We start from the raw sequence: 246,500 nt of genomic DNA, 5'->3' as shown, positions 1-246,500 counted from the left end.
GTCATAAAATGGGTCAGTGTCCTCTTGGAAAAGCAACTGTGACCCACATGATGTTCCACAATGCGCGAAAGAAGGGTATTTACAACACACATGAATTTGCTTTATACTGATGGGAAGGATTTTTATTTCAAGCCAGTTAAGTTGAGCGCTTTAAGAATCTCTCACATATGAATAGACACCACCTTTGATGCTTAATGAACTTCAGCGTTTCATGATGGAACAGCCCCCACGCATCTTTCAGAGCCACTTCAGTGTAATTTAGAGCAATGCAATTTTCCGAATGCCTTTCAAACACGGAGATGAAACTGAGACGTCTTAAATATGACTTGTTCCTGAAGAATCCTACCAGCCAGAAAAAAGCAGAATCAGTTTTCATTCGTAGGCCTGCTCTGCTTCTGCTCTCCCTGGAAGATTACATCAAATCAAATCAGACTCAAACTCAATTGCAATATTTTGAAACAAGATTTTTTTTGTTGAAAAAAGTAAGGTCTAGTAAAGAAAACATAAGTTTGAAAAGAGCAGCCCCCTCTGCTGGCAACACTCAAACAGCACAGGTGAAGGATCTGAGGGCCACAGAAGTCATGAGCCTATGAGCCTTTTCTAAGTGAGCGACATCGGTCACCAAAATAAGGTGAATAAAGAGGTGCAGATTCAAATGTGTGCCAGATCTGAGGTGCATCCCTCGTTTGGCTTTAATTTAGCACCCGCAGCTTGGAAGAACAACTCTGGTGAGTTTAATGCAACACTGCTGAAACTAACAGGCTCGATTAGGCTCCCATAGATTCATCATCACTCATTAAAGGGGAAGGAAGTGGACACTGTTCGCATCAATTCTAACTCAGTGTTTCAACCGATAAGAGGAACAATCTCTCTTTGAATGCATGTTTTACTAAGGTGACACCATGTACGTGTGTGGGTTTCTGGAAACCAAAAAAATAGAAGTTAATAGGAAGGAGTTAATTGTATGTAAGTTTGTCAACAGCTTTATAGTCAGTACACCATGGGTGCGTGCACCATGAGGGCTGAAATCTGATGGGGCCCTTATATCCTGTCACTCATACGTCCTTTATCTGAGAGGTGGTTGCAGTTACAATGCAAACAGCTACTGAAGGGAATTAAAAAACAGAAATAGGGATCTTACAGAAGAAGAACACTTCAAACCCTACTGCTGCAAAAGGAGAACTGGAGATCAGCCTATAATTAATTAACTTTAATAAAGGCACTCAGTATTTTATGGAGTGCAAATAATAAAGCTCAAGCTAAAAAATCTGACAAAGATTAAATTAAAAAGAAACAAGTAAACTATGTCATACAGCGACTTACTTGTGATTAGGCATGAAATTAGTATTTCACTGTTGATTATAAAGGGCTTGCCAATCCAATCTGTGTTCGGCTGTCTGTGTTTGAAAGTATTTTGTGTATGCGCGGTAAAAATAACTGTTAAATGTGCTGAATTTTCCTATATGAGCTTCATGTCTTCTTATCCTTAGATAAAGTGTGAAGAAAAAGGTGTGGAAGGGTTTACACACCTTATCAAAAAAGATAATTGTGTGTTAGGATGTTGGATCAATACTTTGCCCTTCCATGAGAAAGGTAGCCCCCTTGAAGGACCCTGACACTGAAAAATCATAGATCCGCCACGGGAGGGTACTACACTCATCTTGCAGGCCTTTTCCTCCTTATCCATTACTGGTTGCCAACCGTCCCCTGTTGAAAAACAGAATCGTCCCGTATTTATAAACTAAAGTACGCGTCCGGTATTGAGCTGAAAAGGGACACACTTTGTCCCGTATTACTGTGAGAGTCATAAAATGCCAATGGAAAATGGCATTGAGCTGTTGAGTTCATAAGTTGTTTTTTTCTGTTTTACTACAACTGGAGCCTACAGTCATGGCCTTGAGGCACAAATATGTTTACAAGTTTTCTACAGACTTTCTGTTTGCACTTTTGTTATTGCACTAAAAATGTGCACTATTACAGAATGGATGTTCTCCTTTCTTTCTATTGTTTTATATTAATTTCAATATCAATTTTAAGTTAAGCAGGACAGGTTTCTGTTGAAGAAAGATACTTATTTTATTCGGTTCATTTTGTTATTTTGTATTAAAGTGAATTTGCTGGATAATAATTTGTTTTCCATGTGTTCATGGCATTCAAAAATATGCATCTAATTCAATTCAGGTTCGAGTCCAATAGTAAAAAAATCGTTTCACTCACAAAAAAAGGGGATACAAAAATTCACCACGCCAGGAAGGGTTGGCCGGTGTTCTGTCGATCCTTGCTACCCGTCGAGAACTGCTACTTTGTGGTTATGCGCACGCGCACAGTCGATTTTCAAAAGTTTGATTGCCACGCCCATCATTTCTTGCATCCCTTCAGTCCACGCGCAAAAATATTGTGATGTTAGATTTTTCCCTCTTCATCTACTATTTTAAATGTTTTTTGAAACGAGAAATTGAGACGATTTGTTTGTTTGTGTGCCTTTACTTTTATTTCTTATTATTTGTTACTTATTATCAATCCAAAAATAATTATTATAAAATTGATAAATTGAGGGGTGTAAGTATGCTGACATTCATCCTACAGTGGCAGTGAGAGTTGATTAGTATCTTACCTGAATGCATTAAGTGACGGGAGCATTATTTGATAGGACGTTACTGGACTATCAAAATATGCTAATTATGGAATATTGATTTAAAGTTGATAATATGGGATGTTGAGTATTTGATCCTTCAAAATACACTTCAGTCATTGGCCTTTATTTAACCAGGCAGGTCATTAAGAACATTCTTATTTACAATGATGGCCTGGCAAGCGACAAGGACCACTTGGGGGAAAAGGAAGTGGGCTAGAGAGTAAAACACAGTAAAATTGTAGCTCTACAAAAGGTAGAAAACCATTAGGTAGCTTTTTTTTGATAGGGTAGCAAAAATCGATAGACAGACGCCATCGGTTTATCCGGCGGTAGCATTTTTCGACAAAGCAGCAGAAATCGACAGAACACCGGCCCTGCCGATGAGGTGTCCCCTTATTTACTTTTCTGGGAGTTGGCAACCCTATCCATTACGTATGTCACCTTTTATATTACCGCCGTATCAATCTTATATCTTAATATCCTGTTTATCTGCGTTCTCCCATTTGCACACAAACAATTAAGTATTTAAAAAGGGCATGCAATGACGGAAGAATATCCTCCGCCGTGTTTCATGAGTAGATGGATGTGACGCCATCGAGCCGGCCACTGATAACATTATCTTATTACACTGATAAAGTTTCCGCAGATACAGATGCGGTCATCCTCGTGAGTTTATTTCCACTTTTTAGCAGTCGCTCGGGGGGGAGATGCCGACTGCATGAACGCCTACCGAGGGGAAACTTGTGCCACACCACCCCTGGTGGACTGCACTGTCCTGTCTGTGCTGGAAAATGGCTGCTGAACGGAGCTGCCGGGAGCTCGGGGAAAACTGAGAATAAAAGTCCACGTCGGGGTCGAGAAGTGCTATCTGGAGCGTCTTTTACAACTCGGGGAGCCGCGGCGGTCACCATGACTCGCTGGGTGCCCACCAAAAGGGAAAAGTACGGAGTTGGTATGTAAAAGAAAACTTCCCTCGTTGGCTCGATACAGCGCTCTCTCTCTCTCTCTCTCTGCTCTCACACTGCACAAGTTAGGGAGGAATTGTGCTTAGAAAGTGCTGTTTTACATTTATACACCCGTCAGATTTGACTAAACTAGAGGAATGCAAATCCTAGGAGTGAGGGAACTGCCTGAAATGGATAACAGGCGTCCCTGTGTGTGTTGTCTTTTGTGAGGAGGAAGAGGACAGTGTGGATTGGGATTTTTTTCTTTCTTTTTTTTTTTAGAGGCGCGCCTAGTTTAGCCTCGTTTCCTGCGCTGAAGGGCCTCGTCTGCAAACTAACTAGTTTACAGGACACACATTACTAGGAGTTGTTAAACTTGTCCCCTTGCTCGAGTTTACAGCCTCACATCACAGGCTGGAGGTAAAGGCTTTGCTGGTCTTTATTTACTGTCACTTCCTCAAATGCGCTGAGACCTGGACCAAATACACGCTTTTCCCGTTTAGCGTTCACTATTTCCTTCAGGGAAACGACACTGAGCGAGATAAAGGACATATTTTGATTGAAATACTGAAGCTATTTTAGGAAAAAAAAGGAATACATATATAGGCTATGATGTGTGTGTGTGGGTTTTATATACACACATATATGTTTATATATGTTTGTTTGTATATAGCCTATATATATATGTATATAAAATGCTTGCAAGTTGTGTTTTAAACAAGAGTAAAACTGCTTTTCCCTTCAGTTACTGTATATGAAATGTTATTAAAAATGATGTAAATGACAAGGTTTAAAATCCTGGAGAATAATTATTAATAATGTTGCAGCATCATTGTGAAAGCAGCTGTTTGTGTTGTGGCTGCTGTGGGTTTTAAACTATATTATTGGATTCAGTTTAATTATAACGTGCCAGTGCACAGCAGATGCCATCTGTGGGCACAAACTTTGATTAAACACAACAATTCCCTTTGAAAATTGGTTGGCATGAAATAAAAGTTTGTTTTTAACCTTGTGGCAGAACCGGACTTGGGGGAGGCCATCGAACCGTGTCTGCTAGCACGTCTTTATAAAATCCACGCTTTGGTTCACACTGCCAGCCCAAATCTGATTTTCAGCATCCAATCTTTCTGGCCGATGGTTTACATGAAACATCGCAAGTGATCTTCTCCAATTTACCGGTGTTCTGTTTTCCACGATGGTAACCTACCTGCAGCCGTCACCACTGATACATTATTACATTGATTTAAATGGTCAAACCAGGTTTGCAATATCTCATGGATCCCCCATCACGTCCGTCACTTTGGTAGATGTGATTGGTTTTTCTTTTCTATCTGTGTATATTTTGCAAATGACCCAAGAGGGTATTTGAAATTTTACTTTCATCATTTTTGGTGAGACATTGGTAAGGCCTGTTGAATGTTTAGAAGCCAAAAGCACAGTCTGGCAGAGCTGTAATAGCACATCAAAACATAAAAACTGAGCTCCAGGTACATTTTGGCTTTGGCTGTATAGCAGAGGAATAACTTGTAAATAGTTAGTAACGCTTTCAAATTCCTGCAATGGGGTAGAAAGTATCTTTCCTCCTTAAGTGTAATGAAGTGGAAGCATAAAATGGCCTAAAAAGGTTTGTACTCATGTGTGATACAAGTTCCTAAAACTGTACAAGTGCACTAATGCCTCGTTTCCACTTGTTTCCACGCAGTCATGTGATAAATCCCAGTCCATTCGTTTCTATGGGAACATAAGTAATCTCTGACGAAGATGCAAAGCTCCTTGGAGTGTAGTGTAGTGAAACTGTACAGGCTATACATTGTTATAAAAATAGTCCCTCATGCATGCCATTTGACGTTAGCAACGTCAACATCAATCCAACCCGTCCGTAAAGGACTGTACTTCTTCGTAATGACCGGCTGGGGACATGTTCTGTATTTTCGTACAGGCCAACCGTGTATAAGTAGAAACGAAGCGAAAAAGAACTTTACCTTTTTATCACTGTTTTTGTTCATGCCATTATTACATGTTTGTCTTTCTAGGACAAGGTGCCCTCCCAAAGCAAGTTTTTTACCATAACCTGAGAAACTTAAAAAAAAAAAAAGTTTTTCCACCCGTGTTTCTAATCAAGAGTCTCTTTTGAATTTCTTTGTCATGCCACTTGAACTGTTAGCAATTTTATTTACGAGTGAACAATCTCATAAACCACCCAGATGAAGGCAAGATAGGCTGAAATCTTCAAGCCTGTAATAAAAGAAAAATGCTGCATGGCTTTTAAAAATGAAATATGAGACTAATAAAACATGGATAAAACATTTTCCCTGTGTTCCCCGGGAATACTGTAATGGGACTACCAGAAATTCATATTTTTCTGGGGATTCCCTGGAACCTTGCAGTTCACTTTTCTCATCTTTGTTGCCAGTTGCACATGTTTTCCAGAAGAATCTAATTTCATGGTAGTGAACTGTTAATTTTTACGGTACCCCGCCGCGGGCACACAGTCTTTTTTTTGTTATGCCCATTAGTGGGACCATGAACTAGCAGCTGTATGAGGGCTGCTGATGCTGACTGATGGGAGATTTCAGCAGGTTACACTAAAACATTGGCGTTGCAGACTGCAGGTTTTAAATGAGCTCTGGTGTTTTCCAGTCTAGTCAATGCTCTACGGGGCCTTGTGTTTCTGCTGTGTGTGTGACTTTGTAATGTGTGCAACCCTGATGCTCACGATTTTCTCCCCATTCTCAATTATATTAAGAGTTCAATTTCTTAAAAAAAAAAAACCAACCCCAAAAAACCCCCAAATCATGGAGACAATTCTCATGGGGTTCACTGAATGCAAGAGCTCATTAGTTGAAAGGGAAGCAGCTGCTACATCACGGCGGTGGAGGATTGGTAGGGTGCACGGCCATTGCACTTTCAATACATTGCGTGTTGACCAAGTATCCCTAATGAGCACTCGGTGAGACCTCTTATTCTGTCGGAGCTCAATCTGCATCTGTTTTTGTTTCGGCAAAACTTGTGTCATGCCCTTCAACTGCTCCCATAATGGCCCCATGGCTTTGTTAGTGTATGTGAGAAAGGTGTCTCTTTCGGCCCTTCCACAGCAGCATTAATAATAAATACTGTTGTCTCCTCACAAACACTTAAATCAGTGATTTTAATGACTTCATTAGCGAACCAAATGACGGTGTGTGTAAGCAAGGCTTTTGCAAAGGAGCTGGGTTGAACAAATAAATGTTGAAAAATAAACCCTTATAGAGTAGAATAATTGATAAAAGAAAAATCATTGAGAAAAGGATTTGATGTGGCCTCTTTATTTCTTTGCAGCACATGTGCAATTCTCTACTGGTGGTTATGTTCTCTTTGAGGCAGCGAAAGCCCTGCTCCCCCTCTTCCCACCTCCCACTTCTGTTTACAGCCCACAGCTGATAATTGTCTGCAAGAGGAACAGACAAGGGCTTTAACAAGCCTTGCTGACAACAGAAGTCGCGTTTCCATTATAATTTTGCACAAAAGAAAATCAAAATCTTCTGATTTAAAGGTAGCGCTGCAGGGGGAGGTCAGTATTAGCATGTCACATCCGGTGCTGCCAGGGATGTGGAAATGTGCAGAAAGTGTTTCCACTGCACTTTTGTGATTAACTGGATTATCGAATTGCTTTAAAAAACTACCTCATGAAAGCATAAAAAAAGGTTTTGGTGATTTTAAGGAGTTCTTTCGAATTAGAACCGTTTCCATTACCATTTTTTGATAATTGGGTTTTGCACAAATGCCGAGAACTTAACTGTTTCTGATTCTGTTGAAACATAAATTGGTTATTAAAATAAATGTGGATCAAATTTACATAGGCCATTCATTTAAAATCTCAACTCATTGGTCCAGTGTACTAGGACAGTGTGCTTTTCTCATTTGTTAAAGGTATTTATGTATTTATGCAAAAAGTAAAGTATAAACTAAAAACTTTCTATGGATTTTTTTAAAAGGACCAGTCATTGTTGCTGCTTTTGTTGATTTTGTTAAAAAAAAACCAACATATTAATGACTACCATTCACTCCAAAATAAAAAAAGGACAAGTGTGCTGGAAATAAGTCACCTTTCAACAAAGTGCGTTGTGATAAACTGATATTGACTAAAATAGTTTGTATTTTATTTGAGTATTTGCTATCACAAGATTGATAGTAGTACTAATGATTATAAAAACAACAATACATTTGTATGTATTGGCACCTCTCTATACCTAAGGTCATTTTATGGAAAAATTAAGAAATGACAAGAGTAATAAAAGGAGTAAAATAAGGTGAATGGAGGAGGATGACCTGGGAGTATGGGAGGGAGTGGCGATGTGGAGCCAAGAATCAGACGAGTAGGGGCTAGATTAGAGATGCATTTGAAAATGAGAAGTAGTATCTTGGAGTTGATTCTGTGTTTTATTTGGAGCCAGTGGAGGTGTTGAAGACCAGGGGTAATGTGTTCAATAGAAGAGGTGCAGGTTATAATTTGAGCAGCAGATTTCTGTAGGACCTGCAGTTTCTGATGGGATTTGTAGGGGCGACTGAAGAGAAGTTAGTTCCAGTAATCAAATGTAGAAGTGACAAGGCTGTGGATGAGGAGACGGAGTGAGAGGTGAATGTAGTCTGTTGATGTTTTGAAGATGGAAATAAGCAGGCTGGCCAATGCTGGTAATGTGAGCTTGAAGTGATGGCGTATTGTTGAGGATGACGCCCAGACTCTAAACCTGAGGGGAGGGGAGGATGGATCGTTCCGACGAGTAGATCTTCCGTTTTGTTGTTGTTTATTTGAGAAAATTCAAGGAAAACCACGCTTTGATTCCCTGAACGCAGTCAGAAAGGGAGGTAGGTGGAAGTGAGAAGTTGGGTTTGCAGGAGATGTAGCGCTGGGTGTCGTCTGCATAGGAATCAAAGTGGATATTATATTTATGGAATACGGAAAATGTGTCGCCGGCAGTGATGGGGAATGAATTTGAAGCGTGTGACTTGAGTTGTATGAACTGTGTGTGGCCAGAGAGATATGAGGAGAACCTAGTGGGAGGCGTACGAGAGACACCAAGGGATGCTGTTCAGGAGGGTGCTGTAAGAAGTAGGGGTGTAACAATATATCGTGCCAAGAAATTTCGTGATACAAAAACGTCACGAAACGTGTCGTGGAGGTGACAAACTGTATCGTGATATTGGGTTATTAATATTAATCTATTGTGTTGACTAGTAACGCGCATCCGACCACGCGTGCCGACCACGCCTCGACCCGCGGACCAAAATCTTCCTCCGCTCAGAAGAAACTAGTACCGTTTTGCGGTCCCGATCACGGGACTCTTGGGGGGTTTTGAGCTCTGAATTTTTACTTATGTAAGGCTGGTGTAGAGTTAAGCCTTACCTTATTAATTTAAACCTTTTTCGGGTCGTGAGTAGGATAAACACGGGGACAACTTCTGCTGAGTTCCAGTGTCCTTTAATGTCCGCTCAACAGTGTAGGATTTTATCACGTATCACTCCGCCCAATCTAAAACATACTAAGCACTACAGATAAACTGACTAGTGTAATTATAGTCCCTAATTTACATCAGAATATAAAGAATATATTTATAAAATAATGAACCCTAAATTACCAAAATAACCTTCTTAACAAAAATAAATCTCCTCTTACACTTATAAGGTGAGCATGAATCAATCTTTTTTATAATGTAAAATTGTATGTATTTATTTACTTTTATTTATTTATTTAATTTTAGTTGTTACATTTCTGGAAAAGAAAAAAGTCAAATCATACATGAGAGAAACTATTCAGTTTGTGGCAAAATATTTTTACTTGTATGAAACTGAAGATGCATAATGCAAACCTGACATTTACTTTTAGTTCAGTTTGTGGAAAATGGTTGGCCTGGCTTTCTCTTTAAAACTTAAACAGTTATAAAGCATTACAAACTGTATCAATAGGGCAAATGCACAGCATTGTTTTGTATTTTGTGTCTTTCAAATAAAAGTAAATTTTTCCAGTCATATGTTCCTCATTCAAAGTTGTTAAAAAAATACTGCTATAATATCGTATCGTTATCGTTATCGTTATCGTGACCTCAATATCGTGTATCGTACCGTATCGTGAGATTAGTGTATCGTTACACCCCTAGTAAGAAGTGGTGTGAAAGACTGCACCAAGATCTAGAAGCATAAGAATGGTGAAAAGACCGGAGGCTGCTGCCATTAAAATGTTTTGTTGACTTAACTTCTGAAACTTCATAAAGCCTCTGCAGTCCTCTAAATCCAACCAGAGGCAACTGCTACGTTATGCCTTCTACATTGTTTTAGAAGAAGACAACTACCCTGGGGAATTGGGCTGATTTCCGTCTTTGAACAATGTCTTCAGTTCAGCTGGCATTTTTGGAATGCAACCCTCCTGCACCACCACCACCACCACCACCACCCAAAAAACCAGACAAACAGTTGACTCAGTTCACCGAATTCAAGTTGAGGTTTTAGCTAACAACCTACGTTCATCTCATGACCTGCGTTGGGATAAATTAAAGCGGAACAAGGCCAACGATTGGTCAATATTATGATGTTCACTGTACATAACCTCTTTATGTTGATCTGATCTCATTACACAGTTCTTTTCTGTACAAATAACAGCCAGCTTAACATGCATTTAGAGATCAGGAGTTTCAAAGCATAGTTATTCTTGTGGCGCCTGAAACATGACTCAACGTGGCCCTAGGAAGAGTTGTTTAGCCGTCTCCGGCTTCTGTGGAAAAATTAACCGGAAATACTTTTTTATGCTTATTTCAAGTGTTGTCTCATTAATTTTGTCTCTGCATGATGTCACTGTTCCTCAAGGAAGTGTTCAGGGGGTCAAAAGACTAGAAAACAAACTAGGAAATGCTAAGCAAGAATACTTTACTGAATCCACATATCACTGGTGGGACTTTGGTATGAATTGCCCGTGAGAGCATGTGCTCTCATGAGAAATGCTTTCCACTGACTGATTCTCTTCTCTTTTGTAATCTATTGCTGGAGTAGCCTAGAAGTAAAATGCACAAGCTGTTCAACATTTATACAGTGAAAAACATTTAATTTATCAGTATCTCACCGTTTCAGGTTTTACCAAAGACGAAATGTGGTTTCCTGAAGGTCAGATCACACACTGTGCTCTTATCTTACAATAGATCACACAAGAATACACTCTGAGCTCTGAGCTCTGAGTGTGTGTGCGTGCGTGCGTGCGTGCGTGCGTGCGTGCGTGCGTGCGTGCGTGCGTGCGTGCGTGCGTGCGTGCGTGCGTGTGTGTGTGCGTGTGTGTGTGTTTCATCTTTGTAAACTAGTGTGTGTGTGTTTCATCTTTGTAAACTAGTGTGTGTGTAGCAGACTTGACGGCCAGCAGGACAGACAAGCCTAGAGGGCCCTCATTTGGATCAGGTTAGCGGTGACTGACACATTGGGAGCAGAAAATAGAGATGCAGTCACCTCGTATGTTGACACAAGCTGTAAGTAATTTGTAAAGCCCCTATCCAGCACTCAGGAAAACCATCTTCCACCCACATGTGCAATAAGCCGACAAATACAGTTGCAATTAACATTCAGCGCCGGTTACCACATGAATTCTTACCAATTGTTTTTAAATGCATGCTTGATATTTTACACAGCTTTTAACAGCCCTGATTTTGTCTATTTGGTTTAAATATGCCTGAAAAGCTCTCTTTTATTAATTATATTCTGGATGATTGTTACATATTTTTTCTTTAAATGCATTTAAAAAAAAAAAACACCATCTTGAGGCATGATAAATCGAAGGGGAGGAAAAATTGTCATCATAGCACTCCTGACTGCAAAGTGTCTGTTTCAATTCTGACACAAAACAATCAACAATTTGAAAAGAAGATGATTGCTTGTTTGTTTTTTTGTTTTTTTTAATTCTTATTATTTTTAGAGCAAGCTACCTGATATCTCTTTTTTGTATCCAAGAGTGTTTTATATGAAGTAAATATTAGCTGGTGTAGTTGAAAACAGTTTTAATGACGGGAAATAAAGCAGTTGTATACAAGGGAAGTGATGCAGAGCGTTTTCTTTTTCCTGTGTGGTCTTCATTTCTGTCCGTTGGTATCTCTGAAGATTGCAAAGAATGTGCAGAGTAGTGTGATATTTATTTATTTTTTATCTCACACATCCTTCCTTTTTGCGTGGGGGAAAAGTATTTGTGTGCTCGTGCGTGCTCAGGTTTTGTCTATGGGAAGTTACAGTTACCTTGTGCCAGGATGCTAATCTAACACTATTAATTCCAGTTATATCACTTTGTTGTCCTTCATGATGGATTATTTGTTTTCATATGCAATGAGGAAGTTAAATCCACACTCCAACCAGAACCTCATATTTTCTCCTTTCTTCTTCTCATTTGATGCAGCTGAGCTGCTCTGCACATCGGTAAACAAACCCTAAGCCTTCCTTTTTCTCTTACTCACCCTAACATAACTGTCTGTAAGCTTCGGGAAGTGTTTTCCATCACTTGGTCATTACGGTTTGTTTATGTTTTCCGTTGTGGGCGGTAAAATGCAGCCTCAAATGTGTTGCAGGTCTCTGTTACCAGGACAATAGCCTGGGCGCCCATAACCATTCACTTTGTGAAAATTCTCCCTTGTGACATGGGACTAGCTATCCTCCCATTTCTATCCATTTCCAGCCACACTGAATTGGTGAATCCTTTGACATTGGGGTCAGGGTTGTGGTTGTAGGTTTACAGTATGTGAGGGCCGGGGTGCATTCAGGTAAAGTCTGGTTTGTTTGGGAAAGGTCTGACTTCTCATTCAAACTGATGCAGATCAAAGAAGCAATTGCTGGTCCGCCTAAACACGTAGGTCTCGGTCTGCTTCAAATGAACCAAATGCAGGAAACGGACTACAATGCACGCCATTGTCGGAAAAGGAAATGATGGATTTCCTGCATTAAACACTCAACGAGCAAAAATTTCTTATTAGTTTTTTGTCTTGGCTTATTCTTCTTCAGTAATGCTGGATGCAGCGGCACCACAGGTGAGGAGGGGAACATGTTATTCAAAAGGTTTGGTGCATTTGATAAGATGCAGTGTGAATGCAAACTCGGGCCAGCTGAATCTTGCAGCCAATCGATCCTCAATTGTACCGAGTCTATTTGGCTGTTAGGTGTTGAAACAGCCTCAGACAGGAGCGTCCATATGATCAGCATACTGAAACTAAAGGCAAGGTATAGCACATTTCAGCAACAAGGTAATTCAAGGTGCTTTACATAATTAAAACAGGAAAAGTAAAGGGGAAAAAAAGAGCTGCAAAGTAAAGAAAAGTTAAACTTAAAGGGGACCTATTATGGCATCTAATACCTATTTTAAACAGGCCTTGCTTTTGATTGTTTTTGCTAAATAAATTAGAAATTCAGTCTCTAAGCCATGTCTTTATCTTCCCATTCTCTAACCTCATTATCTATGTGGGATTCTGAGTGGGCGGGGCTATGATAATGAGGCTCTGTGCTGATTGGCTGCCTGAATGACGCGATACACCGCTACGAAAAAATGGTGGGAGCTCCAGCCGGCACAGTTAGTTGTGGGCGTGGTTTCACGCATCGCTCCTGTCGTTACGTAACGTCAGGAGCAGAATCTGAACGGCTCGGAGAAGCTGTACAGACCCTGCAGAATTTGGTTGCTTTCCTCCTTCTCTGAGCTGGCAGGCTGAGGGGAGACCACTTTATATATGTTAAAGCAAGAAAAAACTTGTTCATAATAGGTCCCCTTTAAGCTAGAGTTGCAATTTAGTACTAATATTAACATTACTTACATCTAAATTCAAAAGGGTTTACATTATTTAGTCAAAGGCAGCTGCAAACAAATGCTTTTTTTTTAACCTTGATTTAAATGAAACTGAGCATTTAAGGATTCTTGCAGTTTTCTGGAAGTTTGTACAACGTTCGTTCTTAGTTGCTCTGTAGTTTGTCAGGGCTGCAGACTGTGGCTATTTAGTCTCACTTTGCCATTATTTTTGAGAAAGTTAGACAACCACCTTACATCTAGTGTAACTTTGAAATATTACTCCATTTTTCCTTATTTCCATAACATGAAACGAAGGAGTGTGCGTTATATAAGTGAGAAAGTAAAGCTCACTTGAGCTTGTTGTAACAGCAGGTTGGGCCAGTGGTGGTGGCTGTTGTCTTTTAGTTGTTTGCTCAGTAAGCACTTTGTTCATTCAGAACATCTCCTCCTGATATGGATTATTCATGTTATTAGGAGGGAAAAAGATACTGTTCTGACCATTTCACAAAATTCTAAATATGAAAATCAAAACAACATCCCCTACAAGAATCAGATGTGCTGATGTACTGCAGTGTGCCTGCAAGCAGCGTTTGAAAGTCAGAAGCTAAAGAAACATTTGAGACTTAAGAAAACCCTAGTTCCATATTTAAATGGTGTTTAAACTTTGGTTGATGAAGCAGTTTTAAGTTAGGACACAACATATGTTTGCAGCGAAATTACCTTTAATGTTAAGCCAGAGGGCAATCTTCATATGTCAGAATTAATTGCTAATTTAAGCGTATAAGAAGACTCACTAATGTTATTCGGCTTAAATGATAGCATGGATAAGATTGCTCCATGCAAACAAAGGCAATTTTACCCATGTATCTGTACCAAAAGCACTGTTTGTACAAGAATATCCGTCTGATGACTACCGTCTTATGAAACTACTGTCAATAGTTGCAAAAGATGGCGAGTTAATGGTTTCTGCCTCCTAACACTTGCCTATTTCAGATAATACTGTACTGATCCAGTTCTACTGAAGCAGGGTGGAAAAAAACAAATACATTTAAATTATTTTTTGTACTTGTATAAAGTTAGAATTGACTCACTTTGTCTGTGGCGACCTGAATCACACTGATTACTTAAGGGGAAAAAAAAGCAATATATAAGGAAGGCACAGGAAGACTGGCTTCTGGGCTAATATAAATGCCCGCTTTGCTGTCAATATATATTCCTCTTTAGCCCAAAACCGCAGTGATTGTTTTGGACCATTTCAAATATTTACATTTCTTATGATTTCATAGTAGATTTATGGTTGTTTTTAACCCAGAATCAGAGAGAACAGAATAACTCCACAAGTATTTACATCCGGCTACATTGTAAAGGAGGAGCCTATACAGTTAGTGCAAGTCGTTTTCAATTTATGTTATCTTTAAAGATTTTCGCATTTTAAGTTAGTGAAAAATGCTTTTAGCCTACAGAAATACCAAAACTGCTGCAAACCTTTTTTCTTCTTAGAGGAGTACTTCACTTTCTTGAAAATGTCACCTACACATTAACCATGATGTTGGGTAATATCTGTACTTTCTTTTCATTTCCTAATTCTTAAGAAATCAGTTGTAGAGTCAAGATGGTAGGTCGTGATAACAATCAATGAAATGTTTCTGGAGTGTGAAATGCATACTACCCTGTTTTGTCAAGCTGTACTGTAACTTGTAATAGGAGAACACCATTACATAAGATAGGATATTATATAAGATAGCAAAGGAATTAGATATTCAATGCACTTAAAAAAAAACAGATACATTGATCATTAAATCCTGATTCCCTTGGTATTCATTAGATGTTACATAATCTTTGTCAAACTTTGCAAATAATTTTTTTTCCGTGGAGGTCAGTGTGACTTTGCTATTATTCATTCTGAAAGGGAATTGTATATTAACCGAGGACCGTGCTGCTTGGTGAGGCAGTTCTAATAGTACAGCTCCCAGTGGCGTGCTGTGAGACGGCTAAGACAAATGACAACTGGCCTATTTAATCAGTGCATAGCTAAGTGGCTCCACACTATTCCATCCTGGGCCAGCTCTGACACAAAGCTACAGCACTTCTGTATCCTGATTCAAGGGCTGATGCCATCTGGGACGTGGAGTCGAGCAGGAGAAAGAGAGCAGTTGTGAATAAGTTAGCCTGAGATTCATGTAGTTGAAGGTTTTGCCTTCACTAATTGCAGTGGAGATCAGGCAGCATTTAAAGCCTGAATTTTGATATTTGCACCAAGATGCAGAGGTGATGGTAAACGTAATCTTGAGAGTGCTCAAAGTTGAGCAGCATGAATGTGAGGTGAGTTAACTATCTGTAAAATCACCTTTTTTTTCAGTCCTTCTAGCTTTTCGTTCATAGATTTTTAGTTTTTTTTTTTTTACTACATCGTGGAAAAAAAGCAAAAGCATAATGTTTTGGACAAACACATGCTCAGTATGCAGTGATAAAATATGTTCTCGTGGTCGCTCAGGAGATTTGCGATAGACGCCGGTGGGTGATGGTGGGAGACGGTGACACATCTTTGTAGTGAGAGTTAGCTCATGTATATGTGGGATCCCGTCTGACAATTACGGTGGGTTGTCCCTCTTACTTGGATACACAGATGGGTTTTCTCCAGCACTCTCAGTATTGATTGTGGGGCATGCCGAGCAGCTTCAGCCATTGTCTAAAAAAAAGTCCCGCTGTGCTCTTAAGAGTTGCCTGACAGATGGTTAATGGTGTGAAGCACGTCAGTGTGAAACAAAGGTCACTGATGTAGACATGTGTTGTTACATAATTTAGTCTGGGCTAGCTCATCTTCATCTATGAGAGCCTTTTGGCTCTCTCGTTGGATATGTAGGCGGTATCTTTAGTTTGTGCAGATATTCATTTTATAAACTGTGTGATGTGATTAGGAGAAGGAAACCATTCTCTTGTGACCACAAGTCAAATTTGATAAAGATAAAAAGATAAAATGATGTCAGTGGAGACCAGATTGTCAACATACCCACCATACTTTTCAAATTCTTTAAGTTCATCAAGCAGTTATGTGTTTTGTGTGCATTGTGTTAGTCCAAAGGATTACTCAGAAATTATATTTTGAATCAGAGGTAAGGCATAGTCCAGTGGTGAAGTTTTATTTTTCATTATGTCTTGGCAGAGGAGTGCAATCTCAGATGGCATTTTTTTTATTTAATTTTTTTTAATTCTAAAGCAAAAGACATAAAAATTAGTGACGCACTGATCCACTTTTTTGAGTTCTGATTCAATTTTGATGTATTCCTCCAGATAACTAATAGTGATTCAGTTAACAAAAGGGCATAGCTGTTGTTCTTTTGTTGTTTTTAAAATAAAGATTTGCAATAAAAGTGCAAAAGCTGTCGCATCCATATACATTATCTAAGCCTTCAAGTAAATTAAAAACAGCAATGCTTTATCTGAGCTAGATCAATGAAGTTGGGCTATTTGAACAGTAAACACTGAAATGTTTGAATATGATTTGTATTGTCTTTATTGTCATTTTGATTAAGCGATCAGGAAATTACATCAGTCTTTGTTCGTCATTGGTTTAGTTGTATAAAAATACAACTATGGTCACTCGTGAAATGGCATTCGTTTTTTTTTACTAATTTTACTTTTTTTTACTGATTTGTAGAAGGGATAAATGGAACTTTCACATTTAGCCCATGTTTCATTTAATATGAATCTCCAATAAACCAGGGCTTTTTCATTGTTTGATTCCTTGACATATATTGATCAGAAGAGCCAATTTTCAGAAAAAAAGAAGCTTTCAAGTGCTGAAATTGGGCAAGTGTATATATTTTTTTTATTTTAATGGGGTTTTCTCTGAAAACATTGTCCTTGAGGAGTTTTAAACACACCAGTATACAGCACCAGTATAGCTCAGTTTTTTAAATAACCATAAACCAATATTTTTCCTGTGATTGAAATTTAACTTTTGAGAAATGTCTTAATAATTTTACGATGACAATAGTTCTCAGCCAATACCGGGTCCAATTATCAAACCAGTTTTTATGTTTTGAGACTAGTTTGTGGAGGAAGAGTTTATCTTGTTAAAAGGAAAATCAAGACACTCTTAGACATAACATTACCCAATTTTCATCCTGAAAATGAGCATTAAAATTAACCTTATTGCTCCCTGGAAAATGATCAATGTCCATTTCTAAGATGTGACCAAGCATTTTTGTTTTTTAATATAGGGTGACAAGGGTTTCCCTGTGAGAACAAGAACCATGAAAGTGGATGCAAGACTGTTAGTTTGAATTAAGTATCCCTAACCACCTCTACCTGACCACTGTAGCCAGAGCTGTGTTCTGTTAGCGGGTCCAAGATGCAGCCGAGCTACGGATGTGCCACTCCGTCAGTGAGCTCACACTGGATGACTTGTCTGTTTCGGTGGATCAAGCATGGGATGAAAGGATCAGCCCTAAAAAAACTGACTTCCCCAGTACCTTTAGGAGGCAGCGTTCAGCTGTTAACTGCTGTCAGGTGGGAGTTGGCATCTAGGCGACCTTCGAAGATGATGGCAAATGTCATTAGTAAGCAAGCTGCAGCAGCTGTTACGCCCTTGAAGAAGCATAAACATATTTATTTATATTTGTAAACTTCCTCATAGATAACTTTTCCTGTCATGATGCTTTATCGGTTTCGAGTCTTTTCATCCCGTGTTGATGTTGGTGCATTACAAAATTCCCAGGGCACATCACTGAGGCTGTTCAGGTTGTGAAAATGTTAACTCTTTTATCAGTTGCAGTCCATATTAATGCTACATTTGCCACCTTTGAAATGTCCCATGGGTTGCTTTGGAGACTTGTAATTGGCGTGTCAGTCACTGATTGTGTTTGGGACTGCAGCGTGCAGCGAGAGACAGCCTTTTTCAGTATGGCTGGTATTTGATGAAATGCCCTTTTGTCTGTTTGTAGATGTGTGTGTGAGTGTGCATGTGTGTGTGTGTGTGTCTGGCTAAATACTTGATAAAGTAAGAAGCTCGCAGCTCAGTCTCCAGAGGCAGTTTCAGATTTCATGGAGTGCCAGCTCAACTTTGCCACCAACCTTTTGGGAATGAGATTAAGTTGTCTCACTGATGTGGCTGACACCTCCGACTCGTTTTGTTGAACATTGCGCCCTCACTAGTCTCTGTTTGCTCCAAAATGCCGTTTCAAAACAAAACCAATCGGTGGGAACTAAGAGAAGTTCTTAATCCACATTACACCTCCGTAAAATAATATCACGATCACTGGGGCATGAATGTACGTGTACGACCCGGCTGAAAACTCGTCTTTCCTGATTGTTCTTATAATAAATGTCTCATAATGGCTTTTCTCCTACGAATATAGGGAGTTTCAGTTTCACTGAATAAAGACTGACTGCATAACAGCTGATGCCAAGGACAACAAAGTCAGAAGGGTCTGTTGTGTTTCCACATTGTTAACTGGAGGTACATCTGTGTCAGAGGGAGAGCGATTTAATTAGGAGGATTACTGGCCCTTTTTTTTTTAAAAGTAATTACCATTGGCTCGAACCTGAAAATATGTAGCTGATTAAGTGGCTGCAGTTGCATGTGCAGACAGCTCTGCGCTGGTAAACATGCCCTGTTTGAATTATTTGATGAATGCCTATTTATATTAGGCAAATTTGTGTCATTTGTTGCTTTCCAACTATTGTAGCTCCAAAAAAACACAAAACAGCCCAGCATATATATGCATGCACATGTGTGTGTGTATAGTTATATGTAAATGTGTATTAGATATATATAGGGTTGCAAAGGGGTGGAAAATTTCCGGTAAATTTCCGGAAACTTTCCGGAAACTTTCCATGGGAAGTTAAGCTGGGGAATTTTGGAAATATTCCAAATTGGAAACTTTCCATGGGAATTATGGGAATTTATGGGAATTATTGGGGATTCATGGGAATTTATGGGAATTAACTGGAAATTGGGGGTAATTTAAACAAACTGTATCATATCCAAACATAAATGTAAATATTTATTTTGTCATAAGCAGATATCCATGGTCCAATGGTTACAGAAAACCGTCTTGCTGGAGTCAGAAAAAACAGCATCAAATTTGAGGTAGCTACCACCATAATAAGCTAACCTCTTAAATGGTCAATGAAATGAAAAATAGCTTTCATTTAGCACCTAACTTACCAACTAGCTAGCTACTGTGTTAATACATTTTTATTTGATATTTGCAAGTTAAACATTAATACCATTATAGATCAAATATATTTACCCCATAATATTATCAAAACTTACTTGACTTTATATAGTCCGTGGGCTCAAATGTGTGGCTTCAATAGTCTTGTGCTTTGAGCTCAAATGTGTGGCCTCCAGGCTTCAAGAAATCACCGGTGCATGTGATGGAGGAATGCACAGTGCATGTAGGGGGCGTGGCCTCAATAGCCCTGCAGTAAGCAATGTGCTGTGTGCATGTGATTGAGGAGTGTACTTGCATTAAATCTGGTTGTTTTAGCCAAGACTATGCTACAATATATTTCCCCCAACTATATTTAAGTTCCCTATTAAGGGCCAACCTTCAATTCTGTAAATTTCTTATTTATTCCCGTTAATTCCCGTTAATTCCCATATATTCCCCTTAATTCCCATATATTCCCGTTAATTCCCATGGAAAGTTTCCAACTTTGAAAATTCCCGGAATTTTGCAACCCTAGATATATATATAATATGCATATATAGAACTGGCATTACCAAAAAAAACAACAAAAAAACCCCCATCAGCATCAAGCCTTAGGATGAGCATTTCTGGTCAACCTCCTGTGTGTGTTATCGTCTGCTGATGGTTACATTATATAGGCATTATAGCGTGTAGTGTGAATGCCAGCTGGAACTGTCACAAGTTTCATGGTTTCAGGTGAAAATGAGGGTAAACGTAACTTTAGTGAGGAATAAGGCCAATGTGTCACATTCTCTCATGGGCATCAACTTTTTGACCGGGACATTTAATCACTTGTTTTTCCATTTATTTATTTATTTATTTATTTGTACTGTATGTGCCAGTGCTACTCGATCATTTGACCCTTTCAAAACAAGAGTCCCCTTTTTAAAGAGAAAATTTTTGACAAAAAGCCTGAAAATGAGGCTGGGTCAAGAGGTTAAATCGACGATCACATCCATCGAGTTTAGGAAAACTCGGCGTTTCTCTGAAGGCTGAAATATGGTTCTGCGTCAAAACGACGCCGTGCCTACGGCGTGTGGTTTGGGTCGACGCAGACCACACGCCGTCACCTGCGCCGTCACTGACGTGCACCTCCCAAAAATTGTAACTACGCGTCGAGCGACGCAGACCACACGCAGACGGAGAGGGCTGTGATTGGTTCGCTTGGAAGCGAAGCATTTCCGGTTTCCCGTTTGAAGCACTAGTGAACTTTCAGGGCTCTTTTCTTCGTTTATGTGTGATTTTTTTTGTTTTGTTTTTTTGCACAATAGTTGTCCTTATCTCTTTGATTCACTGTGACCAGAAAAAGTTGGATAAACCATTCAGAAAAAGATAGCTAACTAGCGGTCGCGGGGGGTACTGCACTGCGGCGAAATGGAGCGACGGAGAAGTCCGAAGGGTTCACGACGGCGTCACGGTGACGGCGTGTGCTCTGCGTTGGTGTGACGCAGAACCTTAATTCAGCCTTTAGTATATAAGAACATAATGTTCCATCTAACAATTACTGGCATTACCAACTTAGCGTGCCATCCATTTTATCTTAATCAGTTGTTTGATCTGTAAACTATCTGGGCAGTGGAAGAGCCCAGCTCTTAAAAGTCCTGTTTTGTCTGTACATCAAATCCAAAGATGTTCAATTTACTCATCGAAAAGTCCATCTAATTACACTTCTTATACTTGCGATGCAAGGTTGTTTTCCTCACTAAAGTGAAAAGTTTCGTTGTAGTATTTTTTTAAGTACTTGGCCTGTTTTTAGAAGAACTAAACATGGAGATGCAGGATGTGACTGTCTGAGTGCAATGTGTTGACATCTTAGCATGCAGTAATGGTTCCAGACATTAAACAAGAATAGCCTTGTGAACAGTTGCAAAATGAGTCTTTCTTAGAAAACTGCATATGAAATAATATATTTTATAGAAACTATATTATACTGTAAAACACAAACATAATTGAAGACTTTTAAAAGTCAAGCTTTGGTGTTGGGACTGATCTCATCCAGTATTGGAATTCAGGTTTTCCTATACTGTTCACTGATCACACCCATGAAGGTTAACATGTATAAAAAATATTATATATGATTATATTTATTTAATTGTGCTCAAACTTGCTGTATTTTCCTTGCTCTAAATGGACTGACACCATGAGAAACAGCTTGCAGCGGTGTGAGTGCACTTCCAAACCCATCATGTCCTTCTTTTGGATTTACGTACTTTCATCAGCACCAGAGAAATGAAAGACAGAAACTTGTAATGTCTGAACATTACACATTCAGACGGCTGATTAATATAGTTGTGTTTTAGCACTCCAGTGTTACAGTGAAACTGAGCAGACAGCATGATGAAGGCCAAAGGGAATACAGAGAACCTGCTCAATTTCATCAAACCAGATATTCCATCTGTCAGGGAAAATGATGCATTTCCGATGTTGTCGGAACACTGAATCAAGGTGTAGCTTACCATCCAGAAAAAATATATTTGAGATAATGCTTCAGGCAAATTATAGAAGATGGTCTCCGCACAGCTGGAGTTGCTAAAAGGCATTAAAGATGATAATCTAGGTTAACACATTAACCTAGCATTTTTACCGCAGAGATATCGGCAGCACAGAGATTCAGCCTCTTTCTATCATAGTTCCTCATGCATAACTTTGGGTTTTAGACAAAGGTACAGTATGTTTTTGATAAACATTGCACACTTACTTCATAAGCACATGCTTTGAGAGGATCATTCTGTTTCATTTGTTTAATCATGGATTTTGCAGATAAATAGTGGTTACCCCCAAAAGTGGTTGGTGCATTTCTAGTAAACGTTCTCGTCAGAACGGGTTAATTCTTACAGCAGGTTTCTGAGGTTAACACCTCCTCGACTGAAATCACTCAGTCATTTGGAAACCACAAGTATCACTTTGAGCAACCAATGACATTTTGAAAGTTATTCTACGGTGAGTAGATGTCCACTTAAAGGTTGAATCTAGCTTCTGCTTCTCAGTTTAAGGTAAAAACAGCAACAATATCTGCTATTTATTTGTTGTCAATAAGACTTTGGTCCATTTTCAGTCCATCAATTCCAAATCCAGTTCATATCACCTGATTTCGGTGGCGTTTGAAAAGGTCAAATGATGACGTTGTAGGGCTATGCCCCATACACTTTCAGGTGGCACTTTGCAATCGGAAGAAGAGCAGGATATTAGTTGAGCGGCACACAATTTTAAGGCCAGATAAGCTGCCTGTTCCTTGTTTTCCCAGGTTACTCTGGTTGGCAGAGGTTCACTGGATTACACAGTTTTTTTTTACTGTAATTGAACACAGATCAAATTAAGGTTGTTCATTGTCTAAAAAAATGAAGCGGGTAGTATACTGATATTGGAAAAAAAAACATTGATAAGTGTTAATGTTGCATCTGGTCCAAAGCGTTTCCTCTTGCATGTTTGTTTTTTGTTGTTTTCTTTCCCGCATTTTGCTCAGCTTGCATCTCTAGATCTAGCAGGCACCACCTGATCAAAGTCAAATCTTGTCTCACACCACTTAAGCGAAATCACACTTTTTGGAAGTGCGCCACTGAAGAGGTTGCAGAGTAAACTTGCTGAGTCAGACAGAGAGTTTCTCTAAATATTCGAATGGTAATTATGCATTCATCAGCTTTAGTTTCACAAGAGATGTAACACCAGGCAGGAAATAATTGGGTATATCTCGCTGTGCTAAAGGTTAAGCTGTGTTGATCCTTCCACTTCTTTCCTCATTCTGTATATTGGCGTGCAAATGGAATAAACACAAAGCTGTGATCTGTTTTTAAGTGTTAAACAATATCTGCAAGGTTCAAAGCATTTTAAATTGTGCACGCTCCCCTTTTTAAGATTGGTTTCCCATTGAGTTAAAGGGTGTTTCAAAAGCTCTTTTACATTTTTAAGCTAATGAGACATGTGCAGCGAGCAGGCTGGTTTGTTTTGCAACGTCAGTGCAGATGGTCTTGAAGGACCACAGATATCTCCAGACCGCGGTGTGGGGAATACTGTGTGAAATGCTTCACACATGTCTGTATAATGAGCTACGATCTGCTCTCTTTCCCTGTTGTATTATGAGGATGATATTAAATTAAAGGCCCAAGTCAGGCTCATAGAGGCAACAGGAGCCAAGTTATCAGCCTCTGTAAGACTGTAGCCCAAAGCGTCTGTTGGAGAGGGGTTGAATGGCAGGAAGTTGTGCCAAAAGATGTTAAGAGTTTTTGGCACAACTTCAGATCCATCCGTTGAGATCTGGGGGTCCGTCGCTTCACCGCCGGGTTTCACCTTATTTTTCTTTTCTTATTTTTCACTTCCCATCCTGTTCATGACTTCTTTTTTTTACTGCTCTATTCTTCTGTTTATCTTGTTACTTTTCCCCTCTTTTCCCCTCAGTGAGGTATTGTTAATCTTTCTGTCGTCAGAAAAGGCACCAGCATTTCCTCATGACCTACTGGGATGACCCCTTCTATTGTGATACGCTGATAGTTATCAGCAGCATTTCCTTCTTGCTTTTAGCAGCAGTGAAGGTCTGATAGAGACGCACACACACACACACACACACGCACTTTTGGTTTTCCTGTCCACTACTTCACCTGCTCTTGTAGTTACTTCAGGTTAATTACGATGCCATTATCTTCACTTTCTACCTGCAGATAAAACTAGAAGGCCCTTGTTAGTAATTGCTAATAAGAGGAAAGGAGCTCATTTTTTGTTGGCATTTGAGACTCTTAAGATCACTTTCAAAACTCGCCTCTAAATTAGAGCCATCAGTTTTCGAAGTGAATGCTTGAACCTCTTATTAAATCCTGTTGACGAAAGAACTGAAATTAATTATCTTATTTCCCTGCTTTGTGATAAAGCCCTCTCAGTTTGAGTGTGATAAACACGGTCGATTGTCTTCTTTTACGATACTAGACTTAATACATTTGTCTGTTTTTATATTCCAGCCAAATTACAAAGTGCAACAGCGCTGTATATTATCCAGTAATGGATCACATTTCCCTCCTGCTTTTGCAAACTATGGGAGTTGAATAATTGATATCAAGTTGCCTTGTTCCCAGTTTGACATGTCAACTACGGCACAGAAACAGCTTCTCCAATAAATTCACTTTCTGCTCTTTTCTTAAAGTGTTTCCAGCTACACTTAACAAAGAGAAAAAACTTTGGATGATAATAAACCACTTCAGACTGTAATAGAAATGGGATATGTTGGAAATTAGAAGAAAACGCAGAACTAGCTCGGGCAAATCAAAGCAACATAGGCTGGTCCATGACGTGGTGGTTGTGTGTTGTGGTCAGTTTCTCTGGCAGCTTGTTGTTTAGCGCTTTACAGTGATGGCGCTGAGTGAATGACCAAGTCCTTCCATCCACACAGAAGACATCAGTCATGTGGGCGGACCTTTTCCATTTCTACGACTAATTATCTTATATTGCAGTCGGGGTGCATATCCATGGTATCGGACATGTAACATTAACATCTCTCCAAGTCCAAGTTGTTATTATATTCTTGTTGAAGCTATTTTTCACAATTTTTAACTTATTTAAATGCTTTTTAGATCAACCCTGACACTGTAAAACATTTTGTTTTTGCTATTTTCGACTTATTGGATCCTTCAGTCCATCATTGCTATGGTGTGGGAGTCGGACAGAATAGTTCCCTGACATCTGCAGGCAATAAGGGGAGATGTCTTAAGCCGGAGATATACTCTACGCACGTAACCTGCGTAGCCTGCGTAGCCTGCTTTGTGTCTGTTCATGCTCCACTGCGTACGTCGCGTAACACCCGAGTAGAGCCTGTCATACCGATGGTGACCGATAGGGGGCAGTAAGCAGAGCAACAGTTGGAAAAGCTACTTATATTAAGTAGCAGAAGTAGTAGCAGCAGCAGCGGTAGCAGATTAGAAAAACGAACACTTTTACAGGACAATATTGGATGATGTAGGAGATTATAACATCGTGTGAATGTGTATGAGTGTGTATGAATGTTTGTGGTGGTCGGAGGGGCCGTTTGGCGCGATATGGCAGCCACGCTCCCGTCAGTCTGCAGGGCAGCTGAGCTGCGGCTACAAACGGAGCTAACACCGGGGAGAATGTGTGTGAATGAATAATGATCTCTGTAAAGCTCTGGGTGCCTAGAAGGAAGCTAAAGAAAACCATAACATTATTATTATTATTATTACTCTTTTTTTAATGTGTATTACTTATTTATATTACTGTTTTACCCCCTTCCCTGTGTGTGTGTGTGTGTACTTCTGCTACGTGAGTTTCCCCGTTGAGGGAGTAATAATAAAGGACTATTTTATCTTATCTTATTATTATTGCTTATTATCAAAAGTGGATAGTCTTTCCAGACTAATTTATCCAGCATTCTCCTCACCCATCTCAACAAGAATGACGAAACAATAAATCCAGTTAATTTTAGGTTCATATGGAGAAGTAGATGTCAATATATAAGAAAGATTAACATGGTCAAAAAATGTATTGTTCCTAATATGATTCCAAGTCATTCAATAGTATTTTTATTGAAAAACAGAGTATTTAAAATAAAATAAGTCCCGTCAATTGACTCCTGGCTCCCGGCTCCGCTTCCTCCCGGCTCCGGGAGGCACCGAGGCTCGGCGCGTACCTCCGCCGGGGGTCGGTCGCCGGGGGTCGGTCGCCGGGGGTCGGTCGCCGGGGCTCGGCGGCCGGGGCTCGCCATCCGCGGTACTCCCGGGGACTCTAGTCCCGCAGCACCAGTGAGTATTTTGACCGGAGAGATTATAAAATACCGGACTTCGGCATATTTTACCGGACAACGGAAACCCTGGGGGGAAGTTAAATATTGCATAAATATATGCACGGGGAACTTTCTCCAGGGGAGAGCAGCATAATCGTGCCAGCCGGGATCAGACCGGGAACAGCGATACTAGCAGACAGAGCGAGAACTGCAGGTCGCGTACGCGTTCAGTGTCTTTTTGAGAACGTGCACGTCGACGCGTCAAATGTACGCAGGATACGCAGGATACGCGAGACGTGACGTCACGCGTATCCTGCGTCTCGCGTACGCGTTCTGAACTGCAAGTATAAACGCGGCTTTAGATGTGTCTGGACAGTCTATTCCAGCAAGACTGTCTTCCTCCGGGTATCTGAACATAATCTGGCTGTTTCTTGAAGAATACCTGACATCTCTTCTGTCTCAGCAACAGCAAAGCTCATCAGGAAAATGCAGCTAACATCTGCAACAGGACCTCGTCCTCTACTTACATTTGTCCCAAATAGACGATTACATACACCAGGCTGATTTCACAAAGGCTGCGCTTGTCCTCGTCACAGGTCGTGTCTTAGATATCTCAAGTTATAAAGGATGGCTTGCATGAAAGATGGTGTACACTTTGCCAAATTCATCTATTTAGGATTTTTTTTGTCCTGCTTTTATAGTCACGAAACACATTGCATTTTTTATTGGAAGATGCTTGATATTGTCTTGTAGCCTGATGCTCTTTAAGCAGCAATAAAAGGATCTTTTCGCATTTGGTCCATTGAGGATAGTCAATTACAATAATACAAAATACAAAATTCTTTCTGTAGTTTTGTGTGTAGCTCTTTTTCCCTGTCTTGCCTCTGAGACTTAAAAGTGCAGCTAGACAGGAATAATCTTCATCTATTCACTCTGGCTGTCTGGGAAAGGGTGTTCTCTCCCCCCTCTGTGGTTGTTAATGCTCTCCTCTTTCAAGTAAAGGACTGTATTAAATTAATATTACCTTGCTCAATTTCACTGCATATTCCTATTAGTTTTTCAGTGTCCGCTATTTTTTTCCTCACACATTTGCACTGTCAGACCTTCAGTTTTTTTTGTTTAAAAAAAAAAAAAAATCCACTCTTTGTTGACTTTGGGCAAAACTGTGCAAAAAGGTACATATCCACACTTCCCTATTATTCTCAGTGTGGAGATCGAATCAGTTTCACTCCAGGAATGTGTTCAGAGTCGAGGACTGCATCTTTATTGGCTCAATGGTTTTTTCTCTCCGTCTCCACTTATGCAGCTGCTCACTGCCAAATCTCCCCAAACACTTGCATTTCTTTTAGTATGCATTTAATCAGTTGTTGCCTTACTTTATAAAGCAACATTTTAGAATCTTGCTTCAAATGAATTTGATAATTAAATGTAAACGCCAAGGCCGGAAAAGGACTCTGGGTTTCTTGTCAGCGGTCGATAAACGGCTCCTTCCAAGGTGGTAATGGGAGCCTGACAAATTGTCCAATACAAGAAAAGAACTGGAGACAACCAGTGTTTGATGCAGCAGATTATTCTTGAGAGAGGGTATAAACTTCAGTCTTGGTCTGGACGATATGGCAAAAAAAGTGAACGTGATATATTTTTCCATATTGATCAATATATTTGTTAGAATATAAATTTTTGCTCTTTTTTCAGCAGTCCTGGCTACAGCATGAAGAAATAAGACATTTATTTTTTTAAATTTAAAATAACCAAGAACAAACAATGCTTATTTTAAAATATACGGTATATATGTATTAACATAAACAAAACACACCTTTTACATTATTCTGCACCAAATGTAAACATAAATTAAATGAATAAATAGAGAAAAAACTGTATGAAATACTCCACTAAAAAAGAAAATATTGCCATATACTGTAGCTCTGTTTTCCTAAAACTTGGCATTTTTGTTACATTTTCATTTTTTGTGCCAGTAAGACAATCTTAAACCAAGTGAAGAAATCATTTTGAATGCTTCTAAAGGTAGCATAAAACCAAACACAAGGTAGTAAAAATTATAAACCAGAAACATTTCTAACCCGTTTTTGTGCAAAACAAGTATCAGTGCACATTATTTTTTGTTGCAAACATGCTTCATCTGCCTTTACATAACACAAGTTAGTAATCTTCCAAAGTTATTTGATGGCAAAATACGAATTAACTGACTACTATTATAGGAAATTCCTTTCACAGGATAGACAACATTTTAATTGCCACTATCTAAAAAAAGGGATCTAGTTCATCACGATGGCCATAGCTCAAGTACGAGTTGAGGGGAGGGAAGACGGCCCGGGAGGCCTTATCGAGTGGAACTACGTAACATGACGGCCTGCTGTCTGCTTGGTTGGCCTCTTTGGCTTCACCAACATCAGAAGAGCTGGCTGATGTACGAGATGGAGCGGGTGGCCGATTTCATTTTTGAATAACAATGGCATTTGCATAGCCGCTTCCCCTGGCCAGCAGTCTCTCTCTGGTACTCCTGCTGTTGTTCGTTGGACACAAAGAACTTCTTTCTGAGGTTCTTCAATTTGTTAATTACCTGAGTTTTGTGTTTTGCAAAGCTGCAGTCTGTTATTTTAGTAGCCAGCGGCAGATTACAGTTCTGTAATATGCCCGTTTATGACATGGAGGATGAGGACGTCGCAGCAAAAACTGCACTAACCTGTTCATATGTTAAGTCTGTCAGCACCAAGTAGCGTAGATCATTTGTAAAGTATACCTTTTTTGCCAAAAATACTAATCTGTCTGCAACATTTGGCTTTAATGCACACTCTGAGGGTGAGCTGGTGGCAGGAATACCCAGGAGGCTTACTCTGGGGTGTATCGTGGAGTGGAACTGCCACCATATTAGGGGATTGAGTCCATGTCTGCATCTGATTCTAGCAGGTAGCTGCTCGGATCAACTTTAATATCCTGCTGGTCTGTCAGAGGAAAGCTGGAAACAAAGTAAGACTTTTGGGAAAAGCTGCCCAGTGTCATCTTCTGGATTTTAGTTGGTGTAGTTGGAGCTGCAGTGTCTCCCCTTCCTCTGCCCGAGGCGGATGCAGGAGTAGATTCTGATGTGTGCCAGCATCTGAGCCACAGCTCTGAATTTAATGGATGGTACCGTGTCGACCTGGAATGTTTCGGGTCTTGCAACATGAATCGACAAGGGATGCCATGTTCAGGAGGTCGTCAGTGGCAGCTTCACAGTATTTCTCATTTAAATAGGGGGCAACAGTAGCCTGGATCTCCTTTGTGTGCTCCATGTCGTCATCGCTTGGCTTTACCTCCTCATTGGAGAGATGCAGGACAGGTTTCAAATAGGAGACACTGACATATGTTCACATCAGTGAAGTCAACAGGTTGATTCAGGGCCTTGTGGGCAGACTCAAAGACCTCAATGTCCTGCCATAATGGAACATGTAGCCTTGTTTTCCCATCAGAAGAAGATTTTTCCTGCTCCAGTATTCGTTCTATTATTACACGGCGGGACCCCCACCTAGTAGGGGATTCTGTGATCAGCTTGTGTTTTGGTGGTTTTAACTCCTCTTGACCAGCTGCTAGTTCTTTTTTTTTACCACGTGAAAGAGAAAAATCAATGAAAATACTCTCATGGTCACCAAATACAATACCATCAGGACACCAAGTGCAGTAACAAACTACTAATTTGCTTATAAAGGAGTCCTTTTGTGTGAGTGATTCTGTTTTGCGAGATGAAATATTGAACTTCAAAATACTTGCCAACATGTTGGTATAAAAACATTGTTGATTCATCAATTAGTACAACATGCACTGTAGAAAATCATAAATTAAATAATGTGCTATTTTAGAATAGTTTTTCTCTGACGTTTTCATTAACTTACCAGTGGCTAGGGGCAGCCGTTGACCAAAACACTGCATGTGAGTCCAGCCTCTAAGGGAAATGGTCTTGACCATGTTTGCAGCATTGTCTGTTTTACACACCATTTTTGCACACCATTTGGTCTTCACCAAGGCCCCAATACACACGTGCATCCTCCAGTCCCTGGCTGATGATTTCACGAATGGGATCCTCTGGAAAATGAGCTGTCTGCAAACATCTGCTTCGACGAACACACTCCTTGTCAATGTAATGAATGATGAGGCTCATGTTTGGCTCTGATATACAGCTGGACCGAAGGCCGGCGGTGCTTGCAAAGCATTTTACACTCTTGAGCTGAATTTTCAGCTTTCTACTGCAGTCTTCAGTCTTTTGCTTGTGCAGTTTGATTTCATGAGGGTCCAATCCCTCCTTTTCAACTGTGCTCAGGGGCATCATGTCCTTTGCTATATGATGAGGAATAGCGATCGTTATATTTGTATTCCTCTTTGAATGTTTTTCTTAAGGGGCAATTGTTGCAAAAGATGACACAAATGACTGTTTTGCTACTGTGCTTCCAGCACCGTGGCTGCTAGCACTAATAACAGCAGAGAAACTTTACTTTTTTGCAACCGAATGTCCAGCTTGTGAGTGAGGAGCTGGGGCAACATGAGGCCGCGCTTTCACACAGTTGGTGCAATAACTTTTTTAGGTGATGGGAAAGATTAGTTGTGCTTTCTGTCCTGGTGGGCTCCTATCGCTGAGATCTTTTGCAAACCGGCTTAATTTACTCCGTACTGCTTTGATAAAAAGTTGAAATCATATATTCTCCACAATGTCTCCAACTTGGAAGGAGTTTAAAGCAAGTTTGGGTTTGGGTTTATGTTCACTCACAATTTCGGTCTCCTTGCCTGTAATTTCACTCATTTGTTCACTGGCGTTCATCTTCAATATTTATTTATTTCCAAGCATTATATATCTGCAAAGAATCTGACATGGCAGAGTGATTGGCACAATGGCAGCTGAGCAATGACCTTTCTTTTGGGGATATGTTATCGAGGAAATGCATACTGAAAAACATAAACTCATAAAAATATATGATAGCACCAATATTGCCAATGCATGTGACATCTGTAGTTTTATATCTAAAATACACCCTTGAACTCCGTTTGAACTTGCACTTTTTCTGTAATACGTTTTTTACTTTTCATGTATTCATGTGTGCTTTATTTCACAACTGATTGCACATTAAGTTTCATATTACTTTGAAGCCCTCAGACATATTTCTCACAGCTGGTTACATAAGGCACGCTGTCCTAGTTTGTGTGAATTACTAATATGGCTACCACTGGTGTTAGAATGAGGTTGCAGCAGACAATTATCAGGATAGTTCAGCTCACAGGGCCAGTACAAGGTCTTATGAAAATTCAGCTTTTCAAACTGCTTCAACAAAAAATTACTATCGTGCTTTCACCTTACTGGATATTTGCATTACATGGTTATTATTTACATTATCTTAAATTATTTTAATTTTCTAAAAGGCATAAAGAAAAATAGATAAAACCTTTTATAGATTTTACTGATTCGTATTTACTGAGGGCGATGGAAAATTTACGCGCTCATTAGTTTATATACCTTATTACTAATTTATGAACTCTTGACCGCAGTTTCAAAAATGTGACTCTGAGCATAGCAGTCATATTTTAATATTTTAATTAATTATGTGGTCAGATTAAGCTATATGTTGTCACAGGATTTAAATATTTTTTTTTTATATATATATTTTTTATCTTTCCATTAACGCCATCAACAAAGGATGGAACTCAAGGAAACAATGTTGTCCCATATAATGAACATAATTAAAAAAATCCAAACAACAAGGGCATGTAACATGGAATTAAATAAAACATACTTCATTGGTCCCCAAAGCAAATGTAATTTTTGCACTGTTAATTGAGAATAAATAGGGGGGGGTCAGCGATGATCAGATAGCAATGCGTGGTTGAAATATCTCACTGTGAATAAACTGGGGTGTTGTATTTATGCCGTGGCTACAACTAAGATAGTGATTTCATGCAGCGTTGTTGGGTAATTGTCTTGGTACAAAACATGGAGGGAAAGTTTCAGCCAGCAGATCAGTATGTAGGGAGAATAGATGCTCCTTTGCAGTAAGATGTCCAGGATTACATATCTGTTATGTACTCCAGTGCCTCCTCCGTTCAGCCTTGGTGCTCTGTTTGCGGTCTCTCTCTGAAAGCCTGCTACAGAGGTGTTGGAATCCAGAATATGCTCTTGTAGCCATGACGCCTTGTAGCCAGGGTGAAATGCAAGCTGCTTAATTCCTGACGGTGCCGATTAGTCATCATCAGCACTCCCAACTCTTCCAGTTTATGTGTCGTGATCTTATGTTCCCCATGACCATTGAGAGAGGAAATAATTTAGTTTTCTTTTCCCATTTTATTCCTGCTCTACTTCCTTTATGTCTAACCTTCAACTGGTTTGAATTTGGGATCTTATCTTGAGTGTTGGGTTCTGGAAAGCTCTGTTAGCTTTTCCTTTATGTAAGCCAAGCATGCAAACTTTATAGTTGTAGTTATCTAGTTGTATTTTACCAAAACTCTAGTCCTGATGCAGTCTGGATTTCCGTTTGGGCTGTAGTACAATAGCCCACCCCATCCAGAGTGAAAGTTGCCTAATGCTCTGCTCGTGTCTTGTCTGCCTGCAGAGACTTGCTGGCTGAGATTTCCTTGCTGGCTGTGCGTTTACAGCTTCCTGGTGTTTATACAAAACACTGGGAGGCTCGGTCTTTTTCCAGTGAGCATTTCTTGTGCACTTCTCTTTTTTACCCCTCCTTCAGCAGCATATACTGTATTATCATTGGAGTGTAATGATATGTTACAGTCTGCGTGGATTAGTGCAGGTCATTAGGAGCGCAAAGTGTAGAATTATAATCAGTCCAGTGTTTAGATGAGGCTGCCTATAATTGTAGAGAGTGTAGATGCTGGCGAAGTTGATAGGTCTGTAATCTGATTCCTTTCTCATTTCCTACGATGATAATGTTCTTTGAGTTGGCACGCCTTTCTGCGAGAGGTTATGTATGGTAATGAGGCCTCGTCAAATGATGCCACTGTTTATCCTGTTTCCACAAAATAATTTGCCACGCCACACTCGAGGGAGAATATGGTCCACTTCCTCATGCTCGTCATCTTTTTTCCCTCTGATGGATTTTCTCTCCCTCACTGCTCCCTAATTGACATCAGTTTACTTGGATATGCAAATACAGGTTTATGAGTAATCTGAGCTGTCATTTAGCCCCCACATGACTAGAATAACTGTGTTAAATTGCCTCACATGCCATGGTTGAGTTTGATGATCGTTATTTAGTCAGCATCTTCCCAGGGTGTCGTTTGTGCTCACTTTTACAGCCTTTTCCTCTGAGGATAGCCCGGTTCTCTCGGCTATCATTTGTTTGATGTTAGAGTATCTCATTGACAGGGCTGGTTTTTCATGTTGTGTTAAAAAATGACACTTTATGCTTCTTTTTTAGAGCAGGTTACTCCCTCACATCAACATGTCACATCAGCTGAACCCATGACCTATGTCCAAACAAGCACACACTTGCAGTTGATGGCTGTACAGGCTTTTCAAGCTACCGTACTCTTACTAGGACTTTAATTGGACGCACCGTTGTGTACAGGGACTAGGCTGCTCTCTGATGCCCCAACACAGATTAATCCCAGCTCCCTTTTGATTGCTCAGTTGCTTTCTATCCCTGTAGGTGCCTTTTTTGTATTTCAGCATGGCACGCCTGAATTCATTTCCTGGGGTCTTTGTTCTTTTGCCAGTGCATGGCTCATGTTCTAGTGGATTCGCTGGGATTGTTGGATTGTTCTGGGGCATCACATGCATGACTTGTTGTTGAATGAAATGGCCAGCACACAGCAACTCATTCTTTCTATTGCATAATAAAATTGCATGTTATGCTGAACATTAGATTTAGGACTCGTAGGTGATTTTGAACTTTGCAGTAATTTTTTATGTACTTTGTAGTGGTCTTAAGAAAATACTCCCTACTTCAAGGCAGCGTTTGTCAATGCAATTTTCCCTGTAAACCATTAACTATCAAAGCAAGATCAAAGTTCATTGAGTTATCGTAATCTACTACTACTACTACTACTACTACTACTACTACTACTACTGTCATTTAGCAGACACTTATCCAAATCGACTTACATCTGAGAGAACAACACAAGCAATAATTCACATAGTAAAAAAATGTAATAGTTTGTCTTGAGAAAATCAACCATAATGTTAAATTATATTGACTTCCTAAGGTTATTTAAAATTCTTACTTTATCTGACTAATGGTTTATAATAGTTTAATAGTCTTAATTCACGTAAAGCCACTCTATGTAGCATTACCATTTCTGACCACCAGGGGCGCATACATCTGCTCTCCTGAAAAAGCCACTGATAATACTGTGTAAAGAAGTGAGGATGATCCGGCATGTCTTGTAATACTACTTTGTCCCACAAGAGGTGGAAGACGCATTAACTTTCTTGGTGTTTGTTGCCCCATAAGGTCAGAAGTCTTATTGCTATAAAGTAGCTTTGAATGATTTGGTACAGAAGAGATGTGCATCTGCTGTAGGATGAGGACATCATCATCATCATCATCATCATCGAAAATGGATGAATGGGATGCCTGGGTCTGGGGCCCTCCGTTGTCGGGCCCGCGCGGATGTCGCCCTGTTGGTCCTGGGGGGCCCCTTTCGTAGGGGCGGGTGCACCTGCCCGCGTCAGCGGCCGGGGCGGCTCTGTCCGGGCAGGCTGGCCTCTCGCCGGGTGGGGGTCGTTGGCCTGGGGGGTGAGGGCCTCCTGGCCGCATGTCCGGCCCGGGCGGGGTGGTCGGGGCTCGCCTGGGTCCCGGTCTGCCGCCGTGGGTTCCCTGGCTGCCTCTTCCCGTGGTCGTGGGGGCCCCGCCCGCAGGTCTCCTTGGCTGCCACTGAGAGGGGACAGGCCTCGCTGGCGGTGGGTTTCCTCCCGCCCTCTTCTCGCCCTCTGTGGGGTTGCTGGTGGCCTGCGTTCCGGGTTCTTCCTTGTCGGCCTCTGGTCTCGTGGGTGGCGGGGTTGCGCCCCCCTTCCACCACTAAAGATACACTTCAGGTGGAGCTTTGATAGGATTATTACACACACACACACACACACACACACACACACACACACACACACACACACACACACACACACACACACACACACACACACACACACACACACACACACACACACACACACACACACACACACACACAGCTACACGGACATACACATCTGCTCACTCACCTACATACTCACTCCGCAGTTATGGGGGTCAGATAGTCAGTAGCCTAGCTGTGATTCCCGGGTACAAGCAACATATTTTGTATTTTGGGAGTTCTAATATGATTAAAAATATGACAATTATCATGTTAAAGCATTATTTTATTAACATAAAAATATAAATACAAATATAAAAACTCAATCTTACCAAAAATAAAAAGTAAAAAAAAAACTGCCAATGGAACAAGAGAAAATTTTCACTGAAATTAGTGAAAATGGTCTAGAACAAGTTACTTTTTAGGTGACTGTCTTATTTTAAATGTAATGATTGTTTTTGGACTGGAAATAAAACATTTTGAGTGGATATAACACAAGTAGTCTTGGTAAGATTTTGAGTTTTTGTAGGGTTTCAGACATTTACTGACAAGTCTTGCAACCAGACAGAGAACATTTCAGCCTCCTATCTTTCCATCTGTAGAAGCTCCTCATGCTCCTTGTAGTCCAAGGCCTCCTGGTCTGGTCCATCCATGGCCTCCTTACAACAGACATCCAAGTGCCTCTCCTTCAGTCTGCTGTGCAGAAGTGTCTTCACCTTAAACAAAACAATTCATGCATTAAGTATTTCTGTATTTATTTTGATACAGACATAAATAGTGATAGTGCCTGCTGCATGGGGGACACAGTGCTTTTGGCATAAATAACAGACCAAACCTTCCTCAGTTTGCCTGAGCCAGGTAAATTTGTTCAGCCACCGTTTGTCAAACCCACTGGCTCTGTGTTTTTGAGAAGATCTGTAAAGATGAATAAAAAGTGATGTTTAAATCACGTACACATTGGCTTCGCGTTGATATGCTCCTAATGACTTGGAAACTGACTATTGTTACCCTTGCCAACTCGTCCTGTCCTGCACTCGGACCCTCGCTATCAACTTTCATGTATATTTGTGCACTACTTTCAGCCCTGACAAAATTGCCGCATCTTGTCAGTGACATGATTTATTACTTTTTAACTGCCTGTAACGTTAATTGTCTGCACCGTTTCACCTGCACTCTTGCTTCTCCTCCTTGCAAAGAAACTTTTTTTTTAATAGACAAGACATGCTTGGATGCAAAAGAAACAATATTTACTTGTTTGAACAGCCAGGGAAAACCATTGTTTTTAATACAACAACGAGCGGAAAAACGCAGTAATTCTCAAGATTTCGTCTTTTTCTTCTGGTGCACTGTCGTTGATACAGTGGCGTAATGCTGCAACTGCAGTTAAAATAACATCCATCCAGTCCAACGCCTGCCAGAAAATAACAATTTTCATGACGTCGGAGTTTTGAGAGCTGGGGGCGGCACGAAATTAGGTGGAGGCGGCCGCCTCCTAATATTGTATGCAGGAAAAACCCCGCTTTAGGTTCTTACCAACTTGGTATTAACCATTAATATGTATGCAGCCAAAAAAAATAATTACCCAGGTGATGGTGGAGGCATCCACCTGTGTTTTATGGAGTTTCTTGAATAGTTCAATCAATCTGGACAAATCAAAGCACACCGTCTCCACGGTTCTGCCTGCTTTGTCCACACAACTGTTGGATCTCTGAAGGGAGGCAGATGATAGCACTTCCAACTGCAACCCAAGGGCTTTATTTCTTACTGAATCAGATTGTACACATGGGCGCCTGGGAGCAGTGAATGGCGGACGGCGTGGGGTTATCGATTCCTTCTGATGGATCTTAATTTCCCTCCCTCTCAGTCATGTTCATGTCTGTGTCAGCTGCTCCTTGTTCTCTCTGTCACCCACTTAACAGACTTCTTTCTTGTATTTAGCCACAACATTTACTCAGAGTTGATTCTTTACTACAGTTGTTACGGTAATTGGACACAGTTTCTCCTTCTGTGCTAGACAGAGAGGAAGAGCAAAAGTCACTGTCCCAATAATAATTTTTTTTTTTTTTTTTTTTTTTTAATATTTTTATCCCGGTTTTTTCCCCATTTTATCACCCAGTGCTCCTACCTAACAGTCCTGTGCATTGCCATCCTCTACCAACCCCGGGAGGGCCCTGCACTGAGCTCAGGTCTCCTCCTTAACCTGAGGAGTGAGCAGGCCGCATCTTTTCACCAGACAGGGTGGGGTTTCTCCGGCCGAACGTAGCGCGTGGAAGGATCACGTTATTCCGGCCGGATCCTCCCCACCCCATCTGGCGCCCCGGTTGGCCAGAGGGGGCATGTATAGCCCAGGACTGTATGCATGTTTTTGTGAGGGTAGCTCACATTAGCTACCCAGGGAACACGGGGAGAACATGCAAACTCAACACAGAAAGATCCTTTCGCCAACCCCACCCAGGGTGTGGGCACTGAAGTCATGGAGGAACTAACACGCACTTCAGCGCCCACAGCATCCCCGGCGGGAATCGAACCCAGGACCTTCTTGCTGTGAGACGGCTGCACTACCTGCTGCGCCACCGTGCCCCCCCAATAATAATTTTTTAAAAAGACTTTAAAAAGTTGCTACAGTTTAACCTGTTGTTATTTTTTATTTATTTAGATTACTAAAAGTTGTCAAATGTAGTTGGGGACAGTATGGCCCTGAGAGGATCTCCCATGCAGTATCAGTGTTGCCTAAATTGGCTCTGTCCAATCTTCCGTCAGTCTAATTTCCCCTTTTCCTTCAAACATGTCATCCTTTTTTCCACCATTTATGCTGCTTCCAGCTTTTTCCCCCACACATCCCTGTTCTCTTTTGTCTGCATACTCTTCAACAACTCTTCTGTTTCCATCCCTCAAAGTTCTGTTCTTCAGGTCTATATGTAAGTGTATGTGTGAATGCTGTTTGTGTGTGTGTGTGGGGGGGTGTGGGGGTGGGGGGTGTAGAATTTGTCAGCACATGTGATGAAACATGACTGTTGTTGGACAGTGACGTGCTTTTCACCTCTTGCTTCATGAGAGAATGAGTGTCAGCGCCAGTCTGGATTTTGCTGTTTTAATAATACAACCTTGATGTGTTTTTGGGCCTCTGACCTTGGATGTGTGAAGGCTTGTGTGTTCATTGTTGAATCTGTGGCCTCACAAGAAGTAGCCTTCATTGTACCAGCTGATGTTGAACGAAAAGATGCCTCCACAGATTTTTAAATGCCTTTTTTTTTTTTTAATTGGGTACGTAGCTCCAAAGAATTTGATAGAATTGACTGAAAAGATGAGACGTAAAAATGTTGAAGTCTGTAATGCTGCAAAACCTGAAAGCCCCTTTTCAAATCTATCCACATAAAAATTTTGTCCATTAAATCTAAAATTAATAATTAGGCCAACTGTGTATGCAAACCCACCCTTCGTTTTGACATCGTCACAGTGTTATCAGTTGATGTTATGTACCAACATTGGGCTAACTAAATGATAAATTCAGCATTATAGTTAAGGATAACTTTTGGATTTTAATGGGTAGATTATACAGAAATATAATAAAAGTTTGTGCATTGGACCAATAAAATCAAGAGTTTAGCATGACAACTAAGGTAGTATTCCTTGATAAATAATCAAAAATGCTGTTCTATACTTGACATTTTTCCTCTATACTTTTGTATACTTTCATCTCTTTTATAGCAGAATTATTTTAAACATATGTTTCAATATAAAATCAAAGACATATCTGATACATAATGGAATGACTTGTTAAATGACTGTGGTTAACAATTATCTTACCAGAAAAATCCGCTGAGATTTCAAAAAACGCTGCTGGAACATTTCTACCAGTCCAGAGCAGTCCTTCACTATCATTAGTATTTCCTGCCACCGCTAAAATATTGCTGGAACATTTCATCAGTTTGGTTTTCATGCTGTTGCAAGGATGTAATCAGACTCTTGGTTCTCGTTAGGGGTGATAGTGGACACAGTTGCTCTCTGCTGTGCAACATCAAATAACCTCAACACAAACAAGAGAACACTTTCCAAGCTGTGGGAACAGCCTGAAATGTGCTTGACTCAGTAGGCACAGTTTAAGCGTTTTGAAGAATGTATGGATAGATTAAAGTAAATTTGCATGTGTGCTTATTTAGCCTTTTACATTGCTAAGAATATTTACAGAAGATGCATAGCTTGTGTAAAATGGGTTAAGTATGTCCCTGTGGAGTAGAATTAATAGACACTGGACCTGCAGGTGAAGCGGCGTGCGAGTTGGGGAGACGCCAGTGATACAGGTGCAGAGAACAGTTACTCCATTTATTATCTGCTTAGTTTGTCCTTTAGCAGGACGTGACCCTGGACAAGGTCACCAATCTATCCCAGAGCCAACCCAAAACAAATGACACGAGCATGCTCAGTCAAACTCAGTCTTGAGCTTTGGTTTGTAATCACCTGTAAGGATGGGAATTGACTTTTACGATTCCAATTCCATTTTTGATTCTGCTTAACGATTCGGTTCTTTATCGATTCCCTTATCGATTCTCATTTGGAAAAAGGGTTAGGGTTACATAACGTGTGCCCAAATGTTTTTGCATGTTGGTAGTATTTCCTCCCTTTGATGAAATATCGACATGGTAAGTATTTAAGTTACCCTGTTGTCGTCTTTTTTTTTTATTGAAAGGGAACCAGACTTTCGAGCGTTTGTATTGCTTGTGTGCCATGTTTACTATTGACTGCTACGCAACGTAAGCTAGGCAACGTAAGCTAGGCAACGTAAGCTAGGCAACGTAAGCTACGCAACGTAAGCTACGTAACGTAAGCTACGCAGCGTAAACTACGCAGCGTAAACTACACAACGTGTGTGATGACATCATTAGAGCCCACTGGAATAGAAAAGGAAATCGTTTGTATGATTTGCAAACGATTCCAAATGAATTGAAACACTGGGAACCGGTTCTTGTTCAGAACCGGTTCTCGATTCCCATCCCTAATCACCCGTCAACTTAACAGAGAAGATTAAAATAAAAGCTTTCTAGTGGCTAGAAAAGTCAACCTAATATTCTGTAAGCTTGTTTCCTGAAGTGTTGCAGATGTAACCTGAAAAGTGTATTGTGGACCGACAGGACAGAGGACACAGGGTTTAGAGGAGAAATTGTGACTCTTTTATTTCAGCCAGACACAGACGAGTACCAGCACACAGCAGCTCTGTCATCCCTGTAGAGCAGCCCCCTTTGCTGGTGTGCAGTCGCTGTTTTTATAGCCAGGCAGGGTGGAGAGATTGATTGGGCACAGGTGTGCCCAATCAGCTGAACCAGGCGCCACCTGTGTGCTGCTCCCCGCAGACCACGCCCAATCCTCCACCCTGCCACATGTATATTTTGAGAAGGGTTTGTTTAACATAGAGGAAACGGAGGGAAAAGACCTTTGCCGTGTTGATTTAGAACTCAAACAAGCATTTTATCTGAAAATGTTCTAGGAAATCAAAAACCTTTGATATTTTATCGTCATTCCTATCCAGTCCTGTTCCTCATCATCATTAATGTTGAGACATTATCCATCATTTTTTTTTATTTTTCCTTTTCCCCCCTCAGTAGGTGGTAGAAATTAATGTCCGACCGATCAGCCTTTTTTTCGATTATTTCGATCACCGATTAGGGGGAAATCAAAAAGACCGATAGCAGATATCAGCCGATACGATTATTACCCTTTTTTACCTTTTTGGGAGAAAACAAATTTCAATACAAGAATTCATTTAAATGAATGGTGAGCAATGTATTGCTTTAACTAGGAAGGACAGCAATATTCACTTCGCACGGCTCACACATCAAAAGTGCAAATTATGGAACATCAAACAAAACAAGCAGCATTTCAGTTATTAAAAATAACATTAAGTGAGTTTTCTCTTTACATAAAATAAAAAAGCTGCCTATAAAAAATAACAAATTAAGAGGAATAACAGCCTCAATTTTAGAACAGTCAGGCACAATATTCCCAATTCCCAGACCCAAACCACAGCAAGTGCCTACTTGGAGGTAGTAACAGTAAGCTAACTAGTACACATGACAAACAACCAAACAGTACAGGTTGTGAAAATGGCTACACAGGTTGTTTTTTTAAGTGCAAATATTTACTTAAGTTTACTTAAGTTTGAGCATGTTGAACATTCTTAATACAAAAAGAAAATGCAGTATTTCAGTAAATTTCTTAATTTTTCTTTAAAAAAAAAAAAAAAAAAAAAATCGAAATGATTTATTTTCGATTTTTTTTTTGGGGGGGCCGATACCGATTATTAATAAAATTTTGAATATCGAATTCGATAATCGGCCACGGCCGATTATCGGTCGCCCACTAGTAGAAATGTGTTTTTATCACAGCATATGTGGTGGCAGACATAACCGTACATACGAAATGCTTCTGCTACACATTTCAACGACGCACAATTAGCGTCACAATGGAGATGAGCCCTTTTTATAGGTTTTTTTGCTTCTTCATTTCTTGCATTGTGTCTTTCACTTATACTTCCCTCTTTTATTTTTCTTCAGCGATCTATAACTATGATGCCCGGGGAGAGGAGGAGCTGTCACTGCAGATTGGAGACACAGTTCACATACTTGAGACGTATGAAGGTGAGACCATGTTTACTGACGTTATGTGACTGGAGTTGACAGGCCGGAAGTGGATTTTGCTTTCCTGTCATTATTTACCAGAATACCTTTTCTGAGTTGTATGTGTTTGTCTACGATGATATGAATTATTCTCATAATTCAGTAATGCAACAACTGTCTGAAACCATGTTTCTGAAATGTTTCTGGCGCAACGCCTGTGATTTTGCTCCTCCTTCTTAAGTTCTCGATTCTTTAATACAATCGTTTAACTCAGGTGTTAACTCTTTTATTGTATACGACTCTAGACTGGTACAGAGGTCACAGGCTGAGGAGGAAGTCAAAGAAGGTGAGTAACTAAAAAAAAAAAAAAGTTTAAATCCAGGATTTCTTTTCTTCAATCTTTGTATCCGTAACACCATGATGATGTGTTTTTCTTTGTTTCCTCTTCCAGGGCGTATTTCCAGCTTGTTATATACACCTGAAGGATGCCACAGTCGAGGGCAGTGGGTCAGTACTTCATGACCCAAGATTATTCCTCTTATCACTACATTTCATGATGAATAACTTTATTGTGATTATGAAGATGATTGTTGATGAATACTGAAGATGGAGAGATATATCAAATGCAGAATAAAAAGGGAGTTTTCCTCCAGATCTAATTTTAGACTTAGTTATTAGTCACTTAGTCATTTTTGTTTTCACCTGTCACCAATTCTGAGTACCGTAACAGATTTTTTATAGATATATCTTATAGAAAATATCTATGAATACAGTATGTATGGACATACAATACACTGTGAATAAAGGGTTAAATTGTAATTATAATGGATTTCATTTTGCTGAATATACAAACCTTTAAGAGACGGATTTGTTTCCCTTTGCTGCCATGTTTCTAGAGAGGAGATGACACAGAGTACGTGTTTTCTCTGCCCCTGCAGGCACAAGGAGACGGTCATCCCCACGGAGCTGCCCCTGGTTCAGGAGGTTACCACCACGTTGCGGGAGTGGGCTACGATATGGAGGGACTTATACGTGGTAAGCCAGCGTGTCCTTCTCACCGGCGTTCCCACGGTCACAAAACAGAGATAAGTCGTGGGATAATACATGGTATTTTGGCACCACACAATGACTACTATCAGAGGAGTCTGGCTGTTTGAACAGCGGTGACAGAATTTAAATGTTTTCTTCTGAAACATAATGTATTTCTTTTATTTTAGTCATCCTGAGCTGAATGAATGAAGCTCAGTGGGTTTTCTTTTTCTTTTTTAAATCTGTGCATTAAATCTTGAGTTAACACAGGTTTTTGACCTGTACTGTACCATGCAATTATAAGAAATACACAATAACATATGAGGCACTTAAACATGAAAGGAATCAGTTGATAATGTTATTGATTATCAGACATGGAAACACTTTTCCCTCACGCTTGACTGATTTGGTTCTAGTATATTTAGGGGGGGTGTGATTTTTAAGAAAAAACAGACCGTAAAATACATTCAGGTCATCATATAATAAAAAAAACACATGCAAAACAAAGTCACCACCAGAGTTGAAGTGAGAGAATGAACCTTGCGTTAGAAAAATACTGCAGTGATTCATGTGTTTGAGGTGGCAACATGTTATTTGATAATAACGTGATTCAGTGAGTAGATTCTCATTACTTTAAGGAGACGTAAACATAAATAAATTAATAAAAACACTTCTTTCCTCAAGGGGCTACTAATCAAAAACCTCAGATGCTGCAAATATCATTTAGTAAAAAGGGTCAAACGTGCAGGATACTGAGAGATCACGCACCTGATCAAAGTAGAGTGAACCAGCCTCTCCAGCGTTTCATGCACCCCTCACATCAGTCTGCATTTGCACTACCTCTGAAGTTGTTAGCTGTAACAGCACTTTGAAAAGATGCAAACTTTTTGTTTTGGCTGCTAAGACCAGAGCGGTGAAGACTCAGCTGTTGTACTGCATCCCTTTTATATTTTCGCGTATTGTAAATGATCCGTACTTATGCTGCGTCTTTTCTTTCTTCTATCCTTGTCTACTTTTTACAAAAACATTTCTTTTCATGTCCAGAGTTTATGTTCAGAGTTACTTACCAAAATGCAAAAAAAACTCAAAAGCTTTCGTATTTTCAGGGCACTTCTGTTGCATTGCTGACATTTCTTTGCAAACCAGTGAATCAGGAAAAGTGTGTGACACACGTATAGTACAGTATGTCCTCCTGCACAAACATGTAGCAAACAGAATTTATTTGAACAAGCGCCACAGGATGGTTTTAGTAATAATTACTTGCCATTTAAAATTCTCTCTTCGTGTTTCACTCATGCAGTGTTGTTTTATGTCTGACAGGGTGACAAGCGTGAGATGTTCAACTCGGTCCGTGATATGATCTACGACCTCATTGAATGGCGGTCACAGATCCTGTCCGGCACCCTCCCACAGGATGAGCTCTCTGAGCTCAAACAGAAGGTCACCTCCAAGATAGACTACGGCAACAAGTGAGGGTCCAGTCATCTGAGTGCACGTGCTTTCCTCCCTATAGATTATATCCCTTCATCCTCGTATCTGTCTGTAATAAAAAACATCACACTTTGTTGAATAGGTCAGTGATGTCACTCAATTGTAAAGTAACAGGTCGTCAGTTAGCGTGAGAACAAACTGGAGCGATTTAGCTTCGGCAAACTGCACCATAGTCCATCATGAAATGACGGCTCTCACGGCATCTGCAGCAGGCCTAGAAAAATCACTGGGAAATGAAAATTGGGACGCTCCATTCTGCTGTTGTGATGAAACTCTAAACCTTTGGCCAGGTAGAAAAATGGCTTTTGCCTCTGCAGGAGAAGGCACTGATGAGCTGATGAAAAACATTGATGGCTCGTAGGCAGCATGCTGTTGTCTCCGCTGAATCCCTGCAGAGCAGAAAGGGTTCATCAAAACAGGCAAGCTTTGACAGAAAGCAGCGGAGCCGAGGGAGTATTGTACGAGGAGAAAATGAGGCTACTGGAGTGTTGGCGAACACTTAATATGTGCTGTTATCTTTTGAGAAATGCAGCCTCATGTTCACAATGCTTTCCTTTTTATATTTTGTCTTTTATATTGGCAGCTCCTGGGAATTATTCATCATGTTTTTTTCTTTTTGAATGCAAGGTACTTGGATCTTGATTTGGTGGTCAGAGATAAGGATGGAAACATACTGGATCCAGAGCTCACCAGCACCATCAGCTTGTTCACGGCCCATGAAGCAGCCTCCAAACAAATAGAGGACCGAATCCAAGAGGAGAAGGTGAGCATCCAGAATAGTTGTACAAGCAAACATTTAATCTTAGTATCACCAATAGGGAAATCAGATTTTTCCAATAATTTATTCATCATAAAGTATTAGAAGATGTGATGATATTTTTAGTAAAATAAACCAAAGGTAGTGTTACTCCATTAGGACATAGGATCATACCTGTCAAGTCTCCCGTTTTGGACGAGAAACTACTGTATTTTACCCATCTTTCCCACCGTCCCCCCGTATTAGTATTTTCCCGTTTTATAATATAATAATTCTTAAAAAGCATTCCTGTGCCTCTCCAAACTGAATTGCCACTAACCTCGCGAGAACTGCCCCTTGCTGTAGCCTGAGTGGCAGCTCACGAGGTTCTCACGAGGTTAGTGGCAACAACGGGAGCAAACTCGGAACAACAAATAGGAGAGATGGATGGATGTAACCAGAAAGAAGGCTTCTGCCAAAAAAGCGAAGACTTCGTGTAAATATCTCTAAATGGGAAACCAAATTTACTTCCCTAAAAAGGAGCGGGATGGGGCTCAGTTAAGCGTAAGGATACTAGACCTCGGTTGGGCTGGTCGGACAGCGGGTGGTGGAAAATGTCCCTTATTTTTTAAGCCAAAACTTGATAGGTATGCATATGATCGACTCTGGTTCATTTCTAAACCCTAAAAAATTGGCCTCATATTGTCTTCAATTAACAACTGCAAGCTTCAAAGTTACCATGGCAACTAAGCTACCTCAACGCCTTACAGAATCAACTGTTATGACTGCTATGACGTTCTCGACTGTATGAAATGTATTTGGCACCAACTTTTTGGCCAAAACGACCAAATGCCTCTTTTATTTATCGCTCCATAGCACATTATTCCAAAGTGCTTGTTTCCCGCCTGCACAAAGTGTAGTTTTGCTTTCACACTGCTTTATAGTCTTCTCATGGCATGTCTGCACAGTTTCTCTTTGATCGTTATATAAATGCACTCAAACCAGGACTGTTCGGTCATCATGGTCTGCATGTCCTTACTCGAACAGGAAAATGAGCTGCTTCTCTGGGGATCCCACAGACGTCAACATTTAGTAAACGGATAACTTGCCTGCCCCTTTTATTTTATTATTTTATGTTTCCCAAAAATAGAATCGAGTACAAGCAAATGGAGAGAAAAGAGAAAGGAATCGGAACACAGATGCAGCTAGCAGACTGCAAAGGGCTGGCAGTGTAGACACCAAACCCCTGACGGAGCTAAACTTATATTATCTGAATAGAAGATGCATTTCCATGAAGGGTCGATCATTTATTCCACATTCAGTGAAACATTTATTCACCAAACTCTCACTTTAAACTTTCAGCCGTACCATCATCACAAGGTTAACTTCTTTTTTTTTTTTTGCTTGATTGAAACCACTTTGTGAGGTATATCCTCTTTTACTTTCCCTGTGCTTGCTGCCATGGTAACCAGGCTCCTTTTTATGTTATATGTCTGAACAGTGGGACAGAATGACTAAAATCTCAGACACAAGAGGGAAAGAGTAACCTTACTGAGAGAAGCTGAATCTAATGCCAAGCAGTGTCATCTAGTCAAACACTGGGCTGTACTGAACCCCTGAACCTGATGAACAACCTCTGCATACATTCCTGGAGACTGTAAACTGCATTTTCGGAATGGGTGGATGCACTTGACATGAACTTATGAAGTTATGAAAGCCATCAACAGTCTTGTGGGTTCAGCTCTACTAATGCACAGACTGCTGGTGTTAAGTTAAAATCCAATTTTGTGCAAAATCTTCCCACCTTACCCACTTATAAAACAAACTAATTCAAAAAGAAAAGAAAAAGAAAAGAACCCTAAGGTGTTACCTTTTTATAAAGTGCAAGGAGTTTGCATTTAGTTATTCATTTGCGCCTAATAACCATCTTTTTACTTAGTCTGTGCTTATAAATACATCCACAGGTCACAAGGGATCAGAATTCAACATAGCATGACATTTACTTCTAATACTGTGTTTTGACTGCACGCATAACTAAAATGACAGAAACTGCTCTTCTGGTTGAGTGAAGGTTGTCTGGTCTGCTTAATGTGGAAAATTAGATATCTATGTGTAAAAGGAGAATATAGCCAGGCTGTATACTCCTCTTTACAATGTCACTTCATTTTTATTTTGCTTCATTTACACAACTGAAGTTTTTATTTTAATTTTTTTTTTTCCATCACATCAAAAGAAAGTTTAAATTTTTCCAAAGCACCTTTTGCACAAACTCCAAGACTTCATGCGTGTTTTTCGTGTGTGTGGGTTCTCCCCTCTGCTTTAATGTTTAATTTAAGTGCTAAAGTGGGGAAAAATGACACAAAGGTGCCCGACTTTAAACTAAAATATTCAGGATCCGAGCCAGATTCCAGTCATCCCTTTTTTTTTTTTGACACTTCAGTGGCATCCTGGGCCTGAGTGTCAGTTGGCAGTATGTAGAAAAGGCCAAATACTAAATGCCTTGCAGTGATGTGGTCTCATCTCATGTGACCTTTTCAATCAGAAGTCTTTATTGCATATGCATCAGCAGTAAAGAAAGTGTGCAGGTCAACATGATGAATATTAATGTGGCCCCGGCATACATTTTGAAGGACATCTAGGAATTTGTGCCATTGGTCGGTTTCCTGAAGATGCATGCGTGGGGATCAAGTGAATGTATGCATTTTAATTGAATTCTAATGGATTTATAAAATTTGTTGAACGTGGCATTTTCAGAAAAACTCAGAGATGGTGGCTAACATTCTTACTGTGTCAGGTGGCTGCATACTGCACCAGTCAGCGGTCCTACTTGAAATGGCAGCGTAATAATACCTGACATTGCCCCCGTTTCTCTTAACAGTCTCAGAAGCAGAATATTGATCTGACAAGACAAGCAAAGTTTGCTTCGACACCAGCTTTCGCCCTCTTTGTGACTCTGAAGAATGTAGTATGTAAGATCGGCGAGGATGCAGAGGTGCTTATGTCGCTCTATGACCCGGTGGATTCCAAATTTATCAGGTAAGCCTATTGGTGCGCAGATTCACACGTACACATCAGAACTAATGGAGTCTGCTAACTGGGTTTTCTTTTATTTGTGGTTTCTTTTTTTTTTTTTTTTTCCAAGGGACCAATCATCACAAATAGATCAGTTCATTATAAAAAGTCGTGGGATGTTACTTCTACATCCAGCATCATTCATGCATTTCATAGTATTTCATGGTCAGATTTGATTCTCAGCTGTTGTTTCAGTACCATCTGTTCCAGGATGCAGCATGCTCCAATTTGGTTTTTTTTTTTTTTTTTAATTCAAATGCAGTCTTCTTGGGCAGAGCCGTTTTTTGGTGGAAGCAGGAACCCTTTAAAGGAGCAATGTGTAATGTGAAGCCAGAAATTAAATTCACACTCCACACTCCAATCAAATTGGCAAGGCGAGGCAAGTTTATTTGTATAGCGCATTTCAGCAACAAGGCATTTCAGAGTGCTTTACATAATGAAAACATGAAAGGTAAAGAGAGAAGAAAGAGAGATTGAGTTACAGTGCAGTGGCATAATAAAGAAAAGTTAGTTTAAGACTGAAATTAACATTGTTTAAATTTAAATTGAAACATTCTGAATTTAAATTTAAATTCAGAGGACTGTACCGTTTAACACGTTGACTCGTCGGTGTAATCAAAAATGACATTTGGCCGATGCTGGTAGTTGCTTCACAAGGTGCATAGCATGACTATTACGGATAATGGAGTGATAACTGCTAGCCATTGGCTGAGTCGACTGTCAATCTATCATATTTGAACTATTAAGTATTGCTTAATAAAAAATCTGCTGCTGTGGTTAAAAAAATGTACCCCTGTTAGAGTTGACAAGGATGTGAAATGAAACCATTGAGACCAAAATGGTTTGAACTAGGTTGTATATTTATTTCTGCTCTAAAGTTGGACATTTGAACATGTTAGTCTGAGATTGACTTAAGGCTGAATTAAGCTTCTGCGTCACACCAACGCAGAGCACACGCCGCAGCCGCGATGCCGTATTGAACCCTTCGGACTTCTCCGTCACTCCATTTCGTCGCGGTGCAGTACCCCCCGCGACCACTAGTTAGCGATCTTTTTCTGAATGGTTTATCCGACTTTTTCCGGTCACAGTGAATCAAAAAGATAAGGACAACTATTGTGCAAAAAACCAAAATAAAAAAAATCACACATAAACGAAGAAAAGAGCCCTGAAAGTTCACTACTGCTTCAAACCGGAAACCAGAAATGCGTTGCTCCCAAGTGAACCAATCACAGCCCTCGCCGTCTGCGTGTGGTCTGCGTCGCTCGACGCGTAGTTACAATTTTCGAGAGGTGCACGTCAGTGAAGGCGCAGGTGACGGCGTGTGGTCTGCGTGGACGAAAACCACACGCCGTAGGCACGGCGCAGTTTTGACGCAGAACCATATTTCGGCCTTTACTTTTGCAGCCAGCCTCTAGTGGCCAGTCGAGAAACTGCAGCAGATCTTAGTTCCACATGAGCCTCAATCATGATCATGATTTTTGTGACATATCTGCACTTATTTCTTCGTACTCTTTTGCTGTTTCTAGGTTATTTGGGGATATTTTAACCTATTGTCTTACACATGGTTCCTTTTATTGCTGCAAACAAATTATTTAGGGATCTTTCCAGCTGCATGAATCTGGCTTTTTTTTATTTTATTTTTGCACAGTTGAAATATTGGTTGAAACTTCATCTCATTCGTCATGGTCGTCAAGGACTTAGGGGTTGTTCAGGCAGATATATAAGATCCAACTGGCTGAAATCAAAGAGCTTGTTTTCAATCAGAAGAGAACTTTGATGTCATTTATTGCTGTCAAATAGTTTTTGCATCTTCAAGACAAAAAAATGCAATTAAATAAATCTCCCACACAATTGTAAATGTCTTGATTAATTTGTTTGTAAAGTAAATTACCAGCAGGTCGTGATGAGGAGATGTCTTTCACTTCCTCCCGTTTCTTTGGCAGTGAGAACTACCTGGTGAAGTGGTCGAGCTCGGGTCTGGTGAAAGACATAGACCAGCTTCACAATCTGCGCGCCGTTATCACGGTGAGTGTGTTGATTGTGTGTGTTGCTGCCTCTGTGGTTCATACGCCCGTGTCACGTGGCTGGCTGTGATCAGAGCAGCTCTCTCAGAAGAAGCCCGGCTTGGCTGTGTGTACAGTATAAACCAAGACAGACACCCTTCATCTAATGACAGCCTGAGAGCGACAGGGTCAGCATGCACCCTCTCAGAGCACTTTGCTGGTTCTGGTAGGTGGTGCTCATGGGAAATGAATAGAAGGACACAGTCACAGATGTAGCTGAAGCCGCCTGGTAAAATTTTCACCCTGAGTACAAACTCATCTCGACTTTCAAAAGTTCTATTAATCAATCATTTGTATCCGAGCGAAGTAGCACTTCTGTAGCTCAGAGGAAAGCTGTTGCCAGATTTAAATGCAAATTACATTTCCAGGGTTTTTCGACCACATATCTGTGTCTGACGGCCTGGGATTTTCCTCCGACTTGATTTCAAAGGTAACGGCTGTTTTTCTCCTCCTTTGGACTTTTTTTCAGGACTTGGGAAGTGAAGATTTGAACAGGGAGAGGATCAGTTTTGTGTGTCAGATTGTCAGAGTTGGGCGCATGGAGCTACGAGACAACAACACCAAGAGGCTGACGTCGGGTCTGAGAAGACCCTTTGGAGTGGCAGGTAAGTCCCACAGTAATTGCATGTCACACATTCTCTGTCTGAAGTTTTTTTTTTGGAAAGTCGCTTTTCAGACTGTCAGAGTCCCACTCTTGCCCTGCTTTGGTGTCAGAACATATACAAGTGTTGTGCCAAAGTCCCCCTTTAAGTGAATGAATATTTCTGGCCACGTTTCAGAGATATTCAACTAAGGTAGCGGGAAGAATTAGTTGGATTCTTCATCTGTTGTCAAGCTTCCAGGTGTGCAGTAAACTAATTAGATTGGCTTTTTGCCCAAACTTACTCAACAGTGAAGATGATGTCTCTCTTTCCATGTCTTCTTTTTCAGTGTCATTCAAAGTGAAGGCAGCTGACAGGCTGCCATAAATCAGGCTAGCTTTAGACAGCATTATTAAGACTCCATGCAGCATGAAGTAAAGCCTGTTTGTTCAGATGTGCTCAGTGTTGACGACGTTTTAAAGCGCTTTATAAACTCGACCCCTCGTCTCTGGGGTAAGACGTGAGTGTGACACTGGGACAAGAGCGCAACTTGTTTTTTTTTGTGATTGTGATATTGAGCTTTTTTTACACTACAATTTTCAAGTTCAGTGTCGTTTCTTGAATAATCGTGCGTTAAAGGAGGATGCGATAATGTCGATGTATGACATCATCCTCATTTTATGGAGCATCGCGCCATCCGACTGCTAAGTGTTATATTTCAGTGATGTGTTATTGACATCCTGTGATGGCTTCTTAATTGTAATTGCACAAAACCAGATGCGGCTTGTGCTCCTTTAACTGCTGGAAAATTAAATCTTACATTTCATCACTGTCTTAACTTTGAAAGAGTTCTTCAGTTTTCTTCTTTTACTGTTACACAGTTTACAAAGAGTTTTTTTTCCCTTCTTTCTGCCTTAATTAGTGTTCATCAAAGAAACGCTGACAGCAGCTGAGGCCCGCTCATGTGGCCCTGACCCTGCTGTTTTTTCTTATGCCGTCTTTTTCTGTGTGCCCTGATTTATTACCATTATTTCTTTAACCCTCTTTCTGTTTTTCCATAGTAATGGATGTCACCGACATCATAACAGGCAAAATGGACGATGAAGACAAGCAGCACTTTATCCCATTTCAGCCGTAAGTGCTTTTAGCTGCAGAAAAAAATACATCACATTCATTCAGTCCTTGGATCCAACTCCCATTACTTTGACTGTGCACAGTGGTGTATTTTTTACTTTTTCATTTTTTTTTTCTTTTTAAGGTGTGAATCTTTGACGCTAGGTTAACAGGGATTTAACGATGGTAGCGCTCTCCTTTTCCTTCATGACTCAATTAAGCCAATCTCATTAACTGTCACCATTTTTGTGGTATGGCGTACAGAGCCACCTTTTTCTTCAGTGCAATTTCCCTTCATAATTGAAAATGCTTCAGACTCAGGCAGTTTAAATGGCAGAGCACCTCACTGAAAGGTTTTATCTGTGAGTTTAAATCATAAAAAGGAAAAAGTGAGACGAGGAACGGGTTCTACTTAAGTCCAAATGTGAGTTGGTGCCTTTTCTGAAATGATGGTTCAACAGCTCATTAGAGCAGGTGTTTTCAAGTCCAGCAAAGGTGAAAACAGGTGAAAGCATTTCACAGAGTGATGGGATAGACACCAGGCGTCCAAACAGAAATGGAAATGCTTCTTTGAAATTAAGCAGATAGATCGACAATATTGTCGTTAGTTTACTGAACACTACATAAATCTGAGACTGGGTTGACTTTGGAGCTTTCAAATTTGAATAAACTCCATGTGGGGGAGATCATGTTGTGCTGAAATGACTAGAATTAAATGCAAGTTAAATTATCTTGTTTTCTTATGTTTCTGTATTTAGTGAATTTAATCATTTTATATATATAAGATTTATAATACATTTTCACATTCCCAATGTGGAGATCTTTGCATTTTTCACTGATTTTTGCATATCATTGTAAGAGAAAAGCTGTCCTGTGAATGTTGTCCTACGGTGTTTTGTCCTGGTAAATGTAAAAATCTCTTGTCCTTTATTCATATGTCTAAGGGACAGAGATTTTTAAATGTCCTGTGTGCAGATGTCGCCACTGTCTTCTTCCTCCATTCTCCTCTCTTTTTTTCGCTGTTAAAGAAACATCTGCACTGCAGATCTCTGTGCATCGCACACTTTCCTGTGACAGTTCCCACTCTGCGGTGCTTCCCACATTACGCCTGCTCCTTTATTATTTTTCTGTATGTCATTTGTTGGATGCACTTGTTAATTGTTACACATGAAACCTTGGGGAGTACAAAACACTCAGAGTTTAGTGTTGCGGACTGAATGTATTTTTAGGTTTTAGAGAGCGTTTTTTTCCTAAGTTGTCTGATTTAAAACCCTTCAGTACTGGCTCAGGGTCGAGCTTATGACTGATTGAGTGCTTCTCTGTATACTAGAGTACGCCTCATTTCCTAAATGATGATTTCTCTGTGTGTTTCTTTCATTACCCATCCTGCCCCACTGTTACCTTCTAACAAGTGGCTTTGTGTCTGTCGTGGTATTCGCATCACTCTTCGGTGTCCCTCTTTTCCTCCCCGTCTCCCTCTTCATCTCACTCCCATCCTCACAACCATCACTTCCTGTCCCAATCCTTCTCCTACTTTTCTGCCTCTCTTTGTGTCTCTGGTGTTTGCCTGTTGTGTGCGTACTGCAGGGTAGCGTTGGATGACGCCATTCGCCACAAGCAGCTGAACATCTCCCGTTTTTCACCCAGGGTGGCGGGGGAGAACGACTTCCTCCAGACAGTCATCAACAAAGTTATCACCGCCAAAGAGGTCAATCATAAGGGCCAAGGTACAGTGCAAACTTCATACTAAGGATGCGAGACTAAGTAAGAAACTCGTCAGTTGAGCAAAGGATTATTCTAAAATGGGGACCTAAAATATAAACACTATAAATTGGAAGGTTTTTTGTTTCTAGAACAAATCAAATGGTCCTTGCCAAGTTCAGAGTGTTCTGCGCAATTATGTATTTAGCTAAAAGACAACCAAAATCCAGATATAGTGTATGAAAAGCTAAGTACATGCTTGGGGGGTTGTAAGGCTATTTCCAAAAACATTTTGAGCTCATATTACTATAATAGTAGTAGTAATAATAATAAATAATAGTTGTTTTTGTTGTGAGAGTGGATGCTCCAACAAGCTCTCAGGTTCAGACTGTACATTGAACTGTACAAAATAAATTTTCAATGGACACTAAGGGCTACATTTCAGACTCTGCAGGCATCAGTTAAAGCATATTTAATGTTAAAGTTCATGCCAGTACAATGAGGAAAAAAGGTTGGCAGAAGAAAGAGCTTTGAATGTGCAACATTACATGTAAATAAAGCAAAAGTCTTTGGAACAGTGCCCATGGGACAGATGAGAGCAAAGCAGATATGTTTGATCATAATACATAGTACCATATGTGGTAAAAACCAAAGACAGCCAAACACATATGAGAAAAAAAAACCTTTAACTTGCTGTTAACCTCAATGGTGGAGTGACGATCATTTTGTTGATGGATTGATTTGCAGTCACAGGAACTAGGTGCCTTGCAGTCATTAAACCATGCATGAACGTCTCTGCATGTCAAAGTATTCTGGAGTGAAGTGTGAGGTTATCTGTCAGACAGCTAAAGCGTGCCTAAAATCAAATCATGCAACAGGACAAAGATCCCAGGAACACCAGCAAACCAACAGCAGGATGGTTGAAAATAAAAGCAATCGCGGTGTTACATTAACCCATAAAAATCACAGTCGGCAACTTCCCAAAAAATCCAGTAGCTGGCGAGAAAATTTGAACACATTGGTTCATCCCAACCTCTCCTTTGGGCTTGAAGACCATAACAACATATACTAATGACATTCAAATATTTAAATTAATAAACACAAGCCAACTGAGCTTCTCAGCATAATAAAACAAACATTTGACTTATCTTAGACCAGAATCTTTGTCTTTTTACAATGTGCAGGCATTGCTGTATGCCTAATAGTAAACACTTAGTCTGCTCTTAAACGCCCACAATTAAACTGGAGACAAGCCAAACTGGGATGATTACCTGTCAAGAAGAAACCCTTCAACTCCTGCAGCCCTCCATTGCTAAAATGCTATTCCATTCGCCCGAGTTTTAATTCGGATAGTACGTCAGTTTTTCTTTTTGGCTTGCTTCTCTGTAACAGGCTTCTTCTGCTTACTTTACCTGCATGTTTAAGTAGTAACTGCCTCAGAAAAATCTGCAACTTTGCCTGCAGTGTTTGTCTGCCGTTTTGGCAAACCGCTTCAGCAAACCGCTTCACATCTACTTTTCCTGAAGCGGTTGCATGCAAATATTTACATGAAGCACTGAGCTGGAGGGGAGGGCGTTGTGTATTTGTTGTGTGTTTGATTCTAATTGACGTTTGGCAAGCACGCCCCCTGTCTGTGATTGGAGGAGCTGCAGGAGAAGCGGCAGAAACTTGCAAACTGCATTGTGAGCTGCAGTTGATGCCACCACAGTAGTGAATTTGTATCCAAAATTAACTAGTTTATGTAATATTATCAGAAAATAGTGGAAGTTTAAGGAAAATATGACAAAGATAAACTTGCCAACTGCAACTTTAAGAATTCAAACCTTAACTAGATGTGAATGTTTTGGCAGGACCTTTTTATAGAGTTATGTACAAATGAATGCCTGCAAAAGTAACTTGATTGGAGTACTTTGTGACAAACTTTTGGCCAATAACTTCAAGTTATTACCGCTAAAGGTGGTTCCAGAAAGCGCTAGGTGTTTTTTAGATTGGATCCCGCTATTATCTCTGGATGATGAACGCGTGTTTAAAGCTCTCCTTGTCTCCCCAGTTACTCATCTTGCAAATATAGGTCCTACCTGTGACGTCCTGCTGCTATTGTTACTCTCATCAGCTGTTTCCTTATTTTATAAAATAACAATAAATAATAATAACAATAAATAAAAAAAAAAAAACTTCCCTCGTGGGCTGTTCTCATCAACAAATCCCACCCCGACCCACCACCCTGCGTTAATTCTGTCTACTTCAGACCTGACCTGCAGTTAAGACTAACCTCGGAGGTGAGTTATTCACGAGACGGCTCGATACGCCACCCCACGTCGGTCGATGTAAAAAATTACATGAAGACCTTTTTTTGTTGTGGATTTTTGCCTGGTTTATACTGTATATGCCACGGTATAATATGTCATGTTGTTGTTTCTCTGAAATTGTATTTACCTCATTTTTAAACTTAGTGTGGACCAAATCCTCCAAACCAGAAGATGGTGTTTTATAAAAATGTACATAAGAAGCAGAAGCAACCCAAAGCACAAATTTTCACATAGCAGGCAGTCAAATGTTTAGTTAAGTAGTTCGAGGTCTGTCTACTTATGTTTCAATGTAAGTACATTCTGGGTGTTTCAGTTATTCCTTGCAGTTTTTATTACACAACAATTGTAGTGATGTATTGAATAACTTCAGCCAGGCCAGCCTAGGGCGATGTGATTGTCATAAATATAATGGGCAGAACTGATTAACAGTAAAAATTGAGAAAAGCCTCATTCATCCTTTTTTTAAGTGCATTAATGAGTAATATTTGTCAACCATTCCCTAGTTTCGGCTGAAGGCAATATTATTTATGTTAAACAACCTGGCTAAGGACTGCAGTTTCTGTCAGCAACTTATTACTTAGTGCTGACACCAGGAGTGATTTATTAGAAACTTGTACCCATCATCAAGTTATCAGTATTATTTTTCATCTTTTAGTCCTTGCTAATTATTTGTTGAAAATCCTTTTATGGGGCTTCCAAATAGTAATAAGGCTTAAGGGGACCATTACACACATAGTTTATTGGAACACATGTTATTAGATATCGAGACTGTCCATATTGCCATTAAAAATAATAGTATTGGTTCAATGTGCTCAAAGTGTAAATGACTGCTCTTACCATAAATAGTGGCTTTTGTTTCCATGACTACAGTATCTCTGTGATCCATCTGTTAAATGAGCTGCCGGGTCGTCTGGAAGCACCAACTCTTATCAGTAATTTGACATCTGTGGTTGGAAGAACAATCTTATCCATCTCAGGGATTTTTGCTGCTGGGAGGAGGAGTATAACATTATACTCTCCACGGCACTGTCATGTCCAATGAAGATGTACTTGAGTAAATGTCAGGTCTGCTCCGACCCACACTGAGAAGAACAGTGGAGCACTGATAGCAGCTGTTGGGGTCATGGTTGCATATAAAAGGCTTCCAGCTTGGCAAGTGGGGGATGTGTCACTCATAATAATGCATGGTCTGCAAAGTGAAAAGCTGCATTTCGACTGCGGGAACCTTTTTATAAGGACTTAGACCCTTTAAGGGGGCCCTTTCCTCTGTTTTAACACAGGAAATGGGGGCTGAAAAAAAAACCCAAGGAAGAAACGTCACCTTCAAAATTGGCTCTGGCCTGGCGGTGGTGCTTTTGAGATTACCTGGAGCCTTCATGGTTGGGGCTTTCAGCACGGAGCGTATCTGATTTAGTGGCCTGTTCCCAGCATATACTTTCGCCCCAACTTTCTGTCCTAGTCATCGTATTTCCAAAATCCCCTGTAGCTTGTAAAATCTGCCATCTTAAAGTTGTGCAGTAAAAGTCGTTGCTCCACACATTGCTTTAATTGGATGCTTTGTTTAGGGACGTCTCGTTCAAAACTGTGACACGGTGCTGTTTCTTTTCCCTGAGAGAATATAATATTCATAGGGAGAGATGCCATATTTAAAATTTAAAGCTTTGAATTTCAGAATAAGGAGACAATATGTTTTTGCTTCCAACTACGACGAAAAAAAAAAGCCAGAAACAAAACAAAGCAAAGCAGGGCAGTGACTGTGATTAAACTGTTGTAAAATAGGAGCCATCAAAGTCCCCTTAAGACCCCTATTCAGGCTTTCCAAGAGCAATTATTTTTATCTGTGCATTTCAATATTCCACCATAAATTGTACTTATTTTCATAAAGGGAACAAGAACCTTCAGATGAAGTCTTCATGTATGTTCTTTGCTTTGGGGTATAGAGCAGGATTATTATAATGAATTACTGTATATTACACATGGATACACGGCTTATTCTATTTCATAATTGTTGTAAATTATAGCTGCGTATTCAAGCTTTGTGTGTAAAATAACAGCTAATGCGGTTTATTTATTCTCCAATAGCTGTAATTTATAATCATTCACACTGTTCTCTATTTTATTCGAATCGTTTACGGATTCGGAAATTAAAGTCAGGCTTATCAGTTGTTTTTTTAACTCTATGTAAAGTAAAAATTACATACTTTTAGTCTGTGTAAAATTCAGATATCCTGCTATTATGCAATATAATTCAATATGCAATATGACCCTTATAATTAGATTATATGCACTTTATAAAGCTGCCGTTTCTGCTTTCAGCATTTTACATTTATTTTACGGTTCCATTTTTAACATTGTTGTTTTTATCTTCATTGTAATGCAATTAGGTATCACTTTGTCAATGGAAAAGAGCAAAATATCAAGTTCATGTTTATTTTCATGGCACACTGTCTTTTGTGCCGTCCTCTCATGAAGTAATCTTGGTCCGTGCTGGTTGTGTTTGCGTTACCAGGCCTGTGGGTGACTTTAAAGCTGCTTCCTGGGGACATCCATCAGATAAGGAAAGACTTCCCTCACCTGGTGGATCGATCAACAGCCGTGGCGCGCAAAATGGGCTTCCCTGAGATAATTATGCCAGGTTGAGTATTTTGAAAGCACTCTGAAACTCTCCTTTTTAGATGACATGTCCAGAGCTTTAGACCTGTAAAGAGTGGGATGGGATTTACATGAAGGTGTTAAAGGTATTGTGACATCATTTTTAACATGCTTTTAACACTATTAAAAGTCTTGGCCAACATCCCTCAAATGTGTCTAAAAGGGTGTAACAAGAAAAACTTCACTCCAGTACTCCATTCCTGGCTTTTTATGACGGTGTTTTTTGCGCCGTGAAAAACGGGTAGGGTTCAGCGTACGCGTCGCCGCGTACCCTACGCCGTAGGCTCTGTGTCGGTGTAACGCGGAACCATAAATCAGCCTTTATGGTGCGCTGGAGAGGAGAGGAGGCAGGGAGCTGGGTGGAGGGGGCGGTGATTTAGCGGGCCGTGACGTCACGGCCCGCCACCAAACCAGATGCGCCGTTTTTGCATAGTTATGCGGAAAATCCCAGAAAGCACACAATACACTGAATGTTAAAAGTTCGTTGTTTTTTGGGTGTAATTGATGTCAAGACACCCAACAAAACACAAAAAATCAAGAAAAATTTGTTTTTCATGTCACAATACCTTTAAGAAAAATCTTGAGAGACATATTATACTAAATTAACATTTTGATATTAGTTTTTGTCAAAATCACCTGCAGAAGTGAATGTTTCTGACGTCTGGTTCTGTTTTCCAAAGGTGACGTTCGAAACGACATCTATGTGACTCTGGTCCAGGGAGATTTTGACAAGGGGAGTAAGAAGACACCCAAAAATGTTGAGGTGACCATGTCTGTGTATGATGAAGATGGCAAGAGACTGGAGGTATGAATTTCTTTCCCTTTTTTTCTTTCCTTTCTTCCCCTCCCTTCCCCATGAGCTGAGCTCCCTCTCAGCATTCAGGACAGAAGCACTAGAACCAATCGGTCTCCCAGACAGTCTGTGATTTCCCCGGCTTTCTTTTATCGCACACCGCTCAGAAAGCTGCTTAACCAAACAGGACTGCTATAAAGCGGTGTGATACACAGACCGTACTGTACGCTTTTGCCACCTGTCAGTGACGAGAGAACGCAATATTGGTGCTTTGTATTTGATTGAGTTGCCTAAAATTTGCCTCACCACTCTAAGAATCTGCTTCCTCGTTGGATGAAGTCACAGACTTGAGCATGTGTGGGGGGGCTGTGTGTGGCTGGAATAGTGAGAAGATGTATTAAATCTTATATGTCTTATCTTTGACTGCTTCAAAATGTATTAGTGCTTCTCATTGCAGGTTACTGGTGTCAGTCAGCAGTTCATTATTTTAATATTAGTTATTATAGCACATGTTGTTTCCCTTAATAAGGAAATTTGGAAATCAAATTTTCAGATTCATATCATTAATTGCATTAAAAAATCGCTTCAAAATCCAACGACAAGTGGAAACAATTAAACACGAATCCTTGTGGTGGCTGCCAATTTCTGTGTTGGAGAATGTGAAATGAAGTCTCTCTCAAGAGTTCGGTTAACTTTGTTTTTTTTTTTTTTTTTTTAATCATGTGCCAAACCCAGCAGTGTCTAATATCCTAATGAAACTTTTGTTTCATCTCGCGTCTCAATGACCCTTTTTTTCTCATGTTTAATTATTGAAACTCCCCGTTGACTTCACTTCTTGTTCTGCACCATCCAAAAGTTCATAGGGGATATGAGCGCTTTAAAGCACTTGGATATGAGGGCCGTGTGCGCGTGCGTGTGCGCGTGCACGTGCGTGCGTGTGTGTGTGTGTGTGTGTGTGTGGAGTCTCAGCAGGAGGAAGTCAGAGTGCAGTACATACCAATTTTCTATATATTACTTTCAGCCCTTAGAACAGAGAAAGCTGTTGCTGGAAGTAGTTGGAGCTGAGTTAGTTATTCAGTGCAGCATCAGATTTTTTAGTATCCATACAAGCAGCTAAGCAGGAAATATTGGTTAGGAAATATTTGAGTGCAGGTCTGTTATGCAGTTTGAAAAATACTGCAGACTCAGAAATAGAAGGTGTTACATTTCAAGTAAGCATCTGCCAGCACCTATACTGTTTATTACAGCACAACCATCTGTATAGTTGATGTGCACACATATAGACGTGTTCCATACGAAAGCTAACAGATGTGTAACTTTAAAATCCATCCACATAAATAATCTGCAAGGAGCTGAATGAGATAAAAGACCCCCCGCCCGTTATATTCAGTGTCATAAGAACAACAGTGGTGAATATCAGCTGCCACGGCTGTCGCAGCATATATCGGGTCTAATCACTGAAGTCTGTGACAGCAGTCAACATTGATCAAGTGGCGCAGAGTCGTGCCCATCTTGTTGTCGTAGCCCTGGAGTCCCCCTCCCCTCCAACTTCCCTTAGAAGTGCTGTATCTCATCAGTTCATCCTTCCAGGGATCAGTGCTAATTGGTTGAAGTCTCCCGCTTCCTTCCTGAACTTAAATAGACTGAAGGAATTTCTGCTTCTGAGATAAGAGACAATGTTGCTTCTTGTCTGTCATTTCAGTGTGCTGCAGTTTTAGTGGCATCGTGATTTTTTTTTTTTTTTTTAATACCCCTCACCTTAATATTACTGCAAATGTGCTTTTAGATGTTTTATTAGTCTTTGAAAAACAGGTTTCAGTATTGAACTAATTTGAAATATTATGGGAAGAAAAATAAATCGACAGAGTAAAACAAAAGTAAACATCGGTTGACAAACATTTGGAAAATTGGACGTGCAACAGGCAGAGGGAGCATGGTTACAGCCTCTGGAGGTTGCTATGAGAGCTTAGGAGTTTTGTGCTTTTAGTGTGACGTCAACTGAGACGATGACGTCGCCTGCAGCATCGGAGAGAGTCTGGATATGTTCCTGCAGCCACGTCTCTGAGTATTAAGTGTTTCACACTTAATACTCAGAAAACTGCACCCCCAACATTCCCACTGAGACATGGTTTGAGCTTCCTCCTCCCTTTCTCTGTTCCTCTCCAGCCCTACACCGTTCATGGCTCCTTCTGGACTTGTGATAGTACCTCTGGCATTAGATGGCTTTCTGAAGGCTTAATCAGATTAGCCCAGATGTTAACGTCTATCCTGTTGTTAAGGTTACTTATCATGGCAGATGTTAGAAAGCGCCAGGATGCTCCAAACCATTGTAGGAAAAAAAATCAGTGTTTTAATGGAGAAAAGCTCAGTAGAAAATCTACAGATGGCACAAAGTAAGAGATAAGAGCTGCTGCAACAGGCTGGCACAAGTGCAGAGCCATTCTGGGGTAGTATTCCACGATAGATTGAAATACAAAACAGATTTTTTTACATAAAAAAATAGCCTTTCATGGCTTTTCCTGTGGCTTGATTGGCACCGATGTGCATACATTGCATCCTTTTTACATTTGAGGTCAGCTCTGTCTGGGCATGAATGAATCCATCTACAGATCAATGTAGGGGTTTGGATAACAGGCTGATCTCCTAAGTCGCTGCTAAAAACAAGCATCCATGTTATTCTTTGTTCTTGTTTTTGGCCTGGTGTTTTTTGTTTTTTTTCTTCCCCTCTGAACGGAAGATTGATCTCCACACTTAGTGCACTCAAGCTCCACTGATGCAAATTATTGGGCTGTGTGAGGTCTGCTGCAGAGGGACCCGATGGATCCTTGTCTACTGGTGTAGATGTCAATATTAACATCCCACGGGCCTCACGCATGGGTGGAGGCCGTGCGAGAGGCCCGTGGACCTGCAAGCAGGAGCGGAAAACCATGACGTGGCCCTTCAGGCTCTATTCTTCTTCCTTTTCTAGATCTTTCTGTTTTCATCTCTCTAACTCTGCGCGCTGCCATCCCTCCGCAGTTTCAAAAAAGGATTTGTGATCCGGGATGCCAGACGCTGGGCTTTTCTCAGCTTGACGTCTTGGCACACCTTGAAAACCTCTCACCCACAGCTAGACCTCAGTAGCCTCTCCAAACCATGGATCCATAGGGAATCCTGGTCACTTACTGAAGGGCTACAATTGCTAGATTTAGATTTAACAGCTGGGGGGGGCTGTTATTCTTCATAATTGCCGGTTGTCGGATACTATTAGTGTAGGAGTATTTCAGCAGGAATACACTAGCAGGTCATGGAGTCAGCTGGAGTATTTGGAGGAAAGAGCTAGGCTGGTTGAGCACGGATTGCTAAAAAAAAAAACATGTGATGTGTGCCACCCAATGTCATTCCTTCCTTCTTGCCAGTTCCCCTTAGTGGGGCATGCAGCATTTTACAAAAACACCCAGACTTGTTGTCAAGACACAGGGCAACCTAGTGGGAAGACCGATTTATATGGTCAGATCCGTCTGCTTTTCCTGCGCTCGGCCTCCCTTTCCCCCTTTCGCCGGGCAGGAGCCCCTGCAGCTCCTTTTTAAATAATTAAATTCTAATTTATTTCTTCCACGGTGCCGTCTTGAGATTGGCAGCCAACACACAGGTGCTCATGCATAAAGTGCATCCAGACTTTTAAACACTATTCTGCTAGATTAAAGTTTTCCGCCCGAGGGAGTTTTCTTTATGACATAAGCGCGAGTCAATTTTCCACATTTAGTGGCTGCGCTAATCTTTGGACTGAACGATAATAGATCAGCCATCATAACTGCGCCACTTTAAAAGGAACTTAAAACGGGGGTTGATGTGTTGTTCTTTCCCTCTTTCTGTGCAGAACGCGATCTTCCCTGGAGCTGGAGATGACGGCATTAACGAGTACAAGTCCGTCATCTACTACCAAGTAAAGCAGCCACGTTGGTTTGAAACAATAAAGGTGTGTTTATCTACTCGCCTTTTTCACTTGTTGTTCATTATTCATTATTTTGCACTCTTCATTATATTCCTGCATAACTGTGATGCGTCAGTTGAGTTCATTCAAATGAATCAATCATCACAGCACTGGGTTTTATTGCCAGTAATTTGAAGATATTTGCTGTCTGCTGAGTATTGACCCACTAAAAGGAAGATTCTGATATCTTTCAACCTGGATTGATCTGTCGGTTGCAAATAGAAAGTCTTTTACTCTAACACAAACACGAGTGCCCGATGTTATTGCTTTGCATTGTTGTCGGTGATGATGACGGCTCAATAGGGGTGTGATTGCACAGATTTTATGCCCTGCTGATAGTTTCTGCGTAAATACAAGGATGAATAGGTTCACATCTCGGGATTTTGTTCACGGTGTGATGCAGATAAAAAGCTGATGTCGTGGTTCATGTCTTGTAAAATTATTGATTCATGCGACTTTAACAGCTGCCGCTTTTTTGATAATGTAGCCATGTAGCCAATCACACAACCATATAATCCCAAACATTTGCTCGATGACACGTGTTTTCCTGAGTCTGAATGTCACGCGGTCCGTTCTGTCCTTTATCTCAGGTCGCTATTCCCATTGAAGACGTGAACCGGAGCCATTTGCGCTTCACCTTCCGCCACCGCTCGTCACAGGATTGTGAGTATAAATGTCATCTTTGGAAATATCGCTTTTTCAAACGGCCAGCTTTACAACTCGCTGCCTATTTATGTACATCAAACATAATGGAAGGTATCCAAAGCAGATGTGTTGCACTGTGATAAATACTTGGTCTGTCAGCCTTTGGCACATGAATCAGAGGTATTAACTGCCCCTGTATGAAGCAGCAGCACGGAGTGGCTTGTCAGAGACTGCAGCCGGGGTTTGAAAAAAATGCCTTAAAAGAACTTATTTATTTTGCCCAGTTTGCAGATTAAAACAGCTATTGTTGGTACCCACTCATGGTTTTTCATTTGTTTTCTTAATTCTGACAGTGTAAAATGATGGAATAAGCATATTATATGACTTGTCTTGCCAGATGTTCACGCTTTTCCTCCCACATCTGGAGAAGTGCAGGGGAGGAAGGTTTTTTTGAGGCTTAGAGGAGCTCTGACAGGTGTATGTACTGTATGTCAAATTATTCAAAGAACTTCAAGGATATAATCACAGGAAGGTGTACCCACTCTTTGATCTGCTGGTGCTGTGGTCATCTGGTCCCAGAATCCTCCAGCTATGTTCCCTTCTCACCTGCGTGGACGGGGTTTGAGGGAATGTGCTAGTCCACAGAGCTTCATGCTGGTTTATCATCCACCTGGAGAGCCTGTGCCTCTCTATAGACTAATATTGTTAGTATCTTTTTATTTTATTTTTATTGCGATCCAACTGTCATGGCTGCTTTAGAAAAGGCACCTCAAACGATTCTGGGACTATGAAGGTGTGCTTATGCTCTCAAACTTTAGCATCATGCAACATACGATAGAGGTACCTGTTAAAAGGTGGAATAGCTGATTCACTTTGGATCTTTTGGAAGGTATTTAATGTCCCAGTAAGTACTAGTACAGTGTGGGAGAAACTAAATATACAAATCAATTGTAACTGTTTTTGACTCATTCATGAGGTTTGGTGCAAGGGATTTTTCTACCTGCTGCAAAAAGCCTCTTATAATTAATATCGATAATGACTATCTGTGTTTATTTGGAATATTTAATAAACTGTCTTGATTCCTTTTGAGATGAATAAAATGTGATTCAATGCAATGCAAAGTCCTCAAGGACTTAATGTCCCATGTACAGTGGCGCAAAAAAGTATTTAGTCAGACACCAGTTGTGCAAGTTCTCCCACTTAAAAAGATGAGAGCGGCCTGTAATTTTCATCACAGGTATATCTCAACTATGAGAGACAAAATGGAAAAAAAACATCCAGAAAATCATTGTGTGATTTTTTTTTAAAGAATGTATTTGTAAATTATAGTGGAAAATAAGTATTTGGTCAATAACAAAAGTTCATCCCAATACTTATATACCCTTTGTTGGTATGACGGAGGTCAAATGTTTTCTGTAAGTCTTCACAAGGTTTTCCCCACTGTAGCTGGTATTTTGGTCCGTTCCTCCATGATCTCCTCTAGAGCAGTGATGTTTTGGGGCTTTCGCTGGGCAACACGGACTTTCAACTCCCTCCAAAGATTTTCTACGGGGTTGAGATCTGGAGACTGGCTAGGCCACTCCAGGACCTTGAAATGTTTCTTACGAAGCCACTCCTTCGTTGCCCAGGCGATGTGTTTGGATCATTGTCATGCTGAAAGACCCAGCCACGTTTCATCTTCAATGTCCTGCTGATGGAAGGAGGTTTTCACTCTAAATCTCACCATACTTGGCCCCATTCATTCTTTCCCTTACACGGATCAGTTGTCCTGGTCCCTTTGTAGAAAACCATCCCCAAAGCATGATGTTTCCACCCCCATGCTTCACAGTAGGTATAATGTTCTTTGGATGCAACTCAGATTTCTTCCTCCTCCAAACACAACAAGTTGTGTTTCTACCAAAAAGTTCTATTTTGGTTTCATCTGACCATATAACATTCTCCCAATCCTCTTCTGCATCATCCAAATGCTCTCTAGCAAACTTCAGACGGGCTTGGACATGTACTGGTTTAAGCAGGGGGAGTCCCTGATCGTAGTGTGTTACTGATGGCTCCTTTGTTACTCTGGTCCCAGTTCTCTGCAGGTCATTCACTAGGTCCCGGTCTGGTTCTGGGATCTTTACTCACCGTTCTTGTGATCATTTTTACCCCACGGGGTGAGATCTTGCGTGCAGCCCCAGATGGAGGGAGATTATCAGTGTCTTGTATGTCTTCCATTTTCTAATAATTGCTCCCACAGTTGATTTCTTCTCACCAAGCTGTTACCTATTGCAGATTCAGTCTTCCCAGCCTGGTGCAAGTCTACAATTTTGTTTCTCACGTCCTTTGACAGCTCTTTGGTCTTGGCCATAGTGGAGTTTGGAGTGCGACTGTTTGAGGTTGTGGACAGGTGTCTTTTATACTGATAACCAGTTAAAACAGGTGCTATTAATACAGGTAACAAGTGGAGGACAGAGGAGCCTCTTAAAGAAGAAGTTACAGGTCTGTGAAAGCCAGAAATCTTGCTTGTTTGTAGGTGACCAAATATTTATTTTACCAAGGAATTTACCAATTCATTCAGCAAAAATCCTACAATGTGATTTCCTGGATTCTTTCCCCCCATTCTGTCTCTCATAGTTGAAGTTACCTCTGATGAAAATTACAGGGAACTTGCACAATTGGTGTCTGACTAAATACTTTCTTCCCCCACTGTATTTCAATGCATCGAGACTCATGTGTGCAAACACATGAATCTCAATGCATTAAATCCCATCAGTAGATGTCAGCACCTGTGCACCGTGTCTTACGCATGTCATAACAGCCTTCAGTGACTAAATTACTTCAGTATTTCACCCTCTTTGTTTTATGAGCCTGTTGAGTTTGACTTCATTGGATTTCCCAACTGAATTTGATCACCAGAAACAATAGACAACAGCTCCAGCTGATGCAATTCATCTCTCTTGTCACTGTGTGTCAGAGTTAAATGTTCATTCTCATATCGGCCTATTTGTTTTTCAAAGCAGGAAGATACTCAAAGTTCCTCATATAAAATATTTTGAAACTTTATTCAGGAGTAAATAATGCATGTGAACATATGGCAGCACGTGATGGTCAGCGGGGAGTGCACAGCCTTCCTCCTTTGATGCGCCTGGTTTTTCCTGCTGAGTTTATGATTGCTGGGCCAGCTGAGCACGTGCGAACATGCAATGCTCATCTCTTCCACTTCACTACTGTGCTTTCTGCAGTTCAAAAGATCCCACCAGGAAAGGTTTTGAGTCCAAATTGACCAGATCTATCAAATTTTTTTTAACAGGCTTATGTTTCACTTTCTGTATTGGCTATGTTTGTTTTGCTCTAAGAAGTGTCAGAAGTGTCCCGAGGTTATATATTACCCCTTTTTCTGAAAGCGGCATGTTTCTGAATGCAAAAACAGATGGTCTAAACTGTGTTTTAATCCTTGAAAGACATGAATCGCTGCTCAGTGTAACTCAGATAACTTTTTCATGCTGTGATTAATAATCTAACAGGTGGGTTTTGGAGCTTGTAACTGTTAACATTTGGCTGTATCTATATGATTATTTTATAATCACACAAAAAAAGAGAAGAAATAAGAAAGGAAAAGTAGAAGCGTTTGTAGCAGATGTCCGGTCCTCTCCTCTCTCAGCTGGACCAAAATACTTTTTTATTTGTGGGTTTCTTAAATGGTTTTGAATGCATGAGTGGAAATAAGCACCACAGCAACTTCACAGCAAAAAAACTTGCGGTATTGTGCCTTGTTGATAAGCGTCTGTCAGTCAGTGAAGAACTCTCCTTCAGATGTGACGAAACACCTGCAGGCTCAGCATAACCCCCACAACGCTGGTGACGGCTTCAAAAAGCAGCGGCCGCTGGCGTTTTATTGTCCTGAAGCTGCCGTTCAGGTGGAAGTCGGTGCATATTATGTGGTGGAAGAAATTCTGTCAATATAAACTCTCAAGATACTGGTTCTCTATAAGATCATCAATATAATCTGTTTGGCTATTGATCCCTACACTAAACCGTAACCCGGCTGAGTTATAGGTAAGCGATCATAAATCAGACTCCATTTAGACAGTGTCAGTACATTTAAAGGTGGATGTACTTTGACTTTATAACTTGACTATATGACTTTTTAACTTCCTATTGACCTGAAAAGGGGAAAGGTAACGCCACGTCGCTTAGCTTGGTAATGCAACTACTTTTTAATGGAAGCAATCCTATAATTTGTTACTTTTAAAAATAACAGTACCCAAGACCGCTAGTATTAGGATGTATGCAAAAAGCGTGCGCTGCTAGGCCTTTACAAGTGACTGTTTGCCCCCATGTGCTCATAGCAAGTGGTGAATGTTTGGTAGAAACACTCAGTGACAGAGCCACCCGTCGAGGCCACGAGTGGAGCCTGCGTTCTCCGTATCTCAGCCCCCTGGTTGAGAATTGCATCGCCTATGACTACCGTTCCAACATCGCCAGGCCTCAGCAGGCAGATGGTTAGTGTTATAATGCTGCCACAGCTGGAGAACATTCCCCTATCTTTCTTTTCCGTCTGTCGTCATAGCACAACCTTCTGAATTGGGATTCGGAGCAACCTGAGGTCTAATTCTGCAAAACTCTTCCACCTGCTTGACTTGATTGGCTTAAAGAAGAAGCTCTGTCCTGGATTTGACCTTTCCTCCCCCAAATGAAGAGCTTTGAGCCCTTAGGAAGTCACTAATGTAGCTGGAAACGCTGGGTGGCATGCATACAGTGTTTTCCCTCCACTGATTTCTCACAGCCCAGCAATTATTCTTAGTCGAGGTTGCAGGCAGCAAACCAATGAGGGGATTAATGCCGATAGAATCTGAGATGTACTTTTGCTGAATCACGTTTCTCTGCACACAAATTAAGCTTGTTGATCAACAATGATGATATATATGCCCGATCGAAATACTCGGTTATGTGATAAAATTATAACTGTCTCCTTAGTTTAATGCAGCACTTCCTCTCGGGTGTGTGCAAATACCATCCAGCTTTGAAGTAGCTGAGTGTGATTTAAAATCATGTTTACAGCAGCGGCTCTTAGGTCAGTGGGTAGTGGTCAACGGAGACCTTGTACGACTGCAACCCTTCGATTCTTTTCATTTTCAGCTTCTTCTGTTGTTTTGCTTGTAGAGTTTCAGTCAAACTTTAGTTGTTTAGGACAGATGGCCTCATATTTATCTCCAGAATGTTCGAGGATGAAAGTACAGAAGCTCGACAGACAGCAAGTCATCACCCCCCTTTGACTACGTGCTCGGCTGTTTGTACAAGATGTTTGTGCTGATAGCGCTGTTTGTTTTTCTTTTTACAAAAGCAAGATTTTTTACAAAAACAAATTGTTCTGCCAGAAGTCGTGTGGATTCTTCCTTCAGATGCATCTTCTTAGAAAGAAGATGCTTTTCCCCCGGAAACATCTCCAAACAAGCCATGACTTTTCAATCTTTTTCTGACAGCATTGTCAGCTACTTAAACATTTTACATGCAACATAACTGAGGTCTCTAGACACACACACACACACACACACACACACACACACACACACACACACACACACACACACACACACACACACACACACACACACACACACACACACACACACACACAAATGTATGGTTGTAGTGTTTTCATCCATTCTTGCAATTGTTTCCTCATGCCGTTTTGTTCTCCTCCTCCCACAGCCAAAGATAAGTCTGAGAAGATATTTGCCCTGTCTTTCGTGAGACTGATGAGGTATGATGGAACCACTCTGAGGGATGGTGAGCACGACCTCATCGTGTACAAGGTAAATGTGGAAAACATCCTTTAACGTAGTGAGAAATAAGTCTGCTGTGTCCCAGTTTCTCTGCTCACACGTGGCCTGCGTGTCCTTGTGACATGAACATTGAGCTGTAGGTGAAAATCTTGTTACTAACTGCATTTTATTGCAAATTGTGGAGTTTGTTTGTATAAACTCCCACAATGAAATTTCATTACATTCCAATCAAAATCCATCGCCTAATTACACAGTTTGTAATATGACCCCCATTTAGGTCAATTAAAAAGCTAATTCAGGAAATACACACCCTGTTAGATGGTCCTTTGACTTTGCTTTCTCTGTTTTTCATTTTTTGTTGTTGTTGTATTCTCTCTTTATTCTTTTATTTTGTGTTGCTGTCCTCATTTAAGGCTGCTGACAAACTGAAGCATAACACTGCAACCAAAGAAAATGTATTTAAAGGAATTTCTGTATTTCTGCTCATCAACGTTCTTATGCTGGAAAACCAGGCAGAATCAAAGAAGCTGGAGGATATGTGTCTTTACCTAAACCTGCCTTCCACCAAGCTGGAGCTGGAAGAGAAGGGCTACTCCACCACTGGGAAAAGCACCCAGAACCTGGGGATCTGCACCATCACCAAGGATTCCTTCCAGATCGCCACCCTAGTGTGCTCCACCAAGCTCACACAAAACGGTAATAACTTATGCAACAAACGTTTTCCACCAATGTTCTCTCTGATCCGCTCATGGACAGCACCTCTCCTGAAGCTCGACGCGAGCTACGTAAAGGGTGCCGCGGGCAACCGTAGCTTGCTGACGCTCTCAAAAGATGAGCAGATGCACCAACCCTCTCAGATCTGAGTATTTATACGTTGCAAAGTAAGCTGATTTCTACATCAGACTTGGGTGTTTTTCTTTCGGCTTGGGCATACTTGTCAGCATAGAACTGGTCTTTGTAGATTATATTGAGGGAACCAATCAACCAACCAACCAACCAATATTTGTATAGCACATTTAAACAACCAAGGTTGACCAAAGGGCTTTACAGAAGTTTAAGAACAAATAGATACTAAAACAAACAGTAATAATTAAAACACACAAAAATTAAAAATCACTAATAAAAACCCAAATAAAATCCTGAATTGCTAAAGATGACCTTAGAAGTGACTATTAGGTGTCGAATGGCATCCTAAATAGATAAGAGTTTAGTTTTAGCCAGGCTGCTGAGAGTATGTAAGTCTGATGCTAGTGTGTTCCAAAGTCTTGGACCAGCGACTTCAAAATAACGGTCCCCCCAATTCCTTGATCTAGTCCGTGGTATCTCTAACAGATGTTGGCCAGCGGAGCTTAAAGGGGACCTATTATGAAAAACACGTTTTCTCTGTCTTTAACATATATAAAGTGGTCTCCCCTCAGCCTGCCAACTCAGAGAAGGAGGAAAGCAACCAAATTCTGCAGTGTCTGTACAGCCACCTGGATGAGCCATCCAGTGTGATGTGGATCTACGAGCCGTTCAGATTCTGCTCCCGTCGTTACGTAACGACGGGAGCGATTTACATCGGTTGGCCTCCGATGCGTGACACCACGCCCACAACTAACTCCGCCGGCCGGAGCTTCCGCCATTTTCTCGTAGTGGTGTATCGCGTCATTCAGGCAGCCAATCAGCACAGAGCCTCATTATCATAGCCCCGCCCACTCAGAATCCCTCATAGATAATGAGGTTAGAGAATGGGAAGATAAAGACATGGCTCAGAGGCTGAATTTCTAATTTATTTAGCAAAAACAATCAAAAGCTTGTTTTTAAGACATTCAAGGCCTGTTTAAAATAGGTATTAGATGCCATAATAGGTCCCCTTTAATGTGTTTTTCCTCATATTATTATACCATACCATACTACCATACCTACTAGGGCTGGGTATTGTTAAGAACCTTACAATTCGATTTGATTTCGATTCTTTAGGTTTCGAATCGATTTCGATTCGATATTGATTTAAATGCTTTGATTCAGTAAGACGTAGAAATACACAAATACCTGTTGGCAATTTTTCATTATTTTTATTTTCATGCCTATAACATGTGGCATGTTCCTTCACATAGAAATGAACTGAGCAATTGATTGATTGATTGGTTTGATTTAATTTTGTACATGTAAAAGACAACAATAAAAGAGAAGAAAACAAAACAAACAAACCCCCCCCCCCCCAAAAAAAAAAAAACAAAGAATTTCATCCTTGTGCATTTGTACTGTAGTACAAAAGTTAAGGAAATGTTGCGCACAGCGCCCCCACTGGCCAGGGGGTGAATCGATTCAGAGGCTTTGCTTAATCGATATTGAATTAGGGTGGGAATAATTGCGATGCATCGATTTTTCAATATTTTTACCCAGCCCTAATACCTACCATATTAGCAGTTTCGTAGATGGATCTAAGCTTAGTGAATAAATGTGTACACCAGTGTGTCAGCTTGTTTTTCAGTCCAGAGGAGCAGCTATTTCCAGATCGATCAACAGTCTGATAAGTTTGTTCATATTTACTCAGAGAAAGAGCTTTTGAATGAAGACCAACATGTTTCACTTTATTTTAACCAGGTAGACCCTACATCTGTGCTAGATAATCATGCGTCATATCGAGGGACTGGTTTGTTCTAGCTGGTGCTGTTACATTTCCATATGGATGCTTTCTTTCTCCTGTCTCCCTCCAACCTACTTCACTTTCCTTACTTCTTCTTGTCTCCTTTAGTCTTGGTTACTAGGATTTCCTCCATGTCTGCTGAGGAAGCTACTGCTCTGCTCTGTTTACTCCTGTCACTCTGGCAGTATTTCTTTGCCTAGTATTTCTCATGGTTTAAGGAGATCTACACTTACTAAGCTACGGAAATCCCCATCTCTGCCCTTTGGCTCGTGGATTAAGGATTTTGGCGCATTGTGTTACCAGCAGCCTTTAGACATTTTTTTTTTTTATAAATCCCCGCAGGCATCAATATAAAACCTGTGGGATGTGCTGGCATTTCCAGGGTGCGTTCACAACAGGGTGGTTGTCTCGGTGTGGACTGATGGAAAAGCCGGTTTGCTGTGTCTGAGCGGCCAAATGCTTTTACACCTGATTTCACAGTTACTTTGAACAGAATCTCAAAGTGTCGGCTTTGCTCTCTCCTTCCCTCGATTTGTCATGTGCACGGCTTTGTTGTTTTTGGTTTTGCAGGGACTGAGTGACCACGTTAATCATGAATGAATGAATGAATTTATTTGAACATGTATATAAAAAAAAAAAATTAAAATAAACAGTAACATCTTCATATGCACATAGGTTTGAAAAAGGAGTAGGAAGAAGTCTACACTTTTTCCTACCCATTTATAACTCTATAAATTTACATTATTGCTATTATTATATCTACACAATATCCATATAAATATAGTTTATATAAATACTACGTAAACATGCCTATTACTACATAATTATCCATATAAGTATATAGACGTGACGTGATATATTGCTCACCTCTGTTTTCTATATGTTCTCTCTCTCTCTCTCTTTTAATCTTTTTAATCTTGTGTTCTTATGTATTGAGTGTTGTATGTTTTTATTATGGACCTTGAGTCTGACTAATAAACGATGATGATGATATTAAATATAAATATTATATCAATATATTGAAAATACAAATATTATATAAATCTATATAAATATACACTATATAAACGAAATAAATATCCCTATAAATATGCTACATACATAATATATAACATATTACATAATTATAACTATCCCTCTCAACATATAATATATACTACATAAATATCCACATAAATATCTAAACATATCTTAAGCAAGTATAATATACAATTTTTCCCTATTTTATTTGTTTATCACACTCCTCGTTAACCCTTTTCCTCTTCCATATACCTGTTTATAAAAATTTTTTGTATCTCTAAGGCAGAAACATTTTTAAATTTCAAACATGTGGAAGTAGGTTTTGTGTCATGGATCCCTTTTATTCCCCTCATTTCAGAATAATCTCTTTCCTTCGGCAGCTCTACTAACACAGTGGCCTTCTGTGACCTTGCGGTTAAATATCTGCTCTATAATAAAGACGTGCTTAGAAGAAAAAAGGAGAAATTATTCATTGTTTGTCTGTTGTGCGCTGCAACGATTTCATGCACAAAAAGATTCATAAAGCTCCAGTAATGAGGCCACCGTGGACCTCGGAATGGGATTTGGTTAGATCGCTCGCACAAGGGAAGAATTTTGTTGCGAAAGCGCTTCTTAACATTAGGTGGAAGAGAGGGGGGGGCGACACATTCGTGTTGCAGTAACAATGCACCCACTGAGGCTTGTTAAGTTTAGTCTCTGGTATAAGTTGTCATTTAAATACAGCTGAATGAGCGGCGTCCTGCACGGCCCCGGGGGGGTGCTGATGTCGATGAACGAACGGCCTCGGCTACAGCACGACAGCCGTTCTCACTGATTGCAAAAGGCAGACGAGTAAAATAATTCTGTCAAACTGTTGCCTCAGCTGCGTTAGCCCGCTGGATGCAATTTACCGTATTTTCACGACCATAAGGCGCACTGTGTGAAAGGCGCACCCTCCGTTTTGTGTGTAATTTTTGGTTTTAAAACATACATACGGCGCACCGACCCAAAAGGCGCAGTCACAGACACGGAGACGCGGAGCTGCACACAGGCGCGCCGAAAACACACTCACGCTGCAGAACAGACCCACAAGCACACAGATCTAGTCCGTGGTATAGGACTAGATCACAAATAGGACAGGAGCAAAACTTAGTTTGATTGTACTTTATTTCAATTTTTACATTAATCAAACCCTTCAAAGTCCTCATCCTCTGTTTCTGCATTAAAGAGCTCCGCTAGTTCAGCTGCGCCAGTCCGAATTTCCAGACATGTCTCAGCCACTTGATCATCATCTCTTCATCCAGCTACCCCTTTTCATTCGCCCTTATAATGACTGCGGCTGGAAACGTCTTTCCTCGGTGTCAGTCACTTTCTGCACAACAGTAAATAAACTTTTCATACCCCGTTGTGCGGATCCTCCACCGCGCAGAGCCCGTCTCTCCCCGGCGCAGAGCCCGTCTCTCCCCGGCGCAGAGCCCGTCTCTCCCCGGCGCAGATCCAGTCTTTCCCCCGGAGCAGATCCAGTCTTTCCCCGGCGCAGACCCAGTCTTTCCCCGGCGCAGACCCAGTCTTTCCCCGGCGCGGATCCCGTCTCTCCCCGGCGCGGATCCCGTCTCCAGCCACCCCTTTTCATTCGCCGTTATAATGACTCCGGCTGGAAACGTCTTATGCAAAGTTTTTCTTTTAAAAATCACCAAGCGTTTCTGTCCATCAGCGCGGCAGGCAAGCACAACATAAACCAGTATGTGTGTGTTCGCGGCGCGAAACACACCCGCGCATGTCGGGATCCGGTAACAGGGTTTGTAACCGACAGATTCCGCTAAAAATCTCGGAGGTTGAAGTTGATCTGACCTGAGACAGACCCCTGAAATCTCTGCTCCCAAAGCGGGTGGGAACCAGGTCAATCGCACCCCGCTTTGGGAACAAGGAAGTCGGGCTGTAAGCAGCGCGGCGCTGCTCCACTCATCACCGCGGCTTCAACTGGGGAATGTGACCGGTTCCGACCGACCGGGACCGGAGGAGCGCACCTTGACTGATAGCAGGGGCTCCCGGGGACCGACCAGCGGGATTTCAGCCGGATCTGTCCCGGGGATGCGGCGATCGGACCCCGCAAACCCACGGCAGGTGTATGCTCGGTTCTGACATGCAAAACACACGCGCGCTGCAGAACACACACACAAGTGTGCTTATTTAAATAGAGCGGAGCAAAACTTAGTTTGATTGTATTTTATTTCACTTTACACATCAAGCAAATCCTTAAAAGTCTTCATCTTCTGTTTCCGCTTTAAACAGCTCAGTGGAGTCTCATTCACGTCGCAACTCACTGGGGCTTCACCCGCCCCCTTCTCTTTTTACCATTCACATGGTGGCCGGCCTCACATTACCGTAATTCAGGTTCAAAAGGCGCCGGCACATTTTAGAAGAGGAAAAAAAAAAAAAGTGCGCCTTATGGTCGCGAAAATACGGTACGTGAAAAGGCCAGTCTGTCAATTATTACTGGTCATTCATTCGCCTTACCTCTTCAAGGATTTTATCCCCATCTGTGAGCAGTCAAACGCTTCATCAATCTGTCGCAGTTACGTCATTTTTGTGTCGATGTAGCGTACGTAAGGGCTCACTTTTTATTTATCTATTTTGTTTTAAATCAGGTCATGTTGCCATTTCAACCTGGTTTAATCATCCTGAGGAGGTGAGGGCGATAAACTGCTCAAGGCATCTTGTTGTCAGCTCCAGAAAAAAAACATATCTGTCACTTCAGCTGAGAAGCGAAGGAAAATGATTCTGTGAAATGAAGTCAGGTTTCTCTGGCTTCCGTTTGGGCTTGGGGGGGGTATATGACTTATGGAGTCTAATTGGTGTTGATCAATGCTACTTGTACAGTTATGTTGATTATTTGCCACCTGTGTGTGTGTGTGTGTGTGTGTGTGTGTGTGTGTGTGTGTGTGTGTGTGTGTGTGTGTGTGTGTGTGTGTGTGTGTGTGTGTGTGTGTGTGTGCGTGTGCGCGATGACAGGGTTTGTAGGCAGAGCTGAAGCACAAAGAGGAGGAGGCGGGGTGGTTGGTAAAATGTGTTGAACATCATGGAGCATTTGCACATAACGGGGGGGGGATGGAAGAAAAGCATACCATTTGACAAATGTGGCCCGCTCTTACCTGCTCCGAACTGTGTTTGGGTTTGAAGTCATCCGTAAACGTCACTAGGTCCGACCCAGTGCGACCGCTGTGGCGGGTTTTAATGAAAAGCTAACACAACTGTTCATTTAGAAAATGGACATGCTCAGTTGCTGTGAAATTAATGGAAAAGACTCCCAACTGAAAGAGCCTCTGCTGAGTGGGTTCATTCCTGTGAAGCAGCCCCACTGTTGATATTTACCCAGATCTTTGTGGTTTTAGTTGGCAAGGCACCACGCGGTGCTCCAAGATCAGATGGCCTCGTCACCGCGCATTAACTTCATTAAACAGAGACCATGTGTTGTCGGAGGATATGTCATCCCCACAAAAGCAGGAGGAACAGGTTAAATCAATACAAAGGTGATATATTTCTAAAACGTTGACTTTATTAAAACTTGGTAGAGTAATTTTTTGCAGTTTCTTTGAGACAAGGCTGTATTGAAATGGCCCTCTCTTTACCACGGCATTCTTATAAGCTGATTTATATAGATATATACATAAATATAACAAGTTTTCCCCCTTTTTATATGATATAAATTAAACTCCTCTGTTGTTGCGCTGTTGGTTGGAAAAAACAAACACTAAAACACGATGACAATTTAATTGGTAATGAAAATAACCAATGATTGGTCTCCAAACTTTATCATATAATATAGTTCATATTTTCATATCTACCTCAGTTTAACTGATTTATCTCAAGTGATTTATCCCCAAGACGTAATCACACAAAGGACGAAGAAAAGAACTTGAAAGCTCCTTGCTGCGGGCCTCCTGCTTTATTCACATGTCACCTCATCACTGATCCCCACAGCTGAGATGAAACATTCAATTTAATTAAGCAGGATTTATGCAGGCGGTCTCGCAGCACTGGAAGCTCCCGTGGAGCGTCTGCTCGCTCTTCTCTGGATATTTGCAGTGCGCTTCACTAAACGAAGCCCGGAGGAGAACCGCTGATTTGTCAAGAACCCGGCCCCGGAGAGAGTTGACAACATCCCTACCTCGGTTGAAAGGGGAACTTTGAACGATGGGGTCGGAAACTCACGTGAAGCTGTGCAGCACGTACGATAATGAAGAAAAAAGGCTGCGTGTGTTCGCAAAAGAGAACAGGAATGCTTTTAAGGGATGATTTGTTGGAAACAAATAGCCTAGTCTTTTCAAATTTCAGTGACAAAGGCATGTATTTTGTAGAAATTAATTATTTCACCACTTTCCATCTGTCAGTTTTGTTGAATCTTTTTAAATGTGTCTTCCTGTAGAGACATTTACTTTAAAGCAGGTGATATTTGTTGAAGACGCTCGGATTCTCTCCAGAGCAAACAAGATTTTCCTCTCTTTGTGCCTTACTGTCTCGTGTGCCACGGTTTAGTTTAGCCTCCAACAGCTCTGCCCCGCGGAGACCTGGGTGACTGATGATTTAGCCACATTGTGTTAAATTCGTGTCTCTTAGGTGCGATACCTTCAATTTTCAGATCTTTTACCTTCTCTGGGAGTCCCAGTAGCTCAGGCAGGATCTTTTGAATGAACCTTGATAGGTTGTCTGGTTCCAGATGACAGACATCCATCATCGTGTCATCATGCTTGACTGACTCTCAACAGCCAGTCAGGCGTGACGAGAAGAGGAACCTGCAAGGGTGGAGGGCCCCAAGAAGGGGAGAGGAACCGTATATTTGACTGTATATAAGAAGTGGAAACAGCTGCCATGAAGTTTCTTATCGGTTTGTGACGGGGTAGAAATATAGAGTTATTTTCAGGGGAGGAATTTCTGAACTTCACATTTAACGAATGAAAGTTGACACCTTTTTGAAAGTAAATGGATCGTAGTTGTTGGTATCTGTTGATGCCTTAACAAACTGGCACTATCAATCTGCCTTAAGTGGAGCAAGGTCTCCCTTTAGTCTTATAAAGCACATCACAGTAAAACATCTGATGAAATGATGCACATGGTATTGAGGGAATTTGAGTTTGGCCCTCCACTTGTTCAGCTCCAATTTTGTTCATATTCTTTTAGCATTTGCAGGATGAACACTTAGTATTTTAGTGATGAATTTCGTGTCTTTTCTTCCTCCAGTTGACCTCCTTGGTTTGCTGAAATGGCGCTCGAACACCAGTCTTCTGCAGCAGAACCTCCGCCAGCTGATGAAGGTTGAAGGTGGAGAAGTTGTGAAGGTGAGAGGCTACAAGTCTTCACTGCATCGACAAACCTTTCACCTATAAATGAATGATTGTGAATCGTATATTTTTCTCCTTATAAATTTGTATGAGTGACAAAGCTACGCTAGTGTTCCTGAGCGCTGCAGTTTCCCCGTCGGTAATCTCTCAAGTGTTTTTACTCCCTGCCAGACAAATAAGATCTATTTCACAGCTTAACGTCGTATAAATCTGCCGTTTTTTGGGGGGTTTGTCAGCGGTTTCGTGTGTTATGGAATAAACCAGAGAAAGACCAGCGCTGACAAGCATATTGTCACCTCCTGTAGTGGAATCACACTCTGCAGTCAGCACTTTGGTCGGTAAATTGTTTTACCTCAGATGCCGGGTAAAGATCAGGTTCAATTAAATGGATCAATTTAGCTATGATCATAGCTTAACCTTGGACGTGGTGCACTGAATGACAATGTCTGTGAAGGTGCCGCCGACAGGGAATATTGCTCAAGAGTGTGGATCTGTAACAGACAACAATAAAAACACCTACCTTACTGTATATCGTGTCCCGTGTCCACGTCCTATGATCAGGATGTGGACGGAGGACCTCTTTGTGAGGGGGACGGTTCTGTGTGTTGCATGCCTGGATTAGCACATCATATGGATTAGGGCTGTTCGATTAATCGATTTTAAATCGTAATCGCGATTATGTAATTAGAACGATGTTAAAACGTGAAAATCGTAAAATCGATTTTTCACTTTTTTTTTTTTTTTTTTACCTTGTCTGCACACATATTAATGATTGAAACCATATTAATGATTGATGGAAATACCTCTCAATACCTGCGACAAGTGCCCCATCGGAGAGGGTCTTTAGTGTAGGAGGGGGCGTTGGAACATGCCACCGGGCATCCCTCAAGCCAGATGCGGTAGACCGGCTTGTGTTCCTTGCAAAAAACTTGCAAATGTGAATAGCAAATGTATTGACTGACATTACACACCTCTACCTCCTTCATGGGTTGCATTATTATTTAGCATGCAAAGACCCAGTTTAGTTTAATTAGAAAATGTCTTGTTTTATTTAATTGGAAATATAACTTACTGTATGTTTGCAAGTGCTGATTTGCTGATTTTTTTTTTTCAGAGATAAAACTTTATATTTTATTATTTTTTTTAACTTTTTTTCAACTTATTTTACAGAGTTTTGCACTTTATTCATTCATTTTTGGTTTAATAAGAGCAAAGTTTGCACTTAAAGCCCAATGGGGCAAATGTTCAATAAAAAAACAGCATATTTGAAATCATTTCTTTGACTTTTGTCAATTCACAAAATAATCGTAATCGGATTTTGAGAGAAAAAAATCGAGATTTTATTTTTGGGCAAAATCGAACAGCCCTAATATGGATGTTTGATTGGATTTGGTTCTTGGGAATTTCAAGGCTTACACCTTCTTGAGGCCAATCTGGACCTAGATGTGACCACAGAACTGGAACAAGAGACTACAGTTGTGTTATACTGGCAAAATCTGACAGAAGAGTATTGAAATTAATAGGAAAACCTGGTTCAGATCTTTGCTGAATAGAGCTTGCATGTTGCTCTCGTGCATAATTATTGTGATCATATTCAGTAAATGAATGTTTATAGCAGTTGTCTTCAATTCCAGTCCTTGAGGGTCCTGCACGTTTTAGTGGTTTCTCTGCTTCAGCACACTCTGATACAAATGACAAATGATGATAAATGTCATTATCAGACTTGTGCAGACCTTGATGACATGCCGATTAGGGCTGGGTATCGATTCAAATGTCAAGAATCGATTCGATTCCAATTCTTAAGATTCAGAACCAATTATCAGGATTATATTTGATTCGATCCGATATAGATTTGGGTTAGTGTTATTAAAAATGTTTTTTGAGCTGTTGCCTGAATTATATGACTGTAGTTATGCAACATATGAATACTAGTATTATATTGAGATTCAACAGCAAGTATTGGCAGCTAATGATGGCTCCCAGTATGCTGATATAATTGTTTTCAGAAACATTGTGTGGGGCAGAATTATCAAACAGATCCAGGGCAGCAAACAGAGGTACGGCCGTATGAAATCGGTTGTATTTTTTCCCTACATTCCGTTTTTATTTTTTCCATTTTCGTTTTTTTTCGGTTTTGAATTTTTGAGAATTTGGTTTTTAGCATTTTATGCAAATTTAGGAAGAACACTTACAGAGTGAAAAACATAAACGTTACAACACAAAGAGGCTGACGATCATGTACTTTAACGGCGACATCTGTAATAGGTGGAATCGTAATTTTGTATTACAGTACGAGGTGCTCCTCGCGTGGAGGGCGAGCGAGGTCCGTTTACAACGCAGCTGGTTGTCTGTGCAAACGGATTAACGCAGGCTCAAATAGCAAGTATTTTCCGGCGTTAACAGGCCTGGGAAGCTGCTCTGCTCTGAAGTAAACCGGTCGTTCTGTAGCTTCTGCGCTGGTTTCTCAGGCGGCCGCTTCGTTTGTTTTGTTCACGAGGGCAGCGGGGACGGGAGGGGGCAAAGAAGCGCGCAGTGTCCCCGGCTTTTAGTGACCCCTCTTTCAGCATTTTCTCAAAAGAAAAATTGATTAAGTTCAAGAAAAGAAAAAAAAAACGTTTGCACACATTTTTAAGCCTTTCAGGAGTTTTAAAAACCAGCGCTTTGTTAACGCTGCAGCTACTCTTAGACGCCATGTTCATTGTTTGATAGTTTCACACCACGCCCATGTGTGACTTAAATTATGTTCACCGGGCGAAAATGTAATGAAGAAAAAAAATCAATCTTTTAAATCTTTTAGAATTTTTAGGAATTAATATGAGAATCGATTTAAATTCGGAAAATCGATTTTTTTTTCAACACAGGCCTAATGCCGATCACGACCATTAATTAGAATCAGATGTGTTTAAGCAGGGTAACGTCCCACGAGGACCTGAATTGAAGAACGCTGGTCTGTATCATACTTTTAAACAAAAATGATCATTAATGTTTAATTATTAACTCATGCAGTGAGCTTTTTTCAAAACTCTTTGAGGAGTTTTTGTAACTGTGTTTATAGATCTTTCATCTTGCTGCAGTGCAGTTATAACTCACCTAAAACCACAGCTGCTCTGACTGCTACGCGGCTTTATGATACTTATTTTTCCCCTTTCTCTGTTGACGTGGTTCTTGTATTGCCATATGCTGTTGTTAACCTGTCAAAATGCACTTCGCATCTGTCCTTCTAGTTTCTGCAAGACACCCTGGATGCTCTCTTCAACATCATGATGGAAAACTCCGACAGTGACACTTTTGATACGTTGGTGTTTGATGCCTTGGTAAGAAAGATATAGAAAAAACTTAAAAATAAGCATCGGAATACATCTGCAGCTCGGATCCAAATATTAAACATTGTGAAGTGTCTTGTGTGTTTAAATACTGGGTGGATGTCCTTGTTCTGCTACATTTTAATTTCTGAGTGGTTTTTTTTTTCCTTCAAACTCAAGAGCTACAGCTAATGGGGGAAAAGAGGTGCTTACTTTCCAAGGAAAAAAAAACACATTTGTTTGCCTCTGAAAAGCAAATCATTGACGTGTTAGAAGAATAATTGCACGGTTTCACTTAATCATTTGCATCTTTGAATGCCAGATGAGCTTAATGTCACACTTGTGTTCAAGAGAAGAAAAATAAAAGCTCCCTCTTGACAGGTCAAACATGTCCTATGACAGGATAAATGCTATAATGATGCAGGTGAAGTGAGATATGAGTTCTAGAGTGAGCACTTGAGTCATTTTGCAGAGAAAAATCCACCTTCCAATGTCGGTGGGGCGGGAAGAGGAGTTTTACAAGGAAAAACAAAGACGGGGTTATTAAAGAACTTTGTCAACTCACTGCTGGCAAATTTGGGATTTAATATATAAGAAAGTGTCGTGCTGAATCCTATCTAGTATGCCATCAGGAGGTGCATCTCCAAAAAGCTATTTTCTCCTTTTAGAGAGAAAAAAATATGTTATCGGGTGTCCAAGATTATCTGCAGGCCAGACAATTGAGAGAAAATAGGTTTGAGCTCAGATGGACCCTCGTGTAATTTCCCTATCTGTTTTAGCATATTGAGTAGGATGTGTAGTGTTCTCTGCTCCTCATTATGCAACTCATCGTTTACATGTTAACGCGCGTGTCTTTGTTCCCCGCCAGGTGTTCATAATTGGACTCATAGCCGACAGGAAGTTCCAGCACTTTAACCCCGTTCTCGAGACGTACATTCGCAAGCACTTCAGCGCGACGCTGGCGTACACGTGAGTTGGTTCACGCCTTCGCAGAAGTAGCGCAAGGAGAGTTGAAACTGCTTTTCTAATGACTGTGGGCCAAATTGTGTCTGCAGGAAGCTGACCAAAGTTTTGAAGAACTACGTGGAAAATGCAGAGAAGCTCACAGAGCAGCTGCTCAAGGCCATGAAGGCTCTGGAGTACATCTTCAAGTTCATCGTGCGCTCCAGAGTCCTCTTCAACCAGTACGTACTGCTGCACTAATGAATGACCAACATAATGTTTATTTATTGTTAAGAATGAGATTATTGGGTACAGATGCTCTTCGGATACATCATGATCATCTTTATTTCCACTCACATGTCAAGTCGAGCTCACACATCCATTAGCATGAACTCATTCACCACCAGTTTCTTAATTTTTGTGGTGCAATGGGTAAACATGATTGGCTGTAGGAGTGTTGAATAGATGCTGCAGAGCTGTGGGACGAAGCTGTTGGCGGTTCATGAGCCTGGTGTATGATCCTGAACTAATTGCACATGCAGAGTTTGATCGGATTTCTGCACAACGTGCAGAGGACCCTTTGGCCTCTATCTTGCATACCATAGGACTGCAACAGTCAGTACGTTTACATGCACTAACAGAAAGTTGATTTCTTGCCTTAATCCGACCGATTTTGAATTTTTAAAGCCATGTATACACCTTAGCCCGGCCAAACTGAAGCTCTTGAGATTGAGCTTTTAGTACCAGATAATGCAGTCTTAATCCGAGTTATTCCGGCATGTATACGCAACCAACACTTAACCGAGCTACCGAAGGCCCCTAGATATTCCCCTTCCGGAAGTGACGACACCACGGAAGCAGGAATAATAACCGTCACTGCATCACAACAACACGGTAACAGAAGAAGAAGAGGGAGACTTTGCATGCATCTTACCTGAAACATGATCAGGCTTAATATGTACGACAGTTACAGAGCTGCAGCATCATTAGCGTCCTTTTTTCACATGTGGTCCTCCTTCCCTCTTGTTTACTAATTGACCCTTTGTCAGCCTTCTGATTGGTCCCTGACTGACCAATCAGAAAAATCATTCTCCGTTGCTACATCCGGGCAGAATATCCGGTTGGACAAAACAGCCGTCTCTCTCGTTCACATCAATGGAAAAAGTGTAGGTTTTACTTGCCTTGTATCGAAATTTAAATCACTGGATTATTTTTTTTTTACTTTGTATTAGTAAAAGAAACTCCGATCCGTACTGCCAAAACAAAGTCGGCTCGGCAGCAGGCTACAACCCATAGCTACAACCGCGGAAGCGTTTTATTTATCTATCTTAATATGATTAAGGGGTGTGTTTGGGGCACTGGTAAAAGTGACACCCGCTACCCAGAGAATATCACAGGAATATATTTCATCCCAAATACAACGGTAAATTACGAAAAATGTCTGCTTTGGATAAAGCTATGTCGACAAAGGGTCGCAGTTCAACCCTTTGTTCAAAACCTCAGTTTTCTAAACCCACTACACGGTACCTGAAGTGTTCCTTTTTATTTATATCTACTGCAGTTGCTGTTGATTTTCTTTGGTCCAATAATTAGAAATAAAGTGATGTAAAACCCTGTTTTTACAATGGAAGTGGACGGGAGAGATGACAGTTTTGTCCACGTAGCAACGGGGGCTTGACAAAGGGTCAATTGTACCAGAAGAACGCCAACGGGAAAGTGCGTGTGGCGCCACCTAGCGTCGCGTAGTCGAACGCACCTCCCTCAATAATCAATTGTGTTCCTGCGCACGTATACTTGGATTTCTCTGAACCTCCAGTTCAATCCTCAGCTAGATTGTTGCCAATAGCTTGATTTAGACGTGCATGTAACCGCACTGACTGTTCTCCTCTGGAGCTGTTTGATGTCCAAGTCTGAGTGGAAATAGTTCTTGGGGTTCGTCAGAGCCTTCTGGAGCTGTGACATGAAGGGGCCGGGCCCACATCAGCAGGGGTTTGGCTTCTTTTTTCTTTCTTTTTTTTTTTTTAAACGTGAGCCAGGGGGATAGTTGTACTTAATTGGTGAAGAGAGCCTTAATCACAGAGTTTCCTCCGGTGACACGAGACTGTCCCGAGCTCACTGAGCTCCTTGATGCTGCGGGTGAGCAGCAGCTTTAACTAATTGTTGGGGGCTCTGGGACGCATGCCTCGATTTAATCCCTTGGTTTCTAAAAGACCTCAGCGGTGACGACTACTACTGTCTAACGCCGGCATCCCAGTGAGATACCACAGCACCACTAAACCCATCTTTCCTGATAACGGCAAGGGAAATCTGATCCAGTGACAGCCACCCACCCATTCACCTTTCTATGACTTGCCTCCCTTTGCTCCTGTGCGCGTCTGTGCATGCACGATAACAACAATCGCAGTGTCTCTAACTAGTCACGATCTCTATTAGGTTGCATCAAGTACAATGTGGCTCATTTCCAGTTAATAACCAGTTTGTGAAGACGTATGGCCTCTGCAAGGAGGATGAAGCACATTTGCATTTTTGGGGGATTACGGAAGGAACCCCGCTTTGTGTTTCCACACAATTAGATAACGAGGGGAGTGTTTTCTGCAGTTGTTATGCGATCATTGGCTTCTGGTTGCTGAAGGCTCCGAACAGCTTCTGCTCAATGTAATAACTACGAGAAGAGACATCCGTCATTCTACACATTAAACAGATTAGAACATTGAGCAAGTGAACTCTAACATGACACTTGCTTTCCCCTATCTTGTATAGTATTCCAGGAGAGCCATTAGCATAGATCATTAAATTTTTTTTGTGTCAGATTTTCTTTTTAATTTCCACATGACAACAGACGGTTGCTTCGGGGTCTCGTCATGTTGTTTTTAAATGCAAATCCGGCTGGCAGTAAGAGCGATGTCTGTGGTTCCGATCCAAGAATATTTGCAGCGATAACGCACACGCACGGGCCCGTCTGCTGACTGTGTTTTAATGATTTAACAGAGAGCCATCAAACACTTGTCATTTCCAGTTCGGGGGGGGTTGGAGGGGGGACTGTTTGCTCAGGGGATGAAAGAACCGACAGCCTCGCGATCATGTGCAATAGTTAACTCTAATACTTTTATCTCCTTTCAGGCTCTATGAGAACAAAGGAGAGGCCGACTTCATGGAGTCCTTGAGGAACCTTTTCACATCTTTTAATGACATGATGAACAGTAACTCAGAAAACACTGGCATGGTGAAGGTAGGCTGATTATCACCCGGGTCGAACTGAGTGATATTGCTCTCAAACTCTGTGCCAAAAAGTGTCTCCTGCTGCACAACAGTAAATAATTTCTGCTCCGTGGATAGCAAATACATTGAATGTGATTAGCTTTCGATGACATTAGGTGGGTGCATATGCATGAATCTTTGTTGATGGTAACTGCTACAGCAGCTTATTGGAAATTAATACCAGGACCTCTCTGTGTATTTGATGGCCTCTCTGTCCTCTTTGTTCCTCTTATCCATATTTCTCTGTCTGTACTCTCCCTTCCTCTCTATGAACTTGTCGAGGTTGCAACACACAAGGGTATCTTAACTGACTTTTAATGGTTAAGATTGGGTGTATTTTTGGCAAAAACCTGTTGATTATTTCACTTTTTTGGGGACGTTGATTATGGGGGTTAGCTAGAAGAAAAGTGTTAAAATCCAATTACAAAGGATTCTGATATGGAGCTAGAACAGTCTCATAATTGACAAATGCACAGGACAAGTTTTACAAATACACACACCGTTTCACAAATGCACAGAACAATTCACACGTGCGTAGGACAAGATATACAAATGTATTTTTTTTTCAAACGTTTTTTTGTCTGTGAGCTGCGCTGGATTTGTGTGTGACTTTTGAGACTCCTGTGACGTGATTCGATCCACAAATAGGTTTTTTTTAACACGGAAGGATCTGCAACCAATCAGATTAAAGGGGCGGGTACACCTGCTGTTTGAACTGCGTTCGCTTAGAAAAGTGATTAATATTTCGAGTTGGTGGAGTAAAGATAAATAAACAGCAACAGGAGATAAAAGATAAATATCTCGTATATGTATACGAGATATTTATACGTATATGTATATCTCGTCCTACGCACGTGTGAATTGTTCTGTGCACGTGTGAAACGGTGTGTGTATTTGCAAATCGGTCTGTGCATTTGTAAAACTTGTCCTGTGCATTTGTCAATTATGAGACTGTTCTAGCTCCATATTCTGAAGCTGGTTGAAATCCATCCATCCATCCACCCACTCATACCTGCTCCATCCTGTTCAGGGTCAAGGGGTGGGGGTGTCTATCCAGCTGTCATCAGGTGGGAGCTGTTTCCCCGTGGGACGGGTCACTAGTTCAAGGCGTCGGGGTTCAGTTCCAAGCTCACGCTCAGAAGGCAGGCACAGGAAAAATGTCAGACTCCATACTGAGATTCAAACTAGCACCCCTCCTGCAGTGAGGCGACAGTGCTAACCACCATGCCGCTTTGCCGGCCCAGTATATTATCTTTGCTGTAATTTATCTTGGCAAAAAGCACTTCTTAAGATTTACCGTCTGTTGTGAAATTCATCTTCCTGCCAAGATATACTCGGAGCAGCCATAAACTTCTGATCACCTGCCTCTTGGCGGTCACTCACAGCGGCTGAGTTGTACTGTACCGTGCACAGGAAAGATTGACCCTGACTCCCAATTTCCCCAGAGACCCGCGCTCACATTACTCCGGTCTCAGTCGTGCTTGAGCACAATAGCCGTTTATACATAAGTCATCAGGTTATTACACAACACACCGGCATGACACTACATCATCATTAAGCCGTTTTGTTTACTTGAGGTACACACAGCCTGGGAGAATCTGCACAGAGAGTATGATGGCAACTCTACCGACTTCAAGGCCTGTTTTTGAGTTGTTCAGAACCGATACTGGCCCGATCACATTGTTGGATTTCTGGTTATCCAGGATGATGACTTTCTATTGATCATGTTGCATGTTTAACAGGTTATGCATACATTATGTAAGTGACTGTAAGTCTACCCACTTGCATCCCAAAGCATGTTTTGTGTTTACTCCTTGGTGATGCCCCACAATAAATTGAAATATTCTATAATAATACATTTTTCTACTTCATGGCAGTTGCACCCCTTTAGGCATGGCTTGTTGAATAATTTAAACTAAACAACATATGGTTAATTCATCTGTACAACTGTCCGTGGCATACATTGATGCACACAGCCTGGGAAAAAAGGGAAAAAAAATCACAAACATAATTTGTTGCACCTCCTCAGAGCTTTAACCAGCGTGCATGTTCTGCAACCTCAATGTCAAAGCATTCCTTTCCATTCAGAGTTGCATTCATTTTTCACAATATCTTGTATTGATAAGTGGAGATTTGTCTCCATGGCTAAAGTCTACTCTCTACATCACAAAGATTCTCTGTGTGAAATGATGTCTCATGCCCCCCGAAGAACTTTTGCACAGTTTGAGGATTATGCATCCCGACAAGGTCTTCTTGGAGTCCCAAAATCTGTTGAGGGGGAAAACAAAAACATTCCCATTCCTTATATTCAGATAGTCAGCTGACCTAATTGTTTTGGGCACATGATGTGCTGAACGTGAACTTGACCAACTGAAGTAAGATTATAACACTCCCCCCACAGGCTTCACATTGGGTGCATCACTTAATCTGGCATTCTTTACTACCCTGATGTGTCTGTTACTCTGCAACAGGGTCCGTGTGGACTTATTTTACCACGTGATCCGTAAGTACTGGTCTATAGTTCAACTTTAAAGCAGCACTATGTATTTTTCCACCTTAATATAATATTTCCAGAGTCATTGTGATGGTAAATCAACTTCCAACAGGTTTAATGACACCTCTGTCATGGTCTGAGGGGTCTGTATCGCCTTCACTGGCACTATGTAACTTTGAGGTGCATGGTAGGAACCCTTCCACACTAAAAAACTACACATTTTTATGGCTTTGACTGCTTTACGGCATATGTCACTTCCACCTCCTTCCTGATTCGTAGTCGAGACGAAAGCTGGGCGGGGCTTGGAGCGCAGAGCTCAGCAGAAGCTGGTATCATGGCCGAAGCAGCGAAAAAAACGAAGAAAATAAAATAAAAAAAGAAAGCGGGAGAGTAAAAAGCTAAATGCCCGGACAAGAATAAACATTGGCCCGGCGTTCACTCGCTGGCGTGAGATGAAAGACGAGGAGGGATGTCCGACCGATGGTGATTTACGTATATTTAAGTATGTTGGACTACTAATTTATGACGAAGTCCCTCTAAAAGACGTGACAGGAAAAAGGTGCAGTAGAACAAAACCAGAGCGTATGAGTTTGTAATATGGGGCGCATTATCTCTCTGAAACAGGACAGGGGGGCAGGGGTGACGTCACTAATAAAACTAAGTTGAACTTGGTGATTTTCAACATCGTCATATTATATTGTTTAGCCAAAAATAGATACATTACCTCTTCGCTATCCATCCTGCAAACGACCGCTGAAAACAGAAAAGTAGTTGTGAAAGTCCGTCCCGTCTTCTCTCATTCACTATCAAAACAAATGCACGCGACGGGAGATCAGGATTTTTCCGGCAGTACTCCCTGGTGCTCATGGGAAACGTAGTGTTCTTTCTGGTAAAGCACTAGCGCTTTTGTCCAAAGGAGCCGCCAAACTCAGCAAAAGCTGAAAGTTACATTGTGCTGCTTTAATGATGGTAATTGAACCTCAGATCCAGGGGGACCGATGAGAGACCAGCTTTTACCCTCACAAGTGTCCTGAAAGGGGCATGGCGGTCTACCTAACTGTCCCCATGTGGGGTATTGCAAAAAGGGGTATTCTGGGGTCCTGTGTTGCACGTTTAGGGAGTAGGGAATACTGGATTTATTGATAGGAGGGGATTGAATTTCTATACAAGAAGAGCAAGAGTTTGGTTTGTAATCTGGGCATGAACTCAGTTTCTTTGTGAGTGGAGTGGGACTGCCGGGGCTACTCTTTGTCACAGATTCTGTGTACAGACAGAATTTCTCTGCACTGTCAAAAGGACTCCAATTTGTTCCTCTGGATTTCATCTCTGCTTCTGCATATGATCGGGTCCTGTTGGAGTCATTGGGCCACGATCCTCATCTCACACTGGAGTGGTTTCGTAACCGGGCTCAAAGCTGCAGAGATGAGAATCGGCACCTTCAAATCTGTGACTACGTATCTCACTTAGAAAAGGGTTGAATGCTCTCCAGGTTAAGAAAGAGATGCCGCCTCAAGTAGAGGACTTTAAAGGACCTTTTGGTCTTGTTCACTAGTGGGGAAGAGCAGAGAATTTGATTGACAGGAAGATCGTTGCAGAATCTGGCGTAATTCAGACTTTTATCGGTCTGTAGTGAAGACAGCTGAGACAAAAGGCAAGGCTCTGTTTCCTGGTCCATCTACGTTCCTCCCCAAATCTATGGTCACAAACTGTGGGTAGTAACTGAAAGAACAAGATTATAAATACGAGTGACTGAAATGAGTTTCCTCTGCATCATGGCTGGACTGTCCCTTAGATTGAGGGTCAGATGTTTTGGCTGAGGTGGTCGCGGCGTCTAGTTAGGATGCTGGAGAGGTGTGTTTGGCACGTCCATCAGGGAGGGATTACACCGCTCTGCTGGCCTGGGACTGCCTCGGCCTCCGCCTGGAAGAGCTGCAAGAGGATGCTGGACATACGGAGGTCTGGGCCTCTTTGCCCCCACAACACAAATCCCAACAAGCAGAAGTAGATGGGTGGATGGATTAATCAAAAAAAAGAGAGAAAAAAACTTTCAGTGAAGTGGTGGGAGGACCTTTTAGAAGATTCTGAGATTGATTTAAGCTTGTCAGTGTAGCTTGAAACTGTCAGATCGGTCCTCACTTTATATATGTTTATTTGTTGTGTGTTGATTTCTTTTGTCCGTCTTTTCCTGTGTGTTTTTCTTCCTACGTTTCACTCTGACCTTGCCTGTCGTGGTGTTTGGGTCTCCTCTGGCCTTCTGCTCTTTAGCTGCTCCTTAAGGTATTTACTTTAATGCTCCTATTACCTTTGACATTTCTATTTCCATGCATATTGTTGCCCCTTCTCTACAAACTCAGTGACTCTGTTTTGGAACTAAACTCTCATAAGGTTATTTTTTTCTTTCTTTATTTTAACTTTCTTTTCTGGAGTTGCACTCAAAGCTGCTCACACGCTCATCTCATAGGACACCTATGCTTTTTGCGATAACATAATCACAAGGTGCATGCACTTTGGAACACCTACAGTAGATCTGTGTGCTCAGTCAGCCGTACGAGAAGCTCAGAAGTCAATTAGGAGTCAGTTGCTGTGTAATTGGGTGAGATATTAGCGTTACTGTCAGTAAATTAAAAACTGATCTTGAGGAACAGCCATGGAAGCGAAGAATCCTGGATTCTTCCCAAATCCACCCATGAGGAAGTGCTGTGGGTATGGGGAAGCTAATAATTAGTCCCATTCTAACCCGCTGGGGGGGAGAAAAAGAAAAAAAGACTGAATTCTGATGAACATCTGGACAGATCTGCCCACATGCATCAAAATAAATTTGATAAACAACCACAGATGCTTTTGATGTGTGTGAGGCACAAGCAGGAGCAGGGGGTTTGAGATTTTCTTTCTCACTGACACTTCCAACAGAAACGTAGCCGCCCAACTGGGGGTAGTTTAGTTTTCTTAAAATGACATCTTCAAAGAGTAAACACTCGTTTAGTAGAGACTGTGTATTTGCAAGAGCTTTAAAACCAGTCCACTTAAGTCCTTCTGCACTTGGAGATGGAGATAAATATGTTAGGTTGTGCACATTAAAGCATTCAAAATATGCAATTGGATCAAGGCAGATTTTAATTTAGGTGTCATGACTTAACTCCTTGAAAAGAAATGTATGGTAATCATGCTCTTTCCACTTAAGGTGGTCTCTGCTGATATTTGCAGGGCTTTCACATCCCAGCACGCACTAAAGTTGGTATTTCTATCTCAGCAGTCCCATTTGAACATCAGCAATTATTTGTGACATTTTAGGAATAAGCCTTACACAGTAACAAGTAGGTGGGGTCCAGTGTGCTGCATCTGTGTGGTTCATTAGCCTCCGTGGGACATACGACCACCGAGGCTAATTCTCACCGTAACTGTATAAATGCACTAACCCACTTTGGCTGGTATTTAGCAGCCGTCTAGGATATTGGACGGGGAAGGCTTGGTTAAACCTTTACATTATAAATTAAAGCTTCCATAACGTGTATGCGCTTGGTGATTTTATTGTGCTACTCACAAGCAAATTTAACTGTACTCATCAAGGTTCAGGTGAGATCTTCCACAGACATGGAGATGGGAATAGTCTTCACAGGAGCTGGATTTCAAGCGTATTTATTACATTTCCAGATCTTTTACTTCCAGTATCTCATCAGCTGGAGCAGGAACAAATGACATTGTTTTTTTTTTTATCCTGTGCCTTGTGATATTGATACATTATTAACACAAGTGCAGCTATTCGGATAATCCTGCAAAGATCGACGCCCAATCCCATTCAGGGCTGTTGCGAGAATGCTCCATTTTTACTCAAAATTAAGATTTGTAACACATTTTTCCACTATTAGCACATGTTTCAATGAAGTGTACAGGTTGTGTGTTGTTTTACATGCTATACAAAACTAATATAGTACACATGCTTCAAATTTTTCTTAGTCTTTACTTTTATCTCTGCAGTCAAGCTAAAAGACACATTTTATAGAGTTTCTGCAGAATACAGCATTGTTTATAGTGGGTATGAATACTTAACTGGTCACTGCTGAGTGTTAATGAATGACTAAACTAATTTAATATAACAGTCTTGTCTTTTTTCCTTTGTTCCTCTGGTGAAGGGCGCTGCACTGAGATATATTCCCACCATTGTCAATGATGTCAAGCTGGTCTTTGATCCCAAGGATCTAAGGTAATTTCAGAAGTTTCACATCATACATCCATTCTTTGTAGCCATTAAAGTGACATAGACAGTAGACAGCTGCTCCGGGAAGGTACAGTAGTAGATGTGAAGCTCCTGTGTCATCAGAACAGATCACGGAGCTCTCGGTGAACTAGAGGTGTTGCTCAATGGCAACAAAATGTGTAAATTAGAGTTTTTGATATTTTGTGGTGACACGGTTGAGTAAATCTCATTTTTCTTTTTTTGTTTTTTAAGCATTTATTTGAAATTCTAATTTCATGGAAATATTGTTTTGAGACAAACTGATGGATGTTGTTCTCACCTGAATCCTTTTTTTTTTTTTTTTTTTTCTTACCCTTTAAAGTTGCTAAAGGTGTTCTGGAAACTCTGCGACTGGTCCGCTCAAGCATTCATACTGGTTAATGTTGCCATCTGGAAATGTAATACTTGTGACTCATGTCTTTGTAATAGATTTTTCTATAGCTTCATGTGCTTGTGCAACCATCTGTTCATTTATGACGCTGATAATCTGCTCATCTGAATGACTTCTTTTAATAGTACACGTCTGCTCTGAGCGCGACGGCCGTCTGACGGAACAAGAGATTTTAACAAAAAGCCTTGGACTATTTGAGAAATAATTTGATCGTTATCCAAAAACGTCTTATTTTAGATAATTAAAAAAAAAAAGTTTTCTTTTCTTTTGATATTAGCTTTTTCTCTAGTTTTGTTAATAATTAATTCATATCTGTAAGAAATTCAACTAAAATACACTTTCACTCCGTAAAGGCCATAAATCTAATCACTGAAGCTTTTTTTTCCCCTCCATTTCGTTGTTCATTTTGTTATTAAAAGTTACAAAAGGCTGGAAGCAAGGACTTGGGAGAACTGGAAGTATTTTACATCCAAATCAAAACCCAGATGTGAAATTCTTATAATTTGCATTATAAAAAAATCTAAGTGCATTTAAAAAATGCACTTAGATTTGTTTTTAAGACTGTTGATGAACTTTACTTTCTATAAAGTAAAGCTGCTGAACAATGCTGGAAGTGTTTTTTTTTTTTCTCCGTAATGTCTTTTGGGACAATTCTTAAGAAAAACTTGCTTTGTGTTTTGGTTCTAGTAAGAGTAAAAAAAACAACACATGTGAAATGTGATTTTTAGCTGGAGATCTAAATGCTGTGCTCCATTAACTTAGCTATAAACCACAGACCAGACTATTTTCTTTTGCCTGAGCAAAGGTGGCATCAGCTGCTTCTGTTTGTATCACAAACCTGGCCGAAAGGCTGTGCTGGAGGCGAGCGCATTGCAGCCTCCGGGGTGTGAGGCGTTTCATCATCTGCCAGAATGATTTCTCTCGTCTCTCTGAGCTTCAGACCGCCTGCATAATGAGCAGCGTCTTCAAGGGGGAAAAAACCCCAAAACAAAACAGCGATTTTAATGGGTGTGCGTGGATGTGGATGTTATCTTTTAGAATTTGACTGTTTAATACTAATATTTTCATGTCTTTGGTCAGAAATCCAGGAAATGTAGCAACGTAGAAATGTTTAGCATCACTAATACATCAGTAAGTTGGTCAGATCCTGTGGCAAGGCAAGGCAAGTTTTTTTTTGTATAGAACAATTCAACACAAGGTGATTCAAAGTGCTTTACATCAACATTAAAAGCGGCAAGACACAATTAAACAGTAAATAACAAATAAAATGAAATAAAATGATAAGATAAGAGGTAAAATAATAAAAAGCACAAGTGGGACTGGAGGCCAGTGCAGTGATTTCATGACCGGTGTAATGTGGTCCAGTTTCCTGGTGTTTGTAAGGACTCTGGCAGCAGGTTCTGGATCAGCTGCAGCTGCCTGATAGATTTCTTGTTAAGGCCTGTAAAGATGCCATTGCAATGATCCAACCTACTGTGGGTCCTGTGAATTACTTAACAGTCCGTTTCAGGATATTACCTTCTCTTACTAGCGTGCTTCCAGTTCTCCTGAAAATATGTGCATAATCAAGTATATATTAGATCTCACAGATCAGAGTTTGGGGATGACATCAGCTTTATTGACATGCTCGGGAGCCTAAGGGAGCGACTAAGAAACCTGTCATGAGGGGGCAGGCTGTTATTAAGTTCATTCATCATTATTATTTATTTATTTATTTATTTATGTTCGCCTGAAGGGCTTCTTTTTTTCATAGAAAGCTTGACTGATTAAATTATTTTAATTTCCTTTTCCTTCAGTAATTATAGCTCATTCTTTTGTTAAGTGGACCGGGAGACAGAAGTCGTTTTAAGTTTTAGAAAATATTGTGCAAAATGTACCCCAGTACATTTAAAAGAAAAAAAAAATATATATATATATATATATATATATATATATATATATATATATATATATATATATATATATACAAAAAAAAAATATATATATATATATAATATACATTTTCACTGCCATAACTTGGGACGTATCATTTTGCACAAATATGATCAATTCCGGATTCTTTTGTTAAATGGACCGGGAGACAGAAGTCGTTAGAAGTTTTAGAAAATATTGTGCAAAATGTACCCCAGTACATTTAAAAAAAAAATAAATAAATAAAAATAAAATATATATATATATTCATTGCCATAACTTGGGACGTATCATTTTGCACAAATACGATCACTTCTGGATCCTCAAACCTAATTTGACAGCAGTGAAAGTCTCGATTTCAAAATTTACCAACCAAGCTGTGATGTCACGTAGGAAGTCTGCAAAAGTCTACTTTTATGTGATATTGGGCCAGATTCTTCAACTGCAGCCAGAATTTCTGCGATACACCTGTGTGGGATGCGTTTCGGATGATTACTCGTGTATGGAGGCGGTCAACCGCCTCAAGACACCTGATCAGTTTGACCTTTTCCCTTTTCCGGTCCTCCTCCCGTCTCCGCAGCAAGCTGTTCACCGAGTTCATCCTGAAGGTCCCTCTGGGTCGCCTGGTGAAACAGAAGCTGGACTGTCTGATTGACATCGTCCACAGCGATCTCTTCACTCATCACGGTGAGCGCACAGCCACACGTACCCAAGCGCGGATCGCGCTCAGGTTTTCAGTGCGTGCAACTTCACTCATGGTTCAGTAATGTAGGCAATCACACACACCACCTGCCTCCCCAAGGCAACGCTGTGCGAGTCTCCTGTAAAGGTCATCAGTAAGCCGGAGTGTAAAGCTGGCCTTGTTTTTTTATTTAAGAAGTACCTTCTCTGCCAAAAATATCCTTGTGCAAAAATAAGTTTATAGATGTGTTATTTGGATCTTTGTGATCTAATTCACGTGTGTTTAATGCCTCATGTGAATAACTGGTCCTTTGTTGCCTACATGTATGATGAGGCCTCGTGTTAGACGTATGTTGAACTCATGATTGGCAGCTAGAGCCTCATCGTATACTATTACTAATACAACACTGCAGAGCTTTCTCTGTCTGTGAAGAGATATGAGGAGAATCCTGATGTATGTTAGTGAGACAAGATGTAAAACGTCCACCTTATAAAATCTGCATCCAGATCATAACAGTAGTAATGCCGAATATGAAGAGGTTTGGAGTTGGTCAGTTGTACGTAAGTGTGCTTCCAGTTTCCGCTGCCAGGCCGGTCTGCGGTGACCTGTGGATGGATCTCAGCTCTGCAATGTTGAGCCTGAGCCTCCCTAAGGGCTGCTTGTTAAGTTGGGTACTAATTAAAGACACGCACATCAAAGTTTTCACATGTTGTCCTTTGGCGGTAAACAAAAAGAGATTTACATGTTTTAATTTTGCTGGCAGGAGCAACAGACGCCTCAGGCTCCGTTCAGACCTGGTGTTAACGTGTCCTCAGTGACTGGACTGCAAGTGGGCAGCTCAGGGAAAATTGAGTACAAATTCAGTTTGAGAGTTTTTGATGCTGCAAGACCAAATATCTGTTTAGTCGGTTTGAGGAACCATCAGTTCCCCTGATGTAACACCACCTGGACACCTCTCTTGTTTTTATGGCATCCAGAAATTGTACATTTCTTAAAGAGCAGAATCCAATCTCATTGTTTAAAGCAGCACTATGTAACTTGTCCACCTTAATATAATATTTCCAGAGTCATTGTGATGGTACATCAATTTACAACAGGTTTAATGAACCTCTGTCATGGTCTGAGGGGTCTGTATCGCCTTCACTGGCACTATGTAACTTTGAGGTGCATGGTAGGAACCCTTCCACACTAAAAAACTACACATTTTTACGGCTTTGACTGCTTTATGGCATACGTCACTTCCCCCTCCTTCCCGATTCGTAGTCAAGACGAAAATGGGCGGGGCGTGGAGCGCAGAGCTCAGCAGAAGCTGGTATCATGGCCGAAGCAGCGAAAAAACCAAATAAAAATAAAAGTTTTATCGGAGGAGGCGAAAAAAAGAAAGCGGGAGAGTAACAAGCTAAATGCCCGGACAAAAAATAAATAAATAAATAAATTAAAAAAAATAATGCCTGGACAAGAATAAACATTGGCCCGGCGTTCGCTCGCTGGCGTGAGCTGAAAGACGAGGAGGGATGTCCGACAAGAGAGACAGAATTGCTATGATACAAATGTAAATGTAAAGTTCTATGTTCAATAAGAATCAAAATTAGAATGTTTTCACATATTCGTCTTGGGTTCTAGTATTTTTCCTGAGAACTGTAAAATTGTGCAGGGCTGATCTGCAAAATATAAGGAATGGGCGTTCAGTTATTCACAGGTTATAAAGTTTTTTTATTTTGTCAGTAAGTATGTTTGACTACTAATTTATGACAAAGTCCCTCTAAAAAACGTTTGTAATTTGGGGCGCATTATCTCGCTGAAACAGGACAGGGGGTGACTTCACTAATAAAACCAAATTGAACTTAGTGATTTTCAACATCGTCATATTATATTGTTTAGCCAAAAATAGATACATTACCTCTTCGCTATCCATCCTGCAAACGACCGCTGAAAACATAAAAGTAGTTTTGAAAGTCTGTCCCGTCTTCTCTATCACTATCAAAACAAATGCAGCGACGGGGAGAGGATCTTTCCGGCAGTACGTGCTGGCGCTCATGGGAAATGTAGTGTTCTTTCTGGTAAAGCACTACCGCTTTTGTCCAAAGGAGCCGCCAAACTCAACAAAAGCTGAAAGTTACATTGTGCTGCTTTAAGTTACAGAAAATATCATCCTATAATAACAAGATATCAGTGACATCTATCAACGTGTATTTGCCTCAGCGGCAGTGAGTAAAGCATTCTTGCTGAGCTCAGATCAGTGTATATCTCTCGAAAAGGAACTTGGAGCAGATTTATGAAAGATTCATGTCCTATTCAGTTATGTCTGATATTGAACACAACACGGCATAAATATCCATACTTTCAACTTAATGATCCAGTGGTTTCATTCTTCTGAAACATAAATTGTCTGATCGCTGGTGTGGCAGTTTAGTGAATAGCTATTGAAAGCCAGTACTCAGTGCGTGGTCCTCTGGTCATTGCTATTGATCTGTAGCTATAATTGAGAACCGGCAAGCCTCCCTGATGTGAGGGGGTGAAGTTGTTGCTGCTTTGAACATGTTTACTAGTCTTTGTTCATGCGTGTTTACAAAAGCAGCGCTTGGGGAAGCTAATTGCCAAGTAAATCTGTTCTTTTCTGCACCGATATCAAGCTGAGCTCCACTTTGGAAGTGCTTCATTTTGGATAATGACCACTGTGATGAACAAATATGGTAAGCAGTTTTTCAGGTGTTCTAATCAGCGGTAGAGACGTGCATACCCATGGAGCACATTGTCGATTGCATTCAGATCCCCAGGTGGTCCTTAAAAGCCTCCCTGGCCAGCGAGACCCGAAAGTGAAATGTAGTGGAATGCTCAGAGTAAATGTACGCCCAACAGTCGGCCCCAATCCAGGTGCAATAAGGAAATATTGCAAAGAAACTCTACGTGTCTGAAATTGAAATTTGGAATTCAATGTGTAAAACCCATTTTTTATGCAATAACCTGTCAATTATTTGATTAGTTTAAACCTTTGTTTAACAAAAAAGTGTAAATAGAATAATTTCAGTGTCTTTTATAAGAGATGCATGTAGCGCAGCGGTGAAAATCGGCAGATTAAGACCGACTTTGCGTGATCTAAGGTACTTGGAGAGGGCTGAACATAATTTAGAAATCCTGATCAGCAGAGCAGGAGGCAGGAGGTTCCTGTTGGCCAACCTGAATATCTTTCCTACTCCAGGGTAGTGCTGGGCGGTATGACCAAAAATGTATATCATGGTATTTTTCAAAATTATATCGGTTTCACGGTATATCACGGTATTTTTTTTTTCATGCACAACTGGGTGTTAACCACATTTTCTAATGATTTGGAAAGGAATTGCTGCAGTAAATTGGCTTAGAATGGCCTATTTTACTGTCATGAGGAGGAAATATTGTAGAAAAACATTAATGTCCACACTAGTATAAATACAGGTTTGCATGGCCTCACGTGTGCCGGCGCTAGGACCCCGCGGACGCATGGTGTGTCGTCGGGCTGTGTTTTCCTTCATGCTTCCCTGCAGCGTCACATGCAAACACAAACACACGGACCTGGCAGAAACATTTATTTATATCATGTTGTCTGTCGCCCGCGATATTTTTTCTTTTTTTGGCCGGCGCCATAATTGGCTAGCTACAAACTCTATACATCCCATAATATAATAATATGCCCGCGCTCTCAGCAGCGGTACTCGCATCGTTAAGGCTGATTTATGGTTCTGCGTTACACCAACGCAGATCCTATGGCGTAGGGTACGCGGCCAGCGGCCGTACGGTGCACGTCACCGCGTACCCTACGGCGTAGGATCTACGTCGATTTAACGCTGAACCATAATTCAGGCTTTACTAGGCAACGAAGCAGGTTGACTCCCGTTGCAGAACAGCGCTGCAGAGGCGCTCATAAACGTAAATGATCATTGATTTATTTTTTTTTTAGGCCTGGCGGGGGGTCTCGTTGGCCTGGCGGCCCCGCCAGGCCCATACAGTGGTAGGGGAAACACTGTCCAGCGGCGCTACGTTCCGCCGCGCGGCGGGGCGGAACGTAGCGCCGCGCGGCGTTCCCAACATTGTGTGCGCTACTGTACATACTCACCGGTATTACGGTATATGAAAAATTCATATCATAAGAAAAATAAACACCGGTATTCGGTATGGACCGGTATACCGCCCAGCACTACTCCAGGGAGGTTTTTTGCCCCGTAGAGGTTCCTGAAAAACACCTCTATGCCTTATGCTGATTTCTAGTTTACATTCAGCACTCTCACATGAACATTAACCTTGTAAACACAACTCGTTTGAACCTATTAGACCAGAAATATGTGTATGGAAGTACATTTGATAAAGATGATGATACTTAATTGATCCCATAACTGGGAAATTATTGAGAAATGAGGATTGTGATTAGAAGATAAAAACGATAGATGGACCGATGAGTCTGTTCAGGCCTTGTGAGAAAAAGAAAGAAGAAGAAAGGAAGAAAAACAAAACACGTTGTTTAAGACCTAAGCTGTAACTGGTGAAGGTATCAGGATTGGTATAAAGGGAGGATTATGGCTCACTGCTTTGTGGAGCGGAACCCTATTAAAGAATCAAATGCAGACGGAGGATGATGAATCAGTTCAAGTTTAGTTCTTAATTCAAAATGACAAAGAGCTCATGTGTTATGGGAAAGATTCAGGAGCTCTCGGGACATCTCGGTGTGTAAAATGTGAGCAACCTTATGGGCCTCAAATGGCACTGCATGAGAAACTGTGAAGCCATTATGATTATTCTAATCGCATGAATTGGACTCGAGAGTGTGCTGCTCCATGAAGAAATGTAGCCGGAAACGGGAGGGAATATGAGCTCAACTCGCATGGTGGAAGACGGTGGACATGTTTCCTATGGTTAGCTAGCCTCAAAATCATGATATCTTCATCTGGTATAATGTAAGAAGAGAGAAAAGGTAAGATGCATAAATCACCTTCAAATGGGTTCCTTGAGGGAACAAAATATGTTGAGATTTTGTGAATTGGAAAAGTTAATCTGCCTGAGAGATCTCACTTGCTGGATGTTCAGGAAAGGAACAAATCTGACATCCGTCTTGTCCCAAACAGAGAATATGTTAATGCTTCATACGCGACTGTGTCTGAAACACAAGCGAGCAACACAGACACCTTCACCAACACCAGCTGCTCTGCTTTCTTCCACTTACAAAGTATTAAAATGCAGAAAATATTTACTCTCAAACTGACTTTGAGAGATTTATCTTGAGCAGGCTAGACGGAGGTCTAACACGAGCACAAATTTAGACATAACTCCAGTACTGAAGACGTTAAATGTGGTTACTTTACTGGCTGCCGGTAGTCCATGAAACGTGTAACTCTTTGGCCTTTTAGGGCATCCCTGACTTCCTCTCTGTCTACGACTCAATCAGGTCTGTCCGGTGAGGTCAGGCCTTTTAGCCGCACGCACAATTGGATCTCAGTCCTCCGGGGCTGTTTTTGCTTATAATGGGCCTGCTTTTTGGACAAACTGCCTGCTGAGCTGAGGTCAGATGCAACTGTCTACATGCTAAACAAACCCACTCTTTTCTTTACTCAATATGTTTAACTCTGCCTGACCTGGTTTTCTTGTTGTTGGTTTTTTGTGTTGCGTGAGTACAACCCCAGATGAACAACAAAATGACACATTTTGCTTTGATTTTATTTGTTGAACGGAACTAATTCAAAGCAAAGCATTCAAAGACTGCTGCAACAGAAGAAAAAGCTGAAAAATAAATGAATTGTCCCCCCGTGTGATCCAATTTTTGCCAGCCTTCAGCGGCCGGACACTTGGACTCACGTTTGACCCAGCAAGGCTCATAGCACCCTGAGCTTCGTATGAGGTGTTTGTGCCATCGTGCTGAGTTTATTCTTTATTTAAAAGTAGTGCTGTGCAAAATTCACTTGGGTGCCGTCTGGCCTAAGGACATTGTCATAGAAATGTGTCCAGATTTGTCCAGATGCAACTTTACAGGAAAAGGTGGTGCTACAGTGTTCACTTTAGAGGGGCGAGGTTTTCTTGTGGGAGCTTTTCCAAATAAGCCTCATCCGTGCCGTATTTTCTAATTTTAGTATCATGAACTTTAACATTTAATAAGTTGAAGGTTGTACAGTCTGGGATACAGATATTGTATTTTTTGCCATCTCTTCTGGCGTTGCTTACTCTTAGCTTGGGGTGAACTCAATGGCGCCTCCTCTTGTGAGAAGATTGGCAACTTTTTTTGAGTCTAAAATTGACTCCTGGATGGATGTTCAGAAGCGGTGCTGCATATAGAGATGATCATGCCTGCTGATGAGAATGAATCTAGTACATTTAATTAGCAGCAGCTGGCTGATGCTTGCCCTCCGAATTTCTAAAACGGCAGTAAACAGTTCACTTTTTTGTAACATGATTCTGCATTTTGGTCAAATACATTTTGAGATAGTGTAAAATATAATGTGATGTGTTCATTATGCTTGTATGGATCTAGTTTAAAGGCAGAGAAGGATTTTTATTTTATTTTTTTTAAATTGAGGATTATGTCCTTATATATATATACACTTTGTAAATGAAATAAAGTGTACTTTCTTTTTCACACTATGTATTTAAAGTATTTTCACGCATTTTGCCCTTTAGGTTAAGCATTGTTTGTGTTATGAAATTTGCCCTTGGCATTTTCACATTAGTCCATGTTTGTTTAGATATGTGTATTTATTTACTTTAGTTTTGAGTAGGGGTGTAACAATATATCGTGCCACGAAATTTCGCGATACAAAAACGTCACAATACGTGTCGTGGAGGTGACAAACTGTATCGCAATATTGGGTTATTAATATTAATCTATTGTGTTGACTAGTAACGCGCATCCGACCACGCGTGCCGACCGCGCCTCGACCCGCGGAGCAAAATCTTACTCCGCTCAGAAGAAACTAGTACCGTTTTGCGGTTCCGATCACGGGACTCTTGGGGGGTTTTGAGCTCTGAACTTTTAAGGCTGGTGTAGAGTTAAGCCTTACCTTATTAAATTAAACCTTTTTTGGGCCTTGAGTAGGATAAACACGGGACAACTTCTTCATAGTTCGAGTGTACTTTAATGTCCGCTCAACAGTGTAGGATTTTAGAACATCAACACAGCACTTAGTGCTGTAACACTCCGCCCAATCTAAAACAGACTAATCACTACAGATAAGATGACTAGTGTAATTATAGTCCCTGATTTACATCAGAATATAAAGAATATATTTATAAAATAATGAACCCTGAATTACCAAAATAACCTTCTTAACAAAAATAAATCTCCTCTTACACTTATAAGGTGAGCATGAATCAATCTTTTTTATTATGTAAAATTGTATGTATTTATTTACTTTTATTTATTTATTTACTTTTATTTATTTATTTAATTTTAGTTGTTAAATTTCTGGAAAAGGAAAAAGTCAAATCATACATGAGAGAAACTATTCAGTTTGTGGCAAAATATTTTTACTTGTATGAAAGTGAAGATGCATAATGCAAACCTGACATTTACTTTTAGTTCAGTTTGTAGAAAATGGTTGGCCTGGCTTTCTCTTTAAAACTTAAACAGTTATAAAGCATTACAAACTGTAATGCACAGCATTGTTTTGTATTTTGTGTCTTTCAAATAAAATACTTTTTTTTCCAGTCATATGTTCCTCATTCAAGGTTGTTAAAAAAATACTGCTATAATATCGTATCGTTATCGTGACCTCAATATCGTGTATCGTACCGTATCGTGAGATTAGTGTATCGTTACACCCCTAGTTTTGAGGGAGGTGGGCATAAGAATCAGCTGTAAGCTCGCTTGGTATTTTATTTAACAGCACTATAACGGTTCTTATCTTGTGTCACAGCTGGACTACATGTATCAAGGCAAAGTCTTTATATTTTTATTCAAGTTGCTCTATATGGAAATAATGATGTATTGCAGAGCAGGCAGTTGTTGCAGTCATATTCACTAGTGAGTGGACTTGGACTTGTTTAGTTTAGGTTTTTGTAGATGGTTTAAAATCAAAATATTACTTTTTTTTTCTTCTTTTTTTTAAATATTTTTTATCTCCGATTTTTTTCCCATTATATCACCCAGTGCTCCTACCTAAGCTACAGTCCTGGGCATTGCCATCCTCTACCAACCCCGGGAGGCCCTGCACTGAGCTCAGGTCTCCTTCTTAACCTGAGGAGTGAAGCCTGAATTATGGTTCTGCATCAAACCAACACGCCGTCACCGTGACGCCGTCGTGAACCTTCGGACTTCTCCGTCACTCCATTTCGCCGCGGTGCAGTACCCCCCGTGACCGCTAATTTGCGATCTTTTCCTGAATGGTTTATCCGACTTTTTCCGGTCACAGTGAATCAAAGAGATAAGGACAACTATTGTGCAAAAAAACAAAACAAAAAAAATCACACATACACGAAGAAAAGAGCGCTGAAAGTTCACGACTGCTTCAAACCGGAAACTGGAAATGCGTTGCTTCCACGCGAACCAATCACAGCCTTCTCGGTCTGCGTGTGGTCTGCGTCGCCTCGACGCGTAGTTACAATTTTCGGGAGGTACGCGTCAGTGACGGCGTCAGTGAGGGCGTGTGGTCTGCGTCGACGCGTACCACACGCCGTAGGCACGGTGTCGTTTTGACGCTGAACCATAACTCAAGCTTGAGCAGGCCACATCTTTTCACCAGACAGGGTGAGGATTCTCCGGCCGGACGTAGCGCGTGGAAGGATCATGTTATTCCAGCCAGATCCTCCCCACCCCATCTGGCGCCCCGGTTGGCCAGAGGGGGCATGTGTAGCCCAGGACTGTGTGTATGTTTTTGTGAGGGTAGCTCACATTAGCTACCCAAGGGAACACGGGGAGAACATGCAAACGGCTGCACAACCAGCTGCGCCACCGTGCCCCTCAAAAAAATATTACTTTTAACTATATCTGAATAACCATGACCATAAGTTAATTAAAAAGTTATGATCATAAGTGAAATATACGGTCCCATTGGACAAAGTGGTCAGTCCTTGTGATTTTCTAACGTATTTCACTGAAAGAAAAAAAAAAGAAGAGAAGTGTCATCTTAGTCAGAATCACGTGTTCGTGGAACCCATCTGTACTTTTAAATTGGTGTGGTTCTATTTTTAAGGGATTATAAATGTAAAAAAAAAAAGAGGGCGGAGGGGTTGTTGCTTTGACCTTTTCATTACAGTGAAAACTACAAAAAGAAGTTAGCAGTACTGAATCGCTTCAGCCTTTGTTTTAAAGGATTCGGTTAACACAAATTTCCTTATCAGTGTGAAGATGTTATTAGGGGAGGTCATGTATTAGCTGAGCTCTCAGCTCAGTTGGAAAGCTGCTAATTATTCATTTTTCCGTGATATTACAAGAGACAACGGTGATTGACTGTGATTGCCGTGGGCGATAATTGCCTCTTCCGCTAAACGTTGCTCTGCCGCGCTCTAAATATTGTCACAGAGTTTGGGAACTCTTTTTTTTCCAAAGTTCTTTGATTTGAGAATAAGTAAATAATGTTCACAGTTGTTTGATTGAATCCCCAGAGATTACAAAAAGTATTAATAAGTGTGTATCTTCATCGGGTGTGACAAGAGCATATGCTGTGCTGCGCTGTGCGACACGTCATCTGCTGCATGCATTGATTGCCACATCGAATCCGTTTGTCGGTGTCCCAGCAGATTGCCGCGAGATCCTCCTGCCTCTGATGACGGACCAGCTGAAGTTCCACCTGGAGAAGCGAGAGGAGCTGAAGGCCTGCTGCCAGCTGCTCTGTGACATTCTGGAGGTGCTCTACAGGAAGGATGTGGTGAGAGGCACAACTCCCCCGGCGTTATGTACTTTTGCTTTCCCTCTGGGATTGACCCGAAGTATAACAAGAGAACCGAGCAGCCCCTCCGTAAAGAAGCGGCCCATTTTAACTGTGCTTTTTGCTCAATATGTACTAATAGGCCATTTGTTTTATTGCCGAATAAGGCACATTTTATGGCAGTGTGAATTTAGAAAGTTGTTGAGTTGTCTGTAGTTGGTAAATCATTAGTCAAGGTTGCTGGAGGCCATCTTCTAATCTATGAATGTCCTCTGAGAACATCCTGAGGAGTCCTGCAGAGCTGCCCGGTGTTTCACAGCCAGAGTCTGCAGCCCGTGACTTACGTGAAGACCAGCGTTTATCACAGAAATTAATGGACATTTTTCATTTTTCACTGGTTATTTAATAAAATATAAAAACAATGACTATAAAGGAACATTAAAAGTTCCCAGAACGCACGATGATGTAGTGCAAAACAGTTGATGATTTGATCAGATAAAAACCCAAACAATTAAAGAGCTTACTTTTACAGCTTATTGCAAAAGCCTGATAAATGATTAAAAGGACCAAAATACCAGCAGTCTGTTAATTAACTGTATTGATCAAACAATCATTGTAGCTGTAAACTCTGTACAGGTACCAGCCTTGGTCACATACAAACCTTCGGCTGCACTGCACGAGTTTCTCCCTGTTCCATGCACAAATTCCTGACGTCCTCCAACAGGTCCTCTAAAACTATCCTCAGTGATGACCATGTCCCAGCGTCTCCACTCGCTCTGGCTTTTACACCTGCCTCTTTGTGTCTTTCAAATAACTGCATCCTCTCACAGGGAGCAGACTATCGACTTCTTGGAAGTCTGCCTTTTATATCAGCTACTTTCTTGGAAAGTTTTGTGGCTGTATTGTGTGCACTTTGGTAACTACATCTCACTGGCACCCAGTGTTTGAAGACAGACAGACATATAAGTACTTGTCAGAGCACTCGAAATAGCCTCACTGATAATTCCCACTGTAGTGGGTATCTTCATGATCCAATACTTGGCATGATGAAAGACGCGCAGACAGACACACAAGATAAAAATATTACCATACCCCACTGCTGCAGCTGCTGCAGTAGAGTGGAATGTGATGGAGACGGACGTCTCCGAGGAGATTTATGTCTGTATGAACTCCCAAGCCATCAGAAAATCCTTTGCTATTCACTTATGTGATCAGATGAGATGAGAATTGAGTTGAAAGGACAGCTGTGACACTCTTTGGTTAAGGAACGGAAAAACATTTGCATCTAAGAGGACCGTCACCATTGCCAAGCATGGTGGTGGGAAGATAATGCTCAGGACTTCTTTTCATCCACTGGACCAAATGTTTTAGAGAGATTTAACAGGTAATTGAAAAGGGAGAAGGATGTTAAGATTCTGAGGAAGGGACAGTGGAGGTGGACATGAGGCTTGATGGCAATCATGAAAACCCCTTAAAAAGCTGCGAGGGAGAAAAAAGGCATTTATTACTAAACTGTGGTTTGAGCTGAGGCTGCACAATTCTGGAAAAAAATGGAGGAAGAAGGAAATGCAGAACAATCATTTTCGATTGAAAATGAGATTGAATTTAGGTCTGAATCGAGATTGCGATGTTTAATGATTTATTCTGCTGCCCTAGTTCGATCCATTTTAAGCATATAAACACTACCAAAAAAAGACTGATTTTGTGTTAATGATAATTTATATCTGCCATATTTCAGAAAAAATATTTTTGATAAATACAGATTTCCTTTAAATCCAAGTTTGAGTTTTTTTCAGAATTGTGTTTAACAGATCAGTATCACAAATCTAGCAATCATTCAGTGAAACTCAGTGTAGCATGGTTACAGTCACCGGTCTTTCAGACACGAAAGCTTACGTAACTTAAATGACATAAAACTTTGGTATGATATCTTTTTTTTCCTTCATAAATTTAGTTTTTCTTGTGTAATTATCTTCTCTCATGTCCAAGCCTGAATGCCCCTGTGAATCTCCGTAGGGTCCCACCCAGTGGCACGTGCAGATCGTCATGGAGAAGCTCCTGAGAACCGTTAACAGGACAGTCATCTCCATGGGCCGCGACTCTCCTCACATTGTAAGTTGGTTTAATTACCTGCAAGCATCAGCAGCACAACCACGACCTTGTTCAGTGTTTGTTATATTTGATGCTGTGTGCAGTATCACCCTCCCATCGCTGTTGACATCCTTTGTTTAAGTAACTTTCAGCTGGAACTTGATAGCACGTAATGCTCCCATCAGTCATCCTGTAAATACGCTGCCGGTCGGGTGCTCGCAGGGAAGTTTGAATCTAAAAAGACCAAAAGAATGTGAACTTCTCTGATTATTTGAGTATCCCTGGGCGATGAAGTGTTTTCTCCAGGTTAGGAATACCAGTATGCTGCTGGTACCAGTGTACTGGTACTAGTGCTACTTGTTTGTGTTATATGTGGTGTGTGTGTTTGTGCACAGCACCTTCTCCATCTGGACAGCAGCATCCAACTCATTTAAATGGAGGGTTTTATTAGCAGTAGACGCGCCGCACTAGCAGACAGTAATTTAATAAAGATCAGCGTGATCTATCGTATTGTTTGTTATAAAAACTATTACATGTCCCATTCTTGCCCTATTTAGTCTCATCACATGCTCGTGTTTTTCTAATTTGCAGTGTTTTCACCAGAAAACTCCACAGATTCTGTCATTGTTTCTTTCCATTTCATTTTGTGTAAAGACTCTATAACAAATACACCAAGCTAATTCCGAATGTGGGGAACCCTCGGTACTAGATTGCTAGTGTGCATCACTCTGAATAATGTAAGACTAATGAAGCTGCAAGCCGAGCCGAGGCTTTCCTGCTGCCCATTTTTTTTCCCTCCGCCAGCTTGTTGGATGGAGGTTAAGACTCCCACTCACTTTACTGTTGTTCTCCAATCTATCCGTTGTTATGTCACTTAGTCAGACTCTGTATTGCCCTGTCTGGCTCATGATCAAAAGCTTTGGAGAGAGGATCCGGGAAAGACATTGGGATTCCTTGTTAAAGCTCGTCCTGCCTGTAGTCTTGCCGTTCCCCGTTCTGTTCTTTTTCTTTCCAGTGTTATTTTATTTCATGTCATTCTTTCATCATGTATTTCAGATTTGGAACTTGTCTAGCATTTATTCTTAAAGGTTGTCAACAGGAGGGAAGCACGTGCGTGCCTCCTCTCTGCCTTATCATACTAAGTGCGTCTATTTTAGCGTCCGCCTGCAGTGCAGGCAGAATGGTGTCCCCTGCTTCCAGCAGTGTTAGCTGAATGGCCTGAAATGTCCTTTCCAGTTAATGAAAATGCTCTACCCATAACCCCCCTGCGCCACATGCCTAAATTACCGGCTCTTTATACTGTACAAATTCTGCAACTGCCTTTTTGTCTTTTGTTGTCGTTTTTGTCCATCCCGACCCCATGGTTTGTCTCCTTCTCCTTCTGTAGCTATCCAACTACCATACTTGATGGTTTTCACATTTCTAAATACCTGAGTAATCATTTGCATTAACTTATAGATTTTTTTTCTTCTTTTGGGGACCAGGGGTCATGTCACAGTCTATGATTATTCAGCTTAAACACCTTACACAATGCAATACTTGTGACATAAGCTGCATTTTAAAGTGGGGCTGCAAATGATTATTTAATGATCAATTAGATTAGTGTTCAGCACTTGCTGGGAGATCCAGTTAGTGCTGCTAGAAGTGTCATAGCTTTCTAATCAGGAGGCTGTTGTTGCTGCCTCTGGGAACTGCTGTCTAGTCTGCAGGCACGTAGCGTGCTGCTCGCACGGCACCGCAGCCAACCACCGACCTTGTTTCTCTGAGTGGCAGGCTCCTCCATTTAGATTTATGCATTAACTTTCTACTCTCTCGCTCTCTCCTCTCTGCTGCCGGCGTCGGACACAGAATGTTGATGAGAACGATCACAGTGACGACTTAAGGGGTGTTGGTTTTGTTGCGCGTTGCCACTGCATTGCAACGCCTGTTAGCGACTTAGACACAGCATCATCATCCATATGAATCATTGGACATCCTGGCAGGCTGTATCTTTGTATTCATGTCCACTCTCGCAGTCAGGTTGAAAGGAGTCCTTTTGAATACATTTACATTGGGATAATAGCAGAAATGTGCTTCCTGGTCCTGCTGAAATCACAAAGTTCTACCTTGATGCCCTTGAATTACATTTCCCCCCCCCGCCTAAGCCGGGATGAGCCCTGCGGACGCACACAATTGGGGATCGGAAAATGGAAGAAATTGGTGCTCCACTTATCATGTTCCAATAAAAGCAGTGCAATGAGCTTGAATTTGTATTATGCTGTTACTTAGACATGTTGGCCTCTTAATACTTTGTGATGCTGTGTACCTAAAAGACCAGAGCAGAAATGACAACACTCCTTAGCAAAAACCTGTTGCTTTTTTTCTTTGTCTTTTTTTTGTTTTTCTTAAATCTTAAGCCAAGGCTACTCAAAAACATGTAGTGTTGCTCGTTGGCTGCAGTCCTGTGGAGTTATTCTGATGATTTCCCTGCAGTGTGCAGAGGGATTGGAGTGGAAAGCTGCAGGGGGAGGACTCTGTGTTATTGATTGACAGTATGGGGCTGACCAGCTATAGGGGCTGGCGCTTTTCCTTTGCCGCGTACACTCGCTGACTGAATAGTTTATTGCAACACGGCCTCCTCCTCAGTCATGCCTCTTTAGATCCTAATCATTTATCGCTCGTACGTCTCTCTGCACCAGCCACTCTTCATGTTATATCTGTTTCGAGTATTTCCATTTGCATCCGGCATCCGTTGGTCTGCCCTCACCCCCACCACCCGCGTCCGTCCAGACTGCTGCAGAGCTCTTACAGAAAAGAAGCGTAGTGAGATATTGCACTGCATCATAATGCCGACACCATGTACTGATCACTCGCTGTACCTCTCTTCTCTGAAGGTTTCCCAGAAACTTTGATGGAGCATCTATTGGTTTTGTTTTGGGTTTTTTTGCCCTGCAGCTACTCATGTGAGATGTGTGGCCACTGTGAAAATGTGTGAAAATCATTTAAGCATGCATGCCAGTGCTTAGCGCCTTCAAACCACAAAGGACTATGTTCAAAAGATGCTAAGATGTGAAACTGTACTCAGAGTCTTGTTTGTACTACCCTTGCAGTGAGCTGTAAATATCCACTTGAAGGAAGGTGGCGTTACCTAGCAGCCACTCTATGGGATGGTGCCTGCATCTCTGGGGCATTTACTCCAAGAGTTTCCCCTATGTTTTCCCTGGCTTTGGAGATGCACTTTGTTAGTGGTCCAGCTGTATTGCAGATTTGATAACTCTTTAGACTCTCCTGAAAGCTTTTTATCAAAACCAGAATCCAAGGCAAGATGATATTGTGTACTGCGAACGGTTTAACTCTTACGCCTCTGTCATTTTCTCCTGCAATTTCATGCTGCCCTGAGACATCAAAGAGATGGAAGCGAAGTGCAGCGATGTTTCCAGAAGGTTGAATCAGTCTAACAGAATATATTTCCTCATGGACTTCTGTTGATATTTAGCCATGCAGATAGTTTGCCCAGGGTGTGAGGCCCGTCTTGGCGTGTATTGTGAAATTTTGTTGTAAAAAAAAAATAAAACGAACCCAAACAAAATTAGACAAAATATTAACAGTTCAATTTCAGTTATAGTAATTTCAGTCTCCACAAGCTTTATAAATAATCTGCAACCACGTTCCTTTGGAAGTAAGCGAGGAAGCATATTTTTCTGTAATTTAAGCAAAGTGAAACTTTTATTTGCAGGCTTGGCTTCACGAGGTTCTTCATAAGAAACTCCAAATTTTGACTTCTCTGTAGTTGTCTGATTTTATTCTGTCCATATTCTTAATTGTAAAGATTTTATTTTTAGATTTAAAAAAAGAAACCCAAACAAAAACCAAACAAACAGTATAAAAGACAGAAATATTTCACATAAGAAATGAATTGCACTTCTTTAAGGTACATATAAACATCTAGTTCTGTTTTTTTCTGCTACAGTATGTCCAACCTGGCATGTAGAAGAATGAACGTGTGATATACAGGTAACCGACAGAATGCAGCACGTAGCAGTCTGTGAAGCTCAAACGAGCGATACCTTGTTATTTTTTCATTTGAGTTATTCCCTTGGCACCACTCTGGCACATTTCCGGTGTTTTGGGGCAGTGCATTTGGCTTTAAAAGTGGCTTCGCTTTTATGTACCTGCAGGAGTTGTAAATTTAGTTTAGATACTGGCTGTTTTTCCACTCATAAGAGTATTAGCCCTAGTTGATGCTATATGACTTAATCTATGTCTAGTAAATACTTTAGTGGCTTTAGCTGTACTGTACATAGTTTTTGAACCTCTTGGGCAGTTACACAAGTTTTTTGTTTTATTTTATGTAGTTGATGACTAGCAGAAGCTTATAATGAAAACGGCATTTCTTGTTTGGAACTTTTATTTTTTGTAAAGCTAGAAAAAGTCCTGCGAAGTCCAAGTGATGGAAAAAAAACCATACTTGACTTGGCGCTCGCCGCCCTGCTCTGTAGAAGTCGCGGAGGTCCTTTCAGTGACTGAATTTTTTTTTAATTTTTTAAATTTGATAAAAAAAAAAGAAAAGCTAATTCAAATCTACTTTGTTCGGTTAATGAGATGGAAAGTATCTTTCTCTGTAATTTTATACTGCTGAAGTTTATCTCTCTTTATGTAACAAGACTCTGATTCAGTGACTATTTGCACTCTGAATTTACTAAGAAATATATTTCGCTGAAGAAAAAGTATCAAGAAAAATGATGTACTTTTTATCACTTTAGTTTTTTCGTTTGTTTTTACTTCACTCTCGTCACTGCAGTTCAAATAAATATGATTCTCTTAACCTTAAAGTAAATGTATATATTTATATAGAAAAGAAGTACATCGGCATGTAATTTTGCAAATGTTATTAAGAAAATAAGTGTCATTTATTCATTCTTTGCTTCAAAATCAGATGATTTCAGGAGACATTTAGGCAATGGAAATAAGTTTGTATCACTCAAGTCCGATAAACGTCAAAGGTGTTGTCCGTGAGGGTCGTCCTTGGATCTCTCTGAAAGTCCTCAGCTTGTCAGGAGGCGATCTACATAGTTAATACAGAGTTAATACTCTGAGGAAATGGCATCCTGAACAGTTTTAATTGTGCTTTGCAGTACAGTGATATGCTGTTTATGGAGGCCTTGGAGACTTGTGGTTGAACTGAAAAGCCTCACCTGGAGGCCGAGAAAAAAGACAAAGTCCCAACTGGTGAATGACAACGTGACGGACGCTGAGCCGTCATCAAAGATCGCCGGCTATAAAAATATATGCAGAGACGGCAGGAAATGAAATTCCCCTCATCTTGCGATCTCTGATCTCGTTCGCCTCGTGTTATTTCAGACTTTATTTTGAAAAAAAAAATAGTTTGAAAACATCTTGGAATCCATTTTTGGTTGACATAATATTGTGGATTTTTCCATGTAATCCGCTCTTCTCTTACAAATCCCGTTATCTCTGAGTATCCAGATGCAGAGCGCTCCGTTTAAACTGCTTACCAGGTGCACAAAATCAGTGGAGATATGATCAAACAGAAGGCAGTGGATAAACCAAACGAGTATGGATGACCTGATGGACACACTTAAATCCTGTGCACTCGCAGCAGGTATCGGAGATGGTCCTGTGTCCTCACAGGAACCAAAGTTTCCAGCGAGCGTGCTTCTTGGAGTCAGCTTTGGACTTGCGCTTTGGGGTGGAGGTGAAGGCCTCATGGGAGTAAGGCAGAGGGGGGAAATGGCCGTCCTCTGTAGGGCAAAGCCTCTTCATCAGCGGCTGAAGCTTGTCCTCCTGCAGCTTGAAGTCCAGTTCTACACTGCAGCAAAGAAACGGAGACAAACGATCAGCACAAATGGCAGCTCACTGCTTGCATGCTGGTAGTAAACCCCTCTCCTCTTGGTAAACATCATTCTAATTAATAATCAGAAGTATGAGGGAATGGCATCAGATAAGTGCTTATTATACTATTTACTATACTACTATTATATCTACTTATTCCATGAATGCTAATAATCAGGGAAAAGTTATTTCATATTTTTGCATTTTTGGCCTTGTCTTCTTTGAACATGCCCCACAATTGACCAGTATTTGGTCGCCGGGCTTTTATTTAATGCATTTTATCTGTTTTATTGATGATGAAACCAGATTTCTGCCTGTTCTATTTTTATTTTAATCTTTGTTACGATGACGGCACGTTTTGACCGCCAGATTACCACCAGTAGCATGCCGAGGCCTGCTCAGTGCCCTGCTCGCGACCTCCGGACGGGCATCTGTCGCAGTGCCGATCAGCCCGATGAAGCGACCTACATTTTCCATTTTTCATTTCTATTTCCAAGTAAGACCTACAAATTTAGAACCATTTACCATTTACTGCATTTGGCAGCCCATTTTGACTGACACCTGCTGTCATTTTTATTACGTGTTTCTATTGTGATGCATTGAGAATGAAGGAGAGAGGAAGAGAGTACCATTAGCATTTCTCCCAGTGAGAAGCACTTTAATCACTTGGGGCTGTTGACCTGAGGATCATTTACTTTGCTAAAACTAAGATTAAACTCTACTGACGAAGCCCTTAAGCATGTTGTTTTGAGCCCTGCCCATTACTTCCAGCATCTGTAAAAGGTGAGGGGAATTCCAAAGTTATATAATTTGTGGGATTTCTGCTGCGCGTGTGCAGTCCTCGCTGCGTACATCACATTTCCCTGAGTGTGAGGGGATTTATCTGGGACGGTCATCGTTGTAATCTGACACCCGCACACATCCGACCTCAGGGTCCCGCTAAGTGAAACTCAGATTACAGCCTCATCTGTGGAAAGTTTAGGGACCTTAATCTGCGGCAGCCGTCTCCGGTCACCGCCCGAGTCGGGAATGGCCAGGAGCCTGGCTGAAAATGTTGCATTGTAGCGGCGGGCTGCCTGCTCTGATTTTAGATCTGTTTCATCTGCAGTGATCTTCAAAGAGAGTTTTGACAATGAGCATTGATGGAATTGGAATTGATTAGACTTGAACGTCCATAAATGTGGGCGTGTGAAAGTGACGGGAGTGAATGTTCTCAACAGACACTTGGCACTTTACATTTGTTTGACTCAGGCTTTCACACAGGGGCAAGGGCATCTCATCCTTTATCAATAAATCACTGTCTGTTCATTAAATGAGTATAAATCCATACGTGCACAAACTCTGTAACTTGGTGTTTGCTTTGCCCCTGTCTGATGCAGTATTTCAGACATGAATTAAAACTTTATAAAGGTCAAAAACAAGACTGGAAAGGTACCAGTCTGACATTGACAGTAGGATCATTTATAGCTGGTGAAACATTTTTAATCACAAAAGTCGAACATTACTGGAACACAGTTTGTTCCAAATATTTAAATGTTGTTTCAGCTGCAAATACAGTACATGTTTAGATATGTAAGCAAAAAAGCACTTTAACTAAAATGAAGCATTAAATAATAAGCTATTCTTGACTTTTAATTTTTATTTTTCCAAGACATTGTTAAAATTCAGGCAGAAAAAAATAATCAAATCCCTGTAAATAATAATTCAGTGTTGTGTTTGGTGCAGAGTTAATTTTTGATATTCAAGCAGAGATTTGGCCTCATTCATCCCAATAAAATCGCTACAGCTTTTCTTTAAAAAAAAAACAATAAACTTTGTGGTCACAGAACAGTTGAGGTAGTTTGTGGCTTAGCCCTTATGCCTGATGATAATAATAATAATAATAATAATAATAATAATAATTTTATATTGACATTAAAAACCACGCCAAATTTAGTCTTTAACCGTTTCTAAATCATTATTTTTGTATCATTATGCATAGATCAGGTCATTGCAGGTATGTATTTATTTTAATTAAGCCTCGCTGGTGAGGTTTCCGGGGCATGTCCCTGTGGGAGGAGACCCCAGGGAAGACCCAGGACACACTGGAGGGACTACGGCTCTCAGCGGGCCTGGAAACACCTTGGGATCCCTCCAGATGAGCTGGACCAAGAGGCTACTGCATTCATGTATCAAATACATCCAGCAATGCTGGGATGAAATATTGCCCCCCTTGAATGCAGGTTCACTCAAACATAAAACCTGTTCAGAATTCATCAGCAGGGATTTTAGCAGGTGCTATTAAAAGTGAGCATATTTTTCCTTCGGCTACAGACATGATTTTACTTTTGAGTCCTCCTTGGTACTTATGCACACGTAAATGTACTCTTGAGCCTGCCAGAAAACTTGTTTTATTTCAATTCCCAGCATATTTTGAAGGTCGACTGAGCTCCAGCAGTCAGTCGACTCTTCTTCTGTAACGGCTCTCTTGGATTTTAATAAATTACTTGTACTGAAGCTCATTGTGGATCTGGTAACACATTCATGCCCACTTTGATGCTGTTTTCGCTTTGATCAGGAATAAGGAAGCTAAACTGAACATGCCCATCATGCTTGTGGTACATTTTAAAGTGATTGCATCTTCTGATGAAAAATATAATCTAACAAATATAAAACGAAGATCGCAAAATGAACTGGGTTGTGGCGCTTCAGTAGAACCATCAAAGACTTCTGATATCATTGACTGTGTGTCTATCAGAGAGTCATAAAAGTGAGATATCGTTGATAAGATATTACGATTAGCCATTTGAATAAAACTTTGAAGAGAAAAGCATCCAGCAATCCATGTGAATTACAATAGTTTTGCTGTAATTTTGTGTGGACACGTATACACCAGAGTGTACAGGACTTTCCTGCTCTCCGGTGTAATCCTGTAGTACTGCCGAGGCTGTGTATCTGTGGCCACAGGTTACACAGCTCTGCGTCCACACACCATCCACGCCATTTAAACCAATTAAAGATTCTACTACCTAATTGGTGTGATCATTAGGTGTATTTTCAGTCCATTATCTCTGGAACTGGTAATGTACTAAACAGTAAGTGATTTTTTTTTTCTTCATAGTCTTTGCTTATATCACCTTCTGATCAGGATGGGTCCCATCTATCCCATATCAATTACTTTTGTGTGCCAGTAAACTGTTAAAACACAGTGAAATGAATGGTCCAAGCAAAGCCAGACATAATGAGTTTTAAAAATGTCATCAGTCTCTGCGGCCCCGAGGTTCTCAGGTACTGTAGGTTGTTCCACAGGTGAGGACTGTAGTAGTGGAACGAGGTCTCAACAAAGGTTTTTGTAATAACTTTGGGAACAATTAAAAGACTGGTACTAGGCATGGGGCGATATACGATATTATCGTATATCGCAATAAAAAACGGCCGCGATAACGTTATCGTGGGGTACTGTAATTATCGCCGAATTTTTTTTTTTTTTTTTTGGTCTACCAGCCAGGTAGAAGCCAGTGTTATTTTGTTATGTATTTTATTAATATTATTTATTAATATTATTTATTATTATTAATTTAATATTTTTTCAGAGAGTAGTACAATTCGTGTGCATTTGACTACTGTGGCACTTTATTTTCACTCAATCTTTGTGTTGGCCATGCAGCTTTTGTTTTGTATACTACTGAGCAGTGCCTTTATTTTATTATTTTTCCAGAGAGCCGTACTAAGTAGCAGGCAGCCAGCCACTGTTAAAGTTTCAGAGAGTAATACAATCAGTGTGCATTTGGCTCTACTTTGTCACTTTATTTCTATTTGTCACTTATTTCTTTCGACTCTCAGGGAAGTATTTTCTTACAAAAAAAGAAAGTTCAAATAAGTACCGGTACTATAGTTTACACTTTGTAATGCATAACATTTACAGTACACTATTTGTTCTCTACCTCAAGTGTCACTGTGTTGAGAATGATTTGAGAATAAATGTTCTGAAGGAACCAGTGGATCCACGGTTAGTGTTTTTCCTTGCATTTTAAGAATTTTATAAGCGACACGCTAATATCGTAATCGTGATATTTTTGTCCACTAATATCGTGATATGAAATTTTCATATCGTCCAATGCCTAACTGGTACCAGAGGACCTCAGAGTGTGCGAGGGCTCATAATTTACACGCAGATCAGATAAATAAGAAGGCCCTAGACCATTTATAGACATATAGACATTTATAAACTAACAAAAATACCTGTACATCAATGCTCCCCTGCTCGGTCGAACATATATACCATGAAAGTTGCTTTTGACAACAATAGAAGTTAACGGACATGGGAGCTCGGATGCAGAAACTTTGTCACAACTCGGTGTCTAACCTTTATTAATGAATATGTCATTAAACATGGTTGTGTTCCTCGCCTGTCGCATGTTTGCACAGGCTGACACAACTGGACATTGCCTAATGTGTGTTTGATTCCAGATTTCAAATCGACATGGTTATACAATCTTTTAGGTTCACAAGTACCTCTATTAATGCTCAAATGTAAACCATAAAGCACAACGGAAATAATTACAGAAAAGTGCCGCGTTGATATATTACACAGTCCCATTGTTTACCACACAAAAGCTAAGCTACAGTGCAGAAATAGCATGTGATAAATAAGTTTACTTTCATGTTAGTTAAGGCATTATTTAATTCACGTGGACAAATACACTTAAAGTTATCTTCAACACATATGAACACTCCTACAAAAGAAGTTTGCTAGTCTCGAGCATTCTGGTGTGCTTATGCATTGCCAAGTAGAAACAGCATTAGCAATGATCTTATAAAAGCGGTTCGTGCTCCTCATCCATCTGGAAAGGGTTACAATGCATTCTCTAATTTGAAGTCCATCATTTTTCATTGAAAAAGATCATTCGTAAGTGGAAGACATTAGAAAGACAGCCGTCATCCCAGAAGTAGAGGCTCCAGCGAGTTCACCTCGAGGGGATGCTGTGCAATACTCAGAGAAAATGCAAATAACCCAAGAGCTACATCTCAGACTCTACTGACCCAGGAAACATTTTGAATGTAGCACTGTATTACAGCACCATTAGGAAAGAAAAGACTAAGTATAGGTTCTTTGGAAGGGTTGCCAGGAGAGAGTTTCTCGTCTCTAAGGAGAACACGTCAGAACAGCCTAGGTTTGCAGAGCTGCATCTAAACAAGTTACAAAACATACGTTTTTGGACAGATGAGACCAAAGGCAAGATTTTTGCTTAAAAATTTGCATTTGCACATCTCATATCATGTCTTTCTCTATTATGTCTATGGAAGGACAATAATTCTGGCTTGTTTGCAACCTGGTCACCTTGCAGTGCACCAAGAACTCCTTGACGTACCTCCGTTTTGTGGCGTCCCATGTCAGGCCATTAGTCTGACATGGGATGCTTTGGTAAAATTGAGTCATTTAAGAGAACCGTTATCTCAAGGACACCCATTAATATACTAGATAATGACAAAACAAAAATAAGTAAGTTAAAGTACAGACTTCGATCCAATTGACATTTCGTGGCAGGATCTTAAAAGAGTTATCCATGATAAACGCCCACAAGCCTGAATTAAATGTCAAACAAGCGCTGAGCCAAAATTATTCCACAATGCTGTAACGGATGCAGCACATTTAGATTGTTTTAGATTAAAATGAATTATTGCTTTATTGCTATTAAAAGTGTACTATAAAAAGAATTAATTCATTAGACAATAGGCACAGCAGAAATCATACTAATCAGTGTTTCTCAAATTGGATTAAAATACCAAGATAATGCAGTTAGAAGTATAGTTATTGTAAAATCAATTAGACCCAAATGGTCATAGGTTATTTTCCTATGTGCCACAGTTCTCAGTCTTATAGAAGAAGGGAGTACACAGATCACACACCCGTGATGCAATAGGTCAGTCGAAAAATGGCCAAGACTACCAGAGTAAAAGCGAGCACATCACCACCCAGAACAGTGGAGTCAGACGTACTTGGCTCAATAAATTGATTGCCATCTCATGCTTGTATACAGATTCAACGGCACTAATTTAGATGATTGCTAGATAGCTCCAGCCTTACATCAAGTGCATGTAAACATGTAAATTGATGACATAAAACAGAAATCAGTTACTTCAGTTAATTATTTCTGCTAAAGGATCTATAAACTGTTCATTCATGGGGTGTTCTTAGTCTTTTGCACCCTGCCTTGCTTTTTTAAAAATCAGTGAGGAGGTATAATATCGTGATAGGTGTATTTACCTAACTTTGAAACCAGGTGAGAACTGTATGATTTTCTGACTATGTCTTTATGCTTTATCCGTCAGAATTGTGAGCGGCTGTACTGTCTTTCTCACGTGAGAGTAAATTCAAGAGAGATCCATACACAGGAGAGGAGGACAGATATTAAACTAGCAACTGAAAAAACCCGAATTTCCACAACAGAACAACATGTACGAACAAACAGGTGCGGTTCTTTCCTGCTAAAAAGTCTTGCGTAGCCTGTTGTATTTCCACAGTAATACGTCTGCATTGGAGAGCGGTCTGGCGGCACCCATTATCACACTTGGAACAGACAGTCGCAGAGGCGTCTTTGTATCTTTATATCAGTTACAATGCCACGGAGGCAGCACTGGGCTCCCCTGCAAAATACTGTCGAAGGTGAGTTTGTTTCACAAAAACAATCATAGCCTTTCGAGAATTTTTGTTAAAGCGAATCTCCACAGCTCTCAATCTGCAAGGAGAATCATTAAGTGGATGTAAAGTGGCCTGTGCTCTCGGGAAGCAAGGAAAATCAAATGTCACTGAATGAAATTTTGCATAATTTCAATTAGGGGGGGGGGAAGAGAGAAGTAGAGAGAAAAGGTAATCTCATTTTTGTTACGAAGGATTTATCACGGTCTCATCAGTCCAGTAATAAACATCACCTCTTGAAGGTGTCGTAGTCCTTGCTGTGTCGGTCCAAATTTTGCTGAAAGCAAAAAGTGAAAGGTTGTTGGCATTTCCCTGTCCCCTGCCTGCTACTCCCTGAGTGGCTTGTTGGATCAGAACAAATAGAAGAAAGCACTTTGGATGCTGTCAGTCTTTAACCTCTCTTCTTGGCCTGCTCTGGCTTGTCTTGTCACGTTCTTGCTCACTAAAATGTGTGTACATTTCAAGGAAGAAGAAGAAAAAGTTTTCAATTTCCGATGCCATGCCTAACCACATCAGCTCATTCATAGTCACACACAGGTCTGCTCCGCTTTCGTTCCGGTTTCAACATCGTTGGGTTTTGATCTGCCTCTCATCCTCTCACTGTTACACACTCCTTCCCCTGTCTTCCTTTGTGTTCCCTTATCTTTCCGAGGTATGAATGTGCCCCTCTTGACTGTCCGTACTGTCCCTCAGACTATCCATCCTACCGAGGATTGCTCTTGTAGCTATGGTAACCAGCTTGCCACCGTTGCTTGGAAAAAAGAAATCCTTATGTTGTACAAAAAGAGAGATCCTCCTGGAGCCCATTTGTGCAAAAGGAAAGCCTTGCTCATATATGTTGCAGTTTCAGAAAATCTGCAGCTTTCAGCGGTTTTGTTCATTTGCATAGCCCTGCAGATTCTTTATTTTAATTATTTTTTGACATTGGATTCGATAATTCTGATGCAAAGTCTTAATTAAGTCTTAAAATACTTGGATTGGTGATCAGTTGTTGTTCCTTTTTATCCTAAATTAAAAGCATGGTGTTAAATGTGGTGGTGGGGACCACCCCCGACTTCCTTAGTCTCACCCACTTAAATATATCTCCCATTTTTGATCAGCGCATTAACCATCATAAACGCAATCTGAGGAAAATGAGATTACAGTTATGCGTCAAGATGTCATTGGAATGCATTTCAAATCCCTCAGATTTTCTTTTCCGGCCCGTTTGTCTCATTTTCTTCTTATCTGCCCCGTCTCTGTGTTCATCCGTCAAGCCTACTGTCAAACTTGGACATTTATTTCCCCCAGCCCTTCTCTCTTTAGCCCTCTCTAACAAATACTGCATCACCTAGTAAAATGGAATGAGCTGCAGTAATCTTTTCATCCCTTGTTCTATTATTTACTTTGTGTTGTGCAAATTGTTTTAAGAATTAAATTCCCCAAGTTCATTTGCACACACACACTATTAGATGTTATTCAGATAAAAGTCTGCTAAAGTTTTATGGAAAAATGTTACTGAAAGAGGGTGACAAAATACCAGATAGTTAAAAAATAAAGAAAGTATGATCAGAAAATGACAAGAGACAGCAGCAACTTGTGTATTCTGCTTGAAGTCCATGCCTGTAGACTCCAGCGTCAGATTGATCTGGTGGTGGTGTTATGCTAAGGATGAACAGGATTATAGAAGTGTGCATGGCTGCTCCTTTCTAATATATGGACTCAAACATCCATTCCAGTCATCAGACTAACTTCATCATGAACTTGACCCTCAAGCAAACTCTGATGCAGATAGAGCTGCCAGCAGTGATGAGTGGTCAGAATATGTTGAAAAATTAATTTAATTACCATGTTGGATATCAAAGTTCATCTGCTCATAGTAGTTTCAGTACAAATTGCGGTGGGAGGGATGTAAAAACATTTTGAAATATATCTTGAAATTTGCTGAAAATGTATTATCATAAATATATTAATAAAATTGGCTTCATCCAGAGAATAAAGATTCAGTTTCAATTTTGGTTCAGCTTTACAACAAATGTCATCTCAAAGTACTTCACTTCAACTCTGCAAATTACTCCAGTTAATACAGAGCCAATTTCTAAAAGAATCGCTAGGTAAGGGAGCGATAGATTGCACCGAGACTTCAGTGCAATCCACTGTCGTGAGCAAGCACAAGGCGACTGTGGGACAAAACAAAAACAAAACCCTTTAAGAGGAATCTATGTGCATTCCAATACCAGGGTGTAGGATTTCCCAGCAGAACATTGCATTGTAGTTTGATGAGCAGTGTTACTCATCTAACCTGTCATACCCCTTTTCCACCAAACCGGTTCCAGGTTCTGGTTCTGGTTCTGGGCCAGTGCTGAATTTGGAACTGGGCTTTCTGTTCCCACTGACAAAGAACTGGCTCTGGACCAGAAAGGTAGTTCCAAGGTAACACCAACTCTTTGCTGGGCTAGAGGGAAGAACTGCTTACGTAAGCGGAGGAGGGGGGGTTGTTAAGACCAATGGCAATAGCAAGACTGCGAGACGGTGCCATTTTCAAAGAAAACCTGTTGATGATGACAAAGATATTGAATCTGCCGTTTTCTGATCCCAATGAAGCAACGTAAAGCCGGAAGCAGCAGCTGTACAATCGCAAGGTATTTCATAGTTGTTGTTGCTTCGGTCTTCGCAACAATGCAAACGCAGCGGCGTAACTGACGTTTGCAGCCACATAACTGAAGTTTACAGTGATGTAACGACGTGGCTCCCCTTAGCACCCGAGCTATGGAAAAGCAAACCGGTTCTGAGCTGGTTCGCGAGTTGAACGAGTTGTGCACCAGCACCAGCACTGGCCCGGAACCAGCCCTGGAACCGGTTTGTTGGAAAAGGGGGTATCAGGGGTTTGGATGTTCTGGGTGATGAGTTTATTGTATACTTTAAAACAGTGATTCTTAACCATAGGGCCGCGGCCCACACTTGGGCCGCGAGCGCCATCTAGTGGGCCGCCAAAAGAATTCAGTTTTGTACCAGTGGGCCGCGGGGGCCGCGGGACTGCATAGCAACTCCCAACCAAATGAGGAGAAGACACTCAGCTAGCTGTACGTGTAATAGTAAGAGAAATGGTGTGTATTTACAGAGAAAATCCTTCATTTTGCACAGAGTAAGTTTAGATCCGCCAGGATCAGGGATCGATTACTTCAGTCTGCGCCCAGAGCGAGCGAGCGCGGCGTGTTCATTTATCCCGACGCGTCCCCGCGGCCGGGGAGGCCGGTGCCGCTCGGGCGGCTCCGTCGTTACCGGTGAAAGATGGTAGATGTAGATGCGTGGGCTGTCGTGTGTGCTGGACTGGACTGTTCGGGCTTTCGAAAAAGCATCGGAAAGTAACTGCTGCAGCGCGACCAGAGAGCTGCGGTGCGGGCTGTGCCCGTCGCAGCTGATCAGGCTCCGATGAAACCCGACACACTGAGTCCTGACAATTTATTAATGTAAATAACTTAAAGTAAAATCAAACTAAGTTTTGTCCTCGCTGTATTTTTAAATATGCAACCCGGAATGGACAAATTCATCCTGTTCAGTCTTCCCACCGGGACAAAACCAGTGTCTCATACGTTCAGAGACCGTGGCGTTCAAAGTGCGAAAGTGAAACGCCACTGAAACAAAACAACAAGTTTTTCATCAAACATATTCACTCAAGTCTGAACTGAAGTCACAGAAAATAAACTGACCATCTTAAAACATCCTGCCCATTGTTGGGTCCAGATACAGCTGTGAAGCAGCTTTCTCCACAGTGAACATAATTAAAACTAAATATCGTTCCAGGCTCATCAATGAGCACCTTCACATGCATATGAGAACCTGACACCATCCAGCCCAGATTTAAAGTCCTTACAGGAGAAATTAGAGCTCAGTTCTCTCACTGAACGACAGTAAGTGGAGGCATAAGATTATAAGAGGGGAAGAAAGTAAAAACTGCAAAACTGTTAAATTGTTAAGATGTGTTTATATTAATTTAGTATAAAAATGGTTGAGACAATTAACAAAGAAAAGGGGAAATTCAAACTGCTGGTAGAGAAATAAAATAAGATAGCATTTGAAAAATAAAATAAAATCTACTTTAATTTTAAGAGAAAAAAATATGTTTAATTCAAGTTAAACATGTTAATTGGCAAATATGTACTTTTTTTAATATAACATTTAGATGCAGATGTTGATACAACTATGAGGCTACTTGAATATATACACACACACACACACACACACATATATATATATATATATATATATATATATATATATATATATATATATATATATAATGATGTTCTGGACCTTCGCTTGAGTAAATTTTCTCAAATATTTTATATATATATATATATATATATATATATATATATATATATATATATATATATATATATATACACAGTATATTATGATGTTCTGGACCTTCGCTTGAGTAAATTTTCTCAAATATTTAATGGGCCCCGGGCCACTCTGTACTGAAAAAATTGGGCCCCAAGGTCAGAAAGGTTAAGAACCCCTGCTTTAAAAGGTGCGTGGTTAAACCTTCCTACAAAGTTGATCCAGTGGAAGCACAAGACTTTTTAAGGGACAGACGAGAAATAAGTAAGCAGCATTAAGAACCTGTCTACCATCGTTGTGTTTTTTTTTGTTTGTTTGTTTTTAACCAAATGGTGCTGGAGACTGTCACAAATTCCAGAATATGGAAGAAAATAGAAAATCCTAATAGACCTCATAGATGGTTATTCTTCCCACATACACTGCATCGTACTTGATAGCTCTGCTTTCTATCCTGTGTTCCTACACCTCCAGAGAGGTTGTTTTCATGGAGATCTAAGTAATTAGATTGCCTTTTAATCCCACTGCCTCTGTGAATACAACTGCTATATTTGATTCTGTGTCCAATCAACACAATTTACCATGTCGAGCAAGTCTCTTAAAGATGATCGCAGGTCAATTTAACAGATTTCAAACATCTCAGTTGAATATTTCTGCCCTTTATCAAACGGAAAGCCTGCCAGACATTGACACGGTTTGTCAAATCTGAGCCTCTTTTTGTATTGAGTTTCTGTTTTTCTGCTCTCCCTCCACTGCTGTCGGAGTTCAGTTGAGGTCTGGGAATACAAATGTGGATTTTTGTTGTTTTTGCAATTCGCTGCCATTGAGTAGGCATAGTGAGCGTCTCTTAAGTCGAGCAAGATTCTTGATGCAACTTTGGTTGTGACTTGTAGAAAACACCTTAACAAGTGTGGTCTTTTGGACCTCCACATTAGCAAACTGCCACCAAATGCAGCCTCATCGAAGCCACTTACTTAACAGGTTGTCATTAGAGTTCCCAACTATCTTCAATCAGAAATTTTGGCTGTATTCTGACACATTCCTTAATTCCGCAGCATTAAGCTTAGTGTTTTAACACAGTGTCAAAGAGGAAAAACTTACGTAATGATCTTAAGAGAAAAGCTGCAGTTTATCAATCTGGGGAAGATTATAGGGCCATTTCCAAACAATATGAAGAGCTTAATTGTACACGAGAAGGATATTCTCAAGTAGAAAATATTTAAGAGTTAAGTTGGCAGTTTTCTTAGGAGTGGAATCTCAAAAACGTCCCTACAAGGTTTAAACCTTCAATTCCCAGAGAACATTTTCCCAAAATAAACAGAGAACGAAAACTTAGACCCTACAAGCCTCTATTGATGTGTTAAATATTTAAGAAGCCACAATTAGACAAATATTGCATAAGTATGGCTTGATTGAAGGATTTCTAGGAGAATACTAAAAAGAGAACAGGATAGGTGCCAGCCCAGCTCTGGTTTGCAAAACTATCTGCTCAAACATATGATTGATGCAACAGTGTTCCACATATCAGGACACACCTCAATCCAGCTGTCAAGCTTAGTAGTAAATGAGTGATGATTTGGACTTGCTTTGAAACCTGGACAGCTCGCAGACATTGAGTCGTCCTTGAGATCGCCTGTAATCAAATGGAATCAAATGTGACGCCATTTTTCTGACATCTGAAGCTCGGTTGAATTTGTTGTAATGCTCCAGCCAAAGTTCAGAACTTAGGTGAAGTGCACATAAATGCATGTCAGCAAACGTCAGTCAATAACATAGCAGTATATTATGTCTTTTATTGATTTTTAACACAAGGTTGTACTTATCTAAAAGACTTGTCGAAGAACAGATTTTATTTTTTTTTTAATTGTATCAAAGTTTAGTTGTAAAGTAAATATTGCGGTCAGTGCTGCAGGGTTTTAAATACGCCGGGTGTGAAGTAGTTGCTCACAAGACTTAACAGAGACATTCCTCTCTGGCCAATCAGTGGCCTGCAACCTGGTGTCGTTGCATTTTCAGCGCGACTCAGCTCGGTTAGAACCTCGGGCCAAGTAGGTTTCCAAAAAAAGGGGCTACTAACCGGTACTATAACGAAGTCAAAAACCCTTAAAACAGAGTGGAGTCAAGCCGAGTACTGTAAGTACTAGTGGAAATGACCTATTGGTCATATTATTATATGTCAGCGAAAACATTATCCCAACACACTAATGAGTGGTGTACTGTAGGTAGGGCTGGGCGATATATCGAGATTTTAATATATATCGATATATTTTCAAACACGATATGGTACGAGACAATATCGTTTATATCGATTTTTAAATTTTTTTTTAATGATTTTGATATAGCTTATTTTGTGACAAATTGACTTGAATGTTTTATTTGAGATTTGCACAAATGTTTTGTTATTTGCACAACTGTCAACCTCAGTGGAAAAGTCTGCCTGTTACTGTCTACATTGTATTAATTGCACAGTGTATTTTAATTTAATTGTTATGCAGGAAAGGGATATTTGTTTTATTTTATTCAAGAAGCATTTTTATTCTATATCTGCAGGCAGTTTATTTTTATTTCATTTGTTTTATACATTTTGATATTGTGCAGACCTCTGTTAATAAAGGAACCTGTGTGACATTTGGCACGAGGCTTTGTATTAAAACTGACTGTTTTTTTAAGGGTTTGCCTCAGAAAAAAATGAAGTTAACAGAGATGCTATGCTATAATGCTTTGGGGGAAACCCCAATTAAGGCACAGAAAAAATATCGAGATATCGAGTATCGCCATTTAGCTAGAAAATATCGAGATATGACTTTTGGTCCATATCGCCCAGCCCTAACTGTAGGTAAGGTACACTTATCATACAGGTGAAATCCAAGCACTGGACCCCTTTTCATCTATCAATCCTTAAATCCTATATCAAAGCCAGTGTATTGATTTAAACACACTGTATTTACCTCAAAAAATCTATCATAATTCAGCTAAACTCCACCCATTTAGCTGTCACTGAACTCATGTTAAGACATTTGGCTAGCTGTCTTCCCTGCAGCTATGCAGAGGACTTACAGTGAATTTGAAAAACCCTTAACAACACAATGTACCTCCCTCAGCTGAAACATCAGAGCAGACAGGACCGCTCTGTGGTCCTTGATTTTCAGGAGCCGACTGAGGTTTAACTCGAGGCTTATCAGTTATTGAGGGTGGTAGATAAAAAATTATTTATTTGGCTCTTCATAGGAGAAATTCAGACGGTGCGGTGCACCTGTGACTACTTAAAAGATTTTTTTATTGAGGGGCGCTTACCTTTGTCACCCTCCTGTTTCTTTTGACTACTCCTCGCCACATACTTGATTTCAGCACCAAACAGGCAAAATGTCAGGCTGCATAATCATATACGGTACATGCAGCACATACATATTGTGTCTTGTAATCCCTAACTGTGACCAAGGAGCTCTTTTATAGGATTTGGCACTTTCTGTCAGTCAGAAACAGTGAAGCTTATGAAAAGTATCACCAGGTGCAGTGCACTGTCACAGTTTAGGGCTCCTGGCTATGACTTTTGAACTGACTCCAAACATTCACATTTGAGCAGTAGCAACACCTTGTGTGTGCTTCACTAGATGGTACTCATACAGCAATTTGATCTGAAATGTGTCCACAATCCCTCGTTGGTCCATCATTTCTTTCTATCTGAACCTTCTTGGTCTCTAGATAATACTCCCATGCGTCCTAAGTCCACATTTATTGTTTTACATAAGATTTTACTGAGCACTATGGGATGGAGAAATGAGGAGTTTTCTTTTTCGCGACCCCCAACCAAACAAATTCCAACGGCTTACGTGATCCTAGTTGTTGTGAAAACATAAATAGAAATGAAAACCTCTCCAGATTCATACAGGCTTGTATCCAGTATGAGATTTTCGTGACAGTAAAAGTATTTCTTAAATTATACTTATAGCTGCTAAAATTCTGCACGTTGACATTTAAAACATTTCCAGCTTCATGGAGCCAGTTGCACAGCCACTTATCTTTTAAACTGTTTTTGAGTACTGCGGGACAAGGCCAGAAGATGCAGACCACTATTCATATTTCTGCCTTTTTTACACTGTATGGGAAATGAACATTAGATATCTGTGCTTTTTGTACAAATATGTAATATAATGTAATAACATAATGTAATAACATAAGTAGGGCTGGGCGATATATCGAGATTTTAATATATATCGATATATTTTCAAACGCGATATGGTACGAGACAATATCGTTTATCGATTTTAAAAAATATTTTTTTTTTTTTTTTTTTTTGATTTTGATATAGCTTATTTTGTGACAAATTGACTTGAATGTTTTATTTGAGATTTGCACAAATGTCAACCTCAGTGGAAAAGTCTGCCTGTTACTGTCTACATTGTATTATTTGTACAGTGTATTTGAATTTAATTGTTATGCAGGAAAGGGATATTTGTTTTATTTCATGCAAGAAGCATTTTTATTCTATATATGCAGGCAGTTTATTTTTATTTCATTTGTTTTATACATTTTGATATTGTGCAGATCTCTGTTAATAAAGCTACCTGTGTGACATTTGGCACGAGGCTTTGTATTAAAACTGATCGCCATTCAGCTAGAAAATATCGAGATATGACTTTTGGTCCATATCGCCCAGCCCTAAACATAAGCATTGCTTTATCCTTTGCTATCAGCCAGTGTCACCTGAGTGTCACCTGAAACACCATCTGTACAAGCTTGAATCAGAAATATTTGCTTCTAAAGCAAATGTTACTAATTTCAGCTCGATTTCAATTATACAGTCGTTCCCACACAAAAAAAAAAACGGGCAGTGAAGAACAGATGCTCAGATGTTCACACGCATTTATAAAAGCATTACTTTGTATCAGCTTTACTGATGACTATGGACCAGTGCCTGTACTTCCTGTCAGGTCATCCGAACTGAGACAGAGCACACGCGGTTTCAGTTGGCTTGGTAACAGCACACATTGGCCATATTTTCTGATGTTTGGACGGTAATTAATTTCACCTTTCATGGCCCTGTGCTCACTTCTACAGTATGTATGCCCTCCACACTTGAACTGTGTCCCCTTTTGCCTCTAAATCTAACTAACTCTACATCTGCTCAGCACCTGTCAGTGAAAGAAGTGGTGTGAAGGGGATAATTGGAGACTCAGACAAAGATGTATAGCTCAGAGAGAGGACATGGTGTGTAAATGTCACATGCCCCCTTGCGCTAATTAACAGCATTCGCATTAGTCTTGTATCCCGTGCCCCTTCCCCTCTGCTCTGCCATCCTTATTCTTCCTCTCCACTTTCTCTCAAGGAGAAAAGATCAGGCCACGGTGTCATTGAAGAGGAATGGCTACCTACCTGTAAATAATGCATGCGCTGTTCCGGCATGTGTCACAGTTGGCCGTGTCCTGTCCGGTTCGATAGGAAAGTCTGCAGGGAAGATAAGAGTCGTGAATGAGTAATTACAGGTCTTTCCATGCTGGAGCCCCACACCTTCCTTTCTTATTTGTCATCCCTCGTTAGTGAGGCCAGAGTAAAGGAGGGTGATGAGGAGTCATGCAACCCCCCAGAGTGACCTGGGCCTGGCAGCCAGGGAGCACATTGGTGACTAGTGGCTTTCTGTTCTTGTTTAAGGTCAGGTGAGACAAAGAACTGAAAATGATTTGTTTTTGGACCTCATTGAAAGGAAGTTTTGACCAAAGATTTTATTACAGGATTGTGATATTACCTTTTGAAAACAACGCTTTTTTTTATTTTTATTTTCTTTTATGAAAAAGACAAACTAATAAAAAACCTTCCATTAATTGATCCGGTGTGTGCAGGACAATGTCGTAAAAGATGTGTGTGAGTCATTACCGGAAAAAAATGTGGATAATAAACATCCTCTTAGCAGATTTTTGGATAACAGCCCACTGGCCTAATGCACTCATTCTCAGTTGTGATGTATCGATCTGATTCATACCCTTCATTAACCTGATATTGCATCTTAAATATCCAACATTAATCGGCCATTACTAGTTTTTTGACAGGTCACCAGCGATGGGCTAGTAACCTGACCCCCCCCGACCGTTAACAGGAATAATCACCTACAGATAATGGATGGGTGGGGCTTTAGCTGAGGGCATTTCTGGCACTGGAATAAATTGGATGGTTTTATTTTCTCACATTCTTCCTGCACACATATCATAAAATGTTCAAAAGTTATTGTAGGTCACTTTTTTTTTTTTTTATCTCAAAAGGTCAAGCCTCTTAATCCTGAGAACTTCCTGTACGGGTTTCTTTGTGGAGTAGAGTTTAAACTAGGATAACTAAATGTAACTTTCTCATCACTGTGGTTAAATCAACTATCGATGAATGACGATTCTTGAAGCACTGCTGTCCGAAGGTTCAGAGATCATGAGTGTCAGACTCATGATAATATACAAATTCTTTCCCGGTATATCTTCACAGAACAGTAATTAAGAATATAAGAATTAAATTAAGAATATATCTACATAGTATTTCGTCACAGTCTACAGATTATCATATCAGAAAGCAGATCAACACTTCATAAACTGGCTTCACATTTAAAAAAATAAAGAGCCAATCAGTTAATTATTTTAATTAGTTCATTCCAAACTGTTATATAACATATTTTTAATCCGCATCAGTTGACCTTTAGGTGTGCTTCACCAAATTGCTCACATTTGCTCACCGATGGCGCCCAAATAAGGAAAATGAAGTGTTTCAGCCAATTTTCCATCTATGCAGAGTCTATACATGCTTCATCCCGCGCAGGGTTTTGGCTGCTCTGCATCCTCAGACTCATACTTATGATCAATGTGGAATTACTGATTGATAAGCATGCGTTTCTTTGAACTGTGTGGGGAACCTCTCTGTTGTCACGCCAGTAACCTTCTTGCTGCCCATTACTCAATGCACTGTGTGCAACTTACGTTACCTGAAGCAATCTTTTTGTTGCTTAGCACATTCTGCAACTGCTGTAAAAGCAAGGCTTTTTTCCCCCCCTAAACCTTAGTCACTGTCACAAGTTGTAGACTCTCAAATGAAGACTGCAGTAAAGGGCACCAGATTCTTCTTATCGTCGAATTTAATGTCCTCTCACATTTAATTCTGTGCCGTAGCAGACGCCTTTTTCCAGCTCTCTCCCCGCTACTCTTGTCAGGCTGCCCATCGGGTGCGGCAGGAATAAAAATTAAACACCTATCATAAATTCTTTCTCTTTATCTACTGCGCTGCTTTCTGTGCCGTCTGCCTCTGACAGGTATTGCAGGTGCCGATAACAATATTGTTATTAAAAGCCGCTGAATATTCAGGTAATAGGCATCTGAGACAAGCGGAGTTGCTGCGATGCAGCAAAGTTACTCAAAGTTGCCAACTTGAATGAATCGCGTGCAAAACGTAATTAATTGGCATTCCACCGAAGACGGGTTCACGGTTAATTAACAGTGCGGAAGGCCAGATTCATTTTCCACCAAGTGAGTCGATCAATAAGGAGCAAGTAGGGTTGCATGGGCAGCTGGGCTGCAATTCTCATCTCGATTCTCTCTTTCATTTGCCCTTATGTTGTCTCGGCCTCCTTGTCCCTCCATCTCTCGTCACTCCCCACCGCTCTCAAATCGGCTTGATAAGAAAAATAAGAGAGCAAGCTCATTTCGGCAGCTTTCCCCAGGGAGAGCGAAGCCAAAAGTGCCATTAACACTATATTTATACACCCAGCCCCCTTTGTGCTACCAGGAGAACTCTCCCAAAGGTCATTGAGTGGGTGGTAGTACAGAGGCATAACAACAAGCACACATACGCCGCTAATAGACCGGCTAGCAACAAGTCCTGAAGAGTGTGATTAATTGGCTCTGGCCGATCAACGCAGTCTGATGATACAGCGTTTTCCCCAACCTTTATGTTGTTGAATGCAGTATAGAATTAGCTTTATTACTAAATTGAAGCCGTATTTATATTGCAGGCTCAATATATACATATGTGTATATTTTGCATAGATATAAGTTGGGCCAGTGTGCAGTAATGATCTCGTGAACTTTTTCAAACTGCTGCATCAACAGGAAAGATACAGCTTCAGCTGACTTGATGCCAAAAGAGAAATGGTCTTCGAGTCTGACTTTTCTGTACAAAGATTTCTAGAATGGGCATGAAGTTGCAAGGTATTAAGTAGAAACGACCATGGTGAAATGTTGGCACTCATTAAGTCCTCATCTATATTTTTAAATGAAGCCTAATAGGCAGGCAGCGCTGGTGGTCATTGCTGCTTTGTTTTCATTGTTGCATTTGAGGGCTTATAGAAATCCTCTAATGTTTGTCGTGTAAACGGCTCTCCTGCTTCACATCTCACCTTCTGAGCTGGCTGGGGAGAGGAAGAGAGTTGTGGCCAGTACTTTAAGAGCTTCTGTTTAAAGATTAAACATTGAATTCTTCTGGAGCTTAAGAGTTTCATGGACAGAACAGTCCAACTGCGCGTCATCACAATCTCTCTGTCCATGCAATGCTTGCACTTGGTGATAATAATGGTTTGGGGGATTCCGGTTTAGGTGCTACTCTTGTGAGGGATGTTACACCCATGTGCATCTTCATGCAATTGAACATTTTTATTTTGCATGGCCTAAAGGTTTGTTTCAGTGGTTTAATTTTTTTGTTTCTGAGTTTTGTTAGGCATTCTGAAATGCAGGATTAGATATGCAAAGCTAAAACTTTGTATCCTCGCTCAGAAATCAACCAAGGATCATTGTTTTTCTGTTTGAGAAAACTTGGAATTCATCTGCTTAAATTAAAACCTCCAGTTACTTCAGGGATCAGCATTTTCATTTCAAATCCAGTGTTTCACTGTTTTTCATCAGGCACATTCTTTCCCTTTGTTTTGCCATCACACCATGAAGACGGAGAAAAGATCAGAGGATCAATGCTGAAGTCAGTCTGTAATTGAAATGTAGCATGGTGTGTCAAAAGCATATTCTTCAAATCCTTTTGCAGAGTCCTAACTTCATCTTCTGCATTGCTTTCTCTGCACACCTTATTTTTTAAGTAGAAATTTGCTTTTCTATACCCTAAACATTGGATATAAGTTTCTGGGTGAAAAAGAGGTGCATAGTTTGGGTTTTAAATGTTCTACCAGGAAAATCTAACAGCACATAATGTGGGCAGTTGTGTATCCAGTGTAATATCACTTATTCACCTACAGATTATGGACATACCTGCTTGTTTGCTCCGTGGGCTTCATGTGAGAGGAGCAGAACCTCATGTAGGGGGAATAATCCACAACTGGGATTTTGTATAAAGGGCTGAGTATACTTCTGCGTCACACACACGCAGAGCACACGGCGCACCCGTGGTGCCGTCACGAATCGTTCAGAGTTCTCCGTCTCTCCGTTTGGTCGCGGTGCAGTACCCCCCGCGGCCACTAGTTAGCGATCTTTTTCTGAATGGTTTATCCGACTTTTTCCGGTCACAGTAAATCAAAGAAATAAGGACAACTATTGTGCAAAAAACAAAAACAAAAAAAATCACATATAAACGAAGAAAAAAGCCCTGGAAGTTCACTACTGATTCAAACCGGAAACCGGAAATGCTTCGCTTTCAAACGAACCAATCACAGCCCTCTCGGTCTGCGTGTGGACGGCGTCTCCTCTACGCGTAGTTACAATTTTCGGGAGGTGCACGTCACTGACGGCGCATGTGACGGCGTGTCCTCTGCGTGTCCAAAAACCACACGCCGTAGACACGGCGTCGTTTTGACGCAGAAGTATAATTCAGCCTTAAGAAGAAGACATTTGCTCGGCTGTGAGTTGATTTTAAGGGGCTTAGGCTGCCAGGAACTTGTAATTAATATATGGAAACATAATTTTTGTTTCTTTTATATCCGAACGGATGGTGCCATTAAACACTAGTTAATAATTTTCATTATTAAATCCCCCCCCCCCCCTTTCCCACCTGTCACTCTAAACTTATCTGATAAGCCAGATGCGCTTCACAACACATTGAATATGGATCCCTATGCTGCACACATGTCTCCTTACTTTTATAAGTTTGGTTAAAAGATGATTAAATTTGCTTTTTTGCAAGCCTGGAGGAAGATAATTGGCTTTTTAGATGGTGCAAACTCAGATTGCTGTAAGATGTACTGCTCGCTGAAGCCCAGTTGAGTCGGCGTTTATTCCTCACCACCAGTCATGCTGATACCAACAGTTGTTTTCTTATTTCTGGTGTTGTGTGGTTTTCCATTCCCGGTTTGATGGGTCTGGGTAATTTGGACCTATATATGTAGAATATGTGGGGTTTCTTACCTCGACCCAACGAGGGTCAAAACAGATGGGGATCTGATTGCCGAGCCACAGCAATTCACTCAACAAATTGGCCATTTGGTTTGTATTGTCCCTTTTGATAGACAATCCTCTATTTCAGCAGGCCTGATGCTATCTGTGGCCTCTCTGGCTCATAATCAGCATCCATTGGACAGTAAATGCTTTTTCAAAGGCCATGGCTTTAAAGAGATACTAGATAAATATTACTGTGCACCCGGGCCACTCGTTACTCGTGGCAAGTCCTTTTTCCAATAAACACACTTGAAAATGTCTTTTCATACTTTAAAAGCATCCTCACAAAGATGATCCTGCTGTTGGAATCGTAATAATAATGCAGGTCACACATGCATTAGACTTCTTAATCCTCAAGGAACTGTGTACCTGATCTAACTGTATTATATTAGCAGTGACCCAACATGGTTGTATCAGTTGAGTTCAGCGATAATATGACCATTCTGCTCTTCACCAGCTCTGGCTTATGATTCAAAGTGACACCCTTGTTAGAGATGATTATACACACAGTCCTCCACGCACATGGGCCAAACAAGGATATATATATATATATATATATGTCTTCAAATAAGCTCTGCAGCATTTCTGAGAGGAAATCATAAGAAGTGCCGTTGCATCGTAAAAGCACTGCAGGGGTGCATCCAGGTACAGTGCTGCAATGCACTCTCATCTTTCCCTTTCTTTGTTTTAGTTCACAGAGAAGCTGCTGTAACTGTTCATGTAAAGCTGTTATCTTCTGTGTGTCTGATGTTAACCCTCTGAGCTCCTCTCCTTTTTTTTTTCTCTTTTCATTTACATGTTATTGGCATTTAATTACGCATAAACATTGGTTAACCACCTGCTTAAAATATCAATGAACTAATTCATGGATTTAGTGGATTAGGTTACAACCTAGATATGGTCAGTGCAGCATAAGGCTCAGTTCAGGATTGATGCTGACTCATCTTGGAGTGACATTATTCTTTCATTTTAATCACATTTATTAACTCACAGAAACACATTACATTTAAAAAGGAAAATATGTGCAAAAGAAAGCATTGGTAGGAGATGTATACTTTGCATCGGCATATTACTTGAGATTGAGTCTGTGACTAAGCAGAAAAACCCAAAAAGCAGCTTATTGATGAGGTGCGGGTTCGACTGAGGTCTCTTACCCTTCTCTGTGGGCCTCTCCCTTCTCCAGTTCCTGGATGACACCAAGCAGCACCTTGATGGTCTCCTGGCTGGAGCTGATGAGATTCTCCATGGCCTGGAGCTGTGCTTTCACGTCCCCATCCGGATTTATAGGCACTATTTGCTTACAGGATTCCAGCGTTTGGTCAGATGGCGCCCTATCTGTCTCACCACCTATGCAGGGTGACAGAGGTTCCTCCATGCCCCGTATGGGCCGGGCAGATAACTGTCCTGTGTGGCACTGTGCCTGCGTTGTACAGCTGGCCCGCGGTAGAGTCTCACTCAGCAGCCCGTTGAGCTGCAAGCCTTTCTTCCGCTTGCTCCGCACGGATGGACTATCCAGGCACTCCACCTCCGTAAGAGAGTTCCAGGCAATGGGGCCCGTAACCTTCGAGGCCCTTTCCGGCAAGGTTCGGGACGATCCCTCCTCCAGGTTGAGCAACTGCCTCTTAACCAAATGGTCTGTGTTGGCGTCCCTGTGTTGTAATCCAGTGTCAGCTTTGGCAGGGATGCTGCAGAGCTGGTACTCTGCTTGTGCTCCGGCTCCGCTTCTTCCCGGTGTGTCTGCAAGGCAGTCTGTGTCTGCAGTACAAGTAAGCAGCAGAGCATCAGAGCACAGGCCATCAGGTGCAGTGTGCTGCTCTACTGTAGTAATGCACTCATTAGTATGGAGCAGAGCCCTGGTCCTCAGAACTCCTCTCCCCCCACAGGCTCCCTCCTCCCCCTCGTCTAAACCCCGCTCGGCCGCTTTGGGCTGTTTCACCTCCACGACAAAACCGTTATTCTGACCTTTGTAGGTTTCCACAGCCGCCATGTGTTTAATCGTGTGGCCTTTTTTGCGCTCAAAGGGAAAGGTCTGATACCGTTTCTTCAGGTCGGGGGACGTCTGGACGCCCGTGCTCCTCGTGACGTTGGGAATGGACCTGCGGGCGGGAACGGTCATGTATTTGCGGTACGCCACTTTGTACGACATGGGCTTCCCGCCTTTCCCTGCCGCCTGCAACTCCGCTTCCCTCTGCTCGTTCTGCGCCTCGCAGATGTCCTTGAAGCGCACTTGAAGAGCCTTGTTTCTCTTCCTCACCTGTCGATTGGCTTCCAGGGAATACTTCACCTCCAGCGCGAGCGAGGTGGAGGGCAAGGGCGCTGCCTCCGAGTCAGACTCTGAGTTGGTGAGCATGCATTTGCCACCCTCCTTGCTCACCATGATTCCTGAGAGGCACAGAGAAAAATTGCAGTTTTTAATTGTGAGTAACGACTCGTGTAGAGAGACTTTAATGCTCGTCACATCTTGCAGAGAACACAAAGACATGTATAAGCTTACAGACAAAGAAGGAAAGTGTTTTAATATCAGAGGAAAAAGATTAAAGGGTGTTTTTAGTAATGCTGGAAGAACACGCACAACATCATAAGGGGACAAAATGAAAATATCAGCTTTATCAGATCTACATTAGGAGCATTCAACACTCAGTTTATAGCATTTAAGTCAGTATTCATGTGCATACGCAGTATTATAATCCCTCTAAACAAACTCTGTAATTCATATTACGCTGCCAGAACGCTTCATGTCTATATCTCTTCGCCAGTTTTTCAGTCCAGCTCATGTTCTGCAACAGTGTTACACTCATGGTGTCAGCTTGCCTCGAGAATAATGCTAGCAGATTACCATAATGCATTTAATCTTTGTGAAACCCATAGCTCCAGTTTCAGCATAATTTTCACTCTTTTACTGTTGTCAGTTTAAGCCTCTCTCACTGCCAGTTCCTCCTCCTCACCCTTCTTTCAGTTGATTAGTGTCTGTCTTTCTGTTTGTATGGGAGCAGATGTTTGCAAATGTTTGCAGATGTTATCAATCACTGCACGTAAGATCATACAGTATCATTTGAATCATGCTCTCGCATGCTCAAACACCACACAGATGTTATTCGCATGTCTGTTAACTCCATTCCAGCTTTCGGGAGGCGGTGTAGTTGCATTCGGTGTCCTGGTATTTCACCACAGTTTGCTTTTTTCGACAGAGCCGCAAGAATCGGCCCTCTCCACTGGACTGAGAGCAAATTGCTTACCAGTGCACAGACAAGGAAGGTATCTTAAATGTAGAACTACGGTTAATAGTCATGTCCTTTTTTAAATTTTTTTTTGGTTAGGGTTGCTCTCACTTACATATACTCAGCAAAAGTTATATTAAACATCCTTTATAACGCTGCTGATTGGGGGCAGGATTCGACAAAAGGGCAGGGCTTTTGTAGAGTCATTTGGCACGAGACTGAATGGCAATTTACCCTCTCCCACTGGAGACAAAAGCCAGATTTTAGTGGGTGTTAGTGACGTTTTTTTGTTGTTTTTTGTCCGGTTCAAATGGCTTCATTTAACAACAGCAATATAGTCTTGACCATTCTGAAGATGGTGATATCACACTCCCCAAATCTGTGAGAATAGTGGGTTTTCTTTATCTGTTTAGTAGATCAATAGAAAGAAAATGTGGGTGATGAGAGCAAAGCCACTTCTGCCAGAGAACTGTAACTCCCAAAAACAATTTCCCAAAGAAAACCAAGCAAGCAAAGATGATGGACAATCTTACATGAGCACCAACAATACAGCAGTGGCATGGTGACTCTGCAGTGCCTCTGAAATACTGAGGAATTCTCTGTCCGCCTGCTGATTTACAGTAACGCAAACACACCACATGTTCATACAGACGCTGAATCTGTTTAGAGCACTATCCCTCTCATCTGCCCTCTGTCAACACTGAACAACGTACAATTTCAACCATGTCTGTCTGCTTATATGAAAGATATCTATGAGTATATTGGCCATTTTTTAACAGTTTTGACCAACTTATGTCTGACTTCATATCAGAATCAGAATTGTTTTTTTTTGGGGCCGCTCGGTGGCTCAGTGGGTTAAGCAGCGGCTCATATACTGAGGCTACAGTCCTCCTGCAGCGGTCGCAGGTTCCAATCCCGGCCTGCGCACCTTTGCTGCGTGTCTCCCCCGTTCTCTCTCTACCCCTTTCCAGTCTGCATCTTCAATAAAGGGCCACTAGAGCCCAAAAAAATCTTTAAAAAAAAAAAAAAAAAGAATAGTTTTTTTGGCATGCACGATTGAAATATAGTAAAATAAAATAAATATACTCGGTGTAAGTTCAGGAAAATCTGTATACAATATTTATTTGTGCAAAAAAGTAGCAGCTGCATGAAGTGACTGTGCTGCGTCTGTCATTTAATCATTGTTAAATGAGTCTGATGGCTGAGGGGAGGAAGCTGTTCTTGTGGCGGGAGGTTCTGGTCCAGATGGACCGTAGCCTCCTGCCTGAGGGGAGGGGGTTGAACAGACTGAGTCTGGGGTCAGCCACAATCGGACCTGCACGGCCTAGAGTCCTGGAGGTGTACAGGTCCTGTAAAGATGGGAGGTTGCAGCCGATCACCTTCTCAGCAATGCGTACAATGCCTTTCAGTCTGTGTCTGTCCCTGGTGGTGGCCCCAGTGCACCACACGGTGGTGGAGGAGGTGAGGATGGACTCGATGATGGCTGTGTAGAACTGCACCATCACCTCAGTCAGCAGTTTTAGTTTCCTCGGCTGCTGCAGGAACAACATCCTCTGCTGGGCCTTGTTGGTGAGGGAGCCGACGGTCGGCTTGAGGTCCTGGGGGATGGTGGTGCCCATGAAGCGGAATGAGTCCACGATGGAGATGAGAGTCCATCAGGGCAAGGGAGAATGGCGGGGCTGTGACTTTCCATAAGTCTTCCGGGCGTTGAGCTCCAGGTTGTTGCAGCTGCACCAGGACACCAGCCGATCCACCTCCCTCCGTCTGAGAAGAGCCCAATGAGGGTGGTGTCGTCTGCAAACTTCATCAGTTTCACAGACTGATTGCTGGAGGTGCAAACGTTGGTGCACATGGAGAAGAGCAGAGGTAAAAGTAGACAGCACTGAGGGCTGATGGTCCATTCTTCCCCTGGACGCCGTACTGCCTTCAGTCCGTCAGTTATCCACCAGCAGATAGAGTCAGGCTTGTTGAGTTCAGAGAGGTTGTCCTGGAGCAGAGCTTGGCAGGGATGTGTTGAACGCAGAGCTGAAGTCCACAAATGATATCCAATGTGGGGTGGTTTGGTGGAAGTGGAGTGAGTCGTGGTGTCTGGGGAGATAGAGAGGTCTAAAGAGGTCTCAGGGCTGCCAGATGGGCCATCAGACCCAAGTCTTTGAGGCTGTTGGTCAGTCGCAGGTTGTCAGAGGCGTGGGGGCTGTAGACCTGTAGTTGGTGAGCTGCTTAAGGCCCCTCCACACAGAGGCAGAGTCATTGGCAGAAAACTGCTGCTGTAGCATTTTTCACCTCCCTGCTAAAGCTGTATTTTGCCTCCTTGCAACCGTGTCTGTCCCCAGTCCTGAATGCTTCCTCTTTCTGAGCTGCCTGGATTTACCGGTGAACCAGGGCTTGTCATTGTTATAACTCAACCCGGTGAGATGCCGTGGATGAAGTCACAGCAGCAACTCACCCAGATTGTCTGTTGCAGCCCTGAAAACCCCCCAGTCTGTGGAATCCAAGCATAGCTGGTCCACTTCTTTGATGTCCTTACGACAGGTTTTAGCAAGCGTCAGCCTCTGTTAGCGGGGATCAAGTGAACCATTAGGTGGTCTGAAAGTCTGAGAGCCACACGGGCCAGTGCACGTTGGGCTCCGTTCACCGTAGTGTAACAGTGATCTAAAAGTGTTCTCAGCTCTGGTTGGGCATTTAATAAACTGTGTGTATTTGGGTAGCTCCTGGCTCGGATTCCCCTGATTAAAGTCCCAGAGGGGTATAATGAAGGAGTCTGAGAAAGTCCACTCCATATGCAGAATCAGATCTGTGCGCTGAGCCTTGTGCACGTTCGCGTCCAGCGGGATGTAAACAACAGAATGAAGTAAACTCACACAGGGAGTAAAATGGCTCACAGTTAATGAAGAGATACTGTATTCCAGAGCAGGATATCAGTCACATCGCTGCGCCCGCCGCTGTCGATGTAGAAACAGACAGCTCCACCTTTGGTCTTGCCGTAGAGCTCCGAGAAGCTGAAATCCCTCCGGGTGTAGCGCGCAGTCCGCGATCTGTTGACAAAGCCACGTCTCCGTGAAGCATAAAGCACAAGAGGAAGAGGAGTCCCCCTTTCTTCTCATCAGCAACGCCAGCTTGTCCATTTTTTTGCTGAGTGAGCAAACGTTAGAGAGGGAAATCCCAGGCAAAGGCTTGCATAGTCCACGTCTGTGAGGCCCCGGCTCGCTTTCCTCTACTGTAGCGTCTCACTATTTAAGCCAAAAGATGTACCAAGCCTGCAGCAGACACTAGAAAAAACTGGTGATAAATCCGTGGGAGTAATAGATCTAATGTTTAGGAGCTCCTCACAGGCTTGAGAGCATGCTGACACACCATTTACACACAAAAACAAACAAAACGGAGTGCACCAAAACACCAAGGCATCCATCCGTGGTGCCATCTTGTTTGTTTCTTTTTATTTAGCTGTCTCACATAGCATCTCTGGCTCCTTTACAGGACCTGTCTTTTGACTATCTGGCTTGATAAGACTTCTCAGCGTTTGTAAAGCATTATTATCTGTAAATATTGCAATTTAATGTCATGGCATGATTATTGTGTCATTTTTCAGGAAGAAATAAAGAAAATGGCATTTTTCCCCTCCTCTTTTGTGCAAGGACTCAAAAGTTAGAGAGATTTTCTTCCCCAGACTAGGTCCAAGAAATCCAGTCAGTTTTTGCCGTCAATCACATCTGTGTGTTTTTGTTTATTGTGTGCATAATACCTAGCTTTAATTCCTGCCTTTACTAGAAGCCAACTACAGTATGTCACAGACATCTATAGATGTTGTCACGTTTGAACAACATAGACTTAAAAGGCTACCGAAGACAGATGAAGCCACTAGTTTCACAGACTGACAGTCCTCCCCCGAAACTTGTCAAACATCCGCCGGTAGAGTCGTCAGAAACTGCGCGAGCAGCACAGCATGCCCATCCAGACAGGTTAGAGATGGCATCTCTCTGCTGTGCAAGCAGATGTGTGTTTGATTCTCCACAGACAGGTAATTATTCTGACGCGGGCAAGTGACCAGAAAGTACGGTGATGCAACTTTCCATGCATGATGATGTAAAGCACAGGGCACATTAGAGAGCCTGCAAAATACTTCACTGTCAAGATACTCTGGTTCATGGCATAAAGGAAGTATAGGCAAAGCTTTTGCAGTACCAGAATGACAGTATGTGTATATATAATATATATAATATATTCTCACTACTAGCATTTTCGAGACGCGTCGTTTGGGGAAAAAGATAGATCCTACAACCACCATGTCTCAGTCAGTAAATTATGTTTTTGATCCATCGATGAGATACAGTATATATTTCCATGTATTTCCATAAGTTGATGACATAGTGATGAAAAGTCGGTTTCTGGGCTCACCATCTCCGTATGTTATGTAACATCATTATTAATGCTGCTTGGCAGTAGTTTGTGAACTCTGCAAGCTTCATCATCATCCTCACCTTAAAGTCGGTACAAAAAACAAAGTTTGTTTTTATTTGTTTTATCGCTCAGCCAAATTGTCTCATCGTTTCAGTTTTGAATCACTGTTCGGAGCCTCAGCGTCTTTCTGCGTCTTTCAAAACCCCTGGAAAAGTTACAACATTGTGTTCAACCGATTCTGTACCACCAGTTGTTGTGGATAGGTTTGAAAGGATAAGCTGCAGCCTTCCATGTTCCTCCTCCTGAACAACTTTTGTTTTATCAGTTTACAAAACATTTTCTCAGAAGCACAGCTATGGGGAAAATGTTTTACTTATAACTTTATACATTTATGTGTTGTCAGTTTAAGCAGTTTTAAGTTCTGTTAACATGGCTTTGATCAAAGTCAGATTTTTTCGGCAATGATATTTACATATTTTTCTTTTTTTTTCCATTGTATTTCAATCGTTTTTCACCCTGGTTTTAATATTGTCTTATCTCTGTGTCTACATCACGAATAGTGTTGCTCATGTTAATCTGTAACAGGTGTCAGCATTACTGCCATTGTATAATGAGTATAAAATGACAGAATGGCTGATTGCCTTGTTATTTGCTTAATTAGGCTGTGTAAGTAGAGAGTTACAAGAACATAAAGTTGAAGACCTGGCTGTTGGACTCGGAAAGCTTTCAGCTGAGGAAAGTTTTCTTCTCCCTGCTTCATCATGTCACATTCATGCCTACACTCATTGATCGGCGTGACGATGCTTTCCCGATCCGTCGCTCGCTGTGTTCTCCGCATGTTTGGACTGACGGTGACATTTTGAACAGGAGATATATTTAACAAGCACCCCCCTCTTCTCCAAATGGAGTCACTGATTACTGCTTTTAAAATAAGCTGGGCCTAGGGATGGGCGGTATGGACTAAAAAATGTATCACGATAATTTCTGGCATTTATCCCGATAACGATAAAAATGACGATTAAAAAATACCAATTCAACTCCATCTTTTTAACTATAAATCTATTTCGCTCTCAGATCCGCCATGTTTGTTACACAAAAACGTCATCAACGGGAATTTATCTTCCTATCTTCCTTTCTTTCTTTCTTTCTTTCTTTCTGGCTCCTTTCTTTCTTTCTGGCTCCTTTCTTTCTTTCTTTCTTTCTTTCTTTCTTTCTTTCTTTCTTTCTTTCTTTCTTTCTTTCTTTCTTTCTTTCTTTCTTTCTTTCTTTCTTTCTTTCTTTCTTTCTTTCTTTCTTTCTTTCTTCTTTTTTCCTTCCTTCTTCCCTTCCTCTTTTCTCCCTTCCTTCCTTCCTTCCTTCCTTCCTTCCTTCCTTCCTTCCTTCCTTCCTTCCTTCCTTCCTTCCTTCCTTCCTTCACGTACGTTGTGCATGGATTTAACGCAGAACCATAAATCAGCTTTACACAAAAACGTCACCAACGGGAATTTATCCTTTTTACTTTTGTTTTCCTTTTTCCTAGATACAAGTCTGCAGTGCATATACACTTACATGGTATTGTATCATACCCGCGCTTTAATTTGATCCTTTTTGACGGAACAGCACCGTGGGCTAAAATGATGTGTCCCTGGCTCGGCGTATCTGGTTTATTACTGGCTTCAGAACCGGATGACCGCTGCAGCACTCGATCTTACCTCTGGCTGGAAGACCCCCCCATGGCCTCTTCCATAAACAGCATGATTCAGCACGCGAGCTGGGATAACTGACCCCATTATGCGGTGGTCCTGGTTCTCTTTATTAAACGTGAGGGCGTGTTAGTCAAGTGCACTGACCCAGTATTTTCTGCTCAGACCAACAACAGGCCTCGTGGTCGTCACATGCACGGGGCAAAACGCATCAACACTGTCACATCTGACCTTGTTTTGGTAGCACGGCTCACGTGGGATTGTGGAGCTACGGGTCATTGTTGGGGTTATTTTTATCACACGAGGGTCTTTCCTGGGAGAGCAGATTGGGCTCTGCTGATTTAAATATTTTCAGCCGTTCAGATCATATCCCATCGTGCTGTTTAAAACTTGTGCATGTCTCTTCTGTGAATGACAGTCTCCTAATTTGCCAGCTGGATGTATTAATCACCACAAATGTGGCTATTCATGTCAATTAGTGATAATAAATTTATCATTGTCTTGTCGAAGAATTTATCATGATATTAATTTTTCTTGGGGCCCCGGGCGGCTCAGTTGGTTGAGCGGGTGCACCATATGCAGAGGCTATCGCCCTCGTGCAGGCACCGCAGGTTCGAATCCCAGCCTGTCACTCTATGCTGCATGTTAGTTAGTTAGTTAGTTAGTTAGTTAGTTAGTTAGTTAGTTAATATTTATGTCTCCCGCTCTCTCTGCCCATTTCCTGTCTAGCCACTTTCAAAATAAAAAAAACTTAAAGGAGCTTGAGGCTCCTTTTAAGAAATGAGACTCTATAGCGCCACCCTTCACCACGACGGCCGTCAGGGGTACTGCAACGAACAGTGAAGCCAGCACGGGAGAACAGGGAGAACGCACATGCAGCGTCATGTGACGTCACATCCGCAGGACAGCGCGGGAAATTCGGGACCGAATTGCAGCACATTTTGCAGCACACAGCCTGTTCAAGGCAAAGGAGAGATACACTAGACTAGAGGAATCATTCTTTTTGGTTTGGAACGCTTCATCTGACATATTACTAGAAAACTTAAAATGTATACGGATTTTTTTCATAAATCTTGCCACAATCCGGCCTCAAGCTCCTTTAAATAATAAAAAAGTTAGTTATTTTGTTCTGGGTATAAAATAATACAAGCCAAGTACCGGTAGTACAAAATACTCTTGTGTCCACGTAGACTCCATATAGGTGCGGAGGTTCAGTTGCTTTTCTGGTGCTGTCTGAGTTTATTGTTGTTTGACCTTTTGCGTGGTCACTTTATTTCCTGAGTTTGTTAATCACCTCAGCAGGATGTCACCTGTAGCTTTGAGAGCTGCTTTAATGGTTAATCGCAGTTGTCATAAGATAGACTGGGACGGTCTTGTCGAGTGACTGAAAACCGCAATAGCGAGACAACTCTTTTTAAAAGAAAGCAAATATTACTTGAAGTTAAATTGAAACTGATATTTTAGGTTGGAGGGAAAAAAAATCCAACTCCTCTTGTGCTGCTTAAACAGTCGACGGATGCAGCACATCTTTTGTCAGTTAATGCTGTGGCATAACACTGGTTATCGCAGGCTTTTAGGGGATCATGTCTAGCAATTCCTGATCTGCTTTCATAAACTGCTGCTCACTAGACAAAGACTGCAGAAGCTATTGACAAGTAAGTGCATTCTCATCCTCACCCAGTCACAAACAAGCACGTATGGCGTTCCACTCCAGAACTGAACTCAGACAATCGATATCATTCAGCTTGCTCCCACAAAATAACGACACGTCTAATTATCACTGGCTGTCATGATAGTGAGACGCTGTCTTCCAGTAGTATATGATGTAATGTCCTCCCATCCTGTTGTAGTAGCTTAAGGTTTTGTCCCAGGTGAGGTACTGGTAAGTGATGGATGTGGATGGACAGTTACATATCCAGGACTTGACCACGCGTGGTTAACAAATACTGCGCCCCTCCTCTATTTTTGGCAATCTCCCTGCAGTCTCCTGTCTGCATCGTCTCGAATCCATGTAGAGAAGTGTTAAAGTTTGGAAATGTGCTTCTGTACCCATGTCTGTGTTTATTTGCCAGTGACCTTTCATTCCTCCTCTGACAATTCAAAAAAACATTAGTTTAATTTTTCTTCCTCCTTTCTCTCCATTTAACTCCTGCTCTAGTCTCACCACTTGTCCTTTCTGGCTCCTTTGGGATCGTGATCTTGTTTGGGGCAACACTTGGACTTTTGCAAGCTCACTCTGCGGCTCTCGCATGTAAACAGCTTTCCCGTTGTCATGGCTACTTATCATAACGGATGTGAAATAATTTAGAGCAAAAGTTCCCTAAGCAACACAGCATCCAAACCAACACGTAGAGAAATGAACTATGTTTTAATGCAGTTCCCTGCAATCAAGATGCCCAGGACCCAATGGCCTGAAGGATTTGGGTCATTCCTTGTTTCAACAGACCTTGATGGTTATCCATTAATGTGGAGCAGGAAACCTTTCAAACATGTAGAGTGGTGGGTTTTGAGGACCTGGATTGAAGAATGCTGTTTTAACGAATGAAAAGAATGGAAAAACAATATTGTTAAATCTTTTATTCTTCTATTTTATTTTATTCATGGAATTTTATTTATTGTGGGACAAAATGGAGAAGCGTTCCAAATTTTATTTTATGTCTGACATGCAATCACAATAAAGTCTTTCTTTATCTTTAAATCTCGTATGTTTATATTTTGAGATGAGTAAAATAATTAACACCTATAATTTGGTCGTCAAGGGGCATACACCGAGTTCCTTTTCAGTTTGATTTTATTTGTTGAAATAATTGAGCGTTTGTCATTGTTTTACTTTAATTGCTTGGTATTCTCCTTGAATATACTGCTTAGAGAGTAAAATCTGAATGAGCCTGAAAATGATCTGGTTGATCAGTCTGGATCCAGTGCCATCACAGTATCATTTATTGGCCAACTTTTGTCTTTAAAAAAAAATAATAAAAGGGTAAACTTAACATCTATACATATATTCATGTTGTTTCGCATTTTTTACTGCTTTTATTGAGAACCGCTGCATCCAGTGCAGCTTACTCTCTCCGGGCTTCCCAGACCTTGAAACATGTGTTTTTCATGTCATTAGTAATTTTATCCCCTCAGCCAGTGTGTAGAGCACTAGAAATTACTGCTGTGAAAGAACATGCTTTACTGTTAGTCAGTTTGCTGCTGTATTTATGGGCCGGTACTTATCCTTGGACTTCAGCCTGCAGACATAAGAGCCTTATTATTTTCCTACTCACTTTGTCCCTGCTGAATTGAGCTTGTTTTTTCTTTGTCATGTCTCTCAGCTTTTGTGTGATGCGCTCATGCCCAGGTGGGTTCATGGGAACTTGAGAGTTCTGTAGTATCCTGTCCATATATCACTAAACATATAAGCTACATGTAGATGGAGGGCAGATTTAAAGAAGGGATCTATGCTGCAGAGGCTGCCTGCTCTAATCAGAATGCATCAGATCACTCCTCCTTTTCTTACTCTTCATCTTTCTACGCAACATCACATCTCTCCTGTCTTTTTACTCCTTTTTCTTGTTCTCACCTTGTCATTGTCATTCTCCTTTGTTGCATTTTCAGTGTTTGCCCGTCTGTTCTCTCATTACCGCCGAGACTCACGGAGGTTTCAAAGCTGATAGGTGACTAGAGAACTCTCCTGCTGCTCTCACATAGACGAGAAGACACATAGACAAACCACACAGTGGGATGGAAAAGACGAGGAAGAGACTAGAATAAACAGGTGCAGGAAGAGAGATGTCGAGCTCTCGCTGTGCTGGAGTGGGGCAGAATCGAACGCAAGTAAAATAGACGGAGACAAAGTTGAAAATGAAAGATGAAGCCATGGAGAGAGATTTATGAGTTAGAATCGTCAAAGACTTGGAGCGAAGGACACCAAAAGGCTTCTTGTCAAATTGGTAAAATGTATCATTTTTGTCAGCTCAGCTAAATCTGATGAAATCGAATGAATAAGAATCGATTTACTTTGAAGGCCACAGAGGTCATAATGTGCTTTTTGAAGATGCCCCGCGTGTTATATTGGTACAAAGCTTTGTGTGCATGAAAGAAGCGTGCAAAGTGACTAAGCCCACATTCCAGACATTTCCGCCTAAAGAAAAGCTTCACACCTGAACTAAAAAAAGGTAACTCTTTCTCAACAGCATCACCTTGGAACCCAGATTTTTCCTAATTTAATACAGCCTAATCTTAAGAATGAGCGTGCATGCACACCGACAGTCTGGACCGAATTAACTTCAGATAGTTGAGGAGAAAAACTTTTATTTAATTGTTTTAATTATTCCAATGGTTTTCGTAGACCAGTAAATGAAATGATGAAACTTTATGGACTTGTTGTGAAAAGCGCCTGCAGGATGTAATCAGATAACGACTCATTCGTGATGCTGCAGGTATTTGAGGATTGAACAGGGAGGTCTCAATTAATGCTCCCAGTTCGTATCAGATCTGTTAGATTTAAAACCTAACCTGCTGAGATCAATAATTCGTGCTAAGAAATAGTTGACAATTTTATTTTTTTTTAAGAACTTCTCGCCATAAACTGTTGACCCCCAGAAATCTGACAACAATTTGAAAAAATCATCAATAGATGAAACATATTCTCCACTTCAAACATCTCAAATCTACTTATTCTGGGTTAATTTGGGGATTTTCTCCCAGAATATCTTTATATCAGACAAAACAGGTAATTAGATGTTATATCTAAAGATTGATTAGTTGCAGATTGCAGCCTTTAAAGCAAGTCATCTTGTTTACTAAGACCAAAATAGATGGGTGATACATAACTTCTGCCTTTGGCTCATTGGAGCCTCAGTTAACTGGGCCCTCCCTGCGAAGAGGTAGGACACACACACACACACACACACACACACACACACACCAGCAGCCAAGTGAGATCATGCATGAAGTCAACATATAAAATCAGCAACTCCAACTCACAAACACACGTTTCTTCCCCTGGAACCGGTGTGCACAGTTCAGCCCAACCGAGAGGGATTATTGTGAAGCTCCTCCAGTTTAAAAAAAACCATCCAAAAAATCCTTTTAATGAATAATCTTATTACCACATGAAGGGTAACACCTGGCTTGTTCCAAAAGCTGTCGTTTTGTTGAAGGAGGGCAATTTGTTTTGTGGATGAATGAGTGCCCCTTTCAGAGAGCAGAGCGACTGGAGGTAAATACACACTTCAAACCGCTCGTTTGGAAGCCTTTGCACTTTTTGCAGGTCAGCTCAAAAATATTTCCCCACCGGTTCCCTTTGTTGTGTGAACAACATCTTTTTGTTTTGTTGTGACTTTGTTTTTGGCTTCCAATCTCCCTACCCTCCGCCTGCACGCACGTCGATGCGTCTGCTGTGCGTGTGTGTTTGTCATCACATCTGTAGCCCCTTTCTTTCTCCCTGGTGAATTACTGGTGAAGCTTAACCTGAAATCACTGATTTAGAAGAAAAAAAGATTAGCTTGGAAATGTTCGGCCATCACACGTCCAGGATTGCTGTGTCCAGTTGTCACATGAAGGTGCATGAAGGTGAAAGTCAGACAGGCAGTGACAGATGAAGGCAAACATGTCCTGTCCTTTCTTTTTCTTTTCTTTTTTCCCTTCCTTGAGACTCCCTACTTTTATTCTAACTCAAGGCTGTGGACACTTTCATGTCACACTAAAGTATCAGCACATAATACCCTTTAACTGAATAAAAGAAGCTCAATATCCTCCAGTGCCTTGTTTCAGTTTTTTTTTTTTCCTTCCTGCTTTGATTTTTTTTTTCCTTCTCTCCATCTTCATCTGTTTCTTTCCGTCCTTTTTTCCTCAGTGAATGTGGAAAGTGAAGTGGAGCAGAGGGGAGATTGTATCAGTGCATTGATGTGAGCTGTGGTTACGGGGTTGGGGGGGGGGTGGCGGAGGGGGATGGGGGGGTGATAGCGGAAGGGTTGTGGGATTAGGGGGACTGACATGGGTTTTGTGTGGCATCTGAAGGACGATTGAGATGTGAGCCCCCACCCCGCTCCCCCCACCCACTCGTTCTGCTGCCCACATCAAGGAACATGCAGACACAGGCACAGGCTCATAATCCAGAATGAGATGCGGATTTCTGCCAGTCCATTCATCTAGACGGGCTTTCAGTTGAGGTCTTTCATCAGATGCAAGGAAGTGACCGATGTCTACAGTTCTCATTAGCCATTCTTCTCGTTACAACCTGCCCGCCTCTAAAGCAGCGCTGCCTTACGGGATGAAGGCTTCAAAGACAACAATTCTTGGGGTTGAGATATGAGGGTGTTTTATGTAACGTCGTTCGGCTGCAAAACTGAGAGGAAATGCAGCATCATGCAAGCCCTTGAACACGAGCACTGTTTTATCAGGCATCTGGAGCAAAATCAGAGCAACAGAAAACTGACCTGCCACTTCTCATAAATATCAGCAACCAGTGGCACAGCTTTTTTCTCCCTTTTTCTTTCTTTTTTTTTTTTTTTAAACTGCAGGTTTAAACATTTTCATGTTTAAAGTTTCCTAAAGTGACTAAATCATTCAGCAACTGTCGCCTGAAACCACTTCAGCCCTGTACAGGCAACTAAGCATAAAAATGACTCAGATTTACTTCCTTTCATCTGCCACATTTATTTGACATTTGATCAGTTGGCTTGAAGCGAAAATCTTCTGCAAAAATAGTCTTCCTGGCTTATCCAGGGCTCAGTCCGGCAGAGCAAGAAGATTTCTCGGATTCCCCCTCAACAGAGATTATTCGAACGGACTTTCCATCTTTTACTTGCAGCATGAGAGATGGAATAGAAGAGAGGATTCAAAGAGGAGCAACTCACCTCAGACTGTGAAATGCTGACGTAAAGGATGCAATAGCCTAGATCCCTGGTTGTGCCCGTGCATGCCCCCCCTTTTTTTTTTGGAGAGGATCAGAAGCAAAACTGGAAGAGCCGGACTATGCCATCGCTGAAGTTAAGAGGACATGCGAGCAGGCGGAGCAGCAGCGGCAGTAGTTGGGACTAGTTGCTGCACATCTGTGTCCTCTGATCCAGGGATGTTAGGTTCCTCTGAGCCCCAGACAGTCAACACTCCCCTTCTCAAACTGCTCTCCTCTGCTCCCCTGTCTTCCTCCACACGGTGTCGGCAGGGGCTTGCTTTCAACTCACTCATGCGCGCATTCCACACACACTCACACAGATAGGGACACACACACACACACGCACGAGCGCCCGCACGCGCTCGCTCCGGACACCTCAGCGACAGAGCCCACGCAGGCAGAATATCCCCATCATGCCACTGCAGTCCCGCACTCCGGCTGTCTTCGCTTTCCTGTTTGTGAGTGTGTGTCTGTGTGCGTGGAGGGAGGGAGGGTGAGACGGACAGACAGAGAGCGGGCGAGAGAAAGAGAGATAGATTAAGTGAAAGGGGGAGGGAGCAGGGGAGAGAGGGAGGAGGGACGGTTGCGGTAGAGAGAGTGCAGCTCTAGTTTTGGCTACATCTGGCAGGTTCGTCCATCCCACCGCTTTTAACTTGTCATCAGAAGAATCAGTTCGGTCCTCGACCTCACTTCCATGTTCATCATCCGTGCTTCAGATCTCAATCTTTTTTTTTTTCTTTGTCAAGGGAACCGATTTCTAACTTTGAATGGATGTTTTAAGAAAGTGCTTTTCCTCACAGCTCCACAACGTAGCATTCAAGCATTTCTCTCAAGAAAGGCAACATCATGTGTGTTTGAGGTTTCCCTGTCTGCACGCACACCTGTTTCTTTAATTCTTTATTTTTTTGTGGCCTGATATCTTTAAAGAACGATGTCATGTTTTGTCAACCTTGAAAGTTTCATCATGAGTCCATTCACCTTCTGTCATCTCTATTTCCCAGAGTCCTCACAGCTCTTTTCTTTCGTGTGGGAAGATGATTCCATCTGCTTGTCTTTCGCTCTCCAGAGCTTGTTTGTCTGATCTCCTCTCAGCTATTAATCCATGTGTCACGGGCTAGTCGGCAGTTAACATTGTTAGTGTAGGAGAAGACCTGTTTTTCATCTGGGAATGAGCATTTTCTTCCCCGAGTTAATTGGATTTGCGGTGTACCGTTACAGTATTTAATGAACAAAACAGGGAGAGAAAAGGAGAGGTGGGGGAAAAGAAATGCGCTTGATGAGAGCTTGATCATGTAAAAGTGGGGCTGTGCAAGCGTGGTTGGATGTTTTTTAGAGCTGTGGCTCGCCCTTGTTCTTGAACAGAGAAAAATCTGAGTCGTGCTTTAAGCCTCAGGTATCATGGTAATGAGCCGCAGCTCTGAGACAGCAGCTGCTGCGCAGTCTGTGTTGATGCGAGTATGTGTGAGCAACTTCACAACATTATCTTTGCCAGCACAGACCAGAATAGACAAACGGTGCACTGCTTCACAACTTGTGGACGGTAAAGTTATTCAAAAAAGAAATTAGTGATTAGTGATGTGAAATAAACCAGAAAAACCAACATTGCATGAGGTTTGATTTAATCATGGCAGAGTGATATGTTAGTCATATATTAGTTGTTTCACTCCACATCTAAAATATTTTATCAACAAATATTTCTTAATTGAGTCTCTCTTTATTACCAGTCAAGTTTTTTTTCTTCTGCATTTATTAAACCAGTTTAGGGCACATAAAAGACATAAATCTGACATCAAATGAAGCTTTTTACATGCTAGACGGCAAAAGTTGGAGCTTAAACAAAAAGAGTTGATAAGTTAGTGCCTCGAAGGTGTGGACAAAGCGATTTTGGGTCTGGCTCTTTTTGCATATCTATTTAGTTCAGGAGTTTCCCCTCCAGAACCCAAATATCCGGGAGGGGGAGTATGTTTAATAAATCAACCAGAGGTTTTTAAAAAGCTTTGTTTTAATCAGTGTGTCATCGGATCCGTTTCATCTTATTCAGCAGCTTCTTCAAGTCACAGCTGATCAATGTCTTCTGGATATGAAATGACCCAACTGTTGTGATGGGGATGGTCTTCTTTAAACAGAACTTCACTAAAGAGTGTAATTGTATGATACTGGATTAAACATTATTCAAGGAACACATGGTAAACTAAACTTTTAAACTGTTTAACATTCTGTTATGTTAAGAAAAAGTTTTTGTGTTTTTTTAGTTTGTCACAAAAAAAGTGAAGTTCAGATTTTCAGTGCATTTGGTTCATTGTTTTGCAGTCAGGAGTTTTGAAGTCAGCGATTGACAGTTGCCTGTGACAACCTCTGACTCATCTGTCTGTTCTGGTCATGTGCAGAAAAGTCTGTCATTACTACCATAACAACTCGTTCCAGGTAAATCGGCATGTTTTTGCTGGAAATAGAGTGATGAGTAATTTAGTTTATTTTCCAGAGTTCAGCCAGTCCTGCTCAGTGAATCCAAACATTTCTCTTTGTAATATGTCATGAATATGCGGTTGTTGTTTTCCTCTTCCAGGTTTCCCTCTGTTACTTTTCATCAAACAATCTCCGGTTTCTAGTTTCTTGCAAACCCTGACTTAAAAAAAAAAAAAAACCCCAACAAACTCCCCAGAGTGTGCAAGGCTCAATAATGTAATCTTTCATCTTTTCACACCCATCGTTTAGTACCTGCCAATCAAACTACAATTTTCTTGTGATCTTGAGCAATTTGTCGACAACCTTCATATCATATAATCAGAACGTGGGGCATATAACCTTGCCCGATATAGTAGTTTTTTTGGTTTACCCCAGAACACGGATGAAAAAGTAAAAGACAACTTTGCTGAATGTCATACATCTTTTTAATCCGCTGGTTTCTGTCCTCATGTTGACCTAACCACCGCCCCCCCGGTAACTCGTACGTGGAGTCCCCAGCAGCTCCACATACTTAGCATGCTTGTTTGCGTGGCATCGAAGAGGGGTGTCATCGAGCCTCTCTGATGCATCTTTGAGTAGTTTCATCAATAACCAACTAATGCCATCTAGCAAGCAGTTGGAACGCAGTCAAGGTTTTGTTCGTTTTTTTATTTTTTTTATTCATTGCTGAGCTCAGCAATTTGCAAAATTAAGACTTAAAATCATGTAATGTGAAAGCAGCTTTAAGTGACTAAAAGATAGAAAACTGGAAAGGTTGTGAAAACCTTTTGTCAACTCTGATATTTTTCAGTACTCGACCATGCTTTGACTGCTAAGTACATATTAAAAATGCAAGAAGGTGCTAAAGGATTTTCAAAGGATGAAACAAATAATGCACCAAAATACAGCTGAAATCATTTTTTTTTTAATCCATTAGACCTCCTTCAGTTCACTACACTGGAGCTATTCAAGCCAAGTCCTTTATGACACAACAGGAAGTTTTGTTTTTATCTGTTCAGCCTTTGACTCGTCTGACTTTTCAACAACATGACACAATACTCCCGAGCAGTGGAGTAGCAACACAACAGTTTAATGACACGACTTCTTGTTCTGTGCGACAGTAACACACCTACAGTACCCCGCAGCCTCGTTGTTGTGCAGCCGAGCAACCACAAGCTGCGACATTGACCCACGAGAAAGCTGAATAATATTTGTAAAGATCTGACCTTGGAACATCTCAGTGCTTTGGAAGGGTTTCAGATTTGAACCCGGGGTAATGTTATTTGTCTAATGCTTAGAAGTCCTTTGGGAGGCCATCACTGTATGTACAAATGGGATAAGCTTTGCTATTTTCTTTTATGGGGACCTACTCAGCAATCTGCTTGTGTAAGCAAACTGTTTCTCATGTGGATAAACCCGTGGCATTGGACATTGGAATGACTCTCCTCTCCTATTGATTTCATTACCATGAAGCCAAGCCCTTGGGAGACTCCTACGTGATGTCCTCATCCCTCGCATGTACAATATAGACGGCACTGTTGAGACAAACCAAGAGCCTTACGAGGTTTACTCCACGCTTTTTCTTTTTTTCTTAGGATTGTACAGTAATGTGGAAGAAGGTGCACAGAAAAACAAAAGAAGTTAGAAACTACAAGACTTCAGGAAACGATGTCCTTTGGAGAGATGCGACCAAGGCTGATATGTTTGGCGAGCATGTACAGTGACACATTTGGCAAAAAACCAAAGACGGCATTTCACAAACGCAAGATAAGGGATTAAGCCGGGATATGTCAGTTATCCCGTCTGAACTTTGCCTCCAGATGGGTGCAGGAAAGCCGGGGCGGATAAGTTGCCATGGAGATGTATACATGGCAGCTAGTCTGGTTGAGGCCAGGCTAACGAGCGGGATCTCTTAATCCAGCTGCTCTATCTGCTCAGTCAGCTGCCGCTCTGAAAATAAATTCAATCAACAGTTATTCCCCATCTTCTGCGTGTACGTTACCTTATTTTCAGTAGCCTGCATCAATATCTTACAGAGAAATTACTGGACATTATGATCATCATTTGATGCAATAATTATAAAGGTAATGGACCTTGTGAAAGTGCCTGTTTGTATTGATGGAAGATCCCATTCATAATTTCATATCATGCATGTCTTTCATAATGGTTTCCCTGATTTGAATTATAATGTGGACGATGAAGCTTTCATTCTTATAAGTGCTTTCTGACGGGAGTGTGATCTTGGCCGGTCGGATCCCCTGGCATCTCCCTTTTATGTAAAGAGGCAGACTCGTTTTCTTTAAAGAATGGCTGTATCGGGTATTAGCTGCTTAACCTCCTCATAGTTCCATTATAAGCTGCTCTCTCTGTGAAAAAGGGGTGGCTTGCATTCGCTCAATTTCTGAATCACTAAATCTGTGACTGACATCAAAATCTGCTTAAAAAAAAACCATGAACGCCCACGTACCAGGATTAGTTACACCTGGCTTGACATGGCCGCGCCTCCTCATCCTGGTTTGGAGTTGGCGCAGTGGAATAGGTCGGGATTAACTCAGCAGGATATGCCAAGCCCTGGTTTCTCAGACCTCCTAGATGTCCTGATACCGCCATAGTGCAACACCCTTCTGCAGTGATCAAGCATGGACATTTCTGTGTACGACAGCATTCAGGTGTCAAATGAGAAGCCATCTATTCAACTGAGCTTTGCAACAGTATATTGATCCCAAACACACCAACAGATTCACAACAGAGAGGTTGAAAGAATAAAATGAGTCCAAACCATGAACAATTGAAATACTCAGAAGAGACTTCAATAAATGAACTGCAGCAACATTGAAGAAGAGAAAAACCTTATCATTCAATACATTATGACACTTTTTATTTTTGGTCAGGATGCATAAAAAATTGCAGCTGAAATACAGTGAACCCTCTTTTTTTGGTTCAATACCAAAAGAAAAAAAACCCAGCATAAATTGAGAGAAATCTTGGTATGAATCTTCATACTACAACAGGTCTCTATACTTTCTATACTGTACGTGTCGGGAGGAGGACATCAAACAGGAGTCCCCAGAGGGTTTGACTTGGTGGTAATAAAATCAATAGAAGAATCACTGCCTCTGTTTTATCCACCTGAGAAACGGTCTGCTTACACAAGCAGCTTTCATAGCAGAGTCTCATGAAAGAAAATAGCAAATGCTTACATTACCCGCACATACAGCGATCCCTTCTCAAATCACCTCTATACATGAAACGAATATCATTGGAAATTAAAATTCCTTTGAACAGGAGTCCGGCTTTCCTCTCACTGCCGTGGCTTTAACTGCTCTTTTTTCAGTATCGTTGTTAGTATTAATAAGTAGAATGCAGAAAGTATTTTCACTTGACTTTTTTTGTTTTTATTACTTTTTGGTCTATCATTCCCTTGTGTACGGTACTTTCTTCTTTCATCATTGTGAGCATGCACCTTAATAATTTGCAGATCTTAGTTGAATTTTCTCTTAAACTAGACATGAACTTGAAGAAGTAACGTAAAGCACATGTACACCATTATTTTATAATGTTACGATGGCATATTTTGAGCTGTATATGCATCAACAATTATGTTCCATCTTTCCCAGAAATGTCAGATTGTATGCTTTTCCTATTCCGCTTCAGGCATGACGACCACCAATTTTTGACACAAATTGTTGGCTGTCTCCAAAAAGAATACTGAAAGTTATTTTGAGCCTCCTTAAGAAGCTGTTACGGCACATTTTAGACCCATATAATTCCCCCTAAGCTCCAGTATTTCCACCCAATCTGCCATGCTGATCAGGGAATGATCTGCAAGAACGTTTTTTATTTTACCCTCCATTGAATGATACACGCTTGGCAATGGAATCACGTAACGTTCCTGTAAAAGAAATTACCTTTCAGCCACTTGCTCGGCATGATTTCCTGTATAAATGAAGCCGTTTGATTGAGGAAGTGTGAGGCTTTGATGTGTTTGAGTGTTACAATGCCTCCTCGGGTTTCTGTATGTTGGGTGTAGTCTGAAAAATTGAAGCATGGGTCACTTTCATGGCTCGTTGCCTGTATTTTATGCGATTTATCCTTGTGTTCTCTGAACTGTTTATTCGGGCATAACTGTAGACTACAGTAACTGATGCTAATGAAAACAGAAAGTGAATGGTCTCAACTTGACTAATGGGTTTCCTAGCAATAACCACTGGATGATCATCCGTCTCGTCATCTTGTCAGTTTGTGGCCTCTCTGAATCTCACCGCAACATATGTCAACTCAACCCACCTTTAATAAACCAGTGGGATAAATGGTCAAGTGCTGCTGCTTTTCTGCCATTTCCAGTCCTTGTTTGTGTTTGAGATGGTTTAGTTAAGATTGTTTTGATAAAAAAGTGACTCGCTGAAGCTGTATTTTATCAGCCAGAACATATGAAAGTATTTTATTGGCGAGACGAGCAGTACCATGAGTTAGCTCTGGTTTGGGAAGATGACCTGATTTTTTTTTTTCCCCCAAAACTGAAAAGTGACACATTCTTTCATATTTCATGCAAGATTACTTTTTAAGTTTATACATAAAAAATGCAAAAGTTTAGTCACTCTGGACAAGCAGCTCTTAGTGCTGTCAGGTTTTTATTCCGGCAGCAGATTTTCAGTAATGTTTAGTTGGAAGGACTTTTCATAGACTCATTAAAGCCTCAACTTGCACCTTTTTTAGAGGTGCTTGTGTAAAAGATAATGTCAGAAGGATTACTGTAGTGCTTGATAAAAGATTAAGTCAAATAAGTTCAAAATGGCAAAAACTGGTACAATTGATTAATGCAGTACTGGCTGCAACAGAGGTATAATCAATTCATACTTGTGCTCCAAAGCTCCAGAGGTTTTATTTTTATAAAATCATTCAACCTTTTATTCTTAATCATTCTTTTGTTCATTGTAGCCTGAAAGCTCTCATTATACATACATTTTTTTATAAAGTACAACCATTTTATCCACTTAATTTTGAATTGTGCTGTCAGGATGCAGGCAAAGGTTTTCTTATTATGATTTTCTTTTTTTCTTTTTTTAAGATTTTTTTTTGTTGCTTCAGTGGCCTTTTATTTTGAAAGTGGCTAGACAGGATTCTTGGGGTAGAGAGAGGAAAGGCATGCATCGAAGAGTCACAGGCCAGATTTCGAACCTTCGCTGCCTGCACAAGCGCAATATTAATGAGATATAGATGCTTATTGTGAGAACGTGAACTAAGAAAACACATCTGGGGTCTTGATGTGGTTAATGGATACGGTAGCTTTGATTTCTTTTTGTCTTGGCAGTGCAGTTCTATTTGTATAGACAGGGTGTCTCCATCCTTTGCTAAATGGCCTCGAAACCCATGTGAGGTATTGTTGTGTGTGCTGTGGAATTTCCGCTGTAATGAGCCAGCAAATTTGTGTTGCACCAGGCCAGGAGTTAATAGACAGAATAAGGAAGTCATTTTCATCCCTGTTGGTCAGCAAACCCTTTTCTTCGCCATTCTCTCTCATCCCATGTAAGTTTTTTTTCTCCTCCTGAGATGTGTTGAGGTTCAGGATATGGCTCCCTATAGACCTGCATGACATTTCCCAGCTGGCTTAATTAAAGTCATATAACAATGCTTCGTTTTTGCAGAATCCCTACACAGCAAGAGCAAACTTTTTTTTTTTTTAATTTTCGTTTTTGCTGTCAGGCTCTGGAGTGAGATGAATTATAAAAGAGATACAAGCTTGAGACCAGCATGTGATGAATCAGGCATCGCTGTCTAATCGCAGATTTTTCATTTCAGCAAAAATTCGTTTTAAATTCCCCTCAAGCATAAGATATGAAGGTAGGGTTAGTAAATTTGCAGCTCCTAGATCCAGTGATGGATGTCAGGAGTAAAGTTTCATTTTATTTTAGTTTATCTGAAGCATACATTTGAATAGATAAATGTGCAGGATTGATTGGCTGTCTAGTTTTTGACCATCGAAGGACTGTTTCCATGAAAAAATGTGAGCATTTTTGTCTTGTTTTTTAGCTGCTTTATAAAATTAAAAACACATAGTTTTCACACACATCCTTATATTGATACCCACATAGCACACATATACACCCCCTCCCCAAAAACCCCCACCAATGACCAATGAGGGCGTCACCACAGGGAAACTGCCCAGATCAGGGCCAACCGGTGTCCACACCACAGCCAAGGCTGCAGTGCAGGACTCCCCTTAGACCCCGACCAGGGCAATCCCCACAGCAACGGCCCCACAGGCCTAATAAGCAGAGTCCCCGGTGTGGAAGATCTCCATGAGGAAAAGCACAGGCGTTAAGAACAACATAAAATAAAAGTTAACATAACATAATATTTAAAATAATAACAAATGATAACAAACTAAACCAAACTAACAAAATAAATGGACAGCTACTATAAAGGAAGGCCTTGAGCCTCTTTTTAAACATGTCAACAGTCTCTGCCCTGAGGTTCTCTGGTAGGCTGTTCCACAGGTGAGGACCGTAGTAGTGAAACGAGGTCTTACAGGAAGTTTTTGTTCTTACTTTAGGAACAATTAAAAGACTGGTACCAGAAGACCTCAGGGTCTGCAAGGGCTCATAATTTAAAAGCAGATCAGATAAATAAGAAGGCCCAAGACCATTAAGACATTTCTAAACTAATAAAATAACCTTAAAATCAATCCTGGGAGCCACGGGGAGCCAATGCAGGGATTTTAAATTTGGTGTAATGTGTTCCCGCCCTCTGGTCCTCGTTAGCACACGTGCGGCTGAATTCTGTAGTAGTTGTAAACTTGGAATACTCTTTTTAGGAAGACCAGAGAGCAGGGCATTACAATATTCCATTCTCTTAGAAATAAAAGCATGCATCAACACCTCCGTACTGGCAAGAGAGAGAAATAGATGGACTCTGGTGATGTTTTTAAGATGATAAAATCTTGCCTTTGTTACATTTCTACTATGTGGCGCAAAATTCAGCTCAGTTGAAGTTAAAAAGGGTTAAAAAGGATGCCCAGATTTTCTCTCACACTGAGAAGATTTAACATTTAGCAGTTTTGGTTAAACGATCTCTCTCTTGTTTTCAGGACCGATAACTAAACCTCTGGTTAAACTGTTAGAAATTATCTGCCATCCATGACTTAATCTCTAAAATACAGTTTAAAAGAACATTAACTAGTTCCGGGTCATAGGGAGACACGGCCATGTAAAGTTGTGTATCATCAGCATAGCAGTGAAAACCAACGCCATGTCTTCTGATGACATCCCCAAGTGGAAACATGTATAGATTACAACGTAATGAGCCTAAATTTGATCCTTGGGGAACCCCATAATTTATTATATGAAATCTTGAGGAATATGTATCCATACTTACAGAGACCCCCATGCCTCTCTTGAAGGGTCATTAGGGTAGGTTTCCCCCAGGTCACCATATAAGATGTTTTGGTCACATGAATCCAAGACCCTGTTTACACCTGGCTTTAAAATCCACCATGATTGGTCCAGTCACAAGTGGACTGGCTAGTCTACAAGTGTAAATGCACCCAGGATGGATTTGAGGATGCATTGAGATCTGATCACTCAAACCCCATCGTAGGTGGTCCCATAGCAGTGTAACCACAGCATATTCTGGGCTACAAGGGCTGGCTACATAACTGATGTCTTCTGTCTAGGTGGAGGGATATACTAATTTACATGACATGACAGCTGAAAACACACCACCATTATGTCATGAACTCATCTGTGTTGTTTTGATTTGCCTGCCTGAAGCCTAATTTATCCTTCTCTGTCGAATCAATGGCGTCGCGACACAGAGCCTCTCTGTCGATCAACCCCCCTCCGCAGAGCTCTGCGTTGCCTGATGTGAATCCCCAAAACTTTCTGACTACACGTCATTTGTTCTTCTTCTTTTTTGAATTTCCCTGTCGCCATCTCTTCTTCACCGACTGATGGCCAACATTTATCAGCTCCAACTCACCAGCGATGGCGTGGGAGCTGTGCGTACCCTACCTGTGTCGTTGCTATGCAGAAGCATACATCACCCTTCAGCTGTTGTTCTTTTAAAGTCTGATATATCCATTCCTATTTGGATCTGTCTGAAGCATTTAGTTATCTTCAGTATTTTTTTTCTCATTAGGGCCCGAGCACTTGCAGTGCGAAGGCCCTATTGTATCTGTAGGAATTCTTCTTCTTCTTCTTCTTCTTATTGTTCTGACAAAAGGAGGGCCTTTTTGCCCCCCTAAACGTGCCCAAAAAGTCACCAAATTTTGCATGCAAGTCAGGCCTGGCGAAAAATTTGATATTTAATGGTTTACATTAATGGGCGTGGCAAAATGGCTCAACAGCGCCCCCCGGAAAACTTTGTGCCTCAAGCCCCACAATGCGGTTTGTCGTACATGCACGAAAATCGGTACACACCTGTATCATGGCCCAACTTAAAGAAAAGTCTCTGGGCGTCATGTCGAGAAACCGAACAGGAAGTCGGCCATTTTGAATTAATCATGTCATTTTGGCGAAATGTATGCCTTCCTTCGGCAGTTAATACGGCCCGAACCGTAACGTGCACCCAGGTGTGTTATACATCAAAATGTGCGTCTCCATCCTCCGACACCACGCATTACTTTTCTCTTTCAAAAGCGTTACCGTGGCGACGCTAGACGCCGAAAAGCGCGCCCACCCTTCATCTGATTGGTTCAGACAGAAAAAACTTTGCGCCTCAAGCCCCTCAATACGGTTTGACGTACATGAACGAAAATCGCTACACACCTGTATCATGTCGCAACTTAAAGAAAAGTCTCTTGGCGCCACGGCCGAAACCGAACAGGAAGTCGGCCATTTTGAACATTCTGAATTAATCGCGTAATTTTGGAGCAATATATGTCATTCCTTCGAGAATTAATACGGCCCGAACCGTATCATGAACCCAGATGTGTTATACATCAAAATGTGCGTCTCCATCCTGCGACTACATGCATTACTTTTCTCTTTCAAAAGTGTTACCGTGGCGGCGCTAGACGCCAACAAGCGCACCCCCCCTTCATCTGATTGGTCCATATTTGATAGTTCCCCAAAAGGCACCAAATTTGGCACGCAAGCCAGGACTGGCGATAAATGTGATATTTCATGGTTTGCATTAATGGGCGTGGCAAAATGGCTCAACAGCGCCCCCCGGAAAACTTTGTGCCTTAAGCCCCACAATACGGTTTGACGTACATGCACGAAAATCGCTATACACCTGTATCATGGCACAGCTTAAAGAAAAGTCTCTTGGAGCCATGGCCGAAACCGAAAAGGAAGTCGGCCATTTTGAAATCTGATTGGTCCATATTTGATAGTTCTCCAAAAGTCACCAAATTTTGCATGCAAGACAGACTTGGCGATAAATTTGATATTTCATGGTTTGCATTAATGGGCGTGGCCTAACGGCTCAACAGCGCCCCCTAGAATACTTTTCTCTGCCATAACTTTTGAATGGTTTGACATAGGAAGTTGTGGGTGGTGTCATGGGACTCTGTATGGAGTCCTTGAGCTTCGTTGGTCTTAATTAGCCCCGCCCCTTCTTCTGATTGGTTGTCCCGATTTTCTGCTATATCTTTGGAATGGTTTGACATAGAGAGTCGTGGCTGGTGTCATCAGATTCTTTATGGAGTCCTTGACCTTCATTGGCCTGAATTAGCCCCGCCCCTTCTTCTGATTGGTTGTCCCTTTTTTCTGCTATAACTTTTTAATGGTTTGACATAGGAAGTCGTGGGTGGTGTCATGGGACTCTGTAATGAGTCCTTAAGCTTCGTTGGCCTTAATTAGCCCCGCCCCTTCTTCTGATTGGTTGTCCCGATTTTCTGCTATAACTTTGGAATGGTTTGACATAGAGAGTCGTGGGTGGTGTCATCAGATTCTGTATGGAGTCCTTGACCTTCATTGGCCTGAATTAGCCCCGCCCCTTCTTGTGATTGGTTGTCCCTTTTTTCTGCTATAACTTTTGAATGGTTTGACATAGGAAGTCGTGGGTCGTGTCATTTCTGATATGCTTATGGGGGGCGGTGGCCGTGAGTGCGAGGGCCCGTTCATCGCTGCTTGCAGCTTTAATTGCCATTATAGTTGTATACAGTTGTGTTCAAAATAATAGCAGTCCAACATGACTAACCAGATCAATCAGTGTTTTTGGTATAAATCGTATTATTACATGGCAAATAATTTACCAGTAGGTGTAGTAGAGTCAGAGAAACCAACAGACCCAACATTCATGATATGAATGCTCCTGAGTCTGTGTAATTGAATAATTAAGTGAAAGGGGCGTGTTCAAAATAACAGCAGTGTGGAGTTCAGTCAGTGAGGTCGTTCATTATGTGAACAAACAGGTGTCATTCAGGTGGCCTGTATTTAAGGATGAAGCCAGCACATGTTGTACATGCAGTTCCCTCTGAAAACCTGAGAAAGATGGGTCGTGCCTGGCATTGTTCAGAAGAACCGCTTGCTTTAATTAAAAGGTTAATTGGAGAGGGGAAAACATATAAAGAAGTGTAGAAAATAATAGGCTGCTCAGCTAAAATGAACTCCAATGCTTTAAAATGGAAAGCCAACCCAGAGACATGTGGAAGAAAACGGAAGACTACCAATCGAATGTATCAAACTATAGCCAGAAAGACTCAGCCAATGATCAGCTCCAGGGAGATCAGAGACAGCCTGAAATTACGTGAGAGTACTGTGACAATTAGATGGCGCTTGTGTGAGGCAAATCTATCGGCAATAAGCCCCCGCAAAGTCCCACTGTTAAAAAAAAAAGTGCTGAAGAGGATAACATTTGCCGAAGAACATATCGACTGGCCTAAAGAGAAATGGAGAAACATTGTGTGGATTGATGAAAGTAAGATTGTTCTTTTTGAGTCCAAGGGCAGCAAACAGTTTGTCAGACGACTCCCAAACACTGAATTCAAGCCACAGTACACTCTGAAGACCGTGAAGCATGGTGGTGCAAGCATCATGATATGGGGATGTTTCTCTTACTATGGTGTCGGGCCTATTGATCGCATAACAGGGATCATTGATCAATTTGCTTATATCAAAATACTTGAAGAGGTCATGCTGCCTTATGTTGAAGAGGAAATTACCTTGAAATGGATGTTTGAACAAGACAACGACTCCAAACACACCAGTAAGCGAGCAACATCCTGGTTCCAGACCAACAAAATTAAGGTTATGGAGTGACCAGCCCAACCCCCTGGACCTTAATCCAGTTAGAAAAATGCTGTTTCTGAGGAAGGTTGTGAAATCATGCTGGGCTGGAATACCTGTTTACAGGTGCCGGAAGTTGGTTGACTCCATGCAACACACATGTGAAGCAGTTCTCAAAAACAGTGGTTATACAACTAAATATTAGTTTAGTGATTCACAACAATGCTAAATCTTAACATCTTTTCAGTTTATTGAGTAATTATTTGAGTTTGTAATGAGAAATGCAAACACTATTGTTTTTGAACAGCCCAATATAATTTTTTCCTTAATTTTCTGTAAAGTAATTAAAATATTGATACCTTTTTCTTCCTGTTAAATATAATGTGCAGTGTTCCCAATGAATGGAAATAAAAAAATATTAAAAGGATTTTGAGCTTTACTCACATTTTAAAAAACTTGGCTATTATTTTGAACACAACTGTAAGTACAGTTTATCTTTTGAATAAACTGAAAGAAAAACGTCTGCCATACAGGTAGGGTATTTTTCTAACACCAGATGTGAACAGATGCAGTTATAGTTGTCTACTAGGGATCGGATGACTCAGGGCAGGTTTTGAGACCAGGGGACTTGGATGATTTGTGACGCCTGTTCAAGAACCAAAGGGAAGAAGCTGGGTCGTGTTCAAGAATGTGGGATTGCCGTTATATGGATGACTATGCCGTTTACACCAACGTAGAGGGAGAATTGTTCTTTCCCCAGACAGCTTTATTTGACCTACCTTTCATCCTTTCACTCGGCATTTAAAAATAAGGGTCGTCATGGTAACAGTACTTGCCATCTCGGTGAGAAAATACGTGAGAATTGACAGGTTCTATAGTTTTTCTCGTTCGCTCCGAAAACAGCTTGTCACATTGATAGACCTGCGTTAGATGACAGCAAAAAGCTATCACTCGGCTGACATTGTCAACAATTAATGGAGCTGGACCCCAGAGGAACAAAACAGATTTTTTTCTCCCAATTCACTGACATGCCCCACATCTTTATTTCTTCAACAGCTGGTGTGGCATGTGTTTCTGTTTTTGCCTTTAGATCTTAATTTGATGCACGCTGTCCAGATTATGTGAGAGATTATCCTTCTGTATCTGTAAACTGGGATGTGATAACAACATCCTTCACCTCTGTAGTATTGAATTTGTCTTCAGGATTTACTTGTAGATCCAAGTGCTTCTATCGGCTATCAGATCTGACCGTAAGCTTAAGATTCATTCTTGAGCAACAGATCAGAAGAAGAAAAATCAATAGAAACATCTGCAGATGCACTGATGTAATGTTAGCATTGTTGATTGAAAGCTGGAGGTTTAAAGGTTTAATCTAGTAAAGGCTGCCTCAGAGCATTTTGGAAAGTACTGCGATGAGGTTTGCAGCAGGTTAAGTCTGCAGAGGGCTCTTTATCCTGGAGATTCCTTCACAACTGAAGAGAAACAGAGAATGAACGAATGTGCTTAGGTGATCCAACCTCTCTGCTCTCTGTGGTTTGGGATGACGCATCAGCAGGCATCAACGACTCCCTGCTCCAAAGTGCTTGCTGTTTTTATTTGAAAAGAGTGTGCTAATTATTTGATTTATGCTGCTCAAGCTTAGAAACAATCCACCCAACGTCAGCAGCAGAGGGCAAGAGAAGAGATTATCTTTGTGATTGAATCAGTTCAACCTTGATTTTTTTTGTTTTGAATAAAAAGTGTAAGATGTGAATGTGAAGTTTTTTTTTTATGATTTTTTTTTTACCCACTTTTTTATAGTCTTACATACTTCCCCTTTTTGGTATTGTGTTACCATGTTCTATCTGGGTTTGTTCCACTGTTGTTCCACTGTTAATGTTGAAAGACGGAGGCTAAGTGAGGCTTACATGCCCTTACTTCTCAGGAAAAAAACATTTCCATATTAATATAGAATGAGTCCTGCTGGTTTCTGTGAAGCATTACAGAGAGAAGTGAAGCAGTTATCAGAGTCATGTAGCACAAGAAAACATGAAGGAAAATGTATAATGGATTATTGGATTAGTGATTCTTTTGGTGTCTTTTGCATTTTTATCCCACTATTAGTGTTTTTTTTTTGCTGTTGTATGTACTGATTATGGTAACAAATGATGTTACCCTCTTAAAAAGAAACTAAGCAAAAGGTTTCCTTCTTCCCTTGTGGATATGGGCAATAACAACAATAATAATGAAGGTCAGGTGAGGGCAGACGGTTTGTTTCTGTTCAGCATTGCTTCTCCACTGCTGTTTCTTTGGGATGGTTAAGTCCAATTACAGGTTGGTTCTCTGACGCAATCGACTGTCTTGTGAGGATGAGATGTCATGAAGCAGCTAAGTTCCACTTGTAGTTTTCACTTCATCACTGTAGTCCCTGTCCAGATTAAGCCCTTGACAGGCACTTTGTTCGGTCGCTAAAGGATGCTTTTAGGAAATGTGGCTGTTGGCATCAGTATATTGGATTTTAAAGAAGCACAAAGGAGCATTTTGCAGTTTTTACCACAGAGGGTCCTCCTATAAATGTGGAAGTTCATTTTTATGACACTGTCCAAGATTTCCTCTTACTCACTTTATTGCTCCATCACTTTGTCTTCACTCCTGTCATTACTTTTATTGATTTTTTTTCTTTTTTTTTTCTTTTCTAGTCACCTCTGATATGATGTTCGCTGTAGCTCTGTGAGCTGCTTTCATTGTTGTTGATGGGTGACAGAGAACCATAAAGGCTAACACAGTGGTTGAAGGAGGTGGCAGAGTTACTTTTTAGCTGGGTTTTTTGGCTTGGTAAGGACGGGAGACGGTGAGAACTTCATAATGCTTCCAAAATAATGATCAAATATCCTCCAAGTTTTCTTGTGATGTTGGAGTCCAAATCTTTTTCATGATGTCCTTAGAATAAGATCAGAGACTCAAACAGGGCTTTGCTAGATCTCTCTTCTTTACATAGGTTGACTACACTCACCTCACTTTAACCTCTTTACGGTTCACATATTTCTCACCAGTCATGTATTTGTAATATTGGAAGATTTTCCTAAGACAAATAAAACAGCTGTTGTAGTTTTTTTTCTAGATGCTTCTTTAATTGCTCTTATGATTTTAATTAAATGTAATCATGTGGGTTTTTTTTTTTTTTTTACTTATTTTTTTATTGGATTTTCACGACACCATTCAGTTTATACACTTTTCTCTGTCCAGCTGTAGATGACAATTATATCCAAATTAAAGTTACAAGCAAACAAGTATCTACTCCCAAATTAGTACATTAAATATATTAAATCAAATATACACATTGAAACATACATACATACAAGCACACATACAAATAAGTAATGAGGAAACCAGCAGGACTTACACTTTAACATCGTGAGGCACTGTATGAGTTATGTAAAAGAGGTGGTAAAGGAGGAGGGCTATCCAGTCTTACTGTGCTAATAAAGACACTACAGGACTCCACCGTTTTAGTAAAGATGGACTTTTGGAGCCTTAATAGATATATAATGTGCTCCGTCTGATAGAGGTCCCAAACCTTCTGGATCCATATATTATATGAAGGGGTGGTTGGTTTCAACCATCTAATAGTTATACACTTCAGTGCTGCTGTAAGTAATATGTTTAAAAGATATCTTTTGGACCTCCCATTCATTCCTTTTGGCATCACTCCTAGTAGAGCCACAGTAGAGTCTCGAGGTATATCCTGTTGAAGAACCTCTTTAAGAGCATAAAATACCTCTCCCCAGAATGTCTTTAGTATTTAATCATATTTTAATTAATATTTATCAAAAAGTGTAAAAAAAGAACTGAAATGGCTCACAAACATAAAGGCATCACAACTTTTTTTCTTTCTTTTTTTTTTAACAAATTAAAACAGGTAATACCAGTGGACATATTCTTCCCAGCCATATTTTTCTTTTTTTCCTGTTTAGTTGTACAGAGTGATTAGTTCTGAGTATGAATGATTTGAACAGCGTCTCAGTTTGAGACAGTTTACACTCCACTCTGTTCTGCTTAACAGTCAAATAGTGACCTCAGTGTGTAGGTCCTGCACTCCCAGTCACTCTTCCAGTTCAGGCCTTGTCCATTCACATTACTACTGACTGGCGATGGGCGCCCACACGTGGGCTTTCCCATATCTCGCCTTGGCACCACATTCACATGGTAGCTCACGGCAGAGTGAAGGCAGCACGCTCTCAGGACCTCCAGGCATTATAATCAGTGGAGACAAAGACCAGAGAAGTGGAGTGCAGCAGGTTAATGAGATCATCCACCGTGTGAGGGTCGTCTACCCCATCAAAGCTGGGAGGCCAAACCTGCTTCAGTACTCAGATCCAATCAGATCAACTGGTCCGCAGCAATCAAAATCACAGGCACAGAGTCATTTATTCCTCAGTCTTCAGTTTGAACTTGAATGTTTATTGAATGCACTTCCCTCTCTCTCTCTCTTCCAGGGGAGCTTCGTGGCCTGCATGACTGCTACACTGAGGCAGATGGATGACTATCATTATGCTCATCTGATCAACACCTTCGGCACGATAAGGAGTGATGTGGTTGTGAGTACATCTTATCAGTGTGTCTGCTAATGTAGATTAGATCTGTCCGTCTACATCATCATTTAATAACCTTCAAGATTAATCTGTAGAGCAAAAATATTTCATAAATGTTTGTCGACCGCAATTAAGTATAACGTTTTAGTTTTTTTGCTGTCGGGCTTCTAAAAGAACAGCGTGACAAGATTTCCTGAGGGAGATGCATCACTTGTTGAGACCCAACATGTCGTAGGGGAGGAAAAAATGTCAGAGGTTTTTTAATTTTATCTCTGAGTAATCATCTCCTCAAAGTGGCATTTCCCCATTATGCACGGCTAGATTAGCATTTTATTAATTCACTCTAAAAATAAGCAAACCCACAGTTTGCTTTCATCCCAGTTAGTAATTCAGAAGCTTTGTTGGAGGCACATGAACATTATTTACATTTCAGGTGTACTTTTATCAACGGGGAAATTAAAAGATGGTGGGTTTTGGCACTATGTTCTTCTTAACTTCTTTTTAACTATTTGCTTTCTCCTCTACTGTTCTGTGTTCTGTGAAGAAATCAGCAGAAATGTAAAAAATAGCTTGCTGACCCTCGTAATAATGCATAGGATTGGATGAAGCTGATCATAACAGGATTAAGTTCACTGTGCAGCTTGATCTTCCTTCTGACTTTTCATACCTGACACTGGCCCAAATAAAATGGACTTAGAAGATGACTGTGACATTGTTACCCTGAATAGGTATAGAGTTATGGAGTGTCTGGACTTGTTGTTGTGAGCCTCCGTAACAGTGTGGGAATTAGTTATGTGTCTTGATGCTATTCAGATGTTGGCTGAATGCTGCTTATTCTTTTGCTAACGTGAGCATCACAAATGTACTGGATTACACACGCTCCCTGCAAAAAGGGAAATACTTGTGTCCTATATAGTCATGTCCTTGACCTTAAAAACTAATCTAAAAGCTGTTGGCACCCAAGAGCCACAAACTCCTGCTGTTTCATTTCAGATTGTTCTTATCTCAGAGGTGGGAAGAGTTTTCATTTTGAAATCTTTGTTTGTCTCACAGGATTTCCTAATGGAAACATTTATCATGTTTAAAGACCTCATCGGAAAGAATGTGTACCCCTCGGACTGGATCATAATGAACATGATGCAAAATAAGTAAGTACACTTTTGCTGGACTCATGCATTCACGTAAACGCACCCAAAAATCATGCTGCTCGAAACTCCCTACTCTGTTGCTAAGGAACAGTAGTTAGAAAAAGGTAAGAGTATTTGTTTCAAATGTTCCTCGCTCCATGCAAATATCGGCACAAGACCTCAGCAGTGCAGCAATCAGATGAGCAGTCAGCGAAGCCACAAACAGTCACATGAATTATAAATGCTCTGGTGTACACTGTCTGCTAATCTGGAAACTTAGTCTCAGCATCTCTTTACTTTTGTGCTTGTTGTGCTGCTGCAGCTTCCTGTTTTATTAATGTGAATCGTGCCTGATTTCATTTTTTGTTGAAGATGTGAAAAAAGACATGGACTGTGCTTTGCAGTCTTTGCAGTTTTTTCAAGAGCTTGGCTTTTTGTCAGGGGAATGTTAGAGCTTGAAAAGAATTAACACATTTTGTAAGAATACACTTCACTATACATTTATATACTATATATATATATATATATATATATATATATATATATATATATATATATATATATATATATACAGTATATATAGTATCAGAATGTGTGTGTATGCACTAATAATGCAATGACAGACCAGCATGTCATATGAAAACCTCTATCTATATTTGAGCTGATATCATATATTTATTCATTCATTCATTTAGTTTGAAAATGAGCTCATGATCAAAATGACATTTTGTGTACTTGACGGCATGTTTATTAATGCCAAAGTCTAAATGTCAATGAGTGAGTGGTTCAGACCTGCAGAGTGCTGCTACATTGCTACATCACAGACCCAAATTAGAGCAGCTTCATCTTCTTCTTCCCCTAACTTCACATCACATTACATTTGTTGACCCTGGGAAAGAAGGAGCTCAAAGCACCTATAAGAAGAGGGGAAAGGGATGGAGCGCAGTGGCTGACCCCACCCCCTAAATACTGGGTACCATAAAGAGACATGACAAAATCAGACACCCTGAAAATAGGTGGTTTTGCTCTGCATCTCTGGGGTATTTTGACTAAAGCATAACAGACATTTCACTAAGGCCTCATGGCATTGTCACACTTTGATGACACATTTTGGCAAATGGTCACAATCTTTAAACTAAGAAAAAAGAAATCCATCTTTTCCACAATCATTCAAAAGAAAGGGAAATTATGAAAATTCTTCCTGGTGTACTGATGTTGCCTTTTGCCACCATATCTGTTCATTACATGTTATAAGAAACAAAGGTCAGACAGTTTATATTTCAGATCACATCTTTTCTTTCATTTCTCCAAATTTCATGGCTTTGAAGGTTCTGTCCAGCAAAGACCTTCAATTTATCGTATCAGCGGTTCAGGGGAAGGGCTTCGTGTGGAGTTGATGCTCTTTCACATCGTGAAGAGCGTGCTTCAAAATTGCCTCTCAGACACCTCTTAGGTGAAGTGATTCAGCTGCTTCCGGCTTGGAGGAGATCTGTGGTGCAGATCCAGGGCGTAGTGGCGAGGACCTCTGCTTGGTTTGCATTGAGATGGAAGTTAGTGGCGATAGATGGGTGTACGGCCATGCTTTCCTTTTAAAAGAACCTTGTAAACAATACATTTTTGCAAATGGATTCAAAACTCAGATTTGTTAAACAATACTGCTAAAAAAACATTAAGGGGATACTTAGGACACACATCAGAAATCAGATATGATGTTATACTATGAAAGTTTGATGTATTAAACTTTTAAGTTTACCTTGAAAGAAAAAAAAACTGTATATCAAAAGTTTCTCCTCAAGTTGTTTGGTCAGATTATTTTTCTATATGCCAGTTTAGTTTATTGTTTAGTTTTTTGCTGTCGGGCAATATTTTAGTCATATACTGAATGCAGTGTACATACTGGTTTTCCTTATCCGTAGAAAGGCAGCCAATAAGATTCATGATTGTCTTCAACATGAAAAATTGGCGAGGATCCAAATGACTGCAATTCTCATCCGTGAAAAACATTGAAACGTAAAATAGCCAGGCTCGGAGCCGTTGCTGTCGGGAGCAGCTTGAAAGTGGCCATTTACAGCAGGTGCAGTGTTTATACCAGCGGAGCCCATTTGACTGTGAGCAGTTTTCAGCTCCTGGCTGCTCCTTTCAAAATTATTCCACCATCATCCCCAGCTCAGACATTTGACTAGAGATTGCACTGCAACTCCATTTCCATTCTATTGCTTTCATTAGTCCCTTTGATTGCTGCGAGTTATAGTCCTTCTGAGATTCAGAGTGGCCCCTGCTAAAAAACATCATCTGCCTCCTGGGTCACCGAGTAGAAGACGGCGGTGGAGCCTTGTCGGGTTGCTCTTCTGCACACTGCAGGTGGCCGGATCACATCTGGTGCAGACTGAGGTGCAATGCCAGCAAATGAGGCAGGCCCTAACCCTCCTGAGTCTCACACTCAACACATCACACATCCATGCCTCCACATGCATTCACGGGACCTAAAAGCCAATTTGAGCACCCCTTAGTCGCTGTGATTCTTTACTTTCAGTATCAGTGAGCTCCCAGTTCATTCTTAGTCTCTCTTAAGCAGTTTTAAGCAGCGTTTTTGTGAACTGAGCCTTGTGTTGTCTTCGAGACAAATGGGCCAAACTCCACCATTCCCCTTTATATCAGACAATGACTGCCTGTTAGCCTGTCACCTCAAACTACAATCACCAGTTTGTTCTGAAGGTTTAAGTGGTCTTACTGTAGTAAAAGCACTGGATAGTTTCTCAACAGTCTAAAACATCCATGTTGGGCTAATTGATGATTCCAAATTGACTCGAGGAGTGAGTGTGAGTGTGTGGCTGTATACAGGTGGTTCTGCGATGAACTGGTGTTCTTGTCTGGTGCTGACCCCTGCCGTCAGCCCAAGGGTAGCTGGAATAGCCTCCAGCAGACCACCATGACCATGGATAGATAATTGATGGATCAGAGCAGAAGCCATTAAGAAAAAACTGAATATTTAAAGCTTTTGTGATTATATTGAACAATAAAATTGCTCCTCTGGATTGATATCGTACCCTGAGGTTTTGTTTTTTTCTTGTTTGCACATATATTAATGATTAATACCATGATGGTAAGAACCTATGTGCATTTTTTATATAAAATACATATGATATATATTTTTTTTTAATATGTCACATATATTTATGTTATTAATATATATATATATATATATATATATATATATATATATATATATATATATACACATACACATACACATACAATTTGGTGTGTGTGTGTGTGTGTACCCTGAGTTTTTTCTAACAGCAATAAAGCAAATTAATCTGTAGAAATGGGATATGCACTTTCCTTTTAGATATGTTTTGTTCTTCTCTATTCACTAATTACATCTTAACTTTTTGTCATTTAATGCTAAGCTGGTTGTGTACAGAGGGTTTTATTGGAGGTGGGTTTTTTGTTTTTTTGCTGAATGAAGGATATTCTCACTGCAGGTGGTAAAAGAATTAATGAGGGAGATGACATTGAAACGTTCAGTAAATGTGCCATGAATTTAGAACAATTAGCTAAAAGATATTAAAAGTTTATAGACCCAAGGGCAACCGTCAAGCCAAGTGATATTTGTCTTATGTCCGCCATTTGAATTAGAATTTTAGTGAATAGAAAATCTTGGCAGTACAGTTTAAAAAAACCTTGATTAAGACTCTTTATATATAATATATTATATATTAAATATATATATATTATATATTTAATTTATATCTATATTTATTCTAATTCTAGTTTTTTTTTCTTTTAAATCACTTTTTTTCACACATTACCTCCATCTGTCTTCCTCATGGTGTCCTGTTTCTGGGGAATTCACACATGCCACATTTAGCACAGGGAGGGTTCTTTCATGTCCACATATTGTGATAGCACCTCTAATGAGATGGGCATCACCTCCTACTCCTTCTCCTCCCATCAGTTCTTACTTCCTCCAGGTTGCAAACTGATTTATAGGCTCTAATTGCCCCTGTGACAGCGGCATCAGCGCAGTTAGCTACCTCATTCCACTTCCCCTGCACCAACCAGCTATGACTTAATAAAACCAAAGCTAATTGGCAACAGAAAGGGATTTGCATGTTTTCTAAAATGACAGGAAACAAGTTTGTTTTCCAAGGTGAGTTGAAAAATTGACGTTGACTCTAATATAGATGTTTCTGAGTAATCTGAACATCAGCCAATGGTGTGATTTGTATTATTATTATTTTATTTCATGCTTTCTGGCAAAGCATTTGATCAGCAGAAAGTACATTTAATTAAGCAACTGAGGAAAAATTATGTTGGATGCTCAAGTGCAATTAGGGATATTTTATAAATATATTCACCCACCCATTAAGCTCTTTAATTGCTGCAAAAACCAAAAGATATTTTATCAATCAGGAAAAATGTTTTGTAGCGTGACTAAAACTCACCGGCCACTTCATTAGGTACACCTGTCCAACTGCTCGTTAACGCAAATTTCTAATCAGCCAATCACATGGCAGCAACTCGATGCATGTAGACATGGTCAAGACGATCTGGAAGACGACATTTGGATGGTCGGGTCAGAATTTGGTGTCAACAACATGAAAGCATGGATCCATCCTGCCTTGCATCAACGGTTCAGGCTGGTGGGGGTGTAATGGTGTGGGCAGGGCCGGTTTTTGCTATGGGGAATATGGGCGACTGCCCGGGGCGCAATCCACGTGGGGGTGCACGAGCACCCTCAAAAAAATAAATGTAAAATAAAAATTTGCTCTGCAAAGCAGCAGATTGCGCCGCGCCCACCGCCGGGTAGGCCGCAGATTCGGCGCATAGCCTCCACCACCAGCTCCCTTCTCTCTCTTCTCCCTTCTCCTCTATTGGATGCACCGAGATGTCATAACAGCGCGGCACGGTAAAAAATTTTCAATTCGGGCAGGCAGGCCCCCAGACGCAAAAGGGGCTGCCCCTTTCACATAGAGGGCGCAAAGCGGCGACCGCCGCCGGCTTTCCCATTCATTGTGTATGGGCTGCCGCGGCGCAAGAGCGGACCGCTCTGCCGCTGAGCTCAGCGGCGCGCGAGAGGGTGCCCGCCGCGGCGGCCTGAATTGAACATTTTTTAATTTCACCGTGACGACATCTCGGCGCTTCCAATAGGAGAGAAAGTGGTGGAGGGTGGAAAAAAACTTGCGGGTTGTAGATCAGAGACGATCAAGATGGAGGAAAAAATAATTTTGGCTGTGAGTCTGTGTGAGGAGCTGTGGGATACAAGACTGCACTCAGAATTGGTCTGACCCTTCCAGTGACAGTAGCGGAAGCAGAAAGGAGTTTGCTGAAGCTTATTAAAACATACTCTAGGTTCACTATGTCACAGGAGCGTCTCTCTGGACTTGCCATCATCAGCATCAGTCATACAGTTCCACAACAGATTTCGTATGATGATGTAATTCTTGATTTTGCTGCAAAGAAGGCTAGAAAAGTCAAGTTCTAGATTGCACTTTACCACTTTACACCGGTTGTGAAAGGGTGAAAGAGCCAGGTTAAAAAATCTGCTACAGTCTGAGCACTATATTCAGTGGGTGTCTGATGGACAGTTCGCCCAGGGCGCAAAAGTAGCCAGGACCACCTCTGGGTGTGGGAATAGTTTCACACTTTGGGCCCATTAGTACCAACTGAGCATCGTGTCAACACCACAGCCTACCTGAGTGTTGTTGCTCACCACGTGCATCCCTTTATGACCACAGTGTACCATCTTCTGATGGCTGCTTCCAGCAGGATAACACGCCACGTCATAGAGCGTGAATCATGTACGACTGGTCTTTCTTGAACATGACAATGAGTTCACTGTACTCAAACGGCCTCCACAGTCACCAGATTTCAATCCAATTAGCACCTTCTGGATGTGGTGGAACGGGGGATTCTCATCAAGGATGTGCAGCCGACAAATCTGCAGCAACTGCGTGATGCTGTCATGTCAGTATGGACCGAACTCTCTCAGGAAGGTTTCCAGTACCTTGTTGAATGTATGCCACGAAGGATTAAAGCAGTTCTGAAGGCAAAAGGGGGGGAAACCCAGTACTAGCAAGGTGTACCTGATAAAATGGCTGGTGAGTGTATATTACAATGCATTTTAAAGTCACTCATTCAACGGAAGCAGACAACAAAAGAAAAAAACTTCTACATTTAGATTCCATCATGTAGGAGAATACATTACTTTTTTTTATGCCAGTTCAAGGACATGACAGAAAAATGTGTTTGTATTGCACCAGACATGGATGTATCATAATTCTTATTTGTTGATTTTACCTTAGAAGACCCAACTATGTCGCAGTTTGTTAATAGTAAGAGTTTGAGATCTGTTGGCGTTCTCAGATTCCTGCTTGGAGGTAGCAAAGATAAAAAAAAAAAAAGAGTTTGAAGAAGCAGCTCTTTCACTCAGTATTCCATTCAATCAATCCCTCATAGACTCATTAGGAGAGGCTTTCTGAAACTGGACGCCTGCCATTTCGAGTTGATTTATGACTAAAGAATAAGCCAGGACCTGAAGGGCAGGTTAGGAAAACTAGAAAGGGGGAGGAATCACAGCGGGTGAAAAGAATGCAGATTTTGGTGTGAACCCATTTGTCCCAAATGCACCCAGCAACTTAAAATAGCATTAATGGTATCTGACATTTAAAAAAAAAAAGTTTTATATATATATATATATATATATATATATATATATATATATATATATATATATATATATATATATATATATATATATTTATTTATTTATATATACTTTTACTTAAGACTTAATCCATCCTTTTTTTTACCTCCATTAATTTTCATCACATTATGCCTAGAAATAGGTAAATCTTTCTTTATTTGTTAACTCTGTTTCATAAAAGCAGTTGCTTATGTCTTGAATGGGATTAAAATTCTAAAATGGGTTTCATACGTGGATATCTTGAATATGCAAAGTGCTCTTCCTAATCTTTCCTGCTGCCTCCCTTCAACATGCCCCCCCACCCACCGTCACCATCGCTTTTGTATATCTGAGCAAGTTGTTTACGCAATTGCTTCGAAAAATTGCACTTAATGTGCTCGCGAATGCTTCCTGATTCTGTATTAGATGAACACTGAGCCCATAGTTGTATCTGTGGTGGAGTCCACCCTGCGCCTCCCAAAAATATAAGCATACAACTATTGACACAGACAGACTTATCTATGCCTGATCTTTTTCTCTCGCCAAGTTTGTGCAGCATATTGCCGCACTAAAAGCAGTATGCTGTGTAAAATGTATTAGGTTGTCTTTCTATTGGGCTTCCTCATAATTCTAAGACGGATGATAATAAACAGTAAAGCTGTTTGCCAGTGCCTCATTGTGACACTGCTGCTTATCCTGGTATAAACTCAAAAGCTTCAGTGTTTTTATGTGGAATCTCCTCTTATGTCCTCCCTCATTTCTCTGTTCTAGTGATTAAAGTAAAATAAGTTATTTATTGTTTACCTTAACTTGGACTACTTACACACTCATGAAGTGGAATTATGTCCAGTTACTTCCCTTTTTAGTTATCGTGGTTCATGTATAGAATTGAGGCTGATACAGACAACTTGTTCTTGTTCTGGAGGTGGCAAGAACTAAATGACGTATGATTCTCCTCGCAATTCTGGTTTAGGGGTTCTCGCCTCTTGTTTTCGACACATCATCATCTGAACAGAACTTTTTTCTCTCAGAACTTTTGTGAGATTTGGTCAGACATGTAAAGTGGGCATGGTCAATGCATGGTCATCCCGCTTTTCTGCTGGAGCAGAAGTTTGTACCGCAGTGCTTTTATTTCCATCTTCTTGGGAATAGCGAATAGTAACAAATCTTCCTCCTCCCCCACTTCAAGCATGTTATTCTCCTCCCTCATCAACTGTCATCTCTATCAATGTCAACGAGCGGCCACTGTTTTGTTGTTTCTGTCTCGGTACGTGTGTCACGTTGCCAATTCCACTATTAAACAACTTTGGGCTTGATTTTTGTGAAGTTATTGTAAAATATCAGGAGTTGCTGGTTTTTTGGGCTTGATTTCCAGAGTTGTGGATTGTGGCACTTGAAATATACGGTAACAAAACCTTACAAGCAGGAAGCAACGGAAATCACTGGCAGCTCATTTTGTAAAAGCATTTAAATCTCACTCACTGGACTGTCTGGTGTATACACACCAAACATCCTTACTTTTATATACAACATGACATTAAATAGTGTTAGTCTCTTAGTTGCAAACATGTGACATTTTATCAACAGAAATTACTCTTGCTCACTTCTCTCTGATTTGTCACCCTGACACATCTTGACTCGTTCAATAATGTTTGAAACTCCACTAATTCATATTGATCCATACTGTTTTAATAACATATAACCATGCTAGTGTTTTCACTATTCACATGACTGTCGCTTATTTTTCTCACGTGATCTGACAACCCTGTAGCCTTCAGGGTCAAACGATTTCAACCTGGAAGTGCCACAATATGCAGTTCCTAAAATTACCAGTAGGGGCAGCAGGCTTAGAATATGAATCTGGTTCCACTGATCCCCATGTTAACATTTTGAAGCAGAAATAAACACACTTAAAAGATGCATAATCTTTTCTTTTGCTAATGCTTTCATTTTAGCTACTGACAAACCTAGAAGAGCATTGTTTTTAAACATACATGGCTTATTCTGCTGTTAATTGTATTAACAGACTGTTTAAGAGTTGTTGACATTTTTTCATTTCATAAAAGTAAACCGATTAAAAAAATAATGATTTTGAAAAGTACTGTACCTCAAACAACATGCTAGGTGCAGTTGCAAACTTAACATCATGCTAAGCTATTGCAATAGTTTCATGAGAACATGAAAGCTTAAAACTATTAAGGGGTAAGTGGGCGAGGTCTGGGTAGTCTGTGTGGGGAGATCCGCCAGCTAAACGAATGTGCCGTTAACGTCACGATTTTTCTACAGCTTTAGCCAGATTTGTTTTAAGAAGGCAGATGCTAAATGTTTGTGTAGTACACAGCTGAGTGGACCTGACCCAGGATGCCATGAGCATGATCTGCCCACAGTTTGAAAAGATTCGTCACAAGGAAGTCCAGATGAACAGTTACTGGAGATGTCAGTTCAGATGAAATACCATGTGCAGATCTAAGCGAACTTGACAGCGGTTTATTTTAATTTATTAACAAGCGCGTACAGTAACCTGCTCATCACTGAAGTGAAGATTTGCAAAACTTTCAGAGGAAACTCGATGAAAACTTCTGACGTTCTGTTGTTGCCTTGTGGTGGTTAATGATCTCCCTTCTGCAGCAGCTCCGGATGCTAACCGAGTCACACAGCCTGTGGGGTATTACAGGTGTTTAACACAATTGTTAGCAGTGTCCTGGAATTTTTAGATTACAATTGGTGGACATAAATACCAACGGCGGTATCGTTTGTCCCGGACCTTAGCAGTTCTCAGCAGCCATAAAAACAGCCACTTCCACTTTAGCAATGGTTCGGTCTTATTTTCTGCTGCTGGCAGACATTTTGGGTACAAATCTCTAATGTTATTTGAGGCAAATATTTATCGGAGACTTAGCATGTATGTTGCAGCTAATTAGTGTCTCTCGACTTTGAATGTAACTGATATTTTTGTATTGCACTCAATTAATCCTCCTTTCAATTACTTGTCTGCAGATCATCAAACGGAAAGGGCCCGTCGCATAACTGCATATCTGATTTGCTTTTAGTTTGGAATTCAAATGAGCGTCGTTGCACATAGCAATCAGCCGTGATTAAAAGGGTCATGAAGATTAGTCTTCTATATTAAAGCCGTACGCAATAATCTCGTATACACTGATTGTAAATGCTGTCAAGGACCAAAGCTGTCATTGATGAAATGTGTTTATATCTTTATCAACTGACTCTCAGAAAACTATTGTCTCGTTCCGTGTGCGGAAATTAAAAGTGCGTTTTCCCCCTCAGGGCTGTAATTTTCCGCATATAATTTGTGTTGGAATCATGGAAAAAGACTGTGTTAAAGGTTCAGCCTGCTAAAATCTGTTTTAATTGCTTCGTGATTCTTTTTTTTTTTTTTTTTTTAACCGTGTGTACCTCGTTATCTCGATATGAACTTTGCCAACACTGACTGACTCCAGCTCCGAAAAATGTTGAGTTTTCCTGCTCACTTACATTCTGCAGTTCTATTTAAATCAGCCGGTGTTGCCTCATTAGTAATCAACTCAGCTCCTCGCAAACTTTTGGCTGGAATGGGAAGCAGTCTTTGCTGTCATTGTAAGATGTTAGATCTCTGTATTTATAGTCAGGTGGAACATGGCTCCCTCGCTCTGACTCTGCCGTCATACAAGAGACTGGAGGTTTTCATCATGATATTTGCATAACAGACAGGTCCTCACTGGCCTGCAGGAAAGCTGAGTTATGTTTTCATCTAGTGTCACAAGCCAGTTGGAATTTGAATATTGCCTATACTTTGATTTATGATTAAAAACCTGCAAAACTAATGATCCTCCCACCAGTCGAGGCTAAACTTTGTACTTTACACTTATTAGCAAATATGATCTGCTTACCGACTAAACCTGCTGCATGGCATGAAACTATTGCAGCGCTGTCATTATTGATTTTTCCTGCTGCTGGTAACCACAATGCAGCAGCTGGAACAGTTGGCTTGTAGTTTATTTTAGTTTTATAAAGCATATTGTGTTTAAAACAAAAAACACCTGTGTATATAAATCAGTTTTTGTTACTTCTCAGATTACAAGATGACAGCAAGGGTTTGGTGTCAAGTTTTATTATTAAGTGTAGGCACATAAAGGAAAACATCAAGGTATAACATTTAGATGTTTCATTAAAATACATTTGGTCTTTTTGTGTTTTATTATTATTCCCCCCGTTCAGCATTCAGATGAATCGATTTAAAGGTTAATGTCTTTCAGCAAGACAGGTCGATTTTGTATCGGTCAAAAGATTTAATTTAACACCATCATCTCAGTTAAAGCTAAGCGTTTTAATTATGCTTGAAGTGGCTTAAACCTTTAATCTCAGAATTATGAAATAAAACACAGAAAATCCTTTTTTTTTCTTTTTTTTTTTACAAGCGAACACCACCAATTCTGTGTTTAACAGTTTCTTAATCAAAACTTTTAATAAGTTGGGTCATTTTATAATTCTTTCAGATTTTTTGTGATTATCTAAAAGTATTTTTATGTTGTGATTATGGGGGTGTTGTAGGGGTCTAAGAGATGTACGTATAAGATATGACACATCAGGCATTCAGGGGTTAAACTGAGGATCTCGCCTTCTCCGTTTAAATGCTGAAGTCTACTAGATGACAGCAGAAGTTTGACTCACCACAGTGATATTTTTGAGACATGAAAGGTTTCTTTTTCATCATCAGGGTGTGCTGCTCACTTTGAATTCTTCCACCGTATCCAGGATGCCATTACACACTTTTTACCAGTTTAAATTGCATGACAGCTCTACAAATTTAGTCAAAATATATTTACAGATGCATTGATATCATATTAGATCAAGGGTCTGAAATGAGGGTTAATCAGATTTCATTAAGTAGTGTGATAATGAAGGTTTTTCACCTTGAATTATCTCTCAGTACAGGCAGATATGCCAGTTATTCAGTAATAGTATGCAAATGGCTGATGATGGTTATCAGTGATGCTCTCTGAACTCGATTAGCAAGTATGATCTGCTGATAACCTTTCATTAGCACATAGCCAAGGCACAGATCATCCGAAAGTTGAAGGCTGTGTACCGTCGCAGCAGGAAGTCACCGGATTTAAATTTAAAACAACAATAACAGAAACAGCATGGGTCTAAAAAGCAAGTCCTCCTTTTTCTTTGCTTGCATGTAAATGTGCAGCACGCTCATCAATCAGCAGTAATGGGGGATTTTTCTGACACTGACAACTTGATTGAGCATACTTATAACAACGATGCCCCACATACGAGGGATTAAAATGAGAGCCGTGTAGGAGCTGCAATGTTGCTTGGTGTGCAGCCTAATTAAAAAGTTAGGTTATCTTTTTGTCACTGTAAGCAGAAAGTAATAAAGTGTTGTGTTTTCAGGAGATGATCAGAACTACCTTGATTTCCCTGTTGGACTAGAGATGGCAAAGAAAAATGAATAATAGAAGCAAGGTAGAACACCAGTGATATTTTTTTTAATCACATTTTGGGGATGTCTCTCAAAATTCTTGTTATCTTCGTTCGTATTTTTGCCATCCTCAGTGAAGTATTTCCATCTGCGGCATGATAATATTTCCTGAGGCAGAGAAAACATCTTTTCCTCTCACATTTGGCTCTCTTAAAAATGGCAATTTAAAAGAATACTAAAGATGGTATATTTAACTTTATCTTCACAATGTACACCTGTGTTTGAACTAAGAACATGTTCTACATTTAATGTATCTTTTAATCATAAAATGTACAGAATACCTGCTCTTAGACTCTCGAATACTATCCGAGCAGAATTATTATTAGTATCTCACATTTCCAAAAGGAACACTGTTTTAATAACGTCTTTTAAACCAATGTTAGAAATGATACATCCGAATGTTAAAAAGCTTGATCTGACTTCCTCTCATCTTGACCAAATAGTTCTTTTGGAGTATCTCTGTCTCAGCCCACCGTGAGGGAGACTATATTCTATTTTCATCCACCTCATTAAGTTTTTCACTTTAATTAATGACAGGATGTGCTTACGGAGGACCTGTACCATCCGTTAAAGCCCATTACACGTCTTTGTACAGACAGGCTACCTGCTTCGAGCAAGCTTTTAGTTGGCATAGTCTTAAATGATCATGTGGAGTGCAATTCAAGAGAGAGGCACTCAGAGCATGTTTGTGGGAAAGCGTCTCTCACTGCCACACAGACGGTACAAATCATCTGTGTCGAGAGCACGGGAAATTTCATCTGCACGCTTCTTCAAGCAGTTTTAGTGGAACCATGAGGACTTACTTATACCTAAAAGGGAGATAAGGAAGAAAAGGTTGATTACAGCTGCATTTTGCCTGTTGAGTCATGTTTAGCCAGAAGCTGTGAAAGGCATTGATCTCCACTTTTCCTCGCTGCGTGACCCAGAAGTCGAAGCTGTGGGCAGCATCGCTAATGTCTGGAGAAATTACTGCAACTGGTGATTAGAAGTAATTATCAATGGTGAAGAGATGTTTGAGTGTTGGTATTATTGTTTTTTTTGTTTTGATTGAAAATAACTAGAAATATGTATTATAGTCGATAAGAATTGACTCCTCGTCTGAGAGCACGGAGCATGAAATGTCCAGAAATTATTGAAAAAAACCTTTAATTATTGAAAAGCTGCTGACGACAAAACAAAAGTCTTTGATGTAATAAACTATAATAAATAGGACACAACTGCAAACACAACTTAGCTCCGCTTAGTTTTTGATGTTCACCTGATCTGAATCAACCAGATTCAGTTTATGGTTTTATTGCATAAAACAGGCTCATTGTTCTGAGTTGGTAAAGACATACTGTTTACAATCAAAACTCTTGAAATCCTTGTTTAAACTCTTTGTAATGTTATCAAGAAATTTCAAGTAAAACTAAGAAGATGCTTCCAGGATCTTTAAATAAAATAAAAATGCATAGGAATTCTGTGAAGGTTTATGCAGATAATGGGAAAATATAGTTATAAAGATGTGTATACTGTGTGTGTGTGTATGTATATATACATATATATATATATATATATATATATATATATATATATATATATATATATATATATATATATATATATATATTATATATGAAAAAGAAAAACCATCCTGGACCTTTTTTTTTTGCGTATTGGGGTACGCTAGACACTTCAGACATTCAGGTAGATACATTTAAAGGTAAATAAATGTCGTCCCTTAAACGCCAGACTAAAGGTTGAATACATATATACACACGCCAACACAATGGCTCATAATTAGCCTTGCACATTGAGCCGTCTTTTTTTTTTTCTTTGGTGGAATTGAAGTAAATGCAGTTGAGCATTAAGTCCAGCATTAGGTGTATCAACTATATTGGCATGTTCACAGCTGCAGAAAATTGAGTGAGGTGTGCAGAGGAGGTGCCTTTGCTGGTGCAGACAGGATGTGCTAATAGGTGGTCTGAGTGCTTCGGAGACGGTAGAAGGTTCTCAGAGGCCAGAGAGCCAGAAAAATTGAGTTCTAATGGAATATCTGAAGGTGTTAAATGAAAGTTGACCTTTGCAGCTAATGCCTTGGGTCTCACAAAATGTGTATAAAACATTACCCCGAGATGGGATTTGGTCAACGATGGAGATAAATGTGGGACATAAATATTGTATCTGATTGAAAATACCCTGCGTTAACAGTGATGCTATTGGCGTTCAAGGTCAGTTATTTGGGGCAGTGGGAGTCCCTTCCTCTAGCTCCTTAGCATTAAAGCTTTGACCTTCCCGTTAGTTCCGAGATCCCAGGTGCTGCAAAACTGAAACTCAAAGTAAGAGACTTAGACAATGCACGTAAAAGTTGGCGACACCCAGCTCCGATAATGATATAGTCTGGTGAGGGCAAAGGCCGAGGGCTATCCTGCAGCTGAATGTGCCACAGATGGCTGCTCACTTGCCAGTGCAGGTTACGTGAGCGTTACATCTTGATGCTGCTATATATCCTGCTCTTGGTATCCTCATGCAATCCACTTAAGTGGCATGACAATTGTCCTTGTTTCACCTTGCCATTTTTCATCACGTTTTGGTGTATTCTTGTGTGCAAATTCAAGCAGTTATTTATCATCTTTGGGTACTGACTTGAAGTAGTTTGGAAAATTCTTAATAATAAATTCAGCAAAGATTCAGAAAAACCATAAAAACCTGGGTATGTTGTTCCTTCAATGAAAACAGGGTCATATTATTGGATTCTTAAAGACTGGTACACCTTTCATCATGTGGCAGATTATTCCAGGAAATGAAATTAAACTAAATATACATCTTTTACTCTGTGACCTATAATCATCATTTGCTGCTGAAAGCTTCATGCCACTTAGGTTATTAACATGTAATTATGCTGTATCCGAGTGGATTAACCCATCAGGCAGTGTTTTCAGGAAGATTTACTCATCACATCTTGATTCGAGTGTGCTTCTGGTCTCCTATACCTCATCACTCTGACAGAGAAGACTGAACCTGTCTCCATTTAGAGTGCTTTTTGTGTGAAAGTTTCAACTCTTGTGTCTCCTTTCGTGTGGCTTTGTGAGCTCTCTCCAGTTATTCAATCATGACTGTGTAGGTTTGTTTCTGTTAATGGGGCTCTGTGGTAGTTTTATGGGCCTCAACTGTTGGCGCATGTCTCCATTATCAGGAAAGACCCAACAACGAGAATTTTTGGGAACCTCTAAGGCAGGGGTCGGCAACCCGCGGCTCCAGAGCCGCATGCGGCTCTTTAGCGCCGCCCTAGTGGCTCCTGGAGCTTTTTCAAAACTGTTTGACCTTTCTTCTTCTTTTTTTTCTCTTTATTTTCTCTTTTTTCTTTTTTTCCTCTTATTTTCCTTTTTCTCTTTCTTTCTTCCTTTTTCATTTCCTTTTTAATCTCGACATTTCAACTTTTTTCTCGACATTTCGACTTTTTTCTCGAAATTTTGACTTTTTTCTGAACATTTAGACTTTTTTCTCAACATTTCCACTTTTTTCTTGAGATTGTACTTCAACATTAATCTTGACATTTCGACTTTTTTCTCGAAATTTTTACTTTTTTCTCGACATTTAGACTTTTTTCTCAACATTTTGACTTTTCTCTCAAAATTGTACTTCAACATTAATCTTCGACTTTTTTCTCGAAATTTTTACTTTTTTCTCGAAATTTTTACTTTTTTCTCGACATTTTGGGTTTTTTCCTCGACATTTCAACTTTTTTCTCAACATTTCGACTTTTTTCTCAACATTTCGCCTTTCGCCATTTTCCTTCATTCTAAGGCTGATACAAGACTTTTCATTTTTTGCGGCTCCAGACATATTTGTTTTTTGTGTTTTTGGTCCAATACGGCTCTCTCAACATTTTGGGTTGCCGACCCCTGCTCTAAGGGGACAAGTCACATCCCCTGCCATAAGTTAGGTACTCTAACTGGGGGTACTAACTGCTAGGTAGGGGGAAGTGTTTGCAGGGTGCTAATTCAGTGCACTCTAGGCAGGAAAAGAAATTGTTCGGCCATTTTTAATGACCCCTTTGAGTTTGAAACGTCCCTTCTCATTCATCCTTACCATTGGAGTCTATGAAAACAGAAATGCAGAAACCATCTCAGCTCCGTCGATGTTCATCTTTTCATTCTAGATTAGCGTTTTCTTTGCCTTCTTCTACTTTTTCTTAATAGTGGTTGCCAAACAGTGAAAGTAGTACCCTATTGCCAACAGATGTTATGGAGTGGTAGTTTGCTCAGTCAGTGGATCCTACCAAGTCCGTCACTGTAAATGGGGACACAAGGAGGTCACCTTTTTTGCAATCCCAGGCAGCTAGATTTTCCCTCGGATCGCCACTAATGGAAACTTGCCTTGTTTAACTGGGTGGATGGTTGTGCAATGTACTAACCTTCTGACCTCCAGCACTATGATTCCAAATGATTGCTTCTCTCTGGTGGCCTAAATAAGAAAAAGGGCTGAATTTAGTTGTATTTAGTTTTGTCCATGGAGCACAGTGTACCAGAGTGATAAGAGGTAATACCTGCCCTCAGTGGAACAACGAGTCCTGGGAAGCAACAACTTTTTTTTTTCCACTATAAGTTTGACTGAACTTTGCCTTTTATGAAATTACATTTGTATTGTCGTCAGTAAAGTTTAATGTGTCCCTGACTGCTGTAACGGAGATAAATATGTTTTGTACATCTAAGTGATTACTGGAACTAGATGATGGATGACTTTATTTCTTTTTTTCTGTTCATGTCTTTTCTTTTAGTGTTTGTTGGACACTTATAGAAATCAGAAACTAGCTCAAACCTGTGCTTTTCTTAAGTTGGATTACAATGTCTTAAATGGGTCACTAACCAGTCAGTTTATAAAAGTAATTCCAAGAGATGAAAAGGGAGTTATTTGTAAGCAAATCACATAATGTTAATATTATTGCTGTGCTATTACTGGTGAAAAAGACTTGACCTTTACACTTTTTTCTTCTCTTTTTAGGGTTTTTCTGCGGGCTATTAGTCAGTATGCAGCGGTGTTAAACAAGAAGTTTCTGGATCAAACCAACTTTGAGCTGCAGGTAAGTACAACAGCAACACAAAGGTCAGCCTGTTAGTCAACAGTGGGTTAACATTTCTAGCACTTTTTAAAGGCAATTTCAAAAGCACTTTCAGGCATTATTTTTGCACATCACTTCGCTCCAGTTTCCCACTGAGGTCCTTCCACATTCTGCCTTGTTGGACCCTCAAAACAAAGAACTGATAATTAAAGGAAAGCTACAAAAAAAATAACAACAGTTACTTTGTAATGGCCAATTTATGTGCATTGCTGAATATGTTAACAAGCTCACCTTTGAATAGACCAGCTTTTTGCATTTTTAATGTCTGGCACATAGAAGATTATTGTAAACAAACAAATTATTTTGAGTCACCGTGTTTTAATTCAACTAAAAGTGTATGAAACTGTTTCTGAGTAAACTTGTTTTGTTTTCCCTCCAATCAAAGCTGCAGCTCAGTGGTTTACAGCAATTTTATCTCCGTTACTCTTGTACACAATTTCTCAGACTTCTAGTTGGTTTATACTCATCAAAAATGTGCTATTTGATTCTATCGTTCTCAGTATTCAGAGCATAAAGTGCATTATTCAATATGCTTACATGGATTGTTTACACAGCAATGAAAAATAGAGTCAACTTTAGACGTTTCTGAGCTACTGTCATTGTCTGATTGAAAGTGCGCTCTGGAAGACGATGGTCTAAATCACCAGCCTCTTCATCCTCAGGGACAGCTTCCCTGACAAAGAATTGTAACCATCTCATCTAAAGCTTTTGATTTAATGAAACCATAAAGCTTTCCTGCCCACAATTTGTAGTAGTGAATAGCTTTGTGGTAAAACAAGGCTTTGAGCTGCGAGTTAAATAATCTCCTATTCTTTTCTCCACAACACTGTGTCTCTGTCTTTATCTGGGTTAGCTGTGGAACAATTACTTCCACTTGGCTGTAGCCTTCCTCACCCAGGAGTCTTTGCAGCTAGAGAACTTCTCGAGTGACAAAAGGGCCAAGATTTTCCACAAGTAAGTATGAGCACTCTCAAAACGCTTTTCAAACCTGCACACAGCACAAGTTCTTTCCTCAGAGACACTTTGAAGCCCACAGGGATGCGCAAGGATTTCAAACATCCCATGGTTCCTTTAAGAGGCTGCTCTAGTCTTGCAGCTAGCGAGTTATTGTGTGGCACATGATGTTGGTTGTGACCTAACTCAGCTAGAGATGCAGGAAGACGACACACCAGAGAGCAGTTAGGTTTTGCTCAGTGAGACAATTGCTTTATTAAATGCGACTCCCCCACCCGCACCCAAACTCAACTATCAAACGAGGAGCATCTAAACTTAATGAAACTAAACTAATCTTTCCTAATGGAAAATAAATAAAGATAAGAGTAACATTGTTACAGCCACTGTTAAAGTTTCAGAGAGTAATACAATCAGTGTGCATTTGGCTCTACTTTGTCACTTTATTTCTATTTGTCACTTATTTCTTTCGACTCTCAGGGAAGTATTTTCTTACAAAAAAAGAAAGTTCAAATAAGTACCGGTACCGGTACTATAGTTTACACTTTGTAATGCATAACATTTACAGTACACTATTTGTTCTCTACCTCAAGTGTCACTGTGTTGAGAATGATTTGAGAATAAATGTTCTGAAGGAACCAGTGGATCCACGGTTAGTGTTTTTCCTTGCATTTTAAGAATTTTATAAGCGACACGCTAATATCGTGATAATATCGTAATCGTGATATTTTTGTCCACTAATATCGTGATATGAAATTTTCATATCGTCCCATGCCTAGAGAGAATGGATGAAACTTAAGTTTAAATTCACAAAGAAGTGTGCGCTCCCACAAAAGAAAAACAAGTGTCCCGGAGGGAACAAGGGGAGTATCTCGAGGAGTAATTGCAGCTGGCGACACACAGACGAGCCGCCCGCTAGAATCCCATCACGTTGTCCAACACACCCGACACTTTTGTCTCAACAGGTTTTTGCTGCGGCTTGATTAGAGTGCAGGACTTGTGGCGCCGGTCCAATCATAGCTGCCGATAGGCGGGATGACCGAGCAGCAGGGGCAGGCAGGCGGTCCTGCACGGCAGAAAAACAATCAGAGCGGTCAGAGAAAGAAGACAGGGAACCTAAAACTCAGGTTTCAGGACAGGCTCCCCCACGTTCTCCTGAAATTAAGATCATAGTATCTCTGACACACGACTTTTGTCCTGTCGGCGGATGAAGATGACGAATGCTCATGTTGAGCAGCACAAATTTATTTTGATGCAGCTGTTTTAAAGTTTTAAATGCATAAAAGTTGGACCTTTACCATCAATCCCCTCGCTTATCCACTCCCTGCTTCAAAGAAGCCGCATTCATCTACATTAGTATTTCTAATATAGCGCGTGTGATGGTCCATTTAAACAAATAACTGCTTTCTGGGAAGACTTTGAGAGCATTGGCTCCTATCTTCATTTGGAGGTGCTTTTGCCCGTCTCACATAGATCACAGCGGCTGTTGTCTGACAGTGGTGTACTGTTTGTTGGTCAGAGCTTTATTATTGGCCCTGATAAACTCTGCCAGGAAGATAAAAACCAATCCCTGGTGCAAGACAACAACCAGATACACGCACGAGATGTTCCAAGACACCCACGCAACGCTTTTCTCAACTTGACAGCTTTCCCCGATAAAAGCATGTGCTCGAATTCACCTACACAAGACTTGTCATTTCTAATGAAAATAATGAGACTCTTCTCCTGCTCACTATTTTCAGATTTTTGGGTTGTTTTTTTTTTTTTACTCTCTCTCGTGCATCTCATTCAAATGCAAAGTGGTTGTTTCCAGAGAGTGCAGTAGAGAGACACACTTTTCATCAAATTTCTGGTTTTTACGTCTTGAGCCACCCACACTCATTCTGGGTTATTGCGTCTCCGCCCCCCCCCCTTGCTAGTCGCCTTTAGCTTTTCTTCATCCTCTGCCGTTTCTTTATGTGCTGGCGCTGGCGTCGTCAGCTCTGTCTGCTGTACCAAATGTTGCTTCTGTCTGAGAAACCGCAGAGCAGAGGGCTGAAATCATCCGTAAAGGACAAGCGCTGCCCTTTGGCATTCTGCTTGGAGTTTCTCCTTCAAGAGATGACTCCCAGTCCTGTTTGGGGCATCCATGTCCATTATCGCAGTCTGTGTAATCATTCTCAGAACAATAGACAGAACGTTGATAAAACGTTAACATGCCAGCAAAAACAGAAGGATAAACGCTCCTGTAGCTTAATTGTTGGTTTGTTGTTCTCTCATTTTCCAATAGTTTCCTTCATTTATTTTAATGTGAGTCTGTGGCAACATGCAGAATTGTATAGGTTTAGAAAATAAAAAAGTTTTGAAGGTTTAGACACTGATTGGGAACAATTCCTTTATTTAATTCCTGCAATTTTTTTTATCTTGTTTTCAATCTCTTTGCCATTAGGACTCTGAATCAATCAATCAAACTTTATTCGTGCGGTACTTTTCATACAACACAAAAGTGTTTGACATAACTAAAACAAAAGCACAACCACAACACATTTTCACGATCGCACACAGGAAAACAACACACGTAGACGCATACCAATGACATTAAAAACAGAGCAGAAATAGAAATAGAAATGCCACGAATTAGTCATGGTTGAAGGTGCACACTTCCATATAGCTAATGAGCCTGTCAGGCTGTTAAAGATGAGCTACTGTTGGATTTCCTAGATTGAACCAAATTCTAGACTTACAAAGGCAGTGCAACTAATAAATGTTGGCAGAGGATTTGAATGAAGGAATTGAGGCAGTTTTGTAGCAATTGACCCTTTTGTCTAGACCCCGTTGCTAGGTGGACAAAACTGTCATCTCTCCCGTCCACTTCCATTGTAAAAACTGGGTTTTACATCACTTTATTTCGGATTATTGTACCAAATAAAATCAACAGCAAGTAGATATAAATAAAAAGGAACACTTCAGGTACCGTGTATTGAGATAAAAAAACTGAGCGTTTTGGCAAAAACTAGATCTTTTGATTAGTTTATCTAATAGCACGGTGGAAGGGTTGAACTGCAAGTGCGGCCGTCCACATAGCTTTATCTAAAGCAGACATTTTTCGTAATTTACTGTTGGTTTGGGGATGAAATGTATTCCTGTGATTCTCTCTGGGTAGCCGGTGTCACTTTTACAAGTGCCCCGAGCACACTGCTTAACCATTGTAAGATAAATAAATAAACGCTTCGCAGTTGTAGCTATGGGTTGTAGCTGCTGCCGAGCTGACTTTGTTTTGGCAGTACGGATCGGATTTCTGCCAGTTTGGGGATAAAAATATGCTGCACCCTCATTACACTGTGTGCAGTGTGCTCCCAAGTGTTTCTTTTGCTAATACAAAGTAAAAAAAAAAATAATCCAGTGATTTAAATTTTGATACAAGGCAAGTAAAAACTAAGCTTTTTCTATATAATGTGAACGAGAGAGACGGCTGTTTTGTCCAACCGGATATTCTGCCCGGATGTAGCAACAGAGAATGATTTTTCTGATTGGTCAGTCAGGGACCAATCAGAAGGCTGACAAAGGGTCAATTATTTGATACATCCAAACTATAAATCCAAAGTTGGTATACAGGACCAACATGCAGCCAAGTTTGGACCTGGGAAATATGAACAGCTTTTGGTATTTGGCCTGTTGAAGGTGTCAGTGAGAGAAACTGTTATTTCCGTTGTCTGTGTTCATAGCACTTAATTGGTACTGAGAGGTCTCAGGTGTGCCAAGAAAATACCCCTCTCACCTTTGCTTTACCTAACTGTTAACAAACTTGGATCCCTGTTTTATGACCCTACCATTCCCATGTTATAGCTAAATTTGACTCATCGGAGCAGGAAGCTTGTTTTCAGTCTACTGTTCTTCAACTGTGATGAGCCCATGTGAATTGTAGCTTCCTTTTCTCAGCTGACCCAGGGGCACCGGCGCGTTTCGACTTTCGTGTGGTCCGAGGTGGTCGTCTGCACACCGTGGTTATAAAAAAGAGCTACATAAATGAACGTTGCCTTTATGCCGTCTTGAACCAGTCTCCTCTAATCTGTAGCATCATCAAGGGACTTTAGCCAAGACAACTGCCTGTCACTGGATATGTTCTCTATAAATCCTAGATATGGCAGTGCATAAAAATCCCTGCAGATCAGCAGTTTCTAAAATACTAAGTCCACCCTGTCTGGCACGAACAACCATCCCACTTTCATAGCTTCTTAAAGCACCTTTTATCCCCACTCTGATGTTCAGTCCGAACTTGAGCAGGTCATCTTGACCTACACACTTGAATGCATTGATGTGAGCTTATGAGATTAGATATTTGCACCAGAAGAGCTGTTTAAGAGATGTAGCTAATAAACTGCTGGATGGGTGTCATCATTGTAACTGTTAATAACAAGAGACTGAACCTATAAAAATGAGAGTAAAGTTTGGCTCTACTGCAACTCTAACTTTCATGTAGAAGTGCTGACCTGATCGAATATGCACGCACATACACAGCTGGATATATAATGAGCATGCAGACATGTTATTGTTATATGCTGGCATGAGTGACGCGGGGGAAGCAAGCATCATATTCTGAGGTTTTGTGAATATCTCGCACAGCTTTGGATCAGGCTTTAATCTCTTCAGAGATGCCTTCAAAAGGTATTCCTTGTCTGTCATGTATTTTTTCTCGTTTGTTATCCAGCTCCTATCTTTTCATCGCGCTACGCTTACACTTTTTTTCCCCCTTTTTCTTCTCCGTTGCGAACTTTACACCCTGACAGAGTCGTACTTCCCAGTGCGAGCTGCCGAGACCCACTCACCACTGTCCCTCTGTCACTGAGTTATTTTTAGTTAACCTCACTGAGAGCTTTTCGCCCATGGCTGACAGGTATACGGTGTAGGTCCTGACAGCTGACAGTCACAGCTGTCTGTCTCCCCGACGACACGGGTGTGACAGAATAGCACCGTGTGCCTTTAGTCTCAGCACACACACACCCATCTACACACCCACGGATGAACGAGCAACCCGAGTCCTACCAGTGACACACAACGTTGCTGTGAGAAGCTTTTGCCACAAATAAAAAATCTTTTTTTTTCCCCTTTTAATGATACATGCAGTCACTGAGATGAAGACATGTATTAATTATTTAGAATGCCACTAATATCAGTCCTCGGGCTCTTAAACTGCTTCCTTTGACAGCTGACTGCTGTCATCAGGGCTTTGGCCCGGCCCAGCTGTAAACAGATGATGCAGCTGCTTTTTCGAAGCATTACTTCAGTTCTCATCCCGTGTCAAAAAACGTTAACGGGCCTTTGGTACAGTATTGGCAAAACCGTCAGTTATGTTTAAAATTTCTTTCGAGGCTCTGTTAAGGATGCTCTAAAGGGCGTGCAGGGTGAAAACAGATCCTATAGTTCAGAACAGCTGCCGCACGCAAACTCCACTCTTTATTTCTGTACAATATTGTGCCAAGGTGTCAGTGGGCAAAGAGGAGGCGATAGCGGAGTCACTAAGTGTGATGGACTGCTGTTGGACAGGCTTTAGGCTTGGCTCGGAAAGCACGGCAGCTCCCAAAGTGCAACCACTTTGCAGAGTCAAATGTAGATCAGATCAAACGAGGTTATTGTTTACAGTTTGGGGGAATATGTTTGGTCTCTTAGAGCTGCAGCTTTGGCTTGAAGATGCATCGCAATTAGTTTCACGTACTTGGGGTTTATCACACTGCGGTAATGATGCACCCTTTAAGTAAATGGAGGCTGTGAGAATGAGAGAAAGCAGCAGCACATCTGATTTCTTACTGTTAAAGTAAAGCATGTTCTTAAATAACATTAAAACAAAGGTAATTCAGGTCTAACTTCAAAATCAATTAGCTAACTTTTGCAAAGTCGTGGGCTGGTTTCTCCCAAATAAGAATGACCTTTTCTCTGCTGTGTGGTATCTCTAGCTGATCTGTAATTTAGTGCAAGGTGCTGTTTGTTAGCTTATCTCTGCTCGCACGTAAACGCGTGTTGGAGCAGCAATCAACCAGCGTAGCTGTTGATGGATTTTTGCAGGTTTAAAAAAAACCTGCCGAACCACACGGCCGGCTTCAGAGTGGCGTCTGATTCAGAGCTCAAACACAATATTGAGGTTGAGTGGAGTCATTCCCCGCGGTGAACCAGCAGTGAAAATACAACTAATTACTTCTCCGTATGCAGTCGTGCAGCTAAAGTGTGCTGTTAAAGGTCACTAGACCTGAGGAAAAAAGGTCAGGAGTGGCCCTCTTAGGACTGTTACCATTATTGTATTTCTTGATGTCAAAACTGTTGCAGGCTTAAACTTACTCTCTTTTACCAACAGACATCTCAAAGGCGTCAGAGCCATGACTTCTTCGTTTTTATAGAACAGGACTCATTTTTTTCTCTGCTTCTTTTCCCCCATTTTTTATTCTTTTGACCGCGACAGTCTGGAAAGGACGGAGACGGGCTCCAAGCTGCCTTGAACATTGGTTCATGAGCAAGGAAGCGCCAATGAGCATGATCACTCTGGTTTACTCTGAAAAAAATTGCTTTGGAAGAAATCAGCATTAAAGAGATAATTAGATTAAAAAAACAACTGGCTGCTGGTATCAGAAGAAGCTAATTTACCAAGGTCCAGTCACTGAATCTGTTACATTATGATCTATAATTAGACATTCATTTGTTTTTAATCATCATATACCTCGTTTTCTGGTGGAAAACAACTGAAAACACGATGTCCGTTAAATATACAGTATTGTCAACTTTACTGCAAAGCATGAAATACCTTCTTTTTGTATACTTTTACCCAATTTTTTTTTTTTTGCTGGATAAAAAAAGGAGAAATGTGCTTAATATATGGACTAACTGCAAAGTGTTAAGCATGAGTAACCCCAGATTACCTTAATCCATTTAAATCTTCAGTGGAGGAATATGACAGAATCGTGTGTCACATCTTTGCTGTTTTTGTTTCAGGTACCAGGACATGAGGAGACAGATCGGCTTTGAAATCAGGGATATGTGGTACAATCTAGGTAATTAAACCCACTCTTTGTGTCAGCATTATTCGCTTTAACTTTTTAAAGAGAACATTTCCTCTGTTTTTTTTTTCATGCACGAGTGCACACAGACTCCTCTTTACAGTTGGCATGGCTTGAATTTATATTTTCTCTGTTTGTTTTCATGATTGTGTGCTAATCCTGCGTCGTGACCATTATTACCTGAAACCAAACAAGGGCCAGGAGCGAAATGCAGACAGTCATGTGTTAATTGACTCCGTAATGGGATGAGGGACATTTGCTGTCGTGGTGACGTCTGGAAGGAGATTTCACTGCAGCACAGCCATTGTGTTGTTAGATTTGGGCAGCTGAGTCTCCCTGCCTCCTGCAATCAACACATTCTGATCCTATAATTACAAATTCCCACCTGATTAACTTATTTTTTATTGTGCACAGCTTTCTTTTTCTTTCTCCACATGAGGTGTTTTGGGTAAAGGTTATTTGCCACTTATTAGATATTCTGACAAGAGGAGACTTGACAACTATGAGATGATCAGAGACAATTCTTAAAATAACGTTGACTCAGAACTCCAAATATTACACGTTATTTTCTTGTCAGCTTCCATTTACTAATATTCATACATTATTGGTGTTCAGGTCCGTAGCACGTTCCAAAAAAGCTCTTAGTGCTTCTAAGGAGAGGAAAGAAAAGAACAGGTCAATATGGGTGGCCACCCTTCCTGAGTCTGATTCTGCCAGAGGTTTCTTCCTTTTAAAGGGAGTTTTTGAATCCCACAGTCGCCCGGTGCTTGTTTAGGACAGGGGAATCGTATTGGAGAAAAGTCTTGATGCAATTTGTTGGTTTCCTTGGTGAGGCAATCATTCTTATTATTATTTTAATTGGCTTTGTATTAATTGGACTTGTATTCTTGAAGTTCCTTAAGATTACATTCATTAATCAATCAATCAATCAATCAATCAATGACTTTATTTGTCCCCAAGGGGGCGATTAGTTTCGCGACAAGAGAAGCACACAATGGGTAAATATACATAAAATATACATAATAAATTACAATAGTAGTATAGACCTAAGCTTCCCCCACTACCTTTTCCTTCCTGCATTTAAAAGAACAATAGCGGAGGGAACAAAGGAGTGTTTATATCGGTTTGTCTTTGCAAAAGGGAGTCTAAGCAGTGTACCTGATGCTAGAAACTGAAACTGTTGATGTAAGGGATGTGAGCAATCAGACAATACGGAGTTTGCCTTCTTGATCAGCTGTTTGTTATAAAGATCTTGTAATGTTTGTTGAGCCGACCCGATGATTTTACTGCTTAGACTGACAACCTTATTGAGCAAGTTTCTGTCTTTGACTTTTAAAGATTGAAACCAACAAATGAAAGAAAAAGTGATGACAGATTTGATGAAAGAACGATAAAACATAGACATCAGGGAAGAATCGACCTGGTATTTTGAAAGTTTTCGGAGACAGAAAAGGCACTGCTGGCTTTTCTTATATAGCGAGTCTGAATTTTTCCCAAATGACAGTTTGTTGTCAATAATAGTGCCTAAATATTTGTAAGACTCAACTATTTCAACTTCTTCACCCTCAATCACTTTTCTTACAGGAGAGGGCTGCACACGTCTGAAATCGCTACACATATCCTTCGTCTTAAAAATATTCAAAGATAAAAAAGATTCCTCGCACCATTTTAAAAAGTATTCATTTGTCGTGGTTTGGTGCTATAGAAATAAAGCTGACTTAAAAACAATAGCTAAATAATGTATAAGATCATTGACATTTTAGAAAATCATTTTTTTTAAATATTTGAAGGGATTTACACATTTCTCCTTTTGCATTATTTCAATAAATAATTAAATTCATCTGAAGAGATTCCAGTATGTAAAGGCCAAGGACACCAATACTGGACACCATCCTTCATCAGTAGCCGATATTAACCACAGCCCTATGCAAACGAACTGGCCCTATAAATTATTTATAACAAATAAGCCAGTGCTGCATAATGAGAAACATCTTGAACACTATACATTTCTCATAATTTTTGGTTCAGAATAAAAATAAATAATATTTTAACAATTACATCAATGAAACTTCTCCGTGGCTCTTATGATTCTTTTCTGTGGAAGAATATCAGATACAAAGAACTTCCTCTCTCTGTCAGAGCTCTGATTATCTGTGCTGCAGGGGCGAAGAGAAATTCTGTACATCACCTTTTACACCTCTCAACATTCTGGGTCAACTTATTGAGCAGGTCTCAGTTTTTAAAATAACTGGGAACAGAGGTTGACTCCGGTCTGTTTTTTTTTTTCACACATCTGTTCGTGAGAAGTCACATCAGCGCTTTCACCTCCTGAGAACATTAAGAACCTTTAATGTCAGCAGACATATTTTAACTCTGGTTTATACATCAGTGATTCAGTCTATCCTCACCTTTTTAATATTTCATCCTGGTATAACTTCTCTCTATTAAACACAACCAAACCAAATTCTGCCACCTAATCAGTCAGTCCAGCAAAAGTAGAAGAATTTCTGTCGCCCTTTTTTAAATCATTTTTATCATTTTTGCTTTTATCTTTATCTATCTACTTTGGGAAACCTTTATGAAGCTACTTAAGACTTGACTGTACAAACAAACAAACAACAAAAAGCCTTACGTTGGCCTCGTCCAGAGGTGGTGCCGACATCTCTGCTCTCGGAGGCACCTGGGAAGGAAATACAAGACAGATATGTGCGTTTTTCTCAGACGAAATATTATCCCAGATCTTTAAAGATGTGGTCCAAAACCCAGATATGCAGCGGTATGGGGTTGTTTCAATGTCACTGACGGAGGTCATTTCCACTTCCTGTGATTGTAGCATTAATGTGCAAAAGTACATTGAAGTTACAGAGAAGTATTTTCTACTGCACAAAAGCACATTCTGCACATTGAATGGCTGCAGAAGAAGGGAGTACAGGGCCGGCCCGTCTGAACTCCTGACCCGTTCCCAACAGAGAATTTGTGGAGACTTTTTAAATGTAACTACGGCAGCTCTGTATTTTTGTACAATGTGTTTGCAGCAGAAATGGGTCAAGATGATAACAGAAATGTTATCACTCAATAGCGTCAAAGCCAGAATGTCTTTAGTGTTGTGTAAGTGAAGAACTGGTTTGTAATAACAGAATAAATTAAGTTGATCAGAAAGAGAATTCATTATATTGAGTTCATCCTGCCTGCCAACAAACAGAAGTCAAAGGAAATTTAAGAATTGCAGAATAATTCATTGAAAATATATTTATTTATTTTCATGTCCTCCTCCTTGTGCTTTTTTTTTATTGTCAAAACTTAATTGAAATTTTTATTTTACTTTGTGTATATTTGTGATCTTTAAGGCCCTCACAAGATAAAATTCATCCCTGAGATGGTGGGTCCTATGCTGGAGATGACACTCGTTCCTGAGATCGAGCTGCGGAAAGCCACCATCCCCATCTTCTTTGACATGATGCAGTGCGAGTTCCACTTCACCTGCTGCTTTCAACGGGTGCGTTTTCTTAAAACCTTCAATAAACATAAGAGAAGCAGGGGTAGAAGTGATGAGAAGTAGGAGTAGCTCGCAGTGATCCGTCTGACAGACGCTTTCATAGCCCAAAACATACTTAGAATTCTGCAAATCCCATTTTGTTGTGCTACAATTATCAACAGACACGGTGAGTGTAACTTAATAATATGCCTCGTTACTGTACAAAATTAAGCCGCTCTGCTTGAGGAAATCCACTTGGTTACAGCTGTTGAGTCATAAGATGTTTCAGGCTGTTTTCCTTCCTGTGCGGGGCTCCCAAAATATGTAATGCTTATGTTACTAGTGTCAGATAGTATGGAAAGAAAAGAAAGTGGTGTCACTGGCATTTTTAGTTGCTTGAAAACCGCAACAGTAAATCAAAATTCCTCTTTTTATTCCCCAACATTTGTCCAGCTCCAGGTTAAGATGCAAGCCGCTATATTTTCTTTACTGCATTTCTCTTTCTTTCTGACATGTAAACCCTTGACTTGACAAATATCAGCATTTATATGTTCTTTTGCTTGGCTGCACTCTCCCGCGCTTTATTTGTCTCTGTCCAAAAGACAAGTACATCCAGGAGTTTTTTATTGTTGTGGTTTGTTTTTTTCAGCACAATGAAATATGTCTTCTTTTTTTTTCATTATTATTATTTTATCCAGAAGGCAGAAACACCCTGGACGTGTCTCATGTTGCAGCCTTGCTCAGCTGTTCTTACAAAATTTTAACGGATAAAGAAAAGCTTAAATAATGAGCGGAAAATACCAGCTCACAGCCAGCTGCGCTGCAAAAAAGAGGGACGATTAATGTCGGCGCCCAAACCCCTCTCAGCTATGTGTTTCATGCAGGGAGAGGGTGAGAAAGGATGACGGCGTTAATGAATTGAAATATTAGCCACACTGATTATTTACGCCTGCTCTATCTAATTGCAGTTCGAGAACGAGATCATCACCAAGCTGGATCACGAGGTGGAGGGGGGCCGCGGAGACGAGCAGTACAAAGTTCTCTTTCAGAAAATGTAAGTGGCGATTCATCGGCAGGATTACGTCTGAGCCCCTCACGAATTAGATGATGCTAATTGCAGCATTGCACCCCTAAAATAATCAGTGTGCTGATGATCACACGACTTCTCATCACAGCCTGCGTCATTGTGATATGTTCTTAGTAGGAAGATGCTAACACATCCCTAATTGGCAAAAAAAAAGGAATGTTTTCCCTGCTTTGAGCAAGGATGTTGCTCTTTAAACTGCCGTAGAAGCTCTCTGTACTTTTGTTTCACTGCCGCTCATGGCTTCTCTCCCTCTCTTCCTCCTCAACACAACAAAAACACCAGTTTACTGGAGCACTGCCGGAAGCACAAGTACCTGGCCAGGACTGGGGAGAACTTTGTCACCCTGGTGGTGCGTCTGCTGGAGAGGCTGCTGGACTACAGGACCATCATGCACGACGAGAACAAGGAAAACCGCATGAGCTGCACCGTCAACGTGCTCGTAAGACTGCTACCGCCAATCCCTGAAAAACGTATAAAAGCCATCAGCGCGTAACCCAGTCGCATCTCAATGCTCGCAGACGAGAAAAAAGCACGTCAGTGTTCTCAGATGTTATCACTGAGCAGCTGACCTGAACCAGCTCTCTTCGCTGATGTGGCATTTCGTCTTGCGACACTGAAATGTCAGTTTTATCCCACCTGGCTGAGGGCATTGAGCAGGCGCTGGTTCTGCATTGAGCGTTTGTTACATTTAGGTTTTGTCAGTGCATTGATGCTGATCTCATAAACCCGTCTCAATGCCTTTTCTGTGTCTTTGCTGCAGAACTTCTACAAGGAGATAGACAGAGAGGAGATGTACATCAGGTAAGACCCAGCCGAGAATTTTTGATGAAAGTTGATTTCAGCACCCTTGAAGTATTTTATATAAAAGACCATGGTACATTACATCTCTTCCTGTATATCACCAGAGAGACAGATTGTGTTCAAATATGTCTCCTGTCACAAATCTCAAGTCTCAGTTCCCTATCTCTCTCTCTCTCCCAGGTGTTATTAGAGGTAAACTAGGCAGCCAGAATTTACCAGTGTAGCTTGAGTAACCGCCCGTTGTTGAAGTGTCAAAGGCCCGCTTTAAATTATAACCGTAAATTGTTTTTTTTCCTGCCAGGTACCTGTACAAGCTGTGCGACCTCCACAGAGAATGTGACAACTATACTGAGGCTGCGTACACTCTGCTGCTACATGCGAAGTTGCTCAAGGTATACAGACACGACACTGACAACAAATTAAAGTAGTGCTGAAAGTAGTGCTCGTCTAAGCCGTTGAGCCATAGCGTGAGACGGATTGTGTTTAACCTTTAGGCGCTACGTCTCTGAATTTAAATGCGTGCGGACAACGATTGAGCTGCATCCCTTTAATCCCACCGTGCCATGAGAGGCCTGCTAAGAAGGCAGAACTGCCGAGCAGCATCTCTTTCACCTTGCATAGCTAATGCAGGTATCTGATATTATCTGGTGTTTCCTCCGAAAAACATAAAGATCACGGTTAAAGTACGAATCAGTTCAGCATCATCTCTGCTCTGTTGTCTTATGAGAGGAAAAGGGCAGGTTTCTTATAATGTCATTTGACACATAAATATTAATAAGGCATCATGAAACATTTCTTTTATGATCACATTTGTTTTAAGTTTTATTTCTGCTCAGACTAGAAAGTTCTTCCAGTTAAGAATATACCATATCAACATCCAAAACACCTTTAAAAAAAAAAAGAAGAAAAAAACACCTGCTGTGTCTATTTCCATCTGGTGTTTGGTATAGCGTGAATCTGAAGTTGTTCTCTGCGCCTTTTATCCAAAATTGTATCATCTGCAATCTCATCTGTATTTGCATAAATAGCTGGCTGCCTCAGTCTTTGTGCAGCTCCTGACAGAAAAGAGCAGACTGTGACACAATCACATTTTCCTCACCGACTAGTCACAGTTGCATTTGCAGGAGCTGATGTTGTTTTGTTTCTAAATCTGCTCGTCTCCGAGCATTGGCGTCGTCCTGATTAAAGCGTACGAGAGGGAGGGTTTCACTTCTCTGTTGTTTAAGTTGGTTGTTTTGTTCCTCCAGTATCTGTGGAAATCCTTCTGCTTTCACCGTCCTCCCACGAAGAAGCATGTGTAAACACCGCTGACAAAACGATGACCAGTCAAACCAAAATGGAATCGGTTTTACTTACGTAACGCGTTTAGATGCAGCCCTAGCTGAATACAAAACATCCTGCATTCACCAAGGTTTATTGAATAAGACCGGCTCCTCTGATAATGACTGGTCCTCCATTAGAAGACAATCAGCAGGATAATAACTTTGCTGAATTAACAGCACTTTCTGTATTATCAGCAATGTATCAGCACCTTAGTTTTGTCGATGCAGCGGCGGTGGCCGCCCATGAATAAATGTGGAGAACCTTTTTACCTTGTAAATGCTGTGTCCAGCTGTAAGGGAATCAATAAACTCAGCCAAAAGTTTCCCAACCTCCGTTTCAGACCACAGCCACAGCCTGCATCACAATTTCTGCATCATACTTCATTGTTCATTGGCATCATATTTTCTCCACAATTAGGCCAATCTGCTACTCCAGGCCACAAGAAACCTCAATATTCCTCATGCATACAAAAAAACAAGTCTGTTTTATTCTAGTGTTTGTACAGTATGCAGCTTTTCTTTGACATTGTTTACTGAATAAAAGTAGCTGCTGCATGACTCGGTAATGATGTACTGCACATCACCACTAACATCAGGGATACCCCTCTAGGTCCCTTCGCTCCACTTCAGCAGAATGGTGTCCTGTGGGCCGGCCTACTGGACCTCTGTTTTGGATTTTGGGAGATTTTCTTGCAAAAATACTAAAGCAATAAAGTTAATTTTCAAAAACAGAAAATAATTCTTTGTATAAATAAATAAACCAGCAGCAGTTTGATTTTTGCATTACTTCATAAGAGAACTCTTGAAAGCCAGAGACATTCTCACATTTGCATTGGCTGGAAGTCAGTGATAGATTTGCCGTCACCTCACCACCTTTTTGCTCTGCGTTGTTGTGCCCGGTGTTGACCCCAGTGCTAATTTGTTCTCCGTAGTGGTCAGATGAGCCCTGCGCAGCCCACCTGACCCAGAGAGACGGTTACCAGGCCACCACTCAAGGACAGCTTAAGGACCAGCTCTACCAAGAGATCATTAATTACTTCGACAAGGGCAAGGTAACACGTGTGCCGGCACACGCATACACACACGTAGCTCTGCGAATAATCCTCTTTTTAGTCGAGGTTGTCTATCAGTCCACACAAGTATTACTTTGTTGTTGCAGTTGTTTTCCCTTTTATAAAAACTTCCCCCCCTTTGGTCATTCTGGCCTTTTTTTTCCCTTCCTTGTTACTGACGTGCCAGACTTGAATGCCATCGGCCCCTCTTGAGAATGAGAAAATGTTTTGTTTTATAAATCCTGATTACTGTGCTATTCTTCGAAATTGTTCATCTTTCTTTCCAGAGGGGAAAAAATATTTTCAGCTTGTAAGCTTAGCCTGGAATGGATCTACAGAACTGCAGCCAGAGCTTTTCAGGGATGATGTCGGAAGGCTTTCTGTGTGTCCATCGGAGTTGGGATGCGGCCACCGCTCTTGGTTCTCCTGCCAACCGTCACTCAGCAACATATAGTCCGGGAGTCAACCCTCTGAAATAAACTTGGACAAACATATCCATGCTAGCCCACCAGAGTGATATTGATGTGTTAAAATAGCTGGAAGAATGCACCGAGGCTCCGGGGAGCGAGCGAGGTTTCGACTGAGGACAGTTTCTGAGAGTTTGATGGGAGTCGGATGGAAAGTGTTGTCGCCGCCACCGCTCTCACTGATGGGAAGCGGATCTGAGCAGTAATCTGGACCCGGTCCGCCTCCACTCTGGACCGTATTAGAATCAGTCCAACCGTCTCTGTCAGAAAGCCTCTTCAAAACCTCTCAGCATGTTTGAGAGGTTCACGTGTGTCACTGACACTGTGCTGAATGAGTCTCAGAGGGAGCGCCAGGCAGCATGATAATCTCACTTTCTGTGTTTACAATCAGCAAAAAAGGATGCAATAAGAGTAATGTATCTTAAATACAATTAGGGCTGTTCGATTTTGCCCAAAAATAAAATCTCGATTTTTTTCTCTCAAAATCCAATTTTCGATTACGATTACAATTATTTTGTGAATTGACAAAAGGCAAAGAAATGATTTCAAATATGCTGTTTTTTTATTGAACATTTGCCCCATTGGGCTTTAAGTGCAAACTTTGCTCTTATTAAACCAAAAATGAATGAATAAAGTGCAAAACTCTGTAAAATAAGTTGAAAAAAAGTTTTAAAAAATATAATAAAATATAAAGTTTTATCTCTGAAAAAAAAAATCAGCAAATCAGCACTTGCAAACATACAGTAAGTTATATTTCCAATTAAATAAAACAAGACATTTTCTAATTAAACTAAACTGGGTCTTTGCATGCTAAATAATAATGCAACCCATGAAGGAGGTAGAGGTGTGTAATGTCGGTCATTACATTTGCTATTCACATTTGCAAGTTTTTTGCAAGGAACACGAGCCGGTCTACCGCATCTGGCTTGAGGGATGCCCGGTGGCATGTTACAACGCCCCCTCCTAAACTAAAGAGCCTCTCCGATGGGGCACTTGTCGCAGGTATTGAGAGGTATTTCCACCAATCATTAATATGTGTGCAGACAAGGTAAAAAAAAAAGTGAAAAATCGATTTTACGATTTTCACATTTTAACATCGTTCTAATTACATAATCGCGATTACGATTTAAAATCGATTAATCGAACAGCCCTAAATACAATATATTAAAAGAAGACTAGAAGAGGATTTGTGTTACACAGCTGGCAGGAAATCACTGCTTTAAACGTTGTAACTCATTCGTTCCTGCATTGTCTGTGTACTCAACAGATGTGGGAGGAAGCCATCATTTTGAGCAAGGAACTGGCCGAACAGTATGAGAATGAAATGTTCGACTTTGAGCAGCTTAGTGCATCCTTGGTAAGTAGGATTGTTTTTTATATATATGTTTATATTAAACTGCCCTGTCAGTTGTCATCCACGGGACGTGTTTCGGATGAGTAAAAATGTGACACTTTGATTAAATTCACTTGTTTTACCACAAAAAAAAAGGGAAGGGAGCAAACACAACAAATGTCACTAGACTAACCTTCAGGAAAGGTTTTGTAATATTTGAAGAGAAAACAAATTAACCAATATGAATAATATAGATATAAAACGCTTTTCAAAATACGTAAACCTGCCATTTCCTCTCCCAACAGCGGAAACAGGCCCAGTTCTACGAGAACATTGTGAAGGTCATCCGACCCAGACCGGACTACTTTGCCGTGGGCTATTACGGAGTGGGGTTCCCGTCTTTCCTGCGTGTGAGTACTCGCCTCAGCGTGCATTTCCCAGCTTCAGCAGCAGTCAATATGTACTCTCTGTTTCACACGTTTCCCTCCCACGTGTTTGGCTTGCTGTTGTGAGGCTCTTTTATGTACCCCCCCCCCTCCCCTCCTTGTATTCCACCTGGTTGCTGTTGCACGAATGCGTTGCAGAGGAGATTCAGAATTTTGTGGTGGCCGGGGGGGTGAAAAAGCAGAACTTGAAGAAAATAGTGAACGAAATGGCAAAAAGTGACTCAGCACATACATTTTCTGATGTATAATTGACGGCGTATGCCTTTCCAGGTGGTAAGGAATCCCTGTCTGAAAGATTTCCACCCTTTACATTACTGTCAGCGTGTCAGTTGAACCATCTAAAATGGTGTATTAAAGTTGTTTGTTTCGTTTGTCCAATCAAAAGGCTGATCAGTTCCATGTCCTGAACTTACGCCACGGCAGGAGTGTGGCCGGCATCGCAATGTGCCCAATCATCGCCTGCACGGCAGAAATCACACAGCCAATACAGAGTGGAAGGAAGAAACATGGTCACATTGTAAATAGCTTCTAGCAGCTGCTGAGTCATGGACAATAAAACATGAAGACCTGTTCTGGTTTAGATGTAACTGGGGATCCAGATGTTCTTGAAAGTGCTGGCACCGAATGAGGAACGCCATGAGGATTTTTAAAATGGCCCATTATTATTCTGCATATGGTCAGTTGGTAAAAACGTATAAATCAACCCTACCTCGCTTTATGAGGGATAATTAGCCTGTTAACCTGAACTTATCTATTTCGTGGCGGAATGTCCTGACTGGCCTCGTGCCAATCGAATCACGTCTTACCACAAATGAAGCACATGTCGAATAGGTGTTTGGTTTACCTCTGGGATTATTAAAATGTTATTCAGTTCATTATTCGGTGAAGGGTTTCGTGAAAGATGTCTTGCTCTGCCCACAGTCAAGTTGATGATTACCGTATAATCATTGTTATTATTCTGTCACCGGGGGTTTAACTTAAATCCTGTCAGAACAGACAGAGCTTCGGTGCAGAGCAGATAAGTTGTGTTTTAATATACACTCTCCAGCCACTTTATTAGGTACAGGTGATGAGTGTACAGTGTTGCCTTGAGAACTGAAGGTGTGTTGTTTGTTTTGTGTATCGGAGGAATTCATTTTCTCATTGCATGAGTCACTGAAGTGATGATCCAAATTACGCTTTTTTTCTTTTGTTACGAACAACAGAGTATTTTTGCTTCCCTGCGATCTACATGTGTCCTCCCCCGCAACCTCTCTTATCTGCAAGGGCAGAAACTCCATTACCGACAGGGCAGACCAAGTTGGCCTAATCTAAAAGGCTTTTTCTTAAACATCCTTTCAGGGCAGCTCGGACGTACTTCATTCTTTTCGCCGAGGACAAAGCCACATAAAAGACAGGCCATCGCTCTCAGACCAGTTAACTTTTCCATTATCTTTTTAGATTATGGCATTCTTCATACCTAATGGCAAAAAAAAAGCAGTTTACATGCTTGCGAAGTTGGACTCCCCAACTTGCAAAACTGTCATGTGAAGCGTGTTTTGAAACGCACGAGAAAATGCTAAATATAAATTGTATGATGTAGCACTGCTGCTGTGTCAGAGACGGTTCCCTGCTCAGTGTCACCTCCTATCTGAACATTTTCTGACTTAAAGGTGTGTAGCGATGCCACTGTGGGCTTAGCAAAATGACAGCCTCCTTAGATAAAATGTATCTTTCCCTGAGCAGAGAAGATGGACATGATCCCAGAGAGCCTGGCGGGTCTCTGCGATCATGTCCCGGTATTACCTGTAATACTGCTCATGCTGCTCATCCCCACTACCGGCTGCAGTCAGCCGCCATCTATGCTCTTTTCCTCCCCATCACCCATAAAAATATCCCTCCAACTTAACGTGAATATGCTTTCTTGTACAGCTGTATCAGGGGTATGGGTTAGATTGCTTTTGATTACATGTAATTCAATACATTTTGCTCAAGGCATTTCCTTTTCAACCCTTACCAGTCCACTTTTTTCCCTCTTTTTTTGGTCTTTTATCAATGTATACGTCATTTCCATTGCTTGATTCATTTCCCCTGTCAGGGACATCTAGAACCAGCATTGCTGGAGGTTCTACCAGCATCAAGTGGGAATTAACTTGTGGATCGTTGTTATTTTGTTTAGTTTTTATTCTCCATCACAACATTTCTCGTGGCCTTTATTCCCACTGTGTGCAATCTGGCCCATCTGGCATTTTCAAGAACCTCCAGACTGCTAGTCTCTCACATGCTGGTCACGATTCGTCACCCCAGTAGATGTAGGCATCAATCGCATCCAACCTTTATCCTATCGTTCTCCAGCAGCACGCCATTAAGTGACGTAAATACAGCCAAACACGCCACCTTATCTAAAGTGGTTATTATTGACAGTACGTCGTGCTGGTGAAAGACCTTCGATTCTGTTTCCATTAATGATATTATTAGCAATTATATGGAAAGATTTCCATGTAAGCAGTTAAGGAAATATCCAGGTAAAGGTTACTAATTAAGATAAATACATTTCAGCAGGTTTTTATTCACAGCCCATATTGGTGTCTGGATTGCAGCATCACAATGGCCTCGGGGGAAAAGTCGGTTATCTGAGAAAATCAATACCCTTATAAAGGCATTACGTATCCAACCCTCGCATATTGATTTCACGCAAGAGTGCGTACCTCACCTGTTTATGATTTATTAGATCTTGATAAAGTTGCACACTAGGGTATTTCCTAATTGCAAAGTGTTGTGGATCTCATTATGTGTTTTTAAGAGTTCACACAACTGGACCTTTTATCTCTATTTCTGTTTTTGGGAGTGTCTGTACACTGGAGCATTTAGGGATGATTGAATTCTTAAGTACAGGCACAGAATTCATCTCATAATTATAATAACTCATAATTTCATCCTTCATTGGCACAAAACATTTGAAAGAACCTTTTTTTTTTTTTTTTTTTTTACCTTGTCTGCACACATATTAATGATTAATACCATGACGGTAGAAACCAAAGTGGTATATATGTGCATTATTACTATATTTAATATATATACATATATATACGCATACATATGCGTACACATACATAAATATACACATACAAACCCAGTGTTTTTTTTTTTGTTTTTTTGTTGTTTTTTTTTAAAATAACCCTTGAACCATTTAAAAACGCTCCCATATTATATGTTTACTCTCAAACTTACTTTCAGCTTTGAGGTGCCCCAGAGGTGTTTCCCAGCGGTTGACGGATGCATTTCCATGTTTAACCCTTGTGTTTTGTTGTTTTTGATCAGTCATAAGCCTTATATAATTTCTAGGTTTACTTTCCTTTGACAGTTCATCTTAAAGAGCAGTTCAGAGTGCGTGAAAGTTGGTATATCCGTCTCCTTCAACACCATATTCAGACTTCAGAGCTGTCATGTTCTGTCTGTCAGAACGTTGCTCTGGCAGACCGCTGAGTACTCCCGGGAAGATGGGGAACGCTTCCCCTCATGCTTTTAAGAGCACTCCTCTCCTATGATTTATTCCCGTTCTGCAGTAACATGTCAATTAACTGATTTGACAGTAGACAGATGAAAGTGTCCATGTTCTTTTACTCGCTTTTCATATGTTACATATTCTAACTTTGAATCGTGACATCACGCCTTTTATCTGAGCTTGGTGGCATTACACTCGTATGATCCTTTACTGCTTCAACTTTGTGAAACCGATATTTACCCACTAGTCATGGAAGAAAGAAAGGGGGAAAAAAAGGGCAATTTAGCAGGTATTATTGTCTCAATGGCAGCAATTTTCTTTTCTATAAGTATTAAGTGCAGCTTTGATGGTGAATTGAGAAATTATGACATACTCGGTGTGTGCAGTGGTGGGAAAAGATGAAGTACCCTTAATCAGATATGAAAGATTCAGCGGAGTATAGTTAATCACCTAGCAGAACCCTTCTATCAGGTAGCTGCAAAGGGTGGCCGCGGAAAGTAAATGTGCTTTCTCTTTTCTTTTTTTTTTTTACAACCTATCAATCAAAGCAAATTTGAAAATGGCCCCAAGCATATACGTATATTAGCTGCAATTAATTAAATTAATTGGGGAGTTGAAATGTGTACCATGCATGGCCGCAGGGCTCGCTGTGTGTGAGCTTTCATGTATTGAGGGTGTAATAAAGAAAGAAATGTTAAACTGATAAGATTATCCTTGATCTCGGGGACAAGACTGTACACCATTTTTCTTTATGGTTGGGTTTCTGAATATAAAATATGTCTTACAAAACACCTCAAGTCTTCTCGAGAGTGTTCTCTTATAATACTGACTTAAGTACTCCGGGTTTCTCCAAAATCAACGAGCAAGAAACCAGGGTGCCGTAGCTAGTGACCAGTTGTCCTTCTAACATTTTACAGCCGTCTCTCATTCCTGTTGCTTTGTTTTTGACAATATGAGACTTGTCAAGGTGTATCTGACTTAGAGGCCGTCCAGTTTCTGGTACACAGGCGATGGTTGTCTCTCACCTGCACTACAGCGGCACGCTTCCAGCATAAAGATGCAATAGTGCTGAAAGGGCATATCATTTAGAGTCTACTGGATACCTATAGCTGCTCCATAGTATTCAAGGAAATAATCCTGCTGACACAGCGACTGCAGGTTCTGCATCAAGCGACCTAAACTCAGGCATACAGAAGGATTTTTCTTTTCTTCATACATTCTCTCCTCCCACTCACGCTGCGCAGTATCTCTGCTTCTGCCAAGCATCAGCAGTATCAGTCAAGCACGAGGCATCCACTTACTTAATAAATCTGTCCAATTCATCTAAACTCTCCCCTCCTGGAATTTTGAGGAAAGTCACGTAAACAAAGGGAAAACAAAAGCCACGTAAACACACATGCAGCAGTGCCAGGCACTAACATTACTGGGTTTACCCCTTTTAAGCTGCAAACTTCCCACTGTTTGCTTCTTTAATGACAAAGCGGGGTCTCTTCCTGGCCCAAACTTTGAAGTAACGCTGCCTTGGTCTTAACTTGAGCATCTGGAGAACTTAAAGGAGCATGAGGCTCCTTTTAAGAAATGAGACTCTCTAGCGCCACCCTTCACCACGACGGCCGTTGGGGGTACTGCAGCCAACAGTGAAGCCGGCACGGGAGAACGGGGAGAACGCACATGCAGTGTCATGTGACGTCACATCCGCAGCCCAGCGCGGGAAATTCGGGACCGAATTGCAGCACATTTTGCAGCACACAGCCTGTTCAAGGCAACGGAGAGATACACTAGAGGGCTCATTCTTTTGGGTTTGGAACGCTTCATCTGACATTATTACTAGAAAACTTAAAATGTATACGGATTTTTTTCATAAATCTTGCCACAATCCGGCCTCAAGCTCCTTTAAGGTACCCTTGACTTTGTCTTAATATCATTACGATTGAGTTAATGGCAGTAAATGGATAAAATTACCACGTCGGGAAGAAGAGTGTCCCATGACCAAACCAATTTAATGGACATGCTTAATGATGAGAAATTGATTTTGCACTGTAGATTTGAGCAGCAGTCAGTTCAGAATTTGCCACCCGGAGCTGGTTCACTCTGATTTCTGGAGCTGTGCTCCTCCAGGCCATATCCCTTAATTAAAGAAACCTCTGTGCTTGTCACTGTGTCTTTTTCCTATTAAAAATAAATAAAATAAATGATAACAATAACCATTTTCCCTGAAAATGTTTGTCACTGTCTAATAGGGCTGTGCGATTAATCGATTTTAAATCTAAATCGGATTTATTAATCAAGACGATGTTAAAAAAAGGAAAATCGGAAAATCGATTTTCCTTTTTTGCAGCTGGCTGCATTACAGACAGAGCTCGTCTAGTCATCTTTGTTTGGTCAAGAAAATTGTAAATGATGTCACTTTACTAAACTCAAGGAGGATTTACAGTATCTTTCAATTGCACTTCATTCCCAATAGGGAAATTTGTTTGCTATTTTTCTTTAAATATAAAGATAAAATATTTGAAACAATTTATTCCATTGTCTTTTGTAGTTTTACCAAAAAAATCAAAATCAAAATCGAAAATCAGGTTTTCAGAGAAAAAAATCTGGATTTTATTTTTGTCCAAAATCCCCCAGCCCTACTGTCTAATATCTTAGTCTGTCTTAAGTTGATTAATGGTCATTTTATTACAGAATGTATGGTAAATAAGAAGAGATCAGTCTGCTGAAATGTTTTTCTTTTTTTTTTTAAATGTCAGCTTTGATTCCAAGTAATTCTAATTTGAAGTTTTTAACTCCACCGCTGTACCATACCCAATAGATTTAAACAAAAAACATTTATTGTGGCTATTTTAGTAATTTCATCAACATCTTTAAATACATTCTTCTTCCAAGTCTTTTTGTAAATTTGATATGGAACAGTGCTGTATGAGTTCTATCAATAATTTTACCACAGTGGCAGGTTTATATCCATAAACGGGGTGCAATGTACTTCACATGTACGTGTGATGTCTGTGGCCATTATGGGGCGTCTTCCTGGGCACATTCAAGGCCTCACTGTTTTCTTTTCTGTCCCTCAGAACAAAATGTTCATGTATCGTGGGAAGGAGTACGAGCGCAGAGAGGATTTTGAAGCCCGACTCCTCACTCAGTTTCCCAACGCAGAGAAGATGAAGACGACCACTCCCCCCAGCGAGGACACGAAGTGCTCCTCTGGACAGTGTATCCTCAGATATGATATTGCTTTTGCCGACAGAACCCGATGGAAAGAAGTGACATCTAGGATCTCGACGACAGTCGAAGGATGATGATGATTGCTTTTTATATTTCAGTCTAAATATAATTGGCTTCAGTAAATGCTGCCACAAGTGAAACAACGCATTTATTATTTTCATCTCCGTGTTATTGGTACCAACAAAGCCCGAGAGAGACAGTTCATTTAGTGGTGATGTCATTAGATAGATAGATAGATAGATAGATTTATTATAGTACCCTTGGGTAAATTTGGTTCACAGTGAGTGCCTCATCATACAATCTAAAACCATACACTCAACAACACAGGATAATATAAAGTGACAACAGCTTTGGCTAAAAGAACAAAGAACAAGAAGGACGGCCCCAAGATAAGAATCAAAATAAGTTAAAACATCAGTAGACTAAAAACACAAAATATTAAAACCAAGCGAAAGGATAAAAAATGTGCCTTTTCATAAAAACAAGATAAAGGAAACAATACAAAACATAAATACAAAGTTATGTTGCAGTTCCCTCACTTATTCATGGCATTACTGACTCGTATTCCTCCAGCAGCAAAAATCTTAAAAATGTGAGAAAATAAATGAGTTATATTGATAGTTATAGATTCCATGGTAGTATAAACATGCATCACTTTCATGAATGTTATTTGTTTGAAATGTATTTTCCTCTAAACTGTTGATCTCAACCGGGTTACAGAACAATGAGCTCATGTATAAAGTTGATTTCACCTTGATGTTTCTGATCAAGATATCCAGTGTTTCACGGTGAAACCCATCCTCGACCTGCCAGCCAAGTTCCAAAACAAGCCCGTCTCTGAACAAATTGTCAGGTAGGCAGGAGGTTCCAACAACTGTCACGTCTTCACATTTGGCCAAGTGTGTAAATCAAAGTCACACGGCAGATATTTCAATCTGCCGACGCTTAATTTCCTCTGCCCAGTCGGTCAGACGCTCGATGGAGCTCGTGATGACGCCGGTGAACGTGCATTAGCATTTCTGAGGTGGGGTGGGGGTGGGGGAGCCGATTAGATCTCGATTTAAACGCGAGTCTTTGTAGAACAAACAGCGGTTGACCTTGTTGCTTCTAATGGTTATTAACGTTCACCAGCCATCTGCTACTAGTCACCATGCCAAGTACAACATTGTTTCTCGGCCTTAATTAATAGCGTTGTGTGGAGCATCGGGGCCAAGGCGGACGGTGGGCCCATACAACCCGACTTGTCCTCTTGCCAGCTGGGCACTGCTGCACTCAGCTGTGCAAATGCACTCTGATATACCACCCAAAGCATCAGCGGACGCGATAAAAATAATGTATTTGCCCTGGCAAACCTGTGGACAAATAGACCTGGGCAGTGATCTTATCGCAGACCTACAGCAGCGGTCACACCCCCCTGAATTGATTATTTCAGAAGCATACTGGTTTACCTGCCAACTGTGTCTGATCGGAATATGTGACTCCGTTAGCGTCTCCGATTAAACAGTCGTGTTTAAAGACCGGCGGCGAACTGTTCCACTTCAACCGTGCATCCCTTTCTCTGCTAATTCTGTTTTTCTTTCCGTCTAGCTCTCCCCATGTTGTTCCCAGTTGCCTCGCTCAGTTTTCTCTCCTTTATGCAGGAAATCAGCGGTGCATAGCAATGAGACTGAGCTATTTGAGCCAAAGTGTCACAGCAGCAGGCAGAGCCCAGCCCATTCTGACCTTGCTTTTGCCAGACCCCGCTACTCCATCATCTCTATTCTGCCAGCTCATGACATCTGAAAGGCTTAATTGGACCAGCAAAGAGTATTTAAATATGTTGTTTTAATCGGTGTGTCAGATCAGACGCTCTTAGAAGAGGTTCTTTATTTTTATTTGTTGGGAGCCTACGTTACACTTTCTCAGCTCATTTGGGACTGGGTCTCATTAATTTTTTAAATGGTGTGTTGTAAGTACAGAAGGGAAAATCTGAGTGTCAGAGATGATAAAAAGCTCTGGTGGCAGTAACACCTGAGCCCACATTTTCCATCTGGCACAAAGTCTATGTGTGGTGTGTTTATTAGAAATGCATCTGCATCTGCTCAGCCCAGTTGCTGTTACGTTAGACTCGGTTGCTTTGGAACAGCACTGATTTGGCTCATATTTAATTTATAATTATGTGCTAATAAAGTCAGACCATGCTCTTAAAACATATGGTATAATGAAGAATCATAGCTCGGCACTAATTTCTGCTAGAACAGGAGAATCTGTCGCCACCTACGCCCTCAGATGGCAGTTTGCACCCCACCGCTTTGCATGCAACATCGTCCTCTTTCCACTTTTGAAAAGTCTATTAACCTGATGTGGCAAAGTTCAGCCCTGCCCGCTGCAAACGCTGCAGCTCATCTGCATATCCAACACATCGGGGATAATGTTTTCGGGCTGCCAGAGACGCATGTGACCCAAAAATGAATTTATTTCCTATGTAGATGAAGCGGTTGCTTCCACGGAGGCCAGAACTCTAAATGCCACAGTTGCAGGCAGAGCTGCCCCGGGGGGAGTTTGTCCTGTGTTTGACCTGAAGCAATACAATCAACCTGTATCAATCAGGCTCTAGATGGCCAGTAACAGCTTTAATTTACTCAGGCAACAGATTTTCTCCCTCCCCAGCTTCTACACTGTAAATGAAGTCCATAAATTCCAGTATTCCAGGCCGGTGAGGAAGGGAGAGAAGGATCCTGACAACGAGTTTGCGGTAATTTTATAAATTTTTTCTATAAACATAACTTGTCTTTTAACTATCATGAATCATAAATGCAAGCTTGTGTGTGGTGTGTGTGTGTGTGTGTCTGGAGGTTTGAATGCTTTTTTTTTTTTTTTTTTTTTTTTTTACAGAATATTAAGTCAAAATTGCACATATTTTCAGATGGAAACTGCTTGTTTCACTAAAGACCAGCAAACTTTTGAAAGCAGTTATCAGCATCAACTCTAATTCATCTTAATCACCTAGTTTCCTCCTCTGCCGTTACTAAGAGCAGCTGTGTGTTTGTGTGAACGCGGTGCTGCGACAGCATGAGCTTCACCCTCTGAGGAAGAGGAGGTCTCCTGTGCGGAAAACAGAATTGATAAGGTTGGAGCTTATCAATACCGCGCTCTTGAACAATTTATCAAATTGCCCTGGAGCGCGATGTGGATTTCTGTACTCATTTCTATCCGAGTTACAGGCGAAGGCTCGCCATCAATACAATTTCAAAGTAGCCTAAGGTTATTCACTTTTTCTCTCGAAAAGTAACAGTTCATATCTGACCAATTAAATATTAAAGGCTTTGAGAGATAAGAATTAAAACCTTGCTGTTCTCCTAAAAAGAGAGAGGTTGTTCTTTTTAAAAGTCGGTCCATTTCAACAACCACAGCAGCCTGCCAATATCCTGTCAATACGGTTCCACAACAACAACACTTGCTCTCACTGATGCCTGATAATCTGTGTTCTTAGTTGGCGATTGATGCTTTAAAGAAGAAAAAATGATCAAAACCAAACGGATTCATCATCCAACCAGTTAGAGTGTTGTGCTGCGAGGGCAGTAGTCACCCCTTACCACCATGTGGCCGCCGTGTGGTAAAGGGGCAATAACTCAGGCTTGTTTTGCAGCCACAGGACCTGTACGCCCTGCAGTCATCGATCCAGCCATGAACTCCTCTGCACACCAAAGCATTGTGGAGTCAAGTTTGAAGCCATCTGTCCAACAACTAAAGCTTGGCGCCTAGACTGCATTGTTCAATAAGAGAATAATTCCCAACCACAACAGTAAATCGACAAAATAACCACTGAAAGACAACAGAATCAAGGTGCTGTGAATGGCCTTGTCAAAGTCAAGACTTCAGTGTGCTGTGATTTGTCCTTTACAGAGACGTGCATGAATGAAATACAGACAAACTTTGGTGAATTGAAGCACTTTTGTAAAGAATTGTTCATCCACAAAGAAATCAATCACTCCAAAGTTGTCGCTGCTAAAGGCGCGTCTGCAGGTGTTGAATTATGACGTAGACTGACGACTTCAGCATTTCAGCTTACCTATTTCAATAAATCATATAATGCCAAATATATAAGCTTGGCTAAGATTCGCACCAGTTTACATCAAAACATCACTTCAGTGCAGTCTTCTGCCCTGAGCGACCATCTGTGATCATAAAACACAACAGAGAGTCTGAGGTGTTTGTTTACTGTCCAGACTCCCCAGATATCTAACGACGTGACCTGATGGCATTTTTATGCCAACCCGCAGGTACCGCACAACCTACGGGGGCCCGGAGGATCTGTTGCTAATATTCCAACAGGAGACGCTCCAGGACACACTCACATGTTCTGTGTCCTGGCGGATCACAGCTCCGTTGCAATATTTTGCCTGAGTGGTTTATATGAAACGAACTGAAACACTTTGAACTAACAGCTCACATTTACTGATTCAACGCTCGACCACTTGTTTTATTAGGAAATAATTAGCATAAATCTGTGATTCAGTTAAACTGGAGAAATTGGTAAATAAAAATAAATGCAGGTAGATGCTACGAGCAGTGTTGTCACTCAGTGTGCTTAATTTTGTTTCTCTTTTTATGTATACGTATTTTAAAAGAACAACATGAAATCAACATTATACATCGGCCCCTGACTGCCCTGACCCTCTAAATGAGTGCAGTTGGCCTCCATTAAGAATGATTGCTGATCGACCGCTGCTCAGCGCTTGTAGTCAGTCGCTACCTAATTGTAAGATAAATTAGAAAAAGCAGAATCATTATTTCCAAGTCTAATCAATTAGTTTGTCAGTCTTTCATGGCGAGATGAAGAACATTGATGAACATTTTGTGTCCGACTCAAGATTATTACACGCGCATGCTCGACGCACAGCTTTCGTTATTTGCAGCAATAATAAGATACATGGACTTTGTATCCTCTTGTTGAGATTTGCTAAATTTAAATGGAGGAAGAAGAAAAACTATGATCCTAACCTGATCATAATACAGCTATTGCTGACAAGTTTAGATTATTAGAGGCTCTGATGAATTATGCCTTGTACGTTCTTGGTATCCAGGTAACAGTGACAAGAAGACAAATTAAAGGCAGTCACGCGATCCTCTATGTGTTTAGTGTGGCATCAGTTCTCCAGAAAAGGATGATAAATTTAACTCATTTGAGACTTGAAACTTTCCCAGTCGTGATGGAGAGATGATGGATATCTATTGTTACCCATCTTATCACGACGTCTTTGTTAAATATCTTAGTATTAAAGAATCTTTGTAATTTATTGTCTCTCTAAAGTCAGTGAAAAGACCACTTGGCTCATCACTAGATTATTTAATATCATTATTAGTACTGGATTTTTTTTTTTTTACTTATTCTAATAAAAAAGAAAAATGACGAAGATCTATTGCAAGAGCTTTCATCATCTCTTGCAGCTTTTCTATATGACCGTCTTTATCTACAGAAGAAGAATACATTTTTTAGGTCGATCCCGATCCAGTCATCAGGAACCAATGATTACATCATTTCAACTTTTTCATCTCAAGTCTTCCAGGCTGAACCAGAACAATGCAAAGCATTGTTTTAGAGCAAAAAGTGCTGCGTGATCCCACTCTAGTGGTTTAAATGCTTCCTGGCATCTGTCTCTGTCTCCAGGTGTAATCTTTAATTTTTTTTGCCCGTCTGTCATTCTGTATGCAGAACATGTGGATCGAGAGGACCACATATTCGACAGCATACAAACTTCCTGGGATTTTGAGGTGGTTTGAAGTCAAGTCAGTCTCCACGGTGAGTATGAAGGCTCTTTGTGCTGAACGGGCCTCCCCAGGCGAAGCTCTGCAGTGATCGCTGTGATTACCAAATGGATTTGCCAAGTGACTCACATTTCAATTTTCTTTACTTGTATAGCACTTATCCATTCAATAAATGCTATATATTTGAGTCTTAATGTATTCTGAGTAAGTCCAAAATTCATGCCAGTTCATAAAAACATGGCCTATCTCAGGAATCCAATAGATTGTATCAACTCACTTCTGTGCAATACCTCCATCCTGAGCAGGCACAAGGTGAGTGTAAGGGAAAAAGGCTAAAAAACTATAATAATGACTTATGTTATCATGTGCATATGTTCTCAGTAAATCTAAGTTTAAGCTTTACTAAAAAGGACATTTTTAAGCCTAATCTTAAAGGTAGAGAAGTGTCCCAAACACAAACTGGGAGCTGATTCCACAAGACGTGTTGTTGTTTATCTACCTTTTAAATATGTTACATAGTGATCCCATGTTCCAGTTTGGGGCTGAGATGTTAACTGGTAGATTTCTGGAGAAATGAGAACAGCTGCACAACCTGCAGAGCTAAGCTCTGTGTCATCCTTATTATTGCACAGCCTGGTGTGAATTTTTGGGTTATGTAAACGCAAAAAAAATACCATGAAAATGCTGCAAATATAATTTATAAAAAGATACAAATCAACTTTCGTATCAAAACACACACTAGCAGGTTAGAATCATGCCCGGACTGTGGCCGCTCAGACCTACACAGACTTCAGAGGGACCAGTGTTGGCGTTAGTGATCTGGACAGTTGAATTCAAAGTGGCCAGTGTGATGTCATTAAGAATGCTAAGCCAGAACATATGATTCATGATATGAGCTGTGTTTGTGGGAAAAGTGGCTTACGCATCTTTTATTCTCATGTGAAAAACAATCAAAAAGATCCAGGATTGAGCAAAAACACCTGCTGCATCCTCTTAGTGTTTCCTCACTGTGCCTCAGTACAAAGTCACTGCTCAGTCTGATTAGCCAGGTTCAAGTATTCTATAACTAATTACTTCAACTAAATAACTGAACGTGTTTCTTCACTTTCATGTCCACACCTGAGAGTATGAGAAAGGGTCACCTGTCACAACACAGCGTTGACTACAGTTTGCTCTCTCTGCATTTATTTTTGTGACGTAGCACCACATGACAGCATGCAGTTATTTCAGCGGCGTGGTACTGCGGGTTGCTTTAGCTCTGGCGGGACTTTACCAGACCCCCGACTCGTGGGTCCATGTAGCCGGGTGTGACTCCCCATCATCATAATGATGCAGAGGGGACACCTCTTCCTTTAGGCAGGCTTGGAACATACTGTAAGTAGCAGCTTGCCCTCCAGATGAGCCAGCGAGAGGCCAGGTCCCAAAGGTCACAGTCTCTATTTAAAGCTTAATGACTAGGCTGAGATTCACCAAGCCTAATCCTTCCATCTGACAACTCTTTTTATCAAGCTGGCCTCAGACCTACCGGCACAGATTGGAGATTTGTCTCCCTGCCACAACATCTTTACTTTTCCTGTCTGGGGTCTAAATCTGACATTTGCTCAACAAGCCACTCGTGCTTCTTCTAAACCCCAACAGGAAGGAGGTTTTTATTGTTGATTTGTTTTTTTTAAACATCCATTTGATTAGAAATTTGCTTTCACATACGTGAAATTTAATTATGGCATTGATATTAATGTTTTCTCTGAATTGCCAATCATGTTTTGTTGACTTGGGAATAAATGTTCCCTTTACATCAACAAGCCATCCATCTTTATTTGACAGTTGCAGATTCATTTATGGGCACAATAAAAGATGATTCATGAGCACAAAACATTTCTGCCATCCTGTCTGGATCACAGACACAGTAGATGTTTATTTACACTGAAACGGGGTGAACAAGTGTTGAGCGTATCTGACGCCCGCCTACGTTTACCTTTGTGCAGGAAGAGATCAGTCCTCTGGAAAATGCCATGGAAACGATGCAGCTAACCAACGAGAAGATCAGCAGCATGGTGCAGAGGCATCTCAATGATCCCAACCTTCCCATCAATCCGCTCTCCATGCTGCTGAATGGGATCGTAGACCCGGCCGTCATGGGAGGATTCACCAACTATGAGAAGGTAGTCAGAATCAGAGGTTGTTTTTTTTTTTTTTTCCTGTTCCAAGATTTACTCATCCTTTTTATACCTTTTATTCCCATATCTCTCTCTCTCTTGTATTGTATATAGTAGATGGTTTGGGCTTGTCTGTAATGAGTATCTACCAACTTAAACTTGTGGCCACTTAAATCTGGAAAACGAAACATACAGTATTTCAATATTTTAAAGCTTGAAAAGGATCAAGTTTTGAGTTCTCACTGACGGGATCTGGCTACTGGCGACAATCATTTGTTCAACTACAGGCATCCAAAGATCAGTCTACATTTTAATGGCCAACATCCTTGTGCTCAGTGGCGTCAATTCAGTGGAAGCTAAGGTATGGCAAGGTTACGAGTCACAGAACTAAACTAGAGTATCAATCAACACGTCCAGCAAATACTCATCACAGAGTCTGCTATGTAGCTTATCTGTGTGGTCAAGAAAATTGGAACTTTTTCAAATACAGTCTCGCTCACTGCAAAAACTCAAAATCTTACCAGGAATATTTGTCTTATTTCTAGTTAAAATATCTCATTTTTAGTCAAAAAATCTCATTACACTTAAAACAAGAGTCATTACCAGAAAAATAACTTGTTATTTGACCATTTTCACCTGATTCAAGTAAATTTTCACTTGAAATAAGTAGAAAAATCTGCCAGTGGGACAAGATTTATCTTCTCATTACAAGCAAAACAATCTTGTTCCATTGGCAGATTTTTCTACTTATTTTAAGTGAAAATCTACTTGAAACAGGTGAAAATGGTTGTTTTTGAGTCGTGTCTTAAATGTAATGAGATTTTTTTTTTAAATTAGACTAAAAATGAGACATTTTAACTAGAAATGAGACAAATATTCTTGTTAAGATTTTGAGTTTTTGCAGTGTATAATAACTAGCGAAATCGATCATGTTGTTCTTATTTGCATTTGTAGTTATTCCATAAATGTATTTAAAAAAACAAACATTTACATTTAACCCTTGAAGCAAAGGTGTGGCGGCTGCCATACCTTGCCATACCCAATTGACGCCCCTGCTTGTGCTCACATCCATCTTCTCCATTCAGTCTTGAGAAGCTGCAGCTGATGAGTTACCATGGCCACGGCCTCCCGGAGAAGTGCTTTGCCCTGTGGTCCCTATAAGTCCATATAATCCTTCGTCAGGGTTTTCTCCCCCGTTCTCATTTCTTACGAAATAGACATTTCAATTTTCCCCTGAAAATTGACATTTTTTTCTCCTTTCATACTGACCCGAGTGTCTTTTTCCTGTCTCCACCAGGCCTTCTTCAATGACAAGTACATGCAGGAGCACCCCGAGGACCTAGAGAAGATAGAGAAGCTGAAAGATCTGATCGCCTGGCAGGTGCGACTTCAGCTCTCAATGTTTTGTTTTTTGTTTGTTTTAGTTGTTGTTTTTTACGACGGAGTATTAGGGCCAAACTAAGACAAAAGAAAAAATGAAAATTACGAGAATAAAGTCGTAATAATATGAGAATAAAGTCGTAAAATTACGAGAATAAAGTCATAATATTTTGAGAATAAAGTCGTGATATTACGAGAATAAAGTCGTAATATTACGAGAATAAAGTCGTAATATTTTGAGAATAAAGTCGTAATATTACGAGAATAAAGTCGTAATATTTTGAGAATAAAGTCGTAATATTACGAGAATAAGGTCGTAATATTAAATATATTATAAATATATAAATAGAACTTCACAAGATGCTCAATATTCCTCATTTTAACACAGAGAGAGTTGCTCTTCCTGTTAGAGTTCTCATAAATTATATTCTAATAATATTACAACTTTATTCTCATAATATTACGACTTTATTCTCGTAATATTACGACTTTATTCTCGTAACATTACGACTTTATTCTCGTAATATTACGACTTTATTCTCGCAACATTATGATTTTATTATCGTAATTTGACGACTTTATTTTCATTATATTATGACTTTATTCAAGTAATTTCCAATTTTATTTATTTTTGTCTTAGTTTGGCCCTAATACTCCGTCGTAGTTTTTTGTTGGTCTTGTCAAAGATGTCAGGATTAAAAAAATACAAACTGCCGTAGCCACTTCATCACAAGCTGTTTACCTTAACAGTGAAAGTAGTCTGGTACCAACAGGTACTACTGAATATGACAGCCATTTGTGCAATTTTTTTGCCTAATTTTGTGTTTAATTTGTTCATATTTACTTTGAGCTATTCACCTTGCTTCTCAAGTGCGAGTTTGTTTATAAACCTACCAAAAATGTGGCTCCCCTGTAGCAGCAACGAAGAGCTGTGAAGTCGCCACACTGTCCGTTTTTAGCACCTAAGAGGGCTTCTTATAAAAGGGATCATAAAGGCCTTTTTCTCTACGTTAAAGCCCCGGTTTGAAGCCCCCGGATTGCAAGAAGAGGCTCTCTGAAAGATTACAACCGAAAATATGATATTGTTTAAAAAACTTTGAAGTGCACTGCCGTAAGTGTCCAATGACAGAAAGTGAAGTCGTCAGGGGGAAATGTGTCTTCTAGAGCTCAGAGCGGAGGATAGAAAGGAGCGGTGCTGAAGCCGACGCTCTGAAGTCGAGGCTCCACCGCAGAGAAACGGCGAGAGATCAGCAGTGCCAGAGGAAGTGCCCACACAGCAGACAAGAGGCACACTCAGACGTATAGTCGGACAGACACTTGTTTTTAAACTCTTTACAAGTCGGATTTGTGGCTCATTTGGGTTTGATTTGTTCCTGGTAATGAATTCTTGGCTATATTTGCAGCAATGAAACCGTCCTCCTTTAGGGATTTCAGGGGTCTCTGTTTTTTTTAAACATCTTTTTTTTGCAGCTGCTTGACTTTTTGAATCCAAAAACTGCGGCTCACTTTGGTATTCATGAAATTATCACAGTCTCCTGATTTATGGTTCATCCAGGAATTGATCCTAGAGGTTTCTCCGCCTGCCTCCTATTGTTAGCTGCAAGGAAAGTTAGCTCAATTTTCAGTAGTTATTCCTGTCTCAGTAAAATAGGTCAAGTTTTTGCTCAATGTTAGTGGTAGAACTTCACAGAATTTGAGAAGTCGTTTCTTTGTGTTTGAAACCTTTTGTGTTTATCAGGAACTTTAGTTCACACGGAAATCTGCAAGTCTTTTATCACCCTCATGCTTCTGAGACTGAAGGCGTTAAACCTTATATCATTTCTCACTAAGAGTACGATTTTTTTAATTAATATTCTTTTTCTCTGCTATCTGGGTTTTTTTTTATATAACGTAAAAAATATTTGAAATTACCACATGAACAATTTACAAAGCTAGTGGGGGTAACCTAACCTATTTCAGCACTTCTGCAACCTTGTTGCTGTCGTTTCATTACATGTGTCACGGTCAGTGTTCAAGTTTCAGCTTTTAAGCAACACGAGCGAACAGTAATTTGACTGTGCTGTTTTCAAGTTTGTACTCATTCCTATTTGGTGTTTGGATATGAATGGAAATCTTACACTGAGATTTCTGCTGGCCTCCAGCCAAGATTAGAAATAGTTATTATGCATTTTGAAGTGATTCCCTGTCTGCAGTGTGTGAGACTAAATAGCACGATGTCTGTCGTCCGCCCAAGGACTTACTCGTATTAAATATAAGATCAGCTGTATCTGCTGAAAAATGGTTGGCATGCCGTTTCCTCCAAAGGAGATATATATATATATATATATATATATGCCATGTATGTACACGAAAGCAGACTTGAAACCCTCCGCTGTCTCCTTGCCAAACCCCAGCCATCACGCTTGTTTATCTCATGTCATGAAATTCTTTAAATGAGTCAAATGAAGGCAAGCCTACTGAACAATGAGCAAACTAAACAGAGGTAAATGAGCCAGCGTCCACCGGCGTTGCTCATCGAGTAATTACACAGGAAGTGGAAGTCTGGAAATCAAGTGTTGTGAAGAGCTCCTGGCTAAAAGAAACTAGGTGTTTTCATTGATGTTTCCCTGGAAAACCTGTGGGCAAATGTCAGGATCATTGCCTAATCCTTCATGCATAATGAATAGTCAAATATTTGTAAGCTGTTAATACAGTCAAATATAGATTTAAGGGGCATATTTAGCCGGCAATTACACATGAACACAATCTTTTATAAACAGCTACAGTTCTGTTTGACAAATTTTTTTTTTTTTGACTAAAGCTTTGAGTTCTGTTTCTGGGCCCATCTTTTCAGACATGGTACAGTCTCTGTGTTTATTAGTCTAAACTACCAATGGCGGTGTATATGTCCAGGACCTTGTGACTGTTATAAAAGGTCTTAAATTGTCGCCACAGCACAGCTTAAAGCCAGCAGGGCGGTGATCAGAAATCTGCTCATTGTGAGGCACAAATGGGCTCAGTGAAGAACGAATGCTGCTGAAATTAAACAGCAATGGCATTTCCTTCCTTGCTTCTTTCCTTCCTTGCTTCTTTCCTTCCTTGCTTCTTTCCTTCCTCATTTCCTCCATCCCTTAGCTGTTAAAATCAGTATTTGTTTGAAAATGAATCAATCTGGGACTTCACTTATATTCCGTGTTTGTCAAGAAAGTGCAAGATGAGCATTCAGTTGAGGAAATGTGCAATTTAGGAGCATTTACATGAGGAAACATCAGCTTTGCTGGCACGCTCTGTTGAAGCATAAACTGGTCATTTTCAGAGTGAAACAATCGTGAAATTGCAAATGACCCCTCCAGTCTGTTTCTGGTAATCATTTTCCATGTGCTATTTTATTCTAGTCATGAGTTAACTTTTTCGGCCTCCTGATAGTAGATACACCTAAAGAGAGAAAGAGTTGCTCATTTTCACCTGTAATTCAGCAGATGTACTGTAGTGTCTCATGACCCTAAATAATCCTGATTCACCTCATATTGGCCATTTGGCCTTGATTTATGTGGAAAAACGTTGCATCACGTAAAATCTGTGACATCATGTCTCGCTCGCTAGATATAACTGTCTGCACGATAAACCTGAATCCGATCTGGAATATGAGAAATCATCAGTTCTCTGTTACTGTCATAACAACAGATTTAGGGTGCAATTCAAATGCAATGCTCTACTTAAAATTGTCCGGAGGTATTAAAGTTCTCCATCACTGCAACGGATTTCCATCAGGTTCTGTCAGGAGAGGCCACACCGAATGAAGATCAGTGCAGGTTCGATGAGAGAGGGGGGGGACCAATCAGGTCTAGATCAATAGCCTGCTCATTGGCTGGAAAAATGTTTTCTCACATGGATGTGTGTGTGTGTGTGTCTCTGAGCGATCTGCCAATGTTCTTTCACTTGTAACCAGTCCCGTGGCTTGAAAGCGACACGTTCAGATGCAAAACCTGGATAAGACGACGATGAAAGCGTTCTGCCAAATTGAAAAAACACGGTAAAGCCTGCACTCCCAACCTGCACGAAAAGCAAACGGCAGCACGTTTTAGAGTGAGGAAATATGACATGTTACAAAACATTTTTGTGAATTTTCAAGCTGCATGATTCAGTGTACCTTGTGATTTAAAGGGGACCTATTATGAAAAACAGGTTTTTCTTGCTTTAACATATATAAAGTGGTCTCCCCTCAGCCTGTCAACTCAGAGAAGGAGGAAAGCAACCAAATTCTACAGTGTCTGTACAGCCGCCCGGATGAGCCGTCCAGTGTGATGTGGCTTCTCCGAGCCGTTCAGATTCTGCTCCCGTCGTTACGTAACGACGGGAGCGATGTGTGAAACCACGCCCACAACTAACTCCGCTGGCCGGAGCTTCCACCATTTTTTCGTAGCGGTGTATCACGTCATCGCGTCAGGCAGCCAATCAGCACAGTGCCTCATTATCATAGCCCCGCCCACTCAGAATCCCGCATAGATAATGAGCTTAGAGAATGGGAAGATAAAGACATGGCTCAGAGACTGAATTTCTAATTTATTTAGCAAAAACAATCAAAAGCCTGTTTTTAAGACATTCAAGGCCTGTTTAAAATGGGTATTAGATGCCATAATAGGTCCCCTTTAATGTTGCGGGTTATATGGGAAAGCGTGTCCAAACTTTTGGCTGGTGGTGTATATGCCAAGGAAATGGCAATGGTGTTGAAAATTACAGTTTCATTAGTAATTAAACAACTGCCCAATGCATCAGAGCAAAGTTAAAGTTCAATCATCACTTAATATTTTCTTATATGTCATCTGCCTCTTCTCAACACTTAGCTTATTTGAAAACGTCTTCAATTCATACCCGTGGCTGCAGTTGTGTGATAGTGATAGTTATCCCGACAAGAAGTGTGTATTCAGGCGCGGGAGTGCTCATTTAATCACAAGAGACGTTGTGATGCCTTCATGTCATCCACGTAAACAGGAACACAGAACAGCTAAATGCACATCTTTGATCAGCTGTGTGAGGTTTGTTCCTCTGCCAGTGTGCTTTGGCAACGTTAATTCTGGATCATGACACAATGAATATCATAAGCATAATAATGGTGTTAATGCATTGTATTCATATGGCACTTTGAAGATACCAGGCTGGACACACAACCATGCAGAAGTCTTAGGCACCCCCCCTGTCTTGTTGCTTTATCAGCATTTTCATGACATCCATATTTATTTTCCAGTCTCTTTAATATCCAAACAGAAAAAAAACACTTGAACCTAAATAACAAGGAATCCTAACTGATGTCATATCAGGCATGGTCTCCTTAGAAACAGTTAAATCTATGCTTTGTTCTGTGGCAATTCACACTAAAAATTGATTTCTGCTTGTAGAGTTATTTTATTCTGAAGGTTGTGTGGTCTTGTGGAAATATTTAGAGGTCAACCCAGAAACTTTTTTTTTTAAATAGCCATTATTAAAAATGGAAAATACTTGACCAACGGATTAATTGTCCAACTAAAGACATTTGCTCAATACTGTACAGTCTTCAATAAAATGTTTCTGATGTTTGAGTCTGACGGAATTGCATCCTCTTAGTGCGAGTACAAATGACGCCTCGCCATCTGGTGTGTAGTTTCACGCATACTTAAGATCATGTTTTATTTATCTAGAAAATATGCAGAGTTTGCTTCTTTCTAATCTTGAACAAGAAGAGGGATCCAGATTTTGGCTGAATGGGTTTCTTATTTTGTCAGAATTATGTTGCATTACAACAGTAACCCGTTTCAAAAACCAAAAAAGATGTATTTTTCTTTTATTTCTTATCCTGCACTCATCATACAAATGTTGGTCCTTCATAAAATACCACCATCTTTTTAAATATGAAAAAAGAATTTATAAAAGTGTTTGCGTGTATACATATAAATACATTTTACTGTAGCTTGAGTAAAGTGCTGGAAAACATAAAAAATGAACCTTGAAACTGCATCAATTTGACCCTAGGCTACAATAGACTATGACTGAACATTTGTCTTAAAGTAGTTCAATTCATTCTAAATATAATTGATTTTAATTTAGAGCATAAAAGCTGCAACCAGTTTCCATGCAGCTGCATTTATGTGTCATTTGTGCATCCAGCTGCCACTGTGGCCCTTCAGTCTGGCCAAAGATGAACAAAACTTTGCACTGAAAAATTGTATCATCGCCCAACTTTAGCAAAAAGCACCAGTTTAAATGATGTAAAAGCAATCGAAGAGCAGCCCCTGTTACAGTGATTTTGCTCTGAAGGATTTAAAACCTTTCAGTTGTGGCAACGTTGAGCTGGGCAGGATGATACTGAAATAGAATTATTGTTCAGACAAGAACAACCCCCCTCCCCTTTTTTCAAACAGTTTCCACCTAGTTTTATGTTAACTGATAGAAAGGGACCACAAAAAATCACATACCGGTATTTCCAAAAGTGAAGTCACTGATTGCTGTAGTTAGTTGGCTCCATTTTGGGCTCCAGAAAACTCCCATCAAAAAACATTAGCTTTTGTCATGTAATACCGTGTAAATACAGTTTAACTAACGTCTTATAGTGTCATTCGTGAGATTAGTTCCTTCTGGTGAGTTTTGTAGATACTGCATCTAGCAACTGCAGGAAAGTAGGAAAAAAAAGTATCTGAATCTTGAATTGTGCGTGCTTAAATCTGTTTAAATACCTTGAATTTACTTTGGCTCCATGTAGTTTGTGTTGGTATGTTAACATTTGGTGTCAGTCACTCACTCAGTTGAGACCATCAGCCATGCAGTCACCTAGTGATTAAAACGGGTTTGCACAGAGGTATTGGGTACCTTTTTTTTTTTTTCTTCTGCATAACAGCTTACGCAATTTTGGCCTTGTTTGCAGATCGTGTGTGGTTTTGTGAAAAGCATGGTGGGTTACTGTAGAGTTCTGGTTCTCAGCCCCTGATTTTACCTCTGTAAAAGAGCCATATTGAGTCCTTTTTTTCACCAAGTTGACACAGTTTCATGTGGTCTGAATGAAATGCCTCTGGCACGCTTTGGGTGCACTTCCCTTTTCATCCATTAATTGACACCTCTTTTGGGATGGAGACGGCCACTCGACTCCAATACACACCACTCTCCTCCACGAGGCAAGACTTGTTTGAGATCAGTTTCCACTGAGCATGCAAATATAAATGTGGACAAAAACTCCCCTTGGTAACCCTTGGACCATATTATTATTTTAGATAACAGCATGCAATACGTAGCCCTGAGAGCTCACAGAGTAAACCAGGCTCGGCCAGAGTGATAAAAAAAAATGACTTGACTGGCAGTTTTATTCACAAGTACTTAAACACCCCTCATTTGCAGTTTGGCTGCAGACAGTTGGTACTGATCCGTCTGTTGGTCCCAGTCTTGTTTGGAGTCGTGCCCTGAACTGGCCCAGTTAGTCTGTCAAATATGAGCGTGATATAAACCCAAGGCTTCACTTAAGCTCCATTCATCAGTGTTTGAAGGTTTCTACGGTTTAGCACTTAGAATTGTTTAAATGTGTTAGATTTTTCAAATGTTTGTGAGTAGATTTGCTACTGATATCAATAGCACAAAAGAGACAATGGGAAAAACCACATAGCCTACTGATTAAACTTTATAAAAACTCTGGTAGAGAATTACAAACTTTGTGACCAAAGCAGAAAGAAAGAGGGGAATATTTTTAACCTCCTGCTACTGAAATACAACAAATGTGGAGAGATCTGCTGGGTTAGGGATATAGCAGACCCGTGATTATCTGCTGTCCAAATTACAATTTTTTAGACTTTGCCTAATTTTTTTCAGGTTTTTTGAACTAACAGTTACATAAAAGGTGATTAATGTACCGGGTCCCATTATTTCATTATGTCTTCTCTAAATGTTACTCATTTTCAGAGGAAAGGCTAAGTATTTTCATCCTGATCTTGTCATCTTGTAATTGTCCTCTTGTGTTGCAGTGAGCTTGGCTTTCAAAGCAGCACCAATACAGGCGTTTTAACAACAATATGTGGGAATAAGACTCTTTTTTGTTTTTGTCTTCATATTTGCAGCTTCTGTTCTACCACCATTCATTTATTTATGTGATGTAAACCTCATCCTGATAGGAGAAGCCAAGAGATTACACCCGTGTCTCTCTGAGACTGCTAGAATGGAGTAAAAGCTTCTTAAAAAAGTTCCTACATGTAATTAAACAAGTGAAAATGTGTGCGTGTTGGCATTGAGCCTAAGTGTCTTACACAATGAGCTTATCACTGTGCACCACCAAGCAGGATTCTGTTGCCATGCCGCCACTCAGTTGCACTCAATCATCTTAAGGTCTATAAAAAGATGTGGGTATCCTGGGAGACGTGAATCTTGCCTCAGCTTTCACTCTCACTGTTTTTTTCATGGCTTTTTCATTTTCACAACACATCATCGTTCTGCCTCTTCTCCCACTTTTTCCCTCCTGCTCCTAACCCCTCGTCCCCTCTGCCTCTCTTTCCCTTCCTCCTCTCGTACTGTTCTCTCCTCCAAGAGATCCCAGCAGTGATAGTGATGAAGGTGCTCAATATCAGGGGAAATCCGTGCACCGTGTGCGAAACCTCCGCTCATTTATCTTTCGGTGCAGGAGCTCGGGCTTTGTGCAGCACAGAACAGTAACACTGTAATACCTGCAACGTCTTCTCTTTTTCTCCTCCAAGTTGATCTGCTCAGTTTAAACCTCCATCCCCAGATGCTATTGGTGCGGGCTATTACGTGGATGAGCGCCTAAAGCAAGAGTACAGATGTGCCTTTCCTGCTTTTCTTGTTCATAAGCCCATCTTATGGCGAAGCTCGTGTAAATAAAACATGCACAGTCAAAGTTTATTACAAAAGGTTGCATCACAGAAGTGGATTGGTGTTGTGTGCCGGCAGAGTGAGCCGGGTTCTTTCTGCAGTCTGTTGTGAGGGGACGCTTCGCCCCCAGAGAAAAGGAAGAAAGGCAAGCTGGCTCGAGGGAATCGCAGGGTAACTCATCCCCAGTTTTCCCTTTCACTGGCCCACCTGTCAGATACTTCACACACTCCTTTGTTCCCTTTGCTCAGGGCTCTGGTGAAAGTGGTAACAATACAAGCTTCTGCGTGACATATATTTTGCAGTTAATTGTTGACTTTTCTGGCTTTGATTAGTTAATATAGAGGTTTGGATGAAATCCCCTATTAATGTTGCTCGTTTTTGTGTTTACTTATTCATGGGGATGATTACAGAAGCTGCTCTCCATCCCATTATACTATAACTGTATTCCACTTACAGCGTTGAGACACTCGGGGAATATTTCCTTACAGTTGCTATGGGAGAGAAGCTCTGCTGTAACAACAGCTGACTCTAACATCTTTGCTTGTTTCTAGCGACTTATTGTGCAATTTGTCACTGCCTTACCCACGCCAGGGACGCCATGTGGCCCAGAAACAGAAACACCCCCTCTCGGGGAGAAAAAACACTGACCCAGCAGAGACGATATTCCCGTCACTCGGCGCTCGCGCTCCGAGGAATGATGCCTCCTCCTTTTTCTCCACATTCAGCCAGAAACGTGCTCTCACAATGAATGTGTCACTGGGATTCCCTAATTACAAGTTTTCAGCAGTTTCAGCTCCTCTCCTTCCACCTGCCAACGTCTCTGGCATGTGTGGAGATTCAGCCTCTTACAGTGTGAGAAGCAGCTGTGAACTTGACAGGGTGCTTTGCGTCATTATTTGCGTCAGTGCTGGAGATGAAAACATTCATCACAATGAGCGCGTGCCTCATGATGGAGGCGGAACTTTCTCATGGCCGTGTTTAATTTAAATGTAGGGATGAGGTGATCTTAGTTGGAGCAGGGGAGGGGAGGGAGCGTCATGGCAACAGCCCTCGTGAACATAGCTTACTTTCACCTGTACATACACACAAGCTGAGAAACATTCAGTACCTCTTCTGAATATGTGCAGCTGAAGGCTTGGAGGTCATAAAATCAGTACTGGAGTTGAGGGGGGATGAGGGGGGATGGCATCCCCCCCTTCCACCTGCCTGCTGTGTGCTGTTGACGTCCCCGACCCCCAGTCTGGCCTTCGGCAGGAGGGTCCCCCCTTATGAGCCTGGTCCTGCTCAAGGTTTCTTCCCTCCTAAAGGGGAGTTTTTCCTTGCCACTGTTTGGCTTAAGGCTTTTCTCCCACTAAGGGAGTTTTTACCTGCCATTGTTTATATAATAATTGCTCGGGGGTTTATGTTTATGTTTATGTTCATGTTCTGGATCTCTGGAAAGCGTCTAGAGACAACATCTGTTGTATTAGACGCTATATAAATAAAATTGAATTGAATTGAAATAAAAACGGTCAAAATCATCCCCTTCTGTAAAACTGCCATCCCCCCTTTCCATCCCTTATGTCATATCATCAATGAATGTGGTTTTACTGCTATTTCAACATTTAGAGTCATCACCAGAAAAATAACACCAGAAAAATAACTTATTTGACAATTTTCACCTGTTTCAAGTGAAAATTTACTTGAAACAGGTGAAAATTGTCAAAGTAGAAAAATCTGCCAGTGGGACAAGATTTATCTTCTCATTACAAGCAAAAAAATCTTGTTCCACAGGCAGATTTTTCTACTAATTTTAAGTGAAAATCTACTTGAAACAGGTGAAAATTGTTGTTTTTTCCAGTGATGAGTCTTGTTTTAAGTGTAATGGGACATTTTAACTAGAAATAAGACAAATATTCTTGTTATGATTTTGAGTTTTTGCAGTGATCCATTTTACTTATCCTGTGAAGGACAGAGTCATATTGATAAGTTCAGAGAACTGTTTTTTATTGTTGTGTTTTGATGTATTTGATGTAAGCCCAGTGGATATTTAAAGCTTACAGAAGGCTGCATTTAACTGCTGCTATGTCATTCCTGCAGTATTTCTGCAGGTGTTTTGGTCACTGCTATTATTTGTAATATATTATATTATTTGTAATCAGCACAAATTATCTGTCCCCATATGATAAAATCCACCATCCCCCCTGATTTCTTTTTACAACTCGAGTACTGCATAAAATGAAATATCTGCGGCGAGGCAGTGAGATGTTTCCCTGATAGATGCAGAGTTGGCATATGGCTTGCTGTCATCTCTCTGGGATCTGTTAGTTGATGTTTTCTCACGCTGTTGTTTTGTTCTGCCAGATACCACATCTCGCCGAAGGTGTTCGTATCCATGGCGAGAAGGTGACGGAGGCGCTGAGGCCCTTCCACGACCGCTTGGAGGCGTGCTTCAAGCAGCTGCGCGAGAAGGTGGAGAAGCAGTATGGAGTCAAGACTCTGGTAAGAGCTTTTTCCTGTCGTTATTTATTTATTTTTAGATTTAAAGGAGCATGAGGCAAGAATAAGAAATGAGACTCATTAGCGCCACGACGACCGTCAGGGTTCCTGCAGCCAACAGCGAAGCCGGCACGGGAGCGCGTGTGTAATCACATGTGATTTTCAAATCAAGCTCTAAATATGACTTACAATGTTATCTTACCTGGTCAGTAGGAAATGAGCCATGTCAGCATCTGTTTTCAGTCCCAATTCAAGTTGAAGCTGCCTCCATGACTCAAACGCATATCCAATGTTTACTCGTGCGCCGCCGAGAACGCGCATGCAGCGTCATGTGACGTCACATCCGCAGCCCAGCGCGGGAAATTCCGGCCTGGAATTGCAGCACATTTTACAGCACACAGCCTGTTCAAGGCAACGGAGAGATACACTAGAGCAGTGGTCCCCAACCCCCGGGCCGCGGCCCGGTACCTGGCCGTGTGTCATTTGGTACCGGGCTGCACAGAGAGAAAAAAAAAATATATATATATATTTTTTTTTTTATTAAAAAACAATTTCTGTAGAATCCCCAACTGATGATGGTTGACTCTCAAACTGATGGTTCACAATGTTTTTATTCCTTGGATGTAAATACACTGCAAACACACCGTAAGAGCTATGAAGGAATAAAATAAAAATATAAAAATAAAATAGTTAGTCTTTCTACATTCATATAAGTTTAACTTAAATACAGACCGACGCAGCTGCTCGCTCGGTTGGCAATAAAGCTACCACAATACATGACCGACCAAACTCAAGCTGGACATAAATACGGTATAAAATTTGCACAAATCCTCATCAGCAGGTGCTTTTTGTGTCAGTTAGGCTCCACTTTAGCATTCCTGACACTTGTTTAGTCTTTCAGACACACTTTCTACTGCCGTTAAACTTTTACCGTTAAAGTCCGAAGCGCCGGAGGTTTACAAGGTCTCGGTGAGACGCCTTCAAAATAAAAGCACTAAATATCGATCTACTTAATATGTAACAATAAAATAAAAGCCTGGCTTTAAATAACGTTAATGAGAAAACAAACATAAAAACACATTTATAGAAACACTGATATTATAGGTCATTTACAATTTCCATTATTTCATTTTATTTCTTCAAAAATGATGTTTATTATTATTATTATTATTATTATTATTATTATTATTATTATTATTACTACTACTATAGCGAAAATACCACAGTTTTTAATGCCGGTCATTTTATTTAGTTTTTATCAGCTACACCTTTAGATTGGGCCGTGAAAATATTGTCAGACATTAAACCGGTCCACGGTACAGAAAAGGTTGGGGACCACTGCACTAGAGGGCTCATTCTTTTTGGTTTGGAACGCTTCATCTGACATTATTACTAGAAAACTTAAAACGTATACGCATTTTTTTCATAAATCCTGCCTCATGCTCCTTTAAAGAAAGCTCTGTTCCTTCAATCGACAGAGGATGAAGTTATTGTGCATAACTGCAATGTTAACTACAATGATCCTAAAGTACAATCACGATAAATGGCAAGCAAGTGACTTTGAATTTTCTGAGCCATTAGAGCGTGCATGTTGCTTTTGTGTACTTTTCGTCGTTGTTTCTTCCTGCAGAGGCTGCCTCCAGTCTCTCTTGTTTACCGATTTAATTGTTGCTTGGCCAAGCATCTCCCTCCATCTCGCCCGAGGTTCAGGGGCGCTCGCTGCGTTATTGGGAGAGGGTGGTGACCTTTCAAACAAAAGAGAAGCCATTACTTTCCAGGGTGTGATAACGAGGGTCCTATCAGATGTGTGATGGCCTCTCGCTTCAGTCGAAAAACACTCTTTAAATGCAGACAATTTATCTCTGCTTTTCTATTTGAGTTATTTTTCCAAACCACCGGGACATTTCGATGCGCAGCGACACACTCTTCCTTTTTTTCCTCCGGGTATCAAGTTTGAGATTATTCTAAATGGACAAACTTTAACCCCTGCTGACTGGTGATCGAGTTCAGCGAGCTGGACAGTAACAGACGCACCGATGGCATCAAAGCAGTACTAACGTTTGTCTCCGTTTGTCTCCCCCTCTGCGGTGTCAGCCGGCAGCAGATGAGCGGCGGGGGCCTCGTCCTGCCTCGATGGTGCGCTCCTTCACCATGCCCTCCTCCCAGAGGCCGTTGTCAGTAGCTTCAGTTACCTCCATCTCCTCCGACAACTCCCCCTCCAGGCCCGGCTCAGATGGGTAACACATGCTTCACAACTCTTCGGGGCTGAAAACACCACAAAAGATGCAGTTTCTGTCATTTGAGTAGATGTTTTGAATATCTGCCCTCCAACAAAACCAATCAAAGGCCTCAAATTTAAAAACGAAGTGAACTTCGAGAAGACACTATAGTGCAATAACATTATCTTTCTGTAATTTAAAGTTCAAAGTTGTTCAAATAAAAGAAATAGTTGTATTCCAAGTGGTTGGATCGGTGCCAACCCCGTCGTATTATTTCTGCAGCTTTGCTCTGGAGCCTCTACTGCCAAAGAAGCTGCACACCAAGTCTCAGGACAAACTGGACCGGGACGAACCTGAAAAGGAGCGCAAGGAGAAGAAGAAGGAGAAGAGGAACAGCAAGCACCAGGAGATCTTTGACAGAGAGTTGAAGACGACAGAAATCCCGATGCAGCCAGCTGAAGCTGTCATCCTCTCAGAGACGGTGGGCTAGACTTCCTTTGATCTTCCTCTTTCTTCTCTTTGTTTCTCCGCTCTGTTCTGTGCTCTATCATCCAACATTGCAATGATTTGATGAGAATGTTGTTTGAATCGAGATCAAAGTGTAATAAAGAGAAAAGCAGTTTTTTAATTAATGAAGAAATACAGTCTTGCAGATAATTCTGTGATGTTCTGCCGCAAAGCGTAGCATGAAATTTTCCACTCGCACAGAAGTCACATAGTAAACAGTGTGGCTCACAACTGAGACCCCTGCTATGTTTTCTGTCGTTCCTCTGAAGATAAATATTGATTTGTCTTTCCTACCAAGAGGTCTGTTAGAAACCATAATCATAAGCTGCTAGAGCATCTTTAGTGCCTCTGACCTCGTTTCTGCTCTTGTCGTGATATTTTTCCTCTCCGTTCAGTCCACTTCCATCTCCTTTAACACTCATCATCTCCCCGATTTTTCTTTTGTTGTGTCCTTATCTGGGCCGTGCTTACATCACGCCTCAGATCCGCTGTGCGCTTTACAGCAGAGGGACTGAGCTTAGTCCAAGGGCAGTGGCGAGGTCGAGGTCAAGAGGTCTGTTATAGATCCATCAGTTGCTTTTTAAGGTCTAATCTTGACCTCAAAAATTATAAATGAGTTAGTTTAGTACTTCTCTGGATAAAATGTGCCGTTATTTTCAGTTTCTCCCTCGCGGCCCGAGTGTTTGTGTTTGCCCAATTAGAAAATTGTTTATTAATACAGTGCGAAATAGCCCCGAGGACATATCTTTTTATATTCAAATTCCAGTCATAATAAAGTGGAGAAAACATGCTCTTGCATGAAAACAATTGTTTTTATCCGCAAATAACATGCCGTGACCCGACGAGCACATTCATCCAAACGGGTTTCTCCTCATGGAATACAGATAGACAAATGGCTTTTTTAATATGCGTGTGGATGCGCACACAATAATGACAAAGATGTGGAACTCACTTTGTTGATTTCATCACAGGCTCGGCTCATTTGCACAGTCGAAAATTTGATCTCAGGTTTGTTTGTTGACGTGAATAATTTCACTTGCTCATTAATGACTCAGCCTGTTCCTCTCGCCCTCCGCGATCACACAGATCAGCCCTCTGAGGCCTCAAAGACCGAGGAGTCAAGTTCTGAACCAGATGGGCGGAGACCGCCGCCTCTCCGTTTCTCCCGGGCCCCCGTCTTCCTCCGGCTCCTCCTCCTCACCGGGACCCCCACCCATCACACCCCGGAGCAAAGCTTCCTTCAGTCTACACGCTGTTTCCAGTGAGAGCAATTTTTCTTCACCCTCACTTTTTTTTTTTAATCTTTCACTTCTTAAAAATCTGTGACAAACTTGTTAGCAAACAGTTGTGTATTTACCCAGGAACAACAGAGCCGCACAGTAAACACGTTCACTCTCTTTTTAGCTGCGTTCAGGGGTTCCACTGTAATTTTGTCAACTCTTGAGGGAAATATCTCGCACTTCAGCTGCTTTATTGTGCGCTGGCTAATCTGACATCAATTTTGGCTCGCGCAGCTGTTTGCCGGTGGCAGCCGTTAACGGCGCCCAAGTGCTGGAAAGGTGGCGTAGAATGGATTTTCAGAGCTTCTCTGCTGAAAACAGTGAAAAACACTTTTTGCAGGCATAAATGAAATTTTTGGGAGAAGGAATGATTGAAGTGAAACTTTTACTTTATAGAGCAGGGGTGAAAGTCGCTGCAGAGCTCTGTGAAGAGGACGGAGGCTGCAGTCGGTTTATAATTACTTCCGCTCATTGCTAGTCACACGCCTCTCAAAATTTCACAAAATGTAATAAATATTTTGTAGCCATACGACAGTTTTTAATATTTTCTTACTCTCCAATGTGTCATTTCTTTTCTGTTTAATCATTTTTTCTTCTTTTAGTCATACGGTTATGCTAATCCCTCAGAAATGGGCCCTGCGATGTCCGCTGGCTCCGAGTCCTCCCCTGAAACAAACGTTGGTGTGTTTAGATGATGAATGTGAGCTGATGGGTGCCCTCTCGTGCAGGTCTGGAGCTGAACGGGATGGGATGTCCTGACAAGGGTGAAACCCCGCCGCCGCTGCCGGTGAAAGGCAGCACAGCCGATTACGGCAACCTGCTAGATAATCAAGACTTGACGATTCCCTCGACGCCTCCGCCGCCCCCGCCGCATCAAAGAGTAGGTGTTTTAATTAGGGCTGCGAGCGGCTCCTTAATGATGTACGGCACTTGTAATGAAAGACGCGTCCGCTACTTGCGCTTGACATTTGGGTCAACCACCTCCACAGTTTCCTGCTTCTGTACATCCTGTACGTCACGTGTGTGCTCATGTCTCTGTGCAGGTTTTGCACTCTCATCGGGGCTCGTCCCGGATCTGTCCGTTGCGTTTAGTAATGTGTGTCACTGAAGAGTGGAGGCATCAGTCACTTAGCAGCTGATACCTGCCTGTCTGCCTTGCTGTTATTTATACTCGTCCCGCCAGCCGCCCTGGTTCTCAGACGTGATTGATTGGATGATTACTTTACCTCTCACATCCATCAGAAGCTCTCCAGCTGTTAATCAGCGGCCCGTCTGTCCACACTCTCCGAATTCCACTCAAGTCATCCTCTCGCCTCGCCACTCCTCTAACTAATCTTATTTATTCACTGTCACGGCCAATGGACGGGTCGTAAAACAGAGCAGGGGCACACAGTGTGGCAACAGACTGACGGTAATGTAGTAAAAGCACATGTTCTCTGAGAACGAGCAGCTGCACTTCTCCATTTACGGAGGCAGAGGTGAGGTCGTTGACGAGCATCACTCCTCACGTTCAGTCTCCGGTGTGGACTCAGGTGCTTCAGCGGTGACAGAAAAACTTGAAGAGCTGAAGCATTTTCTGTCTGGAATCAATAAAAATGCACTTCCACTCGTTGTACACATTAAAGAAAAAATATCAGTTACTCACCAGTGTTGTGATCCCCGACATAAACCTTGGCTCAAAAGAACCAAAAATGGAGAACGCGGAGCAAGCGGTGCGCTTTGAGGGAATTTATTCCTGTACAACCATTTGAAGTGAATGGAAGCCCCAGCCTAAAACAAATAAACGGACAGACCACAAAGCAGCCGTGCGAGGGGCCGTCAGATCTGGGCTGCTCACCTAAATACCCCAAAAATCCAACCTAAATAAACCAAAACCAGAAAACTAATGATCGGTAACTCCCAAATCAAGAGCCTAAAACAAAACCAACAGCACCTTGACACAAAGACGTGGACAACAACAACTGAACAGAAGACACAGGCATTCTGGTTGCAAACCAAATTGGATGCAGTGATTGGGAAATGCTTTAAATTCAAGTATTTGATTGTAGGATGGGGGATAAACATCACATGTTAAACATAAAAATGTATATGTTGAATTCGCTACTTTTAAAGGAGCATGAGGCAGGATTGAGGCAGGATTTATGAAAAACATTTGTATACGTTTTAAGTTTTCTAGTAATAAGGTCAGATGAAGCGTTCCAAACCAAAAAGAATGATCCCTCTAGTGTATCTCTCCGTTGCCTTGAACAGGCTGTGTGCTGCAATTGTGCCCGGAATTTCCCGCGCTGTCCTGCGGATGTGACGTAACATGACGCTGCATGCACGTTCTCCCCGTTCTCCTGTGCCGGCTTCACTGTTGGCTGCAGTACCCCCGACGGCCGTCGTGGTGAAGGGTGGCGCTAGAGAGTCTCATTTCTTAAAAGGAGCCTCATGCTCCTTTAATAAACTAATTTTCAAAAAGTTAAAACAATGCCAAAAAAGAACAATTAAGAGATCAGAAATTCCAACTTTTAAGGGGAATTGTGAAAGAAAGTTTTGAGTTTCCTGACGGGAACCTGAGTTTAGGAAGTTGTGGTTGATTCCCAAGTACCAATAGCTTTTATTTGGTACTCTAAGTCAAAGTATTGGGCGGCAGAGAATTGTTGGTAAATGTCTTATATCAAAAAACCCTGCGTATCTGAATATTTTGAAACCCGGGTACCCCAGGAGCAGTTGTCACTTGCTATAGACGCCCAAATATGTCTTCACCTACAAAAACAGGGAATTAATTCTTCCCTCTTGTATGTTTCCTTTTAGAAAGTTGTTAAAGTGTTTACGCTAATCCTTCCTTTATTTCCTGCTTTAAAAGACTCCCCGCTTAAACTGGTTGAGCATTTTTTGTACTTGGTTTCCCAGATTGTTGTATTCTGAAAACAAAGATTTAAGTGTCTTTCCTCCGTCTGTTTGCAGCACATTCCACCCCCTCTGCCAAGCAAGACCCCCCCTCCGCCGCCTCCCAAGACCACCAGGAAACAGGCCTCCATCGATTCAGGAATTGTACAGTAAACAAAGACGCTGAATTTAGGACCAGTCAGCGCAACAAAAACCGCCATCAACAGTGAGCGTTTCCCCCCAGAAGAAATGGTTGTTTTCACCCACACGCTCCTCGCCCGCAGCCCCGGCTTGACAAGATGAATACCTCACCGCAGCCCACCCCCTCTTATCATCTTTAATTCTCTCCTTTATTCTTTTTGCCTTCTGTTTGACAACGATGCAGTTTGCAGCACGGTATATGTTGCACGGATGAATAGCCGACGGCGTCTGTGACGACACCAGACCACATCAAGCTTTTAACTTGACATGAGATTGTGCGACGACAGATAAGCTTGGACCAAAAGTTTTCCAATACTGACCCGCTCTCGTGTATTTGAGAGCACACTGCTCATTAAAAGCATTATTCCAGTCTCTTTTTAGCATATTCCCACTATGTACAGTTTTTTGTATATATAATTTTATTTTATGTCATGTTTTTTTTGTATGTAATTTTGATCAGGACTCTTTTTGTATTAACATATCATTAGATTAAGAGGCATTTATATGAAACAAAAAAGGGCTTGTGGTTTGAATTGATAAGGACTTTACAGAGCTGGTATTTGAAAACCAACCGTGGATTTTATTGGTAAAATATTTGGAGTGCACATACAACTAACTTCCATCTCTCTCTCTCTCTCTCTCTCTCTCATCGTTCAGTCCTTGTCCTTGATTGCTGTAACCTTGGATTTCAGTAATATTGACTGTACCCGGTTCACTACTGACATGACTTCTGAATAAACTTTCAAATGTATGTATTTTTAAAAACCAGATGACTCCCTCATTATCGCTGTATGCAGCCTAAGATGCTGAAAATAGATGTTTGCACCTTTCAGGAGACACTGGGCAAGCAGTTCTTCTGCTTTTGTTTTCCTCACTTTAACTGAAAACTAAGAGACAAAGCGTTCTGCTGGCAACAGCCTCCGCGCTGTCAGCCTCTTCTAAGATTTTTCACATCAGGACCAAAAAACAGTCTTCTCATCCCTACCAGGGAAATTTAGGCTAAATTAGGTACATACAATCTTTGATTACCAACAGCACATGACGTATAACACCGCCTGGTTACTTTTTAGCCAAGAATGTAGTCAGTACTTACTCTTTCCATAGAATGGAAGAAATAAACTTGACTGATCAAGTGTAAGATCTGCTATATGATCAGGTTTTCACCATTCGGATGTGTTTTAATACAACGTTAGGTAGGACATCACAGAGAAACAGAAATCATCCTACAATATAAAGGAAGTAGAAAACGTTGAAGATATTTTCAAATCTTCCCAGTAGGGATGGGCGGTATGGACTAAAAAATTTATCACGATCATTTCTGGCATTTATCCCGATAACGATAAAAATTACGATAGAAATTCTTTCTTTCTTTCTTTCTTTCTTTCTTTCTTTCTTTCTTTCTTTCTTTCTTTCTTTCTTTCTTTCGTTCTTTCGTTCGTTCGTTCGTTCGTTCGTTCGTTCGTTCGTTCGTTCGTTCGTTCGTTCGTTCGTTCGTTCGTTCGTTCGTTCGTTCGTTCGTTCGTTGTGCGTGGATTTAATGCAGAACCATAAATCAGCTTTACACAAAAATGTCGTCAACGGGAATTTATTGTTTTTACCGCGAGATGACAAATTCTTACTGTGGGGAATTTTTTTGACGGTATATCGGTAAAATATCACCCATTCCTACTTCCCAGTAGCGGACATCCCAGCAGGTTCATCCGGTGTCAGGTCATGTGAGGAACATGACTGGACAGCTTAGTTTAGTTTCATTTCACGAACCACAAGATGCCGTATTTGCTGAAAACCAAACTAAACCCAGCGTCATACCAGCTGTCCATGGAGGTGAAGCAGCGATGCCTTGGGCTTGTTTAGTGGCCGCAACTACAAACGTCTCCGTAAACCGAAGTACTCCACAGTCCAGTGTGGACTCCAGGCTGGACACGCTGGGATCCCTATTGGTATCTTTCCAATAGCTAATTTTTTTACTTCAAAATTAGATCATGCAAAAGGGCATTGATCCCGAACACACAAGGAAGTACCACAGAATGTTTGAAAACGAAGAGAATCAAGATGTTGCAAGGTCTCTGTCATCGTTCAGGTGTGCCCGACTGAAATGTTGCCGTAGGACCTCAATAGATCTGTGCAAGAAAACAATCCTCAATGAAAGTGGAGCAACTTCCTCCTCTGTGATATTAGAGACTGTTAATTCATAAAACGATAACACCACCGGGAATTAATCTAGAAATGACGTCCATACTTAATCAATACTTGACCTGCATCAGCGCTGTCCCAGCTGTCCACAGCTTTACCCGTTTCATATAGTCTGCTTTTATTGCAGCCTCACCACAACTACCCGTTCATGCTGCCTGAAAACATGTCACCCTCATACAGTGGAGCAACAAAAAGTATTTAGTCTGACACCAATTGTGCAAGTTCCCCCACTTAAAAAGATGAGAGAGGCCTGTTATTTTCATCATAGGTAACTTCAACTATGAGAGACAGAATGGGGGGAAAGAATCCAGGAAATCACATTGTAGGATTTTTGCTGAATTAATTGGTAAATTCCTTGGTAAAATAAGTATTTGGTCACCTACAAACAAGCAAGATTTCTGGCTTTCACAGACCTGTAACTTCTTCTTTAAGAGGCTCCTCTGTCCTCCACTCGCTACCTGTATTAATGGCACCTTTTTTAACTGGTTATCAGTATAAAAGACACCTGTCCACAACCTCAAACAGTCGCACTCCAAACTCCACTATGGCCAAGACCAAAGAGCTGTCAAAGGACATGAGAAACTAAACTGTAGACCTGCACCAGGCTGGGAAGACTGAATCTGCAATAGGTAACAGCTCGGTGTGAAGAAATCAACTGTGGGAGCAATTATTAGAACATGGAAGACGTACAAGACACTGATAATCTCCCTCCAGCTGGGGCTCAAGATCTCACCCCGTGGGGTAAAAATGATCACAAGAACGGTGAGTAAAGATCCCAGAACCACACGGGGGACCTAGTGAATGACCTGCAGAGAGCTGGGACCAAAGTAACAAAGGAACCATCAGTAACACACTACGCCGCCAGGGACTCAGATCGTGCAGGGCCAGACGTTCCCCCTGCTTAAACCAGGACATGTCCAGACCCGTCTGAAGTTTGCTAGAGAGCATTTGGATGATGCAGAAGAGGATGATGGAGAATGTTATATGGTCAGATGAAACCAAAATAGATCTTTTTGGTAGAAACACAATTTGTCATGTTTGGAGGAGAAAGAAAGCTGAGTTGCATCCAAAGAACATCACACCTACTGTGAAGCACGGGGGTGGACACATCATGGTTTGGGGATGGTTTTCTGCAAAGGGACCAGGACGACTGATCCGTGTAGGGACAGAATGAATGGGGCCAAGTATGGTGAGATTTAGAGTGAAAACCTCCTTCCATCAGCAGTATTGAAGATGAAACGTGGCTGGGTCTTTCAGCAGGACAATGATCCAAACACACCGCCCGGGCAACGAAGGAGTGGTTTCATAAGAAACATTTCAAGGTCCTGGAGTGGCCTAGCCAGTCTCCAGATCCCAACCCCATAGGCTGCACCCTGATAAATTCCTATTCAGTGGACTGATAGCATTTGAAGCCGCTGTAGAAAATCATTGGAGGGAGTTGAAAGTCCGTGTTGCCCAGCGACAGCCCCAAAACATCACTGCTCTAGAGGAGATCATGGAGGAACGGACCAAAATACCAGCAACAGGGTAGAAAACCTTGTGAAGACTTACAGAAAACTTTTGACCTCTGTCATTGCCAACAAAGGGTATATAAGATTTGGGATGAACTTTTGTTATTGACCAAATAATTATTTTCCACTATAATTTACAAATACATTCTTTAAAAATCACACAATGATTTTCTGGATTTTTCTTTTTTCCATTTTGTCTCTCATAGTTGAGATATACCTGATGACAATTACAGGCCGCTCTCATCTTTTTAAGTGGGAGAACTTGCACAATTGGTGTCTGACTAAATACTTTTTTCCCCCACTGTAAGTTCAGGATTTTTATGACGTTATTTAACATTTAGCTGATAAGTTTCTATTGTGTTCATTATGTCTTCAGATAGATATCCTAAAGTTTCTTTTTTCCAGACAAAGTTCCGACTTCTTCCGAAGGTAAGAAGTCGGAACTTTGTCTGGAAAAAAGAAACTTTAGGATATTCAGCTGATAAGTTCTTGTCAGCTTTGTATATATTGTGGTTGGAAATGAATGATTAGAGGATGAAGCGTTGCGTCGCTGCATAATTACCTGTTGAGCAGCAGATTTAGATCCAACTGATCTTTAATTAGCTGAAGAGTGTGAGCATGTGGTGTTCTGAGTTTTGAGGACGTCTTTAATCACGATGAGCTCGGTGAAATGTTGAAGTGTGGTGTTTTAAGTACGGCAGATAATCAACATATTATATAAGAAAGTGAACAACCTGTACTTTGGGGGGAGTTTTGATTCCAGCCATCGCTTGTGCTCTCAGTGCTGATAGCAGCTATAAAAATGGTGTAATACCATCATTCTTTGAACCACCCACTGCACATTTAGCAAGTTTAAAGTCGTTCAACTAGCTTTTGGGGGCCTTTTTGTTTTTTTTTTAAGTGTTTGCCCCATGTGGCTAATACTCCACTGCTCAGCTATTCTGCTGACTCTGAGTGGGTGTTTGCCTGAGGAGAAATGCTCAAACCATAGCATCTGTTGTTTGAAGGTGTTTTTATCTCAAAGAAGATTCAGCTTTCTAAGGTTCTCTCATCCTAATTAGGAGCACTGAATGACATCTTTTCCCCCTGAGTTTCTTTATGGAGGGGGGGAGTAATCATAAGATAACATTGTGCAGCTCATGGGCTGTGTTGACATCTCTGGTCAGACGGTAACATTTCTCATTAGGATGTTGGTGATTAACTATGATCAAAATGTTGAATCTTTTAGTGGTTTCTCTGTGGTTAAGCAATAAGTAATGTAAATAAGTATCATTTTGACACCATTTCTTAAAGGAGCATGAGGCAGGATTTATGAAAAAAATTCGTATACGTTTTAAGTTTTCTAGTAATAATGTCAGATGAAGCGTTCCAAACCAAAAAGAATGATTCCTCTAGCGTATCTCTCCGTTGCCTTGAACAGGCTGTGTGCTGCAAAATGTGCTGCAATTCGTGCCCAAATTTCCCGCGCTGTCCTGCGGATGTGACGTCACATGACGCTGCATGCGCGTTCTCCCCGTTCTCCCGTGCCGGCTTCACTGTTGGCTGCAGTACCGCCGACGGCCGTCGCGGCGAAGAGTGGCGCTAGAGAGTCTAATTTCTTAAAAGGAGCCTCATCCTCCTTTAAAGGGCTAGGAGTTCAATTGAATTGTATTTGTATAAAGTCTAATACAACAAAAGTTGTAGTTGGAGTAAATTAAATGGGCTGAAACATTAAAACTCTTACAAGGTTCCTGCACTACTCAAGACTAATCTTCAGATTCAGATTCAGAAAACGTTTAGTTTAGTTAATCTTTATTATTTTAGTAGGAAATGAAAGTGTATATTCACCATGATAAATATGAATCTTAGTTGTGTCATTGTCCGCCCCTTTTCTTTTTTCTTTAAGGATTATTACGGCTACTGCCATACTTATCACAACACCAGTATCTTCATTAAAGCCTCGTCTCAGTCCAAACTACCGTCCCACCTTCGCCACAATAACCTAAATGTCAAACTGTTGAAGTTTATTGCTTCAATTGATTCTGCTTGTGGTTAAAGGCATGTACATGGAGACCTAAACCCCTCCCTATTACCCATCAATGGTTATAAGAGAAAATAGAGTTGTACTTTAAGGGCTTCTGAAGTGCTGAGCAGCATTTCGTAACATCAAGTTGGGACTGTTGCAGCTGATTTAAGATGTTTTTTCATTGTTTGTGCACGTTAACAATAATGACATATCCCGAGTAAAGAAAGATACTTATCTTTAAATATGACAAAGCAGAACTTGTCACTTGTTCTATTAAAATCACACCAGCGTAATCAAAGTGCAGCTTTAATTATATTGTAATTGTCTCAGCCTGAGCGGGTGCAGCAGGTTGGTGGATGTCTGCTTTTAACTACGCCGCGAGTACAGAGTGACAAATCAGTGAGGTGACTGAAATGTTGCAGTCAGAGTGCACGTTGTGTCGCGGCTAAACCAAATGCCACGGCTCTGTCTCTGAAAGTGACTGGAGCGTGTTCATGAAGTGCAGTGTCAAAGTCACATCCAGGAGTGCACCAGTTCACACGAATGTTTAAACATGCACCAATATTTTTG

At 40.9% G+C, this 246,500-nt stretch overlaps 2 protein-coding genes across 5 annotated transcripts; one reads left to right on the top strand and one right to left on the bottom strand.

Annotated features, from left to right (window-relative positions):
• Window positions 1-3,398: 3,398 nt before the first annotated feature.
• dock1 (dedicator of cytokinesis 1) lies at window positions 3,399-240,986 on the top strand. Of its 4 annotated transcripts, none has more exons than XM_061709031.1 (52): window positions 3,399-3,587; window positions 41,875-41,958; window positions 42,243-42,283; window positions 42,389-42,444; window positions 42,876-42,972; window positions 44,287-44,435; window positions 45,085-45,220; window positions 48,072-48,229; window positions 50,209-50,290; window positions 50,798-50,933; window positions 51,971-52,043; window positions 53,670-53,749; window positions 58,542-58,667; window positions 59,365-59,489; window positions 63,337-63,435; window positions 64,041-64,113; window positions 69,787-69,890; window positions 70,373-70,556; window positions 78,730-78,827; window positions 82,055-82,144; window positions 83,001-83,101; window positions 83,188-83,316; window positions 86,195-86,303; window positions 92,957-93,027; window positions 95,943-96,049; window positions 105,738-105,865; window positions 107,882-107,977; window positions 169,403-169,504; window positions 170,552-170,646; window positions 187,785-187,863; window positions 188,756-188,856; window positions 195,811-195,869; window positions 199,223-199,371; window positions 200,319-200,404; window positions 200,720-200,876; window positions 201,198-201,238; window positions 201,540-201,630; window positions 203,493-203,612; window positions 205,347-205,436; window positions 205,718-205,822; window positions 212,411-212,552; window positions 213,336-213,417; window positions 215,214-215,298; window positions 218,260-218,346; window positions 220,298-220,474; window positions 221,766-221,849; window positions 233,009-233,146; window positions 235,238-235,380; window positions 235,645-235,843; window positions 236,956-237,130; window positions 237,878-238,029; window positions 240,099-240,986. In XM_061709031.1, the coding sequence occupies exons 1-52, from the start codon at window positions 3,545-3,547 to the stop codon at window positions 240,192-240,194; spliced, it is 5,610 nt and encodes a 1,869-aa protein (XP_061565015.1). In that variant the 5' UTR covers window positions 3,399-3,544; the 3' UTR covers window positions 240,195-240,986. The 4 variants fall into 4 exon arrangements, with proteins under 4 accessions (XP_061565015.1, XP_061565014.1, XP_061565013.1 ...); XM_061709030.1 differs by having other exon boundaries at window positions 105,735-105,865; XM_061709029.1 differs by having other exon boundaries at window positions 53,610-53,749.
• Window positions 112,846-151,795, bottom strand: LOC133419676 (inhibitory synaptic factor 2A). The gene is made up of 4 exons (XM_061709032.1): window positions 151,274-151,795; window positions 136,282-137,509; window positions 130,164-130,235; window positions 112,846-113,765 (listed from the first exon to the last, which is right to left on the bottom strand). Exons 2-4 carry the CDS (start codon window positions 137,502-137,504, stop codon window positions 113,582-113,584), a joined length of 1,479 nt encoding a protein of 492 aa, XP_061565016.1. The 5' UTR covers window positions 137,505-137,509; window positions 151,274-151,795; the 3' UTR covers window positions 112,846-113,581.
• Window positions 240,987-246,500: the final 5,514 nt, after the last annotated feature.

Source organism: Cololabis saira, chromosome 19 (genome assembly GCF_033807715.1).
Source record: "Cololabis saira isolate AMF1-May2022 chromosome 19, fColSai1.1, whole genome shotgun sequence".
NCBI lineage: Eukaryota > Metazoa > Chordata > Actinopteri > Beloniformes > Belonidae > Cololabis > Cololabis saira.
This window is presented reverse-complemented; position numbering and strand designations above follow the sequence as displayed.

Bases quoted from the DNA above. Each gene is read 5' to 3' on its own strand.
- dock1 (XM_061709028.1), top strand. From the start codon at position 3,545: ATGACTCGCTGGGTGCCCACCAAAAGGGAAAAGTACGGAGTTG. The intron at 42,284-42,388 runs GTGAGTAACTAA...TTCCTCTTCCAG, and splicing joins TGAGGAGGAAGTCAAAGAAG to GGCGTATTTCCAGCTTGTTA. The intron at 50,291-50,797 runs GTGAGTGTGTTG...ACTTTTTTTCAG, and splicing joins ATCTGCGCGCCGTTATCACG to GACTTGGGAAGTGAAGATTT.
- LOC133419676 (XM_061709032.1), bottom strand. From the start codon at position 137,504: ATGGTGAGCAAGGAGGGTGGCAAATGCATGCTCACCAACTCAGAGTCT. The intron at 130,236-136,281 runs GTAAGAGACCTC...TCTTCCCTGCAG, and splicing joins GGAGAGGCCCACAGAGAAGG to ACTTTCCTATCGAACCGGAC. The intron at 113,766-130,163 runs GTAGGTAGCCAT...TCTTTGCTGCAG, and splicing joins AGCGCATGCATTATTTACAG to TGTAGAACTGGACTTCAAGC.